Raw genomic sequence first — 288,358 nt, forward strand, 5'->3', positions numbered from 1 at the left:
TGCATTTTCAATATTCTGAATTTGTACTCTCATTGTTGCTAGTTTTGATATTTGTCTGTGGATGATATCCTACCTTATTTTATGTTTGCCTTTACTGATAGGCTTTCTCATTTATAATTTTCTTATTTCTAGGTGTGGCCTTTTCTTTTCTGCCTAGAGAAGTTTTTTGTCACTTATTTTATTCTTTTTCTTAAAATCCGTTTTGTCTGACATAAGTATAACTATCCTAGCTTTCTTTGGTTTCCATTTGGATGGAATTTTTTCCCTACCCTTTTGCCTTCAGTCTGTGTGTGTTCTTAAAGCTGAGGTAAATGTCCTGTTGATAGCATATAGTTGGGTCCTTTTTTTTTTTCCTTCTTTTTTAGGGCTGCACCTATGGCATATAGAGATTCCCAGGCCAGGAGTCCACTCGGAGCTACAGCTGCCAGTCTATGCCAGAGCCACAGCAACGCAGGATCTGAGCCGCGTCTGCGACCCATAGATAGCTCATGGCAACGCCGGATCCTTAACCCACTGAGTGAGGCCCGGGATCAAAGCTGCAACCTCATGGTTCCTAGTCAGATTTGTTTCTGCTGTGCCATGACGGGAACTCCCTTTTTTTTCTTTTTTTTTTTTTTAAATCCATTCACCTACTTTGTATTTTGATTGGAAAGTTGAGTCCATTTACATTTAGAGTAGGTATTGATGTTATGTTCTTATTGCCATTTTGTTCATTACTTTCTGGATGTTTTGTAATTCCAGTATGCCTTTCTTCTTCTCTTGCTCTCTTCTCTTGCTCTCTTCTTAGTTGATTTGATGACTTTCCATCATGGTATGCTTAGATTCCTTTGATCTTTTGTGGGTCTACTATAGGTTTTTGCTTTGTGGTTACCCTGAAGCTTATATCAAACATCTATTTGTAAAAATTTAAGTTGACAACTTAATTGGAAATGCATTTAAAAACTACATTTTGGACTTCCCTTGTGGTGAAGCAGGTTTAAGCATCTGGTGTTATCATTGCAGCAGTTTGGGTTATTGCTTTGTTGCCAAAACTTGGCCTCAGTCTACCAGTGCCAAATAGAACTGTGGAGACAGAGTTTTGGGTGGAGGAAAAAAAAAAAAGCTGTTATTGCTTTGCTGGGCAAAGAAGGCCACAGCAGGCAAAGCCTTGAAGACTGTGCCCCCCCCCCCCCGCCCCACCTCCTTTCAGGAAGAATTGGAGGGAGTTTTACAGTTTAAAAGGAGAAAAACAAGGTTTCAGATAAGAATCAGGCTTGGGGCAAACATGCATTCTTCTTTCTTTTGGGGAATCTTAGTCATCGAAGCTGGCATCAGGAGATCTTGGCGCCATCCTGGTGCTTAATCTTTAGCTTACAGGTTATTGTGTTTAGGGTGAAATCAAAACAAGGGAGAAGTGTAGGAAGGGCTCCAAGCTGTTCAGTTTTAAAGTATTCGTTTCTAAAAGAAGCATAAAGAATATAACTTTTCTCTTAGGTGTGTAAGATGCCTAGGTCATTTTGCGTATCCCTTGAGGGGGAACCAGGATCCTGCCCCAAGTCTGTACTATTATTGCTTAGCTTTTCCTCCCTTGTCTTTGCATCCCCTCCCTTCCACATCAGCAGCTGTCTGAACCTGCTCCTTGGAACTCAGGGAAGGCCGTGGAGGCTGAAAGAAGCCCATTTCATAAAAACAAGAAATGGAGGACACAGTAAGGCTTTTGTGTCCAGGAGCCCCACAGGGCCCTGCTTGATTTCACCGTGGCACAGGTTTGATCCCTGGCCTGAGAACTTCCACATGCCACAGGTGTAGCCAAAACCCTTCCCTCTCCCCCCAAACAAAAAACTACATTTTTACCACCTCCACTATATTTTATGTTTTTGATGTCATGATTTAATTTTCGTTTTCCTTTTATTTAATTGAAATATAGTGGGTTTACAATATTAGTTTCAGCTATACAACATACTGATTCAATATTTTTATAGATTACACTCAACGTTACTACAAAATAATGGCTGTATTTCTCTCTGCTGTACAATATATCCTTGCTGCTTATTTATTTTATGCAATAGTTTGTATTTCTTAATCTCCTATCCCTATTTCGCACCTCCTCCCTTCCCTCCTTCCACTAGTAACCACTAATTTGTTCCCTCAGTGAGTCTGTTTCTGTTTTGTTATTTTCAATAGTTTGTTTCATTTTTTAGTTTCCAAATATAAATAGTAACATAGAGTACTTTTCTTTCTCTAATTTCACTAAGCATAATACCCTCTATATCCATCCACATTGTTGCAAATAGCAGAATTTCATTCTTTTTTATGGCTGAGTAATGTTCTGTTGTGTATATGTAGATGACGTCTTCTTTATCCATTGTCAGTGGACATTTAGGTTGCTTCCATGTCTCAGCTATTGTGCTGCTATGAACATAGGAGTGCATGTAACTTTTAAATTATGGTGTTCTCTGGCTATATGCCCAGGAGTGGGATTGCAATATCATATGGTAGCTTTCTTTTTAGTTTTTGAAGAACTTTCTTGCAGTTCTCAAAGTGGCTGTACCAACTTATATTCCTACCAACTGTGTAAGAGGGTTCCTTTTTCTCCACACCCTCTCTAGCATTTATTATTTGTAGACTTTTTGGTGATGGACATTCTGACTGATGTGTGGTGATAACTCATTGTGGTTTTGATTTGAATTTCTTTAGTAATTAGCGATGTTGAACATCTTTTCATGTTTTTTGGCCATCGGTAGGTCTTCTTTGGAGAAATGTCTAGGTCATCTGTTCGTTTTTTTGATTGGGTTGTTTTTCTTATCAGTTGCAACATTTGCAAATATTTTCTCCCATTATGTGGGTTGTCTTTTCATTTGTTTGTGATTTCCTTTGCTGTGAAAAAGCTTTTAAGTTTAATTAGGTCCCATTTGTTTTTGTTTTTATCGTCATTACTCTAGGAGGTGGATCTGAGAAGATATTGATGCAGTTTATGTCAAAGAGTATTTGGCCTGTTTTCCTCTAGGAGTTTTATAGTATCTGGTCTTTCATTTAGGTCTTCAATCCATTTTGAGTTTATGTTTGTGTATGGTATTAGAGAATGTTCTAATTTCATTCTTTTGCATGCAGCTGTCCAGTTTTCCCAGCACCACTTCTTGAAGAGACTCTTTTCTCCATTGTATATTCTTGCCTCCTTTGTCTTAGATTAGTTGACAATAAGTGCATGGGTTTACATCTCTGGGCTTTCTGTCCTGCTCCATGATCTATAGTTCTATTTTTGTGCTGGTATCATACTGTTTTGATGACTGTAACTTTGTAGTACAGTCTGAAGTCTGGGAGGCTAATTCCTCCAGCTCTGTTTTTTAAAAAGTTTTACTGAAGTATAGTTTTTTTTTTAAGTTTTAAGTAAAGTAGTTAATTTACAAGACTGTGAGAATTTCTGCTGTACAACAAAGTGACCCAGTCATATATATATATATGACACACACACACATCCATTCTTTCTCAGGTTCTTTTCCCACATAGATTATTACAGAATACTGGGTTGAGTTTTCTCTGCTATACAGCTATACAGGTCCCTGTTGGCAAGTCATTCCATATACCTCAGTGTTCATATGCCAATCCCAAAGCCCAGTCCACCCATCCCACTTGCACTCTGTTTCCTTTGGTAACCATAAGTTTTCCAAAGTCTGTGAGTCTGTTTCTGTTCTGCAAATAAGTTCATTCATATCCCCCCCCCCCCTTTTTTTAAGATTCCACGTGTAAGTGATATCATGTGATGTTTGTCTTTCACTATTTAACTTCACTTAGTATGATAGTTTCTCTGTCCATCCAAGTTGCTGTAAATAGCATTATTTCATTCTTTTTATGGCTAATAGTCCATTGTATATATGTACCACATTTTCTTTATCCCTTCCTTTGTTGATGGACATTTAGGTTGCTTCCTTGTTTTGGCTACTGTATATAGTGCTGCAATGAACGTTGGGGTACATGTATTTTTTGCAATTAGAGGTTTCTCTGGATAGATGCCTAGCAGTGGGATTGCTGGATCATATGGTAGTTCTACTTTTAGTTTTTGAGGAACCTCCGTATTGTTTTCCATAGTGGTTGCACCAGTGTCCATTCCCACCAACGGTGAGAGGATTCCCTCTTCTCCACACACTCTCCAGCATTTATTATTGTAGACTTTGTTTTTTTTTTTCCTTTTAGGGCCACACTCATGGCATATGGAAGTTCCCAGGCTAGGGGTTGAATTGGAGCTACAGCTGCTGGCCTAAGCCACAGGCACAGCAATGCTGGACCGGAGCTGTGTCTGTGACCTACACCACAGCTCACAGTAATGCTGGATCCCCAACCCACTGAGCAAGGCCAGGGATTGAACCTGCATCCTCACGGATACTAGTCGGATTCGTTTCTTCTGTGCCACAGTGGGAACTCTATTATTTGTAGACTTTTTGATGATGGCCTTTCTGGCTGGTATAAGGTAGTATCTCATAGTAGTTTTGATTTGCATTTCTCTAATAATTAGTGACATTGAGCATCTTTTCATGTGTATTTTTGGACATCTGTATGTCTTCTTTGAAGAAATGTCTTTTTAGGTCTTCTGCTCATTTTTTGATTGGGTTGTTTTTTGATATTGAGCTACAGGACGTGTTTGTATATTTTGGAGATTAATACCTTGTCAGTTGCTTCATTCGCAAATATTTCTCCCATTATGTGGGTTGTCTTTTCATTTTGTTTATGGTTTCCTTTGCTGTGCAAAAGCTTTCAGTTAGGTCCCATTTATTTACTTTCACATTTATTGTCATTACTCTAGCAGGTGGATCTGAAAGATATTGATGCAGTTTATGTCAAAGAGTGTTTGGGGAGTTCCCGTCGTGGCGCAGTGGTTAACGAATCCGACTAGGAACCATGAGGTTGTGGGTTTGGTCCCTGCCCTTGCTCAGTGGGTTAACGATCCGGTGTTGCCGTGAGCTGTGGTGTAGGTTGCAGACGCGGCTCGGATCCCGCGTTGCTGTGGCTCTGGCGTAGGCCGGTGGCTACAGCTCCGATTCGACCCCTAGCCTGGGAATCTCCATATGCCTCGGGAGCGGCCCAAGAAATAGCAGCAACAACAACAACAGACAAAAGACAAAAAGACAAAAAAAAAAGTGTTTGGCCTATGTTTTCCTCTAAGAGTTTTAAAGTATCTGGTCTTATATTTAGGTCTTTAATCCATTTTGAGTTTATGTTTGTGTATAATGTTAGAGGATGTTCTAATTTCATTCTTTTGCATGTGCTGTCCAGTTTTCCTAGCACCACTATTGAAGAGACTGTCTTTTCTCCATTGTATATTCCTGCCTCCTTTGTCATAGATTAATGGATCATGGATGAATGGGTTTATTTCTGGGCTTTCTATCCTGTTCCATTGATCTATATATTTTTTTGTGTGCCAGTACCCACATTTTTGATGACTGTAATTTTGTAGTATAGTCTGAAATCAGGGAACCTGATTCCTCCAGCTCCACTTTTCTTTCTCAGCATTGCTTTGGCTATTTGGGATCTTTTGTATTTCCATACAAATTTAAAATTTTTTTGTTCTAGTTCTGTGGAAATTGCCATTGGTAATTTGATAGGGATGGCACTGAATCAGCAGACTGCCCTGGGTAGTATAGTCATTTTGTCAATATTGATTCTTCCAATCAAGAACATGGTATATTTTTCTTTTTGTGTCATCTTTGATTTCTTTCATCAATGTCTTATAGTTTTCAGAATACAAGTCTTTTTTTCTATTTAGCTTCAGTGATTTTCACTACTTTGTCTTCTGGCTTGCTGATTCATTCCTCTGTTCATTTAGTCTACTGTTGATACCTACTAGTGTTTTTCTGTTCAGTTATTCTTTTTTTTTTTTTTTTTTTGTCTTTGTCGTTTTAGGGCTGCACCCGTGGCATATGGAGGTTCCCAGGCTAAGGGTCTAATTGGAGCTGCAGCTGTGGCCTACACCACAGCCACAGCAACACCAGATCCGAGCCACACCTGCTACCTACACAACAGCTCACGGCAACGCCCGATCCTCAACCCACTGAGCGAGGCCAGGGATTGAACCCATCACCTCATGGTTCCTAGTCAGATTTGTTTCCACTGTGCCATGACAGGTATTCCTAGTTATTGTATTCTTTAACTCTGTTCAGTTGATCTTTATATATTTTAACCCTTTGTTAAAACCGTCTAATTTCTCACTCTGTCCATCCATTCTTCTCCCGAGTTCTTTGAGCACCCATTTGTAGCAACATGGGTGGATCTAGAGATTATATTGAGTAAATTAAGTCAGAGAAAGAAAATACCACATGATATCACTTATATGTGGAATGTAAAAAATTATGCAAATGAACTTATTTACAAGACAGAAATAGATTCATAGACACAGAAAACAAACTTACAGTTACCAGGAGTTACCTTGTGGCTCAGTGGGTTAAGGACCTGACTAGTATCCATGAGGATGCAGGTTCAATCCCTGGCCTTGCTCAGTGGATTAAGGATCTGGTGTTGCCAAAAGCTGTGGCGTAGGTCACAGATGCACTTGGATCTGGTGTGGCTGTGGTGTAGGTCAACAGTTTAAGCTCTGATTTGACCCCTAGCCTGGTAACTTCCATATGCTGCATGTGTGGCCCTAAGGAACAAAACAAGATGAAACAAAAAAACTTATGGTTACCAAAGAGGAGACTGGCAGGGGAAGAGAGAAATTAGGAGTTGGGATAACTATATACACAGTACTATATATAAAATAGGTAAACAAGGAGGTTCTGATGTATAGCATAGGGAGTTATACTCAATATCTTGAAATTAATATGTAGTGGAAAAGAATCTGAAGAAGATTATATTCTTGGTACTGGCACAAAAACACCTTGAAACCAATAGAAAATATGTGTGTGGGTGTGTGTAAAACAGAATCATTGTATACTTGAAACAATACTGGAAATGAACTATACTTCAATAAAAAACAAAAGCACAATAAAAATCCTAACTTCTTGCTCTCTGCATCCATTCTTCTTCTGAGTTGTTGATCATCTTTATGTTCACTACCCTGAATACTTTCTCGGGTAGATTGTGGTTATCCTCTTTGCGTAGTTGTTGTTCTGGGGTTTATCTTGTTCCTTCATTTGAAACACATTCCTTTGTCACCTCATCTTCCCTAACATGTTGTCTTTATTTCTCTGTGTCTGGTATGCAGGTTACACTTCCTGACCTTGGAGAAGTGGGCTTTTTTTGGAGATATCTATGTATCCCAGAAGTGCACCCCTCTCATCACCAGAGCTTTATGTTCTAGGGGTGCCCCCTCTCCTGGCTGTGTGGCTTCTTCTGTTGTGGCAGGCTGATGACTGTGGGTTGTCTGGCAGGTGTGGTTGGCCCTGGTCCAGTTGGTTGCCAGGCTCTGATCTGTGAAAGGCTGCTGGTTGGCAGGGCTGGGTCATGAGGTGGCTGGCTGTGGAATTCCAGGGGTCCCTGTGGTTAGTGCTGGCCCATTGGTGGGCAGACTCCAAGTCTAGAATGCCTCAGGGATGGTGCCTGCCCACTGGTGGGTGAAGCCAGGTCCTGGGGCTAGTGCTGGCCTCTGGACTAACTGCTCCTTTCAAATAATCAGTTCTCACCCGGGGTCTTCTGTTGTTAAGCCTTCTGAGAGTTCTCTAAGCGTGATCAATTATGGCTTTCTCTTGCTTATTCTTAGGTTTATCTGATAGAGGAGGAGGAGACAAAAAAAATCTTTATCATCTTGACACCATTGTCTTGTCTTTACAAATAGACTGTGGTGCACTTGAGGACAGGTGATTACCTTGGTTTCTTCAGATGAAAAAACCTAATACTTTACATTCGTATAACTGTTTTGCATCCATCCACATTCCCATTCATAAAACTTCTATCAATAATCAGGGTAGGTGGTATTATCCTCTGTTTTTAGAGAATGTAACTATTTTTAAATTTCTTAATGTCTGTGACCAAATTAGTTGCTTTTCCAAAGAGCTGCATTTCCACTAACAGTCATAAGCAATGCCAGGGCACGGGGTTTCCTTACTCTTAGCCTGTTATTACTTCTTCCCCAAACTACCCTGTCTTTCCTTCCAACAAGATGTAAGACTCCCAGGTGCTAAGATGGTGTTTTGATTTAAAAATGCCTTCATTTGTCTTCCTCATCATATTTTCGCCTTCAATATACAGAGAAACCTGATACTATAAATTTGAGAGTTCTTCTACAAGATACTTTCCTTAGTAAGCCACTTTTGGAGTTGGCCAGTGACAACACAATTATGAGGGTGAGGAAGTAAGGTGCAGGTTTAGTGCTGTGTCTTATCACTTCCTCCACAGATCTCAAATGCTAGAAACAGTCCATAACTATTTCCCTATAGAAAGCTACTTACTAACTAATCATAACTGGGGCATTAATGCCATCCTAATTATTTCACTTTTTTTTTTTTTTGGTCTGTCTTCTTAGGGCCACACCTGCAGCATATGGAGGTTCCCAGGCTAGGGGTACAATCAGAGCTGTGGCCTCCAGCATACACCACAGCCACATCATATCTGAGCAGCATCTGTGACCTACACCAACCTACACCACAGCTCACGGCAACGGCAGATCCTTAACCCACTGAGTGAGGCCAGTGATCGAACCTGAATCCTCATGGATGCTAGTCGGGTTAACCCCTGAGCCATGACGGAAACTCCCCCGAATTCGTTCACTTTTTTAAAACCAAAAGTGGTTAAATGTAACAAGTCTCCTCACATCAGGGGAAAGACGGGTATTTGGTGGGTAACAGTGAGACAAGTGCATTTGGTAGACTGACCTCTAAGAGGTGCAGGTCTCATTGAGGCCCATCAGGACACAGCCAACCTGAAAACAGCTAGTTGTACACTGCTGTCCTCCCTTTCTTTCCCTCCTTTCCTGGCAGAGCCCTAGTAATGTTATTTATAGCCATGTTTGTTTTTATTTTATAAAATCAAATACATATTTTAAGAAATACCATTCTGAATTTGAGGAATGAATTTAAATCTTATTTGATGGGCCTTTAAGGAAGGTCCCTGTCCTTCAGTTATTATGAAAATAAAACAGAGAGTAGGTGGAGAGATCAAGATTACACAGCAGTAAATCTCTACTAGTGCAAAATACAGCTCCAGAAGGGAATTTTGGGTCATCAGGGCAGCATCCTTGATGGCAGGGAATGGGCTGAATACAGCCTACAGATTCTCTCCAGCCCTCACAGGACTAAGAATTCTTTACAATGCCCCTTCTGTTCACATTTTTTTTTAATTGGCCTTCTTCACAGACACTATTAGAAAACTGAAGTTCATATAGAACTGAGTATCACATGGTTCAGCACCCGCCTTTTCCCACTGCTGACTGGGACCCCAGGGGAGTGAAGAGAAGACAGAATTGTAAGTAGCCGTTGTTAAAACATCACATCTGGGAAAACACACTGGTAGCAAGTGGTCCGAATGAGAGAAAAAGCATTTTAACAAACTTAAGGGAATTTTTAATGATATTATTTCTTCAGTATTACTCAAAAATGGAAGTTTTTTCTAAGGACTAGCTCTAGCCAGCCAAACAAAAAACAGATCTGCAGAGGTGGGGACTTATTATGTCTCCATTGGTCTTGGGAGAAATGTGTGCCGAGACGTGATTTCTATCTCTTTGAGTACGTATTTACGATATAATTTTCAGAAAATGAATCCCAGTATTTGGAAGAACTGCATTTGGCAACAGAAGACCTATTTCTGGTACATAATCACATGAGGTTTTTTTTTTTTTTTTTTTGCTTTTTAGGACCACACCCATGGCATATGGACGTTTCCCGGCTAGGGGTCAAATCAGAGCTGTAGCTGCTGGCCTACACCACAGCCATAGCAATGCGGAATCCAAGCTGCATGTGTGACCTACACCACTGGATCCTTAATCCACTGAGTGAGGCCCAGGATTGAACCTGAATCCTCATGGATACTAGTTAGGTTTGTAATCTGCTGAGCCACAATGGGAACTCCCAGATGAGCTTTGTATGAAATTTTTTTTTAATTGAAAAAACTGGCATTTAAAGTTTTAATCTCCATGAAGATACTAGTCAGGCCCAGGTTTGTAACAAAAATGTCTTCGCATGAAGATGCGAGTCTATCCCTGGTTTTGCTCGGTAGGTTAAGGATCCGGCTTTGCCGTGAGCTGTGGTGTAGGTTGCAGATGCAGCTTGGATCCTGTGTTGCTGTGGCTGTGGTGTAGGCCAGCAGCTGCAGTTCCAATTCAATCCCTACCTAGCCTGGGAATCTCCATATGCCACTAGTGTGTTCCTAAAACACACACAAAGAAAGTATTAATATTTGCTTTCCTTCTGGAAAGTTCTAGTTTCAAGATTAATTATATCTAAATGAAAATGTAGATCTACTAACATATAGATTCTTAGAATCTGAAAGGATGAGAGCTACACTTTTCCTAGACTACTTTTGCTGCCATTAAAAAAAAGTTTTGGTAAAGGAATTACAATGTCGTCAGTTAAGATAAAATGAGTTAACCTTATTAAAGTTCATAGAGAGTAGGGAAAATATAACCAATGTAGGCTTAAAAAACAGATGAAAAAATATATATATATATATTTTTTGTCTTTTTGCCTTTTCTAGGGCCGCTCCTGCGGCATATGGAGGTTCCCAGGCTAGGGGTCTAATCGGAGCTGTAGCCACCTGCCTACGCCAGAGCCACAGCAGCACGGGATACGAGCTGCGTCTGCAGCCTTCACCACAGCTCACGGCAACGCCGGATCCTTAACCCACTGAGCAAGGGCAGGGACCGAACCCGCAACCTCATGGTTCCTAGTCGGATTGTTAACCACTGCGCCACGAGGGGAACTCCTAATTATTTATTTTTTTAGATGAAAATAATTCTATTTTACAGCAAGATAAAACCACACTGCCATATTTCATATTTTATTCAATTTTAATATGGTTTCCATTATTAACTTTTAAAACAAAATGATTTCCAGTTTAAAAAACAATGCACTGACCACATAATTCCTTTTTTATTTTATACAGTTATACAAATATTCTAAATACACATTTTGTGTTCAAGATGATGGCAAATAAGATTAACTGTACAGTACGTAAGGAAAGAAAATATTTTAAGCATATTTAGAAGCAATAGAAATGTCTATACAAAACAAGCAAAAATGGAATAAAATTTTTTATTTTTAAAGTATTGCAACAGGCCCACAGGTTTGTAACAAAAATGTCTTTGCACAGTTCCTCACAATGCCCCATTAATAGCTAAAGCAAGACAGCGGTTTTAGAAAATAATGTTTCAAAATGCTACACATGGTACTATTGTTTGCACAGTTTGATCAAAATAACAACTCTACTCTGAGTCAAGCAAAACCTAGAGGATATATATACCAAACAACTTGAAAATCATTTGTATAAAATTCATTGCACATTATTTTTACTCAGTTGTTTGAAAAGTAAAAAAGTGTATTTACAAAATATTTCGCAGTCAAAATTATAAAGTGAATGAATATCTCTAACACGTCTTGATAACAGACATTTCAAGGAAAACACGAATGGTTTTTTTAAAAGAGGTTTTCAGTGCTCCTTCCACAGGGAAGTAAATATGATCTACTCAAATGGATTTACAAGATGTTACACATACTGGAGCAAATTCTAGACACCTGCATTATAAAACAATGTTAAAAAGGTGAAAGGATGAGAAATTTGTACATTGTAAGAAATGAGCTATTCAGAGATCAACAAGTACAATTTTTAATTCAGTTAGCATAAAAGTCTTCATAGTCTCCAGATAACAGACAGACAATGAACATACTTGACTTGATGAAAGTTGAAAAAGCACCATGCACAACAGTTTAGTGGTAAACACTGAAAAATAGCACCTGGAATTCTGTGATATTGACAACTTAAAACTGGTCTAGTAATTGCCGGAGATATGGTGCCTTGGATAATTCTCTATTTACTCGAGAGAGTTTGTAAAGTACTGGGCAGTTCAGAGAAACACACGGGATATGTCGATCAAAGCAACCGGTACAGTTTCTGCATATCTGAAAGTACAAGAGAAGTACATAAAATGATAGGAACATTTCTACATATACATGGAAACAACACATTTTTATAAGCCCTCCTGTATGACAGACCACAGATTACTGGCAGACATATGGACATACCACTGAAAGTTTCATTAATTTTTATCTCTTTGAAGCATAGCCAATCCTATGTTGAGACATTTCTAAAGGATATTATTTCACAAAATGTAAGCATAAAATTCCCTAAGGATTCATTTCATTCCAGAGGTTAACTTAAATTTATAGTAGAATCCTATTATATTAAGATCCGCATAACAGCTACCTAGTTATCATTCAAAGACTGTCTTCTTAAACAAGCTATGTACAGTGGTTTTTTCAAACATCTTCAGATTTATCATTTAATGCACTAATCATAAAAACTCATCCACTTTCTTATTTCAGAAGAGAAAATGCCAGTATGGAAAAAAAAATGAAAGCCAAAGCATGTAAATTTAAAAGTAGCTTCAACCTTGGGTATACATGAGCTTAAAACAGGCTCTCATGCCCAGAGATTCTGATTCATGGTCTGGGGTGGGGCTCAGGCGTTAGTCTAAGAATATATATATATATATATATATATATATATATATATATGTTACTTTCTAGGGTTTTCAGGTGATTCTGATGTATAATGATATCCAACCTAAAGAAAATAATGAATCATAAGGCAAATTTTGGAAGTTCCTATGTGGTTGCAGTGGCAGTGGGTTAATGCAGCTGAGGTGCAGGTTTGATCCCTGGCCCAGGATCTTCCATTTGGGTGTGGGTGTGGCCAAAAAAAGGGGCAAATTTTAAAGAGAAGTGTCATGTCTTACATAATGATCAGCTTTTAATATGCAATGTCTCGGGTTACACATACAGTTTAGAAAAAAAAGATGATAAAAACATGAAAAACTTCAAAGGATAGTAGTGAGGGCCCCACGGGTCAAGAATATGCAGGCTAATTTTACTGTGAATAGTGTATCCAAGTGATAAAAAAAAGGATACTAATAGTAGCTACTATACCAGATTGTCTTTTAAGAGAGAAATCAGGCCTGCTCTAGTTAATTCTGGGATCTGTATCAAACAGCTTCTGTTTGAGAGAGGTCTCGTAGGGCAGTACATTTTTGTCTTTGGGCCAGTGTCTCCAGTCAGTTGAAGGGCCAGTTTTTCTGAGCACACTTGTTACTGCATCTGATATTACGGTACTGCACGAGCACTCTGCTGAGAGCACTGGCTTCACTGTACTCTTGTAGTTTTGAAGTGTTCTACTCTGAAGACTTTCACCAAGTAGCTCTCTGCCACAAGACTCAAGCCCATTTCCAAATACAGAACATGTACTTACTGCTCTAGTACTGTGGGTATGTTCAGGTGCTGGACAAACTCATAAATATTTATGCCTTCTCTGTGCTTGTCTGATAAATCAACCAGGATAGAGTTACTTGCCTCACTAAATTTAACTCGGTTTGTAGTTTCAAGATCCTTTACTGGTGATTTAAACACCAAGCAGCTTATGTTTAAAAACTTTAAACACCACAACCTGGAAAGCTACTTTTTAGTGGCTATTTAAAAAAATGCTTTAGGAGTTCCCTTCGTGTGCAGTGGTTAATGAATCTGACTAGGAACCATGAGGTTACGGGTTCGGTCCCTGGCCTTGCTCAGTAGGTTAACGATCCGGCGTTGCTGTGAGCTGTGGTGTAGGTTGAAGACGTGGCTCGGATCCTGTGTTGCTGTGGCTCTGGCGTAGGCTGGTGGCTACAGCTCTGATTGGACCCCTAGCCTGGGAACCTCATGTGCGCGGGAGCGGCCCTAGAAAAGACAAAAAAAAAACTTTAATATTATTAGTTCTTTCCTTTTGTTATCCTTTGGCTCATTTTACTATTTTTTAAAACAATTTTGAGTAAGATGTTTAATTTTCATGTTTATTATTAAAAATTTTTAAGGCGGTGAATTTTTTTTCTGAGATCTGCTATGGCTGTTTGGAATCTTAAATCATTTGTTAAATAGGGAATGTTAAAATTTCCAAATAAAAGGGTCATTTGTTTTCTGAGTTTATAATGAATTCCTAGCTTTACAGAATTGTACTAATAAAATTTTGCAGTATTTCTACTTCCTGAAATTTATTAAGGTTTTCTTGATATAAGATATAGTTGATTTTTTAGTATTCCATAAACACTTAAAAGAAAGTATATTCTCTAATATTGGGTTACAGAGTTTGATATATAATCACAAGGTCTATCTTATAATATCTTTTAGATCTTTAATAATTATATTTTTGGTCATTTGACTGGTCTTGGGCTGGGAGAGGTGTATCAAACCTCCTATGACTAATGTTTCTGATAATTACTCATTTTATCTCCTGTAATTTCTGTTTTATGAAATTTCTATAGATTATTTAGTGTACAAGAGACACATGTTTTAATTCTCTGATGGGAAAAAACAACGCTAAAGTTAAAAATCTCTCTTTCTTTTTTTTTGGCTATGCCCACAGCATGCAAAAGCTCCCAGGTCAAGGATCAAACCCATGCCACAGCAGTGATAATGCTGGATCCTTTACCCACTGAGCCACTACCATGAGATACCACCTCACACCAGTCAGAATGGCCATCATTAATAAGTCCACAAATAACAAATGCTGGAGGGGGTGTGGAGAAAAGGGAACCCTCCTGCACTGTAAGCTGGTACAACCACTATGGAGATCAGTATGGAGTACCTTAGAAAACTATACATAGAACTACCATATGACCCAGCATCCCACACTTGGACATATCTGGACAAAACTTTCCTTGAAAAAGACATGCACCTGCATGTTCACTGCAGCACCATTCACAATAGCCAAGACATGGAAACAACCTAAATGTCCATTGACAGATGATTGGATTGGTTATATATAAATGGAATACTACTCAGCCATAAAAAGAACAAAATAATGCCATTTTCAGCAACATGGATGGAACTAGAGACTCTCATACTAAGTGAAGTTACAAAGAGAAAGATATAAAAATACCATATAATATTACTTATCTGGAATCTAATATACAAACAAATGAACCTCTCCATAGAAAAGAAAATCATGGATTTGGGAGAATAGACTCATGATTGCCAACGGGGAGGAGGGAGCAGCATGGACTGGGAACTTGGGGTTAATAGATGCAGACTATTGCCTTTGGAATGGATAAGCAATGAGATCCTGCTGTGTAGCACTGGGAACTGTATCTAGTCACTATGATGGAGCATGATAATGTGAGAAAAAAGAATCTACACATGTATGTGTAACTGGGTCACCATGCTGTACAGCAGAAAATTGACAGAACACTAAACCAGCTATAATGAAAAAATAAAAAAAAAGAACTAGGAGATGGATTGGGACAGGGAAAAGTCAATTTATCATTTCAACAGGCCAGGCTTCTGTGGCTGCGTGAGTATCACTGTACCTTTTAGATCCTGTCCTTAACGAAACCTGTTTAATGCATTCTGGATGACTGCTATACTCTGCAAAATTTAAGAATTTTCAACCTGTGCAGAATAGTAGCTAGAATGGTTCAGAGGGAACAGTCTATATACTTTACCAGTTTTTAATCATCTTTCTATAATCATGCAAATTCTGAAGAGCCTAGTCTCCTAAGAGATGGTTTTTCTCTCCCTGTTCACAAGCTAGGTTGTCTTCCTAGGAGGTTGTATATAATCTGACTTGGTTCAAAAGCCTTTTTACCTTGAGGACACGGTGCAGAACCTGGCCTTTATATACTGGTGGCTGGATTACATTAGGCCTCTGAGCACAAGCTGCTAGGAGTGATTGTATAGGAGATTTTACATTAACAGCTACATGGAACCGAAAAAGAGCATTAACCTGCATTCTGGGAAAACTGAGGCCATGGGATGTGGCCATTACTATAAAGTTCAGACTGGAATCCTGATGTCCTTCTATCAGTTTGATTCGTTAGTCACTAAATCACACCTCCTTTCAATTATTTGGCTGGTTTTAAAACATTCCAACAGCGTTCTATATTGCTCTTCTAAAGATAAGACAAGACAAAACAAACACCATGGCAGAGTGGTTACTGTCTTGCCTGAAAGCTAAAAATGTAACTTGAAACATGATGGTATAAAAAGTCCTTTAAGAAATACACTACTTTTTAAAAATGTGTTGTAATACTAACTTTTCTTTAGATTTTATTTTTAAAAATTTTTTGTCTTTTGTCCTTTTTAGGGTTGCACCTGCAGCATATGGAGGTTCCCAGGTTAGGGGTTGAATCGGAGCTGTGGCTGCCAGCCTACACCGCAGCCACCGCAACACCAGATCTGAGCCATGTCTGTGAGCTACACCACAGCTCATAGCAATGCCGGATCCTTAACCCACCAAGCAAGGCCAGGGATCAAACCCACAACCTCATGGTTCCTAGTCGAATTCATTTCCACTGAGCCATGATGGGAACTCCTCTTTAGATTTTATTTTCCAACTTATTATTTTTTTTTTCCATTTTTTTTATTACTCAAATGAATTTATCACATCTGTAGTTGTATAATGATCATAACAATCTGATTTCACAGGATTTCCATCTATTTTCCAACTTATTTTAAGAGATTCCTGTTATTTATTTCTGCTGAAATTCCTCATTTCAGAAATTACCTCTGTATCTTATGTCTATATCCCAGCTTGGCTGCTTCTTAGCAGTGGAACATGGGGTAAATCACTGAATTCCCTCGGGGCCAGTTGACTCCACTGTGGGAGGGCCTAGAACAGTCTTCAGCAGATAGGAAGACTCAGTCATGTTAAGCATTATATTTTCTATCTGGACTCTCAGAACTGCAAACCTTCCAATTGTACTATCAATTCTCTAGGAAGACCAGATTTTTATGAGAATGGTAAGCAGATAATAGACAGCAATTAGTACTTTTCTTCCTTTTTAAAAATACTATTATAAAAGAAATTGGGTGGCTGGACATTATAATACCACAGTTTTAATAAACAAATACACTATTCCATAAAAATAAAACAAGTATAAAACAAGTTTTTTTCTTTTTTGGCTGCCCCAAGGCATAGGGATCCCCAAGCCAGGGATCAGATCCAAGCTGCAGGCTCAACCTAAGCTGCTGGATCCTTAACCCACTGGGCCGAGCTGGGGATAGAACCTGTGTCCCAGCACTCTCAAGACACTGCTGGTCCCGCTGCACCACAGCAGGAACTGCAGTGTAGCCATTTTTAAAAGTTTAGTACAACTGTGGTATTATTGAGATTTTAGGAAGTTTATTAACTTAGAATCCTACTCCACTTTCACACCAGTTTCCCACCTTATACTAAACCTCAGGAGTTGAGTACATTTCCCTGAAGAATCAGACTGCTTAGGATTCTGGGTCTATTGAACAAGGTTGTACCTTTACAAGCTGCTCCTGTTGACGTTCCAACTCTCGAATTTCTTGGTTGAGGATGACTGCAACGTGCTGAGGTTGGCTGCGACATTTAGTACAGATGCCATGCTGAGTCAGGTCATCACACACAGGACAGTGTAAGGTAGTGAAATACTGTGAAATAGTGCCTTTCCGCCCTTCATGTTCACTTCGAGAGGAGCTGGTGGCTTTCTAGATGGACAAAAACATCAATTCAGAAATGTCTGAGCCAGCTTCATAGCAGAGCAGCTATTCTCATGCTAATTACAGGTTTACTAAGGCATTTTACTCCTTCAACAAATACAGCTACTACGTGTTGAGCATTGTTTTAGACAGTGCAGCTATAGATTCCTTTACATCTTAATATCATCAGATATACTCATTTTTTGGAGTTTTTGGAAAAAGTCTCAAGAGGTACAAACTTGCAGTTATTATAAGTCATCAGGATGTTATATACAGAATAGGAAATACAGTCAATAATATCGTAATAACTTTTTTTTTTTTTTTTTTTAAGGGCTGTACCTGTGGCATATGGAAGTTCCTGGGCTAGGAGCTGGATCAGAACACCAGCTGCAGACCTACGCCACAGCTGCAGCAACGAGAAATCTGAGCCGTATCTGCGACCTATGCTGTAGCTTGTGGCATCACTGGATCCTTAACCTGGTGAGGCCAGGGATTGAATCCACATCCTCTTGGCTACTAGTTAGGGTTCTTAACCCACTGAGCCACAACAGGAACTCCATATTGTAATAACTTTAAATGCTAGTGGATGATAACTAGGCTTTATGATGATGATCATCTCATAATGTTTGTCTCAAATCACTATGTTGTACACTTGAAACTAATAATAGATTTTTATTGAAGTATAACTGACATACAAAAAAAATAGTCTCCTGTCACTCAGTTTTTCTGGTTGAGATATATAGATAGATGAGATCAATGGGGCAATGGAGATGAGAGGACAATGGAAGAAATCCAGGTTGGCAGTGGATACTGGTTAGGGCTGCACAATTTGTGCATGGAAACGAGGCAACAGGAAGGCTAAAAATAACTTGTTAGGCAGTAGGGTGCAAAATTCAAGCAAAAGTAAACCTAGAGCATGTAAGCAGATACATGTCACCTAAGCATACTCATTTGAAGTTAATACTGGTTTTAGATATCTGTCTTCTGAAGTTGAAGATAAGGCTGAAATAACATTATCATCTTAGTATTATATCCTTGGTGTATTCTCCTGGTGCCTTATAAGTCACTTTGTATAAGAGTTACTAGTTCCGCCTTTTATACTTTTTTTTTTTTTTTTCGGGCTGCACCCACAGCATATGGAGGTTCCCAGGCTAGGGGTCCAATCGGAGCTGTAGCTGCCAGCCTATACCACAACCACAGCAACACAGGATCCAAGCCATGTCTGCAACCTACACCACAGCTCACGGCAATGCCGGATCCTTAACCCACTGATCGAGGCCAGGGATCGAACCTGCGTCCTCATGGATGCTAGTCAGATTCATTTCCACTGAGCCACAGTGGGAACTCCAATATTATTTCTTTAGTCTGGTTTCTTCAGGACTATATCTAGATACTACATCTTATACATTTCTTTTTTTAAAAGATTTTTTTCTATTATAGTTGATTTACAATGTTTCTGCCAATTTCTGCTGTACAGCAAAAAGGACCCAGTTATACATATATAGCCATTCTTTTTCTCATATTATCCTACATCATGTTCCATCACAAGTGACTAGATATAGTTCCCTGTGCTATACAGCAGGATCTCATTAAACATCTTATATATTTTTTAAATACCCATTTTGAAGGGAATTCTGATTTCCTTCGTTTATTTTTTTTATTAGCTGGTTTGAGTTATTTTATGGTTGTTTACCACTGAAGTAACTGTGGGATTTATTTTAGTCCTCTATAATTTGGTCAGTCTGACAAAGCTGGGGAGGTATTGGTAGAAAACGAAACCAGAGGAGTGTAGCATCTTTGCAAGTTTTGGATAATAAAGCATTTGTTCTCATAGTATATAAATAAAAACTTCAGTCTTCCTGAAAATTTTAAGTAAATTCTCTCTATGGTCATAGCACAGATACTATTTAGTAGGCTTACCCTTGGTAATTCATGATACCAGTTGAAGACATCAATACCAATTAATGAGAAGATTCTTGCCAGGGGTGGAAGGATCTGCTTGGTGATATAGTAAGTGGCATTCAGTCTCAGAGCCGGGTCCTGCATGACTTCCACTGGACGCCTTACCAGTTGGATAAGCGGTACTCCGGGGGTCCCATAAATGATGACATATGGCACACGCTCCCCAACTCGAGGCTCAGAGCGCCGGTCATGGGTAAGCATTTTCCTATTTAAGTCCAAATATAATACTCAAAGACTATCATTGAAGGCATCTTTCCAGAAGATTAAATGAAAATTAAACAATTAAACCATGAGAAACTGACAAGGAGTACTTAGAGTTACACCTTTTTGAGAACTACATATACTTCACTTAGTCGGCACTAAGCAGATATGCTGTAAGAGTTTAATAAAACTTACTCTGTAAATTACTGTTACCTGGAGAACAATATGAGTTGGCAGATATCAACTAGCTTCAATTGTTTCCTATCCCATAAGAGTAAGAATTAACTATCATGAATCTAACAGTGAAACATGAGAGAAAATTTAGCTGGTCAGATGATCTGATTCCAGAGTGATACCATCTACATGCTTGCAGAGATCAATATGAAGGACTACCTAGTGATTCTCATAGAGGGAAACAGTTGATTCCAGGTCTGTAACAGACTACGACTTCACTGAATTTAGTTTTTGCAGGAAAGACCAGAAGAGGAGCTCTGTCTGTCTCTTCAGAGCTGCAACATATGGGGGGCACCCAGTCACGTTAGTGAGGTTCCATGCAGGCAGGGAAGAGACAGTGTGTGTCTGCAGCTGCAGACGAGGTGTCTTCACTCTAAACCATTCTGAGTCCCAGGACTAGACTTACCACGCTACACTTAAGAGTGCGGAGGGTTGTGCTGCTAAGGCATCATTACCTTGTAAGTTCCAGGGCTGGCACACAGGCTCCAGGTTTATAAGAGGCACTTCCTCTGTACTCCTTGGCAAAGATAAAATCTTGTATGCTGGCCTTTCCTTCCAAAAGCTTCAGACATTGTCGCTGAACATACTGTTTAATTAAACTTATATCTCTTGTTTCAAATAGCAGCTTTAAAGAACGCTCAAGTATCTTAAAAAAAAGAAAAAGGTATGCTCATAAGGATAAAATATCCCATAGTATATTTCATCACTGCTGTTATACTTTCAATTTGATAACTACTGACCCACCTAAACAATCTGCTATTTACAATCATTGGATAAGACAAATTATCAAAACTGGAAAATGTTTTGGAGACTTACATAGCTTGCTATTTCTAAAAAAAGAATATTATATATAGTTTGAGGAAAATCATATTGGAATGACATGCAGAAGAGACATCTGCTGTGTGATGAGCAACACAAAACATTTAAGTTGATTCAAATAGCTAGGAACTTTCTAGGCCCAAAAAGCTAGAAATGATTTCATGTATTATTTACCCTGTCATAGAAAGGGCTGGATTCAGGTGGATAGAAGTTTAAACATCACCACACAGTGAAATAAAAGTTGGTCTTTTGCCCTTTTATGCTCCAATAAATATATACTAACTGTGATAGAATTTTCTGTGCTGGAACTATTTCTGCTGTAAAATGACTGATATGCAGTGGATTTATGCAGTGGATTGAATTTAAATTAGTTCCAGGTGAAAGTTCTATATCTTATTCTGAGTACTGGGAACCATACATATTTGCATGAGTTTGCTAACTTAGCTAAGGTACCACTCTTCCTTCAGAGAAAGAATGCCCTGAATACCTTTTCTAGAAAGAGAATGTAAAAAAAAAAATCTCAAATTCACATAATATCGTATATATGATATTATGTGAATTTGAAATAATTGATAATTATCAATCTATTATGCTTTTAATGCTCTCATAAAACTCAAGTTGTACAGTGCTATTCCATTTATGCCACTTATTTTTGGTTTGTTATCTAAGGAGTCTGGCTGGGCCTGAATAAAGAAAAAATAAACATAATATGGTTAAAATTACTGTGGTTGAGAAATTTAGGTAATTAATCTCCCTAACTTGTATTTGGTAATGCAAGTAAATCCAATTTCAGTTAATCTAGGATGGATTATATTACTTATGAAATTTCTCTGTCGAGCTTCCCTTCTTCATTCTGCTCCACAGCTTATAGGTATTGCCATATAATAACATATCACCTCTAGGTGATTAAGCAGGAAATTTTTATCAAGTTTTCTTTTCTTTTTTTTTTTTAAAGTAATTGTGATAAAAGGTAAAGTATGGGAGCAGAAACCAGGAACTAAGGACTTAAGTTGTTTTTATTAAAATTAAATTCTCAAAAAACAGAGTTTCTCTTATAGTTATACATAGTCATGTATAAGATTTGATTAATTGTGCTTAAAGTTTTTTTTTTTTTTTGGTCTTTTTGCCATTTCTCGGGCTGCTCTCGCGGCATATGGAGGTTCCCAGGCTAGGGGTCCAGTCGGAGATGTAGCCGCCGGCCTGCACCAGAACCACAGCAACGCCAGATCCGAGCAGTGTCTGAAACCTACACCACAGCTCATGGCAACACCAGATCCTTAAACCACTGAGCAAGGCCAGGGATCGAACCCGCAACCTCATGGTTCCTAGTCGGATTTGTTAACCACTGCGCCACGACGGGAACTCCAAAATGTGCTTAAAGATTTTTTACCAGACTTTTTAGCCACTTATTTCTTAAAGATGAAAACAATACAGATAAAACTTACCTTAGAAACAGCAGGGCAGGAATCTCTTCTGACTGTTTCTATTCCTTTTGCATCAAATACTGGGTCCTTTTGATCCAGTGTTTCATACATGTAACCCACATACCTCTTTTTTGTTTGTAAGACACAGGGCAAATATACCTGTGAGGAAATTAATGTCTCCAATAACCATTTTTTCCCAACAATGAGTATCTCATTTTTCTATGCGTTTTTGTCTTTCTAATCAGATGTCAATTATAAAAAAATTTCTATGTATGGCTTAGGGCTCAATAAATTCATGGTACAACACACAAAATGAGTTGTCTTTACTTTCTCACCACACACTCACTCCTTTACTTGCACTATCAATTTTGCTTCTATCTCAGCTGACACTGCTTTCTCTAAGCCATCAACTATATCTTTTTCAACCATTTAAAAATTACTTTAAATAACAACTACATATGGTACAAATTAAAAAGTCACAAGAGAGTATACAATGAAAAGTCTACTTTCTCCTCCATAGAGGCGCCTGTTACTGATTTCCTATATATTCTGCAAGAGATAGTCGATACAAGTACATGTACTTATATACATAAGGGTAGCTTACCTTCCAAGTCATTCTGCACTTTGCTTATTTCATTTAATGACTTAGCTTGGAGGGCATTCCATCCTAGTACAGAAAGCTCATTTTGTTTTGTAACTACATACCAATCTATGGTGGGAGGGTATCATAATTTTTGTAGCTAGTTACCTACTCTGGGTCATTTAAGATATTTCCAATCTTTTGGAATTATGAACAGTGTTCCAGGGAACAACCTTGTATGGATTAATCATAGGATAAACTCCTTGAAGTGGAATTCCCGGGTGAATGGATGTGTGTCCCCGCCCCCTTTTATGTTACTTTTCCTCTGTCCCCAGGCTTTATCAGTAGCCACACTAAAGGTAAACCGTGTAAAAAGTATAAACATGGTGTAAAAAACATAAGTGGTATCAAAGGCAGAAATGATCAAATTAGATCTGATTAAAAAAGATCCAACAATATGCTTTCTGGTAGAAATCCACTTTAAATATAAGGACATAGAAATGTTAGAAAAAAGGTGCACTTATTAACACTAATCAAAACAAAGCTGGAGTGGCAATATTAACATCAGGAAAAGTATATTTCCAGACAAGGAATATTCTTAAAAGTATCAGTTCATCAAGAAGATACATAATCATAAATGTATATGTACCTAATAAGAAAACTTCAAAATGCATGGAAGAAAAACTGGCAGAACTAAAAGGAAGAAACAGGCAAATCTATTAACTGGAGACTTTAGCACCTCTCTGCTAGAAATCAACAGAAAATCAGTAAGATTGTTGTTGGCCTCAACATCACTATCAATTAACTTGACCTAAGTGACATCACAGAACATTCCATCCAGGACACACAGGGCTTTTTCAAGGTCACATGGGAACATTCACTAAGAGATCATATGCTAGACCAAACAAGTTTTTTTTTTTTTATGGTTAAAACTAAGTTTTTATTAACAAGGTTTTTTCCTTAATTCATCTAAGATCCATCTTTAATATTAAATAGGAATAATATGCTCCATAGTCTTATTCTAATCCATGAATACTTTATTCAAGTTTGGTCCTCTCAGATACTTACAACATGAATTTATGTTCTAACAGGTAAAAGCCATAAACTACCAAATACTTAACTAAAAACAACTACATTAGAAAATGAAATTTTACAGAATTTTACCATTAGATTATAGAGGAAAAAAACAGGATAAAATTTTGTTCAGAAATCTTTTTATTACTAGGTTATTGTTATACCTTTTCCAGAACAAGTATAATCTTCAGAAATTATACAGGGGAATTTATCAATATTTAATAAGGTCTTATTCAGCTGAAATGTGATTTTAATTGTAAAAACCCTCTCTGGTTACAAAAAAAAAAAAATCAAAAACCTTATTGGCTTTTACTTGCTTTTACAAATGTCCTAAGAAGTCTTTTTTTTTTTTGTCTTTTTGCCATTTCTTGGGCCGATCCCGCAGCATATAGAGGTTCCCAGGATAGGGGTCTAATCGGAGCTGTAGCTGCCAGCCTACGCCAGAGCCACAGCAACGCAGGATCCAAGCTGCATCTGCGACCTACACCACAGCTCACAGCAACACCGGATCCCCACTGAGCAAGGGCAGGGATCGAACCCGCAACCTCATGGTTCCTAGTCGGATTTGTTAACCACTGCGCCACGATGGGAACTCCACAAATGTCCTAAGAAGTCTTAAGCTAAACAATATTTTAAGTAGAAAAACTATCTTTTAAATAGTTTGGTATACTATTTTTGTGGTTTATGTACATATATTAATTGGTTTCTTTTACAGGAAACCTAACTACAAGTTTATCACATTAAGCACTGTGAAATAAAGGCAAGAGGGTAATCATCTTTTAAGAAAAAAAAATCTGTATGTAATAACTGCAGGTATCAAAGATATTCTTATTTAGTGGCCGATAAATGCCTCCTACAAAATACAAACCAAAATATATTTACTGGATTGCTTTCCATATTGCAGCTGCCCTCTGGCATCCAAAGCAAGGATTTATCATAAGTAAGAGCTGCAGAGCAGTTCATGTAGTGGTTAGTTTAGGTCAAGGCTTTTTTTCGAACTATGTATTTTTTTTTTTCTTCCTTACTGCTTCTACCCCTGGCAGTGATACAGTATTATTAAAAACATTAAGTACCTGGGATTTATGCTTCAGATCAAGACATCGTTTGAGTAATTTCAAATGATGTACAGCTCTTCACATAAAAAAGATGCCAAATAACAAACTTTAACAAACTTTAACAAACTTAAAAGCGCTGAAATTACACAGACTATGTTCTTTGACTACAGTGGAATTAAATGGAAAATAATAACAAAAAGACTTCTGGACTATCCTTAAATATGTCAAATTTAACCTACGTCTAAATAACCTATAGGTCATTATCACTGAAGCAAAAGCATACGATATCAAAATCTGAAGCTAAATTGGGAGTTCCTGTTGTGGCTCAGTAGTTATGAACCTGACTAGGATCCACGAGGACTTGGGTTCGATTCCTAGCCTCGCTCAGTTGGTTAAGGATCCGAGTAGGTCCAAGACTAGGCTCGGATCTGGTGTTGCTGTGGGTGTGGCCTAGGCTGGCAGATGCTGCTCTGATTCGACCCCTAGCCTGGTAATTTCCATATGCTGCAGGTGCGGCCCTAGAAAGAAAAAAAAAGAAAAATGAAGCTAATGTGGTTTGAGGGAAATTTATATCTTTAAATGTTTATATTAAAAATATTTGTTTATAATCAATGATTCAAGCTTCTAAACAAGACAGGAAAAGAGAAGCAAACTAAACCCAAAGTAAGTAAAGGAAGGAAATAATAAAGAGTGGAAATTAATGAAATAGTTCTTCAAAAAGTTCTGTGAATGGATAAACCTCTAGCTAGAATGATTAAGGGGGAAAAGAGAAAAAAATAAATTATCCATACCAAAACTGAAAGGACGGCTGTCACTAAAGATTTTATACATATCAAAATCACTATAAGGAAGTATAAATCCATGTCAATAACTTTGACAAGTTAGGAAAAGAGACAAACTTGACAATCACAAATTTTAAAACTGACATAAGAAGAAAACCTGAATAGTATATATTAAAGACATTTAATTTCTAATAGAAAATCCCACCCCCACCCCATAATAAAATTTTAGGGAGTTCCCATCATGGCTCAGTCATTAACGAACCCCTTGTATCCACGAGGATGTGGGTGCAATCCCTGGCCTTGTCTAGCAGGTTAAGGATCTGGTGTTGCTGTAAGCTGTGCTGTATGTGGCAGACTGGGCTTGGATCTGGTATTGCTGTGGCTGTGGTGTAGGCCATCAGCTACAGCTCTGATTTGACCCCTATGGCCTGGGAACCTCCATATGCCGCAGGTGCGGCCCTAAAAAAAAAAGATAGGAAAAAAAATTTCAGGACTTCAATGATGAATTTTATCAACTATTTAAGAAAAAACAGTAACAATCTTACACTTTTTCTTTCAGAAAGTAGAAGAGGGAACACTTGCAACTCATTTTTTGAGGTCAGCTTTTTTTTTTTTCTTTCTGTCCCCAAATCAGACAAGGACAGTACAACAACAACAGAAACTATAGACCAATATTCATCATGAACATATGCATCACAATTTTTAAGAAATGTTTATGTTCTTTGAGAAGTTTTGCAGTATTTAGGTTCATGTCTGGCGTTACTAAGGTCACCATGCTCTTCGCTTTGCTAGATAGGTTAAGTGTCCACAGCATTACACATACTTCTAGGACAGCACTGATCATTATTTTGTTTTCTAATTTTTCTCCCCTCTCCCCTCAAATTAGAATGCTCACTCTTCAGGGCAGATCCCATATCCAATCCTCTCTGAATCTCTTCTAGCACAATCCTTGCTTCAGAGTAGCTGCATGATAAACATTCAGGAGTCATCTTTCATTCTCCTCTCCCTCTTTTATCTTTCCTACACTCACTCTCCTAAAACAACCACATCTAACTGCTGTCCAGTCTTCTTTCTTAATATCTCTCGAACTACTGTTTCTTTATTTTCACTAGTTCATCTCACTACTTCGGGCTCTACAGGCTGCAGGAGGCAACCTGTTTTGAGATTCTCTTGCCAACCCATCTCCACTCCACTGTGAGGCCAATCCTCCCAAACAGCTGTCATGCTCTTTTTGGATAGACTTTCTTATTTTATTTTTGTCTTTTGTCTTTTTAGGGCTGCACTTGCGGATATGGAGGTTCCCAGGCTAAGGGTCTAATTGGAGCCGCAGCTGCTGGCCTATGCCAGAGCCACAGCAATGCCAGATCTGAGCCTCGTCTGCGACCTACACCACAGATCACGGCAACGCTGGATCCTTAACCTGCTGAGCGAGGCCAGGGATCGAACCCGCAGCATCATGGTTCCTAGTCAGATTCATTTCTGCTGCACCACGACAGGAACTCCTGGATAAACTTTCTTGAATAAAGTTTAAACAGTTTAGTTTGCCATTTAAGACACTATAATCTGCTCTTAACTTTATTTTTCCAGACTTCCCTGCTCTACTGTTTTCCCATATTGTGTGTTTTCAATTCCACAAGCTTCTATATGCCATTTTCTTCTGTGCACAATGACTGCAGTGCAATGGCTGCCTATTGAAATTCTAGCCATTTTCTGAGACACCATGAAATATAACCTCCTAAGTGGAGCCCCTCTCTCCAGCCTGGGAGGAAAAAACACCTCCTTTTCTGTTTTTTTTTTTCTTTTTAGGGCCGCACCCACGGCATATGGAGGTTCCCAAGCTAGGGGTTGAATCAGAGCTGCAGCTGCCGGCCTACATCACAGCCACAGCAATGCCAGATCTGAGCTGCGTTTGTGACCTACACCACAGCTCACGGCAACACTGGATCCTTAACCCACTGAGTGAGGCCAGGGATCAAACCCGCATCCGCATAGATACTAGTCAGGTTTGCAACTCACTGAACCACAACAGGAATCTTCTAATCTTTCCTTTTAAATTACTGGCTCTTGGAGGGCAGCACTGTGTCTTATGTTTCTTTGCATTCCACACCTATCCTAGCTCAGTATCTTTTATATAAAAGAACAAAATGCGTATTTTCTATTTTTCTTTTTTTTTCTTTTTCTTTTTTTTTTAATTTTTTTGTCTTCTGTTGTTGTTGTTATTGTTGTTGTTGTTGTTGTTGCTATTTCTTGGGCCGCTCCCGAGGCATATGGAGGTTCCCAGGCTAGGGGTTGAATCGGAGCTGCAGCCACCGGCCTACGCCAGAGCCACAGCAACGCGGGATCCAAGTCGCGTCTGCAACCTACACCACAGCTCATGGCAACGCCGGATCGTTAACCCACTGAGCAAGGGCAGGGATCGAACCCGCAACCTCATGGTTCCTAGTCGGATTCGTTAACCACTGCGCCACGACGGGAACTCCAAAACGCGTATTTTCTATCTAAAGTAAGTGAAAACAGATTTTTTTTTTTTTTGTCTTTTTAGAGCTGCACCCGAGGCATATGGAGGTTCCCAGGCTAGGGGTCCAACTGGAGCTGAAGTCGTTGGCCTACACAACAGTACAGCAATGCAGGATCTGAGCCATGTCTGCGATCTACACCAGAGTTCATGGCAATGCCAGATCTTAACCCACTGAGCAAGGCCAGGGATTGAATCCCTGACCTCATGGATGCTAGCTGGGTTCACTAACTGCTGATCCATGACAGAAACTCCCAAAAGTAAAGTGAAAATAGTCAAAGGTCCTTGTGGCAGACTATATTTACTAAGTAAATAATATCTCCCATCCCACATGGCCTTCTGATATTCTTCCCACTAATAGATGGGGGTCTATGTTCCCTCTTCAAACAGGCTATGATGCTATATAATTTTGAGACCATGTCATAAAAAGCAGAAGAGCCTTCATCTGCTTCTCTTTGGGATATTCATTCCTAGAACTCAGCTATCATGCTATGAGGGAGAACAAGTAGTCCCAGGGAAAGGCCATGTGTAGGTGTTCTAGCTGTCAGCCCCAGCTAATATCCTGAACAGCAAGCACCAACCCTCAGATATGAGACTAAGCAAGCTTCAGTGATTTCAGCCCTTAGCCATTGGCCATCCCTGCTGCATCCTTTCTCAATTCCTGACCCATAAAATCCATAAGTGTAATAAAATGGTGCTTGTTTTATACCATTAAATTTGGGGTTACTCAATGATAGTTTTCATTTCTTTATATAAGACATTACTAAAAAATTTTGACAAAATTATACAAAACTAAAGGGAAAATATTTCAAATTTAACACATTCACAGACCTATATGCCATTACTGATTCTGAAAATACACTGAAAAAGTGAGAAATCTTTAGAAGGTATGCGAATTTTTTTTTTGCCTTTTTGCCTTTTCTAGGGCCGCTCCCATGGCACATGGAGGTTCCCAGGCTAGGGGTCCAATCGGAGCTGTAGCCACCAGCCTACACTAGAGCCACAGCAACGTGGGATCTGAGCCGCGTCTGCAACCTACACCACAGCTCATGGCAACGCCTGATCGTTAACCCACTGAGCAAGGGCAGGGATCGAACCCGCAACTTTATGGTTCCTAGTCGGATTCGTTAACCACTGCGCCACAACAGGAACTCCGAGAAGGTATGTGAATTTTTATACGTGATTATCAGCATTACATTTCTCTTACCTTTTCAAACTTCAGTTTCACTGGTTTAGGATTGGTAGCAGTTACAGCTTCAGCAATTTCCTGACCAATCTTAAAAGACTGCTCCTTAGTGGCTCCTTTCAGTAGCACAAACATACTAAGAGAATTAAAAATAAAGTACAGTAATGAGCAAGTAATTGTAACAAAAGTATTTTTCCTGCCTAATGCTTTAAGACCAAAGAAAACATTTTTCTTTCTTTTTTGGCCACCCCATGGCAGTGGCATGTGGAATTCCTGAGCCAGGGGTCAGATCCAGGCTGCAGCTGCAACCTAAGCTGCAGCTGTGGCAACGCCGGATCCTTAGCCCACTGTGCTGGGCTAGGGATTGAAATCTGTGTCCCAGCACTCCCAAGATGCCGCCAATCCCCTTGTGCTATAGTGGACTCTCCCCAAAGAAAATGTTTTCCCCTTACTCTTCCTTATGAAGTTGCTTCCTATCTGAGTTTTCTTGTTTTATCACACTTTCTTTGTGTACTCATGATATATCTTGTTACAGATCTTTAAGACATCTAATGTTTCTAGTTCAGCTACACACAGACCAGCTATCACAGCTTCCAAGAAAGTCCTGGGTTATTCCTAGACATTTAGAGCTTTCTATGACAGACAACTATGTCAATCACAAATTAAAGAGAAATGGAAAATTTACTTGTCACATGGGAGGAAATTTCCTTCCAGAACCACACAACTTAGGAAATAACACGTGTATATTTTAAAATGTATGTTCGTTGAAGAACAGTCAGAAAACACAAAAAGGCACAAAGAAAACAGCCATTTATAACCTAACCATTCAGAAAAAAAGACACTACAAACCTTTTGTGTCTATCTGCAAATCTTTTCTCATTTGGGATCACAGACCATAAAGTTTGATAGCTTTCTCCTTTAACTAGTACATTGTGAACATTTTCCTATGTCATTTAGTTGTTTTACATTAACAGTTGTACTGTATTTCAGGGTATGAATATAGTATAATTTAACCAAACCCCATCACTGAAAATTTAGGTTATTAATTTTTTCTAACATTTCATATAGAATAATTGGCATACTTTCTATGTCCTTAGAATAAATTCCTGGAAATGAAATCTCTGGATAATTGATATACACTAAAAATATTTTTCTGAAAGATAATGTCAGGTTGAATTCCGGAAAAATACTTCTGATGTATAATCCCACGTAGGTCAAGAGGGAAGGATTTCTAATATGGATAAAAAAAATTCCAAGACCAAAAACACTAAAAAAAATAACACAAAAGTATTGGGCATTTTTTTTTTCTGATAGTTACCTTTGTAATAGCACTTTGCATTTCAGTATATATCACAATTTGAGACCAACAGAAATAATGGCTAATAAGTATGTTTAAGTAAGACAGATTTCAAAGTTGATCTTCATTTACAACTTTAGTAGAAAGACAGACATTAAGTAGTAGAAATGGACAATATCTTAAAACACAGGCTTCAAGATTCTTGGAGCTACATGAACCAATCTTATTATTTCTTAAATGCTTATATATTGGATTTTCAACCTCATTTGGATGGTTTAGTTTTTTTTTTTTGGAAAAGCTCTTTCTCTGCCAATACTGGAAGATAGTTTTTTTCTTAGGGTTTGTTCTGAAAAGCTTAAGAAAAAGAGTTCACTATTATTTAAGTTCTTTAAAATAAAAATTTATCAACTCGAATTAGTTTTAACATTCACTAAGGCACAGCAAATAGGCTTTAGATAGTTAATATACCTTTTTCTTTGGCCGAAACCATGATCTATACCACAGCTGTGGCAACACCGGATCCTTAACCTGCTGTGCCATAGTGGGAATTCCCAGTTAGTTATACTTCTAAGGTAGGCTATATTCTGAACCATCTGAAGCTTTTTATAATATTTTCTTTCTAGGCCCATTGATGCTCATTATACCAGTATAGCCTTTTTTTATTTTTTGCTTTTTAGGACCGCACTTGGGGCATATGGAGGTTCCCAGACTTGGTGTTGAACTGGAGCTGCAGCTGCTGGCCAATGCCACGGTCACAGCAATGCCAGATCTGAGCTCTGTCAGCGACCTACACCACAGCTCACAAAAATGCCAGAATCCTTAAACCACTGAGTGAGGCCAGAGATTGAACCTGCATCCTCATGGGTTTTAACTAGTTGGGTTTTAACTTGCTGAGCCACAACAGGAATTCCTAGATTTATTTTAAAAAATAGGTTATTAAAAAATTTCCTTTTGAAAGATTTCAAAAATAAACTTTATCGAGATATAATCTGCATATAATAAAATGAATACATTTTTAAGTGTTCAGTTCCATGAGTGCTAACAAATGTACAGATCTGTTATGGGTTGAACTGTTTCCTCTCAAATTCATATATTTAAATGCTAACCCCTAGTACCTCAGAATGTGACTGTATTTGGAGACAGGGCCTTCAAAGAGATGACTAGTTAAAATGAGGTCCTCACTTAGGTGGTTAGGGTGAGCCTAATCTAGTTTCCTTATAAGCGGAAATTACACAAAGAAACACCAAGAATGGACATGAGCAGAGGAAAGATCATGTGAGGACACAGTAAGAAGGTGTGCAAGGCAAGGAGAGAGGCTTCAGGAGAAACCACATCTGTTGATACCTTGATCTGACACCTCTAGAACTGCGAGAAAATTAATTTCTATTGTTTAGGCCACCAAGTCTGTGACAGCCCTAGAAAACTAATGTATTTGTGTAATCACCACCAGCATCAAGATATAGAACACTTTTGTGACTCCATAAAGGTCCCTTGTACTTCTTTGGAATAATTCTCCACTTTATTCCTGGCCCCAGGCAACACATGACCTGCTTTCAGTTCTATAGATTAGTTTTGTTTTTTCAAGAATTTTATGTCATATACAGTACATAGCTATGTCTGGGTTCTTTCACTCAGTAGATTTTTTGAAATATACCCATGTTGCTGAAGCAACAGTAACTGGTTCCTTTTTGTTGCTGAATAATATTCCATTATATGGATATGCCATCCATTTATTTACTGATGAACATTTGGACTGTTTGCAGTTTTGGACTATCAAGAATAAAGCTGCAATGAAGAGTTATATCAAGTCTTTGTGTGGACCTAAGTTTTCATTTCTCTTAGGTAAATAAATATCAAGGAGTAGAATTGTTGAGTCATATGCCAAGTTTAACTTTAGATGTAAATGCCAAATTAAAAAAAATTATTCTTAAAATGCTCAGATACAATGATGAACTGCTTATACACACATTTCTACAAGTTCTAGAACAGAGAAAACTAAGCTAAGCTGTAGAAATAGAAATTAGATAAGTGGTTGCCTGGTGGTAGGGGATGAAAGTGAAAGACTGCAAAGGAGCACGGCAGAACTTTCTATGGTGATATAAATGTTCTACATCTTCATTGGGGTGGCAGCTGGTTACATGGTTCTATACATTTTGTATACTGAACTATATATACACTGTGTACTTTTTTGTTAAAAATTATGCCTTGATAAAGTTGATAAAAATTAAAGATATACATACTTTACATCTTAAAGGTTATTATTATAGGGTATATATTTGAGATTTTTACCTAGTAGTGTAAGTGAGTTTGAGTCGATCCATGCTGTTTCAGCTAGGTGTTTGGTTTTTTTGCTTTTTTAGGGCCAAACCTGTGGCATATGGAAGTTCCCAGGCCAGGGGTTGAATCAGAGCTGCAGCTGCTGGCCTACACCACAGCCAGCAATGTGGGGTCTGAGCCTTGTCTGTGACCTACATCAGAGCTCACGGCAATGCTGGATCCTTAACCCAAGAGCCCAGGGATGGAATCCATGTCGTCATGGATACTAGTCAGTTTCTTTCTTTCTTTCTTTCTTTTTTGTCTTTTTGCTATTTCTTTGGGCCACTTCCGCGGCATATGGAGGTTCCCAGGCTAGGGGTCCAATCAGAGCTGTAGCCGCTGGGCTACGCCAGAGCCACAGCAACGCGGGATCCGAGCCGCGTCTGCAACCTATACCACAGCTCACAGCAACGCCGGATCCTTAACCCACTGAGCAAGGGCAGGGACCGAACCCGCAACCTCATGGTTCCTAGTTGGATTCGTTAACCACTGCGCCATGACGGGAACTCCAACTAGTCAGTTTCTTAACCCACTGAGCCACAGCAGAAACTCCCTTGGCCAGTTTTATTTGGAAGTAAGCTTCAAGAGAGCTGGCCAGGATTAATCCAAGTTTTTGGTCACTTGACAGAATATAGGTGAGAAAGACTGTTTCAAAATAAGTTTTTTTTTTGGGGGGGGGATGCCTGTGGCATGTGCAAGTTCCCAGGCCAGGAACTGAACCTGCACCTCAGCAGTGACAACAAGGATCCTTTAATCACCAGGCCACCAGAGAATTTCTAAAATTAATTTCTAAAATTAATGTCTATTTGTCTGTCACTGGTGCTTTTAATCTAGTTAAATAACCTTTATTTTGGGGTTGATAGATCCAATTTCACACTTAAAGCAGTGATTTTCACATGGGATGTGGAGTTGAGTGGGAGAATCAGAGGCTCTTCTCAATTATACTCAGGTGAATTTCCCAAGAGATTTTTTTTTTGGTTGTTGTTCTAGTTCCCCACCTCCCTTCTGCTGCCCCCGAAGTGTCTGTCTCGGTAAACATCCTTCCCTATCCTACCTGAGAATCAATGCTTATACAGAGCTTCAACTAGTGGGAGTAGGTCTGTCCCACTCCAGTAGGATAAATATTGAGAAGCACTATTATATAAAAAAATTGTTTGAACCACTACAATGAAGAAACACAGTGTGTTCGTTATACTTTCTAAATGAACAATAATGCATAACTGCTTTAGAAAGAGAAACACACTTCTAACAGGGTCATTTTGATGCTCTGATAACCAATCTCCCTTAGCTAGACCTCAGATTCATAAAATCATCAGTCCTGAAACTGAAGGGAGGGAGCAGTCCTTACTATGAAGGGAGGGAGCAGTCCTTACTATGAAGGGAGTCCTGATTATGAAACTATAGGGAGGCAGTGGTCATTCACCATCATCTATCAGATTGCCTTTATTCGGATGATAACCTCAGAGAAGCTAAGCCATTTTCTGATGGCCATGCAATCAGCTAGGAGTACAGCTAGAAAGAAAATCCAGATCTCACTCCTGGTTAAGAACTCTTTCTCTTAGAGCATTATCTTTTGTTCCTAGAACAGTCCTTCTCAGTATGTTATCACTGTTGTCCTTCCAAAGGAAAAAAGTTAAATTTAACAAGAGGAAACAATTACTAAGGAATAAAATGTTGTTGGGTAGGCTCGGGCTTTGTGGGGCCAAAACCCACTGTACTAAGTGATTTTGCTCCTCAAGGAGCAGAATTGCCCAGTTGGGGCCATATGCTTACCATTGAGAAGGTAAAGCCCTAAAGTGAATTGCTCTTATACAGCATATTTTGACAAACATTTGTTTAATGAATTGGATGATGAATGATTTCAAAAGTTATAATGATACTGCAAATACATTTTCTTGATTAGAATCATAAAATACCTGTGATATCTGATGTAGAGAGATACCAATTTATGGCTCCACTGCTAACTAGTTGGGTGATCTCAGACAAGTTTTCTTATCCCAGGGGAATCTGCTCCTATGTAACATCTGAGAATGTCCCTCCTAGGGTGTTTTCCCAACTGCATCAAAGCTCCTGACCTAAAAGTCCTCTCCCGGCTTTAACATTCTGAGCCTGTTTTTTGGTTTGTTTGAATTCCTAAAAATCTTAAAGGCTAATAACATGATCACAATCAGAATCATGCCAACTTCCGACTCTGCGTGCATGTTGTCAGTGACTGACATGTAGGAGCTTGAATTAAACTCAACAACTTAAATGTTTAACGTCCTCTGCTTTCCTAAATATTTTGCGAGGAGCTCTGCTAACGAGGTACACAACTATGTTCTAGTAATTTTTATTCTGCTAGACTACTCAGCAGAAGTGATTTTACAGAGCAGTAAAATGTCCAAAGTCTAAGTGAGGAGCAGCTTTTGATGAGGAACAGTAAAGACTGGATAACCAGGCCCTGGAAAACCTGAAACGATCCCAACCTGTAGTAATGAAACACCTGCTACGTGAGGCAAGGGCTCATTCAGCATTAGTAAGAGCATGTTGATTGTATGTGCGTTAAATAACCAGAGAAGATTAAATGAAGATTTACCTAGAGAAGATTACCTAGAAGCTATTTTCAATGATTAGAAGCATTATCTCTGACTGCTCCACTGGACTGTAAAGTGATCAGCACTCCTGAGGTAAGTGTTCTTAGAATGGTCACACTGTGGCTCAAGGATTTGGCATTGCTGCAACTGCAGTGCAAGTTCAATCCCTGGCCTAGGAACTTCCATATGGTGTGGGTATGAAAAAAAAAAGACTCTGACTCAGAATTCAAAGGCAGTCCTATCCTTTGTCAGGCTATGAATGATGGGCTTCAGAAAGTGTGTGAGCCTCTGGAATCAAATGGAAAACTGTACTTGCCTATATGCACTATTTATAGAGCTGCAGCTATCTGAGGAATTCTTCACATTAAAAGCTGTTTCTTTAGGAAGACTAGACTCTTGCACATACAGATTTTATAGACTCCCATCTACTTGGATACCAGGAGGGATGCCATGGGCATCTTCACAATCTGTGACTCAGGTCACATACATTTTCTGTCTCTTAACATTCTATCTGGTAAGTAAGGACCTGTGTTAATTCCAATCACAAGATCATAAGGACTGAAAAGAACTTAGGACTCTATTTTGGGGAAGAATAACCCTTAAGCCATTTCAAACATTGAAATGACTATCTCAAGAGACGCAGAAAGACAACCACAAATAGAGGTCATTACCTGTCAGTATCACCATACACAACCCTAGCACCCCACTTCTTGGTATCATTCACCAGTTTAATAGCTCGCTCCAGGGTTTCTCTGGCTTTGTGAACAATACTATCGCCAACCTGTTGGTACAAAAACATTGGAAATGATTTCTTAACATTGCTTAGTATAAGATAATAAACTTTAACATATAATACTTAATTTTAATTACTAAATATTTCTAAAAATGAAACAAGGAGAGTTCTTCTTGATGTGGTGTAGTGAGTTAGGAATCTGACTGCAGTGGCTAGGGTCGTTTTGAAGGTGTGAGTTCGACCCCCACCCTGGTGCAGTGGGTTAAAGGCCACGGCATTGCTGCAGCTGCAGCATAAATTACAATTGTGGCTCAGATTCAATCCCTGGCCTGGAAACTTCCATACGCCAAGTGGGTGCAGCAAAAAGGAAAAAAAAAAAAAAAAAAGGAAAGAAAAAAGGAAAAAGAAAAAACAAACAAGAAACAGGAAAAAAGAACATTAAAAAGAAAACAAAACTGTCACCAGTGCCATCTTTCTTCCTACAAGTACTCAAGAAGAAAATGAGGTGGATGAATAATCTAAAAGAAGGAACCAATCAATATACAGACTTAGTGGTGAGTTTATCAATAAGTATACAAGGTACACAGCTGCATTTGATCCTAGGAGAATAAACCTTGTTTATTCAAGGACTTTCTAACATGCTTTATAACTGATTAGGCAGGAAATGACTCAATGCATGTGCATGAATGTGTGCACGTGCATCTTCCAAAATTTTTCTGCTGGAGTGTTAAAGTTTCAGGATCATTAAAGTTAATGCTGAATCTAAATATTAATGATTGGTTATACCTAATTTTTAGATAATACTAAATACAAAGAAAAATACACAATTACATGGTGGAAAATATGTTTTCAATTTAAATCAGCTATGCAGACATATGTCTAACAAGGGTTCTTTCATTGGTGATTGGTAAGTTTTAACAATGATCATTGCATAAGCTGACAAAAAGATGGATCCTGACAAATATGAGAAGCAAGTGAATTATATTTCATAGTTGAACTGAGGAGAGTAGTACAGTACTGCTGTTTCATTTATTAGAAGAGCTAAGAGTTGGGGAAATTGCCATTCAGCATAAATGGAACATTCCTTTTTAAAATTTTAATATAAGAATTATACACTTTTTCTTTTGTGTTAAGATGCAAACAGTACTTACAATGATCCTTCCTTTTTTACTGTAAAATCTGAATTACCTGAACTAAACGCAGGATTGACTAATACTCAAAAGGCTGTTTAAAGCTGTTTATAAAGGAAATATTAAGTATATGAACAAAGGAATACATAAAAAACTGAAAGCAGAAACTTGAGTTTTAAATTAAAATCATGAATCCTGTTGAGACCTTTAGTGCTTTAGAAAACCTTGAGAATATGATTATAATACATTAAAAAATCATGTCATCTAATTGAAATTCAAGGTTTTGCTTTTCCTTTTTTGGCTGCCCTTGCAGCATGTGGAACTTCCTAGGGCAGGGATCAAACCTGAGCCACAGTAGCTACCTGAGCTGCTGCAATAATAACAGCAGATCCTGAACCTGATGCATTACAAGGCAACTCCTTAAACAAATTTTAAATGAAGAGGTAGAAAAAAAATTAGGATAATGTGGAAATGGCCTAAGAAAAGATGTGCTATTCTGGTTTTACATTATTAATAAAAATCATTTCTACTTTTTCTATTAGATCATTCAGATCAGTATTTTTCAAATGTGTATAATAATATGAATCCCTAGTGCTGACAAAGTATTTTTTATATTACCTAAAAATATATGAACATGCAATTAGATATAAGCCTTCACAATTCAACTACGAAACCAAGAAAATCTATCCAGTACAAACAAAATCATATGATCAAAAAATTCAAATGAATATTATTTTTTTAATTACAGGTGGTGTTTTGCTGTTGTCAGTGTGAATATGCCATGGATTGCCTTGCCCAGGTTTGGTTTTGTTTTTTCCTTTCTCTGAATATTTTATTTTTTAGAGCAGTGTGAGGCTGCAGAACTGGAGAGAAGACAGAGATTTTCCAAATCCCCTGGACCTCACACATGCATAGCCTCTTCATTATCAACATCTCCCACCACATGGAGTATTTGCTACAGCTGATAAAACTACACTGACACATCATTATCACCCAGAGTCCATAGTTTACATTAGGATTCATTCTTGGTGTTGTACATTCTACCGGTTTGGACAAATGTATAAGGCTATGTATCTACCATTATAGTATACAGAGTACAAGTGACTCATGAACAACATGGGGGACTGGGTCTAGAAGCTGTCATGACACCAAAATCCATGGATGCTCCAGTCTCATAGTTGGCCCTCCATATCCATGGTTCTGCATCCACAGGTTCAACTAACTGCAGATCATGTAGTACTATGATATTTATTGAAAAAAATCTGAATATAAATGAATCCATGCAGTTCAAACCTGTGTTGTTCAAGAGGTAACCTAAAAATCCTCTGTGCTCTGCCTGTTCACTTCTTCCCCTCTGCTCTATCCTGACATGACTGATCTTTTTATTGTTTCCACAGTTTTGATTTTTTTAGAATGTCATATAGTTGGAGTCACATAGTATGCAGCCCTTTCAAATTGGCATCTTTAACTTAGTAAGACACATTTAAGCTTCTTTCATGTCTTTCATGGCTTGAGAGCTCCTATCTTGTTAGTGCTTGATCCACTGTACCTAGCACTGTATCTAGTGTTGAAGTCCACTGTGTGCATGTACCACAGTTTACTTATCCATTCACTTGTGGAAGGACATCTTGGTTGCTTCCAAATTTTGGCCACTGTGAATAAAACTGCTATATGATAATCTTTAGGTAATTTGTGCAGGTTTTTATATGAACATATGCAACCGAGCAGGACCCTATGAAGCCCTCCCAGAATTGACCTCCACTTATGCTCTCCGCCTACCTTTTTGTCCACAGAATATTTTAGCCAAAGAATTGATTTAATCAGAAGTGAGAAAATACAGAGAAAAAGGAAAAGAGTCAAGCAAGACAAAATAATAATTAAGCCATTCAACAAAGTCAAGGACCTTTCGTTCTTTCTCAAGGACTATAGACAATATTCTGAGCCATGTCCTTGGAGCTGTTTTGTAGGTGCTGAAGACCCCACTGGGTGGAAGAAGTTAACTATTTGCTGACCACAAGCATGTAGACCCCAGATGAGTTGGAACCACAAGGTTGATGATGATGACTCCGAAATTACCTCACCACCAACCAGCAGACCACATGCTGCTCCTTGAACACTGTAAAACTCCTCACTGTGCCTGGGTGGGGCATGCCACAGTCTTGAGGCATTAGCCTACTGTTTCCCTCTTTGCCTGGCAATTAAAGCTACTCTTTGTTTCCTCCAACTGTCCCATGTTTCTCTTCAGCTTCAGTGTACAAAGGATGTTGTATTTTGGATAAAAATCCTTTATCAAATATGTCTTTTGCAAATATTTTCTCCAAGTCTGAGGCTTGCCTTTCAGTCTTTTGATAGTGTCTTTCATGGAGAAGAAAATTTTAATTTTAATAAAGTCAAGCTCATTAATTCTTTCTTTCATGGATCATACTTTTGGTGTTGCATCTAAAAAAGCCATCACCAAATCCAAGGTTATCTAGATTTTTTCATATGTTATTTTCTAGGAATTTCATAGTTTTGAGTTATTTAGGTCTATGATCCAATATGAGCTAGTTTTTATGCAGTGTGTAAGGTCTATGGCTAGATTCATTTTTCTTTTCAGGTGGATGTCCAGGTTTTCCAGCACCATTTGCTAAAAAGACTATCTTTGCTCTATTGTATTGCCTTTGGTCCTCTGTTAAAGATAAGCTGACTATTTATGTGTGCCTATTTTTGGAATCTCTATTCTGTTCAACTGATCTACTTGTCTATATTTTTTTTTCCAATACTACAATGCCTTTGTTACTGTAGCTTCACAGTTAAGTCTTGAAGCCAGGCATGGTCAGACATTATTCTTCTTTAATACTAAGTTGGCTGTTCTGGGTCTCTTACCTTTTCAAGTAGGCTTTAGAATCACTTTGTCAATATCAACAAATAACTTGCTGGGATTTTGACTGGGATTGTATTGGATCTATAGATTAATCTGGGGTGAACGGACATCTTTTTTTTTCTTCTTTTAGGGCCACACCTGCTGCATATATTAGTTCTCAGGCTAGGAGTGAACAGAGCTCTAGCTGCCAGCCACAGCCACACCAGATCTGAGCCGAGTCTGTGATCTACACCACAACTCACGGCAACTCTGGATCCTTAACCCACTGACTGAGGCCAGGGATTGAACCCGCATCCTCATGGACACCAGTCGAGTTTGTTCCTGCTGAGCCACAATGGGAACTCCATGAACTGACATCCTGACAATACTGAATCTTAACCATGAATGTGGAATATCGTTCCATTTATTTAGTTATTCGATTTTTTTCATCAGTTTTGCAGTTTTTCTAGTATAGCTCCTGTACATATTTTGTTAAATTCATAACAAAGTATTTCATTTGGGGGGATGCTAATGTAAACAGTATTATGTTTTAAATTTCACATTCTTTTTCTTCATTGCTGGTACATACTACTTATTAACTTTGTATCCTGCAACCCTGCTGTAATCGCTATTAGTTTCAGGAGGTTTTTTTTTTTTTTTTTGTCAGTTCTTTTGGATTTTCTACATAGAGAATTATGTCATCTGGAACAAAGACTGTTTTATCTACCTTGCCAATCTGCATACCTTTTATTTCCTTTGCTTGTTTTATCAAATTAGCTAGGACTTCCAGTATGATGGTAAAAAGCAGTGATTAGTTGGGACATCTTTGCCCCCCCCCCCCACACCCCCCGGCTGCACCTGTGACATATGGAAGCGCCCAAGCCAGGGGTCAAGTTGGAGCATCAGGTTGGGGCAATGCTGGATCCTTAACTCACTAAGTGAGACCAAGGATCAGACCCCAGTCCTCATAGAGATAATGTCAGGTCCTTAACCTGGTGAGCCACAATAGGAACTTACCCTTTGTCCTTTTTTTTTTTTTTTTGGTCTTTTTAGGGCCACACCCACAGCATATGGTGTTTCCCAGGCTAGGGGCTGAATCAGAGCTGTAGATGAGTTGGCCTACACCACAGCTCACAGCAATGTCGGATCCTTAACCCAATGAGTGAGGCCAGGGATCAAACCAGTGTCCTCATGGATACAAGTCAGATTTGTTTCCATTGAGCCATGACAGGAACTCCCCCTTTGCTTTGTTCTCAATCTAAGTGGGAAAGCTTCAAGTTTCTCATGGTTAAATATGACATTAGTTGTAGGTTTTTTGGTGGCTATTCTCCATCAAGCTGACAAAGTTCCCTTCTATTCCTAAGTAACTGAGCATTCTTATCATGAAGATACTGCATTTTGTCAAAAAATTTTTTTTTGCATGTTAATATGATCATGTGATTCTTCTTATTCATCATGAATGTGCTATGATGGCTCTCAGTTGATTTTTGGATGATGAACCAGCCTTGCTTACCTGGAATAAATCCCATTTGGTTGTGGTGTAGAACTGTTCTTATACATTTTTGGATTTTATTTGAGGATTTTGGCATCAATGTTCATGAGGGATATAGTTTTCTTTCTTTCCTTTTTTTTTTTTTTGGCTTTTGTCTTTTTTTTAGGGCTGAACCCACGGCATATGGAGATTCCTAGGCTAGGGGTCAAATCAGAGCTGTAGCCACTGGCCTACGCCAGAGCCACAGCAACACAGATCCGAGCCACATCTGCGACCTACACCACAGCTCACGGCAACACTGGATCCTTAATCCACTGAGCAAGGCCAGGGATTGAACCCGCAACCTCATGGTTTCTAGTCGGATTTGTTAACCACGGGAGCCACAATGGAAACTCCAGCATATAGCTTTCTTATCAAAGTCTTTTGTTTGGTATTAGGGTAATGCTGGTCTCACAGAATGAGTTAGAAAGTATTCCTTCTACTTGCATTTTCTGGAAGAGAACTTGTAGGATTTCTTCCATAAATGTTTGGTAGAATTCAGCAGTGAATCCATCTGCGTCTGATGCTTTCTGTTATGGAAGGCCATTAATTATTGATTCAATTTCTTTAATATATATTGGCCTATTCAGATATCCTATTTCTTCTTGTATGTTTTAGCAGATTATGTCCTTCAAGTAAACTCTTCACTTTGTCTAGGTTATCATATTTGTGTGCATAATTTTCTTTTATAATTTTAAAATATCCTTTTAATGTCCGTGGGAAGTGAAGTGACATCCCTCTCTTTCATTTCTGATATTTGTAATTGTGTACTCTTTTTTTTTTCCCCCCTTAGTAAGGTTGGTTAGAGATTTCCTGATTTTATTGATCTTTTCAAAGACTAGCTTTGGGGTTGTTTGATTTTCTAATTGATTTTTTGTTTTCATTTTCACTAATTTCTGCTTATTTTGGATTTAATTTGCTCTTTTCTAGTTTCTTAAGGTAAAAGATTAGGTGACTAATTTTAGATCTTTTTCCTCCTAATATATGCATTCATTCTATAAACTTCCCTCTAAACATTGTTTTTGCTGATTCCATCAACTTGTGCTAAGTTGTATGTTCATTTTCATTTAGTTCAAAATATTTAAAAGTTTCCCTTGAGAATTTTTCCTTTAATCTTTATGCTATTTAGAATTTTCCAGCTATCCTTCTGTTACTGATTTGTTACTATTGAGATCATACAGATTCCATTATGATCTGAAAGCAGACACTGTACGATTTATATTCTTTTAAAATAAATGCTGGAGGGGCTGTGGAGAAAAGGGAACCCTCCTGCACTGCTGGTGGGAATGTAAACTGGTACAGCCACTATGGAGAACAGTTTGGAGATACCTTAGAAATCTAAACATAGAACTTCCGTATGACCCCGCAATCCCACTCTTGGGCATCTATCCGGACAAAACTCTCCTTAAAAGAGACACATGCACCCGCATGTTCATTGCAGCACTATTCACAATAGCCAGGACATGGAAATAACCCAAATGTCCATCCACAGATGATTGGATTCGGAAGATGTGGTATATATACACAATGGAATACTACTCAGCCATAAAAAAGAATGACATAATGCCATTTGCAGCAACATGGATGGAACTAGAGAATCTCATACTGAGTGAAATGAGCCAGAAAGACAAAGACAAATACCATATGATATCACTTATAACTGGAATCTAATATCCAGCACAAATGAACATCTCCTTAGAAAAGAAAATCATGGACTTGGAGAAAAGACTTGTGGCTGCCTGATGGGAGGGGGAGGGAGTGGGAGGGATCGGGAGCTTGGACTTATCAGATACAACTTAGAATAGATATACAAGGAGATCCTGCTGAATAGCATTGAGAACTTTGTCTAGATACTCATGTTGCAACAGAAGAAAGGGTGGGGTAAAAAATGTAATTGTAATGTATACATGTAAGGATAACCTGACCCCCTTGCTGTACAGTGGGAAAATAAAAAAATTAAAAAAAAAAGAGTGTTATGAAAAATAAATAAATAAATAAAATTGTTAAGATTTGTTTTATGGCCCAGAATGTGGTCTATCTTGGTGCATGTTCCATGTGAGCTTGAGAAGAGTATGTATTCAGCTATTGTTGGACAAAGTAGTCTATAAATGCCTATTGTATCCAGTTGATTGTGTTGCTGAGTTCAACTATGTCCTTACTGATTTTCTTTCTTTTTGGCTGCATCCATGGCATACAGAAGTTCCCAGGCCAGGGATCAAATTTAAGCCACGGCTGTAACCTATTTCACAGCTGTGGTAATGCTGGATATTTAATCCACTGTGCCACGTGGGAACTCTGAGCTACTTTCTTGAACAAACCTCAGATAAGCCACATTTACAAATAAAGCATATGAAGGGTAATAGTCTGATGGTGTGGTTATGCTCCTTTACCCAATCACAGAGAGATTAAGTCACCCCAGTCACATGGTTATAGGAAAAGGAGGCTTGAAAACATCAGTGTCTCAGTGTCTGGAATAATCAAGAAACCCTGTTTGATGTTTTACTTAATCACACAGATCTCCTCTTTAGTTTTCGACCCTGACCCGAGGTGCTGCAGTTGGATCCTTAACCTGCTGAGCCACAGCAGGAACTCCCTTACTGATTTTCTTTATTGTTTTCTATGTGTGGCCTTTGTTTTTGTTCCGATTTTTATTTTTCATGCTTTTACTGCCTTTTGTGGTTTTGACTATTTTATATTAGTCCATTTTCTCTCCTTCTTATATATTAGTTATATATATATATATATATATATATATATATATATTTGTCTTTTTAGGACCACACCCATGGCACATGAAGGTTCCCAGGCTAGGGGTTGAATCAGAGCTATAGCTGCTGGCCTACACCACAGCCACAGCAACGCCAGATCTGAGCCTTGTCTGTGATCTACACCACAGCTCATGGCAACGCTGGATCCCCAACCCACTGAGCGAGGGCAGGGATCGAACCTGGGTCCTCAAGGATACTGCTCAGGTTCGTTAACCACTGAGCCACGACAGGAACAAATTATCTTTCTTTTTTAAAAAACTTTTTATAGTGGTTGCCCTAAATTTTGCAATATTTATATTTACTTTCAATATACCATTTTCAATAACCACTATACCACTTCATAGGTATTGTGTGTACTTATTAATCCTAATCCCTTCCTATTCCTTTCATTATTTCTCATTTTACTTATATAAACATACATATATATATATAAACACATCTAACCAAATACATTGTTGCTATTATTATTTTGAATACTGTTATCTGCTAGATCAATTAAGAATAAGAAAGATAAAAATGTTTATGTTTACTTATTTCTTCTCAGATACTCTTCCATTCTTTTGTAGATCTAGGTTTCTAACCTATTATCATTTTCCTTCTTGCTAAAGAACTTCTTTCAGCATTTCTTGCAAAGCAGGTCTACTGTCAACAAATTCCCTCAATTTTTGTTTATCTAAGAAAATCTTAATTTCTCCTTCACTTTTGTGTTTCTTTTATTTTTTTAGTGTACTTGTGGCATGCAGAAGTTCCTGGGCCACAGCAATAACCACAGCCACAGCAGTGACAATGCTGGATCCTGAACCCACTGAGCCACTGGGAACTCCATCTCCTTCATTTTTAAATGATAACTTTCCAGGGTACAGCATTTTAGGTGAAAGGTTTTATCTCTCAACACTCTAAATACCTTGCTCCATTTTCTTCTTGCTTGCATGGTTTCTGAGGAAAAGTTGGATATTATTCTTATCTTTGCTTCTCTGTAGTATTTTTCCCTCTGGCTTCCTTTAGGATTTTTAATTTATTGTTGCTTTTCTGTAGTATGAAAATGATGTACCTACGTTTAGTTTTTTTGGCATTTATTCTGGTGTTCTCTGAACATCCTGGATCTGTGGTTTAGTGTCTGACATTAATTTGGGGAAATTCTCAGTCACTACTGTTTAAATATTTGTTCTGTTCCTTTCTTCTCCTTCTGGAATTCCTATTACATGTATATTATACCTTCTGCAGCTGTCCTACCGTTTTAGGATTTTTTTTTTCTTTGTTGTCTTTTTTCTCTTTGCATTTCAGTTTTGGCAGTTTCTATTAAGAATTCCTCAAGCTCAGAGATTCTTTTCTCAGCCATGTTCAGTCTAGTAGTCAGAGGCATTCTTTGTTTCTGTTACAATATTTTTGATTTCCAGCAATTCTTTCTGGTTCTTTCTTAGAATTTTCTCTGCTTACACTGCCCACCTATTCTTGCATGCTGTCTGCTTTGGCCACTGGCACTCTTAGTATCCTAATCATAGTTTTAAATTTGCAGTCTGATAATCCCAACACCCCATGACATATCTGATCTGGTTCTAATGCTCTCCTTGACTCCTCAAGCTGTTTTTTGGCTTTTAGTAAGTTGCTTTTTGTTTTGATAGCCAGACACGTTGTCTCAGGTAAAAGGAACTGCTAAAAATAGTTCTTCAGTAATGCGGTGGCGAGATGTGAGGGGAGGGGAAGTGCTCTTTAGCCCAGTGAGTAGGTCTCAGTTTTCCAGTAAACCTGTGCCTCGACTGTGGACCTCGCATGTACTTCTCAGTTTTCCCCCTCTCTGGTGGAATAGGATGAGCAGAGTAGGCTGATATATTTTTCTTCCATGTGGAAAGCTTGAGCAGTTGGAGTTGAGCATTTCCCTTTCCCCAGGCCAGTTAGGCTCTGATAAAAGCCCAGTAGGTTAAGCTCTGGTAAGTTCCTCCTAAGGATAAACTTAGTTAAAAAGAGAATGTTCTGATATATTTCAAAATAGTTCCTTTCCCCTCTTGGTGCCAGAAGTACAAGGCAATTTTTCTCTGATATTCACTGTGAGAACCTGATTGAGCATCTATAGATAGAACTCACAAAGTGTGGGGACTCTTTTGGCTGGGTCCCTTGTAGTTTTTATCTCTCAGATTTGTCTACCCTGAGCCTCATCAGTTATAGATCAGTTTTCCCCACCACGGCACTGGTTCTCGCCGAGATATGTGCTCTTGGGTTTCTGCTCTGATAAACTGTGACTCTCTGTATTCACCTGTTGGTCTCTCTCTTCAATTTGGGGGGTGGCATGACCTCACTTTTCTGACATATCTAAGAAGAGTTGTAAATTTTTCGGTTTGTTCAGCTTACTTGGAGTGAGGACAGAGTGGTGACTTTGAGTTCTTTACATGAAGTCCCTTGTACAGGGTTTTGGAGTTTACTGTGCCCACTGTAAGATGTATGGGGACTTTATTCTTCCACTGCTTTCCCCTTATTGAACTATTGCAAATACAGTATACCACAATGCTCTAGCCTTCATTTGGCATGAAAAAACCATCAATCAAACAAGTCTACTCTGTTCTTTTCTCAATCACTAATAAATTATTGAGTTAGTCTGTTATACTATATGGTATTCATGTCAAAGTAACACTTTAATATAGTAAATAACAAGAAATTAGTCTTACTTAATGACAAGTCCTTTTTTTGTGTGTGTCCTTTTAGGGCCATACCCACAGTAAATGGAAGTTCCCAGGCTAAGAGTCAAATCGGAGTTGTAGCTGCTGATCTATAACACAGCCACAGCAAGGCGAGTCTGCGGACCTACACCACAACTCCTGGCAACGCCGGATCCTTAACCCACTGAGCAAGGCCAGGGATTGAACCTGCAACCTCGTGGATGTTTGTCAGGTTCATTACTGCTGAGCCACGATGGGGACTCCCTAATGGAAAGTCTTTTGATTGTAACTACCAACGCAAGAGAAAGGTTTTGCTTTATTATCTACCAGCACACTAGTAAATACCAGTAAATGTAGAATTACTGTGTGTGTGGTTTTTTTTTCAGTAGTGCCTGTGGAAGTTCCAGAGCCAGGCATCGAACCTGCACCACAGTAGTGACCACCAGATCCTTAACCTGCTGAGCCACCAGGGAATTCCCAGAATTATATTTATCCTGACATTTGGAGAAGATAACTGAACTATCATCAGATCTCTATCAATACATTAAAAGGAATTATTTGGAGTTCCCGTGGTGGCACAGTGGAAACGAATCCGACTAGGAACCATTAGGTTAGGTTGCAGGTTCGATCCCTGGCCTCGCTCGGTGAATTAAGGATCTGGCATTGCTGTGGCTGTGGTGTAGGCCAGCATCTGTAGCTCTGATTTGACCCCTAGCCTGGAAACCTCCAAATGCCGCGGTTGTGGCCCTAAAAAGACAAAAAAAAAAAAAAAGAAAAAAAGGAATTATTTAGTACCAATGTTATTGCTATAAAGGTGGCACTGAAATCTCATGCTAATAATTGGTTACAATAATGATCATCCGGACTATTCAGAAATACATGTATGCTAACTCCTAAAGTTATTAGGGAAAAGAAGACATAATTCTCATAGAGAAAATCCACAAATCCTTAAGAACACGTATGTATAGAAGTCCTGGTTTGAGAAAAACTAATCTTATGTCATGGAAATGAAACTCTTTAAAGTTTCAAAACATAATAAAATGCTTTAATGAACAGGCATTCATTTAATGCTGCTTCAGTCTCTTGAAAAAACTATAGACTTATATATCACTTACCTCAATGCATGGCATTCTCCCAGAAAAATTAGCAGCTGTATAGCCAAATGTGACATTTGCTATAAGCTTAAGTCCTAGCTGACGTGCCTCAAGCATTCGTGAAAGGGCTCTGTCTTGCTTGTAAGCCTTCATCGACTGTTTCACCATGAGTCTAGTCTTCAAAATCTCTTCCAGCATTCTTGGTAGTACACCCTTTCTTACTGAAGGCTATTATAAAGGAAAAAAGAATGTTTAAATCCCTTAAACATTACAGATTTAGATAATTAAGAAGGAAGTACACAGTATAACAATGGCCAACTGTCATGAATTGAAACATACTAACAATAAAGTGGCCACAGGACCAGTGGCTGTCAATACAAAGTCATCACATTTTCTTTCTTTTGAAGAGGACTTTTCTCCTAAAAAGTTCCTGTAATGTTTATAAATCATATGTAGCACTACTATGGGAGTTCAGAGACCTCCAGGAAGGAGGATGTCAACAAGTACATTAAGAGACCATACAACAAGTTCAGAGGGAAATTTTGTTCAAAACTTTGATCCAAACCCCCACTCTTTCAGAAAGACACACGGGATTTGTATCACTCATAACAAACCTCAGTTTTTAAAGATCTCATCCTAATGACCCCACACAGTAATCTGCATGGAACTCCATTTATCTACCTTGGAAGAATGATGAGCTGGGTTGACTCTGCTGACATTCAAACCTGTAGTTCCAGGGACTCTAGGTATTTCAAATCTGATGCTTAGACCACTAAGCCATCCCCTCCGGCCTATATTTATTAGCAATCTGGAAGAGGGGATGAATAGTGAGGTGATAAAATTTGTTGATGCCAAAAAAAAAAATCATTTCTATTAATCAAGACTAGGGAGAATTTATGAGAACTCCACTAGGAATGAAAACCACAAAACAGTATTAACTTTGAAGATGACTCACAGACACGTGCAAGATAATGCATGTCAGACTGAACAATAAAAACCTCAGGTATAGGATAATCACACCTGTGAATATTAAAAAACCTAATTTTCATTAAGCTTTAACATTGGGTCAAAATGTAGATGCAAGTTCTTAAAATGCTGTTAAAGGGAGATAAAATAATAAGCTGCTAGATATGTGACAATGAAAACATACTCTAACCTCTAATTCATTCTGTGCACCTTTTGAAGCAGCTCTAAGTTTACATTAAGACATGTATATCTTTATGTTACAATGTAATATTTTCCAAAATGGAATATATCATGAACTGTCTTGGTAAAAATTTTCCTCATAACTAAATAGCTAATTTTAGAGTACTTTTTAAACTGAATATCCTCTTTCTGGTAGAGAATGATGCTACTTTTGCTAAGTACACCAGAATGAATTTAAGGACTAGTGGGGTCCATGCTACCACCACCAACCACCCCATGATTTTAGCACAGACTCACTGCTAAGAAAAGAGAAAAGAAAGGAATGAAGTTGGCATATGAGAAGCAAAATAATCTTCTCCTAGATCTCTTCCTATGTGTCTTTAACTTATTCATTTATGAGGTTTTCTTGTCTCTTTTGGGGGGAGACAAGGGAGAGAAAAATGGGACTCTGTTATTAGCTTGGATATCTTTCTAAAAATACAATCAATAAATATATTAGAGTATCGTTATTTATAGGTTAATCTTAATTTAAAATATATAGAACAACGAGTAAAGTGTACACATTAAAGCAATTTTAATCTTTATAAGTTAGCATCACTGTGATCATCAAATAGCTACTCAAGTCTGCCAGACTCTAATAGAGGGCAGAAGGTATATAGGCACATTTATTTCTTGCAATAGTTCATTAAAAACTAAAATCTAAAAAATAAAAGATTCTAAACCTAAATGCATATAAAACAAGATGACTTTTAAAAAATAATATCTAAAAAGATGATTTCTTAGAAGATTCCCTTTTTAAGATAAGATATTGAAGCAAACTTTTTTTTGGTATTATATGCCAACAACAGCTAAACCATTAACTCTCCAAAAGTTAAGCCACGTTGGTATCTTTCACTTATAAAAGAGTATTACCTTGACAAAAGCTATTCCATTGGGGGACACTGTGATATCATGTCTAATTTGGTAAAGTAAATCTGGAGGTACTCTTAGAGAGGTACAGCCAAATTTGAACTCATCATGCCTGTTAAGAAAAAAACCCCAAAATATTAAATAAATAGTTTCTCAAATCACAGAACAGAGATTCTAGGCAATTTTAGGAATCTTTCTCATTCTATTGGAAATGCATTTTCAAACATATAAACATGAATTCATGTATGTAGTAATATGTTTGTCTAATTACCAAAAACTGGTTCTTCCAATAGTCATAATTTATTAAAAGAAACATTTCTTAAATGGCACTATCCTAAAATACATGGGAAAAATACTGAAATACTAAATTTCAACTCAACATATGATTACATTACACTAAATTCCCCAAAGAAATATTTAAGCCTTAAATAAAAAGACTGCAAATAACTTTTCCAATTTTTTTTTCTTTCTTTCTTTTTTTTTTAAGGGCTGCACCCATAGCATGTTCCCAGGGTAGGGGTTGAATTGGAGCTACAGCTGCCAGCCTGAGCTACAGACACAGCAACGCAGCATCCAAGCCACATCTGTGACCCACACCACAGCTCACAGCAACAGTGGATCCTCAACCCACTGAGCAAAGCCAGGGATTGAACCTCGTATCCTCATGGTTACTAGTTGGACTTGTTTCCACTGCACCACAACAGGAATGCCCAAATTTCTATTCTTAATAAAAAGAATTATTAATACAATTTCTATAAAAGCTTCCTATAAGTAATGACTATACTTCAAACTAAAACTATTATACTTGGAAAAGATGCTTGATATGATTTCAATTTTCTTAAAGTTACTGAGGTTGGATTTGTAGCCCAGGATATGGTCAATCTTAGAGAATGTTCCATGTGCACTTGAGAAGAATGTGTATTCTGTTGGTTTTGGATGAAATATCCTATAAATATCTATTAAGTCCATCTGGTTTAATGCTTCATTCAGGGCCTGAGTCTCCTTATTGATTTTCTGTCTGGTTGATCTGTCCATTGCTATAAGTGGGGTGTTAAAGTCCCCCACTATGATTGTGTTATTGTCAATTCCTCCTTTTAAGGTTGTTAGCCGTTGCCTTATATATTGTGATGAACCTGTGTTGGGTGCGTAGATATTTAAAATTGTTATAACATCTTCTTGGATTGATCCTTTGATCATTATGTAATGTCCTTCTTTGTCCCTGAAAATATTCTTCATTTTAAAGTCTATTTTGTCTGATATAGAATTGCTACTCCAGCTTTCTTTTGATCCCCGTTTGCATGAAATATTTTCTTCCATCCTCTCACTTTCAATTTGTATGTGTCCCTAGAAGTGAAGTGGGTCTCTTGAAGACAGCATATATATGGGTCTTGTTTTTGTATCCATACAGCCAGTCTACGTCTTTTGGTTGGGGCATTTAGTCCATTCACATTTAAGGTAATTATTGATATGTATGTTCTTACTGCCATTTTATTAATTACTTTGGATTTGTTTTTGCTGCTCTTTTTCCTTTCCTTCTTTTCTTGTTCTTTTCTGCCTAGAGAAGTTCCTTTAGTATTTGTTGTAAGGCTGGTTTAGTGTTGCTGAATTCTCTCAGCTTTTGCTTATCTGAGAAGGTTTTGATTTCTCCTTCAAATCTGAACGAGAGCCTTGCTGGGTAGAGCAATGAAATTTAAAAATAAAGCTATTTCCTGTTTGTACCTCACAGAGCCTAGCTACTATAATACATGTTATAAGAGCAATAATAAACAATAATGATAATAGCAGCAATAACAATAACCACCACTAGTTAAATGTTGGCCACAATGGGCCTGGACTCTGTGTTAGGTACTAAAGATACATTATTTCCTTTGATCCTTAACAAGAGATCTCAGGAGGTAGATACTGTCAAATTTAACCCCATTTAACAGGTATTAAAAGTGAAGTGTCAAGAGGTTAGGTCATTTGCTGCAAAATGCAGTTAATAAAGAGGTGATTTTAGATTCCACAACCAATTTAGGGCTAAAATACAATGGCAGTTACAGAAGATGAATTAATGAATAAAATAATCTGTTTTTACCATTCTAATCCAAGAACGGATAACATAATTGATAAAAAGCAATGACATAATTTTATTGTACAGTGATAATACTCCAGTTACAGTATAACCCAGAAATACCATTTGTTGTTAAATATAAATGCCTACCTTAAATAACTTTAAAAAAAAACTATTGTACTTGGGTTTTAATTAATTAATTAATTTATTTATTTATTTTTGTCTTTTTCCAGGGCTGCACCCGCAGCATATGGAAGTTCCCAGGCTAGGGGTTAAATTGGAGCTGTACCCTCCGGCCTACGCCAGAGCTACAGCAACACCAGATCCGAGGTGTGTCTGTGACCTACACCACAGCCCACGGCAACACTGGATCCTTAACCCACTGAGCAAGGCCAGGGATTGAACCTGCAATCTCATGGTTCCTAGTCAGATTTGCTAATCACTGAGTCACGACGGGAACTCCATACTTGGGTTTTAAATACACAAAAGTCATTATAAAGGAAGACTCTATTTCTCAAGAGAAAAAAATTGGTTGACATGAATAAGTAAAATCTAACATTAAGCAATTTAAACAAAATAAAATATTTCTAAGAAAAGAGGAGGTCATACATAGCTGAAGTTATAAGATCATAATCCTCAAGCTGTACCACTGAAAGGTGATTTATATCAACCAATTAAATATAACTCTTATGAAAAAAAACTTACTTCCCCAAGTTTTCCACGTGGCCAAGGCAGGTGGAAAAACAGTAGTTGTATGCAATCACAATAGAAGGATATAGTGACTGGAAATCCAAAACGAGAACAGAGTTGCTATAGAAGCGAGATTCAGGCTCCATAATTAGGGGAACACACTGTGGGGCTCTCATCTGTGATCTCTGCTGTACACTGGGTGTCACAGGAATATAGTTCATTGGTTTAGCAATACGCAGCATCATTGATTCCACACGGTACTGTAGGCAGAGAGGTGGAAGTAGGGAGAGAAGAAACTTGAAATATACTGGTCTTCTGAATATGTGAGGATCATCTGGGGTAGGTTTTACTCTTCAGAATACAGCTGCAAGACTTTCTTACAACACAGTTGTAAAATACTGGTTATTTATTCAGCTTTAATATGTCAGAGGGGAACTTTCATAAATCCTTTTTTCCTATTCCTATAGCTTTTATAAAAACTGAAACATATTTCAAATAACTTACACAATAAATTTTGAATAGGGAGACAAATTAGATTTCTTTTAATATTTAAATATGGCTATATGAAAATAAACAGATATAGAAGGGACAACTGTACAATTTGACAATTTCATTTAAAAAGTTGGTCAATGAGTTTTGACAGATTTACTTGGGAAAATTAGATAATCAGTCAGAAGGCTTGAGATGGATAAATACTATTTCAGTTTCCCAAGAAGGAAACACAACGATTCCAAAATTGAAAGGTAGTCAGGTTAATATGGGTCCCTCACAAAAATGAGTCAAGTAGTTACTGATTATTTATGCTAATTGCTATAGAGCAGATGGTTTGGAGTTCACGAAAAGAAAGCACAAGAACCAGCATGGGTTCACTGAAATGCTCTCATGCAGTATTAAGGTAACTTTGCCTTTTATTATCAGCTAGCTCAAATAGTTTTTAAAGCTTGTGGGAGTGTAAATAAATAAAATAGCTTATAAGCAATAAAATTAAATACATAAATAGGTAATGCCAAAGTAATTAGACCACTATTTTTGCTATATTTACTAAATTGGTAGAATGTAACAGACATAAAGTAATTAAAATAATTAAAATAAAAGGTTTTATTTGGTTAAGGAACCTGAGTGATTTAAAGCAGTATCCCTGATGGCTAGCAAAATGTTTATTTAATATACTAAATGTATTCAAATATTTATGTATTTATTTTGCTTTTCTTAGGACCACACCTATGATATATGGAAGCTCCTAGGCTAAAGGTCAAATCAGAGCTGCAGCTGCTGGCCTATGCCTCAGCAACACAGGATCTGAGCCACATCTGTGACCTACACCACAGCTCATGGCAACGCTGGATCCTTAATCCACTGAGAGGCCAGGGATCGCACCCACACCTTTATATAGATACTAGTTGGATTCATAACCCGCTGAGCCACAATGGGAACTCCAAATAAATATTTATTACATGAATGCATGAAACCATTTTCAGCAAGGCATTTAACAAAATCTCTCACTATATCCTTGGGAAATTAGTTAGAATGATATAAATTAAATGGCTTCATTTTTCTTTAACATTAAAAGGAGTGACACAGCCCACTTAAACTGATTCCCAAATCCTGTTTTTTTTTTTTTTTAATATTAAAGTTATCTGTTAAAAGTTGAACAGCCAAAACTAGGAATATAAAACAAAAGAAAGGCAGACTTTCTTCACTGCTCTCCCAGTTCTAAGTGGCCTTTGAAGGCATCCCTAATCACAGTGACAGTATTCAGGAAGATTATGTCATCCTCAAAGGCACAGCCATCTATTTTCTTAAAACCATGCAAAACTCAACAGAGGCCAGAAAGTTAGTATTTAGGAAAAACAAAAAGCAAGAGTTGTTAGGTAAAATTAAGCTTTTGCAGAAAATGAAATGACAAGATTTGATTAACCAGCCACACACGTGCGCGCGCGCACACACACACACACACACACACACACAAGTTGGCATGAGACAAAGTTACAAAAGTCAAATCATCTCAAAAGTAAGTATATCACTCACCTAGAACTTTCAAGTGTGAAGAAAATGGGATTTCCTACCTGTGAACCTCTTGTCAGTACATGTAAAAACTGAATGCCGAAAAGTCTAGCCATTTCACTGGTTTTCCCAATCAGGTCCAGCTGTTCTAACATTTGGAGATTTCCACGGACACGGCTAATGTAATGATCAACCATTTTCCATCTGTTAAAAAAGAATCCATGCTATGAACATTTAGGGAAAATGTGGATACTTAAAACCAATACTGTTTGCATTATGCCAAAAACTACCCATTAATGTAAGGTTATTTAAGGAGGGAGTCATGGTGTGAGCCTTTAGCAAAGTGTGCTAAGGAGTTAAACATTATAAAATTTCAAGTATTTCAAGGACATAAAACCTAGTGAAAATATGTAAAGTTTAAAAGAGCACTTGCAATAAGGTGGTAAGACTAAAGATAATTATTTTCAATATTTTGCTTGATGTTACTGTTTTTTATTATAAAAATTACCATTACCTCTTAGACGCCACTGCTAATGTTGGAATCATTATATAATTATAAATATTCCACTGATAGGCTTTTAAAGAACATGGAGGCTTTGGGTTATCATTGTTAATATCACTCTAAAAATAAAAGTATGTACTGGTATATTATGGGAAGAAACAAGGTACTTGGTGAAGATTCAGAAAAATCAGGAAAATTATTTTAATGAGACCATATGTGGGGTAAATATATATGTCAAATCAGTATTTTGAGTGAAAATACAAATGTTCTGTCTTTTGGTTTAAACATTAAAAAAAAAAAACTCTCTACCTTTTTGCTAATAAGCAAAACAACAACAAAAAGACCTTCACTGGAGTTCCCTTTGTGGCTCAGTGGAAACAAATCTGAGTAGTATCCATGAGGACGCAGGTTCAATCCCTGGCCTTACCCAGTGGGTTAAGGATCCGGCATTGCCATGAGCTTCGGTGTAGAATGCAGATGCTGCTCAAATCTGGTGTTGCTGTGGCTGTGGTATATGCCAGTGGCTATAGCCCCAATTTGACCCCTAGCCTGGGAACCTCCATATGCTGTGGGTATGCCCCTAAAAACAAAAACAAACACAAACAAAAAAGAGACCTTTACCAAAGGCATGAAAGGAAGTTTTGATTTAATATTGTTATTAAAATGAAAAAAATTATCTAAAAGTATATGATAAAGAATAAAATCTATTCATTTAAAGAATATTAGACTTAAATATAAAACATTGATCAAAGAAATTGCAGATGATTTGAGGAAATGGAAAGACATCCCATTTTCTTGGATTGGAAGAATTAATATAGTTAAAATGGCCATATTACACAAAGCAATCTACAAATTTAATGTAATCCCTATCAAATTACCCATGATATTTTTCACAGACCTAGGACAAATAATCCTAAAATTTATATGGGACCACAAAAGACCCAGAATTTCCAAAGCAATCCTGAGGAAAAAGAACAAAGCAGGAGATATAACCCTCCCAGATTTCAGACAATACTACCTAGCTACAATAATCAAAGCAGCAAGGTATTGGCACAAAAAGAGCCATATGGATCAATGGAATAGAACAGAGAGCTCAGAAATAAACCTGCATATCCATGGTCAATTAACAGTCAACAAAGGAGGCCAGAATATATATAGAGTGGGAGAGAAGACAGTCTCTTGAGCAAGTGGTGTTGGGAAAGTTGGACAGCAGCATGTGCGTCAATGAAGTTAGAGTACACCCTCATGCTATACATGGAAATAAACTCAAAATGGCTTGAAGACTTAAATATAAGACATGATACCATAAAACTCCTAGAAGAGAACACAGGCAAAGTAGTCTCTGACATAAATCATACCAATGTTTTCTTAAGTCAGTCTCCTAAGGCAATATAAACAAAAGCAAAAATAAAGAAATAGGTAGGAGTTACCATTGTGGCACAGATGAAATTAATGCAACTAGTATCCATGAAGATGTGAGTTCAATCCCTGGCCTCGCTCAGTGTGTTGGGGATCTGGTGTTGCCATGAGCTGTGGTGTAGGTTGCAGATGAGGCTCGGATCCCACATTGCTGTGGTTGTGGCATAGGCCAGCAGCTATAGCTCCAATTCGACCCCTAGCCTGGGAACTTCCATATGCTGCAGGTGCGGTCCTAAGAAGCAAAACAAACAACAACCCTCCCCCTCAAACAAAAACCAACCAAACAAAAAACAAATGGGGCCTAATAAAGTTTACAAGCTTTTGCATAGCAAAGGAAACCACAAACGAAACAAAAAGACACCTATGGACTGGGAGAAAATACTCGCAAATGATGTGACCAACAAGGGCTTAACTTCTAAAATATAAAAACAGCTCATACAACTCAATAACAAGAAACAAACAAACAAAAAACCCCAACCCAATCAAAAAATGGGCAGAAGACCTAAAGAGACACTTCTCCAAAGAAGACATAGGCACATGAAAAGAGGCCTATCACTGCTAACTGTTACAGAAGTGCAAATCAAAACTGCACTGAGGTACCATCTAACACCAGTCAGAAACACCATCATTAAAACGTCTACAAATAATAAATGCTGGAGAGGTTGCAGAAAAAAGTGAACCATCCTATACTGGTGGTGCACCCACTATGGAAAACACTATGGAGGTTTCTCAAAAAACTAAAAGTAGAGTTGCCATATGATCCAGCAATCCTACTCCTGGGCATATATTTGGAAAAAACTAACTGGAAAAGACACATACACCTCAATGTTCATAGCAGCACTACTTACATTAGGAAACAACCTAAATGTCCACAGATAGATGAACGTATAAGGAAGATATACATATGTACGATGGAATACTACTCGGTCATAAAGAAGAATGAAGAAATGCCATTTGCAGCAACATGAATGACTTACAGATTATCATAACAAGTGAAGGTAAGTCGGAAAAAGACAAATACCATATGATATCACTTTTATGTGGAATCTAAAATATGACACAACTTAACTATGAGACATAGAGAATAGACCTGTGGTTACCAAAAAGGAGGGGGAATAAACTGGGAGTTTGGGATTAGCAGATGATGCAAACTATTAAAGAATGGTAAGCAACAAGGGCCTACTTTACACCACAGGCAATTACATTCAATATCCTGTAATAAACCATAATGGAAAAGAATATAAAAAATAATACATTTGGGGAGTTCTCGTTGTGGCTCAGTGGGTTATGAACCAGTATCCATGAGTATGTGGGTTCAATCCTTGGCCTCGCTCAATGGGTTAAGGATCTGGCGTTGCTGTGAACTGTGGTGTACATCGCAGATGTGACTCAGATCTCCATTGTTACAGCTGCGGTGTAGGCCAGCAGCTGCAGCTGCAATTCGACCTCTAGCCTGGGAACTTCCACATGCTGCAGGTATGGCCCTAAAAAGCAAAAGAAATACACACACACACACATATATGTGTATATATATGTGTGTGTGTGTGTGTGTGTGTGTATATATATATATATGTAATTGAATTACTTTGCTGTACAACAGAAATAAACACAACATTGTAAATAACTACAATAATTTTAAAAATAAAATTATAACAGAAAAAAAGATTATGGTTTAAATACATTGCAAGCTTTAATTATACGGGTTTTGTAAACCTATGAAACATGACTAATCCACACAGAAAAACTAGAAAATGAACACAAAAAGGAAAAAAATTACCCTGTAATTAAAAAGGTGGATAATAACAAGTATTAGAGAGGATGTGGAGAAATTACAACCCTCATACACCACTGGTGAGAATATAAAACAGTGCAGTTACACTAGAAACAATCTGCCAATTTCTCAAACTGTTAAAAACATAGTTACCATATAATCAACCAAGTCCACTCCTAGGTATTATATCCCAGAAATACAAAAATATACATATACACAAAATGTAGTACACGAATGTTCATAAAAGTGTTACTGAGAATAGTCAAAAAGTGGAAATAACCCAAGTGTCCACCAATTGATGAATAAATAAATAAAATGTGGCACATGATCACACAATGGAATATTATTTGATAATAAAAGGAAACAAAGTACTGATACATGCTACAACATGAATGAATCTGGACAGTATACACTAAAAGAAGCCAGTCACAAAAGGCAGCAAATTATATGATCCCACTTATGTGAAATATTCAGAAAAGGCAAATCTAAGGAGACAGAAAGTAGGTAAGTGGTTGCTTAAGGTGGGGAAAGGGGGGAGTTCCTGTCATGGCGCAGTGATTAACGAATCCGACTAGGAACCATGAGGTCGCGGGTTCGATCCCTGGCCTTGCTCAGTGGGTTAAGGATCCGGCATTGCCATGAGCTGTGGTGTAGGTCACAGACGTGGCTCGGATCTGGCATTGCTGTGGCTCTGGAGTAGGCTGGTGGCTACAGCTCCGATTCGACCCCTATCCTGGGAACCTCTATATGCCTCAGGAAGCAGCCCTAGAAAAGGCAAAAAAAAATAAAACAAACAAACAAAAAAGGGGGTGATAAAGAAGCGAGTATTGGAAGGAGATGGCTAAGAGAGGCAGGGTTTCTTTTCGGGGTAATCGAAATACTCCAAAATTTATTGTAATAATGGTTACACAACTGTGTGAATAGATTGATAACTACTGAATTGTTCACTTTAAATGGGTGAACTGTATGGTATGTATTTTATACACATTTTAATACATATTTTTTGTTTTAGATCATTCATGTAATCCTTCAATATTACAGACAGCCAAACGGAAAGCTACGATAATGCATAATGTGTGGGTTCAATCAGTTCCTCTGAAATAAAACAAAACGGATTTAATGGTTCATCCTTCCTGTAGACCACATGGGTCATCAATGACCTGTTTTGGAGAACACAGCTCCTTTCTTATTCCCTTGTTACATACCTCCAGTCTATTTTTCAGTTTAGTTATTGTGTTCTTAAGCTCCACGAGTCATGTTTAGTTCTTTTTTATTTATTCTATCTCTGTTGAAATCATTATTTAAGCATTGTTCTCTTGATCCTGGTGACCATCTTTTATAACAGTTATTTTGAGTTCTGCCAGGTAAATCATATATCTGTTTCATTATGGTCAATTTTTGGATTCTTCTTGTTTCTTTGTCTGGAATATCTTTGCTTGTTTTCATACTTGTCTTGACTCTCTGTATTGGTGTCCCACATTAGATGAAGCAGGCACCTCTCAGTCTTTGTGGACTGGCTGTGTATAGGAGAAGACCTCCATCACTCAGCTCAGCCAGAGATTCTGGGGGCCTTTTAACTGACTCTTGCCCTTCCCAGGGAGAAGCAGGTAGCTGTAGTTTTCTTCTACTCACTCTGTGCTGAGAAGGAGGGGGGAGTTATGGTGTCTCCTAGTCTGAACCACTGTCTCCATCTCCCACACCCCCACTTCTCCCCAGCAGCTAGATCTGTCAGAGCTCAAGAGTGGAAGGAGAGATGCCAGTTCTTTGGGAGCCTTGGGGAAATTGGGGCAGTAGGTGCCTGAATCAACTCTATCCCCATGGGTACGCTAAGAGTTGGAATTTTTCATCCTTCCACTCTTCTCTTAGTGGGGAGGATCCGTGGTGTCTACCAACCTATAATGCTATCCTCTATTTGGCTCTGCCAGCTAGGCTGTGCCAGATCTGTCAGAGGACCCTCAGAAAAGCTGAGGTGCTAGACACATGAACCCACCCTACCCCACCCCCTCCTGGGAAAAGCTAGGAGATAGGGGCCTTCTCCTGACTGTACGGCTCTGGGTCAGGGGCATGGCCTCTGGCAAGAGGGTGTCCAGAATCTCCCTCCCAGCTTTGTTGAGTCTGGTTCTGCATTTGCCCAGGGTGTAGGAGCCTTTCAATTAGTTTCTGAATCTCTCACAAAGATGTGAACTGTTACTGAATCAGTGTGCTTGTAGGGGAAAGGAGGGTCCTGCCTGGGCATCCGATTGCTTACTGATATCACTCTACATCTTTCCTAATATATTTTTAAGAGTATTTAAAAAGTGATCTTTTTGAAATAAAATCACCTTCATTCCTACTTTCTAGTCCTATTTGGCTAGCCATGCGGTAAAGAAAGAGAATGGGTAATTGTGGTCTCTTAAAAAATAAAAAATGGAGTTCCCAATGTGGCTCAGTGGTAACAAACCTGACTAGGATCCATGGGGACTTGGGTTCAATCCCTGGCCTCACTCAGAAGGTTAAGGATCTGATATTGCTGTGAGCTGTGGTGTAGGTCTCAGATGAAGCTCGGATCCCATGTTGCTGTGGCTGTGGTGTAGGCCGGCAGCTACAGCTCCGATTCGACCCCTAGTCTGGAACTTCCATATGGGAACTTCCATATGCTGTGAATGCGGGCTTAAAAAAAAGACAATAACAAACAAACCAACACTACATGACAAAGCTGTATTTCAGGTAACTTTTCATTGTTAAAAAAATTATCTTCCTATTACTTTGTCAAACTTAAGTATAATAAGCAAATACAAACTTTGATCTGGGGAAGAGGAAGGGAAATATAATTAGCATAAGCTACTTATAGGCTTGGGTAGGTGCTGAAATGGTTGAACTTGGAGCAACTTGAGGTGACAGGATAATTTTAATTACAGGGCATGTGGGAAGAAGGTGACAAAAAAGGAGACATAAAAATTCCAGGTACAGAAGTTCCTCTTGCGGAAAACAAATCTGACTAGTATCCATGAGGATTTGATCCCTGGCCTCACTCAGTGAGTTGGGGATCTGGTGTTAACGTGAGCTGTGGTATAGGTCACAGATATGTCTGGACCTGGTGTTGCTGTGGCTGTGGCTGGCAGCTAAAGCTGCAATTTGACCCCTAGCCTGGGAACTTCTATATGCTTCGGCAGTGGCCCTAAAAAGAAAAAAAGAAAAAAAAAATCCAGGTACAAACTCACTTTATTCAGAACTTTTTCTATGGATTGGCCCTATACACAGGAAATGAAGAAAATTTCTATTACCTTCTTGAGCTATATAACCCTCTGCTATGTAGCTCCTAGTTCAGAAACTGGAATAGTATTCGATAACTATTCCTTGGATAGCTGATGAAATCATGATGCTATTATGAGTTATCTAGATCACACTAGGGATTAGGAAAGTTTCATAGGCCAATTTAGGAGTCAGATCATGAGATACAATTTATGGAAAAATGCGTTCTAAGTCCTAAACAACAAAACTTTGAGAACATAACTAATTCATATAAATCAAGGGCTTCCAGGAGACCCAAACTTGAGTTTACAAAAACAAAATAATAGTAATTAGGGTGACTTTGTGCTTTACAAACAGATTTAATACAAGAAATCCTTGATTAGCAAGCTTCTCTCATTTCTGAGTCAATTTAATACACACACACACACAATTTTTTTATACCTTAAAACACTGCAGAAAGCAAATGTAAATATAAAAAGTATGACTTATTTTATGGATAATAATTCACTTAAATTTAAAAATAAATTGCTCTCTTAAAGTATCTCCAAAGAAGAGTGCGTGGTCTCTCCATGCAACAAAATCCATTTAACATAAATCATCTAATGTCTTGTCCAAGTTCCTTATGTAGTATGTTAAGTCCAGTTTTGTATTTCACTTGGCGAAAACAGACTTATCCTAGGAAATACCTAAATAGAGGTAGCAAAATATGCATTTAGAGCATTTTAGACTTTATAAACAAACCACTGAATGTAGTTTTCAATGTTAAGTTTTAATTTCAATGTTAAATATTTACTTGTACATAACTTGTACATTTTATTTACTTGTACATAACTACTCTCAGGCTTCTGTTTCTATTTAATCATAAGCTCGGTGCTTTCTGTGATTTCACTTTACTTCCTTGGGAGATTCCTCAAAAAGATGGGAGGATAAGATGATATGCCCAGAAAGCAGTTTTCCCAAGCATATCAAACTGTTGTTAAGGCTGTACCTTCCCGTCTTCACCATGTTATGGCTTTACAATTCAATCAGCAGAGTTTTATTCATTTCAAACATCAGATATTACAATCTTAGGACTATATTTATGCAGATATTTATTTTTTGCTTGTTTGTTTGTTTTTGCTTTTTTAGGGCCACACCTACAGCATATGGAAGTTCCCAGGCTAGGGGTCGAATCAGAGCTGCAGCTGCTGGCCTATGCCACAGTCACAGCAATGCCAGATCTAAGCCGCGTCTGCAACCTACATTGACGCTCACAGCAATGCCAGATCCTTAACCCACTGAGCAAGGTAAGGATTGAACCTGCATCCTCATGGATTTTAGTCATGTTCATTACCACTGAGCCACAAGGGGAACTCCTATGCAGCTATTTTCTAAGCTTAACTATTCATTTCAACTTTCACTTGAAGAAAAGTAGAAGCGGGAACTTTCCCTTCTGACTACTGTAGAGTAACTGGAACTAGACTAGCCTTCCTGCCTGGATAGAGTCAAGGTACTTGTCTCTCTGCAATGAATAACAGGCAGTACAGGACCATGTGCCTATAGACAAGAAACTCATGAGGCGAACTCCAGCCTCTGAGGAGACAATTTCCTAAACATGGTGTAGTATGCAAGAGTCACAGCGTAGCATGGCTATACTGCTAAGCCAAGAAGGCAGAGATTAGAGTTCTGGTAGGTTGCAGATGAAATCTATGGGACAGAGCACCTGTGCAAGGGGCAGGAGTTAGCAGTTGGAAGTACAGGTGGGGATTTCCTGTGAGTAAGTGACCCAGGGCTCTGCTGCAAATGAGCAGGATGAAACTACATGAGGCTTACAAGAGAGCAGCTGCTGTGGGCTTTAGTTTGGAAAAGAACTTGCCAGATACTGTTGCAGTTGGAGGTCTAGGCATGCCAGAGTGGAGAGACCTCATTATCCCCTTTATTAACAACAAAGGCATCCAGCTGAGAGCCCAGAAAACCCATGCTTTAGGAGGCCTTTGTATTAAGAGAAGGCCAACTGGAGATAATCCTAAAACCAAGTACTAACAACATGCACATGGGCTAGAATTTGGAGACGGAGTTTTCTCAAGTTGAAGGGGCTTAGGAAGCACCTTGGACTTTTCAGAGATTCACCTTCACAAAGCATAAAAACCAGGTCTGCACAAGTTCAAGGTGATCAGCCAATAACTGAATTGCCTACTAGAGCAAAAATAAAAATGCTTCAGAGGAAGATAATGAAAATCCAGAATCTGTAAAACAAACAGAGTATCTATTACAGTAACTATTACATACTGTGATCTGTAACAGTATCTGTTATATAATCATGCAAAGAAATAACAAAAAAAATATGATCCACAGCTGAGAAAAAAGCAGTCAATAGAAACTAATACAGAGATGGCCAGGTATTGGATTTAGTAACTATTACAAATATGTTCAAAAATCTAAAGAAACAATAATAAAAAAAAGTTAAAGAGGAGTTCCCATTGTGGCTCAGCAGTAATGAACCCAATTAGTACTCATGAGGATGCGGGTTTGATCCCTGGCCCTGCTCAGTGGGTTAAGGATCCAGCGTTGCCCAGAGCTACGGCATAGGTCACAGATGTGGCTCAGATCTGGCATCACTATGGCTGTGGCATAGGACAGCAGCTTCAGCTCCGATTTGACCATTAGCTTGGGAACTTCCATATGCTGCAGATACGGCCCTAAGAAGAAAGAAAAAAAAGTTAAAAGAAGAACAGTCTTAATCAGTGAACAGACAAGGAAACCTATTCAATATGGAAACCATCAAAAGAAAGAACCAAGTGAGAATTCTGGAACTAAAAACAACTGAAATACAAAATTTACTGGCTGTTCTTAGCAGATTGGTGATGACAGAGAAAGTTAGTAAACCTAAAGATAGGTTTTTAGGAAAAGGCTGAAATGTACAGAGCCTCAAGGATCTGTGGGATACTGTCAAACAGTGTAATATACATGTAACTGGACTCTTAGAAAAAAGAATAGGGGCAGAAAAAATATTTAAAGAAATAGCCAAAAATTTCCTAAATTTGAAGAAAAATTAAAGATCTACAAAGCTCAAACTACTGGGTGTAAGACAGGCTACAAGGATATACTGTACAACACAGAGAATATAGCCAAAATTTTCTAATAACTCTAAATGGAGTGTAACCTTTCGAAATTACATACAAAATAAATAGGTAAAGAAAAAAAAAGGAGGTCAGTCAACACTATGAAAGATTAAAAGAAAAAACCTACTCTAGGAATATCTTAGTGAAATTACTGAAAACAAAAGCAAATGAGGAGTTCCCATTGTGGCACAGAGGAAATGAATCTAACTAGGAACCATGAGGTTGCAGGTTCAATCCCCAGCCTCACTCAGTGGGTCAAGGATCTGGTGCTGCCACAAGCTGTGGTGTAGGTTGCAGATTCAGCTTGGTGCCCTCGCTGCTGTGGCTGTGGTGTAGGCCCGCAGCTACAGCTTCGATTCAACCCCTAGCCTCGGAACTTCCATATGCCACAGGTGTGGCCCTGAAAAGCAAAAAAAAAGAGAGAAAGAAAGAACATTACTCCAGTCTAAAAATGATAAAAACTGGGATAATAGACAAAATCATAAGTTTTATTGAGGCCATCAATAAGTTGTGGTTATAAAAGAATCAGGTGAACTACATTTCACAGGTAACAAGTCTATCAAGGAACAGATGGACATATAACCTACTTCATCTTTGGCAGAGCACAGGAGGGAGAGGCAGCTGCCATAAAAGCAGGTAAGAATGAAAGTTAAAGTGTTAATAAATTCTTAAAGGTCCTATGTGGGCTAGCATTGCAATTTAGAGTCACTGGAGGCCCTAGACAGCAGGGCAATCTTTTCCCATGGCCGCCCACCAAGTGCTCATGAGGAAGACTGGGGGCAGGGTATAAAGAAATGAACCCTGCAACTTCCTCAACTCCTCTCTCATATGAAGCAAAGCCATGAGCTGCTGTGGGACCAGTAGGAAACTATCCAATCCTTAGGGTTTATGCAAAGATTCACTATCTGTGGGAAAAGAAGAGATGCAAAGGATATCTGTGGCTGGGAGAGGGGTAGTAGCAAAAGCTGCACCTGAAGGAAGGGCAGGAAACCCTCCTTGTTCCTGCCATGGGCCTCAAACCAAGTAACAGCAGCTGTCCACCACTGGCAAAGGGGCAGGGAATCTTCCCATCATAGATTCCAAGCAAAGAAACACCACTGCTGAGGAAGAAATAGAAGCATAAGCTATCTTCCCTTACAGGAGAGTCAAGAAACCTGCTTGGGCCAGGGCCTGGCAGTGATACAAAGCAGAGGTCCATTGCCACTGTGGAAAGGGCAGGAACGCTGAGAAAGCCTCATCTCTGAGGCTAGGAGAACAGAACTCCCAGATTAACTGGACCAGGAAAAGTGAGTAACACCCCTGCCTCCACTATAAGCCTTATACAGTAACAATGGCAGCAGTCATCCATTCATTAAGCCTGACCTTAGGGGGGAAAAAAAAAGCATTTACAACACTGGAAAAAGGAAAATGACTGTTGATTTCTCATTAGAAATAATGGAGGGCAGAAGGGAATAAAATCTTTAAACCTGTAAAAGAAAAAAACAAACTCAATCCCAGAATTAGATATTAATAAAATATCATTCAAAAATGAGGGTGAAGAGTTTCCATTGTGGTGCATTGGAAACGAATCCGACTAGGAGCCATGAGGTTGTGGGTTTGATCCCTGGCCTCGCTTAGTAGATTGGGGATCCGGTGTTGCTGTGAGCTGTAATGTAGGTCACAGGCGTGGCTCGGATCTGGTGTTGCTGTGGTGTAGGCTGGCGGCAACAGCTCCGATTGGACCCCTAGCCTGGGAACCTCCATATGCCGTGGGTGCAGCCCTAAAAAGACAAAAAGACAAAAAAGTAAAAATAAAAAAAGAGGGTGAGATAAAGATACTTTCAGATAAATAAAGGCTGAGAGAATCTGTTGCCAGCAGACTTGCACTGGAAGAATTGTGAAGAAAACAATTTAGCAGTTTCTTGTCATGTTAAACAAGCTAACCATGTGACCTGGCAGTTTCATTCCTAGAGAAATGAAGTTTATGTTCACAGAAAGACTTGCATACAGTTTTACTCATGATGATCTCAAAGCAGAAACAATTCAACTGTCCATCAACAGGCGACTGGATAAATAAATTGTGGTATATTCATACAAATGAGTATTATTTAATGATAAAAAGAAACTTGTTTGTGCAACAACATGGTTGAATCTCAAAAAACATGCTGAGTTTCTTAAAAGACACAAATGGATAGACTGTAAATAATTCTAATAACACAAAGTTCTATAATTGGCAAAACTATAGCAAATATAGTTCATATAATAAATTCAATTCATTGGGTGAATTAAGGAATAGATAGAGTAACTACAAAGGTATATGAGGGCATTTTCTGAATGTTCTTTATCTTGATTGGGGTAGTGGTTACAAGGCGTATACATTTTTCAAAGTCATCATACAATATACCTTTTTTTTTTTTTGGCTGTGCCTGTGGCACACAGAAGTTCCTAGGCCAAGGACAGAACTCAAACCATAGCAGTGACTTGAGCCACGGCACTGAAAATGCCAGATCCCTTAGCCCACTGAGCTACCAGATAATTCCACAATATACTTTAAATGTGTGCATTTTACTGTACATAAATTACACTCCAATAATGCTTATTTTTAAAAAGAGATACCCTCTTCAGAGTTATAAAACATTACCTGTATAGATCTGTCTTGTTATCAAACCAATCTGATAAGACTCGAAAGGTAAAGAGAGGAAAACGCTGATGAAGGACATGAAAGCTGACATTTTCAAAAGTGTAGTTATTTAGAGCCACCTAGGAGGAAAAAAAGGAAAACTCTATTATAATAATGCTCATACTAATGTGCAAATTTGGTTCAAAAAGATCCTAAATATTATTTCTAACTTATAGTATATATGAAAGCTACCTGAAAAAAGGATGTGTTACAACTGAACCATAATTAGTTTAAAACAGTATATATAGCCTATGGGACAGAAATGTTTGTAAAAAATTAATATTTAATTGGAAAAATAAATCATATTTGATGAGATTCAACTTGGTCAAATAATACTTACTTTAGAGATCCCTGTTTTTAATCACTTTTTTTAAATGCTCTATGCCAATACAAATACTAACAAATAGAAGCACTGTCAAGCATGTTAATTTTTTGTTCTTTCCATACTTACTTTTTGGTTCTGGATGACATGCTGATTAAGAGGCTCCCACAGATTTGAGGATGAGTTACTAGTTAATGGCAGTCATTCATCCTGTTTCCAGGAATTCTATCAGTACTAAGACCCAATACATGGACATTATGGAGTCACTTAATTTCATTTCAAGAGCAAAAGATTTAAAAAGAAAAGGCAGAAATGTCTCCCCATCTTCAAAACATGTAGGTGAAAGCTGTGTTACTGGGAAAAGAATACTGAAAAGTGTCCAACTTCATAAAATGTACCTCTAGGTAGACGATCTCTCAGAAATACCTACAAGACACAAGCAATCTAGATGATGGCAGCTATTTCAATGTAATATGGAAATTAGGTCAGCCTGGGGTCTGAGGAATGGTTCAAACACCACTTCACATGTGTATATTACAATTATAAAATATTTTCTTTCCCACATTTACAATCCACCAAGTACAAAACAGGGATGGAATGTTAAGCTCATCTCAGTGCAGTGACCCAAACCATTCTCACTTTACCTACGATTTCTATGTCCAGAATGATAACACTGGAATGTGGTACACTTTATACTTTAAACTTTGGAATAAGCCTACGTGTTCTAAAAGTCACCAGTATAAAGCAGGTACTACCCATTATCTTGGAGGTAAATTCACCATTTCTTTTACAAAAAGTGGTATTGTTCTGGATTACTTCTCTCAAGAATCTCAATAGAAAAGATCACCCTGCTGTCCTGCAGCATTCTCATTATGGGAAAACTTGAAGTTTGTCATTTAAGTTGACCTGTAACAATTGACTTAAAGGATTTTGTGACTTCAAAATTAAATAAAATTTTAGAAACTGGTCCCCAATATCTGAAGCAGATGGCAGATGATTTTAGTTCAAATACAACTTCATCAACTGGATTAAGACTGAAATATAACCTTATAGCACTCACTCTACTTTGGGTCTTGGTGTTACAGGAGCATAAAAATGCTCAGCCACAATCTCAGCTGTGAAATTAAAGGAAACATGAACTCTAAAACTAAGAAGATATAGCTTCAGAATGTTCCAATCTTTAGAGAGTGATTTACTCCAGAAGTTGAAATATGAATCTAAAATTATGAATTAGGAGTTTGTTACTTGTTTTAGAATGAAATCTCAGTAAGTTAAACATTGGAAAAATGTAGTATGTAGATCCATGTCAGAATTGGTATAAAGGAAGAAGGAGTTACAGTCCTTGGCCATTTATTTTAGTGACAAAAGAATCGGCTGATAGAGGCATGGTTACACTTTTCCATTCACACAATGTGCAAGACACACTTCAGAAAAAAATTATTCAGAAGAGAGAGAATTAGTGCAGAGGGATTGAGAAAATAAAGAGGAAAGGAAAAAAGTAGGAGGCCACAGGAAGCACCTGTGCCCTGTTAAATTCTATCACCTTATCCCCTAAAAGTTGTTCCTCATTTCCTCACAGGCTTCAATTAAAATTTTGATTGACAAATTTTATATAAGAATACACAAATTTAAATTGAAACATTCATGATTTTTTGTTTTCGCTTTTTAGGGCTGCACCCACGGCATATGGAGGTTCCCAGGCTAGGGGTTGAATTAGAGTTACAGCTGCTGGCCTACACCACGGCCACAGCAACGTGGGATCCGAGCCACGTCTGCAACCTACACCACAGCTCATAGCAATGCCCGATCCTTAACCCACTGAGCAAAGCTAGGGATTGAACCTGCATCCTCATGGATACTAGTTGGATTGTTTCCACTGCACCACAATGAGAACTCTGAAACACTCATGAATTTTTGTATGTAACCATGTAACTACCACTCATATAAAGAAATTTCTAGGACACTGGAAGGATCCTTTGCACTCTTTCCCACTGAATACTTACCAAAGTTATATATTAGTCTTGCCCTTTATTTTCTTTTTAGGGCCACACCTGAAGCACATGTAAGTTCCTGGGTTAGGGGTCAAATTGGAGCTGCAGGCACACCACAGCATAGCTACACCAGATCCAAGCTGCATCTGCGACGTATGCCACAGCTTGTGGCGATGCAGGATTCTTAGCCTACAGAGAGTGAGGCCAGGGATTGAACCCACATCCTCATGGACACTATGTCGGCTCAGTTCTAACCTGCTGAGCCACAATGGGAACTCCTAGTCTTGCCTATTTTAAAACTTCATATAAATGGAAACATTTAACATGTACCATTTTTTATCTGGTTTCTTTTGGTCAAAATTATATCAGATTCATCTATGTTGTTCCATATGGCAAAATTTCATTCTTTTTCACTGTGTAATATTCCTTTGTTACAGCTGCTTACTCTATATACTAATATACACCAACTATTTTCTGCCTAGGCTATCTCCTTTTCTAGACTGTTCTTTGACAGCAAGAACATCTCTGTACCCACTTCTCACTCACTCCTCATTCTGCATCATCTCAACAGTAATCTGTCTTTCCTCTAAATGTATATACCATTTGTATATATTTGGCTCATTTGGCTCTTATACAGCTATAACATTAATGTTGGATGCTCTATCAAAGTCATATAACATATATGGGAGATTCAGACACACACACACATACACATGTTAAACATGCTCTCTGTCCTCAGAGAGCTTATTTTTTTATTTTTCGTCTTTTTGCGATTTCTTGGGCTGCTCTTCCAGCATATGGAGGTTCCCAGGCTAGGGGTCTAATTGGAGCTGTAGCTGCCAGCCTACACCAGAGCCACAGCAACTCAGGATCCAAGCTGTGTCTGCAACCTACACCACAGCTCACAGCAATGCCGGATCCTTAACCCACTGAGCAAGGGCAGGGATTGAACCTGCAACCTCATGGTTCCTAGTCGGATTCGTTAACCACTGTGCCACGACGTGAACTCCCTCACAGAGCTTATTTTTTATATTTTATACATGTTTTACTTTATATATACTTCAAATAAAATATAAAAAATAAGCTCTCTATGGAGAAAGTATGCTCACAGTCCTGAGTTTTGACCCCTTACTAATTATGAGGCTTTAGGCAAGGCACGTAACTTCTATGAATGAGAGTTCCCTCATCTGGAATAATACATTATTTTGTTGTCTTATCTTGCAAGTTTGTGAGTTTCAAAATTTAGAAATAGCAAGTCTGCAAAAGTGCCTTAATAAATGATAAAATAGAGATGAAAACAAGCATATTATTTTACCTCTTTAACAGATGCTTATTGACAAACTGATGCTGTAATAGGGAATATTAGAACTAGATTCCAAGGTTTCAAATTCAGATGGGGTTGGTCTCTATGTTTGTGTGAAAGCATCTCACTGACCTTTCCAGTGACTCTGCTGGGAGTATTTTCTTCCAGTTCTTCACTATCTTATCTGACTACTCCTTCTTAGCATCTGATTCCTCTGTCTGTTCCTCAAAATGCTTTAATTCACAAAAATGTCATGCTTGGCTTAATCCTGATAGCTCTCTTCATTTACTCCCTGGGGAGCTCATACATACTCATGTGACTTCCAAGGCTGTATCTCTAGTCTAGACTTTACCCCATATTTGGGACTTTCCTATTTGAATGTCTGCTGGGTATTTTCACCCGGATAACTAATACCTTATGCTCTATATTCTTAATTTTCATCTTCCCACTTAAACATGATCTTAAACCGTCTGTGTTAGAAGCTGATAATCATTCTTGACATATCTTCCTCTTCATCTTTCTGTACATTCAATTCTTGTGGATTTACTCTTTAAATTGTTTTGTGAATCTCTGTATCACTGCCAACTTTCATTTGAGTGACTACAATAATCTTCTCCCTCATTTTCTTAACTCTGGTCTTGTCCCCTTCGACATCACTACCAGAAAATAAGTCTCAGAGGTAAATTTACACCAGTGCCTTCAAATCACTTTAGCCACTCAGATGATCACATTCTAAGATCTGTGATTTCCAGTAACTGTACCTGCTCCATAATTTCATGTAACCCACTTTCTTTCTTTTTTTCTTTTTTTAATCTTTTTGTCCTGCCTTTTTTTTTTTTTTTTAAAGGGCAGCACCCACAGCATATGGAGATTCCCAGGCTAGGAGTCTAATTGGAGCTGCAGCTGCTGATCTACACCACAGCTCATAGCAACACTGGATCCTCAACCCACTAAGCAAGGCCAGGGATCGAACCCACAATCTCATGGTTCCTAGTTGGATTTGTTTCCGCTGCCCCACGATGGGAGCTCCACTTAATACTCATTTTCTGACCACTGTCTCCTTCATTCCCTCTGCTGCCCTGACCTTTTTGCTCCTAATCTAGGTCAAATTCCACAATCATTATAATCACAATCCTACACTAACACTCAGTTCTAGCCCCGCTCTTGCTTTCTCTGTAATTAATTAAATTTTAGTAAAGCCATAACCCTCGGCTTGTGAGTTGTGTGCAAATCTAACCCTGTTACTCTGCACTTACATCTGTGAATTTGAACATAGCTGGCAGATACCACTTTAATTTTCTGATGCAAATCTCAAATGGGCTGTCAATGCTTAGCTTTTATATTTTCTTAATTAACCATCCTCAAGTCCTCCCAGACGACTCCTTTTCTCAAATGCAAAGAGCCCTTCCACTCTACTGTGCTCTCAGCTGAGAAAAGTGATTCTTCTTTCACTTCAGAAAACTGAAGCAACCAGAAGAAAACTTCCACAGATACCCATCCTCACATCTACACACCTACCAATCTGCACCCAGATACTCTGCCTCTCTGGCTGCTAAAAGAGAGGAATCAGGTATACTCTTACTTCATCTGAACCCAGGCCAAATCTGTGCACTAGAGATGGCACTACATAAATATGTGTTGAATTAAATCAGATGTATTTCCAACCTACTTTGCAAGGCCGCACTCGCAGCATATGGAGGTTACCAGTCCAGGAGTCAAATCAGAGCTACAGCCGCCGGCCTACACCACAGCCACAGCAATGCAAGATCTGAGTTGCGTCTGCAACCTACACCACAGCTCATGGCAATGCCGGAGCCTTAACCCACTGAGTAAGGCCAGGGATTGAACCTGCGTCCTCATGGATACTAGTCGGAATCGTTACAACTGGGCCACAACAGGAACTCCCTACTTTGCAAATTCCTGAAAGGCCTGGATTAAGTTGATATCCGGAAGACCTCTAAATATAAATCCTTTGGGAAAAAGTCATTTATTCTTTCATTCAAGCAATCAACAAATACATCATGATTCACGATATAAATATATCATGATACTATTTAAGAGGCACTTTGTGACTAAAGATTCAAAATTCAGAGGGAATAGCAATAATTCTGTGTTGAGCGTGAGAGTGAAAACTAGTATATTAAAAAACAAACAAAATTTAAAAAACCCAAAGTAGGCATAAAAAAAGATATCCATTCGACTATAAACTGTACTTGGGGGGGGGGGGCACGGGGCAAATGTCGTGGAGATGTCCTAGAGAGAACAAAGAGATTTCATTTTCATTTTATATATTCTCCTGCACTTAACACTGAATATAAATTATTCTTTTTTAATCATTTCAAAAATTGTTTTTATTATTCTTAATAAAGAGGATATTTAAATCAAAGTATAAAGATTTGAGAAAATGATGAAACAGTTAAGTGTCATGAGGGAGATACGGATAAAAGAAATAAAGGTAAAAAGGAGCCTCTGGAACTGTTAAAATCCAGAAAAAATAGTTTGAGGACCTCTAATATGAAGAAACTCTCAGGGCCAACTTCTGCCCAAAGTCATAACTTTTAAAGTTCAATGACAACTTGAGATACAAGACAGTAGTTCCCACAAGTTCATTCAGGATTTCATGAAAATTCCCAACTGCCAGGAGTACTTTGGGGTTGGAAAGAAAATAATAAATCTAGCTTGGCCCATCTAGGTGGTAAATTACTCAACTCATAATTTTCTCACAGTTGTTCCTTACAGATAAAAATGAAGATCAGAGATGTTGTATAGTCAGCCTAGAATTAGAGAAAGGCTTTGACTCTGAATTTACTCTCCAATTTTGTGATTTTTAGGCTAACAGTTCATAATTACTATAGCTGCCTTTTGGATCTTCAGGAGTGAAAAGACCCCTGAAACTATGATCAATAATTTAATTTCATGTTTATACACTTAATTTATGTGTTCATTCCAGGCAGTATCAGAGACTGAAGTTTTAAAACTTCAATGGAATATACAAACAAAATACATTACAATATTTGTACCTTCCACATCTTATGCTATGTCACTAGGAACTGCAGCTGACCCTTTAACAATACAGGGGGGGTTGGGGCACCAACCCAAATGCAGTTAAAAAATCTGTGTATAACTTTACAGTTAGTTCTTTGTATCTGTCAATCTATGTCTGCAGATTCAATCAACCATGGAGTCAACCAACCCGTGGACTGTGCAGTACTGTAGTATATTTATTGGGGAAAAAGACCTGCCTAGAAGTGAACCTGTGCAGTTCAAACCCGTATTATTGGAGGGTAAACTGTGTTTTTGAAATCACTGAGGGATTCTTATAATGACAACATTTTAAGAAGAAACAATAGGATAAACTATCCTCAAGCAGACACATAACATCATACGTTTTCAAATTAGACGAAATGTAAACATAACTTTAGGCAAATGGTGCAGAGAGAAAACAAAAATGAAAAATAAGAATATCTAAATTTTATATGAAGAGCATATTTTCTTATCTAGATGAATTATTATGTGATAGGTCCCACAAGAATTACAGAGGCATGCTTGAAAACTCAAATTTTTATATAAATCTATAGAAGCCAGAAAAGACAGAGTGAATAATGAGTACATAACAGAAAGTGCATAATGAGAAAGCAATTTCAAAGGGAAGTAGTTGAAGAATAGAGTTCTGTTTTAAATATAAACATTTTTTCCTGAAATTGTCCAAAATCTAAGAACAGACCAATTTATTATAAGTATCCTCCTTCTCACATTTTTGGGTGACAGAACAATTTCTCTGAGTGACTGCATATTAATGATATAGTTTGTTGAAATCTGTACCACCAAAAATCCTTATCCAGCCTCCAAAGACTCACCTAGATGTTGCTATTTAATTTCCAAGTACTACCTTTCCAATTCATTCAGTTTTAAAATATCCTTAGTTTTTCATTTAAAAAGATACATGCATCTATATGTTCGCTGCAGCACTATTCACAACAGCCAAGACATAGAAACAACCTAAATGTCCATCGACAGGTGAATGGATTAAGAAGATATGGTATATATACCCAATGGAATACTACTCAGCCATAAAAAGAACAAAATAATGCCATTTGCGGCAACACGGTTGGAACTAAACTCTCATGCTAAGTGAAATAAGTCAGAAAGACAAATACCATATGATATAACTTATATCTGTAATCTGATATATGGCACAAATGAACCTTCCCACGGAAAAGAAATTCATGGACTTGGAGAACAGACTTGTGGTTGCCGAGAGGGAGGGAGTGGGATGGACTGGGAATCTGAGGTTAATAATGCAAACTATTGCATTTGAAATGGATAAGCAATTAGATCCTGCTGTTTAGTACTGAGAAGATCTATCTAGTTACTTGTGATGGAGCATAACAGAGGATAATATGAGAAAAAGAACATATATATATATATATATATATATATATATATATAATTGACAGAACACTGTAAACAAGCTATAACAGAAAAAATAAAAATCATTAAAGAAAAAAGATGTGGTACAAATATTTTCAGCCATAAAAAAAGACAAATTAATGCCATCTGCAGCAACATGGACAGAGCCAGAGACCCTCATACTAAGTGAACTAAGCCAGAAAGAAAAAGACAAATACCACATGATATCACTCATTTTGTGGAATCTAAAATATGGAACAGATGACCCTATCTAAAAAATAACAAACAAACAAAAAACAGAAACAGAGCAAGGCCAAGAAGAGCAGACTAGGGTTCCCAGGGGTGGGGTTGGGGGGAGGGAAGGGAGTGAGAGGGATGGGCATTTGAGGGGTTTTGGGGAATGCAACCTGTTATATCTGGAATGGACGGGTAATGGGATTGTACTGAAGAGCATAGGGAAATGTGTGTGAGTGGGTCACTTTGTTGTACAACAGAAATTGATGAAACACTATAAATCAACCATACTTTAATAAAAATGATTCAAAAAATGGAAAAAAATAAACACAATGGATGAAAAAAAAATACCCTTAGTCCAACAGTTCATTCCTATGTCCAGACCAAATTTTTCTTACCACAATAAATCAAAAAGGGCAAGCTAAGTTCATCTGGCCTTGAATGCAAAAAATGACTTGAGTAAAAAATGATGAAATTATACAACATTCCATATAAAGAAACATAACATTTTATAATAGACTTTTTGTCGTCATTTTGTCTTTTTAGGGCCGAACCTGTGGTGCATGGAGGTTTCCAGGCTAGGGGTCGAATGGGAGCTGCAGCTGCAGGCCTACACCACAGCCACAGCAATGTAGGATCTGAGCTGCATCTGCAACCTACACCATAGCTCACGACAACAACGGATCCTTAACCCACTAAGCAAGGCCAGGGATCGAACCCAAATCCCAATGGATACAAGTTGGGTTTGTTACTGCTGAGCCACAAAGGACTCCTAATAGCTATAGACTTTTATAGTCACTGCTGTTTGTGCTTAGACACAAATAGGACAAAAGAAAAAAAAGTCATCAATAACAATAAAGTTAAATACTTCTACAGATCTGAATTTTAGAAAGCAGTATTTATTTTTATAACTCCAGGTAAGTATAAGAAAAATATTCACAAAGAAGTGTAAGTTACATAGGAAGTAATACTAATAGTCTATAATGATTAAAATCAATATATTGGTCTAATCTCTTATTTCCAAACCAAAATTTATATTTATTTACTTTTTGTCTTTTTAGGGCCACACATGTGGCATATGGAGATTCCCAGGCTAGGGGTTGAATCGGAGCTATAGCCACTGGCCTATACCATAGCTGCAGCAATGCAGGATCCAAACCGAATCTGCGAACTACATCTGCTCACGGCAATGATGGATCTTTAACCCACTGAGTGAGGCCAGGGATTGAACCTGCATCCTCATGTTTGCTAGTGGGGTTTGTTACCACTGAGCCCCAAAGGTAACTCCCAAACCAAATTTTAAATAAAGTACTATACCTCATTTCTCATGATTCTCCAAAGATTGAGTGTGATTCGGCCAACAATGTTTATCTCGCTCATTGTATCCGATCCATAGTCATCTCTTTCAGCTGCAAATCTATTCTCAATTTTGTCATCTATAGAAATGAATGTAGACTGCATTAGGATTCACAGAAATCAAAGTTACAAGCAAACTATGAGAAAGAAAATGAGAATAATAAAAATTAAAGATGAAGATTAGGAGTTCCTAAGTGATTAACGAAACCAACTAGGAAACATGAGGTTGTGGGATTGATCCCTGGCCTTGTTCAGTGGGTTAAGGATCCGGTGTTGCAATGATCTGTGGTGTAGGCCGCAGACACGGCTGGGATCTGGTGTTGCTGTGGCTGTGGTGTAGGCCGGCAGCTGTAGCTCTGATTAGACCGCTAGGCCTGGGAACCTCCAAGTGCCGCAGGTGCAGCCCTAAAAAGATAATAAATAAATAAATAAATAAAATTAAAGATGAAGATTAAAGGTGAAATGTAATTCAAAGTCTATTTAAGAGAATAATCATCATTTTGACTAGTAAAATGGCTTTTCTTTCCCTTTAAGTTATGAAAAAAATTTGTAAAATGTCTATGAAAGGTGCACATATATTTTTTAAATAAAAAATGTACATATAGACACACATACTTTAAAAAAAACCTTTTTCTCTTTCAATATGGTGATTTCTGGTACTCTTTTCTTCATAAAACACCACATCATTTCTTTGGTGTCTGGATGAAACTATTTATTGTTAAACTGGTCATTTCTTGGCAAAAACTGGGTAATATGTAATTCTCTGAAAATTATTGATATTAATAATATTCATATTCAGGATGAAATTCTCTTAACTATGTATAGAGAACTACATGAAGAGTTCCTCTTATGCAAATGGAATCCTGAGTCTAGTTTCTTAGGTGATGATTTTTATCTAGTATAGAAATTAAAATTCATTTCTCCTATATAACGTTGGGTATATATAAATGTTGTTGAATAGAGGTCTGGAATAATAAATATATTTACCATAACTGAGGGTCTATTATGTTCTAAGAACTTAACATTTTCTATTTTAACACAGTTGCTTTATTATGTTAGCGTAATTTTTATTTTGCATTGTAATATTTATTTACTTATTTATTTTGCTTTTTAGGGCCACACCCATGGCATATGGAGGTTCCTAGGCTAGGGGTCCAATCGGAGCTTCAGCTTTGCCGGCCTATGCCACAGCCACAGCAATGCCAGATCTGAGCTGTGTCTGCAACCTATACCACAGCTCACAGCAATGCCAGGTCTTTTAACCCACTGAGTGAGGCCAGGGATCGAACCCACAACCTCATGGTTTCTAGTTGGATTTGTTTCTGCTGCGCCATGACAGGAACTCCTGCATTGTAATACTTTCTACTCAGGAGAAATGTTTTACCTGACCCAGGCCATATAGTAACAGAACTAGTATTCTAAACCAGGAATACCTGATTCCAAAGACAATGTACGTGCACCTACCTCTCTTCTTTAAAGACATAATGTTTAGGAGTTCCCATCGTGGCTCAGTGGTTAACAAATCCAACTAGGAACCATGAGGTTGCGGGTTCAATCCCTGGCCTTGCTCAGTGGGTTAAGGATTTGGCGTTGCAGTAAGCTGTGGTGTAATTGCAGAGGCAGCTCAGATCCTGAGTTGCTGTGGCTGTGGTATAGGCCGGCAGCTACAGCTCCGATTAGACCCCTAGCCTGGGAACCTCCATGTGCTGCAGGTGCGGCCCTAGAAAAGGCAAAAAGACAAAACAAAACAAAATAATAATAAAAATAAACAAATAAATGAAGGAATAACGTTTACAAGGTTTTTTTTCAGGTGTACAGCATAGTAATTGAGTATTTTTGCAATTATATTCCATTACATATTATTACAAGATTATGGGTGTAATTCCCTGTGCTATACAATATGAACTAACATAGTACTGTAAATCAACTATAATTTTTTATAAAAAGGTTTACAAAAGTTCTTTTGGTTTTTTAATTTTTCATTTAACAAAAACATAACATTCACTATATTCTCAGGTGCTGCTCTAAGTATTTCACAATAGCTTTATAAGTTCTACTATCATCTCAATTTTACAGATGAATAAACTGATGTTTTTGATAGGTTAAATAACTTGCTTCACACCATATAATTAGTTGCAGAACAGCCAGGATTTGAACCCAGGCAGCCTCTTTCCAGAATGTGTGCTCTTTACTGCTGGTGCTCTTTATATGCCTCCCTAATCATGCCCTTTCTACTGCACCACACTGCCTCAATTAAAATGGTTCCATCAGTGTTCTAAAATAGCAGGAGTTACCTATGTCACAGCCATAGCAATGTGGGATCTGAGCGACATTTGTGACCTACACCACAGCTTGCAGCAAGACCAGATGGTTGACCCACTGAGCAAGGCCAGGGATCGAACCTGCATCCTCATGGATACCAGTCAGGTTCTTAACCCTACTGAGCTACAAGGGGAACTCCTCATGCTCCCTTTCTTGAATGTTCAGAAACCTATCCCCAATGAAGTGCTGAAAAAAGTGAGATTACTCGTATCACTCAAGGGACACAGAAGCTACAAAAATATAATGCAATGAAAAACTAAAAGCAGCTCTGCCTTTTAATTCCAAGTTTTTGCAAAGCTCAAAATATTTAGTCCTTGAATCTTCTAGCTTCAACCTTTCCCTTTAAATTTTCCCAAACTTGAGACATTTCACTGACTTCATAATCCCTTTCAGGAGGTCTCTTGATTAGTTTTACTAATTTTGTATTTGATCTTTGAGCTTCTGGGAGTACATGCTACCTTGTCCTAGTCAGACTTGTGGGAGGGCATTAAGATCAAAGTTATTAAGAATTCTGTGACTATAAAGAAAACATAACTTTAAAAAATGCTTTAAAAACTAATTTTGATATGAATATTATTATTGACCCTGCTTTCAATTAGAATCATACTTTTGGAGAACAGCCTTCAAAATTCATGTAAATTTTTAGTCTAATACTCAAATAAAAATCAATAGTGCTCCTCTACCATCTCATCCTATCTTACCAAATGGATAAAACAAAGAACCAACAAATAAAATTATGCTGTGTCAAGTCAAAGAAATGTTATACGCTTCATAATGATTACAAAGACTTATCTCATAAAACAGAAAAAACACTTACATTAAAATGCTGGATGAAGGAAGCACAATAAAAATGGGATACATGTAGGACTAAAGTTACATAAAAAAATACTTATGATACATATCTATGAAAAATGAAAGGAAAATAAACAAAAAATATACTACATAGTATATTTCCTTTTCTTGATTTAAAAATTTTTATAATAGTTATGATATACCTAGAACTTAGATAATTTAGTATTAAAAACTATGCTAAAGCAATAATACTTTTTAACATCTTGTCTTCATTTTGTGATTTGCTCTGTAGTTGAACAATAAAACATTCACAGTGCTTCATACCTGGCACCCGAGAGATCATCTGGCATAAGTCAACACTTAGTGCTGCAGCCCTTTGCAAGAGGTAACCCCAGGAGTGCATCTGAATCTCATATCCTAGCAAAATATCAGGATCATACCTAAAGAAGGAATGAAAACATTACACAAGGACCACACATTTGAACTTTAACCAGAAGGTTAAACCTTTAACCATGCTTCTTCATGATATAAATTTAAAAAGTAAAAATCTACAGTTTATAGTGTTTTTCAGGAGGGAGGGGATGATAGTGCTACTTACAGGAACGGATGAGGTGATCAGAATTCCTAGCGTGAAGCTACTTTTATAGTAAACAGTTTTTACTTAGATTATGTATTTACTTGATATAACTTGGCAAAGAAACTGCTAGAAATTGGGGTTCCACCAGTGAAGGCATTAACAGTGAGGTCTATGAGTGAGGGTATAACTGATATAACGTGGGTAGGGCAGGGTCAAGTATGAAGGCATGGTGGACACTGTATTTTGAAAATGATCCCACAGGTGATTTTGTTGTCACTTTTCTACCCTCTACTGTCCTTTAACATTTTTAATTCTGAGAAAGAAAAATGAAAATGTCTTCCTTTTCCCACCTAATTTTGGTAATGGTTTGGTCCTCAAAAATAAAGCCTCAGTAATTACAAATCTGTCCTTTAAACTAAAGAGGAAGGTGGCAGTTTAATGGAAGAAAGAAATATTAATAAGGGTGAGATTAATGTGGGAAAGCTAAACATCAGAAACTAGGAGAAAAATGTCTCACTGTGGTCACAGAGTTGCATTGGTAGAACTGAACTGACAATTTGCACCCAACCCAGGAGCCTCTTTGTGCTTCCTCTTAGGACATCCATAAAGATCACCCGGGAAAATGAAGGAGAGTAAACATGAAGATTCACTTCAATGGGAAAATTGTGTGGGCAAGAGAAGAACTGACTATAGTCTTAAGTGGAGAATAAAAGCTTTGGAGAGCAAAAACTACTGTAATGCTATCAAAGCAGAAGCTCCAAATTACTCTCATTATTGTACTATTATTTTAAAAGGTCAAAAAGCAGAGTGAGGAGTTCCCATTGTGGCTTAGCAGTAATGAACCCAACTAATATCCATGAGGATACGGGCTCAATCCCTGGCCTCTCTCAGTAGGTTAAGCATCTGTTGTTGCCGTGAGCTGTGGTGTAGGTCACAGCCCGGATCCCACATTGCTGTGGCTGTGGTGTAGGCTGGCAGCTGCAGCTCCAATTCAACCCCTAGCCTGGGAACTTCCATATGCCACAGGTGCAGCCCTAAAAAGACAAGAAAACAAAACAAAACAACAACAACAAAAAGCAGAGTGAAAAGATCACAAAAAATTTTAAAAAAAGAGTTGGGTTTTATATAACTGCTCATAAAGTCACTTGGAATTATGATGTGCAGCCTGTCCAGATTATATTACTTAACACCTAAAGTATCACCCAATGTCTGCAGTGCAGGATGACTCCCATTTCCTGATACATGGCAACTCTACAAGTCTGTGGTATAATAACAGATCATGGGCAGCGACAGCACAAAAGGACTCTGAACAAAAACTGGAAAAATCAGAAAATATAAAACAATACCTCTTTATTATATTTGCAATTTCTTGAAAAAGTGCTTTCTCATCAGCAGCATAGGTAACTTCTAGTCCTGTAATTCCAGATCTAATAAGTAATGGAGTCTGATATCTGATATCTAAGAAATAAGCAAAATATTTATTATTATTTATAATTGTATATTATCCCTTATTTTTGAGTGAAATTATGCTACTAAAATATTTTAAACTAAGACAGCATTCCCCAAAGTAAATACATATAATTAACTTAGTTTTTGAAAGTTTTCTTAAATGTTTCCTAGTTTAATATGCAACTGAAAATTCAAATTTTATTTTTTAGTTATTTTCCTGAAAAGTCTGCATTCACAAAATTCCCTAGATAACAACGTGTGTCCCAAAAGAAATTTTATTACTTTGTTTCTTTCTATGGTAAGAGCTTGCTTAGTAGAGAGTATTTTAATAAGTGGATTGCTGGAAAAATGTTTACAGCTACCTCTCCAGGGGGGAAAAAAAAAGCCCTGATTTGTATTGTTTGCCTGCTTCCTTGTTTGCCTGCTTCCAAGATGTGAAAACGTCCTGCCATGGCTAATTTCAAACTACTAACGTGACACCAGCTAGTTTAAAAAAAATCCATGAAAATTTAGCAATTTGCTCATTAGTTGGTACAAGCCAGCTCAAGTACTCCACTGATTAAACTGCAAATTTCTATATGGTTTTGTTCTATGTTAAAACTTCCTGTTCAACTGACTGAATTCACATATTACCATTTAAAACTGCAGAGGTATACTTGGTATTTTATGAAGTGTCTTATTGCGTTATACCATATAAAGAACCTCTGAACCAAAAGTATTTAAGAAGAGATACCAATAAAATTAGAATACATCTTAAATCTCTTAAAAACTATTATAGTAGTAACTTAACTTCTTTTTTTTTTTGGCTTTTTTTTTGCTATTTCTTTGGGCTGCTCCCGTGGCATATGGAGGTTCCCCGGCTAGGGGTCGAATCAGAGCTGTAGCCCCTGGCCTACGCCAGAGCCACAGCAACGCGGGATCCCAGCTGCATCTGCAACCTACACCACAGCTCACGGCAACGCCGGATCCTTAACCCACTGAGCAAGGGCAGGGACCGAACCCGCAACCTCATGGTTCCTAGTCGGATTCGTTAACCACTACGCCACGACGGGAACTCCTTAACTTCTTAAAGTAAAAAAATTTTATATTAGCAGAAAAATACCAGCATGTATATATAAGGAAGATTGTCCACTCATCTTAGAGAAACACAATCATCAGTATTAACAATAAATATTTTATAAAATAATATTCAGGTCAAATTAGATATGCTAATTGGAAATTTTATTAATAAGCTCTTTATATTGTTTTGCTTCTAATTATAACTCAAGAAAAAATAATGAATTGAGAACAAAGCTACACACAATACTTCCTACTCACAGCTCAGCAAACGTTTTAGAAAGGAGTTCATTATGTTTGTTTGGTTTAGATCTCCAGCACAGAAACTGTCCCATTAAGAGGTTCATCCTAGAGTAGGCAGGTATAAAATTAATAAAAATGCACATTACCTTGACTAGACAAAGTCTTGTCTTTATCAATCACTATTACACCCGTGAGTTCTGTTTTGTCTGTATCTGGTAGTGGAGTGTCAGATGAGATGCAGTAGAAGAGAGCACAGATTGGGTCAAATTCAGGATCTGGTTCTAAGTCTCGTCTAGTCCGAGCGTGTAATTCTACACTGATTAGAGTAAGATTTTGTATCTATAAAAAGAAATAAAAATTATGTTTTTAAACACTTTTTTGAGACATGCTGAAAAAGAATGTTTCACTAAGACTCTAGGGAAATATATGTTTAAAATTACAGAAAAAATAAAGTCACAATTTAACACTCTACAAATTAAAACTAGATTTTTATTTCTAAAATCAGATTAAAGAGTTCATATTTTTCTTTTAAAAAATATGCTTATGCTGTAATTTCTTAATGAAAATACATACTTAAAACTATTGTCTAGGAGCACCTGTTGTGGCTCAGTGCTAATGAATCCAACCAGTATCCATAAGGACGCAGGTTCAATCCCTGGCCTCACTCAGTGGGTGAAGGATCCAGCACTGCTTGAGCTGTGGTGTACGTTGCAGACGTGGCTTGGATCTGGCATTGCTGTGGATGTGGTATAGGCCAGCAGCTACAGATCTGACTGGACCCCTAGCCTGGGAATTTCCATATGCTGTGGGTGCAACCCTAAAAAAGACAAAATAAATAAATAAAATAAAATAAAACTATTTGTCTAAAGTACATGCAGTGCCTCTTGATTTTCTCAGTTTCTGTTTGAGAAAGAGAATATCCAAGTGGTTGGACATTCAAACCAAAGTCTGTTACTTTTTACTTTGTACCCAGTTAACTATAGTTTTACCTACAGTTTAAACTCAAAAGAGCTATTTTTCAGCTTGAAGCTCCCATCTATTAATTCTCTGAGGGCTACTTAAATTTAGACTTTAGTGTGTACAAGGCAGACTTCTAATTACAATTTTTTTCTGAAAAAAATCATAAGAATTGTATGGCATAAACCACACAAAAGCCAGTTTTTTGCCCATGCACATTTTCTCTCTGGAATTACAGTCATCACTATAGCAGTCATGTCATATATGTGGCAATGGAAATTAGTAGACTACTGTTACAATATTGGTAAATACTCAGAGCATGTAAATTTAAAACAGGATTTCTATTTTGTATTTACCTTGCACACTATCTGTTGAAACATAAATGCAAGGCACTCACTAGTGAGGGTAGAACTTAGTACCTATCTCTGGAGGACAACTTAGAAATACCTACCAAAATGTAAAAACTAGTAGTTACCAGTGGGGAAAAGGAAGGGGGGAGGGGCAAGACAGGGGCGGGGGTTAAGAGATACAAACTACTATGTATAAAATAAATTAGCAACAAGGACATATAGTATAGCAGAGAGAAATGGAGCCATTATTTCATAACTTTAAATGAAGTATCATCTATAAAAATACTGAATTACTATGTTGTACACCTAAACATAACTATACTTCAATTAAAAGAGACATATGCTTTCATCTAGAAGTTCTACTCTTGAAAATATATCCTGTAGATATATTCATATTCGTAGCCAAAACATATGCACAAAGATGTTCACTAAAGACGATAATAGTTCCAGTTTTTTAATAAATTATACAAGACTAAAAACCTATGTGTCCATCAGCTGGGGACTGGTTATATAAATTATGCGACATCCGTAAAGGTTACATAGAATAAAATACTCTATAACCTTCAAAATTTTCAAAAGAATGAGCCAGATCTGTATGTCCTAATATGTTGGAAAGGTCACCATAAAACATTGATAATGGAATAGTGTAGTATGCTTCCATGTGTGTAAAAACTGTTAAGCACATGCATAGAAAATGTCTGCAATGAGACAAAAAAACATAAAACTGTTTATTGCTTTTGGGGACAGGGACTGCCTAGTCTGAGGTGGAAAAGAAGCTTACTTTTCATTGCAATTCTTTTTGTCTTGATTTGAAAATTTTTTTTATCATGTACATGTAATCGTACATGCATTCATTAGTGAATATGTTACAAGTACTTTTTTAAAATAGAAAGAACATTAATTATGCATGTATAAGGCATATAAAATAAAACAAATTTCTAAAATCCTACCACTTTCCTCAAGAAATATATATTGCTGTTTCTATTTTTTAAAAAAACTAAAGTTAAACAAAAAATCAAACCAAGTAAAATGAGGAGCTAAGGGAAAGAACTTTCAAATATATACTCTTCAGGATTTTTTTTTGAATAATAAGCATATATAAAATTGTAAAATAGAAAATCTCTCCCTAACTCCAAATAAAACAAAACTGTTTAATTAGAAGAGAATGAATATGTGGAAAGACCATGAAGATTGAAGACAGCTTCAGGTCAAGAGTCCTGGAGGTTGATTTACTTATATACTAGGCCAAATTTCACATTCAAATTTTGTCTTTTTAATCTTTGATATAAGATACATTACTGGAAGTTCCCATTGTGGCTCAGCAGAAATGAACCTGACTAATATCCATGAGGATGTGGGTTTGATCCCTGGCACTATTCAGTGGGTTAAGGATCCAGCGTTGCTGTGGCTGCAGTGTACGCCAGCAGCTGCAGCTCCAAATTCAACCCCTAGTCTGGGAACTTCATATGTTGTGGGTACAGCCCTAAAAAGCAAAAAAAAACCCCAAAAAAGCCAAAAAAATTATCGTTCTTAGGGGCGTTTTTTTTTTTTTTTGAAGCCAACATACGGAATGAAGAGATGGAGAGAGAGATTTATTGAGTGTGATCAGTAAAAAGGTGGGTAAGAGAGAGGGGCAAGGACTGCAAACCTCTGCTGCAGTGTGTATATTTATACATGAAAAGAGAGATTAGCCCAGGGTAACGAGAAACAGAAGAAAAAATGCTATGAGCACAAGTTCTAGAAAAAAAGGAGAGTAGATTTTTGTTGTTGTTGTTCATTCTCTATTTGACCACCAGGTGGCTATTTGGAGTGTGCCTTGAGATGAAGAACACATGTGTTGGGAAGCTATGAGCAACTTGCCAGAGCTCTAGAGTGATTTTGAAGGCGGCCCAGGATTCTGAAATAGGGTTTTGTAGAATAAATTAATTTCTGTAGAATAAGTAATAAAAAAATATGTTTTTCAAATAATAACAGAAAAAAATCAATACAAGTCATTTTGTTAATGTCTATCAAATTTACTTTAATAAATATTTTTTAACAAAGTATTTTAATTTTTGAATTTCAGGTGTGATTAGATATACATTCCTAAGCTTATTACTTGATTTATCTGGGCTTCAGAGGACATTACAGGGCCAGGTATCAAACAGGAACTAAACAACTGCTGGTGAATGAAACAATACACAAACAATTAGGGAGTTAGATTATGTTCCAAACTAATTCTAAAAAAGTACAATTCTTAGTTCAAATTTAGGGCAAAAAATGAGGACAATATTTAAATTTTTCTCTTAGTCTATTCATCCAATCCTTAGAACAGTTCAAGATAGAACTTAACTATTGGTTGTTGGCTTCAAGAGACCAAAAAAACCCAAAAAACCACCACCACCCCCAAAATCAAATTCTCTGCTATAAAGGCCAAGACATAAAACAACTGTTTAAAGCTAGCATTGACTGAAAGAAATATCATGAAAGTCATGTAATTTAAAATTTTCTAGTAGTCACATTTAAAAGAGGTAAAAACAAGCTAAATTGATTTTAAAATATCTTCTTTTAATCCAATACATCTAAAACTACCCTTTCAATATGTAATCAGTGTAAAAAATTACTAATGAGATATTTCACATACTTTTTTCCTATTAAGTCTTTGAAATCAGTATGCATTTTATATTTGTAACACATCTCAATGAGGTTGCAAAAGTTTTTATGGAAATAAAACTTTTAGTTAAAATTAAATGAAATTTCAAGTTCCATTCCTACATGTATAAGCCAAATCTAAAATTCTCAATAGCCACGTTGCTAGTGGCTACCATACTGACAGCACAAGTGTAAACTACAAAAATATATTCTAATTTCCACCTCACTGTCAGTCAGGTATGTCTTAAGTTGTGTTTTCTTCAGTACATATAAATTTACAGTGAACCATTCAGATATATTCTCGTCTATCCTGCGACAAATATTTTTTTTCAAGACAGCTTCCTATTCTTTGCATATGGTCTGTGTTGTGAAGGTAACTGGGTCATAGATTATGTGAACAAATGAATTGTAACAAGCACTAATCCACTGAGCCAACCAAAGAGAAAATACAAGTAGATATCACATCTGAAATGTTATAACATCATAATACAACAATCCCAGAGTAATACACAGTTTCTAATGGCTAAAAAAAATCTTTTCTTCTTTGTATTTTAGGGCCATACCCTCAACATATGGAGGTTCCCAGGCTAGGGGTTGAATCAGAGCTATAGCTGCTGGCCTACGCCACAGCCACAGCAATGCCAGATGCAAGCTGAGTGCAATGCCGGATCCCTAACCCACTGAGTGAGGACAGGGATCAAACCTGTGTCCTCATGGATACTAATCAGATTAGTTTCCACTGAGCCACAACAGGAACTCCTAAAAAAATCTTTTCTAATTTAGCATCTTCTTTAATTTCAGGTATAAGATTTGTGAAAAGTATGAAATCACAAAGCAGTCTCAGTAACTGATGACTACTTTTAAGTTTCTCGGCTCTAGGAGTTCCCTGGTGGCTCAGTGTGTTAAGAATCTGACGTTGTCACTTCAGTGGCTCAGGTTCCTGCAGTGGCATGGGTTCGATCCCTCGACCAGGAATTTCTGTAAGCTATGGGCACGGCAAAAAAAAAAAAAAAAAAAAAAAAAGTCTTCCTGTTCTATATAAATATATAAATAGTAAGAATAATAAGAACAGAATGAAGATTAATAGGTACAGAAATCAATGTATTCCTCCTTCAGCAAAAAATTTCTGTATTTTTACCACAGAATAAAACATGAGTCAAAGTATATGTGTCCTTACTATAGTTTTACCTCATGTAAAGCTTTTGCCTCCTGTAAGTTTTGTATGCTGACTTTGAAACCGTAAGTATTGTTTAAAGATGGTCCATCAATCTGAGAAGTTTCTTTCTTTGGGGTAGTTGCTGCAAATTGATTCTATTAAAAACAAAAACAAAAACACAGAGCCAGAAAAAGATAAATGAGCAATCATTTTCTCTCTTTTGACTACTTATTTCTGCTTACATAATATAATGTATTTAGTAACACATGGTAAACTAGTATTATCTCTTTAAGTCCAAGAAGACACAAGTATTTTATTAGAATTTTTTTCAGACTAATAATTCAAGATACCAGAACTGATACATGTAGAAATATCTTTAATGATCTGTAAGTAAACCATATGTTAATTTTTTCCCCATAAATCCCAAATACTGAAAATAATAGTCTTTTAGAGAGTTGACATTTGTGACCACACAGAAACTTATCCTGACCTTTCTTGAAAGTATGACAAACAAGTAAGCAGGCAGGCAAGCAATGTATCTGCAACTAGTTTGGCTAAAATTTATAAAAGGTTTGAACATTGTGGGTCTGTATTTTACCCTAATATAACATATCTGAAAGATAAAATAAAACATAAATAGTTTTCAAGAGGTTACAAAGAATATAACCTATTTTTTAAAATATATTTTTTATGATTTCCAAATCCATTAACCATTTCTGCCAAAGTGTTGATTTATATTTATGACACACACTTGTTTTTAATTTTCTTATTAAAGTATACTTCATTTACAATGTTCTGTCAATTTTTGCTGTATACACATTTGTTTTTAATATATATAGCCTATAATTTAATAATACTAACTTAAAAATAAGTTTTAAAAATATTTGTGATCTCAAAATAGAAATACTAAAATATATATGTAGTTAATGATATTTATGAGAAGTGGCCAATATAGAAATGATCTCTATCATATATTTCTAAGGATACGTATCAAATGTATACTTTTTTCACATAATTATGTATTTCTGAGTTAAGTATTACAATAATTTTAGCATTTGAAGACACATGATTTTTCAGAATTTCAGAGGTAAATAATGTTGCTTTCCTTTGCTACTTAGTCAAATGAACTGAAAAATCAATGTTATATTTGAGGAAAAAAGTAATAAACCAAGAAAAAGGATATATTTTTGGTGGGATCAAAAATCACTTACTTGAGCTCTGCTGTCATTGGATTGTTCTGATTTTGCCAGTAATCAGTTAATGTATTTGTATCCTCATAATCCACATTTTGGCTATCATAGTCACTTTCTCTGTAATATTTGTATTTACATATAAGAATCTTTTAGATCCCGACAACAACAAAAAAAAACTAAAAAAAAACTATGCAATTTCTTGTTGTCTCAAAGATATGTAAATAAAATGATGCAAAAATATAATAAACTTATTAAAAAACTGAGACACAAAGTTACCAATTATCTAACTGAAATCTAAGAATAAAAGCGGATCTTCCACTGATCTTTAAATATGTTTAGCATAGTTACCTTTGCTTGTGTTAAGAGTACTCTTCTAAGAGCATCAGTATTATGACTTCCCTTCTTATGACTTAATTTCTGGGTTTTTGGTTCTGTGGAAAGAAATTTTATATTTAACATGTATATCAAAATTGTCTGCTTCTGTGGTTTTTTTTGTAATTTCTATAAACTCTTAGACGCCATTTATGAGTACTGTCCTATAAATTCCCCCCAAAGACTTCATAACTTAAAAATGAAACTAATTCAAACCTCTGACCCCCATACTAAAAAAATTTTTTTAATTTGTATTATTAAATAAAAACATGGATTTTAATTGTTGAGTTTTATACCTCAGTTATTATCCTAGGGAATTATTTAATTATTTATAAGGATGAGGAAAAGATATAGTCTCTACCCTCAGGAGGTCTAGAGAGAGAATCAGACATTCATATAACGTACAACAAAGGGGGATATAATTGGGAATTTTTATCCAGTCAGAGCGATTAGGAAGGCTTTTTTGAATTAAAGTCAGAAGAAAGAGTAGGAATTAACTAGGAACAGTGGTGATTTTCCCTGATTACTGAGCAAAAAACCTGGCAATTGCTAAGGGTGAATAAGAAGACTAGGGTAGAAGCCCAGGTGAGAGATGATGAAGGCCTGACAGGGCAGAGATAGAGAGATTTGGGTAATTTAGAAAACAATGAAGTGTGGAAACCACAAGATAGGCCATGAGGGAATCAGGTGAGTATCATAAACAAATCCCATCTTTCTGACCCATGTAACTCAATGACAGAGACATGGTGGTACTATTCACTGAAATAAAGAAAACTGAAAAAGGACCAATGGTTTTCAATGTATGGGCCTGTATGAGTGTGAGTGAGGTGTGTTGGGTGGCTGGTGATGAATGCACTGAGATCAAAAACTGAGTTTAAAAAATACTGATGTTGTGATGCCTTTGAGCATTCAAGAAGAAATGCCACAGGCAGCTGGATATAACGTTCTAGAGATTAAAGAAGAGTTTTGAACTGGAAATTTAAATTTGTGAGTTATCTATAGTGATCATGTTGGCAGGAATTAGGTCACTCAGACAGAATATAAAGACAGCTTAGGGCTAAGCCTTAATAAATTCCAACATGCAGATGATAACTGAGAATGTGAAGTAAGTTTCAAAGCAAAGCAAGTAGGAAGAAAGGAATAGAGGGACAGCCAAGAGGAGACGCTCCAAGAAAGAAGGTGTAAACAAGCCAAAGGTTGCTTAAAGGGCATGTGATAGGAAGACTGGCTACATGAAGGTTATAGAGAATCTTTGTAAGAGCCAGACTGGTGGAATGATGGGGCAGAATCCAGTTGGGAGTGGGTTGAGAAATGAGTAGAAGGGAAAGAAACAGAACTGTCAAATTGGAGAAATCTTTTCAGAGATTTGGCTTTACAAGAGAGGGAAAAAGAAAAGAAATTGGCAGATGTAAGGTCAAGGCAGGTGTTTAGCTTTCCTTCTATTTTAAAGCATGGGAGAGATTTGGGTATGTATCAAAGCCAGTGAAAAACCAGGTCAAGAAGGTAACGTTTCTAACAGGGCTCCTATATTTTACCCAGAAGGCAAGAAAATAGGAAGGAAGCAGATGTAAGAAAGATAAAAGGGTTTCCATGTGATAACGTCTTTCTAAGAAATGATAAAGTAACAATAATCTCTCATTAGAAGACCTAAAATATCAATTAAAAAGCTCTGGGAGTTCCTGCTATGGCTCAGTGGTAATGAACCCGACTAGTATCCATGAGGACATGGGTTCAATCCCTGGCCTCTCTCAGTGGGTTAAGGATCCAGCTTCATCATGAGCTGTGGTGTAGGTCGCAGATGTGGCTCAGATCTGGCACGGCTGTGGTGTAGGCCAGCAGCTACAGCTCCAATTAGACCCCTAGCCTGGGAACTTCCATACACCATGGGTGTGCCCCCCCCCCCCGCCCCCTGCCAAAAAACCCCCAAAACAATAAAAGTAAAAAGCTCTGATTTTCATTACATAGTCTAATGCTGTCTTCATTTCTAATATTCAAAGAGCTTTACAGAGACTTTCTGTTGTTTGTTAACTTACCTGCTGACAAAGGGCTAAGGCCAGTTGCCTCGGGAAGCCTTTCCAGAAGTTTTCTTCGTATGATTGGTGTACTATGAAGGCAAAGTGATTCACATATCTCGGTTCTTGTCCTAACATTAATTGGAGATATCACTAGAGGCTCCTGAAGCTCACTGCAGGGGCTTTTCTGTATACTGTCTTTTACGGGCTTTAAGAAGTTCTCAATGGTTAGGGAATGTAGTTCGTCTAATGGTGATGAGGGTCTGTCATCTCCATTTAATGTTTTGGAATCTGGGGATGTTGCCCGTTGCCAAGGGGGAATTACTGGAGAATCAGGGGAGCTATAACTAATGTAATAGTCATCATCCTCATCCTCATCATTCTCAGCATCATCTGCAGAAGCAACTGGTGGCAGCGGCTGACTTCCACTTGCAGTTCGACTGCATTCTGTGGTTGGTGCTTGCAAACCAATCTGAGAATTATCAACATCTTCCTTGGTATGTGCTGTGGTGGGGAGTATACGTTCAGTTGTACTCATTTTTGGAGGCACTACAGGTTTGTCATCTGGATTAACTGAGGCGCTGAAGTTCTCAGCAGATTTTACAACTCCAGTTGGCTCTGTTTTAGACAGTTTCCTGGAACGTTCGTATTCTTCTTTGGCTTGAAGCCATGCTTGAACCAGTTGTCGACTTGGGGCACATTTGCAAGGCATAATCACAATTTTTTTATCTTCAATCATTTTATGGCTATTACTTGACCCTTTACTGACAACTGCTTGGCCATTGCGAGGTGGTGACCCAGGTCTTGGATTCTGAGTCATTGCTGAGAATGCTGTTTTCCATAGACGAAGTCCTTCCAAGGAAAAGTCTCCCTCAAACTCAGCCAGATCATTTGCAAGTCGAGTTTCTACCATGAGAAGCCGTCCACCAATCTCCCTATAAACAACATATTTTACAACAATTGTTTTGTCTGAAAAGAGCAATTACCAAAATATTTAGCTCTCCAACCTAGAGAGTTTTCAAAGTTCCTTTTAGAGTCTTAAAACTGCCCATCTCTTTCTTTCTTTTCCACACCCTCCTCTGACCACACATATTTTACGAAGGTACATTTTAGTTTCAATATGCTTTTCCTCACAGGTAGATGAGTACTAAATTAATTTCCTCTTTAAGGTATCATCAATACAAGGAAAGGAAGGGTGCTTTTTTTGTTTTAAGTGCTGCATGAAGCCTTTTCTTTGAGGAGGTGGCATAAATTCACCAGATTTCCTTTCTCTACACATCTTTTTTTTTTCTTTTAGGGCCACACCTGTGGCAAAACAGGGGTCAAATTGGAGCTGCAAGATTTCTTGTCGTGGCGCAGTGGTTAATGAATACGACTAGGAACCATGAGGTTGCGGATTCAATTCCTGGCCTTGCTCAGTGGGTTAAGGATCCGGCGTTGCTGTGAGCTGTGGTGTAGGTCACAGACGTGGCTTGGATCCCGCGTTGGTGGCTCTGATGTAGGCCAGTATGGCGGCTACAGCGCCGATTCAGCCCCTAGCCTGGGAACCTCCATATGCTGTGGGAGCAGCCCCAGAAAAAGGCGGAAAGACAAAAAAAAAAAACCAACCAACAAACAAACAAAAAATTGGAGCTGCAGCTGCCCACTGACATGGCAATGCCAGATCTGCATCTGCAACCTATGCCGCAGCTTGCAGTAATGTCAGATCCTTAACCCACTGAGTGAGGCCAGGGATTGAATATGCATCCTGAAGGACACTGGGTCGGGTTCTTAACTCACTGAGCCACAATGGGAACTCCTCCTCTACCCATCTTAAATAACTTGCTATGTCACCACTTATGAATAAAAACAATGAAAGAATTTATCATCAAAGACTGTATCTCTAGATTTTACAGCCTCTACATTTTCTAGACTCTATACACAGGTTTAGCAAAGCCAGTCAGTTCAAATAAATCTTTGTACTTTGCCAGATTCCCTCAAACATTAAAAAAATTACACACAACTGAGGTAAATTACCATAATTCTTTCTCCTCTTTACACGACAAGGTTTAACAACAATGTAAGAATTTAGGAGCTGGCAGGGCCCACGCAGCTTAAGTGCTACTAATGTATGTATATGTGAGGAATCACTAATTAAAAGGTAACTTGGCTTAGTTACCAGTAGTTATTATAAATGTTAAGCTAAACATCTAACATACTTCCATTGGTACTATTTTTGTCTCCTGTAGCAACATAAACTAAGTCCTTTTTTTGTCTTTTTTTCAGGGCCACACCCACAGCATATGGAGGTTCCCAGGCTAGGGATTGAATCGGAGCTGTAGCCGCTGGCCTGCACCACAGCACCAGCAACGCCAGATCCGAGCTGTGCCTGCAACCTACACCACAGCTCACGGCAACGCCGGATCCTTAACCCACTGAGCGAGGCAAGGGATCGAAACAGCATCCTCATGGATGCTAGTCAGATTTGCTTCTGCTGAGCCAGGACAGGAACTCCAAAATAAGTCTATTTTTTCTTCCTCACGTTATATCTCTCATGGATATTAAGATAGCTCTTAGTTCTTAGTTCCTCAGTTACTTCTCGTAGGACATGACTACCCAAATGACCTGGTCATTCTCTAGATAAAACTCAAGGAACTGAATTCTTGTTTTCTCATTGGAGCTGAAGGAGGAGCACTAGAGTTACTGTCTGTCTTTCTTTCTTAATGATTTTTATTTTTTCAAGTTACTGTATTTCCCTTTCCCCTTTACATGGAAAGATTTTGGTTCCTTCTAGTTAATGCCATAATCAGGATCTAGCACCTTCCCCACACCTGCTTTGCAGATTTATGAAAAATTAGAAGCAGAGTTACTGCTATTGAAGGAAATGTGTACATGTTACATGACTAATATTAATAATACAGAGATCATAATGAAGTAAAAAATAACAAAAACTGCTGAGGTGGGATAAATTCAGCTTTTTTGAATAATGTCAGCAGCATGTTAATTGCTACAACTCATGTTATAACGTATACCAAGATCTCTAAATTTTTTAGTAATCCTACTTCGAGAGCTACAAGGAAGAAACTCCAAAACATAAGAAATACTTTATGAAAAAGATACTAATCATATAATTATTTACAGTGGCAAAACAGAACACCTTTTTCTATTCAGTAACATTCACATGATAAACTATTATGCAGCCATTAAAACAATGTCTCAAGAAACTCATAAATATAGAAAATGTTTACATTATGTTAAGGGTATCAACTTCAACACAATATTGTGGCTACAGTAAGATCACATTTCATAAAACAATAAAAACTACATTAAAAAGGTAAGAAAACATTAAAATGTTAATAGTAGTTGTCACTAGTTAGAGAAATGGTATAATTTTTATTTCTTCTTTTATACTTCCTATATATTCTAGAGCGAATACATAAGTTTTTTAATAAAAATTGTTTTTCAAATATAATGATTATTATCCTTTTATTTCAGCTTATAATCATTAAAACAAGAGTCAAAGTTGGACAGCAACTAACAGCAATACAGAGTAAATGACTAGTACATAAGTTAATTAAAAAGATGTGTAAGGCTAAGGAAGAAAATATAGATTGATGAAAAAAATATACCATAATCACTACTGATAAAGACAAAGCCTCTAAAATAATGGAAACTAATGTCTAAGAAACAGACATTCATATATTCCAGCAGTGAAATAAAGAATTTCATTCATGCTAAAAGGCCCATGTGGATACTAAGCAAAATAGAAGAGCAAAAATGTGTGTTAGGAAGTGCGGGGGTAAGGAGGTGGTTTTCTGCCTTCACTTCAAAGACTTAAAGGAGGGAATTCCTTCTACTCTATATTTCTAATCACTTTTTCTCACTCCTTTCTTAAATTGACTCCTATAGAAATTATTGCTAATCTGCTGGGTAAACGCCTGCCATTTACTGACTTCTTTTTTTACGGCCACACCTGTGACATATGGCAGTTCCTTGGGGTCTAATCAGAGCTGCAGCTACCAGCCTACATCACAGCCATAGCAACGCCAGATCCAAGTTGCATTTGTGATCTATGCTGCAGCTTGCGGCAAGGCCAGATCCTTAATCCACTGACTGAGGCCAGGGATCAAACCCACATCCTCACAGACACTATGAAGGGTTCTTAACCCTCTGAGAAACAGTGAGAGCTCCTCATCTTTTTGATTAGACTCAGGAACATGGTGCTGCTCAAGGCCAGTGCATACATGCAGTATGACCTCTTGCCTTAGTTGGCTCTTCATATTTCATTCCATCATTTAGACTAAGCAGAATCTGCCTCAGCAGTCCTAGCTATTCTCTGACTGGATGGCTGACATGAACTGCCTCTCTTTGCAACTGATCAGGTAAATATGATCAAAGACACAGGGGCAGGACCGTGGCTTAAACTTCTAAGATTAAGCTATGTTCCCCAAATTAGCTATCAGATATGTTCTGATAATGCAGGCAGGACAGGATACCTACTTAACTACTGGTTTATAAATAAGCCAGTACTGTGATTCCTTTGCATTTTGCTACTGGCCATGTGTATGTGTGTGTGTATTGGTCTGTTTATCACAGTCTGAAAAGATCCTTAAAAGAAAGAAGAGATAAGGGGAAGTAAAGTCCACCTAGCACTCCTAATAACTGTTCAAACTACCAATATTAACAATATGATTGAAGATCTTGGCAACATGAAAAGTATTAGAAACAACTTAAAATCTTCACTTAGAAATGTATCACGAAAGTATCTAAAAACATGTATACTCGTTTTTAAATACTCAAAAAATAAAGTTATTTTGATAGACTATGAAAGTTTACCATTTTAGAAATAAATACCGTCTTTAAAATTATAATCCTTTTAAAGTATTGTGACATACTTCTTAATTTGGCATCATGTTAGAGTGAGCCTCTGCATCTCTAATCCTTCATGTTGACACAATGCAAAATAATAGTAGATCCAAGACCAACACTCCTCAACTTAAATAAATTTCTCTAGGTGCAACCATCCAGCTAGTTTGTGAATTTTCTTAATATGTCCATAATTATAAATTGTACTACCAATGATATACTTACAAATACAGTATCACAGCAAAAAAAGTAGTAGTCAGGTACTAAATGTTGTTACATATATTATCATTCAGAGTGACCCAAGGGGAAAATATAATTCTGATTACCTGGGCTTTGCTGGTACATCAGAAGGATTACTGCAAAATGGTTCCTGGTAAATAGTTTCTGAAAGGTCATGATCCAACAAAGTTGCCATAATTTCTTCCCTACTTGGTGGGGACATAAGTGGTTTCAGAATGTGAGCAGTTCGAGGGGTGAAACTGCCATTTTTAGATTGTGAGGGAGAGCTGGTAGACCTTGGTGAACTATCAGGAGTTGGTGTCAACATATCATTGTTTCTTGAAACATACAATTCTAAATCTTCAGAAGCTGCATCTACAAGTTCACCATCAGGAGAGGACAGTATTGTAGTAAAAGAGGTATTGACTGCATCGAGAGACTGTCCCATTTCTTTTCTGGTATGACCTGGAATCCAGTCTGAACTGCCCGGCTGTGAGAGGCTAAGAAACACTTCTTTGCTTACTGAATTCCTATTCAATCTGGATTTTTCATTTAGACAGTCCTCTGACTGCTGCACACAGAAAGATTCCTTTATTGAATTGGAGCGAGTTGTTAGAGGATGAAAGCTATTTTTCCACTGGTTGTGGTGATGATTCTCATTGCTATCTATGGATGATTTCTCAAATAGTTCAGGACTTAGAGTTCCAGATCTAATCCATGAGGCTGAGTCTGAAGCATGATGTTTGTTTTCATCACATTTCTGGTTATCATGGTTTAAAAACTCAGTTTTTTCTATAGTTTGTCCTGGGAAAAGATCCTGAACTGCATCACTTAGGAACTTCTGAGGCAAATTCTGATCAGCTGGGACAAACTGACTTCCAGAATAAAAGCTACAAAATCCAGTTTGACCTATTGTATTAATATCAAAATTATAATTATGTTCAGGAGACAAGCTATCTTCAAGTGAATAACAACTTTCAAAACCTGGATCTGAAAAAAAGATGGGACTATCATCTGATAGGGAGTTATCCAACTGGCCAGAGTTTTGTAAATTTAAAGAGTCTACTTTATGAAGTTTGGGAATTTTTTCTTTAGGTTTTGTACTTCTGGGAGTTCGAGGTTTTCTTGGAGATGTTACAGATCGTGTTCGTTTAATTGATTTGTTATGCTCAAGGGAACCAGAAGTATTTTTGCTTGGTTGCTGTTTATTAGACAATGGGTCTTGCATACTATTTGCATTTTGTGCTTTCTGCTGTCTTTTCTGTAACAATTCTTTTAGAACTGCCAGTCCAGACTGTCCTTCACCAAATGCTGAAGGTGTTGACATATTTCGATTTCTACACTGAGAAAGTGCTTTGGTTTGTGAAATTGCTTCTGATAATGATCTTTGCTTTATCCTTTCAGGTTTAAAATTTGACATATCTAAAATAAAGCCTCTTTGTTTTTGCTCCCATGCTATTTGTTTGATTGGGCTTCTCAGGGAAGTTACAAAGCAATTGTTAGGTATCTGACTTTCCTCTGAGGCAGCATTCCCTGGAGAACAAGTTTCACTGTGCTTTGACTGCTCTGCCACGCACACAACCTGCTGCTGCTGACTGTCTTTGCAGTGCAGAAAATTAGGGGCATACATCTGGTCTGCCTTTGATTCTAGGGAATTACGATATTCATTTAACTTTCCAAGAGATGACAAATAGTTTTTTTGTATATTTGCATTCTCTTCTATCTTTGGAGACATTATACCAGAAGACATCTGTGTATTCTGTGCTACCTGAGACAAATGGTTTGAAAGGTCAAATATATTTTTTTGAATCAGGGTTGATTCTTTTAGAGTAAACATAGCATTTTGATTATGAGACCGCTGAACATTAATTTTTGAGATACCAGGTCCCAAAGAACTACAAACAACTGATGAATGCACATCATCTCGTGAACTAGGGAATGCTTGCAAATCTACAGGCTTCTTGCTTTCTAGGAAAGAAGAAAAGCAGCCAGGTAAATTCTGCTGTCCGTGAATTCCAGTAGGGAGAGTAGAATGGGGACGATCTATAGCAGAGCCCATTAGTGACACATCTTTCTGTTTAAAAAGTAGTTGAGAGCCTCCAGAACTATTTGCAGTCTCAGATACATTCTGTTTCAGCATAAACTTAACTTCGGCACCAGCTTGAGATTTTAGTTTTTCATCTTTTAGTGTTATGTGCTTTCTTGATATACCTTTCTCATTTGCTTTTTGTTTCTGTTTTGCTCTTGGTTTCTTTTTTCCATCATCTACTGGTTTATTTGTCTGATTTCGTTTGTTCCTTTTCTTAGTAACCACAGAGGGATTAACAAGCTTTGTTTTTGATTTCTTAACCTGTACTCTTGCTCGACTATTTTTCCCTGTACGGGAGTTAAGAGTCTTGCCAATATATGCATTAGGACCCTTAAAAAGCATTGCTTCTTTATCAGCAGCAGCCATAATTTCCTCAGCTCTTGGATCTGTGGGAGACCAGCAGCGAGGTGGAGAAGAATTTATGGGACTTGTGCTTCTCTCAGAAAGAAAACCTAGCTTAGACATGACATCACTATAATTTAAATCACAGTCTTCGGTTTCAGCATTATAAGATGGTAAGGGAGGAGAAAGAATAGCATGTGACCGTTTTTTCCTGAAAGACAAAGTTCTTTTAATATTTTCACTATTTGTCCTTTGTTGCTTACCAGTTTTTTTCTTTGCAGACTTATGTTTTGATTTTCTTCTGTGACTTTTCTTTGGTGTTAGTGGATAAATGGGATATTTGGTTGCAGGGGAGTCAGGAACTTTTGGCCAAAAATCCTTCAAAGGTGCAAGCTTTTTATACAGTTCCATTTTTTCCTCTGTTAATATTACTTGTTTTTCTTTAGAGTCTATTTTTCCTAGCTTCACGAGCATATTTTTCCTCCCTCTAAATCTATTAATGATAATATACTTTATGATGACAGGGGGCAGCTTTTTAGACATTTTTCTGCGTTTTCGAGATTTGAGAGTTCCATCTAAACTTTCACCAATTTCCATGGGATGAGGTAGGCTAATTTTTGAGTTGTGTGTTATAAAACTTGACTCACTATCTTCATTCTCATAATTTACCTTGCGTTTGGCTCTAAGTGTGTATTTATTTCCATACAATCCAAAGGACTGCTCAGTTTCTAAGGTTCCATCTCCAAAGTGACAGTCCACAAAACTGTCTGCAGATGTTTTATTTTCAAAAGCTCCACGGGTGACCTTAATTAAATCACTAGCCAATACATTATCCTTCCCAGGATTACTATTACAAGGATTATTTTGTATACAATTATCTTTTGAGGGTCCAGCCTCAGTAGTTTTGGTACAAGTCTCTTGATGACCTACAAGCTTCTTTTTATTCATTTTTAATCGGGACTGTTTATTGCCAGGTTGTAGTTTATATGTGACAGGAGAGAGTTTTTGTGGCCTACTTAGACAATTGGAAAGAACAACACTGGGAAAAAACATATAATGTGCTGCTTGCTGACTGAGGCTTGGTTTTTCTGTTTTATGTTCTTGAAATTCTTCATATCTAATTTTAAGTTTATTTAGTCCATTTTCATCAGCAATGCTATCAAGAGAATGCACCATAGTTCTACTCTCCCCTGAGCATGATAGCAAGTCACAATTTTCAGTTAATGATGAAGGGAATAAACTATTCAGAGCTGTGCTGTTTCCTTTTTCATTTCCTTCAGAGGATAATTTACTTTTTGAATGATTTAAGTCAGAAAAGTTGAAAGAATTTTTGCCCAATGTACTTTCATTAGTGTGACGGTTCATATGTATAAAAGGGGCGTCCTTATCAATTTTTCTGATGTTTGTATACTTTCTACTTGGTACTTGTCTCGTAACAGATGGAATATCTTCTTCATAATCAAAAATACTACTTTCACAGGAAGATACTGGGGGGATGTCTTTCTTGCTATTCTCTTTATGAGAGTTTTCTGAATGGACATTACTGCTTAAAGATCCAGGGTACTTCATAGAGTAAGTGCTTTCATTTGTAAAAGAAGCAACTGAATGATCTAGACTTTTTTCCAGGTTGTTTGGCTGTGAAAGGTCTTCAATTAAATCTTCCTTGTTCAAAACATGGGAAGAAAGGGCACTTGTGTGTTTACACTGAAAGGTAATTTTGGCGGAAGATGGGGGTTCTAATGTAGCAGCATCTTTGTGAAAGATGGAAGGTTTTACTGACAGCTTGCTTGTTGCAATCACAGAAGAGTGGGTTCTAGAATTTTCGTTGTTCAGTGGATTGTCTGAAATGGGGGAAAAATAATTTATTTCACCTCTACTTTTTTAAGTTTTAAAATATTTTCCCACACCATGATATTATCACTAAGAAAGAAATCAAATGAAATTAAATTTGTATGTTTAAAACAGTTATCTCAATAAAAAAAAGTTATTCCCATCATTGGGAAAATACTTCTATCTAATAATCAAAAATTAACTACATTTGATTGTTAGTCATTATTTTAAACACATATTCCTTTGACCAGAAATAGATGATATCAATATTCAGTACCTTTTGGGAGAATATGGGGAAAAATACTGTCACCTTGAAAATCTTCCATAAAATAGTAAGTCCTTGCATTATCACTTCTATAGGCTAAGCATACTTCTTATTCTTCCCTATGTTAAATGTTAAGATGATAAACTGATTAAAGTTTATGAAGCTATAAATCAGTGATTAATAAATGTTATCCTCTTAGAAATGAGAAAAATACTATATATCTACATTCTCTCAAAATAAAAAATCATGGAGGATAAAATCTAACAGTATTGTTGTAGCCTCACTGAGCCAACAATATACAGAGAGAGTGTGATTTTAGTTTTCAAAATAAATATATATTTTCAGCCTCTACATAACAAAATGCTCACAGTAGACTAGTTTACTTACCACTATTTTCATCTGCAGTTCCATCTAACTGAGGTATAGAAAGATTGGCTAGAAGCAAACTGTTATTACTCCATTCCATTTCTTCTTCTGAAGATGAATCATCTTCTTCTGTTGAGCTTCTATGGGTATTTCTGCACAGTGATCTAGAGAATATATTAAGATTCACAGTGAGTATGAACATGAGAAAAAAAAGCATGTCAGACTCAAATAATTTGCATAGTTGTTGTTGTTGTTTTTTATGGCCACACCATGGCATATGGTATTACTGGGCCAGGAAGTGAATATGAGCAACAGCTGCAACCTATGCCACAGCTGTGGGAATACCGGATCCTTAACCCACTATGCCAGGCCAGGGATCGAACCTGTGCTGCCACAGAGACAATGCCAGATTCTTAACATGCTGTGCTACAGCAGGAAGTCCTAACTTGCCTAATTTCATGCTGTAAAAGTAAAATGAAGTAAAAAATATATGAAAATTATAATCTTAAAAAAGGCAGATTTACTTTGCTTTGGTACCATATTCTACCAAGTTACTGTAAATATACTTTATAAACTCACTTTATAATGAGATGGAAGACACTCTCATTCCAGTATTCAAAGCTCCACAATATCCTAGACTACCATATCTAATTAAGTTCTTCCTTATATTCTCCCCTTCATCTCTCATTAGGTATACACATATAAACAGCCTGGGTAAGAAGCCAGTAATTTCCAAAAAGGTGGCATCCTGGCACATTTTATGAAATCTTCATAAATACACAATCAGTACATTATGAATTAGAGCAAACAAACACGCCAGGGAGTATTTAGGGCAGGGCTGAAAGAGAAAGCAAAAAGATAAGAAATAGGCTAGGAGGGAACAAAGGTGTTGAGTCAATTCCAGCAGTAGCTATAAAGCTGGGTTACTAAAGAATGCAGAGGGAGGGAGTTCCCGTCATGGTGCAGTGGTTAATGAATCCCAACTAGGAACCATGAGGTTGCGGGTTCGATCCCTGCCCTTGCTCAGTGGGTTAACGATCCGGCGTTGCCGTGAGCTGTGGTGTAGGTTGCAGACGCGGCTCGGATCCAGCGTTGCTGTGGCCCTGGTGTAGGCCAGTGACTTCAGCTCCGATTCGACCCCTAGCCTGGGAACTTCCATATGCCACAGGAGCGGCCCAAGAAATAGCAAAAAGACAAAAAAAAAAAAAAAAGAATGCAGAGGGACTGTGAAGTCCAGGTGGATACTCTCTTTAAGTTTCATCTCATACAGATTTAAATGTTTCACTAGATCCTAGATTGATACTTTCCCTTCTATCTGGATGGGCAAAATTACTTTCTAACTCCATCTAAATTTTTTTTTCCTGTCTTAAAAATTTGAAAATACCCCTTTATTATGCATTTAAATGTTTCTTCATTAAGCCTTCCCCAAATCAGTTTGTCCTAAAAATCACTCTCTTAAAGAGATGAAAGAGTTACTAGAAGTAATCTAGTGCAGCTTTTTACCCAAGGCAAAAAAACTTATTTTTAACAGACTCCACCAACTCCACATTTACCTTCTCAGCCTAAGGGGCCTGCTGTCTCATAAGGTACCTTTTCTGTTGTTAATGGCTCTAATTCTTAGTAATTTTCTTCCTATATTACACAAAAATTTCACTCCTGCCTTTTTTCTGTGTAGACGTATGTAGCAGGTCCATGCTGTGTTTCCCAAGATAACCTTTAAAATATCTGAAGGTATTTATCATTTGTTCCATAATTCTTTTCTAATTAGATCAAACATTATCTATTCTTTCTATCAGACCAAATATTATCTTGTTTATAAAAGTGACAGTGTTCACAAATCCTTCTAGTTTTCTTCCTCTTCTTTCCCTTTGCTTTACTTCTTCAGTACTCAAAAAATACGGTACTCAGGTTCCTGTTGTGGCTCGGTGGATTACCAACTTGACTTGTATCCATAAGGATGTGGGTTCAATCCCTGGCCTCGCTCAGTGGGTTAAGGATCCAGTGTTGCCATGAGCTATAGTGCTGTGGTGTAGTTCACAGATGTAGCTTGGATCCTGCATTGCTGTGGCTATGGTATAGGCCAGCAACTGTAACTCTGATTCAACCCCTAGTCTGGGAACTTCTGTATGCCACAGGTGTGGCCCTAAAAAGCAACAGAAAAAAAGGTATTTGGGGCAGAATATAACATCCAACACGCAGGCAGAACTAAATGACTCCTTTTCTGGACACTATATTACTATTTTTTTTTCTTTTTAGGGTCACACCTGTGGCATATGGAAGTTCCCAGGCTCGGGGTTGAATCGGAGCTGTAGCTGCTGGCCTCCATCATAGCTATAGCAACGCCAGATCCCAGCTGCGTCTTTGACCTACACCACAGCTCACGGCAATGTCAGATCCTTAACCCAATGAGTGAGGCCAGGGATCAGACCCACAACCTCACTGACACCAGCCGGGTTCATTTCTGCTGAGCCACAATGGGAGCTCCCTGGACACCATACTTCTACTATTCAATCTCTCTCTAGTATATATTTATGAAATGCTGAGGTTTCTTTTTCCAAGGTTAACATGGGTGTGGTTTTCACAGAATTGGTCCAGTCAAAGGACACACAAGCATTAATTTAATTATGGGATAAACTAGGTCTATTATTTTAAACATGTTGGCAGGACTGGGAATAATGAGATAGTGATTTCACAAGTATGTTACCTATTTGAATGTGCATCTACTGAATATGGGCATCGAAGCATAAAACAGCTAAGCCAGATTAAGAGCTAAGAAACTGTAAAAGAAATGCTAATGGTAGGTTGATGGTAAAATCAAAGGGATAATATCAAAAGAAAACAGTGAAAGAACAATGAAGAGAAACACAGATGGAAGTAAGAAAAAGTGAAATGCCCTATGATCAGCCAAATAAAAATATCAAATAGTCAATAAATTTTGCTAAAACAGAAAAGAAACAATCAACTTATTATAGCAAGACTTAGGTCCATCAAATAAATACTATTTTACCAATAAAATCTAAAATCTGTTAGAATAATAAATGTTACCCCAGCTGTAGCTGGTAGCCAAAATTTCTTTTTTTTTTCTTTTTTTTTTTTGGCCTTTTAGGGCCACACCGGCGGCATATGGAAGTTCCCTGGCTAGGTTATTAGATCGAACTGGAGCTACAGCTGTTGGCCTACACCATGGCCAGAGCAATGCCAGATCTGAGCTGCATCTGTGACTTACACCACAGCTCACGGCAATGCCAGATTCCAACCCACTAAGTGAGGCCAGGGATGGAAACTGCATCGTCATGGATACTAGTCGGATTCGTTTCTGCTGTGCCACAATGGAAACGCCCACATTTATGTGTTTTTTGAATGCAAAATCAACTAAGCTCTCTCGCCTAATCAGTCACTACTACCACATATCCTCCTTATCCACAAGGATGTTAGCTAAGACTTTCTTAAATATCTGGCTGAAATTTAGACTCTATACGATTATCACATTTCTCTAAGTAAGCAACAGAAAGTGACTTGGACTCATGAAGGGTCTTGATATTCTCTGCTTCCCTTTCTAAGTGCCTACTAAGTGTTTATTTAACAATCATAATTATCTCCCCTATAATATTGAGAACAGAACTGGAAGCAAGGAAACCAGATAAAAGGTGATTCATAGCATTCCAGATAAATAGTAACAAAACCCTAAACTAGAAAAATTTAACAACAGAGAGGGATGTAAAGAAGCACAAGTTAAATATGACTCTGAAGTCACAAACTTTAAGAAGTAGAAGGCAAAATAGTAGCACTATAAAAATAATAAACACAGAAACAAGAACAAAGCCATTTTATAGCACTGTTTATTATCATTTAGGATTGCTTATGCTCCAAAAGAGGTGGATGTGGCTGCAACATTTCCCAACAGGACATTCCATGAAAAGATTAATAAAATTTACACAAAAAAACTGACAAAATATTTTATAGAATAACTACAAAGAAATTGTATGTCTTTTACCTCATCTTTTTTTTAACAGATTATGAAATATCAGCAAGTGACATTTTTATGATATTGTTGAGGATCAAATCTATCAGGAAATTGAACATTGATTCTCTCTAGCCTAGGTAAAATTAGGTCTTCAAAGGTTAAGGAGCTGAATCTTTGAACAATTTATCACTATGACAACAAAGAGAACTCAGTATGTGAAACTAGGAAGCAGGTATGAAATAATACTTTGCAAGTTTGGAATTTCCTACTCATAGAATAAAAATGCGAATCTTTGTAGGAGCATACTGTGAAAATATAGAAGAGAAGGTTCTGATATATATTCAGATATTAGGATCTGAAATATTATCTTTTTTTTTTTTTTTGGCTTTTCTAGGGCTGCACCTGCTGCATATGGAGGTTCCCAGGCTAGGGGTCCAATTGGAGCCGTAGCCGCTGGCCTAAGCCACAGCCACAGCAATGCCAGATCCGAGCCACGTCTTTGAACTGCGCCACAGCTCACGGCAATGCCGGATCCTTAACCCAATGAGTGAGACCAGGGATCGAACCTGCAACCTCTTGGTTCCTAGTCGGATTCGTTAACCACTGAGCCACGATGGGAACTCCCAGGATCTGAAATTTTTAAAGGGATCTGAAAATTTATGTTTTACAGTAATGATGAGAAACTAGAGATGTATTATATATATTTAGTATGTATATATGACATACAGATTAACATCCATATTTCAAAAAACAGACTTTAGAAGTTCTAGTATTGCTTACCAAGTTTAAAACAGAGGCACAATGAGTGTTTTAAGCTCAGAAGCCTAATGTTTTCTATACACAGAGCATACTGGTCAAGGGCAGACGCAAACCAATCAAGCTCATAAGAGACTGATTTAGAAAAACATACTATGGAGGAGAGTGGCCAAGATGGCAGAGTAAAATAACTAAGCTCACCTCCTCTCACAAGCATACCAAAAATCACAAAGAATTGCAAAACAACCACTGATGAAAAAGACTGGAACCTACTAGAAGAGATTTTTGGCCAACAGATATAAAGAAGGAACCATAGAGTGATGGATAGGAGGGACAGACCTAAGATATAATATAATCTCACAGCCCCCTGGGTGGGTGACCCACAAAATGGAGAATACTTATATCAGAGTTCTCTCAGAGCTCCACATTAAGCCCCATAACCCAGGGGTCTGGCACTGGGAAGAGGAGTACCCAGAACATTTGGCTTTGAAGATCAGGGGGGCTTCATTGTAGGAGCCCCACAAGATGGGGGAGAAATAGAGACTTTACTCTTAAAAGGCACACACAAAATCTCATGTGTGCAGGGACCAAATGTGAAAACAGTAATTTGAGAGGAGCCTGGGCCAGACCTAGTGGGCCTAGGAGCCTGGGCCATCCTACTGGACTTGGACGGTCCCCTGGGGAGGTGAGAGGCAGCTGATGCTCACCCTGGGGACACAGATACTGGTGGTGGACATGTCAGGGAGCTTCATCTGTATGAGCTCTCCTGGAGGTTGACATCTTGGCACCAATACCTGGCCCCATTCAACAGCTTATAGAATCCAATGCTCTAACACCTCAAGAAAAATAACAAACTGGGAAGGAACACAGCTCTGCTCATTAGCAGACAGCAGCCAAAAGATCTGCTGAGACCACAGTTGCCTCTAGACATGCCCCTAGGCACATGCCCCTTTGGCACAACCAAAGTGCCAAGACCCAGCTCCACCTACCCGTGGGCAGGCACCAGCCCCTCCCACTAGGAAGCCTGCCCAAGCCTCTAGACCAGCCTCACCCACCAGGGGGCAGACAGCAGAAGCAAGAAAATTAGAGTCCCACAGTCTGTAGCAGAATCTGCAAATGCAAGCCAGACACTCCCCTAGAACATGCTGGCCTCTGGCCTTCGGGTGATGGGAGGAGGATACACTGCTGGGATGCTTAGGATGTATCCCACAGAGGGCCACTTCTACAAAGTTGAGAAATGTAACTAAGCTACCACATACAAAAAAATACAAATAGCAATTTAGACAAAATTAGGTTACAGAAGAATATGTTTCAGATGAAAGAATGAAACAAAACCCCAGAACTAAGTGATGTGGAGACAGTCAATCTACCAATGAAAGAGTTCAGAATAATGATCGTAAGATGATCAAAGAACTTTAGATGAGAATGGATGCTCAGAGTGAGAAATCAGAAGTTTTAAACAAATACTTAGAAAATATAAAGAACAATCAAACAGAATTGAAGGATACAATTCTAACTGAAATGAAAAATACACTGGAGTCAATGGTAGACTAAACGAGGCATTAGGACAAATAAGTGAGCTGGATGACAGAGTAGTGGAAATCACTGCCAGCAATCAGAAAAAAAGAACAGAAAGAAATGAGGACAGTTTATGAGACCTCTGGAACAACATTAAGCACACTAATATTTGCATTAGAGGGGTCCAGAAGGAGAAATGTGAGAGAAAGAGCCTGAGAAAATACTTAAAGAAATAATAGCTGAAAACTATCCTAACTTGGGGAAGGAAAATCACCCAAGTCTAGGAAGCATAGAGTTTCATACTGGATTAAACCACAGAGGAACATACCAAGACACATTGTAATCAAAATGACAAAAATTAAAGATAAATAATATTAAAAGCAACAAAGGAAAAGGAACAATAAAAATTCCCATAAGGGTATCAGCTGGTTTTTCAGCAGAAACTGCAGGCCAGAAGGGAGTGGCACAATGTACTTAAAGTGATGAAAGAGAAAAACCTACAGCCAAGAATACTCTACCCAGCAAGGCTTTCACTCAGATTTGATAGAGAAATCAAAAGCTTTACAGACAAGGAAAAGCTAAAAGAATTCACCCCCACCAAAACAGCTTTACAAGTGCTAAAGGAACTTCTCTAGATGGAAAAGAAAAATGCCACAACTAGAAGCAAGAAAATTAGAAAATGGAAAAGATCACTGGTAGGTGAAAACATACAATAAAGGTAGGAAATCATCCACACACAAAGAAGCTAGTAGGTGCCTTAAAAGACAAAAGTAGCAGAATCATTTGTATCCATAATAAGCAGTTAAAGGATACACAAAATAATTAGATGTAAAATATAGTATCAAAAATAGTAATTGTAAGGGGAGGAGAGTAGAAATGCAGGGCATCTAAAATGCATTTCAGGAGTTCCTGTCATGGCTCAGCAGTTAACGAATCTGACTAGGAACCATATATATCTATATATCATATCTATATCTATATCTATATATCACTTATATGTGTAATATAAAACCTGGCATAAATGAAGCTATCTACAAAACAGAAACAAACTCACAGACATAGAGAAGAGACTTGTGGTTGCCAAGAGGGAGGGTGATGGACTGGGATGGACTGGGAGGTTGAGGTTAGTAGATTTAAACTATTACTTTTAGAACGCATAAACAACAAAGTCCTACTGTGTAGAATAGGCAACTATATCCAATTTCCTGGGAAAGATCATGATGGAAAAGAATATTTAAAAATAATGTATACATATGTAAAGTGACTGAGGCACTTTGCCCTATAGCAGAAACTGTCACAACATTGTGAATCAACTATATTTTAATATGACAAACAACCCTCCCCCCAAAAAAACCCCAGTATTGTACTGACACAAAAACAGACATACAGACCAATGGAATAGGACAGAAAGCCTAGAAATAAACCCATGTACCCATAGTCAATTAATCTATGACAAAGGAGGCAAGAATATACAACGGAGAAAAGACAATTTCTTCAATAAGTGGTGCTGGGAAAATTGGACAACTATATGCAAAAGAATGAAATAAGAACATTCTCTAACACCATATACAAAAATACACTCAAAATGGATTAAAGACCTAAATGTATGACCAGATACTATAAAACTCCTAAAGGAAACCATAAGCAGAACAGTCTTGGACATAAATCGCACCAATATTTATTTTTTTGGATCAATCTGCTAGAGTAATGGAAATAAAAAGAAAAATAAACAAATGGGACCTAATTAAACTTAAAAGCTTTTGCATAGCAAAGGAAACCATAAACAAAAAGACAACCTACAAAATGAAGAAAATTTTTGTAAACGTGACTGACAAGGGATTAATTTCCAAACTATACAAATAGCTCATATAGATCAGTATCAAAAAACAAACCACCCAATCAAAAAATGGAAAGAAGATCTAAAAAGACATTTCTCCACAGAAGACATAGAGATGGTCTCAAAGCCAGGAAAAGGTGCTCAATATCACTAATTATTAGAGAAATGCACATGAAAACTACAATGAGGTATCACCTTATACAGGCTAGAATGGCCATCATCAAAAAGTCTGCAAATAATAAATGCTGGAGAAGGTGTGGAGAAAAGGGGACCCCCCAACATTGTTGGTGGGAATGTAAATTGGTACAGCCACTGTGGAAAACAATATGGAGGTTCCTTAGAAAACTAAAAACTGAACTACCATATGATCTTACAATCCCTCTCCTGGGCATATACCAGAGAAAATGTTAATTTGAAAAGACACATGCCCCTCCATGTTCATAGCAGCACTATTTATAAGAGCCAAGACATGGAAGCAACCTAAATGTCCACTGACAGACAAATGAATAAAGAAGATGTGGTATATATACACAATGGAATTACTACCCAACCATAAAAAAAAAAAGATGAAATAATGCCATTAGCAGCAGCATGGATGGACCTAGAGATTGTCACATTAAGGAAATTAAGTTGACAGAGAAAGACAAATACCTTATCATATTACTTAACGTGTGGAATCAAAAAAATATACCTAATACAAGTGAACTTAAAATAAATAAACAAGGAGTTCTTGTTGTGGCTCAGCAGTAATGAATCTGACTAGTGTCTGTGAGGATGCAGGTTTGATCCCTGGCCTCGCTCAGTGGGGTAAGGATCTGGCATTGCCATGAGCTGTGGTGTAGGTCACAGACACGGCTTGGATCTGTAGCACTGACTTGACTTCTAACTTGGGAATTTCCATACGCTACAGGCGAGGCCCTAAAACAGCAAAACAAACAAACAAAACAAAAACACAAGGACCTACTGTATAGCACAGAGAACTATATTCAGCACCTTATAATAACCTATAACGGAAAAGAATCTGAAAAAGAGTACATACATGTAACTGAGTCACTTCACTGTACACCTAACAGAATATTATAAAATAACTATACTTCAAAAAATGTTTATAATGTAAAATTTTGAAAAATGAAAAAAGGAGAAACACACTACTATCTTATTCATTTACTTTGAGAAATGAACCAGAATACCACTGCCTGCTTCTGACAGTCATTTATTCATTAATATTTAACTCCTTCAATCTAGTCAGACCCAGAAGACATTCCTTATCTACAAGCTGATTCTTTTATTTGTTGCTCTGACCCATAACAGTTTAACTCTCAGAGGGCATTCTGTTTTCCTCAAGTTCTTTCATTGTGTACCATTTATAACCCACATATTAAACTGTTAACATAAAGAGCTGGTTTCTAAGTTAGATTTATGGGCAGAGCGGAAACTGGAGGAAGGTTGCCAAAAGGTAGAAACTTCCAGTTATAAGATAAATAAGTAAGGGATGTAACGTACAACATGGTAATCATAGTTACCACTGTTGTATGACGTATATGAAAGCTGAGAGAGTAAATCCTAAGAGTTCTCATTACAAGAAGAAACAAAAATTTCCCCCATTTATTTTTATTGATAAAACCTATTGTGGTAATCATTTCACCATATATATAAATCAAAACCTTTATGCCATACATCTAAAATTCATAAAGTGATGTATGTCAATTATATCACAAAAATAGTAGGAAAAAAAAGTTAGGCTTAATCTTTTAAAAATGTACCAAAATTTTGTTTTGCTTGGAATATGAAGTTTATGAAACAAATCACTATTTAAAAGGAATTTAAAAGAAGTCCGTTTAGTTTACAGGGTATTTTTTATTATGAATAACAGTAGGAAATAATCTCTAATTAAATAATGGTGACAATGACAAAAGAAAATTATTTAAGTAATGACTAACTAAAAAGTTACCTCTTTTTGGCACAATGTTCTTCAATATTGCTGTCCCACCTCTGAGACATCACCAAACTAAGCTCCATTTCTTCTTTCTCGATCTGTGGTTCATTTTCTTCATCATCACTATTTTGAGGATTTTTATTGTTTCCAAAGGAACGACATGATGATGGCATCCTATTTCTTGCCCCCTGATATCCGTCATTTTCCAAACCAGCAAGAAGATGTACCAGAGCCTCATCAGGACTACTGTCCACTATAAAACAAGTGAAGCATCACCAACTTAAATTTTCTAAATAAGTCAATAATTCAGATCAATTATAAATAAAAAACAACAAAAATCATAGATGCCGTTAGCACATTGCAAGAATATAGCTGGTACACATAAAAGATTTATGTGTTGATGTAGCTCTTCTATCAAACTGTGATCCGCTGACCACCTGCATTAGAAACATTTTGAGTTCTTATTAAAAAGAAAATTCCCAGACACCATACCATATATACTGAATTAGAATTTCTGAGGCAGGGCTCAGGAATCTGCATGTTAACAAGCTGTTTAAGCTCCTAGGGCACTAGGAGGGGCACTAAACCAAATATGATCAGAAGTGTTCAAAATAAATACAAAATATATAATAAATACATGAATTACTGTTAAGGAAGTGCCTCAAAAATAATACATGTGACCATTTTATTTCTCACTTAAGCTTTATTTATTAGCTCACAGGATAGTCAGAGAAAACCTATACCTGAAAAAAAACACAAGAAGCTTTAAAAGTGGTTAGTTAATACCATTACTTAAAAACTTGAACAAGCACACTGATATATCACTTCATATGCACTAGGGTTGCTAAAATCAAAGACAGATAATAACAAGTGTTGATGAGGATGTGAATAAACTGGACCCCTCATACATGGTTAGTCGGACTGTACAATGGTGCAGCTGCTTCGGGAAAAAAAGTCTGGCAGTTCCTCAAAATCTTAAACACAGATGATCCAGCAATTCCATACCCAGGTATGTACCCAAGAAAAGTGAAAATATATCTACACAAAAACTATACAAGCATAATTATAACAGCATTATTCACAATAGCCAAAAAAGTGGAAACAACCCAAATATCCATCAAATGAAGGATGGAGAAATGAAATACAGTATAATATTGATGCAATATTATTCAGTAGCAAAAAGAATGAAGTACTGATATATGCCTCAACATAAACAAACATTGAAAACATTACACTAAGTTAAAAGAACCCAGAAACAAAATGTTATATGAAATGCCCAAAGGATATTAAATCCAGCAAAAGAGAGAAATGGATTAGAGCTTGCCAGTAGCTGAGAGGAGGGAAAAATGGGAAGTGACAACAAACAGGTATAGAGTTTCTCTTTAGGGTGCTAACAATGTCCTGGAATTAGACAGTGGAAATGACTGCCTAACTATGTGAAATACTAAAAATCACCAAAATGTACATGTTAGAAGGTGAGTTTTACAGTATGTGAATTATATCCCAACAAAAGATATTATTTTAAAAAAGACCATAAAGATGGAGTTTTGTTCGGATCTAGTACACTACATTTTTTCCCCATAAAACAAGTTAATATATTACCTATTTACTAAAATATCAAGTTTCAGGTTTTCTTTGTTGACATTAAAGAAACTGGTTCAATCATCCTACCAAATAATAAGGCAGAGAATTGAAGATATTTATTTCTAAGAGCCACTTCGGCAGAAATCTATTTCATAAACCTAGAAGTGCAGTTTGTTTTATTTTTTCTGCCTCATACTTTAAAAAAGGTTAATATTTGCAAACGAAATATAGATATTTGACTCAGATCCTTGACTAACATTGAGACTGCATTTCTGCAAGGTAGAATTCTATTTGCTGATGATACATTTGCCTAATGTCATGAAATAAGTATATACCTCTCGTTTTCAATTTCTCTTTTAACTGTTATTATAAATAACTAAAATAAAATTTAGGTATATATATTTATTAATTTAGATTTATTTATTTAGTCAGTCTTTTTAGGGCCACACCCACAGCATATGGAGGTTCCCAGCTAGGGGTTGAATGGGGGCTTCAGCTGCCAGCCTACGCCATAGCCACAGTAATGCCAGATCCAAGCTGTGTCTGAGACCTACACCACAGCTCACAGCAAACTCAGGATACTTAACCCTCTAAGCGAGGCCAGGGATTGAATCTGAATCCTCATGGATGCTAGTCGGATTTGTTTCTGCTGAGCCACGATGGGAACTCCAAACATTTTATTTATTAAAAAAATTTTTTTTCTTTTTATGGATGCACCTGTGGCACATGGAAATTCCCAGGCTAGGGGTCGAATTAGAGCTACAGCTGCAGGCCTACGCCACCACCACAGCAATGCCAGATCCAAGCTGTAACCTACCCACCCGTGGCTTGTGGCAATGCTGAATCCTTAACCCACTGGGCAAGGCCAGGGATAGAACCTGCATCCTAACAGACACTGTCAGGTTCTTAATCCACTGAGCCACAACAGGAACTCTGAAATAAAACATTTTAGATTATAAATTTCAGGAGTTCCCATCATGGCACAGTGGAAACAAATCCGAACAGGAACCATGAGGTTGCGGGCTCAATCCCTGGCTTTGCTCAGTGGGTTAAGGATCCAGCATTGCTGTGAGCTGTGATGTAGGTGGCAGACATGGCTCAGATCTGGTATGGCTGTGGCTGTGGCGTAGGTCAGCGGCTAAAGCTCTGAATGGACCCCTAGCCTGGGAACCTCCATATGCTGCGGGTATGACCCTAAAAGACAAAATGACAAAAAATAAAATAAATTTCATATTAGTTTTTAAATGTGGTCTTTGGATCATTTCTTTCTACATATGCAATTCACTCAAAAAAGAAAAATGTTATCTACTCCCATACGAAGTGTTCTTGAAACACAGCTGTATACAATCTATTGGTATTGTCCCTAGTCATTCAATTCATGTTTCACTCAAGTGAAAATGTAAATAACATTGAGAGAGGACATTGTAGAGAGCTAGGATCATATGTGAACCTATATTTCATTTGACATAGTAAGTAAGGAGAAATGGAAAGAGAGGGAAAAAACATAAGATCATTAATATCAAGCAAAGCAAGAAGCATGAAGTTCAATGATTATCTCACTTTTTGCAATGAAAATTTAAATAAATTTCTGAAAAAGATGTAATTTAGACTAAATTACTGAAATGAAATCTACTTAATGGCTTATGATGTCAATGAAAATGCATTTACAGAGATGCAAAGATGCTCAGAAATAACTGTCATATTTTATGCTAGTCCAAAATTAGTAGCTTGAAAAAAATTGTCCAGGGAAATTTCTGGTATTTATCAAGAAGGAATCAATTAAGGTATTTTATTACATGTACTTAACTTTGGAGAATTTTAATTCAAAATAAGCATATTTCCCCTTAAAGCAATATAGTTCTCTTTCAAATAAAGTAAAAAAAAAAAAAAAGAGAAAAAATTATTTTCTTTCACAACTGTTTTTTAGAAAAAGCTGTGTAGAAAACAAAAATAAGCTACTACTTCTCTTAATGCAACATTTCATTTTATATACTGAATAAGAATTTACTGAACATGTAATGCTAACCTCTTCAAAAGAAAAAAATACCACCCGACACACATACTTTCACTAATTTAAAATACTGAAAAATTATGATAGAATTATTACTTACAGAAAACTGGTGACTCACTCAGTCTTTGAGTCAAAGGCTGAAATGTCTGACTGTTTTCCATGAGGTTCAAAATTGCCTCTTCATTAATAAGAGCTTCCTCCACTTTGTGTCTAGTATGACCTTAAGATGACAAAGAATACAAAAAATTAAAGCAAATGGAAATTCATTGTTTTGAATATGTGTAAATAAAGAAAAAGTACTTAAAATTTTGAAATGTTAAGTGATATATGTTAAATAAAAACACAATAAAAGCCACAGAAATATCTCTGGTCACACAGAGTAACTAAAAAAACCCCTGAAACTGTGAATCACTAAGTATATACATTCTCTTTAGCCTCTCAATTCTACCTAGTTTGTACAGTCATATTACTCCGATCACTGTACATTAAAATTTATAAAACAAACAGAAAAGACAAACTTTATTATTTGAATGATTAAATTATTCTCTATAGTTTAAAAATGACAATTTATTTTACATTAATTTTGTACTTTTTAAAATATTTTAACTTATGATTTAAAAAGTTTCAACATTCGGAGTTCCCATCGTGGCTCAGTGGTTAACGAATCCAACTAGGAACGATAAGGTTGCACGTTTGATCCCTGGCTTTGCTCACTGGGTTAAGGATCCGGCGTTGCTGTGAGTTGTGGTGTAGGTTGCAGACGTGGCTCAGATCCCTCGCTGCTGTGGCTCTGGCGTAGGCCGGCGGCTACAGCTCCAATTAGACCCCTAGCCTGGGAACCTCCATATGCCACGGGATCAGCCCTAGAAAAAGGCAAAAAGACAAAAAGTTTCAACATTTGATTTTTATAGATGGTCTAATGTACAGAGGGATTAAATAATTTTTATTTTTTCATTTTTCCAGTATAAATAATATTACAAACTCATTCATTCATGCAACATTTACTGAGATAATATAGACACTAAAATAATTTAAAGCACAATTGCTATTTCTCACAAAACTTTCCGAATTAATCAGAATTATTCTAAATCTCTTTTTTGGTTTGTTTTAGGGCCACACCTGTGGCACATAGAAGTTCCCAGGCTAGGGGTTGAATTGGAGCTTCAGCTTCCAGCCTATGCCACAGCCACGGCAATGTGGGATCTGCAACCTACACCACAGCTCTTGGCAACACTGGATCCTTAATCCACTAAGTGAGGCCAGGGATTGAACCCACGTCCTCATGGATACTAGTCAGGTTCATTACCACTGAGCCAGAATGGGAATTCCCTAAATCTCTTCTTATTCCTATTTCCTACCTCCCTCACTTCCAATTTATAGTCCATTTAGTATTTTATTTCAGGCAATGTTTTCAGAGGGATTCTTGTAAATGTTCGGCAATTGGAAAAGAATATTAAACATGATGAGTTTGCTTTTCACTAAGTGGACGGTGACTGTAATGATTTTTTTGCTTTTGCAGAGTATACTATTTTATGCATATAATTTACAATAAGAGGACATGAAAAATATAGCAGAATGCTATCAAAGACAGGAAGAAGATAGATTATAACTCTAGTGGATACCGTGAGGCAGCCCTTTCTTTTTTTAAATTTTTTTATTATAGTTGATTAAATAATTTTTAGAACAAAGAAAAACTGAATCTCAAAATCTAACCAAAGGGAGGGAGAATAAAAAGCACACAGTGGTAGGGAAAAAAGAGCATATAGCAAAATATGGCAAGTAGCTATAAGAGAGCTAATTGGAAACAGTTCTATTTTTCTGCTTTGGATATTCAGACTTAAAATTAAGTACTTTCAACAGTTTTTAAAGAGCAAGAGACTTAAGGAAAAAAAAATTTTTTTCCCATTGTTGACCACCCCATAGCATTTGGAGTTCCTCAGCCAGGGATCATATCTGAGCCAGTTGTGACCTATGCTGCAGCTGTGGCAACACCAGATCCTTAACCCACTGTGCTGGGCTGGGGATCAAACCTGCGTCCCAGCGCTCCAGAGATGCCACCGATCCCACTGGGCCACAGCAAGAACTCCAGGAAAAAATATTTTTAACACATCCTAAGGACATAGTTGGGGTAATAAAGAATGTTTAATCAAAGTAAAAGAACAAACAAAAAACCTACAGAAACAGCTTATCCTAAAACAAACAAACAAACAAACAGAGATCAGTGAAAACAGAAGCTGGTTCTCTAAAACCAGTAACAAAATTGACAATATTGGCAAGTATCATCAAAACAAAATAGAGAAGGCATAAAAATATTATGTTAGAAATAAAAGGGGAAATGCCAAAGGTAAAAGAGGACAACTTTATACCAAAAATGCGGGAAAATAGATAATTTCTTGGAAAAAATATGATATAAACACTGATTCAAACAGAAATAGAAAGCCTGAGTAGACCTGTAATAATTATGGCAACTGAATTAATAGTTTAAAATTCACTCCCTTTACCTCCCCCCCCCCATATAAAATCAATGAACAAAAAACTGTGTTAAAGTCTGGAAGGTTTTACAGATCAGATCTATCGAATCCCTAAGAAACATTATATCAAGCTAATAAAAATTCTTGAGGCATTCCCGCTGTGGAACAGTGGGTTAAGGATCCAGTGTTGTCTCTGCAGCAGCTCAGGTCACTGCTGAGGTGCAGGTTGATCCCCAGTCTGGCACGGTGGGTTAAGGATCTGGCTTTGTCTGTCTGTGGCATAATTAACATTTGCAGCTCAGATTCAATCCCTGGCCTAGGAACTTCCAAAAGCTGTGGATACAGCCAAAAAAAAAAAAATCTTAAAAAAGATTGAAAAATAAGAAAAGCTCCACAATTCATTTAATGGAGCAAAGTATGGATCTTTCCCAATTACTAAGCACTGGCACAAAAACGGAATATAGATCAGAAAGCCTAGAATAAACCCATGAACCCATGGTGAGTTAATCTATGACAAAGGAGGCAAGAATATACAATGGAGAAAAAGACAGTTTCTGCAATAAGTGGTGCTAGGAAAACTGGACAGCTATATGTAAATCAATGAAACTGGAACACTCTCTAACACCATACACAAAAATAAACTCAAAAGGTGGATTAAAGACCTAAATACAAGACCAGACACTATAAAATTCTTAGAGGAAAACATAGGTTGAACACTCTAAGACATAAACTGCAGCAATATCTTCTTAGATCCACCTCCTAGAGTAATGACAATATATGCAAAAATAAACAAAGGGAAAGAAATTAAACTTACAGCAAAGGAAACCCAAAACAGAATGAAAAGGCAACTCACAGAATGGGAGAAAATATTTGCAAATGAAGCAAATGACAAGGGATTAATCTCCAAAAATATATACATACCTCCTGCAGCTTAATATCAAAAAAACCCAAACAACTCTTTCAAAAAAAGGGCAGAAGATTTAAACAGACAATTCTTCAAAGAAGACATACAGATGGCTAAAAATCACATGAAAAGATGCTCGACATCAGTAATTATTTGAGAAATGCAAATCAAAACTATAATGAGGTACAACCTCACACTGGTCAGAATGGCTATTATTAATAAGTCTGCAAATAACATGCTGGAGAGGGTGCACAGAGAAGGGAACCCTCCTACACTGTTGGTGGGAATGTAAACTGGTACAACCACTATGGAAAATAGTATGGAGGCTCCTCAGAAAACTAAATATAGGACTACCATATGATTCAGCAATCCCACTCATGGGCATATATCCCAACAAAACTTTCCAAAAAAAAAAAAGATACATGCACCCCTATGTTCATTGCAACACTATTTACAATAGCCCAAACATGGAGACAACCTAAACATCCATCAACAGAGGAATGGATTAAGAAGATGTGTACATACATACAATGGGATACTGCTCAGCTATAAAAAAGAACAAAATAATGCCATTTTGCAGCACCATGGATGGAACTAGAGATTCTCATACTAAGTGTGTTAAGTCAAAAAAAGACAAATATCCTATCGGTATCACTTACATGTGGAATCTAAAATATCGCACAGATGAACTATCTACAGAACACAATCTCACAGACATGGAGAGCAGACTTATCGTTGCTGAGGGGGAGGGAGTGGAATGAACTGGAAGTTTGGGGTTGATAGACAAAAACTATTACATTTAGAATGGATAGGCAATGAGGTTCTGCTGTATAGCACCGGAAACTACAACTAATCCCCTGTGACGGAATAAGATGGAAGATAATGTGAGAAAAAGAGTGTATATACATATATATAGATAGATAGAGAGATAGATGACTAAGTCACTTTATTATACAGCAGAAACTGACAGAGAAAAGATTGTATATCAAATATAATAAAAAAATTAAAAAAAATAAAAGCATCCACTTTAAAGCCAGGAAAAAGGCTTTCATAATTTCTACTTTAACAATATCCTAAAATTCTTAAGCATTGCATTAAAATATTTTTTGAAAAAGTATGATGCTGGGAAGACAAGTAATAAAATCATTATTTGCCAATGATGACTATATACACAGAAAATCCAACAGAAAAGGTATATAAACTATTAGCACTAATAAGAGTTGCTGGGTATATGATGATACACAAAGGTCACTGAAGTTCTCTAATACCAGCAATTAAAAATTTTAATTTTTGCAACATAGATGGACCTAGAGATTATCACACAAAGTGAAGTCAGATGAAGATAAATATCATATGAGATCACTAATATGTGGAATCTAACAAAAATTATACCAAAAAACTTATTCATAAAACAGTCCCTACTGTATAGCATAAAGAAATCATCCAATCTCTTGGGATAGAACATGATGGGAGATAATGAGAAAAAGAATGTATATATATGTATGACCAGGTCACTCTGCCATATAGCAGAAAATTGGCACAACACTGTAAATCAACTGTAATTAAAGATACAAAGTAATTTTACCAAAAAAAATTGAAACTTTACTGAACAATATGAAAGAATAAAAATATATCATGTACATAAATGAGATAATTTGGTATAGAGAAAATTTTTAAATGTTTCTAAATTGGCCCATAAATTCAATAAATTTCCAATAAAATCTCAACAGAGTTCTTCCGGGAAACAAGACAATCTGATCTTAAAAGTAACATAGGAGAGCTTTCTATTTTTGGACTTCCTGTCGTGGCTCAGTGGTTAACGAACCCAACTAGGAACCATGAGGTAGCAGGTTCGATCCCTGGCCTCACTCAGTGGGTTAAGGATCCGGCATTGCCGTGACAAGCACATTGCCCTGCACTGTGGTGTAGGTTGCAGATGCTGCTTGGATCCTGCGTTGCTGTGGCTGTGGTGAAGACCAGCGGCTACAGCTCTGAATTAGACCCCTAGCCTGGGAACTTCCATATGTCGAGGGTGCGGCCTTAAAAAGATCAAAATAAATAAATAAATAAATAAATAAATAAATAAATAACATAGGAGAGCTTTTTTAAAAGATTAAGAGTAGATAAGACAATTTTTGAAGCTAAATAAGGGAAGATCTGCCCATGATATCTATCAATACTTACAAAGAAACAGTAATTACAACAGTGTGCCATTAACATGGGAGAGCATAAATTAGGGTGGGAAATTCAGTGGAAAAAAATTTTCAATAAATCTGTTGGAACTAGCTCTTCTTAAACAGAAAATAGATATAATAAGATCCTTACTATATACACAAATAAAATGTCAGATGAAGTGAAGACCTACATGTGAGAAACCATATTTGTAAGCACAAGCATACATAAGCCTTAAGGATGAAAACTTTAATTACATCAGTTTAGCAAAGGATTTGTTAATCCAGGTACAAAAACCAAAGAAAGGAAAAAAATGTTAAATATAACATTAAAATTGAAGACACATAAAATGTTTTCTACAAAAGAGGAAAGAAAATGGGGGAGAAAGCTAAAAAAAAAATTTTGTGAAGACTTTAAAGTACAAGTCTAGATGTGGGGAAAATATCTCTACAATAAATATAACTGACAAAGGCTTGATATCTAGAAAATAGGAATTCCTACGAATTAGTAAGAAAAAGACTAGTGATCCAACAGAAAATGAACAAAGAACATGAACAATCAACTCTCAGATAAAGACACTCAAAGGCTCTAATGTATTAGTAATCAGGAAATGCATATTAAACTAAGGAGATTCAGATTTCAAAGAGTGAGAATGCCAAAAAATTTTTACATCTTGCATTATCAAATATTGTTGAAGATGTAGGAAACTATAAAGTCTAAAAAATCATGGGAATATAAACTTAGGTACAATCATTTTATGGAGCAATTTTGTAATCCTGGCATTACTGCCAAAACGTGACAGTTTTATTGTTAACATACCTCAAAATCTGAAAAAGTGAGCACTAAAATTGAGCTTAAAAGGAAAATAAAAGGCTAAGACAAAACTTATGCAGCTCTGTGATGAGAAAACACTAACGAAATCAATAATTGGTACCCGAGGAGATAAGTGTTCAATCAGACAGGCAGCTCAGTGTGGCTGGAGGCTGTCATAGCAGATATTAAAAATGCACAAAGTAGGTGTATGGAAATTCTGGGTACATTTTGATTAGCGAGGGGCTGGCAGATACTAAGACAAAGCAAATGGAGGTAGAGCTCTGAGGCAGAAGGCTGCCACTAAGGTAGGTACTCAGGAGATGGTGCAACCTGCCATGAGTTAGAAGAGGGCATAAGGCTAGAATGTAACTCTTAGGGAAGGAGGATGCCCTGGATAAGTGAAGGTGCTCATTTCTAGCTGTTCAATACAGTCAAAAGAGCCCTTGCTGCCAATACAGCAGTGAAAATTCCTTTCCTGCTGAAAGCAGTATTCTACTCCTGCTATTCTGGCTCCCTTTGCCTAGAAAAATTATGTGCGAAACATGACTTGTGAGTGAAACTTTCATCATTCTCTTACTTTCCAATCATGTATAAACTAATTGCATTACAGAAACCCTGTTAGAAAAGATGCTACCTAGGTAAAGTATAATACATATGCCCTAACACCTGGCAAATTACACTTTTTTGTCTTCTATAGAAACTCTTGTACAGGGCCACAAAGAAGATGTAACACTGTTAACAATAGTGCAAAAGTGAAAACCATTTAACAGATAAACCTGTTTAGTCTTACAAAAGAATGCTAATCAGCATCTAAAATGAATGACCTAGAAACATGTAAGAATAAAGACAGATTTCAAAGTTATATCACTGACACAAAAGAAACTCAACATCATTATTAATGAGAAAAATAATAATTAAACCATAATAAGATGCCATTCCACACATACTAGGATGGCTATACTAAAAAAGACAGAAAATAACAAGTGTCAGAATGTGGGGTTGCTGGAACCCTCACATACTGCTGGTGGGAATGTAAAACAGTGCAGTCACTTTGGAACATCAGCTTGGCAGTTTATTTAACAAATGACCCAGCAATTCTCCTTCTTGGTATCTATTCAATAAAAATGAAAATATATATCAACATAAAGACTTACACATAAATGTTCAGAGCAGTAGCATTATTATTTTTTTCCCTTTTTCAGTCACATCTGTGGCATACAGAGGTTCCCAGGCCAGGGACTGAATCCGAGCCACATCTGCAACCTACACCACAGCTGCAGCAGCGTCAGATCCTTAAGCCACTGCGCCAGGTGGGGAATCAAACCAAGAATGCCCCAGAGACAAGCTGGATCATTAACCCACTGCAATACAGCAGATACTCCAGAAGAGCTTTATTCTTAAGACCAAAAAGTGAAAACAACTCAAATATTCACCAACTGATGAATGAATCAATAAAATCTATCTATACAATGCAATACTATTAGGCAATAAAAAGGAATGAAATATTGACAAAGATACTATATGGATGAACCTGACAACACTATGCTGAGTGAAAGAAGCAAAACACAAAGGTTACAGGTTGTATGATTTCATTTATTTATCAGAAAAAGGCAAATCTTGAGAGACAAGAAAGTAGATTAGTAGTTACTTGGGGTTGGAGGTGGGAACAGGCATGACTGCAAATAGACAGAAGGAATCTTTTGAGGTGAAGAAACTGTTCTAAAATTGAACTATGGAGATAACTGTACAACTCTGTAAACTTAACTATAAATCATTGAATTATACATATAAAACTGAGTAAAATTTGTTATGTAAATTATATCTCAATTAAGTTGTTAAAAAATATAACGAATGAAAAAAGCAAGTTGCTTAATCTATTCCAAGTAGGACATCATTTATGTAAAATTTAAAGCCTAAAATAATAGTATATACTGTGGACATGCATAATAAGAAAATATAATATCATATATGGTAACCGTTTGCACCACCTTCAGAATAGCGCTTACCTCTACAGGTGAAGAAATGATAAAGGAATGGGAGAGAGATTTTTACTACATCAGTGATGTTTATTTCCTAGGAAAAATTAAAAAACCTAGCTAACTCAACCAAATATTAATATCTTAGTGCTAAATATACAGGATATCTGTTACGGCATTTTCTACATACTTGAAAGAAAACCTTACCTTTGCTCAACTCTGTATCTTTGTGGACTTCAAGCATATTAGCCGGTGTACACTGAAGAATTTCAGGAGACAGAACCTCAGAGTGCAGTGTTAACTCAGCAGAGAACTCCTGGGATCCATCGCTATAGTCCACAGATCCTGATAATGTTCTGTTTAATTAAAACATACCCTTTATAACAAACTGCATAACAAAGCAATAAAATTAGTTCTGAGATCTATAATAAATAACCACTTACACAGAGAAATCATTCTGTTTGAGAATTTCCTGAAGTCTCTTCTGAAATTTTTTTTCACTTTCTGTTGCTGGCACAAACCTGCGATCTTGAATTTTAAAAGTGCATTAAAAAATGTAGATAGCAAGTGAATGAAATATTTTCCTTTTTCCTAGAGTAGCTTTTAAAATGGTAGCAATTTCCTATCCTTCTCTTGACACATGTAACACCACCTAAAAGTAGTCCTATTATAAATCAAACAAAAGAGAAATGGTTGTTACAGAAGCTATAAAATTAAACACAAAGTCAGTTCAAGATTAAGTTATATAACTTAAATCTAAAACAGAAAAACATTATTCTCTACCTGTAACTAGTAACTTTCCCCTTATAAAACAAAATATTTCTATTTTAAAAGATATAAAAGGCATCCAAAATTTATCAAAGCATTTTGAGTGTCCAAGATTTTATAAAATTTTTAATTGGACTTCAATATAAGCTTATCACTTATTTCAAATACATTTCCCTTTTGAATTGTCTTTTATTCTTTTACCTTTATTTAAAAGTTTCTGCTGTATCCATGGCATTATTTAAGCCCACTCAAGTTCTTTTTGAATATAGCAGGGTTTAATAAAAAAAATGAGTATTTCCTTAGAGTTGTACAAGGTAATCAAAGTGAGAATTATATGACATACTCAGAAAATAACTGGGGGGTGGGGCAGAATCTCAAGGGTTATTACATTTTCAAAGCTTAATGAACTGAAACAAGTGTTTCCAAGTTGGGATTCAAGCTCTTCTTTAAATATTCTGTAACTCATTTGGAAATATGAAAGGTTAGAACATACTAGAGAAAGAAAAGGGAGGAAAAAGTTAGGGCAAGAGAATAAGGTACAGTGAAAACCAAGACCAACGAGGAGGTCAATTTCTTATGAGAAGAGAGATTATGAGTGACACTTTGGAGGTAAAGAATTACCACTCAGAGCAGTGAGAATAGGGAATATATATATAGAAAATTTAAAGGTAATTTGAAAAGTAAAATCTAACATCAAGTTTAAAAACTCAATGGTTTAAATTTTTCCATTAAAACATCTAGTTTAAAAAAATCTTGAGAGTACTATCAGGTTTATACCTTGTGATTCAGGATGACTAATTTGAGAAGTTTCATTTCTGTTTCTTCGCCGTTGCTTTTCATCTTCCCATATGGCCTGTAGACCAGGGTTTCCACCAATCTGAGCTGTAATAACAACAATACTTCAGTACTACAACGGTCAAAATGAAAATACTTGCTCAAAAAAAAAAAAAAAGAAATCCTTATATAAAAAAGAAAATACTGCCATTTAAGAAAAACAATTACCTACTTTGTGTAATAGGACAAACTATGCCAACCCACATTTATTATATTACTCTTTTTTGGGTTTTCCTACTAGTTCTCCAAAACCCAGCAAGTGAGTAAGAGTCAAGCATTTGATGTCAGCCAAGAGACCTATAAGTCTACTCCTTGGTATCCGAAAATAAAAAAAGTTGAAAGGCAAAGCATATTAAATTCTTTAAAATAGCTAATTTATTTAGTGTCACACTTACTTCAAGTTCATGGCTATGCAAACAAATTCATATGAATTAAAACATAAAAAAATTAATGACTATCTCAAGGTACAGAAAAATATTCATAATATTTGATTTTACATCCCTCCTTTCTTTAATCTCACTTTCCTAATAAAGTTTTCTTCTCTATTTTATCCACTGTTTGGTCACTTATTTTTGAAAATAAAAACATATATTAAGAATAACTGTGTATATACCTTCAATGTCCAACCGATTTAAGATATCAGCAGCTACAGCATCCACTTCTAATTCACATGTACTCTGTGGTTCAACACCCTCCAGTATTAAAGAGCTGTATTAGAGTATCAAAGGACACATTTATTATGAAAGGGAAAATTTTCTGAAGATTTTTATTTAAACAATTTTTCATGTTCAGGTGGTAACCAGAACAGCCAATGATATTATGTTAATTACTCTATGTATATATATGAAGAAATGAAAAATAGGAAGAGAAAAATACAAAACCTGACAACTCTACTGAAATATCTTTTGGAGTGTATTTTACATATTTTTTATTATATTTTACACATAAGGAATGTACAATGTCTTACCATGTGGGTCACATCCAGGGTAGAATGGAATAAGATGACACAGGGACAACAGAGGGGGCACATCAAAACCATACGTATGCAATCATTTCCCCAGAGACATCTATCTCAGCATCAAAGATGGGTTTTTAAAAATGAGGAGGAAGTATATAATAAGAGATGAATGGAGGTGAACATACTGAAAAGTGGGCAAATGATACTGTTTTCCCTGCCCTCAACTAATGCTGAGCTGTGGAATGCTTTAAAATTCTCCAGAACCATGGAACTGAGAAACCACAGGAGTTTAACAGGGGGAATCATAGCTAGGAAAAGAGGTGACACGATGAGGTCATTACTTTTTATAAGAACTACACAGAACTATTCCCCAGTAATTGTGTTTGACTTAAAAGTCATTTTGTTTTTTATCAGAGCCATGAGAAAAATTAGGAAGACACCAAAAAACTGTCCCTGCTTGGAACAATGAACATATCACAACTAGTGTGGATCCCAATACAGTCGTTTCAAAATTTAGATCTCCTACCAATATGGTCACCAAATGAAAAGGAGAGAACTTTTACTAGAAAGTGGGTGAGGGCAGATTTTATTAACATTTTCACTGAAACTTAAAAACGGTTTAAGAGACATGTGTTAACATATCCATCCTCAATTCCCACTGTCTATACCTAAGGTAACTCTGATAGCACATTTGAGATTAATTTGTTAAAGTGCAGAGTTTCTACAATTTAATTATGTACATATATACACACACACACACACACATATATAGACAAACTGCACAAATATATCTTTTTAACATTGATAGAGAAGGGATGTATTAGTCATCCTATTACAATATATCCATCCCTTTAACTTTCAGAAGAAGTAATTCTCAATATAGCTTGTCTTCTTTATGCATATAATTTAACAAAATCAGCTTTGCCATGAATTAAAATATCAGATGAGACAGTTTTTGGCTAACAGTTTTCTCCTTTACACGAAAAAGTTTCACACTTTTGGAAGAATTATATTATAAATCTCTAAGGTGAATTTTCCAGGAGTAGCACATTTGTGACAAAAGAGGGAAACAATAACATTAAGAAATGCAATCTCTAGGGAGTTCCTTTGTAGTGCAGCAGGTTAAGGATCCAGCGCTGTCACTGCAGTGGCTCAGATGGCTGTTGTGTGGGTTTTATCCCTGGCCTGGGAACTTTCAGGTACCGTGGGTGAGGTCAAAAGAAATAAAAAAGAAATGTAATCTCACAGTATAAATTTACAACTATTTCTACCCCTTATTACAAAACTACTTCAGACATTCAGAACAGGAGGTAGGTGTTCCTGGGGAAAGGAAGTCGTTTTCAGAATTTAAAATTTGTTTCCAGTAGACAGAAAGGTGCAATTGCTTCCAGTAGACAGAAAAAGTGCAAGTAAAAAATGAGTCAGCAAACATATGTATACCATTCATTTTAGTCACAAAACATAGATAAGCAATAAAATGGTAGTTAGAAAACTGTCTCTCTGAACATTTATGTTCATAGCTTAACAGAAAGACCTACTATTTACAATTGTCAAAGGTGGAACTCAGACATCTATAATATGAAAAAATCTCATCAGATCCTTTAAAAAGATAGGCAGGATTGAGATTACTGCGGTAAATTCAACTTTTGTGAATTCAATACTCTGCCAAATGACCCTGAAGGTCTACAGTAAGTGTTAACTTTATTTTTTTATTATTATTATTTTTTTGCTCTTTTTGTCTTTTCTAGGGCCGCTCCCACAGCATATGGAGGTTCCCAGGCTAGGGGTCGAAGTGGAACTATAGCCACCCGCCTACGCCAGAGCCACAGCAATGTGGGATCTGAGCCGCATCTGCAACCTACACCACAGCTCACGGCAATGCCAGATCCTTAACCCATTGAGCAAGGCCAGGGATCGAACCCGAAACCTCATGGTTCCTAGTCGGATTCATTGATCACTGCACCATGACGGGAACTCCAGTAAGTGGTAACTTTGGCTAGCCAGTAAGGTTAAGTAGAGCTGCTAACTCAGCAGCACTCATCTCATAATTATTAGTTTGTTGCTCTCTATTTGTTACTGCCTTTGAAACAATGTTTGCAAAGGGATACAAAACATTTTTTGTTAAAAAAAAAAAAAAAAAAAGAAGGTACCCAGAGGAAGGTACTAACACTGAGGATAAACATGAGACTAATAAAATTTAAGAGTGCTAGAGGTCCCATTATGGCTCAGCGGGTTAACAACCTGACTAGTATCCATAAGGATGCAAGTTGGACCCCTGGCCTCTCAGTGGGTTAAGGCTCTGGCGTTGCCATAGCTGCAGGGTAGGTTCCAGATGCAGCTCGGATCTGGCATTGCTGTGGCGTAGGCCAGCAGCTGCAGCTCTGATTCAACTCCTAGCCTGGGAACTTCCATATGATGCAGGTGTGTCCCTAAAAAAAAAAAAGAAAGAAAGAAAATTTAAGAGTACCGATTTGGCAAAAATGTTTGATATTATATTTTTTGTACTTAACGAAATGATGAATTTTCATGTTTAATAACAAGCATCCTAAAAATATGGGTCAAAACATATAGCTATCCTACATTTATTATAAATTCTAAATCTTAATACCTTTCTAATTTCACTAGTTTGCTTTTTTGTATCTTTGTTTATAATCTGCCAGGTCTTAAAAGTTAATAATTCAAACTTTTCATTATAATACATAGAGTTTCCCCAAACTAACTCCTAAGCAGTGAAGCTATACCATAGTCTTTGACCTAATCAGAAAAGTGTTTGTTCAAAAAGTTTTTAGAGTTCCCACTCTGGGGCAGTGGGTTAAGAATCTGCCTGCAGCAGTATGGGTTTGATCCCTGGCCTGGTGCAGTGGGTTAAAAGATCCAGCATTGCTGCAGCTATGGCGTAGGTCACAGATGCAGCTTGGGTTCAATCTGTGGTCTGGGAACTTTCATATGCTTCAAATAAACCTTGATTTGAGTTGATCATGCAAAAAACCAAGTTACTATATGTACAACTCAAAAAACCAAGGAATCTAGCGAGTAGGTAAAATCCTTGGGTTAAGCTGATTTGCTGCAATTTTAGATAGATAGAGGAACTGTGTCACAGGCCTAAAAAATGAGATAGCAAATAGCTTGTGGGTTACTTTGTTCTAGACTGATCAGAACCTAAATTAGATAAATAATATTCTCTCTAAACTTAATACCATTTCAACACAATCATAAAAACAACTCTATTGTATCTGATTAGAATTTGAGTTTGATAATGTTCTCTCTAAACAATACCATTTCAACACAATTATAAAAACAATTCTGCTGTATCTGAGAAGGAACCAAGTAGTACACATGTATGTGCATGTGTACAACTTTCATAAAAAAAGTCTTGTTACTTGTTAAATGAATCCAGAAGTAAGGCAAGTCACTGACCATATTACTTTGAAGCCTTTGAAGTTTCATTTTGGTATGATATTTCAGTTATAAGACAATGTATTTCTATATTGATTGAGATCCTTTTTTTTGGTCTTTTTAGGACCACACCTGCAGCATATAGAGGTTCCCAGGCTAGGGGTCCAATCGGAGCTATAGTCACTGACCTTCACCACAGCCACGGCAATGCGGGATCCGAGCCATGTCTGTGACCTACACTGCAGCTCCTGGATCCTTAACCCACTGAGCAAGGCCAGGGATCGAACCTGCATCCTCATGGATACTAGTCAGATTTGCTTCTGCTGAGCCATGACAGGAACTCCCTTAATGAGATTCTTTCTTAGTTTTAGGTCTTAAAAAGCCCAAATAATTCTATAATACAGAAATTCTGTGAGGAATGTATTAGGATCTAGCTTAAATTAAGCTCTAAACAAATATTTTTATGACCGTTTTATCTTCAACTGATGAATAAATTCACGTTTTCTTATCATGAAATAAAAAATGAAGTCACTTAACTAAATGCTTTTCCTTTTCTGCACTCTTCAAAAAAATATCTGCTTAAAACATATCTGGTGACTTATGTGTAGTGAAAAGAGGAAAACCATACCACCCTATCAATACCCAAACAATCAATAAAAAGAATAAGAGAGCTTGGGCAACAACTCTGTGGTATAAAACAGAAGTCTTCTGGGTTCTATGTAGATAAAGCTGTTACTGATAATTAAGATAGGTATTGATTATATAACCATCTTATGGTAGGAAACTCTAAACATTTGTAATATGTTTTCTCTAAGAAAGTCTAGTAAATCAAAAAGTCAAAAGAAATCACAAATTGTATTATTCTTATACACTATGTCAGCCCCCTTTTTTCCCCCCACAAATATTTAATATTTATGGGTTATTTTTATTTATTTTTTCCTTTTAGGGCAGCACCTGCGGCATAGAGAAGTTCCCGGGCTAGGGGTTGAACTGCAGCTGCAGGTAAAGGCCTACACCACAGCCACAGCAATGCCAGATCCAAGCCACATCTTCAACCTACACCACAGCTCATGGCAATTCCAGATCCTTAACCCACTGAGTAAGGCCAGGGATCAAACCCACATCATGGATACTAGTCGGGTTCTTAACCTGCTGAGTTATTTTTATTAAAAATATTTGTTTAGGTTGTAAATTACTATTTTATTATGTAATTTTTAGTTTAAAGCTATATATCAATTTAGAATGTACAATGAAGACGAATGTTGGAGAGAAGTATAAAAACTTACATCTGGATTCCTTTTATTAGTTAGGTAATAATTAGGTATATTTTCATCCTATTTTCATGATCTATTTTTGAAATCTGACTCTACGTAACATACTAATGTTGAGATTTGTTTTGATAAACTTGTAGATAAAAATAATCATAATAAAGGCTAAAGTTAAATCATGCTAACCACTGGTTTCTGAATACAGTAGGATATATGTAAGTTTTCCTTTACAACATTAACTCACCTTGGTATCTCATCATCTTCCCACCGAAATAAAGTACCAGTAAAAGAATTTTTTCCTGGTAGCCGATCCTTACAAGATCCAGTTGCACGCAATGGATCACCTAGGAATAAAAAGGTAAAAGAGGTAAGTTCCACTTTTAATTTGCATATAATTACCCTTTAGGTAAATTAATATACAACCCATATGACTGGTTCCTAAAATTATATCCTAAAAATTCATACAGGATCCTCACAATGGAGAGTACTATTTCCAAACTGAATGGGGTAAAAGTATCTGCAATATATGGAATTGAGAGAGAAATGGCTACAATACTTTCGTACTAGAATAAAATTATGATACATTTAAATGTGCTATTGTAATGGGTACGCTTAAAATCTCACTTTAAAAATAAAGAACTAACAGAGTTTCTGCTGTGGCTCCTCAGTAACAAACCAGATTAGTATCCATGAGGATATGGGTTCGATTTCTGGCCCTGCTCAGTGTGTTAAGGCTCTAGTGCTGCCATGAGCTATAGTGGTCGAAGATGTGACTTGGATCCTGTGTTGCTGTGACTGTTGTATAGGCTCACAGCTGCAGCTCTGATTTGACCCTTAGCCTAGGAACTTCCATATGCTGTGGGTGTGGCCCTAAAAGCACAAAATAAAATAAAATAAAAACAAAGAAGAATTTTTGTAGATTTTAATCTAAATTCCTAGCATATTCTGCATGAGCCTCAAATGAAATCCTAGTGGAAATCAGATTCCAGGCAAAATTCAAAACATACTTTAATACTCATTTCTGAATAAAAAGAAATTACACAATGCATTCCAAAAGTAATGGCAGTAACAGTGAGTGGAAACCTGGGGAAAATGCAAATACAATTTGACCAGCAGCTAGAGGGAGCTATACAAGTTTGCTTAGTTGTCCCAGTTGTAGAAACTCAGCCCTGCTTGGGAAGTAGTTTCTTCAATTTTAGCAAATTTTCTGTGATCTCTTATGGGGAATTTAAATTTTCAGATAAGGTAAGCTTGAGTGAGGGGCATAGAAAGAATCCTAACATTAAGAAAGATAATATATTTGCAATCCTCTCCAACTAAATTTAGTACTTTTTCTTTTTGGTTAGCTTAATCACAAAATGATGGTGTAATAAATCAGACCTAACCATCTTTGATATTTTAACAAAACACATACCCAACTAAAGCAAGTGATTCTATCTATATACCTTCAGAAGTTTTTGAAGGCTTTGCTATTATGTGGCTAGGGTATTTACATGGAATTATTTTGCAAGTTGAAGATTATAACAAATATTATTTTCTAATAAATTTATATGAATGAATAACCTACACAAGTTATTCAAAAAATGTGATTCAAAATTGTGTCACATTATAAAAGTTCATGCTTTATCTCTTTATGTATTATTTTATAAATACATACATAATGCTTTTCAACTCAGATGTTAAAAAATGTAATACGAAATGTCTCTATGACGCTAAGAATATTTCTATATATTTCACCTTAACAATAGTAATCAGTAACATTCATTTGACAATTGAGTAATATATCCAAATAATAAGACAAAATTGTATATGCATATATAATGGTAAAATTTCTAAATCATTTTCACTTTTGAATTTACTTTCAAAAGACACTTTTTTCCAAAAGACTACATTATATACATTAACCTTAAAACATAAAAATGTTACATTATGCATATATATGTAACATATATTTATAATAAACTTACTGTCCATTTAATTATAATGTGTCTGTGGTAACATGATAAAATATAATGCAAAAAACAATATACCTATTCTGTCCATGATTTCAGTACAACTATTAATCTATTTTTTATAAAACAAAAATCTGAGGGCTATTTAGTAATAATAAAGGTAAAAAATTTCATACTTGAAATTTCCCTGCTTTTAATTTTTTCCAACTAAATTTCATGTATTTCTACCTTCAAGTTTGTAAAATTTTTCTGTATTTTGAAAATCCCTTCCAATACACATCTAACTTTATAATTAAAATTAATGGCTTATATTAATTTGCTAATTCAAGCTTTTCTGATGCTTTTTCACCTACTGGAAACAAATTTGTGAAAATGACCTCCTTTTCCGATAAATACCTCCCGTACACACTCTAGAACTTTTTCCATTCAATTCTTCTTGAACTCCTAGCTATACTTGCCACTGATAACCAACCTGTTACTATTTTCCCCCCCTTTCTACTTTGGAATAATTTTAGATACAGGAAAGTTGCAAGGATAGTACAGAAGAGTTTCTGAATATTGCTTATCACGTCTCTCCCATTGTTTTTCATTTCACATTCCATAGGTACATTCCTATTAACTAAACACTCTATTTGAACTTCACCAGTTTATCTACTACTGTCGATATTCTGCTTCAGGATCCAATGTAGGGTACCACACAGCAGCTAGTTATCATGTCTCCCTAGTCTCCTCTGGTGTATGTCTCAGTCTTTCCTTGTTTTTCATGATGGTGACAGTCACAAGTACTGGTCAGGTAACCCACAGAATGTCCTCCAATCTGGGTCTGTCTGATGTATTTCTCTAAATAATTAGATTGTTGCTACAGGCTTCTGTAAATACCACAGAGATGAAGCATCCTTATCACATCACTGACAAGGGATATGGTATCCACACAACATAACTGGGGATGTTACCCATTGATACTTGGTTAAGGCAGTTTTTATGGGTTGGATGAATGCATAGAATCATATCATCATGCCAGTAATGTACAGAATAATCCTTCATCCTAAAATTTCCCCTATACATTTGCTTTGTAGTCAGCATCCACTCTCCTCCAATTCTTGGCAACCACTAATATGTTTTCTATTCCTATACTTTTGCCTTTACCAGAATGTTATATGAATTAAATCATACAATTTGTTGTCTTTTAGGTCTGACTTCTTTCACTTAGTAAAATGCATTAAAGATTCATTGAGGAGTTCCTGTCGTGGCTCAGTGGTTAACGAATCCAACTAGGAATCATGAGGTTGCGGGTTCGATCCCTGGCCTTGCTCAGTGGGTTAAGGATCCGGCGTTGCCATGAGCTGTGGTGTAGGTTGCAGATGCGGCTTGGATCCCGCATTGCTGTGGCTCTGCGTAGGCCGGCGGCTACAGCTCTAATTCGACCCCTAGCCTGGGAATCTCCATATGCTGTGGGAGCAGCCCAAGAAATGGCAAAAAAAAAAAAAAGATTCATCGATACTGCATGAATCAAAAGCTTGATGTATTTTATTGATAAACAGTATTCCACTGTATGGAATATAACAGTTCATCCATTGCCACATTGAGTGTACATCTTAGTTACTTTATATTTACAGCAAGTATGAAATATAGCCACTATAAACATTTGCATACAGGTTTGGGGTAGATATGTTTTAAATTACTTGGGTAAATATATAGGAGTATAATCACAGGTTCATGTAGTAAGTCTGTATTTAACATTACAAGAAACTGCCAAACTGTCTTCCAAAGTGATGGCATTATTTTGCTTCCGCACGAGCAATGAATAAGAATTGTTGGTTATGCCACAGCCTTACCGGCATTTATTTTATTGCTAGTTTTTTTTCTGGGTGGGGTAATCAAAACCATTTTAATAGATGTGTAATGACAGCTCTTTGTGGTTTTAATATGCATTTCTCTAGTGATATATAATATTAAAAATCATCTTTGCATGTGTTTCCATGGTTATATCTTCTTTGTTCAAGTGTCTGTTGAGGTCTTTTGACCATTTTAATGTGGCTATTTGCTTTCTTATCATTGAGTTTCAAGAGTTCTCTATATATTCTAGATATGTATTTGATATTACCAGATCATTTGAAAATATTTTCTCCCAGTCTGACTTATCTTTTCATTTTCTTAATATTTTTTATAGAGCAAAAGTTTTTAAATGACAAAAACCAATTTGTCAGGAACTTTCTCTTAGTTTTTAGAAGTCTGATAGTTTTACATTTTGCACTTAAGTTTATAATCTTTATTTTTTTGTCTTTTTTGTCTTTTCAGGGCCGCACCCTCGGCATATGGAGGGTCCCAGGGTAGGGGTACAATCAGAGCTGTAGCCGCTGGCCTACACCACAGCCACAGCAATGCAGGATTCAAGCCACGTCTGTGACCTGCACCACAGCTCACAGCAATGCGGGATCCTTAACCCATTGAGTGAGGCCAAGGATTGAACCCGCAACCTCATGGTTCCTAGTTGGATTCGTTAACCACTGAGCCACGACGGGAACTCCTATAATCCATTTTGAGTTAATTTTTATACAAGGTGTGAGGTATGTGTCTGGGCTCTTCTACTTTTATTTTCTTGCATATGGATATCAAATGATTCCACCACCTCAGATGAAGTTCTAGATTTGGGAATCTCTTTTTGTCCCAGGAGATTCAAATTGGGCCGAAAATGTTGTGAAGTTGTTCCACTTCCTAGTTTGAGGGTTCCGACCTGATCAGCAGGCCTTGGGTCGTTGTTTCTATCTCCCTCACCTAGTGAGACTGTCTCTGTAGATGTTCTAAATTTTCTAGGATTAACAAACCCCTCAAGGCAAAGGCTGTTTTCAGCAATCTAGTCCCTCTTTTGGCCAGTACTGTTTTGTACTGGTCAGTATTGTTTTGTATTCTCTGTGATAAATTAAGATTAAAACAACAACAACTTATCTTAGCCCTTAATTTTTTTTTCCTCTTTAGCGCTGCATCTGTGGCACATGGAAGTTCCCAGGCTAGGGGTCAAGTCAGAGCTACAGCTGCCGGCCTACACCACAGACACAGCAAAGCAAGATCCGAGACACAACTACGACCTACACCACAGCTCACAGCAACGCTGGATCCTTAATCCAATGAGCGAGGCTGGGGACTGGACTTGCACCCTCATGGATGTTAGTCAGGTTTGTAACCTGCTGAACCATGACAGGAACTCTTAAATTGTTTTCAGTAGGAGAGGTGATCCCAGTAACCTAGCCCAGCATTCAGGGGGAAAAAAAAAAATCCTCCCTGGTTACTTTTCAGAGAACAGTTTGGGTATGGTAGAAGAAATGCAAGTAATTAAACCAAAAAGAATAGCTGTTAAACTATGAGAGAGGAAAAAAAGGCTAACTTTTGGTTTTAAAACTTTTCCAGTGAAGGAAAAGAAAAAAATTATAACAGAAAGGACAGCAGTGTTGGAGGAAAAATGCTGGTTTCACATTGTTTTAAGTAGAAGAGAAGAAATCCAGTAAGAATAAAAGGCAAAAGATTGCGAGAGTATTTGACCCGGAAATTCTACTCCTCGGTATATGCCCAAGAGAAATAAAAACATATGGCTATACAAACAGCTGTTTATGAATGTTCACAGCACTATTGTTCATAATAGACAAAAGGGGGAAACTCTAAATGTCCATCAACTGATAAATCAATAAACAATGCAGAATACTCATACAACAGACTATTAGCTGGTCATAAAAAGAAATGAAATACTAATACACGCTACAACATGGATGAACCTTGAAAACATTAGGCTAAGAGGAAAAAAACCAAACATGTGATGCCACTTAAATGAGATAGGCAGAACAGGCAAAGATAAAGAGACAGAAAGGAGACTGGTGGTTGCTAAGGGGTAGAGGCATGGGAGGAATGGGGTGATTTGTAAAGATTATGGGTTTTTTTTTTAAGAGGTGTTGAAAATGTTCTAAATTTCATTATGGTGATAGACGCATAACTCTGTAAATATATTAAAAACCACTGAGTTGTCTATTTTAAGTGAATGAATCATATGGTATGTGAATTATATTTCAATAAAGTTACTACAAAAAATTATTTTGAGATTCTTTTCTTGATAAACTTTAAGGCATTTTTGCATATTTCTCTCTCTCTCTCTCTCTCTCTCTCTTTTTTTTTTTTTTGGTCTTTTAAGGGCCACATCTGCAGCATACGGAAGTTCCCAGGCTAGGGGTGGAATCTGAGCTGTAGCTGCCCACCCTATGCCACAGCCACAGCAATGAGGGATCAGAGCCTTGTCTGAAACCTACACCACAACTCACGGCAACACTGGATCCTTAACCCACTGAGCGAGGCCAGGGATCAAGCCCATGTCCTCGTGGATACTAGTCAGGTTCGTTACTGCTACGCCACCACAGGAACTCCGCGTATTTCTTTTTATTTCTTATCTGCTTGGCATTTATTTTCTAAATATGTATTATTTTATAAATCATCAACTACATTATGTTTCAAAGCTTTAATCTGACATTGTGAAATTAACCTTACTTTTCCTTCTCGCTTTTCGGAACTTGACAGCAGCCAGATTTATTAAATTCATTCCATATAGATTGTAGTCAATGAAGAGCTGCAGGAGGTAGGGAATATGCGCTTCATGAGGCTGATAAAATTTATTCATTATGGCTCCACTTTGCAAAAGTTCACATATCCTAAATTAGGGAAAAAAAAGTTACATAATGAAATTATGTTCCCTAAAATGTTAACTAAAACAATATACAAATACAGTGACTAAAATACATTAAGTACATACAAAATTTTCATTTTCATTTTACTAGAAATTTGTATTATGCTGTAAATTGAAAGTTTAGATCAAGTTTTAAATAAAGTAAACCACATGCTCGAAAAGAGAATGACAAAAAATGTCTTTTTTGGAGTTTCTGCTGTGGTGTAGTGAGTTAAGGACCCACTGTTGACCCTTGGTGGCGTGGGTTCAATCCCCCGGCCCAGCACAGTGGGTTAGAGCATCCAGCATTGCCACAGCTCTGGCATAGGTTGCAGCTGCAAGCCACAGCTTGGATTTGATCCCTGGCCTGGGAACTTCCATAAGCTATGAGTGCAACCATAAAAAAAAATTTAAAAATTAACTTTTTTTTTTGCCATGCTCACAGCATGCATAAATTCCTAGGCCAAGGATCGAATGTGCACCATAGCAGTGACTCAAGCCGCAGCAACGACAATGCTGGATCCTGAACTGCTAGGCCACTAGGGAACTCAAAAAAAAAAAAAAAAAGTCTTAAATGAAGAATATTTTGACTTCTAAAGCCAGTTTAATGCTAATTATATTGAGAAAGGTAAAATGTCAAAAAAAGTTTAAATAATGTGAGATTTTCCTTTTAAAAATTCAGAAAAAATTTTGAAAAGATTAAACAAAATTCTAAAAAAGGAAATGTGATTCACCTCCACAGAGATGTTACCTCTTTTCTTTTCTTTTTAGGGCGACATGTGCCGTACGGAAGTTCCAGGCCAGGGGTCAAACTGGAGCTGCAGCTGCAGGCCACTGCAGCTGCAGGCCACTGCCATAGCCACAGAACGTAGGATCCAAGCTACATCTGTGACCTACACCACAGCTTACAGAAATGCCAGATCCTTAACCCACTGAGCAAGGCCAGGGATCAAACCCACATCCTCATGGATACTAGTTGGGTTCGCTACTGTTGAGCCACAATGGGAACCCCAGATGTTACCTCTTTTAATATGTTTCTTCTCTGTGTTATTTGTCCTTTGTGATGCAGAACACAAATAATAGGCGATTATATATAGCATAAGTGCTATGCAGGGGAAATACATGAAACATCTAGAAGAGAAATTAACCAGATTGTAGTTTCTGCAAAACCTTCTTGAACAGAAGTATCCAAGCAGGAGAGTAAACAATGAACTGGAGATACTTCTCTGAAGAGAAGAAAGAATATTTCATGCAAATGAAATTGTAAATGTAAAGGGTAACAAGAAAACATGGTTTATTCAAGAATTGAAACCAGTGAGTGAGGCCTAGTGACAAAGGCTATGGTGGTGATGGAGAGAGGGTAAGAAGTCAGATCATGCAGAGGTAATAAGAAATCAGAAATGAAGATATTTGAAGAAGTGGTGGAATTTGCCTGAGAAGTGACGAGCAGGAAAATGAAATGACCAGGGGAGCTAGAGAACATAAGAGATTGGAGATAGGGAGTGAGAAGGTTACTGTGGAAAATGATGGTGGCTTTCACAAGGATCGTGGAAATGTGCTGATTCAGGAGACATATAAGGAATAAAATAGTCAAGCCTTGATGACTAACTAAATGTGGAGGGTGAGGAAGAATATGAGCTGAGGATAATGCCTAGATTTCCTGGTTAAGCAGCTAGTTGGTGGTGCTGCATTTACTGAAATAGAAAGGACTGGAAGAAAATACATCTGGGGATTTTATTTGGAGGGGGAATAAAGATAAACTCAGTTTTAGACATACTGGAGGAGTTTAGGTGTACTGAAGTATTCAGGCAGATTTTTCTTCTTTCTTTTTTTTTTTTAATAGCCATACCCACGGCATATGAAAGTTCCTGGGCCAGGGACTGAATTGGAGCCGCAACTGTGACCTACAGCACTACTGTGGCAACACCCAATCCTTTAACCTACTGCACCCAGCTGGGGATGGAACCTGCACCTCCACAGCAACCTCAGCCAATGCAATCAGATTCTTAACCCACTGCACCACAGCAGGAACTCTCTCAGGTAGATTTCTATGAAAATATTAGAAATTAATGATAATAAAAATGAGTATAAGGATAATTTTATTACCATAGCAGAGGTAGCTAACATATTCTTTGGCACTGTATACTGGACATTGTTAGGTGCTCCAAATGCTTAATTGCAAGTAATTCTTACTACAAACCTATGGTACCATTATCTCCATGTTATACATAGAGAAACTGAGTCTTAGATCCAAAAGTTGTCTAAAATCACACAAGAAAAAAGTGGAAGAGCTAAAATTCAACCCAAATATTCTCCAACTTGAGCCCTCACTCTTAACTACAGTGCTATTTTATTTATCCAGTAGATGGTTTGATATATTGATCAGGAGCTCTGGAGGAAAATTTAAGCTAATGATGTACATTTGGAAACCAAATCCATAAAGGAAAAAAAAAAAACAAAACGTGGGAGTATATAAGACTGTAACGTGAGGGGAACATATATAGAGAAAAAAAATGAAAGTTTAAGACAAAAGTCCAAGATACAACTGCAGATGTTTAAAGAGAAACCAACATAATGGTATAAATATGAATGACTACATAGTTATAAGTAAAACCAGAGAAGGTTTATATCAAAGTAACCTGACTCTAAGGCACTGTAAGCACTGACCTGAGGTCAAAACATTAAGGACAAAGAGGTGTTGATTGGATTTAACAACAATGAGGTCATTAAAGAAGGCAGAGCTAACACTGGAGTAAGTTAAAGAGTGAATGGGAGGTAAGAAATTGGATACACAAAGTATAGATAAATTCTTCCAGGAGAATAGCTGTGAGTATGAATGTGTGTATGTATAAAATAGAGTCTTATTAACATTTAAATGGTGTGGAAAGGGAGATGGGGGTAAAGGACAGATGGACAAAAAGGCCAAAGAGACTAGATGCTGAGTCTTGTTAGTAAGGGGGGAAATCTCTTTCACTGTAATAAGCAGTGAGGAAGAAAGAATGGATGTGAACGGATTTTAGGATTCTCAGAAAATTGGAGTTCCCATCGTGGCACAGTGGTTAACGAATCCGACTAGGAATCATGAGGTTGCGGGTTTGATCCCTGGCCTTGCTCAGTGGGTCAAAGATCCGGCGTTGCCGTGAGCTGTGGTATAGGTGGCAGACGTGGCTTGGATCCAGCGTTGCTGTGGCTCTGGCATAGGTCGGTGGTTACAGCTCCAATTAGACCCCTAGCCTGGGAACCTCCATATGCCACGGGTGTGGCCCAAGACAAGATAAGACAAAAAAAAAAAAAAAGATTCTCAGAAAATTAAGAGCAAGTTTATTCCAATGGTTCTCAAACTTTTTGACACCAGGACCCCTTTTCATTCTTAAAAAGTAATAACAGTGTCAAAGAGCTTTTGCTTATCTGGCTAATATCCATTGATATTTACCATATCAGATTAAAATAGAAAATTTTAAGAAGCTTATTTACTAATTTTAAAATAAGAATAAACCCATTATATTAACATAAATAACATTGTTTTGTAAAAAAATAAAGAAAAACCATATTTTCCCCCCAAAAAAATCCTTCCAACGTAGTGCCAAAAGAGGAATTGTTTTACATCTTTGCAAATCTGTTTTAATAGTTGGATTCTCACATCAGCATCTGCTCAGTCTGTTCTCATACATTGTTTGGTTGAAGCATATGAAAAAAAATCCAGCCTCACAGTGATATGTAATTGGAAAAAGGAAGAGTAAATGAATAGCCTTTTCAGATAAATTGATCTTTGTTACTGCTACATGGAAATGCTACTGAGTGGTAGTTTCTTAAAGGTTAGCAACAATGTAGAATTTGAAACCATAATAATGAACTTTTTGTACTCTGTTCCATTAAAATCTACAGGCCTACCTAATAGAGTATTTTTCTATATGTATAATTTTCTAACATCGTGCACTGGTCATTTGGAAAATATAGATCCATCTAGTTATATAAGTCTTCTATTTGGTGATACATTTCATTAAACAATATGAAAAAATTGTTAATTTCATCACCTATCTTATCAGAAAAATCTTTTAAGTTCTGGAAAGGGGATAAGTTCACAGTAGAAAGTTCTCCCATTCTGGGAGAACTCACACATTTCTCCTTGCTTTGGAACTGAAGAACAAATTTCTCTCAGTATTGAACATTTGGTCTGGCTAACAGAGCACTAAGATCATACAAGGCAGCCATCACCTTTATCTACTTCCACAAACTCTCTAAGACAGAAAAAAAGCAATTAGGGGGTGTAAAACAAGGTCCCTTACCCTTAAAATATCCCTTCTAGAGTCCAAGCCATGGATCTCTCTCTTTATACATATATGTACTTATTATGGTCTCTTTCTATAATAATGCTACAAACTACATAGTCCTTTCTTCTAGATTTTTCTTTTTATTATTAAAACACTTAAGTGATAGGTATTCATATTTTTATTTCATTTATCTTTGTACCTTTTCACCATTGCAGGATTGTAAAGATAGATCTTCATAAAGTGTCTTTCCTTCTCATGATAACCATAAAAAGGCCTGAAATAAAAGAAAAAGATATTTCCAATTATTTTCATCAGAGATGAAATAATGCAACTTACTGTCCTAATTTAGACTCAGCTGGCCTAATTCAGTCTTACTTACATTAAATATTACCACCCCTCTAAAAAATCAGCCAAAACAAAAAGACCTCTAAGACCTTTCAATTAAATCTACCACAAAGTTAACATAGAACATACTGAAATCTTATCACTTCTTTTAAAAAGTTTAAAAAATACCTGTGACAAAAAGAAGCAGCAAACTATTTGTAGCTCAATTTTAATCATCATGGCTCTATTAAAATGTGGCTCTTTTCTCTTAACTCTGATCATGCATGAGAAAAAGAGACCTTTCAGATAGCTTCTCCCATCTCCCATTTTTTTCTGTCAAAATTTAAAGCTTTTCAACAACAACAAAAAAAAAATCTTTTTTTTTTTTTTTTTTGCTGCACCTGTGGCATGCACAAGTTACCAGGATTGAACCTGTGCCACAGCAGCAACAATGCTGGATCTTTAACCACCAGGCCACCAGGGAACTCCAATAACATAGTCTTTTAGTTAACAGCATTTGGATCACTTTCTTTACTTTTCTCTTTTTATTATTACATTTATAAGTTCAATAAGCAGAGATAACTTACCTGTTATACATATCTATGTGTGTGTATAAAACACACACACAAACAAATGAAGCCTATGAAAACTGTGCAGATAGGAACTTAAGAGATTGAAAAGACCATGGCCTTACTAAGGAGTCTGGGTTCTTTTCAGGGTATCAGCTGCAGGGGATAAAGGGAGAAGCAAAAATCTAAATGATGGGGTGAGAAATAAGTTCTCAAGGCAAGATGGAATAAGTTGAGCTATCACGTCATGTTATTTCAGGAGGATCTGAAACTCATACACAGACTTCTGTTTTCAAAGATGACACAATTAGAAACAATATAAAAATAGGTATGAATCTGAAGACAAAATAGAAAGTTTTTTATTTGCCTCGATTTGTCTGTAAATAAGTGGTTGGTCAAATCTTTAGGAGGATAAACTCAATTTCTTTTCATTTAAAAAATATTTTCCCCTTAGGGCACTAGATAGAACTTAGTCTGATTAGGACACCACTTCTCTTTGTCATGTCTGATAGGTAGTAGACTTCAAATACAGAAGTAATTTGGTAACAGAATCATTATTTTGGGTATACTTAAACAACTTTTTTAAAAAAGGATAAGCTATTTCAAGCCTTTAGGTCAAAACTATCTGACCTGTAAGGCAGATTTCTATTAAAATCTGTATGGCAATTTCTATTTAAAAAAAAAAAAAAAAAAGTTTGAGAAGATTCTTTATCTCATCCTTTACTCACTCCAATCTTATCTCAGACCCACTCTTCCTTTTTCCTCCAGTCATTATAAAACTTCAGCCCCCTCTAACTTACCCACTTTCAAGTAACATGACATTCCCTCTGCCTGGAAGGTTCTGCTGGGCACCTTTGCATGGCATACTTTCTATCTCCATCCAGGTCTCTGCTTAAACTCACCTCCTGAGGTCTGCTCTAACCATCACTCCATATCCTCTCCCCTTTATCTTTCTTTGCATTTTTTTTTAAACACTTACCACTTCCTGTCTAGTTTGACGCTGTTCACCTTGTTTTTGTTGCCATGAAGGAAGGAGTAAAAAACACATTACATGAATGATCTCATTCTCTCTCACTGGCAAAACTCAACTCTTTATTTCTCCTGCTACAGTATTTTGCATATACACAAATATAGCTCTCTTGACTAAAGACTGGGGTTACCCTTAGCTAGGTAAATGGGAAAGAAAGAATTAAATCTAAACTGGTGTGGTCCATGTTATCTTGGCTTTGTTTTAGTTTTGCTGACAATCTTTAGGTTTTTACAACTAGAATCTCATAAATTTCAAAAACTGAATACAAGACTCTTAAATCTCCAAAATTCTTTTTAAATATAGGATTCTGCTTTCATACCTATTGCCCCAAAATATAGTCTGGAAATTCTATAAATTCATTTTTTGCTTCTTCTAGCCAAGAAATTCTATAAATTCAGTTTTCTGCTTCTTCTCTGTATAATTTAACCTGCGATCCTCACTTCTGATATTGGCTTTAGCTGATTTTGTCAAAAAAAAAATTCCTCAACAAGGAGACTCTTGGGAGAAATACAGTAGATGGAGCACAGAGTTGGAGAGTAGATGTGTTTATACTTAAAAAATTGTATCTGATAATCAGTTAGCTTTTTAATATAACAATGAGGAAAAAATGAGCAGAGATAGCAAAAACTCAATTAATTTAGATTAAGAATCTTACAGAATAGTTTCTAGAATCATGGTAGTTAAGTGGCAGGGAATCCCTGAAACAAGCTGTTTAAGGCTGGGGTCTCTCTTACCCCAGCTTCAAGAATAATGTACTGTCTAAGAAGGCTGGAATTAAATCTTGTACAAATTTTAACCTGGCAGCTAGATGCAACCAGGTCTACCTTAAAGAAGTAGGGAATATTGAAGAAGTAAAGGAATCACAGAAGCTAGAATTCATGGTAATGGAAAAGAAGAGCTAGATAAGGAAAAAAACAAACAAAAATATTAGAACAGGAGAAAAAAAGAGAATGGCAGCCATAAATTAGAGTAAACAGCTCATCTTTTACCTCTAAGTGTTTAGATTTGTGACTCAACTATTCTTAAAAATATGGCTATGCTTTTAACAAATGCCCATCAAAAATACAGAAGATTGGTGACTATTCATTTCACTAGGCTGTTTTGGAGATTCAACTTTGAAATAAGAATATGTATATGAAAGTTAGCTAATGATTATCTTTAACCTAATTATTGTTATCATAGGATGGTTGTTTCACCTCATACATTTATTCAACCAAATAGTTACTGAACCATGTCTACTAAGTGACCCAATGTCATATGAAGTGCTAGGGATATAATTATGGACAAGACAAACATGTTCTTTTTACTCATAGAATGTACATGCTGGTGGGATAAGCACATAAAAATTAACAAAACATTAAAATAACTGCAAACTGCAGTAAGCACTAAAGGAAACAAAGAATGGGCCAAGATACAGAATAATAATAAAAATGAAAATCTATTTTAAGACGAGAAATGAGAGAAAACTTCTCTGAAGATATGAAAGATGTGAAGGATTGGGGAAGGGTAGAGCACTCAAAGAAAGGAAACTGCACGTACAAGGGTAGGAAAGAGCTCAGTGCATGAGAGGAATCGAAAAAAGACCAGTGCTTTTGGATGGAACACAGTAAACAAAGCTACAGAGGTAGGCAGGGATTAGATCACACAGGCTATGGTTAGAAGCTTAAGTTTTATTTTATAAACAATATGAAGTCACTCAAGGATTTTAAATACTTTAAACAGGACCCAATTTACATTTTAAGAAGAGTACTTGTGCAGCTCTGGAGAGAGACATGAACAGAAGAAAATCCAATTAAAACGATAAAGTGGTGGTCCAGGTGAAAAACTGGATTAAGGTGGAAGAAGCAGACAGATTCAATATGGATTTCATAAAGATATATCCAACTCATATGTTCCAGTAAGAGCTTCAAATCTTTCCTGTTGGCCTGCTACACCTGCATGGACTAAATATTCTGGAGTCATCCTTGACTCCTCTCCGAAACCTCATCCAGTAAAGATAGCAATCTTGGTGATCCTACACTCAGAATAGATCTAGGAGCTGATTACTTCTCACCACTTCCTGCTACTGTCCTCATTCAAGCCACCTTATTTTCTCACTCAAATTAATGAAACAGAGTCTTAATGTTCTCCCTCCTTGTACTATTTTTTTTTTTTTTGGCCACACTTGTGACAGGTGGAAGTTCTCAGACTAGAGATTGGATCCAGCCATAGCAGGCAACCCAAGCTGCTGCAGAAATGACACCGGATCCATAAGCAGCTATGCCACAAAGGAACTCCTCCCTGCTATTAATCTTATGCTCCCATGACTTATTCTTCTCATAGTTGCTCAAGTGACCCTTTCAAGTTTCAGTTAGATCATGGCTGCTCAAAAGCAGGCAATAGCTCAGAGTAAAAGCTAAAGTCCTTAGAATAGCTTACTGTAGTGGTTTTCAAACTTGAGTACGTGTCAGAATCGACAGAAAGGCTTATTAAAACACAAACTTCTGGGCCCCACCACTAGAGTGTCTGAGTCATCAGGTCTGGGGTGGGATGAAAGAATACATTTAACTAAGTTCTCAAGTGTGTTAAGTCTGAGTCCTTCAAGAAGTAAATGTCAAAATGTGCAAGAAATTTATTAGTGGAAACTCCTTGGAGAGAATACAAGGAGGAATCTGGGAGTGGCTGGGACAACCACCAGACTTAGATACAGGTCTGATCCAAGTGGGGAGAGAGGGACAGAGAGAAGATCGGTGGAAGTGTCTTCTAGTACAGTATGATTCTAATGAAAGTTCAGAAAGGCTGTCCAAGAGCCCTCAATGTCTCCCAGAAACAGGTCTGCCTTAGCATCTTTGCCATGTTTATTAGTCACTGACTGGGAGTAGCCTATGGAAAGCAGCTTCAGCTTATATGGGATGATAGATGGATAGATTTTAGTGAGGTAGCTGGGGCCATTGTTCAATTATGCTCCTTGTTATTTGGAGATCTGAGAGGTGCATTCTCATGGCTGTCAAACTAGGTAAAACTGACTTTGGTGATCCACTGGCCAATAAGATCTCTATCCTCTCACTTCTCTCCAACCTCATTTTGTCCACTCTCCTTCCCCTCCATTCCAGACATCTGGCCTCCATTTTGTTCCCATTTCCTCACCTTCAAGTCTTAGCTCAAACATCAAATTTACCTTGTCAATGACAAACTGCCACCACTCCACTTCCCCACCCCATGCTACAGATCCTTCTTATCCTGTTTTATATATTTTGTTCTACGGCACTCATTTATCACAATAAATAAATAAAATTATCTCATGTTATAACCTCCATGGGGACAGGGATCTTAGTTTTGTTCACCAATCCCAAGAACCTAGAACAGTGCCTGGCACATAAAAGGTTCTCAATAAATATCTGACCAATGAATTACATGAATTTCTACAGTTCTAGGAAGCAGAGAAGTGGAAAAAGTTAAAACCAAAATCCCTGTTACCCATCTATCTTTTGCTGCAAAAAATTTTTTAAATAGTAAGAAATTCGCCCCAGTGCCCTTAGATTAGAAGTAAAAGAAAAATGAACAAAGTATATTTGAATTGGTTATGTTTTCTCTTAACTAGAAGAGCAGCATAAATACAGATAACACAGAATTTTAAAAGATGTTATCATATACTTACATTCCTGATACTAATGACACTTTGAACACGTGCTGAGCAGTGGAAGATGGTTTGCCTAAAGCCACATTAAGTGCTCTGTCGATACTGAATGCCATCTGAGAAAGATAGCTTTCTGGCTGCTGTCCATAACCATCATATGGCACATAGAGGTAAGGAAAGATGCCATGTAGATGAAGACATGTCTTCTGACCTAAAATGTAACATATCATAAAGTTTAGTCTTGAGATGCACTTTAAAACCTTAACAGTACAAAGCTCAGAATACAAGTCATTTAAATGGTCTAATGACAACACAGCTTCTCTGAGGGAAGGGTTGAAGTAATTAACCCATAGTTAAAGCCACCTGTATTGACTACATTTTATAACACAACATACAAAAGCATTTTATAAGTATAAGCATTACAGTATGATTTAAACAGTAAGTTTTGGTGAAAATATGTTTGAATATTTCACTCTAATAATCTAACTACTTTTATGTACTTCACTGAATTGTCCTATAATACCACTTAACACAGTGTTATGAAGCTTACAAAAATTTACTAAAACTTTAGTAAATAAGTCAATGAATATCTTGACATAAATGGTTTCAACTAAAAGACTTCCCTAAGATAGAGAGCTCTGGGAGAGGGTAAAAGCAGTTCCATTGTGTGCAATTTTGCTAGTGGAGAGGAAGGGGAAGGAATTGGGAAGGGTTAAAAAGAAATTCTGTGATTAAGGGAAAAAAAATGAAACAGGCAAAAACAAATCAAAAGAAAACCCCCACAGACAGTTGCCTTCAATGGACTTGTGGATATCTAAATTGCCCATTTGGTGGAGTGAGACAGGGGAGACATAATGAGGGGGGAAAAACAAGCATGCATACTTCCTAAGAAGCCATTATATCAGGCAAGGTGCAGAAGGGGTAAATGGTGCTTATTTCTCAACAGATAATCCCATACAGCCATGATAAAGAAAGTAGTATGAGTAAGAACCCACAAAACAAGTGCTATAGGAACAATAATGTATCCATGACAAGGTTAAGTAACAGGAGCAACGAAAAGCAGATGCAACATTACTCTCATAAATCCAGCAGGGCTGTGTAACAGTGGTTCCTGTCCTCAGAACATTGTCCCCATTTCCCCTTGGGCACATGCCATTTGTCTAATTCGAATAGAGAGGAGAACAGCAGTGATGGAAGAATACATTCATTTTTCTCATGCTGTCACTCACTATTATTACTGTACTGCCCCTGCCAACACCACACACAATCCTAGGGCTTCTCCCCCACCACTTATCCCACTCTGTTCCACTGGCTTTTTCTTTTGGTAGAAAAGTAAGTATTTATTTGATCACGACTTCCCATTTATAACTTAGAGTGATTTATAAAAAATACATAGAAAATAGTTCTATGTCCTGTTGATATATTGTTATCTCCACTTTTTATAGTGTATAACATTAACCTGTTTTATTTTTAAAGTACAGTTATAAGAGAATTAACAAATAAATCTGGAATAGTTATTATATTAAGTGTAACAAAACTGGAAAGGTCACATAATGGAATAAGATCTATACCCTCTCAAGTGCCGTGTTCTGACTTGAGCTACCAATTTCGATGCTTTCAAAGAATTACATATTGTTGCCATTAAACCAATTTTGGTTCCTATTTTTATGTTACTTAATTTCAAAGGAATGAAAATATTTTCAGTTAAAAGCAAATTATTAGACTATTCTGTTTCATTTCTAAATACAGCATGATACTATTTCTTTAATATTACAGGTTTTAATTCTTCAAATAGAAAAAAATCAAACTGTAATGATGAGTAAGTCTTAAGAAAAGATACTTCATCAATTTATTGATGATCTGTGTGAATGCTTTTTAAACATCTCATGAAAAAAGGTTATAACCATTACACTTCTGGATATAAACCACAATTTGGTCAAAAGTAGCTGGCCTGCTAAACCACAAGATGAGGGAGGTGGGGAGACAGAAATGTATTCCCTTTTTAAGCTGAAAAACTCTAAGACCAGTAATTACAGAATTACTAGCATATTTCACAATCAATATTCCAAATTCCTAAGATATTAATTTTATAGTCTATACCTTAATAATGGAAATTTGGATAAATTTTACAAGAATAATTATAAAATCTGATTTCTATTTAGAGTTTCTCTTTAGGCAGAATGCTTACGAAGTTCATAAAAAAAATTAAAATATCCTCTTTTCACATTTCCTCTAAAGTAGAGACCAGAGAAATTATCTTTCCATTTATAGGCTTTAGAATTGTAATAATCTGTGATGTATGATTTAGGAAAAAAGCAGAAATGATTTATTCAGCAGGCACTGGACTAAGTGCTTTACATATATTTATTTCTGAAACTTAGAACAACCTTGCCAGTATCACAAAGGTTAGCTTTCCCAAAATCACATACCTTTTAAGTAATTCAATCAGGATTTAGAAGCAGATGAACAAAATCTAAAACCAATGCTCTTTCCATTTAACCATGCTAGTTCAATATTTTAAAAAGTTAATACTGGCTTCCATAATAATTAATTCCTCAGTTATTTTGTATTATAAACACCTGTTTTCGTATCTGACTTTCTCATTTGACTGCAAGTTCTTTGGGAACTGGTGCTGTGTGTGAATGATTGTAATATTCCCAGGATCTAGCACAAAACACACAGTATGTGTTTGATATTTATTAAATGAATGAACAAACCTCCAGCAAATCAGAATAGTCACTTAAGGAGAAGGAATGGTTTAAAAGCCTAGAATATCTGGAAAAAAAAAAAAAAAACTTCTGAAAACAAAGGGACTCTGCTACAACTAAGGCACCACTATCTGGGGCACAAAAGGACATAAAGGGTCCTTAGCTTTTCGCACTTTCCTACCCTCAATATCCGAAGTCCCACACAAGATGCAGTCACTATATCTAGACAGATGCACTTCCCTCTAGTTCTCCATCAGCTAGGGATGGCTCAGTGCCTCACCACCCTTCCTCAAGAACAATCTCCTAAAGAACAATCACATCACAAGGAATTCTTGGCAGAGCAATAATACTCTGTTACAGAGTATCACAGAAATTATGAGAATAAGATAAAATAAACTCAAAAAGTTAAAAGAAGAGAAATGTGTAAAAATGAACATGAATCAATTTCTCTTTGGCAACACTATGTCTTCTATTACAGTAAACTGTGTAGTTCTGTTATAGTATTGCATTTTATTCACAAGATACAGTCCACTTTTATTTCCCTATATCAGCTCTAACACACATAAATGTGTGAAGCCATACAAATATAAAGTCCTTCAAAGATACATCAGTCTATCCTAACTGCCTTAATTAGGATTAGTTTCAGCTGTGAGAAAACACCCTAAAACCAGTGGCAAAAGCATTAAGTTAGTGGCTTCCCTTAAATGAAGTCCAGGTAGCTGGTAGGGATTTCAAGTTTTTTCAACATCTATTTAGTAGCCTAGTTAAGAGGAAGGTTTGACTTCAGCCTAAGAGGCTTTTTCACTACCCTCCAGAGAGTTCCTTCCATACATAGGATTCCTTTAAAAATGTTTTTATGGCATTCCCATTGTGGCTCAGTGGTAATGAACCTGACTGGTATCCATGAAAAAGCAGGTTCCATCCCTGACCCCACTCAGTGGGTTAAGGAACTGTGAGCTGCGGTATAGGTCGCAAACGCAGCTCTGATCCAGCATTGCTGTGTCTGTGGCGTTGGCTGGCAGCTGCAGCTCCAGTTCGATCTCTAACCTGGGAACGTCCATATGCCAGATGTGGTTGTAAAAAAATTAAAGTTAAAAGTTTTTTTATGAAATTAGTGAAATAGATGCTATTTTGAAATCTTACTAAATGATTTGGGGTTCTGAGAAGATTCTGGATATCAGCTATTGCTAGGTAACGTGTGGATCCAAATAAAGAAAATATTCCTACTCTCTGAGTATCCCCTATTATTGTCATGTGAAACTGAAATAAGGCAACAAATCCAGGAGGAATAGACTGTCATTGGGAGAATAAGCTTATGTACACAGGTTTCAAGATAAATTTTACGAGTCTGAATTTTTCAGTTTGACTAATATTGCCTTATTCAGAAACTGCAACAAAGCTACTTCAGGAAAGCACCAGCAAACCTGTCATATCATAACTGCTCACTTTTAAAAGACACTATAGCCTGGGAAAAATGGACAGCTACATATAAATCAATGAAACTGGAATATAACTCACGCCATACACAAAAACAAACTCAAAATGGTTTAAAGACTTAAATGTAAGACAAGACACTATCCAACTCCTAGAAGAGAACATAGGCAAAACATTCTCTGACAGCAACCTTACAAATGTTTTCATATGTCAGTCTCCCAGGGCAACAGAAATAAAAGCAAAAATAAACCAATGGGGCCTAATCAAACTGACAAGATTTTGCACAGCAAGGGAAACCATTTTAAAAAAAAAAAAAAAAAGAACGTACAGAATGGGAGAAAATAGTTGCAAAGATGCAACTGACAAGGCCTTAATCTCTAAAATATACAAACAACTTATACAACTCAATGGCAAAAAAGCCAACGACCCAATGGAAAAATGGGCAAAAGACCTGAACAGACATTTCTCCAAAGAAGATATACAGATAGCCAACAAGCACATGAAAAAGTGCTCAACATCACTGATTAGTAGAGAAATGCAAATCAAAACTACTATGAGGTACCACTTCACACCAGTCAGAATGGCCATCATTAATAAGTTCACAAATGACAAATGCTGGAGAGGGTGCAGAGAAAAGGGAACCCTTCTGCACTATTCATGGGAATATAAATTGATACAACCACTATGGAAAAAAGCATGCAAGTACCTCAGAAAACTAAAATATAGAACTACTGTATGACCCAGTAATCCCACTCTTGTGCGTATATCTGGACAAAACTTTCCTTGAAAAAGATACATGCACCAGTATGTTCACTGCAACACTATTCACAATAGCCAAGACATGGAAACAACCTAAATGTCCATCGTCAGGTGAATGGGTTAAGATGTGGTATATATACACAATGGAATATTACTCAGCCATAAAAAGAACAAAATAATGCCATTTACAGCAACAGGGATGGAACTAGAGACTCTCATACTAAGTGAAGTAACTCAGAAAGAGAAAGACAAATACCATATGTTATCACTTATATCTGGAATCTAATACATGGCACAAATGAACCTTTCTACAGAAAAGAAACTCACGGACTTGGAGAAGAGACCTGTGGTTACCAAGGGGGAGAGGGGGGGAGTGGGATAGACTGGGAATCTGGGGTTAACAGATGTAAACTATTGCATTTGGAAGGAAAACACAATGAGATCCTGCTGTACAGCACAGGGAATAATATCTAGTTACTTGCGATGGAGCATGATGGAAGAAAATGTGAGAAAAAGAATATATGCATGTGTGCCTGGGTCACTTTGCTGTACAGCAGAAAATTGACAGAACACTGTAAACCAACTATAATGGAAAAAATAAAAATCATTAAAAAAAAAAAAAAGACACTAGGTGTTCCCTTCGTGGCGCAGCAGAAACGAATCCAACTAGGAAACATGAGGTTGCGGGTTCGATCCCTGGCCCTGCTCAGTGAGTTAAGGTTCTGGTGTTGCCATGAGCTGTGGTGTGGGTCGCAGAAGCGGCTCAGATCTGGCATTGCTGTGGCTCTGGCGTACGACTGGACCCCTAGCCTGGGAACCTCTACATGCAGCGGGTGTAGCTCTAAAAAGACAAAAGACAAAAGACAAAAGACAAAAAAAAAGACACTATAGCAACACTTTACAACTGTATGTAAGTAGGTAGTTGCCTCTGTAACAGTCAGCACTTGGTTGCTCTAAATATAATCTTTCTCAGAACTTACAATTACTCTAAACATTAAGTCCTCTGTAGTCCAACATTTCTTACATTGTTTTCCACATTTTTGTCTATGTTTTAAGTGCCCAGATTTAGTCTCTTAATCAACTGTGCTTCTAAAGTGTTGTTAGTTTATTTGGAACAAAATTACTTTTGCTTCTGTAGATCCATTTTCAATAAACAGAAAGATGAATATGTGCCATTCCTCTAATTCTGGAATCCGTAAATTTTTTTCTGTAAAGTGACATATAGTAAATATTTTAGGCTTTATAGGCTATACTGTCTCTGATACAACTACTTAACTCTGCTGTTGTAGCCTGACAATAATCACAGACAGTACGTAAGTGATAGTAATTTGCCAATCCTTGCTCTAATTGATTAGACTTCCTTGTTAACAACAACAGAAAAGTTTAATGGCTTCTTTTTTCTTTTTTTAAAAAACAAGCTGGTGGGTAATCATAATCAAAATCATGCTGGCCTAAGAGTATCTTACAAAACTGAATAAGAAGTGCTCATTTTGTAATTTGCAAACTCCATCTCCCCAGTCCCAATCTACACAAGATTTTAAGCAAAACTCTATAGAGTCATCAAACAGATGAACAGAAAGTTGGTGGAAAATTTATATTTATGAGATTTTTCATATTTTCTTCTTCATGGAACATTTCTTTTTAAGTTTTATATTACTAGCATTAACTCAATGTTCCCCTCTAATCTTTATATGCTTCTATCTAAAGTTTCACTCCATCTTTCTTTCCCCGTACCCACAAAAACCACAAACCACAACAAGAACCAAACAAAACTCCTCATAGTCACAGTTAGAAAGCAACTGTTATATCACTGATTCTCATTTTAAAAAGTAATTTTTTTTTTTTTTGGCCACACCCAGAGCATGTGGAAGTTCCCACATCAGGGATCAAAACCACACTGCAGTTTTGATTTGCGCCACACCTGTGGCAAATCCAGATCCTTAACCTGCTGTACCACAAGGGAACTTTAAGAAAAGTCTTAAGGATGTACTGTTAGTCCAAGAAATAACATTTTTTCAGAACTTATGCTAAGGAAAAATGTAAGAATGTACATAAAGATTTAGATATTAAGATACTAATATAACTAATAATAGTAAAAAGATTAAGATAATAAATTTCCCCAAATAGGAGATTAAGTAATTATGGTACATCTATAACACAGACCAGATCTATGGCTCTCATACCAAATCTTGCTTGACAACTGTTATTGTAAATAAAGTTTTATTGGAATAAACCACACCCATTTGGAATGGTCTATGGCTGCTTTTAGCCCTCAAAGTCTCAAATACTAAATAGCCCTATGAAGAAAAAACTTGCTGACCTCAGCACCAAATTGTATTGATGTGTATTTCTGAGAATAAAGAGATGTTTATGATATATTTATTTCTGGTGCTAGATTTATTTCAGTTATGAAACTATACATAATACACTAAACCAAATGGGCGATTTTTTTGGCTTGTATATATTTAATAAATATACAAATTGTATACAATTTGTGTACAAGAAAGGCAAGGAGGAAGAAAACACCTACTTCTCAATGACCAGAAATTAAAAACACAACAGAACAAAAACTAAGTATAATCACTAACTTCACAAAGGGCATATGTATATAACTTCCTGTTGAATGGTTTCTCTTCATTTTCTCCTTTCATTTTTAAATAATGCTTTGGAGTCTCACATTCATGTCATTTTATTTCTTCAACTGAAGTATACAGAAATTTAGAATCATTTCAGTTACTAATCCCACATTACTAATACAGCTATATCCCTTAAATGCCAGATGTTACAAAGGTCTATTTCACTGATAATTTGGCTAATGTATCTCTGTATTCTCAGTGCTGAACATGGTTGGCTCCTTCATTCATATATGTAGGCATAATTCTTATTCACCAAATAATTTGTAGAAATCCAGTGTTAAGTGCTAGGCCATAACCTTCTTGTGATCACAGTCCCTAATCTCATGGACTTGTGATTCTACTGGGAGATAAAGATGAGCAAATAGGCAATTACAGTGTGGTAATTCTATACTGAAGTATCTAACTCAGTTTGTGAGAATACAGGAAGGCTTCCCTGAGAAAATAACCAAAGAGCAAAGTGAGAAAGAACACTGAGATATATACAAACACCTGAAAGCAAACCAGAATATGACATAGTCCAGAAATAGGGAAAAGGCCATTAGGATGGAGCAAGGAATGCAATGGAGAGAAGGGAAAAGTATAACTGGGGTGTGCATGTGGACTCTGTGACCTGTGGTGGATTTGCATTTTATAAAGTCCCTTGTGGATACATTGTGAAGATGATGGGGACAGAACAATAATGGGAAGATCTCTTTATAGGAGGCTACTGGAGTAATTCCAGCAAGATATCAGTAGAGATGCAGAAAACCTAAGTAAAGAAAGATTTAGGGCACAGAGTGGAAAGGTAACTGACTACAATTTGGAGGTAGGGTAAAGGAGAAAGAATAAAAACTGACCCAAATTTGTGGCTTAGGCAACTGGATAAATGGGAATGTCACTCAAAGAAAACCAAGAAGGAAAAATAAATTGATTTGTTTTGAACTTGAGAAAGTTTACATGCCTGTAGAAATTCCAAATGAAGATTTATATTAAGCACAATTAGATTCAGATGTGGAGCTTAAGACAGGGATCTGGGCTAGATAAGACCACAGATTTGAGAGTATCAGCAACAACTGGGTAAGAGTACTGAGAGGTATAGGCAGACAAGAGAAGGGAGGTAGGCCAGAAACTTGAGGAATACTAATATTTAATGGAGGAAGAGGATTTTTATTATGTGACATGTGAGAGAATCAGTCCCTGAAAGGGCTGCCTGGCAAGAAAGGGAGGTAATAGTCAGTGGATAACTGAGAATGTAAGTATGCTAGCCATGGAACCAAAGTTCCAAGGGTCCAGCTGAAACATACAAGAGAAAGGCAAATAATGAGAAGATGGATCAGAAACTGGAAGCAGGATGCTGATAAAAATATACAGGAATGGGAAGTGGCACTTCCAGAGTGGCAGAGGAAGGACATTTGAAAATCTGTTCCTCCATAAAAGCAACAATAGTGGCAAATACTGTCAAATGAAAAGATAACCTACTGAATAGGAGAAAATGTCTGCAGATGACACAACGGATAAGGGGTTAGTATCCAAAACATATAAACAGCTCACTCAACCCAATATCAAAAAACACAAATCTCTTAAAAAATGGGCAGAAGACCTGAATATAGACATTTTTATATAGGAAACATAGAGGAAATGCAGATAGCCTACAGGCAAATAAGAAGATGTCAACATCACTAATTATCAGGGAGATGCAAAGTAAAACCGCAAGCTATCACCTCACACTTGTCAGAATGGCTGTCATCAAAAAGAACACAAATAACAAATGTTGGTGAGGATATCAAGAAAGGGGAACTCTTGTATACTATAGGAGGGGATGTACATTGGTGCAGTCACTGTGGAGAAAAGTATGGAGATTTCTCCAAAAAACTGAAAACAGGGAGTTCCCTTATGGCACAGCAGGGTAAGGATCCCTTATTGTCACTGCAGCAGCTTCAGTTGTTGCTGTGACACAGGTTCAATCCCTGGCCTGGCTGTGCCCCCCTCCCCAAATCACACACACAACAACAACAATAACAAAACCCTGAAAACAGAACTACCACATGACCCAGCAATTCCACTCTTGGCATATATCCAAAGAAAATGAAAACACTAATTCAAAAATGTTCATAGCAGCATTATTTACAACAACCATGTCTCTATCAACAAATAAGGAAGCTGTGACACACACACACACACACACACACACACACTACTCAGTCATAAAATAAAATGAAATTTTGCCATCTGCAACAACATGGATGGACATTACACTAACTGAAATAAGTCCAAACTAATGGTTACCAGTAGGGAGAAGGAGCAATATAGGAGTAAGGCAATAATATTATGCATAAAATAAGTTATAAGGATATATTTTACAACATAGGGAATACACCCAATATTTTATAATAACTCTAAATGGAGTATAACCTTTAAAAATTATGAATCTCTATATTGTACACCTATAACTTATATAATATTGTACATCAACTGTACTTCGACAAAAGAATTTTGAAAAGAGTACTGCAAATACTTTCAAAATCAATTTTTCCCAGCATTCTGGAAGTTTACTAAAGGGCTGAAACAATCCAAGGAATATTCATTCAAGAAAACCAGCTGACTCTTAGTAAGAACATCAAGCTTTACAGCATCTTAACATGCCCTAATCCAATCACCCCAACCCCAGCCCCAGACTAGCCTTGAAAAACCAAAACCGTGCAATGATGGTAGTTAGGAAACCCAAAAGCCAAGCCAGAATACTGAAGAAGCCAGAATAGATTTGAAGTTCCCCCAAAACTCCATCCCCAGAAAACTATCACTATTTGCCTGCCCGGCAGCATGCCAAAAATCTCCATTCTTGGGAACTGTCTTTATTTGGTAAGACTCAGGATTCACTCTATGTGTATAGTGCCATCTGCAGCATATTTGCTGAAAACAGGCAATAGCAATTGTTTAACACTGCAGTTGCCTGAGGGAGTTTTACTAGTTGTAGCTAATAAGCAGCTGATCAAAATACTCAAAAGGAAAAACTGAGGAATGAAATGTCCCTAAGGGGCATTGAATGCTCTGACATAGTTCTGGGAATTTAGAAGGTTATATGTATGTGTGGAGTTGTGTGAATGTGCAGGAAGACCTGAGAAGGCCCTAATCTTTCACGTCTGGCTGACCCTGAAGCTCTACTTGAACACACACACCCACACACACCCACACCCACACCCACACACCCTGAGCAAAAGCTGAAAGGCATTTAAAGAAACCTCCGACCAAACAGTAACTGACCACTGCTAGCTGAAAAGGCTTCAAAGAATAGAGACTGTACAAATCCAGGGGGTAGGAAGGAATATAATTTTCTTTAACTGTCACATTATTTTAAATGTCTAGTTCCCAACAAAAATTATAAGACATACAAAGAAACAGGAAAGTATGGCCCATACATAGGAAAAAAAGTCAAAAATTGTCTCTGAAGAAGCCCAGATATTGGTCTTACTAGACAAATACCTTATACCAATTACAAACATTTCAAAGAAATAAATTACATCTAAATAATTAAAGCAAAGTTTCAGAGTCATGTTTTACCTAAGATAATATATATGAAGAGATAGAAATTATAAAAAAGAATCAAATAGAAAGTTGGAATTTAAATGTGAAAGGGGTACTTTAACCCAGTGCAGTTAGGAAAAAAAAAATCAAATGGACATTTTGGAGTTGAAAAGGGCAATAATAGATATGAAACATTTCGTAAAGGCGCTTAGTAGCATATTTGAATTGGCAGATAAAAGAATCAGTCAAGTTAAAGACAGGTCACTTGAGCTTCTCCAATCTGAGCAACAAAAAGAAAAAAGGAGTGGAAAGTATATTTAAAAAAATAATGACAAAAACTTCCCCAATTGGATGGAAAACATTTGTCTTTAAGAAGTTCAAAAACTCTGACAGGACAAAATGGAAGCAATCCATACCTAGATGTTTCACAGCCAAATTGTCAAAAGACAGAGAGAAAGTCATGAGAGCAGCAAAAGAAAAACAATTTGCATGTACAAAGTTTCCTCAATAAGATTAATAGCTGATTTCTTATTATAAGCCATGGAGGCCAGTGACCAGTAGGATGACATGGTCAAAGTGATGAAAGAAAAAGACCATCATCCAAGAATTCTCTATCTAGCAAAGGTAACCCTCAAAAATGAAGAAAAGCTAGGTGGGGTGGGAAAAAAGCAATTAAGACATTCCTAGAAAAACGAAAATTGAGAAAATGTCCCTTGCAGAACTGGGTATTTCATTTCAGGCTGAAATGAAAGAACAATAGTCAGTAACTCAAATCCACACTAAGCAATAAAAAGCAGGAGTAAAGGTGTCTATGTAGGTAAGTACAAAAGAAAAAAATTTCCGTTAACTCTTCCCTTAGCTCCTTTAAAGGGCAGGTGCATAAAATAATTATAAAATTGTGTTGATGGGCTTATAATGTATAAAGATGTAGTTTATATAAATGGTGTTACAGTGGAGCAAAGTTTTTATATATTTAAATTAAACTGGGATTAATCAAAACTTTTAAATTAAGATGTCAGCTGCAGTCCCCATGGCAACCACAAAAAACCCCCAAATACACATATACACAAACATACACACACAAAAAAGAGTAACAGAATTAAAACAGTATACTAGAAAATATCTATTCAGCGTAAAAGAAGGCTGTAATGGAGGAAAAGAGCAATAAAAATGTTTTATGCTTTTATACATGAGAAAACAAATAGCAAAATAGCAGATGTAAAACTTTAACACAACTGTGCAGGTGGCCAAAGCACACATTATATCTCGGCCTATGGCCCTCTACTCAATGGGGAAGATCAATTTTCCCATTTTTACATTTAACAGTACCCTTAAATGGTACCAGTGTGTCCAGTTGATACATTTATCTCCATCTCATCTCCAGCTTCAATCACCCATGGCCAATGAATCAATCAATCATGCCTTTACAATTAAACTTCAATTAAAACTCTTGAACAATGAGACTTTGGGAAGTTTCTGATTGGTAGACCATCCCAACTCCATGAAGACAAAGGCATCTGAGCTCAGGACCCTTCTGAACCTTGCCCTATGTATAATCTTCCTCAGGTTGCTCATTTATATCCTTGTTAATAAACTGTGTAAGTACGGCACTTTCCTGAATTCTGTAAATTGTTCTAGCAAATTTATTGAATCTGAAAGGGGGTTGAAGGAGGGGTTGTGGAAACTCCCTAATCTATAGTTGACTGAACAGAAGTGCATGTGGCCCAGGGACTCCATTGGTGACTGGCATCTAAAGTGGGAACAGTCTTACAGGACTGATCCCTTACTGTGGGATCTGCACAAACTTTGGGTAGTTAGTATCACAACTCAACTGAATTATAGAACACCCAAAGCTGATGCTGAGAATTTATGGTTGGAAAATTGACACAACAGGATGTTTTTTTCATACTGGGTAAATCCTAAGAGGGCTTTCAAAAACTGAGTCTAGCAGAAAATTTGACTGTTTTTTTCTCCTTATAAATTAGCTTTTCAAATGCTAATTAAGATATGCATAATGTCTTCCTATCTCCCCCTATTTGCAATGTACTAGAGGGGACTGAATTAAGGACCAACTTTCCATGTTAAACAGTAAAATATCCAACAGCAAAACATAACATACAAATTCTATTATGATTAATATGTCAAAAATCTGATGAAATGATATGTCCAAATTGCAAAGTTTAGTTTTCAGTCATTATTATAGAAAGGAAATTGGTAATTACCTTTACTTTTTTTTTTTTGTCTTTCATCATTTTAGGGCTGCACCCACGGCATATGGAGGTTCCCAAGCTAGGGGTCAAATCGGAGCTGTTGCTGCCGGCCACAGCCACAGCCACGCCAGATCCGAGTGGCATCTGCAACCCACACCACAGTTGATGGCAACGCCGGATCCTTAACCCACTGAGCGAGGCCAGGGATGGAACCCACAACCTTACAGTTCCTAGCTGGATTCGTTTCTGCTGTACCACAACAGGAACTCCTACCTTTACTTTCATAGTGACTGTGAACCTCCATTTGGGTACTATTTCACACACCATATTTTTAAAAAGCTTAGCCTTAAAAATTTAAACCGCTAAGAGTGATTTCAAGCTAGAATTTCCAAAAAAAAAAAAAAAGTGTACCTTTCAGATTAAATGTCATAAAAATAACTAGTGCTTATTAACCCTTGCTAAAAAATAAAATTCTGGCTTATAAAATAATTATCGTTTTCACTGTTTTAGCCCAAATGGTCACACACAGTAATCTCTGTGGCATTTCAACTGAAAAGTAAGTAATTCAAGGTCTTAAAGTAAAATTAGTAATTTGATTACAATGTAAAAATTCAACTCAGATGATTTAAAGCAATATTAACAGCTAATCAAAATAAACTTACTGTCCAGTCAAATTTGTATATAAATGCCTGGATTTCCTTTCAAAGGCACATAAATAAAATATTGCAAATAATTAAAATATGCAAATCTAGTAAATTTCCCAACCACACCATAAGGTAGCTAAACACTCAAAAGCATTAAACTTTTACCCATCTACAAAAAAGTAAAAAGATAACTCAAGGAATAACAGAAACTATTAGGAAATCATATTTTATAAGGGCCTTGTATCTAGAATAAACACTCTTACAACTCAATAATAAAAAGACAAATAACTCAATTTTTAAATGGGCAAAGGATCTGAACAGACATTTCTCCAAGACAACGTAAAAAAACCAAGAAGTACATTAAAAGATGCTCCTCCTTAGTAGCCATCAGTGAAATGCAAATCAATATTACAATTAAATACTACTTTATACCTACTAGGATGCTATAATCAAAAAGTCAGACGATAACAAGTGTTGTGGAGAAATTAGAAAACTCATACAATGCTGGTGGAAATGTTAAATGGTGTGGCTGGTTTGGAAAGCAGTCTGACAGTTCTTCAAAGGATTAAACGCAGTTATCATATGGCCAGCAATTCTACTCCAAGATACACGCCCAAGATAAATGAAAATATACATCCACACAAAAACTTGCACATAAAGGCGCATAGCAGCATTACCTATAAAAGCCAAAAAGTGGTAATTACCCAAACGTTCATCAACTGATGAATGGATACAGACTGGAATCCATACAATGGAATATTTACTCAGCCATAAAAAGGAATGAGTACTGATAAATGCTACAACATGGATGAACCTTGGAAACCTTATGCTAAGTTAAAGAAGCCAGATACAAAAGATCACATATTGCTATAATTCTATTTATGTGAAATGTCTAAAATATGTAAATTTACAGGGACAGAAAGGTTATTAGAAGTTGAAAAGGCTGATGGTGTTGAGTCAAATGGGTAGTAACTGCTATGTTAGAAATGTTCTAAAATTGATTGTGATGATAGCTGCAAAACTCTGTGAATATATTCAAAATCATTAAATTGTACACTTTAAATAGGTAAGTTGCATGGTACATGAACTACATCTGAATAAAGCTGCATTCAGCTTTATAATAATTCAGCTGTATTCATATATTTTTAACTATCCATACTAATTGTTTTCTTTGGAGGTCTCTAATGAGAAGACCTAACTTTGAATATACCATTAAAATCAATGCATTCATCAAAATGAATTATTGGATTTGTATTATAGAAATCATTTATTATAGAGAGATATTCCACTTAAAATGATCTTTACCAAAAACAAAGAAATTAAGGATTAAGAAAGAACTATTAATGTAAGAAAGTTTTATTTTCCAGACATAAAAAAATGACAATAAAACTACACTACTACACTGTATTTAATATCTGCTCTCTCAAAAGGTAGAAGCAGCATACCCTCCTTCCACGGCTCAACCTCCTACCCCTAAATAACCTATGATTTTTGTATATGAAGTAAAAGGAGTTTCTAAGGACAACATTTAGTTATTTAAGAGTACTGAACTGATATAACCAGTTAGTTCTATTAACCATACAGTTGGTCACACAGGGGCCCAAATAAGGCAGTGTTATAAATCATGAATATTGGGAGTCCAAAATTTGGGGCAGAAACATACTGCCAAACCTACTAAAAACAATGCAAAGCAGAGTCAGTGAAGCAACATTTTGAAATTATTAAAAGAAAAAACTGAATTTTAGTGGTTGCTCTAGTTTGCAGTATATATTTACACCTAATCCACACTCACTGTCAAATAACACTATATGGACTGCACTGCACAGGTAGTGCAAGTACATTATAATAGCATTCCAAAAATTTAGTAATGGTATTCTAAATTCCTCCCTTTTTCCCCTTATGATATGACTATCATTCATTTCACTTCCCCATAAACTAATTCACTCAATACATTGCTTCTATTATTATTTCGAATAGTTGTCTATTACATCAATTAAGAATAAGAAAACAAAAGGTTTTATTTTACCTTCACTTACTCTTTCTCTAATGCTCTTCCTTTTTTGATGTGGATCCTAACCTATACCATTCCTTTTCTCTGAAGACTTTTTAACATTTCTTGCAAGGCAAGAAACACTTCTTACTGGTGACAAATTCCTTCAATTTTTATTTGAGAAAGTTTTTATTTTTCCTTTACTTTTGAAGGATAATTTCAATGTATCCAGAATTTTAGATTTTTTATTTTTTCCTTTCAATACTAAACGTTTCACTTCATTCTCTTCTTGCTTGCATAGTTTGTGAAGAGAAGTCCAATGTAATTCTTAGCCTTCTTGTTTATGTTAAGTTGTATTTTCCCCTTTCAAGACATTGTCTTTGGTTTCTTGCAATTTTAAAATGATATGCCTAGATGTAGATTTGGTATTTATCATATTTGGTGTCCTTTGAGTTTCCTGGATCAGTGGTTTGGTGTCTATCATTAATTTTGGAAAATTCTCGTCATTATTACTTCAAACATTTCTTATGTTCCTTCCTCTCTTCTTTCTTATAAGCCTATCAAAGGCATTCATTTCTGTTACAGTGCTTTTGATTATTAGTATTTCCTTTCAATTCTTAAGAGTTTCATTTCTCTCCTTACCCATCTGTTCTTGCATGTTATCTACTTTTCCTATTAGAGCTCTTGGCATATTAATAAAGTCCCTGTTTGACAATTCCAAAATCTATGCCATATTTGACTAGGAGTTAGGCTGTATTTACTATATATAGCTACAGGTAGCAGAGGCTAAAATTTCCTCTAATTTCCTTACTTTTATCTCTTCTGTTGTCTTTTAGTTTCCCCAGAAACTCCTTAAAAAGAGGGCGAGCCCTGCAACTTTTCCATCTGTAATCTTCTGTTACTAGAAAAGAGTCCTGTTGGTATGGTGATAAGATATGGGGGAGGGGAAAGTGTTCTATTGTCTTACGTTTATAGGTCTGAGTCTTTTGTTGGCCCCGTTATGCCCAGCTGTGGCCTTCGCAAGTGCCTCTCATCCTTTTCTCCCCCTTAGATGAGACTGCAAGGCTAGAGGGGGCTGAATTTGGGTATTTTCTGCTCCCCAGATTGGTTAGGCTCTGGTGGTTTCCTTTTTGGGGCAGAGGGAGAATAGAGTGCTCATGGTATTTCAAAATGGTTACTATTCATTCCCTTTTGCTGTAAGCATAAGGGGATTTCACGCACAGTCCTCACTGTGAAAACCTGGTATAGCTTTTGGAAGAAAAACTCACAACACTGTAGGACCCCCGTCTCTGAGCCCCTGGGAATTTTTTTTTGTCTTTTTTGTTGTTGTTGTTGTTGTTGTTGTTGCTATTTCTTGGGCCGCTCCCGTGGCATATGGAGGTTCCCAGGCCAGGGGTCCAATCGGAGCTGCAGCCACCGGCCTACGCCAGAGCCACAGCAACGCGGGATCCGAGCCGCGTCTGCAACCTACACCACAGCTCACGGCAACGCCGGATCATTAACCCACTGAGAAAGGGCAGGGACCGAACCCGCAACCTCATGGTTCCTAGTCAGATTCGTTACCCACTGCGCCACGACGGGAACTCAGCCTGGGAATTTTTAATTCTCAAGTGTATCCACATTCAGCTTCTGGAAGGTCAATAGTTTTTTTCCTCACTCCATCAGCTTCTGCTCCTGGTAAGCTGTGATTCTCCATATCTGTCTGCAGTTTGCTGGGTACTGGTTTACTCTGTGACCACAATTCTCTTACAGATCTAAGAAGAGTGGTTGATTTTTAGCTCATTCAACTTCGTTCTTGTTGTCCTCACAACAACAAGACAACAAGGATGACAACTTCTAAATTTTTTCACGTGAATGGAAACCAGAATTCTTGTGTCTTTTTGATATATTTCCATCATTCCTTGAACACTTTCTAATTTTCTGTAACAATAAGATGTTCCAGGATCATATTATTTTTTCTGGCCCAAACATGACATCAGCTATCTCTCAAAGGTACATTTAGTGAGAATGCTATTTAGAAATCAAAATCTACATGTAGGAGTTCCCTCATGGCGCAGTGGAAACAAATCCGACTAGGAACCATGAGGTTACGAGTTCAATCCCTGGTATCGCTCAGTGGGATAAGGATCCGGCATGGCCATGAGCTATGGTGTAGGTCGCAGATGAGGCTCAGATGTGGCATTGCTATGGCTGTGGCACAGGCCAGCAGCTATAGCTCTGATTCAACCCCTAGCCTGGGAACCTACATATGCCGCTGGTGTGGCCCTAAAAAGATAAAAGACCAAAAAAAAAAAAAAAAAAAAAAACAAAACTACATGTAGAATGTGCTCACTGCTATTGCTATGGGGTGACATTAATTCCAGAACCTCTAAGCAAACAAAGCTAGGAAATTCATATATTTATACACATATACAACCACAATATATCTTCTTTCTTCTTTCCTTTCCCTCCCTCTCTCATCTCCTTTGCTCCCTTTCTCTTTCCCCCAGCCTTCTCTCCATATAACAGTAAAAAACTGAGTTCATAGATGCCTCCAATTACAACCTAATACCCCAGAGACATTCTAGTTGTCCCTGTTTCCATGTTTCTCTCTTTTACCAACAGTGAGAAACCTGGCTCCCATTTTCCTAAATATGTTTACTTATCTGCAAAAACTCAGAAAACATAAAAAGCAGTTTGAGAATTACTAACCACTACCACTGAGCAATTAGTAACCAGAATTCGGTGTTTGTTCACTGTTCTTTTCCTGGGGGAATGGAGGAAAAGTGGTAAAATTTCCATTTGGTGAAATGCACAAATACTAAGTGTGCCTTGATTAATTTTGACAAATGTGTATATCTTTACCAAGTTTTGGAACATCTCCCATTTTCATCACTCTTAAAAATTCCCTCATGCTGCTTTTCAGTCAATCTCCATCTCCTCTGAGGCAATTCCTGTTGCGATTTTTCACAATAGTTTTGTCTAGCACCTCATAAAAATGAGATCACACTGTACATATCCTTTTGTGCCTGAATTCTGCCCAGCACAGTGATTTTGATGTTCACCCATTACATCACATGTATCAGTGGTTTACTCCTTTTTATTAGTCCATAGTAATTCCTTGTATGGATATATTGCAGTTTGCTTACCCATTTAATATATGAAACAGAAGATTCAGAGTACCTAAAATCACACCTTTAACTGGACAACAAGAATTTAAGAGGACCTCAGAACCAGAAGAACTCTAAGCTCTTGATTCTTTTCTTTAAATGATCTTAAATGAATTCAATTTTATTCATATGAATATGTTAAAAGGAATATAGTAAGCTCTTGATTAGTCTGGTGTTCTTTTCACTTTACCAAAGGACTACTTCAAACAAGCTAAAACACTACAACAAAACTCCAGGACTGAAGTTCCCCAGTGGCCTAATGGTTAAGGATCCGAGTTGTTATTGCTGTGGCTCAGGTTCAATCCCTGACCTGGCAACCTCCTCATGCCACAGGTGTGGCCAAAACAAAGGCAAAAATAAACAAAACACTCCAGGGACGTATTTTTAATCAAATAAAATTAGTGATTAAAAGGAAATACCTATTTATGGAGTTCCCATCATGGCTCAGCAGAAACAAATCTAACTAGCATCCATGAAGAGGCAGGTTCAATCCCTGGCCTTGCTCAGTGGGTTAAGGATCCAGCACTGCTGTGAGCTGTGGTGTAGGTTGCAGACGCGGCTCGGATCCCGAATTGCTGTGGCTCTGGTGCAGGCTGGTGGCTACAGCTCCGACTCAATCCCTAGCTTGGGAACCTCCATGTGCCACAGGTACAGCTCCCCACCCCCCCCCAAAAGGAAATACCATTTATAATCATATCAGACATATATTATTAATATTTACAAAACCACTGCTGCAATACTTTCTAATGAATTCCTTATACTTAAAAATCTGAAAGTAAAAGGTCAATGAATCAAATGCAAACATTTAAAACTCTTTAAGAATGGGAGTTCCTGTCGTTGTACCTATCAAATGATACCACTTTCCCCCTGTGATAAAGTCTACACTATTCAAGATGACCCTAAGTCATTACCACAGACTGAAGGTCAAAGGTAGGGGAACACTGAAAGCAAGACTACCTTTTGGTTGGATTGTCCCATCACCTCTCCCATCACCCAAACATTCACAAACTGCCTCTCAGCCCAATCTAGATGAACTTCCAGAACTTGAAGTAACTGGAAGAATTTAATGTCTCTTCCTCAAAGGCTATGGGTCTATTACATCTGATGTAAGCCCCAATGTAAGGTTTCCCCTAATGCGTTTCCAGAACTCTCAGGTATTCCAAAACAACGTCCATCTCACAAGAACATGGTGAAATATAAAGTGTACCTTTAAGTGGTGACACTTAAGATACTATTTAACTTGAAATGCTCCCACAAGTCAGTGGTGTTATAATCCCAACATTCCTAACATGAGAACACATTAACTTCAGACTTGATCACATACATGATGATCCACGAACTTAGTCTATAATACAAATGAGAAAGATGAGACCAATCGATTTATCCTATTTCATTTACAAGCCACAATCCTCTTCATAACTTATGTGAAATAAAATGCTATTATTCTGAGCGAAAAAAATGAAAAGTTTAAGATGTGATCAGAGTACTGAACAGAACTCCGTAACAAAACTTCCCAAAGACAAAAATGATGGTCTGATTATTAAACAGCTATGGCAAAGACAGCAGTTTAGAATCTGGCTTCATCTTTCGGTTTTAGGTTCTGAAAAAATTCTTATGAGCTTCTACTTTCATTCAAAACAAAACGAAATAAAATTTTTTGATACAAACAAGATAACATGGCTAAGGAGTTAGCTGCAGGCTTTGCCTATTCCCAAAGTCTAATGAGATGAGACTTATTTGAAAGAAAAAAGTGCCAGAGCTGTAGTGTCACCTACTCATTTTTCTTTTTTGCCAGTGGAAAAATTTTACAAACCATGTTAATATTTAAGGTATATTTTCCTCAACTGGCAAAGAGAACTTAGTATTTTCATCCTACTTCTTTCCTGGAAATATAGTGACCAAAGTAAGGGAGATTTATGGAAGGAGATGATTAACTCTGAGAACTAAGGTAGTTAGGCAACTGATCACCTCATCGTTTTTAAGAATTAACTGAAGACAGTAAGAAGGCAATGGGAAAAAAACATAAGCTCTTATAACATGGCAGACTGCTTTGGACATGAAGGAAAAATAGACACTTTTGGTCTTAGTTAAAGTGTCTTATCAGAAGAAAAAAAAGTGTTAACAAGAATGCACGTAAAACAAAGCAATGACAACTAAAGGTATCAAATTTAGAAATTGGCATATTAAAGTTACCCTTACAAAACTCCCCCGCAAAAAGTTCTTTTAAAAATATTTGCTGGCCAATGTTCTAAAGAAATTAAGAGAATACACCAAAAATGACCATACATTTTTACTGAACACTTAGTATATAAAAAGGCTTTGTATAGGTATTGCGGATTTTAAAATGAATTAAATATAGTCTCTGGTCTTTAAAGAGTTGGGGCACCAAGTTCCATGATAAGACATAATAGAGACAGAAACTATATGCTTAAGGAGCCCAGAGGAAAGAGAATTTAATTATAATGGGGGTGTGTCAAAAAAGGTTTCCTGGAAGTGATATCTGCAATGGACTTTAAAGGATGGGTAGGAATTTAACAACTACAGATAGGAAAAGGAGACTGGAAAATGTAGACAAGGAAAAAAAATGGAGGGAACAGTATAAAAAAGGTATGGGAATTCGAAAAATCACAGAGGAAAATCCAACCATGTAAGTGTGGCTGCAATAGGGTTCATGGGAACGAGAAAGAAAAAGAGGAAAAGAAAAGAGATTGAGAAAGTTCCTAAACACTACACAAAAAGTTCACTGTTAGCACTGGGGATTCAAAGGATTTTGAACTGCAGAAACACACATCATCTAGGTTCTTACTATCAGATAAGCTTATGTATGAGTTAAGTTTCACTTTAACAACGATACGGACTTAGAGCCATCAATCCACCAATTCTCCTGTGAGAATGACAATCAGAATAAATGATGATCTAGTTAAATGCTAAGTTTTAAAGCAAATCCAGTTGCTCAACGGTCAACATGATCATAGATAAAGAAGGTGACCGTACAATGTCATCCAAAGTAGAATTTTTGAAAATAAAGAGGGGCATTATTAGTAATTACATTAGTGTAAATTAGGAACATCCCAAGCAAACTGGGATAAATGGTTATCTTAGTTATGAAAACTCCCCAAATCATGGGAACTCTACCTTTTCTTCCCAAGATTTTCTTCAGTGGGAATCTCCTGTGGAGCAGTAGGAGAATCTAGCATTGCTACTGAGACTGTTGGCTATGGCATTTTAAAAAAGAGGCACATACTAAAAACGAGTAACATCTGTTCTTATAGTATACAGACTTGAATAACTTCACACAAATCTGTATGAGACTTCTTTACCTTAACTGAATAACCATGAACAGAGAGGAACAACATACCGATTGCTAACCCACAAGCACACTTAGATGCAGATGATGTCTCCTGAGCTTCTGTGTTTAATTTTTATATTTGAGAACAAGTTCATTTTCAACTATACCTACCATATCAAAGCATATATATTTTTGTTTTGTTTTAACATACTGCAGGGGAAAAAAATCTGGGTTGTTTTTTTTTTTTTTAATTACAGAAAACAATCAAAGGTTTGCAAAAGATTGTTATGTGGGTGGTTGCAACACTTGGCCTTTAGCCTCTTGCCAAACACATCTCATGTGTTCTGAATCACCACAAACCCAGATGCCTTCATGTGAGATATCTCAAATTCAACCAAAAATTAAAAAACAAAACAATCCTATGGTCTTAATGAAACTAAGAACTTCTAATCTAATGTCTGGGCTTTAGGAAAGTAATTTTTTTTTTTTTGTCTTTTTGCTATTTCTTGGGCCGCTCCCGCGGCATATGGAGGTTCCCAGGCTAGGGGTCCAATCGGAGCTGCAGCCACCGGCCCACGCCAGAGCCACAGCAACTCGGGATCCGAGCCTCGTCTGCAACCTACACCACAGCTCACAGCAACGTTGGATCGTCAACCCACTGAGCAAGGGCAGGGACCGAACCCGCAACCTCATGGTTCCTAGTCGGATTCCTTAACCACTGTGCCACGACGGGAACTCCTAGGAAAGTAATTTAACCTCTTCCTAAATATTCGTTTTGGTCCAAATCTAAGACCTGATTAAAGAAGGTCCTGACATTACAAAAAGAAGCCCAACTTTTTATATTTAAAAAATACATATAATCACCTTGCCAAGAGTTGGCAACTTTTTCCATAACAGGACAAAAAGGTAAAAGTTTAGGCTTTGTGGGCCATAGTCTCTGTTACAGCTACTCAGAACCTGTTGAAGCACAAAAACCACCATAGATAATACGAAAATAAATGAGAGGGGCTGTGATCTAATAAAACTTTACTTACAAAAACAGGTGTGGGGCTGAATTTGGCTCTCAAGGCTATATATAGTTTGCCAACCTTTTCTAGAGTGTAAACTTCTTTGAATTACTAGTGCCTTGGATAGTGCCTGGTATGTAACATATACTCAGTGAATGTTTTCAGATTAATTGTATTATTTATTAATCAAAAAACAGCAGCAAAATGTCTGAGCTTACCTTGGCACAAACATTGTGTTTACTGAGTATTATTTGAGACTTTCATTTCCCAGGTAGAATTTATAGGTTGGTATTTCTGATGCAAACTACTTATTGTAAAATGCTTACTAATTAAAATTTTTAATTTTCATTTATTATTAATCACGGTCATGTCACTACTGAACTCTACTTACCCAAGACTAACATTAATTTTCTGGCTCCTTGGGGCCACTCACATAAACAGGTAATCTGATTACGTAGTTTAAGGACTAGAGCTGAAAGGTCATGTTAGGTTAAAGTCAGAAGTAAAACCCTGCCAAAGGAGAACCTAAGGTAAGTGGAAAAAATCCTGCTGAGGAAATTGATGTGCAGAAAAGAGAATGGAAGAGAAGATAGACCTACCTGTACCATGCAATGAAGATTTGAAAGGGCTCTGTTCTTTGTGACTACATGATTCCTAACTAGAGAACAGATCATGAAACAGTTTGGAAAAGCACTAATACTTGAGCTGAATCTTTAACAAATGAACAGACTGGCTATAAGGTCTATTTGGAGTAACAGGGAATATATTTACTCTCCCACCTGAAACAACTTAAAAAAAAAGAAAAGAAAAATACATGAAATGATGGTTTTCAGACACTGGACAAGGGCTAGTATAGGAGAGTAAATCCGAGAGAAGGGAAACAAATGAGTCCCTTCTAGCAGCTCCCCGCTTATAGAGTTTCTAGGGAGCAATGTTAGAAGGAACCTCCAGCCATATGCCTGAGATGAGGAAGCTGCTAGAATTTGTCTGGTAGAGTACTAGAGAGGAGAGAGCTGCAGAGAAGAGTGGGGTAGATCTGTAGAAGGTCCCTCTCAAGTCTTTATAGAGCAGTATCACCACATGCTTGTGAGGAATCCACCCCAAGCAGGAAAAGAACCAACTAAAAGAAACAGAGGGAATAACCTTGGAGATTCAGACAGTGGTGGGAATAATTTGTGTTTCATTCAGGAAGGAAAAAGATGTCATACCTCACAGGACATCAGGTAGAATAATCATAAATTACTGCCTCAGAAGTGGAGCACAATTAGCCCTAGATAAAGTTTGTTCTGGTCCTACCTAACCAAGCATTAACATAAGCACTGGAAGTGTCAAACTATCTCCACATCACTTAACAGTGTCCAAGAATAAAATTCAGGGCTATTTCTAGAAACACAAAAGTATCTAGGACAAAACAAGGAAAATTCACAATGTCTGGCACCCCCCCCCCAAAAAAAAGTATCAGGAATGGAAAAAAAAGAGGAAAATGTGACCCATAACAAGAAGAAAAAGCAGTAATATAAATATGCCAAGAAATAACAGATACTAGAATTAGCAAAGGTATCAAGATAGTTTTAACTGTAATTCATATGTTAAGGAAAACATCAACAATATAAAAAGAACACAAATCAAAATATTTATCTCATCAGAGATTAAAAAAATAAATATTTGAGATGAAAAAATACAATGGATGAATCAATAGCACATTAGAAATTCCAGAACTAAAAATTAGTAAGCTTGAAAGCACAACAATAGAAACTATCCAAAGTGAAGCAAAGAGAAACAAGCCTGAAAAACATTAGTAACCTATGTGACTTTAAGCAGACTCACATACATGTTATTTGAGTTCCCAAAGTGAAGGATAAGAGCTTAAAGTAGTTCACAAGTGCAAACTATTACAGATTTTGGAAAGGAGAAGAAAAATAAGAAAAGGCGTACATCTGGACAATTAATTTGACAATAACAGACAAGAAGCAAGGATCAAAAATAGAAGCTGCTGCCTCTAAGAATGAAATAATAAGATCACACTAGGATGTGACAATAGGAAAAAACTGAAGATAGTTTAAAGGAAAAAATAATAGGAACTAGTGATTAACTGTAAACTAGAAAGGAGAACACAAGATGTTAAAAATTTAAAAAAGGACAAAACTGAATTTGAACCCCAGCTTCTCTACTTATTAACTGTATGAACTTGGAGAGGTTAATTAATCTCCCTCTGCCTCTATTTCCTCATTAGTAAACTGGAGATAGTAATAATCCCTATCTAAGAGTACTGTTTTGAGAATTAAATGAGTAAGAACACGTAATAAGTTATCAATATACCCTGGCTATTGCAATTCTCAAAACTTCTGGTCTCAGGACTGCTTCTGACTCTTGAAAGTTATGGAGAACACCAAAGAATTTTGTTTACATGGGTTATATCCATTAATACTAACCACATTAGAAATTAAAACTGAGAAAGTACTGACATTTTAATTCATTAAAATGAAATGAGTAACATTTCATTTTGTTTTCCAAAAGAAAAAAAAATTAGTACAAAGATAGAAATTGCTGTACATTTTTGTAAATCAAATGCCCGGTTTAGTAAGGGAAAGCTGGGTTCTCATATCTGCTTCTGCTTAGTCTGCTGCTTGTGTTGTTTGGCTGGGAAAGACAACCAAGCAATCTGTGTTATACAAAAGCCGATACACCCAAAAAACCTAAGATACCAGCTCCTGAGTGGAAAGACTGAGTCTAAAAGGGGAGCAGGATAGTATTCGTTCTATAAATCTTAAGAGTATCCAAGAGGAGGAGTTCCTGTTGTGACTCAGCAGATTAAGAATCCAACTAGTCTCCTTAAGGATGCAGGTTCGATCCCTGGCCCCACTCAGTGGGTTAAGGATCCGGTGTTGCAGGGAGCTGTGGTGTAAGTTGCAGATGAGGCTTGGAGCCCACGTTGCTATTGTTGTGGCATAGGCCAGCTGCTGCAGCTCCAATTTGACCCCTGGCCTGGGAACTTACTTTTTTACACTGTGGGTGCAGCCTTAAAAAAACAAAACAAAACAAAACAAAAAGATTACTCCAGAGTGGAACAAGGCATTAAACTATCCTAGTCTGCTCACAAGAGAAAGAGCGAGAAAAGCTATTTGTTCATTAAATTTATCCCGCACTGGTTATAGGGAGAACTCTGGAAATGAGATGGAATCATGAAGATTTCCCATATAAAATAATATAGACTTACAGTGGTATGTGAAAAGGAAATGTCCTGGGCCTGAGCTGGGTGTTTGGAAAGCTCTAAGTGTAAGAAGCCAAGTATCCAAAGGACAGAGAAAAAAAGCGAGCAGGGCCAGGGCCAAGTAATGGAATAATGAGGTAGGGGGACCAGAGCAGAGGGAAAATAATATTTTTAATGGGCAGAAGATCTGATTAGATATTTCACCAAAGAACCTATGCCAATAGTAATTAAGAACATCAAAAGATGTTCAGTAGCCTCAATCCTTAGAAATGAAAACTTGAAACAATATATTGTTTTATTCCTACTAGAAAGAGCTCAATTTTAAAAAGATGAAACCAGAAGCAAATGATGATGAATGTGAAGAAACTGGACCTCCCATACAGTGCTGGAGGTAATATGAAATGGTACAACTCCTTTGGAAAAGAGTCTGGTGGATCTTATGAAGTAAATTTAATGTATGACCCAGCAATCCTATTCCTAAGTATTTACAAGAGAAATAAATATATACATACATACATACATATATATACACACACACCAAGATCTGTACATGAGTGTTCACAGCAGCTTTATTCACAATAGTCCAAAGTGGAATCAACCCAAATGTTCAGCTCCTAGTGAATGGTATATCCATATAATAGAATATGACCCAGCAACATAAAGAAACACACTACTGATATATGCAACAATGTGGATGAAAACACAAGAAACTACATACTGTGATTTGATTTATATGAAAGTCTAGAAAAGGAGAACCATAATAATTATAGTGAAAAAACATATATCAGTAGTTGCTAGAAGTGGGGAGGGGGATTTGACTGAAAGAGGACAAGGGAACTTTTTAGGGTGACAGAAATGTTCTATATATATAACATGATTCTGGTGATGGCTGTTACATGACCACACATATTTGTCTAAATGCATCCAACTGTATACTTAAAAGTGATCAATTTTGTTTTATGTAAATTATACCTCAATAAAACAGATTAAATAAAAAGAATAGAGGAATGAACACATTATCCTTTCAAATCACCTGTCACTAACAAGGATTTATCAACACTTGACAGACAATGGCAAAAGTTAAGAAAGTAGAAATGCAAAGATCACTGGCAAGAAAGAACAGGGAGTAAATATGAATGATGCAATCACAGGAAATAATAATATGCCTTTCTTTTCTAGATTCTAACTATTCCGATAATAAGAATAATTTGCTTCTAAAAGAGATCGTGACCAGCCCAAAATATTGTATTTCATCAAAATAGCATATCTTATATAAAGTTTTGAGGGCTACCTAAATCAAAAGCACCTCAGACCTTCTCCATCACACATTCTAGGTGAAAAGTCCCCAGATCTACCTTTTGAACTACTTCCAAAGAAATAATTTTGCAAACTGAGTCTGAGAGAACCACTGTATTGGAAGGAACGTACACATGTGCATGCACATACATATACATCGACTAGGTTTGCAATCCTTCCAGGTCAACAGTATTCAAAAGCACGTACGTATTCCTTATAGGAATACAGAACCATCTCGCTTCATGGAGTTACAGGCAGTTCAAATGAGATCTGCTACAAAAACCACCTAGGATACTGCTCAAAGGACTCAATGTGTCACTTGCCATCATCCTGGTCTTGAGCAGGAAAGCAATTTTAAGGAGAGAAAAAAATGACCCTTCAACCTTACCAAGTTTGAAATTCCACAATGCCATACTGCTTCTGTTTCACCACTATATACTGGTTAGTAGCAGGTGGCAGCCACTTCAATTTTAATTACTATTCATAATATCATAATAATTTCTTTAAATATGTGATTTTTTTTAAAGGCTAAATTTTCCCTTTATTTTTTCCCCTTTACTTTATTAGCAGTAGTAGTAGTAGTAGTATTTTTAGGGCCCTACCCACTGCATATGGAAGTTCCCAGGCTAGGGGTCGAAATGGAGCTGCAGCTGCTGGCCTACACCAGAGCCACAGCAACACCTGATTCGAGCCATGTCTCTGACCTACACCACAGCTCACAAGAACACCAATCATTTAATCCACTGAGTGAGACCAGGGATTGAACCTGATTTCTCATGGATACTAATCAGGTTTGTTACTGCTGAGCCATGATGGGAACTCCTCCCTTTCCTTTATACATTCTGTTTATTTGTTACAGATTTTCCTATGAGCTTTCTCTTAATTTCATTCAACCTAATTTCAAACATCTTTAAAATCAAGCACTACTATGTCAAAAGAAAACACAATTAACAATGAAACCAAACAATGTTAGTAACTGCAGAGAAGAAAGTTGGATGAATAGGCCAAGATCTTTACTTTCACAAGGGTTTGTGTGTGTGTGTGTGCCACAATATACATAACATAAAATTTAACATTTTAATCCTTCCTGAGTATACAATTTAGTGGTATGAAGGACATTCACACTGTTGTATAACTATTATCACCATCCATCTCTAAAACATTTCTTTCCATTACCCCAAACTAAAACTCTGTACTTATTAAACAACAAATCCCCATTTCTCATAGCCACTGGTAACCACTGACCTACTTTTTTTGAATTTGAGTATTTCCTTTTCTTTCTTCCTTTCTCTCTCTCTCCCTCCCTCCTTCTCTCTCTTTCTTGTTTCTTTCTGCCTGCCACACTCACAGCATGTGGAAGTTCCTGCGCCAGGGGTCAAACCATGCCAGTTGTAGCCTGCAACACAGCTGCAGCAATGCTGGATCCTTAACCTGCTGTACCGCAAGGTAACTTTTAAATTTGAGTATTTTAGATACCTCATCTAAATGGAATCATACAGCAGACAGAATTAAGATGGTGGAACAGAAGGACTGGAGCTCAACTTCTCTCATAAAAACAAAATTACAACCAAATGCTGAGCAACCTTCAACCAAATGGAGGAAACTTTCAAAAAGAGAGGAGGCCGCATCAAGAGGTAGCAGAGGCAATTATGCAATATAAGCAAACCCATACCTCCTGGGTGGGAAGCCCCACAGACTGGAAAGCAACTGTATCACAGAGACTCACCTACAGGAGTGAGGGTTCTGAGCCTTATGTCAAATCCCCACACCTGGGGATCTGGCATTGGGAGAAAGAGCCCCCAGCGCACCTGGCACTGAAGGCCAGTGGGGCTTGTGCACAGGAGCTCCACAGGACTGGGGGAAATGGAGACCCCATTCTTAAAAGACGCACACAGACTTCCACATGCAATGGATCCCAGGGCAAAACAAAGTCTCCATAGGAATCTGGGTCAGACCTGACTGCAGTTCTTGGAGGATTTTCTGGGAAAACAGGGGGTGACTGAGGATTGTTGTTGGGGAAGAACACTGGAGGCAAAGCTCTTGGGAATATTCAGCAGCGTGCACTTCTCTGGAAGTGGCCATTTTGAGAAAATCTGGCCCCACCCAACAGTGCTGAGAAGCCCCAGGCCAAGCAATAATCCAGGTAGGATCACAGCCCAATCCACCAGTAAATAGGCTGCCAAAAGACCCCCCAGGCACTCAGCCATCTCAGATCTCACCTAGAAACAAAGCCCCACCCACTAGAGGGATAGAAATCAGCCCCACCTACCAGTGGGCAGGCACCAGTCCCTACAGGTGCCTACAGCAAGCCCCACTACCAACTTCAACCACAAGGGGGCAGACACCAGAAATGAGAGAGGTTAACAACTCTATTTTCTGCAAAACAGACACCATACCAAAAACCTATAAAAATGAAAAGCAGAGAACTACAACTAAGATAAGGGAGAAAGAAAAAAACCCAGAAAAACAGCTAAGTGATCAGGAGATTCTCAGCCTCCAGGAAAAAGACTTTAGACTGTTGATGCCTAAGATGATGCAAGACATTGGAAATAAACTGGAGGCAAAGATGGATAACTTACAGGAACCACTGAGCAAAGGGATACATGATATAAAACTTAAGAGATGCAAAATACAACAATGGAAATAAAAAATTCACTAGAAGCAGCTAACAGCAGAACACAGGAGGCAGAAGAACAAATAAGGTGGGATGCCGTTAAATTCACCAACATCAGTATTATAGGGAACCAGAAGGAAAAGAGAGCGAGAGACAGAAAAAATATTCGAAGAGATAATAGCCAAAAAACTGCCCAAACAGGGGAAAGGAACCACTCACTCAAATCCAGGAAGTGCAACGAGTGCAATGTAAAATAAATTCAAGGAGGAACACCCCAAGATACATATTAATCAAACTGATCAAAATTAAAGACAAAGCGAAAATACTGAAAGCAGCTAGGGAAAAGAAACAAATGACATACAAGGAAACCCTGATAAGGTTATTGGCAGATTTTTCAGCAGAAACTCTGCAGGCTAGAAGGGAGTGACATGATATACATAACATGATGATAGGAAAAAACCTCCAACCAAGATTACTTTACCCAGCAAGGCTCTCATTCAGATCTGAAGGAGATATCAAAAGCTTTACAGATGAGCAAAAGCTGAGAGAATTCAACAACACTAAACCAGCCTCACAACAAATACTAAAGGAACTTCTCTAGGCAGAAAAGAAAAAGACAAAACAGGAAACAAAAATAACACCAAAAACAAAGCTCACAAGTAAAGGCATATATACAGTAAAGATATGAAATCATCCATGCACAATTATGCTACCAAAATTAGAAGTTGTGAGAAAAGGAGGGTACAAATGCAGGACACTGGATATGCACTTTCAATTAAGAGACCAACAACTTAAAACAATGTCATATATATATATATATAGACTCCTACATCAAAACTTCAGGGCAACTGCAAACCAATTGATACACACAAATAAGAAAAAGTAATCATATATATATATATACACACACACACACACACACACACACACAGACCCCCTATATCAAATAAGAAAAAGCAATCTCGTGTGTATATATATATGTATACATATATATAGACTCCTATATCAAAACTTCAGGGCAACTGCAAATCAAATGATACACACAAATAAGAAAAAGCGACTCAAATGCAACACTAAAGATAGTCATCAGACCGCAAGAGGAGAGAACAAGAGAAGAAGGAAAGAAAAAAGAGCAACAAAACCAATCCAAAACAATTAATAAAATGGCAATAAGAACATACATATCAATAATTACCTTAAATGTTAATGGACTAAACGCCCCAACCAAAAGATATAGACTGGCTGAATGGATACAAAAACAAGACCCATATAAATGATGTCTTTAAGAGACCCACTTCACTTCTAGGGACACATATAAATTCAAAGTGAGAGGATGGAAGAAAATATTCCATGCAAATGGGAATCAAAAGAAAGCTGGAGTAGCAATACTCCTATCAGATAAAATAGACCTTAAAATGAAGAATATTTTAAGAGACAAGGAAGGACACTACATAATGATCAAAGGATCAATCCAAGAAGAAGATATAACAATTGCAAATATCTATGCACCCAACATAGGATCACCACAATACAGAAGGCAACTGCTAACAACCTTAGAAGGACAAATCAACAATAACACAATCATAGTGGGGGACTTTAACACCACACTTACAGCAATGGACAGATCATCCAGACAGAAAATCAGTAAGGAAACACAGGCCCTGAATGAAGCATTAAACCAGATAGAACATTCCATCCAAAAGCATCACAATACACATTCTGCTCAGGTGCACGAGGATTATTCTCTAAGATTGATCACATCCTGGGCTACAAATCCAACCTCAGTAACTTTAAGAAAATTGAAATCATATCAAGCATCTTTTCCAACCACAATGCTATACGACTGGAAATCAACAAGAAAAAAACTGCAAAAAACACAAACACATGGAGACTAAACATGCTAGTAAACAACAAATGGATCACTGAGGAAGGCAAAGAGGAAATTAAAAAATACCTAGAAGCAAATAACAACAAAGATACAACACTCCAAAACCTATGGGATGCAGCAAAAGCCGTTCTACGAGGAAAGCGTACAGCAATACAACCCTACCTCAGGAAACAAGAAAAAACTCAAATAAACAAGCTAACTTTACATCTAAAGCAGCTCAAGAGAGAAGAACAGACAAGACCTAAAGTTAGTAGAAGGAAAGAAATCATAAAGATCAAAGAAGAAATCAATGAAATAGAAACAAAGAAAACCATAAAGATCAATGAAACGAAAAGCTGGTTCTTTGAAAGGATCAACAAAATTGATAAACCCTTAGCCAGACTTACCAAGCAAAAAAGAGAGAGGACTCAAATCAATAAAATGAGAAATGAAAAAGGAGAAGTCACAATGGACATCACAGAAATACAAAGGATCATAAGAGACTACTATATGCAACTATATGCCAATAAAATGGGAAACCTAGAATGGACAAATTCTTAGAAAAGTAAAATCTTCCAAGACTGAACCAAGATGAAATAGAAAAGATGAATGGACCAATCACAAGTACTGAAATTGAAACTGTGATTAAAAAACTTCCGACAAACAAAAGTCCAGGACCAGATGGCTTCACAGGCAAATTCTATTAAACATTTAGAGAAGAGCTAACACCTATCCTTCTGAAACTATTCCAAAAAAATGCAGAGGAAGGGATACTTCCAACCTCATACTATGAGGCCACCATCACCCTGATACAACAAAACAGACAAAGTTACCACACAAACACACACACACACACACACACACACACACACACACAGAAAATTACAGGCCAATTTCACTGATGAAAACAGATGCAAAAATCCTCAACAAAATACTAGCAAACTGCATCCAACAATACATTAAAAGGATTGTACATCATGATCAAGTGGGATTTATCCCAGGGATAAAAGGATTCTTCAATATCCGCAAATCAATCAGTGTGATACACCACATTAACAAACTGAAGAATAAAAACCATATGATCTTCTCAATAGATCAAAGGCAGAAAAAGCCTTTGACAAAATCCAACACCTATTTCTGATAAAAACCCATCAGAAAGTGGGCATAGAGAGAACCTACCTCAACATAATAAAGGCCATATATGACAAACCCACAGCAAACATCATTTTCAATGGTGAAAAGCTGAAAGAATTCCCACTGAGATCAGCAACAAGACAAGGATGTCTACTCTCACCACTACTCTTCAACATAGTTTTGCAAGTTCTAGCCTCGGCAATCAGAGAAAAAAAATAAAAGGAATCCAAATTGGAAAGGAAGAAGTAAAACTATCACTATTTGCAGATGACATGATACTATACCTAGAGAATCCTAAAGACTCTACCAGAAAACTGCTAGAGTTCATCCATGAATTTGGCAAAGTCACAGCATACAAAATTAATACACAGAAATTGACTGCATTTCTATATACTAACAACAAAAGATCAGAAAGAGACATTAGGGAAACAATCCCCTTTAGCACTGTGTCAAAAAGAATAAAATACTTAAGAATAAACCTACCTAAAGAGACAAAAAACCTGTACTCTGAAAACTATAAGACACTGATGAAAGAAATCAAAGATGACACAAATAGATGGAAAGATATACCATGCTCTTGGATTGGAAGAGTCAATATTATCAAAGTGACTATATTACCCAAGGCAATCTACAGATTCAATGCAATCCCTACCAAAGTACCAAGGACATTTTTCACAGAACTTGAACAAAATATTTTAAAATTTGTTTGGAAGCACAAAAGACCCAGAATAGCCAAAGACATCCTTAAAAAAAAAAAAAAACGGAGCTGGAGGAGTCAGGCTCCCAGACTTCAGACTGTACTACAAAGCAACAGTTATCAAGCCCATGTGGTACTGGCACAAAGACAGACATATAGATCAGTGGATCTGGATAGAAAGCCCAGAATTAAACCCACCCATCTACAGCCAACTAATCTATGACAAAGGAGGCAAGAATATACAACAGAGAAAAGACAGCCCCTTCAGTAAGTGGTGCTGGAAAAACTGGACAGCCTCATGTAAAAGAATGAAATTAGAAGACTTCCTAATACCATAAACAAAAATAAACTCAAAATGGATTAAAGACCTAGATACAAGACCAGAAACTATAAAACTCTTAGAGGAAAACATAGGCTAAACACTCTCCGACAGAAACGATGGCAACATCTCAGATCCACCTCTTAGGGTAATGACGATAAAAACCAAAATAAACAAATGGGACTTAATTAAACTTAAAAGTTTCTGCTCAGCAAAGGAAACCCTAAACAAAACAAAAAGACAACCCACAGAATGGGAGAAAATATTTGCAAATGAAGCGACTGACAAGGGATTAATCTCCAAAATTTATAAACACCTCCTACCACTCAATACCAAAAACAAACAAACAACCCCATCAAAAAATGGACAGAAGATCTAAACAGACAGTTCTCCAAAGAAGACATACAGGTGGCCCAAAAACACATGAAAAGATGTTCAATATCACTCATTATTAGAGAAATGCACATCAAAACCACTATGAGGTACCACTTCACACCAGCCAGAATGGTCATCATCAAAAAGTCTACAAATAATAAGTGCTGGAGAGGGTGTGGGAAAAAGGAACCCTATTACACCGTTGGTGGGAATGTAAACTGGTGCAACCACTCCTCGGAAAACTATAAATAGAATTACCATTTGATCCAGCAATCCCACTCCTGGGCATCTATCTAGAGAAAACCATCACTCAAAAAGACACATGTACTCCAGTGTTCATTGCAGCACTATATACAATAGCCAAGACATGGAAACAACCTAAATGTCAATCGACAGAGGAGTGGATCAAGAAGATGTGGTACTTATACACAACTGAATATTACTCAGCCATTAAGAGGAAAGAATAAGGGCATTTGCAGCAACATGGATGGACCCAGAAATTATCATGCTAAGTGAAGTCAGTCAGTCAGTGAGACACCAAGATCAAATGCTATCACTTACATCTAAAAAAAAGGACACAATGAACCTCTTTGCAGAACAGACACTGACAAAGACTTTGAAAAACTTATGGTTTCCAAATGTGACAGGTTGAGGGGTAGGCAGATGTACTGAGGGTTTGGGATGGAAATGCTGTAACATTTGGTTGTGATGATTGTTGTACACCTATAAATGTAATAAAATTCATTAAGTAATTAAAAATAAATAAATAAAATACAAAAAATAAATTGAATCATACAATATTTGTCCTTCCACCACGAGTCTTTGCTAATTTTTATTGCATGTCTAGGCACCAAGCACCAAACACAAAACAGTATACTGATGTGTGCTCCTGAAACTTTAACTGGCAAGTCAGACAAGTGAATATGGTAACTGCTCTAACAGAGATGCAAAGTACAATAATGACACAAACAACCAATCAACTCTGAGCTGACTGAAATCAAGACGGCTTCAAAATGGAGATGATGTCTAAGGACGGTTCTGAAATATAAAGAATTCACTGAATGGACATAGTCATTCCAGTCACCAAACATTTAGTGACGGACAAACTATGCCAGGGACCCCACTCCTAGGATAACCAGAGTTCCTGCTTTCCTAAAAGCAAATGCAGAGCCACGAAACATTTATCTGAGGAAGGTCAAGTAGTTCAAACTGAAGAGCAAAGCACTTGGGGGAGGAAGATGAGTCTGGAAAGGCACTCAGGTGTCAGAACATAGAAAAGTTTTAGGTCATACAGAGTTTTACTTTATACTGTAGGCCAGTCTGCAAACTCTGAATTCATAAAAATCAGAGGTGGCACTTGCTAGAAGTACACAATCCTATATAGCCCCAAAGGTTTTAATTTCATATGTTTGGGGTATACCCCAGAAATCTACTTTTAATAAGTACACCCAGGTGATTCTAAAGCAGTTCTATCCACGGCCTACTATTGGGGAAATACCTCTGCAGAATATGGGAAGAAAATGACAGTTTCAAACAGGAGAATAATGTGAATAGTTTATGCTTGGGGTTTGTTAAATTTTCCTCCCAGTTATAAAGTCCTTTTATTCAATAGATGTAAAAGAATATGAAAAGAAACATATTACTCAATTCTACCACCTGGAGATAAACAGTTTACATTCCAGTGTATATGTCTTTATGTCTACATTACATATATATTTTAAACAGAAGGATCATACTGCACAAACTTTCAAAGTCTATTTTCTTCAGTTAGTCATACAAGTGGATATTTCTCCCTTTTATTCTTTCTCAGTAAGACTTTTGATGTTTGCATAGCAGACCATGTTACCATACAGATGTAATTACCCCTCACTTGCTAACATTTAGGTTAACAATTTTTCATCTATTTTCCTGCACCACTGTCAATGTCAACATTTGGATGAAATCTGGGTTTAAGAACAATCACGCTAGTGATATGATAGGGCTAAATGTGAAAATAAGCGAAGTTATAGGCAAGGTAAGAGGCTATTATGATGGTGCAAGCAAAAATAATGACCTCAAAGGAGTAACAATAGAAATGGGCAGCAAATGGATTTAAAAGTCCATAATCTACATGAAAGGTTGTCACCTGTTTATGATAATGTGCAAAGCAATAATTCTTTTCTTGAGTAAACATTTATGAAAGCTCTACAACACATCAAATAATAACATCGAGAAAAACATGTTAGGATAAAAAAATCACTACACAGCTTCACGTGTGTGTGCACACATGTGCACACACACGTGTGTATGTATACATGTTTGTTCAGGATCAGGGTTTCAATTGCATTTAAGTAATTTAGAGTATTCCTTTTCATCAGAAGAAAAATAATTCCCTGTTCTAATTCTACAATTTCAAAAGTAGAGCCAGAAAGAATCACAGTTGTCATCAGAAGCGTGACCCTCCATTATTGAGTATATGCTAGGTTTATACTACAAATTTAACCTAGTAGACAAGAAATGGCCCATGATCAAGTTTATTTCAATTTTCGTATTTTTAAATCTATATATACTGGGGCTCTCAGCCAAAAATACAATGCTTCGGGCATTTGGCTCCTTGTCCTTTTATGTGACTTTCTCCAATATCAACTTGGAGATGTCCCCATTTGAAAATCTGCCAACTACTTGAACACTGATCAAACAAAACACTTTTCCTTTCTGTGAAAAAGTAAAATTTATCAATGACAATATATTTTATTAGGTAAAGCTGAGATGAAATAAAAATGGTTACAATGAACCACTTCAATTCCCCTAAACAATTTTTTTATGATACTAATACCCACTCCACACTATTATGCTTCAGATTTCAAATGTAAGATTTTTTTAACTTTTAGATACTTGTAGCAGACATATCCAAAGGCTCCTTTTTTTAGTAAGTCTGACATACTTTAATTGATGTAAATGAAAAAAAAATTAGAAGCATATCTTGCTAAGTTAACATTCCTTTTTATTTATCTACCTTATAAAAAAGAAACTAGATAAGTCCCATTTATCACTTTTGATAATTTAAAGCACTTGTACCTACTCAAAATTTTTTTCACTCTTTGAAATTTTCAAGCTTTAAGTTTGTTTTATTTACACCAATTAGTTTATTTTTAATCATCCTAAATATTCTATACATAAAAAAGTCTCCTGGGAGTTCCCGTCGTGGCACAGTGGTTAACGAATCCGACTAGGAACCATGAGGTTACGGGTTCGGTCCCTGCCCTTGCTCAGTGGGTTAACGATCCGGCGTTGCTGTGAGCTGTGGTGTAGGTTGCAGACGCGGCTCGGATCCCGCGTTGCTGTGGCTCTGGCGTAGGCTGGTGGCTATGGCTCCGATTTGACCCCTAGCCTGAGAACCTCCATACGCCTCGGGAGCGGCCCAAGAAATAGCAACAACAACAACAATAACAACAACAACAAAAGACAAAAAAAAAAAAAAGTCTCCTTAGAAGGCATTCCATTTACACTTCTGAACCACTTTCTCAATTAATAGATTACAAAAACAAAACAATAATGTTAAATTCTTACTGATACTGTACCTCATGTCTATGTAACTTCTATATAGTCCTAAGAGAGTAAAATAAACAAATCTGGGTCTGGCTATTTGGTAATATATAACTTTTAAATTCCAAATTAAATACGTAAAGACTGTCCTCGAGGCAAGTCCCTAGTCCAGCTGTGATCTTGCCTCCCTATGGACCTTGCCTCCCAGTGACTCACCTGTGGAGAAACTTGATATGCTCGTAATAAAACCAACTTAAAGAAGAGTGATATGAATTGTTTAGAGGTGCTTTCCAAACCTTGTTCCAGATTTGAGGTCTGAAGATGCAAAAGAAATAGCTTTTACCACCTTTCACTTTGAATGGACAGAGATGCTTGCTTTTTTATTGTTGCCCTAATGTCTTCCCTGAGTTGATACTCAATATACAGACTTTCCAGCTGGGAATGTCTTTCTTCTTATGAAGTATATCTTTTAGAGTTTAAAAAAAACTTTCATTCTTTGAAGCCAGCAACATTAAAATCATTAGTTCCCAGGGAGGGAGGAGACAAGATAGCAAAATAGAAGGATTTGTGCTCACTTCCTCTCAGGAAAACACCAAAAGCACAACTGCTGAACAAACATCAACAAAAAAGACTGGAACCTATGAAAAAAGATATTCTACAGAATTCCTGTTGTGGCACAGTGGAAATGAATCTGACTGGCATCCATGAGGATGCAGGTTTGATCCCTGGCCTGGCTCAGTGGGTTGGGGATTCGGCATTGCCGTAAGCTGTGGTGTAGGTCACAGACGCAGCTCAGATCCTGAGTTGCTGTGGCTGTGGTGCAGGCTGGCAGCTGTAACTCCGATTTGACCCCTAGCCTGGAAACATCCCTATGTCGCAGGAGTGGCCCTACTTATATATTGTCTATATCCATAGATAAAGAAAAAGCCACAACAAGATGGTAGGAGGGGCAATTTCACAATATAATCAAATTCCATACCCTCCAGGTAGACAACCCTCAAATTGAAAAATAATTATAGTGAAAAGGTTCTCTGACAGGAGTGAGAGTTCTGAGCCTCATGTCAGGCTGCCCAGCCTACGGGTTTGGCATCAGGTAGAGATACCCTCAGAGCATTTTGTTTTGAAGGCCAGCAGGGCTTGAGTGCAGGAGTTCCACAGGACTGAGGGAAATAGAGACTCCACTCCTGGAGAACACACACAAGGTTTCACATGTACTAGGACCAAAGACAACACAGTAACTCTGTATGAGCCTGGACCAGGTCTTGGAGGGTCTCCTGAGCAGTCAGGGGTCAGCTGTGGCTCTCTGTAGGGGTAAGGTCACTGCCAGCACAGGCCCCAGGGAATATTCCATGGCATGAGCTTTCCTGGAGGTCACCATTTTCGTAACAAGACCTGACCTTACCCAACAGCTTGCAGGCTCCAGTGCTGAGAAGCCCCAAGCCAAACAACAGGGTGGGAACACAACCCCAACCATCGGAAGATAGACTGCCTAAGTCCTCCTGAGTCCACAGCCACCTTGAAACACACCCCTTGAAGTGGCCCTGCCCACCAGAGGGAAAAGTCTCAGCTTCACCCACCAGGAGGTAGATGCCAGAAGAGGAACTATAATCCTGCAGCCTGAGCAATGGAAACCACAAAGAGAAAACTAGACAAAATGAGATGGCAGAGAAATATTTTCCAGATGAAGGAACAAGGTAAAACCCCAGAGGAGCAACTAAGTGAAGTAAAGACAGGCAATCTACCTGGGGAAAAAGAAATTCAGAGTAATGATAGTAAAGATGATCCAAGATCTTGGAAAAAGAATGGAGGCACAGACTAAGACACAAGAAATATTTAACAAAGAGCTAGAAGATTTAAAGAACCAACAGACATAAACAATACGATAACTGAAATGAAAAATACACCAGGAGGAGTCAACAGCAGAATAAATGAGGCATAAAAATGAATAAGTGAGCTGGAAGACAGACTGGTGGAAATCACTGCCACAGAAGAGAGTAACAAAAATAAATAAATAAATAAAAGGAAATAAGGAGTCTAAAAGACCTCTGGGACAACATTAGATGCACCAACATTCACATTATAGAAGTTCCAGAAGGCGAAAAGAGAAAGGGCCTAAGAAAATAGCTGAAAACTTCTCTAACATGGGTAAGGAAACACTCAAGTCCAGGAAGTGGCAGAGTCCCAAACAGGATAAACCCAAGAAGGAATATGCTGAGACAACTATTAATAAAATTGACAAAAATTAAAGATGAAGGGAAAAAATGAAAAGCAACAAATAATATATGGGGGAATCCCCATAAGGTTATGCTGAATTTTCAGTAGAAACTCTGCAGGCCAGAAGGGAATGGCCTGATATATTTAAAATGACGAAAGGGAAAATTTACAACCAAAAACACTCTACCCAGCATGGCTCTTGTTCAGATTTGATGGAGAAATCCAAAGCTTTACAGACAAGCAAAAGCTAAGAGAATTCAGCACCACCAAATCAGCTTTACAACAATGCTAAAGGGACTTCTTTAGGTGGCAAAGAAAAGGCCACACTAGAAACAAGAAAATTATGAATAGGAAAGCTCATTGGTAAAGACAAATGTACAATAAAAGTAGAAAATCATCCACACACAAATATGATTGGAAATCACCCACACACAAACATGATTAACAAAACCAGCAATTTTGAGAAGAGGAGGGTACAAATGCAGGATATCGTAAATGCATTTGAAATTAAGAGACCAACAACCTTGTATATAAAAGATTGCTATATTAAAACTTCAGTAGTAACCACAAATCAAAAATCTATAATAAACAAACACACAAAAGAGAAAAAGCAACCCAAACACAACAATAAAAACAGCCATCAAGGAGTTCCCGTTGTGGCACAGTGGTTAACGAATCTGACTAGGAACCATGAGGTTGCGGGTTCACTCCCTGGCTTTCCTCAGTGGGTTAAGGATCCGGCGTTGCCGTGAGCTGTGGTGTGGGTCGCAGACACGGCTCAGATCCCGCATTGCTGTGGCTCTGGTGTAGGCCATCGGCTACAGCTCTGATTGGACCCCTAGCCTGGGAACCTCCATATGCCATGGCAGCGGCCCAAGAAATGGCAAAAAGACAAAAAAAAAAAAAAAAAAAACCAATCATCAAATCCCAGGTAAAGAGAACAAAAGAGGAGGGGGAAGGAAAAAACATCTACAAACACAAATCCAAACAATTAACAAAATGGCAATAAGAACATACATTTTGAGAATTACCTTAAATGTAAATGGATTAAATGCTCCAATCAAAAGACACAGATTGGCTGAATGGGTACGAAAACAAGACCCATATATATGCTGCCTACAAAAGACCCATTTCAGATGTAGGGACACATACAGACTGAAAGTGAGGGGATGCCAATTAATATGAGAGAGGGAGAGAAAAAACAGGTCAAAAAAAGAAAAAAGATAATGGCTGAGAATTTTCCAAAAAGATACCAAACTGCAAGCCCAAGAATCAGACAACACCAGACGAAATTAAATAGACACACGATAATCAAAGGTAAAAACACATCATATCCAAAAAGAGAAAATATTAAAGACAGACCAAAAAAAAAAAAAAAAAGACTTCCACGTATAGAGAATAAAATATAAGAATTACAGCAAAACTACATAAACCAGACGATAGAGTGACATCTTTTAAGTGGCTAAAAAAAACAAAGGGCAATCTACAATTCTATACCTAACAAAAATATTTTATAAAATAAAGTCTCTTACAGAAAATCAAAAACTGAGTAATTCATAACCACCAGACAGACTTGTCCTACAATAAATAGTAAAGGAAGTTCTTTTGGTAGATGGAATGATAGCAGACAAAAACTTGCATCACACAAAGAAATCAACAACACTAGAAATGACATAAACATAAAACCTCATTTCTTATTTGTAATTTCTTTAAAAGATGACTGTCTAAAGTAAAAACAGAAGTAATGCAGTATGTACTGAGAGAGTACACAAAAGTGAAATGTATGACAATAAATGCACAAAGACTGGGAAGAATCTGGAATAAATAGCTGTAAAATTCTTGTAATATATATGAAATTATGTACTATTATATGACGAAGACTTAGTTACATAGGTATATTACAAACCCTAGGAATGCCACTAAATTAATTTCAAAAAGAGGTATAAATAAACAATAGTAGAGAGAAAAGAAAAGAAAAAAATTCCAGGTAATCCACAAGAGGAAAAAAGCAAAGAACAGACAGAATAACGGAAAACAGTTCGCAGAGTGGTATATTTTAGTCCAACCATATCATTAACTATATTAAATATAAAAAAATCTAAACACATCAGTTAAAAGAGATTGTCAGACTAGCTAAACAAATAAGCCCAACTATAAACTGTCTACAAGAAACCCATTTTAAATATAAAACCAAACACAGGTTAAAAGTAAAAGGATGGGAAAAGCTATGTTGGGAGACAATTCTCCATGGGTCTCTTCGAACCTGCTTCTCAGTACTTGACCTGCAACCATCTCCTAACCTCAGTTACTCCTTATTAGTAATCAATTAAGAGGAGAGCCAGGACTCTCACGTCTATTGCCAGCATCTATGTAATTTGTTGCAAGGTAACTTGTTAGCTTGCAAGATGGTAAAATTTCAGACCCTTCACTATTCCTGACATAATATACCATGTAAAAACTAATCAAAAAAGGAGTTCCCGTCATGGCGCAGTGGTTAACGAATCTGACTAGGAACCATGAGGCTACGGGTTCGATCCCTGGCCTTACTCAGGAGGTTAAGGATCCAGCATTGCCGTGAGCTGTGGTGTAGGTCACAGACGCACCTTGGATCCCGCGTTGCTGTGGCTCTGGAGTAGGCTGACGGCTACAGCTCCAATTAGACCACTAGCCTGGGAACCTCCATATGCTACAGAAGTGGCCCAAGAAATGGCAAAAAGACAAAAACAAACAAACAAACAAAAACTACTCAAAAGAAAGGTGAAACTAATAACACAAGGAAGACTTTCAGGACAAGAAGTATTACCAGGGATTAAGAGGCCATTTCACCAAGAAGGTATAATAATCCTAAATATGTTAAGAATCTAACAAAGCTTCAAAATACATGAAGCCGGAGTTCCTGTCGTGGCTCAGTGGTTAATGAATCTGACTAGGAACCATGAGGTTGCGGGTTTGATCCCTTAGTGGGTTAAGGATCCAGCATTGCCATGAGCTGTGGTGTAGGTCGCAGACATGGCTTGGATCCCATGTTGCTGTGGCTGTGGTGCAGGCCGGTGGCTACAGCTCCGATTCAACCCCTAGCCTGGGAACATCCATATGCTGTGGGTGCGGCCCTAGAAAAGACAAAAAAACAAAAACAAACCATGAAGCAAAAACTGATAGAATTGAAAGAAACAGACAAATCCACAAGTTGGAGATGTTAACACACCTCAATATTTGATAGGTCAAGTAGATAAGTTTATGGAAAAATTCAACCTTATTAGTGAGAGGAAAAACATACAAACTTACAATGAGAGATATTATTTACACCTATAAGAATTGGTTTAAAACTTAAGAAGCCTGACAAATCTAAATGTTAGTGAATATGGGGAACATGAGAAACTCTCACACACTGCTAATAGGTGGACAGTTTGGTAGAACCACTTGGGCAAACAATCTGGCATTACATAATAGAGATGTGCACCATAGCAAACTCATCACTAGCATAACCATGATAATGCTTATACAATGACATGTACAACAGTTGTAATAACAATATTGTTTGTAATTGAGGATTAAAATAAAAAACCCAGGAAAAAACTCAAATGTCCACAGATAGGAGAAAGAATAAATAAAGTTGTGATATACTCATATAATGCAATACTACACATCAAGAAAAATGAATGAACTATATCTATATAGTTCAACAAAACATAATGCTGAGGGGGATCACAAAAGAACACACATAAACAACTCTAAAAAAATAAAGCTTAACGATATGTTGTTTAGGGATATATATATAAATGAGGTAAAACTATAAAGAAAAACAAGTAAATGATTAACCAAAATTATATAAGAGAGGAGGAGGCAATCAGAGACTTCGACGATATTTGTAATGGTCTATTTCTTATTTTGGGTAGTAAATATATTTTTTAAAATATACCTGAATCTATACATGTTATATTTTCATATATTTATAATTAAAAATTATGAAGAAAAATAAATACAGATTCACTGGGCAAATATTAAAAACAAAAATTTTTTTAAATAAAATCAAATTTTTAAAATAAAAAATTTTTAAAAATAAAATCATTAAACAAAAAATTTTAAAATAAAATCAAATATTTTTTAAATAAAATCAAAAATTTTTCAAATAAAATCAAAAAAATTTTTAATAAAATCATAAAAGCAACAATACCACCTGTTGTTCCTAAACATTGAGACTCACATGACCCAAATGGGCCAAACTACACAGTTACACTTAGCAGGATATAAAACATGAAACAACATGCCAGCAAGGCAGTGTCAGGTAGTTACTCTTCAGAGGGAGTCTTCACAGCAACTCAGGGAATATTCTCTTTGGCCCCCCAGGGGGCAGGTCAAATGAAAGAGGATGAGATCACAAGGACTGGTGCAGTAACTACCCTAGCTTAGAAGCACTGAATAGTAACCATTACATCCAGTACTACCGACACAGACTCCCAGCCTCACAAGAGACTCACTCAATTTAAGAGTTACAAAGACAAAGACAAATACCATATGATATCACTTATAACTGGAATCTAATATCCAGCACAAATGAACATCTCCTCAGAAAAGAAAATCATGGACTTGGAGAAGGGACTTGTGGCTGTCTGATGGGAGGGGGAGGGAGTGGGAGGGATCGGGAGCTTGGGCTTATCAGACACAACTTAGAATAGATTTACAAGGAGATCCTGCTGAATAGCATTGAGAACTTTGTCTAGATACTCATGTTGCAACAGAAGAAAGGCTGGGGGAAAAATGTAATTGTAATGTATACATGTAAGGATAACCTGACCCCCTTGCTGTACAGTGGGAAAAAAATAATAATAAATAATTAAAATAAAATAAAATAAAATAAAGTCTGGAATCTAATATTACTTAAAAAAAAAAAAAGAGTTATCACACTCAGGGAAGCACAAAGCTGTTGCTTGCTGCTGGTATTTACAGTTTATTCACAGTCCTCCCAGTCCATATGTAATTTAGTAATCATGAGTCATTTTTACCAAAAGCAACGGTGCCTGTTTCTATGAGGTTTCCAGGTGAATAAAGCTAGAGAGTTAACCCAAGCCAAAACTGTCCAGAAAAGCTATTATTAACTCTTTACTCACAATAAATGAGTTTAAACTTAGAATGCCATTAAGCTAAACATCTATTAACATATTTCACTGAACATAAAATGCCAATGATTATAAGACATCATTAATTTCTGTACTAAGAAAGGAAAAATGCTTCCAATTAAATGTGATGTGCCACTGATATTAAGACACATCCCAATTACCAAGATATAAAAATGGGAGGGGGATTCCCCAGTGGCCTAGTGGTTAATGATTCATGTTGTCACTGCTATGGCTCAGGTTCAATCCCTGACCTAGGAATTTCTGCATGCCACAGGTGAAGGAAAAAAGGGGGGGCAGGGGAAGAGATAAACATCTTATAATCAATGAAATACAGAATAACTCTTCTCCCAGTTTTTCACTAAAATATATAAGACATATAGCTCTATTCTCTACCTTGGAGACATAATCTACTCCAACAGAAACTGGTCCCTTACTAAAAAATTTCTAAGATGTGTAATGTTGTATTTTCTTACTCAATACCAAGGTTATATTTTCTCACTCAGTAACTTTCTCTCTTCACCTATTCAAAAAACATAACTCCCAGTATCAACAAACTGATGGAGCATAGCTCTCTCCACTCTAGATGTTAAATTAGCTTCCATCACTGATAAAAATTGCCAGAAGTCCTAAGGGCCTTTATACCTGGAGACTTTCATGCAATGCTCTGGAGAAAAGAAAGACAGTCAGGCAGACAGAAAGAAAGATATGTAGAAAGAAAGAGCCTCAGGTTATCCAGGGGGAAAACTCTTAAAACTTCAGTCCAATAGGGTCACATTAGATGAATGTTTTCAGCTAAGTGGGTTGTGCTCAATTATTAGCTCTGTATAACTGGGAGGGCAATTCTATCAGTTTATGAGTGAAAGTGAAGACAACCAATTGGGCTTTCCATATTTTGCTACTTGCAAACACCAGGACTGGATAAAGAGTGTCTACTTCATAGATGGATAAATTTGGGATCTATACAAACATTGAGCAGCATAGATAAAACATCTTAAAAGGCCGGAGGGAAAGAAAAAAATCTGTGATAATTTACATCAGGAAACAGAAGAAATGTAGTGTGTGCTCTCAACAAGATAAAAGAAAATAGTTGCTATGAAACATCTTTTAAAGGAAAGATGATTAGTTTAAAAGACCAGGAAGGAATAAAAACACAACATATGTAAATGAAGATATAAATTAAGAGATAAGGAAAAGGAAAGAAATATAAACAACAAAATATCCACGCTGAAGATGAGAAAGAACAGAATCAATAATGCAGAAAAACATATCACTAATGAAGAAGGTAAAAACAAATATGTTTACCAAGAATGCAAAAAGAGAGAGTTAAAAATAAGACAGGTATAAAAAACAAAATGTGAACTGATCCACAAATAGCTGGTATTTCTTTAATTTAAAAAAGCATAACAAATGGAATGGAGGCAATAATCAAAGGTATAATAAAAGAATCATCCCAAAATAAAAAGCACCAGCATCTCTAAAAGGACTTTCCTGTCTCGTTCAAAGTTCAGACACTAGAATAATGTTTAAAGAATTTTAAAGGAAAAGCCTGGGACACAAGAATGCCACATTGAGCCATGCTCTCATGAACATGTGAACACAAAAAAGGCTATTTTCAGATATTCAAGGCTTCACAAAAATAATCCACAAATCCTGGAAAATAGTACCTGAAAATGTATCTGAGACAAACAAACAAATGAAAAATATTAAAACTGGAACTGAAGAACGGGTATAAATAGATTAGTGGTGGTGCTCCATACCAAATTAATATGTAGAGGTGAGTTCCAAATTGTTTTAATAAAACTTAACAGGCTAAAATTTTTTAAAGAGAAGATGTTTAGAACATTTAACATTTATTTAGTTAGTTCTCACTCTTGGGCACATATCCAGACAAAACTTTCCTTGAAAAAGATACATGCGCCCACATGTTCATTGCAGCACCATCATAACAGCCAAGATGTGGAAACAACTTAAATGTCCATCAACAGATGGATTAAGATGTGGTGTACATATATATACAATGGAATACTACTCAGCCATAAAAAAGAACAAAATAATGCCATTTGCAGCAACATGGATGGAACTAGAGATTCTCATACTAAGTGAAGTAACTCAGAAAGACAAATACCATGTAATATCACTTATATCTGGAATCTAATATATGGCACAAATGAACCTTTCCACAGAAAAGAAAATCATGGACATGGAGAATAGACTTGTGGTTGCCAAGGGGGAGGGGGAAGGTGTGGGATGGATTGGGAATTTGGGGTTTCATAGATGCAAACTATTGCCTTTGAAATGGATAAGCAATGAGATCCTGTTGTATAGCACTAGGAACTATATCTAGTCACTTATGATGGAGCATGATAATGTGAGAAAAAAGAATTTATACATGTATGTGTGACTGGGTCACCTTGCTGTACAGTAGACAATTGACAGAACACTGTAAACCAGCTATAATAGAAAAAATAAAAATCATTATAAAATTAAAAAAAACATTTATTTAGTTAGTAGAAAGGATTGGGAGGCTGAGAGTATAAAAATCTAAAATAAGCTAAATTTCTTGCATTATATAAAAGTGAAAATATTTTTATTTGTTCCTGAATTTTATAATAATATATTTCTGTATATATATTCTTTTAAAAATGATTTGTTATTATGCTTTTTTAAAAAAATAAAACACATAGGAGTTCCCATCGTGGTGCAGCAGAAACAAATCTGACTAGGAACCATAAGGTTGCGGGTTCGGTCCCTGGCCCCGCTCAGTGGGTTAAGGATCCGGTGTTGCCGTGAGCTGTGGTGTAGGTTACAGACGTAGCTCAGATCCCGAGTTGCTGTGGCTCTGGCGTAGGCCAGCATCTGTAGCTCCGATTAGACCCCTAGCCTAGGAACCTCCATATGGCGCAGGTACAGCCCTCGAAAAGACTAAAAAATAAATTAAACGCATAAAAGAGCCTCTGCTGGAAAAAAAACAAAAAACAGGAACCAAGGGAAAGAATGAAAGAGAATTACTAAAAAGTATAAAATTATAGAGGTCAAATATCAATTATAACAAATATTATATTGTTTAAAACCTCCATTGGAAAGATCCTCAGATGAAGTTAAAAAAAATTAAATGACCAAAAAAAGGGATTAAAAATAGTGACAGGAAATGATATAGCACATAAATAGCACAACTAAAGGGAAAGAGAAATAATAATTTTGATGTGGAAAAATAAACAGGATTCAAGAAGCAAAGATATAGGTCTCTTTAGACTGGTTTAAAAAAGACATCTACAGTGCTACTCAAGTGTGGTCTGTGAACTAGCCGTAAACTATACATTTGCAACAAGTATAAAACTAGAAACTCATGGCAATTTCATAGGGGAATTCTCAGACTGGTCTGTCAAAAGTAGTAGTCTCATGACAGAACTAAACTTGGAAGAGAAAAAAGTATATCAAAGATAGGATCCTTGTGAAATTGTTCATTTTAAGTCATAGTTTTGAAAGGTAAGTTCTCTTAATTTTCTTCCATTCTCATGCCTAATACTTAAACCTAACTTCAACTAAATATAATCAAAAAGCCTCATTTAAGATACAAAAGTTCTTTAAAAAATGAAAAAATATTTAAATAAAATGTATTTAGGATAATGTACAAGGATAAAGAAACTGGGAAAAATATTTGTAACTCAATGCACATATAGAGACCAATTTTCCTAATATACTGGAGAGCTCCTTGGAATTAATTAAGCAAAAGACAAAGACTCATAACAGAAAACTGAGTAAAAGATAAATGAGTAGTACCCTGAAAAGGAAATACAAATGACTCTCAAGTATATGGAAAGACTCTCATATCTCACTCATAATAAAAGGATGCAAATTTAAAACTACACTGAGATCCTTGTTTTTCTCTACAGAACTGGTAAAGATCAAAACATGTGAGAACATAATCTTGGTGAAAACATGGAAAAAGTCTCATTATTGCTGGTTGGGAGTACAGATTGAAACAATCTCTGTTATATAGTTTACCTTCCTAAAAGAAATTCTTCTAAGACATAAAAAATGTAGTACACAACATATATTTAGCCTGGTGTGGGCAGTTCGTCATTTCAAAAAAAAATTTGTTCTGTCTGCTTCTATAGAATGTTATTCATATCATAGAGCAGACAGGCAGACAAATTTAGGTAACTTGGAAGATGAATACAGTAGTTTGCTCTTATCTGCTGCTCACCTCATGATGGCTTATTGGGCACTCAGTGGGCACTCAGTTAAATTTGCTGGGTGAGTGGGACCAGGAACAATGCTGAAGGATGATGAGAATGGAATATAACAAGTGAGGAAAAGACATTAACTAAATTTATCTGAATTTGTAAATAAACTGCTTAAACACTACACTTTTTCAAGAGCAGGGCACTGAAAACTAGCAAATGTTTCTTTCTTTTTTTTGGTCTTTTTAGGGCCATACGCACAGCATATGGCAATTCCCTGGCCAGAGGTCGAATGGGAGCTGCGGCTGCCAGGCTACACCACAGCACAGCAACAGAGGGTCCAAGCCATGTCTGCGACCTACATACACCACAGCTCAATGCAACACCAGATCCTTAACCCACTGAGCAAGGCCAGGGATCAAACCCTTGTCCTCATGGATCCTAGTCGGGTTCCTTACTGCTGAGCCACGATGGGAACTCCCCAAATGTTTCCTGAAAAGTCAGCCAACAACAGAGGAATAATAGATTGTTGCAGTAATGGCCCCCTAATGGTCACACACTCTCAGGAAAGCCCTCCCACATGGACTCTGGGCTTGGCCACGTGATTTGCTTTGGTCCATCAGCCAAGATAAAATATTTGACGCTTGTCTTCACTTGCTGCTCCTGCAAAGCCTACTACAGCCTCCAGATGAAGGTTTAGCCTGCTGGAGACACTTGCCTCTCTACCATTCCAGCACCAATATCCAGACATCTCAGTGAAGCCATCCGAGGCCAACCAGATGACCTCACAGTTGACCACAGCCACGTAAGCAAGCCCAGTCAGAAGCAGAAGCAGAACTGCTGAACTGAGCCAATGCCAGAATCATGGGCTAACAAATGGCTATTATTTTATATACTAAGTTTGGGGAGAGGTTTGTTACACGAAAACTAAAATTAATGGGAAGGTGAACAGACTTAGTGACCAAGGAAAATTTTATTTTACCTGTTTCTGCTTTTTAAATTTCACAATGAGAATATATTCATATACTATTTGTTTAAACTTATAAAAATATTTTATATCAGACTGATATTATAGTAAAGCCAACTATCACCTTAAAAACACATATACATAACAAAATAATTCAGTCTAAATGGGAACATGAATTTGTGAAGCCACATTAATACTGCTCAGGGAAAAAGGGGTCAGTACAAAGTAGCAGGGTATACATTTACTACAAAAAAATATTAGTGAATAAGAATATAATCATGGTCACTGTCATGTCTTAATAATGGCTATTATCAAATTCTGTTAGTGTTAGGAGACATATATCTCAGATTGGCTTTTCTTCTTCTGTAGGCAGGCAATGGCCTGATAAGACATTCCCTCATTTCAATTATTACATGCTAGGAGGTAAACATATGCTGAATAACTTCAGGCAAAAGTTAATTACCCTATCCACACTGCATTTCCTCAACTGTAAAATGGGGATAACAGTATCTATTTTATGGAGTTGTGAAAATTAAAACACTTAGATCAAGGTGTGCAATAAAGACTCAATAAACGGCCTATAACCTTAGTAAAATGATGTAAATTAAGGTCTTTGACTAACTTGTTTCTATTTTATCATCAAGCATCATCAACCCCAGTGTGATTTATCAAAATTAATTTGAAAATCTTTCCAACAACTTCATGAAAAAAACAAAGGCAATGTCATTAAAAAAACCAAACCAAACCAAACCTGGGAATATATGTAAAAAAAAATTTGGTAAAGAAAATTGAAACTCCGAGCAACAATGAATTCATTTGGTCCACATTCTACAATCCGAAATGGGTTTAAAAAACAAAAGCTTCCAATTTTGTACGTTACGAATTAACAAAAGGCAAAAAAAGAGAGCAATGGTTCAATGTCACTCTTACTATGACCTCTGGCACACACACTTTGAATTCATTCTACCATCATTTTTAAAAAAGAAGGCACTACTAATGGCTTTGGAAAATAAGGTTCTTTCATAAGAAATACACTAACCTAAACTGCAGTACTGGAAAGCTGTAGTTATTCTTTGATCAATGGCTTAACACTGCCCTTTTTCAAGGCAAGATCAGGCCTAGATACTTTTCTATATATGTATATACATCACCAGTTAAGAAAGAAAAATCAGGTCTGGGTGGGGTATTTATAAAAAAAAAAATAGCCAATTTTTAAAAACTGTTTTAAATAGGTAATTACCTAGCCTTTAGATATATGAGTCAGTGACCAACTGTAAAAAGTCTTATACCACAATGTACAGGTATTTCAGTTTGTCTTATTGTGAGGAATGAATAAATGCTACAAAAATTCCATTTTTCATTTCAATTCAATTCAAATATTTTAAAGAGTGCTTGGTTTATATGTAATAACGTGGCAGATTGTGCAGTTAGAAGGATAAAGAAAGTTACATTACTATATATGCCAGATATTTACTGGTTACTGTATTTAATCATAATAATCCAATGAGGTAGAAATTACTAAAACTCATTTTACAGAGGAGGAAATTAAGGCTCACAGAAGTAAAATAACTTGTACAGGGTGTCTCAGGAGCAGAAGGCAGTGTGGAGGGTAACTGAAATAGGAGTGGGAGGCAGGACATAAGGGTAGTGCCATAAGAATATTCCTACAAACACAACACTCAGTGTACTTAGTCCTTTATCAGCAATTTGAAAGGGGGCTAGGACTGTGGGAAACCAGTGGAAATCTTTTGGGACTGGGCAAAGGAGTCACAGAAGGCTTAAAGTGGTTAATATTTGAGTTGTTACTTCAAGTAAGAGTAGTTTGATCAATTTCAATGCCAAGATTCACCCCCACCTCCCCTCATCCCCAATATATCAACCAAAATAAATTACTTACTTGAAATTGAGAAAAACAATTTTGAGAGAAATCTTCCTCAGATATATTATTCCATAGTTTTAAAACAAATAATATGATGACAGTTTAATTTTTAGGTTGCTTTTATGTGGCTTGTCTTGGTTTTTATTCTGAAATGAAATTTAGATTAGTCATTTTCTTGTTCTGAGAAACTAAGAGTATGCCAACATGTTTTAACTTCACATTTTTTCACATATCAACATGTATTCTTATTTACAAAGTCTTTCGTTTCACCATCTCAAACAAAACCTAATTTTACCATCTCAAACAAAATCTAATTTAATATATAAATTACTTTGAAGTGTAAATATATATATGCAAAATAAGATATTTGAAAAATTCTTGTTATATTTCCTTGGTAATTGTAATAAATGGAAGAAAAATAGAAAACTCTTGTTAGGTTGTTATAGATTACACAAGCATTTTTGAGGTAACACACTCTTTTAATCTCTGAATCATTTATATGGTAAGTGCTCTCTTAACCCAAAGAAAATTAAATATCTGCCCCCAAGGAAACTGACCTTAAAATCTTAGTATTTCTCACAACTACCAACTAAAAAGAAAATAGAATTGAACCAAAAAAACCCCTAATTTTTTCAAAGATAATTACTAAACTTTTTTTCCCCAGAATTTACTTTGCTAGGCATATGTTCAATTTCTGCTGCAGAAAACAGTCCAGTTTGCCAAATACTAATTAAGCAACCAAATATTTTTCACTTAAAAAAAATGAAATGGTTAAAAATCTACAGAGAACTAGAAGAAACACAAAAGATCATCTGGAAAACTTAAAAAGAATGACCAACTCCACCCCCCCAAAAAAATACCCCCCCAACATACCAAAAGATTAAATAGACTGTCATTAAGAGAGGGTTTTACTTATAATTTGCCTTGGTTTAAAAAATGCGTCCACTTTATGTTTGAATAGTGGATTTTTTTTTTAATTACTTAAGCTACCTACTCCTGCCTTACCTGTATCTTACCTAGAAACTATAAGTTAACAGTTTCACTCTAAGTTGACTGTACCTTAACTCCTATTATTTCCTTTCTTACTATCACTATAGTGTTAAAACGGCAGCCAGGTGTCAAAGTGACATATACTCCCTCATCCCATATCTTAATAAGTTTCTAAGTGTTTCTCTGAAATATCTAAGGCTAATGACAACATCCTTTGAAGCCTATTTAGTCCCAACCTTTTATTTTTTTTATTTTTTTAACCAACCTACTTTTAAACCCAAATCATTTTTCACTCATTTTAAACTGAACAAATTCTAACCCAATCAAAAGATGAGGAAAAAGTTTACTGTAACACCAGAGGAACTTGAAAGGTCTCTTGATACAGTCCCCTCTTCATTAGAAAACTATATATATACAATTCTAGTATCGATTTTTGTTAACATCTGTCCTAAATTCTTCTTGTCATAGTCTAACCTTTATACAATTTTTTCAAAAGGAGATAGGTACAATCATCACAAAACAATCCTATTATGACCTATTCAACAGGAAGATTCTAAACACTGTCAGACATAGGCCAAAAATATTTCTAAACTGTGTGTGTGCAGTTTTTCTTACAATTCCTCTAAGCTTCTGTATGTTCATCTTTGAATTATAATAATGCCTTTCCAATTTTCCCTGCAGTCTAGGGGGCCAGTATGAGGCAGTATGGGCTGAGAGTCAAAATCCCCAGTTTTCAGACCCAGCCCCAAAGCAACTAACTAGAGAACACAGGACAAATCTCTGAGCTTACCTACCTAGATAACAGTTTTCTTTAAATGAAATGCAAGAATTTAAGCAGAACGATGTTTCCCAACCCTTTTCACATTCTAAGTATTTGTTCAGAACTTTGGCCAACAAGAGGGCATTTATAAGCATAGACATGGTGCTTGATTTAAAAAAACTTATCAGATTTTCTTTACATAATCATGGAAGAAAAATTTTAATTTAAAGAAAGTTTGTAACAATATGAATGAATTTCAAATCCAACTTTTTTACATCAGGAGCAATATTTCAAAGTAACAATGATGCTTTATTTTTGCAGAACTTACAAGCACTATTAGGGAGTCACCTTGTGGCAAGCTAAATGGCACATCAGACACACATGGCTAAGAGGATCGAATACAGAAATTCCGGCCTTGAGTTAGACCCCCAGGACAACATCCCTGCTACCTGTCTTCTCACTGTCAGTGGCTGCACCCTGAGCTGGATGGCACGCTTCTCAAGCACCAGGAATACCACCAACTCCAATAACAGCTCCAAGATCTCTTTTCCACAAGAGGCAGCTACATACTCTGGCTAGCTGAGGCAGATTCCAAGTAGTAAAGCAGCACCTCCTTTCATGAACTTAAAATACTAAACAGAGCAATAACTTCTGTTTGTACTCATCAGGCTACCTCCTTACCTTCAGACCCCACTCCACAAGGGTGACTCTCCAGAGAGCCACATAACATCAACTGGAAGCTCTGAATTAGAAGACCTCTACTAAAATCTAAAATTAAACAGTATGACACTAATCATTTGACAATAATTTATGACTCTTAGAGCTGTTTATTTTTGTTCTTCCTTACCAAGTCCTGCAAGCACAACATAACCTAAAAAAAATTAACTTTGAACAGGTATTAACATGCTCATGGCAAAAAAAAAAAAAAAAAAATCCAGAAATTACCAAACAGTATTAAAAAAAAAAATTAGACTCCCACCTTTGTCCTCTAGGCCACCAGTTACCCTCTCATGTATACTTTCAGATATATGTGTACATACATATATACAATATAAATATTTATTTGTAAATACATGTTTATATTTATATATACATATATTTATTTATATGTATATATATACACATATCTCATTTTTTTAAACCACACAAATGACAGCATACTATACATGGAGTCTTGCATCTTGCTTTTTTTCTTGTAATATATCTTAGACATGGTACCATAGCAGTACACATAGTCTTGCCTCATTACTTTGAGAATTGCCTAGTATTCCAATGAATAGATTTGCCTCATTATTTTGAGGGTTGCCTAGTATTCCTTTGAAGAGATATACCAAATTTACTTAACCACTCCCCTACTGATTGATGTCTAGACTGTTTCCAATCTTTTGCAATGACAAACAATGCTGTCACAAATATTTTTACATGCTTATTTAACCATATATATAAAATCTTCGAGGGGATAAAATCCTTGAATGAAATTGCTACATCAAAATATACATGCATTTTCAAATTGCTTTCCACAGAAAACGAACATTTTTTATTCCCACCAGCAATATATGAGAACACCCATTTTCTCTTTCTCTCACCCTCCCCAAGTTATACTAGGTAATCAATCTTTCCTAATTAGATAGGTGATAAATCGTATGTTGTAGCTTTAATTTATATTTTCAATATAATAAAAATTGCACATCTTTTCATACAAATTCTCTTTGCTCATTTTTTTTCCACTGGATAATTTTCTAGGAGCTCTTTGTACATTAAGAGGAAATTAGTCCTTTGTGAAAAGGATACAAGTTGTACTAGTCTATTTCTCTTTTAATTTTGTGATTTTTTTTCCCCTCTATACAGTTTATAAAATTCAGCAATCTGGCTTCATTTGTTTTATACTTCACGGGAGTTCCCATCATGGCCCAGTGGAAACAAATTTGACTAGTATCCATGTTCTATACTTCACCATTCCAAGAATATATAAAAATAATAATCATTATCCTAACTGTTTAGTTTGTTTTCACTTTTTTTTTTTAGGGCCCCACTCGCAGCATATGGAAGTTCCCAGGTTAGGGTTCTAATCAGAGCTGCACCAACTGGCCTACACCACAGCCACAGCAATGCCAGAGCAGAGCTGCATCTGTGACCTACACCACAGCCCGCAGCAACGCTGGACCCTCTTTAACCCACAGAGCGAGTCCAGGGATCAAACCCTCATCCTCATGGACACTAGTCTGATTCTTAGCCTGCTGAGTGACAAGAACTCCCTGTTTTCATATTTCAATCTTCTTATTCATCTGGAAGCCAAGTTTTTATTCTTCCAGATGACCCAGTGGCTATCTCGATACTGTTTATTAAAGAATTCTTCTTTTCCCTACTGATAGGACAGGTAGCACCCATTATCACACACTAAGTTCTCAGAAATATTTGTGTCCAGAAAAATTTCTGGCCTTTGCTCTGTTTCATCACTGTCAAGTGCCAAATCCATGCTACTTTGCAAAATATTTTAAAATTAAAATCAGTTTACACATAAACGAGTATAATAAAACCAGGAATTTACTGGCTTTCTATAAGAATAATTTTAAACTTCCAAAATTGAATTTGTATAATCGAGTCTGAGACTATCATCATGAAGTCACACATTTTAGTTGATACTTACTTGAAGCCCAGTTATCAACCTCAAGTCCTTTTTTCCCCGTATTTCTGAACCATATCCAGAAAGCTAGTTTTTCCTTAATTTCATGAACAGGTCTTTTCCCAAATTATAAAATCGATACATGTTCTCTGCAGAAAATCTAAAAAATAGAAAACACACCTCCCAGAGAAAAGCAACCTTTTTATTTTGGTGTATTTTTCTGCATTTTTAATAAGTGACTGTTTTGTAAACTGATTTTTTTCATGTAATATACTGACAACATTTCCTGTCTTATTTTATACTATATTTGAATTTACATTATAATCATGAAAACATGACTTTAATGACATAAATTCTACTGGATAACTATGCCCAAATTATGTAACCATTTCCCAATTGGTGGACATTTGGGGTTGATCTCTATGATGATTATTATCCATTGATTAATTTCTGAAAAAAAAAAAAAAACAACAAAAAACGCTTGAGTTTCTTTTTGCTCTTTAGGGCCACACTTGCTGCATATGGAAGCTTCCAGGCTAGGGGTTAAATTGGAGCTGCAGCTGCTGGCCTACGCCACAGCCACAGCAACACCAGATCTGAGCCACATCTGTGACCTATACTGCAGCTCATAGCAAAGCTGGATCCTTAACCCATTTAGTGGGGCCAGGGATCGAACCCACATCCTTATGGATACTAGTTGGGTTTGTAACCCGCTGAGCCACAACAGGAACTCCAAAAAATGCTTGAGTTTTAAGCACTAAGATAAGTAAGAACTGACTATATAATGGTGAGCAAAAATGAACCCATTACCAGCACTTATGGAGGTTATTGAGGAAAACAGACATTAATCTCCAAAATATACATAATTACAACTATACCAAGTGTTATGAAGGAGAGTTTATGGAGTTTTGAGAGTCTATGGTAGGGAAGGCTTCCCTGAGGAAAGATAAATTGGAGTTTAGGTGAAAGAAAAAGAAAAACATTCTAGGCAGAGGGAACAGCAGGTACAAAGGCCTCATTGTGGGAGGAGCATGGCAAGAATAAGGGACTGAAATAAGGTCAATATGTCTGGAACGTAAAGAGCAAGGCAAGAAGGACATGGCTCAAGCCCTTACTGGATAGAAAAGTAGGGGCCAGACTATGCAAGACCTTGTAAGACATGTAGATGCCACCACATAAGTCATGTAGCTTTGTCTTTATACTAAGTGCAATGGAAAGCTACTGAAGCATATCAAGGAGTAGGGAGATATAATCAGATTTGCAGTTTGAAAGATCCCTCTGATTATGGTGTAGAAAATAGACTAGAATGGAACAGAGTGGATTGGGGTAGGCCAAGATCAGAAGGGTATTGTAAACACATCCAAAAATGCTAGTAGTTTAGACTAGGGTAGTGATGGATAATGAAAAGAAGTAGATGGATTCAAAAGATAATCAGATTTTGCCAAAAGACTTACATTCATAGATTAATATCCCTAAAACTGGACTTATTGGGTCAAAAAAACAACTTTTCAAGGATTCTTGTATGCATTGCCAAGCTGCCCGGCCAAAAGCAGTTTTCTCTTTGCGAATTACCTTGTATCTGTTCCTCTATCAGAATTTTAAAATTCCTTTAAAATGGCTTAATCCATACTTCCTTCATGAAGCCTTCCCTGACTCCCCTTTTTGACTGAACATGTCAAAAGGTGGTCACTGAACATGTCCTCCTTTGAGTCCTTATTGTGCCTTATACAAATCTCTTTTCATGTTCCAATTAAACTATATTTGACTAGTGTTTACATGTCTATCATCTCTCCCACGTGCACTTATGGAGGGTGAAAGTTGTTCATAACGACGGCACTTAAAAAATAGCTCAATATACATAGAAGGTTCTCATTAAGTGTTCACTGAATGAACTGAGTCACATATTACAACATTCTACCGTGTCCACAGATTTAAGAGGACGCCTGTTTAACAAGTTTCTGACTTACTGATGGTTATATGAAATCAAACACAACACAGAAATCTAATAAAATCTGCAATTCAGGGCTGCAGATTACCTGCTAAGTGATTTTGTTCGTGATAAAGCACTGAATTTCAGTAGTGCTTCTGAAAAATCTAATGTTTTCACCAAATAGATATTATGTGATGTTAAAATATTTTTAAATGGTTTCACAAAAAAGGCTATGAACAAAAAAGACTTTTATTAGAGGAAATCATTTGCAATCTGAGTTACTAATAAAAGCTATAGCTTTTAAATTTATTCTCATCTCATATTTAATAAACCACCAAGATATCAAAAAAGTGAGGTTATTAAGCAACTACATACATTTATATAGCATTTAAGAATTATTAATTTATGTTGAAAAATCTGATTGCATAGCATCTACAACAGTCTACTAAAATTTTCACAAGCTGGAGGCAGACAGAGGAATGGCACAGTTCCTTACAGTTATCTCAAAGTCAAGCAGCTCCCTCTATAGTCTGTTTGGCCTACTTTTGTTTAATTACTTGCTTTGTGAACATCTCACTCACACTCTTCTATTTACTCCTACTCTGCATCTCAGCAGGGAGGCTTTTTGAAAGGATAATTCTGTTTAAATTGATGCTGAGAAAACTTAGAAAGCTGTCTAAGCACAACATGAAGTGAGTTACATCAGGCAACTAATAAGCAAGAATTGGGATGTGGAAACTGGACAGATTCCCAGATCCACCTGAGTCAGGTCCTTACAATAAAGCCTTAGGATTTCATTTGAAGTGAATTCTCAGAGCAGTCATACCCATATTCAAATCAAAATAAAAAAACACTGTCCTGTACTTGAGTTATTTATAACCTTGCCTCCATTAAAACCAGTCACTAAAATGGAGTTATATTGCTCAATACATTGCATAGCAAAACAATGTTCAAAACATATTTAAATGAGTGAAAGAAAAGCAGAAAAGGGTTTTGGATTTTTAAAATAATTCCATTACTTACATATAGAAAATTTAAGCAATTCTCTCAGGAACCAGCAAGCAAGAGATTAAATCAGACAGTAAAAATTTGCCACCCAAATTTAAAAAAAAATACTTTTTCAAATTTCACCAACTTAAAATATGAGCTTTTAAACCTAAGACACTTAATTTATTTCTTAAATTACTCAAATATGCCCTCAAAACACAGGACAATCAGAAGTCAACTGGACTGTTTTCTAAAGCAGAAAAATACTTTTCATGCAATAACAGAAAAAACTAGTAAAAATGTAATAAACCAATCAGTTCAAAATGTATAATATAAATCCGAAATGGCCACTTTATTTGGGAGAAAATTTCTTCTGCTGCCAATTTTCATGACTTCATTTGAAAAGCAAAACTCAGTTCAAAAACATATTTTCTCCAAACCATCATAAAAAATTAAGGACTTCCAAAATTAACTATTATATATGAAAGGCTTAAGTTTATGATACTCTATAACATAGATTTATCATGTGTTACAATTTTTCATTAATATGAGTAATTAGATATATAAACATAGTTTGTGCTATCAAACAATATTACCTGTCTTCATTAAAAATTCTAGCATTCAGACTTTTACTAAGCCAAATTAACATCTCTTTTCTATTAATTATCTTCAAATTTTATTTTACCAGGTGGACTGGACTGGTTTCCTTTGGGGAATTTCAGAAGCACATGATTGCACAGTTTTTGTTTATGTTTAATTAACACTAATTTTACTGGGAGTTTCTGACATCCTAAAAATGCTAGCTTGATTTCTAAAGCTGTTAACTCTAAATGTATGCTAGAGACATTAAAATATTTCACCTCTTGAGGAAACAAAAAGTTTTGTTTCAAATTGTTAACTGTACTTATAGCAAACTCAGTTTGATAATCCTTATCACCTTGAAGTTTGAGTTTCTCCGTATCAGGTTTTATATTTTTCAATGTATGTACAAAAGAGACGTATTGATTTACATTATACATTTCAAGGTGCATTTTTAAACATCCAGGTGTTTTTTACGGGGGAATACCAGCAATCTACTATAAGATGTCTAAGAGGGAAGAAATACACATTCCTTTTTATAGACTAGTTCACTTGTCTATTTTTTCATACTGAGAAACACAAAACTACATCATACTTTTTTTTTAAAGAATATCTTCTTACATAAAATTACTGCTTTTTCACAGTGAAATTCACTTACTTCCACAGACAAAACTAGCCTATAAAACAGCTTGCAAATGACTCAGGGATACATATTTTTAATGAATAACTTGTGTAGAGAAAAAAACTATGCGTAGAAAAATAACCCAACCCGTACAAATTATAATACACAGCAATGATGCCACCGTATATCCTGTTAGCATGCCACTTTATAACTTCAAAATTTGGCTGAACAGAGCTATAGCAACATCACCATTTTATTCTTGCTCTGCATCTAAAGTGAAAAAAAAATCAGTATATTACACTGAAATTCCAATTAGAAACTCAGACAGCACCACTATATTTAAAAGCGCAGAAAAATCTATCCCTCAAAACACTTTATTGCCTCTATTCTCCAGCTTCCAAAGTTTCAGGTGTTACACTTTCAACAAATTGTTAACAGCATCCAAATTCCCCATCTTACAATGTCCACACCATCGAAATCTTTTTCACTGTTTTAAAAAGAAATATCCTACCAAACCTCACCAACAACGTTGACATTTTTAACAAAGAGAATTCACATTAAGAGATAACCGCTTGGAAAGACTGCCTGTGTTTGAGAAAGTGCTATTATCTTGAGAGCCCAGAAAAACTGACTGGAGTAATAAGATGAATGGTGATTAGGGCAAGGAGCATCAAGTGGGAAATGCTAGCTAAAATCCCAGAGGGCAATACCTAGCTAGAGGTAAGAGCATCTCTTTCCAGGAGGCAGCTCCATTATTTCACGTAGGCAGTTCAAAGCACATAGAAAAACAAAACAATTAAAAACCCTGTAAATTTGGCCACTATGCTATTTATAGTATCATAAATGCCCAAGAGCTTTAGAGAACGTGGCTTCTGTCTCCCCGCCCCACTTGTTCTTCCAAATAGTTTTTGTCTTAAACGTATGTGTATTTAAAATGTAATCCTACAACCCAGCAGAGAGGCATTTTCTTTAATGTTTGCGTCGCTGGGTTTAGCTGTGGTTCCTAAGATATTCACGCTATTAAGTGGGATGTTTTATGTTAGGCAACATAAACACGCATTTCCTACTTCCGTGGATACACGTTTCCCTGAAAGCCATGCACCTGGGGAGGCAGCCCTATTCCGCTCTGAGGCTTTCAACTCTAAGGAGTTATGACTGCACTCACAGCAGAACCACATGGTCACTTCAATGAGAAAGATCCGCTGGCCCCAGGCGCCCCCCTTCAGCCCTCGGCATCTCCAGAAAGGGCAGAGGAGAGCGCTGCTGAGAAAAGGCGACGAGGAAGGACTGACGACAGAGGTGACACTTCCCCACACGACCTAAGGCCATTGCCAACAAGGGGCACTTGGGAGACGCAGAGGGTGCCCCACCAGCGACCGATCTCAGAGTGCAGCCCTGCGCACCCATTCGAGGAGGACGCGGCGCGGCCACCTGGCTAGTCCTCCGGGGCGAGAGCGGCGCCCGCCTGCCCGCGACCCCGTATGCGGACTCGGCAAGCGACCGCCGCACGCAGTGTAAACAGTCGGCGCCCGCCGCCTCCCCGCCACAGGCTGGATGGGGGGAGGGCCGTCGCGCTCGCGCGGACCCACATTTTTGCGCCTCTGTCACGCGCGTGAGGAAAAGCGACGAGGGTGAAGGGGAGGGAAGTCGCGGCAGCCGTCCGCCGAGAGGGCCGGTGGCGTGCGCGCGAGTGCGCGGCGGGGAGGGCTGCCCCGGCGCCCGCCGCTCACGCCCGCGCCCCGCGCCCGCTTACCTGCCGGGGTCGCTCCGAAGATTCGCACCACCGGCACCTTCTTGACAGGGGCCTGGGTGAGGGGGCATTGGCAGATATCCAGCCCCTGCAGCGGGCTGGCCATGTAGTAGTCGGCAGTCACGATCCTCACTGAGAACATGTTCGCCGCCGCCGCCGCCACCGCCTTCTCTTCACTAGCGACCTGGCAGCGGCGGCTCCTTCCGCAGCGGCGGCCCCACAGCAACGGTGGCGGCGGCGCCCCCTCCCCTCCGCGGCTCGGCCCCCTCCTCTCACACTCCGACAACGCGAGCAGCGGCGGCGGGCGGGGCTGTGTGGCAAGGCGGCCGCCTCCTCAGGAGCACCCGGCGAGGGGCGACGGGAGAGAAGCCCTCACGCTTTCGTCGGTGCTGCTGCTGGTGCTGCCACCACTGCCGCCGCCGCCGGGAATCACACGGGCTCCTCGGTCCCAGGCTGCAGCTCTTGTTGCCATGATGATGATGTCACGGACGCAACCACTGGGGGAGGGGAGAAGGGGGTTGAGTGTGTGGCGAAGGGAGGGCTGTGAGTAGTTGGGGGAGGGGACGCGGCGGGAAAGGGAGGGAGCTGGGCGGGCGCCCGACCGGGACACCCAGGCGGGGGCCGAGAAGGTGGTTTCTCCCCCGCCCTCGGGCAAGCGGCGAGGGAGGAGGCTGCCGTCAAGCTGGGTTCGCGACCGGCTTGGGGGGATCGATGACTCGGCCGGTGGGCACGGCCACCTGGGTGAGGGGCCGCGGAGGAGGGGGGGGCGGAGCGCCGATGTCATGGATGGGCTCCGAGGGCCTGGCGGGAGGGGGGCGCCAGTGTTCAGGGCCGTTTTGGTGGCGAGGAGGGATTGGCCTGAGCCGCAGTGCTCGCGCTCGCCTCGCCTACCGCCATTTCACATCCTGCAGAGAAGGCGGGGGCAGCCGCGGAAACAGCTTTTTACAAGGTAAGAGAACCCGCCCGCGGGGGGGGCGGGGAGACAAGGCGCAGATCTCGTGCCGCCGCGGCCTCGCGGGAGGGTGAGCGGCTGACACCAACAGCCCTTCTCAGGTTGCGCGGCGGACCCGCGCGTGGCCCGGGGGCGGTGCGAGGGGCGGGCGCCTGAGCGCGGGCTGCGGCCTATAAAAGGGCCGCCCCGGCGCTCGCTCCCGGACGTACGGCGCGAGCAGCTGCGCCCCCTCCTTCGTGGTGCTGCAGTGTCTGCGCCCAGCAGCTTAATGAGATTTATTCACGTTCGGCTATGTTCGGCTTTTCCAGGGGTTGGCAGATCCAGTGCACAGGGATTTCCCACCATGGTGTTTTTCTCCCGCCCCTTTCCTTTCTTCTCGCCTTAGTATCCCCCGCCTAGTTTCCTCCCCGGGGCCGGTAGGCTGCGTCCTGGGCGCGCGCCTGTACATGTACGGACTTGTCATTTCCCGGTGACCTCCCTCCTCCCCTCCCTCTCCTCTCTTCCCCGGCGGAATGTAGGATTAAGAACCTTTCAGCGAAATCTTCGGCCAGGGAAAAAGCCCCTGAAAGTCACTGCGTCAGATGTGGGCTCACAATGTTATTCATTAACAGTTGGTGTGAGGTTTTACTACCCTAAGGCATAAAAGCAAAAGGGAGCGAGCGGGGAAGAACCGTTAGACAAAACAACTTTATCCAGAAAGGAGGGGGGTTAGGGGTGCAGTTGTGAAATACAGAAAAAAAGGGTAGGAGCAGATGGGGCTGGGTTGGCCATTTTATTGGAACCGTTGGCGTTTTGTCTGACTTGATCCCTAATATTGGGTGTGACCTTGGACAAATAAATTGGTTTCTTGGGGCCTCAGTTTCTTCATCTGTGAAACGAGAGTTCCTCTTAAAAATCCACAAATCTTCCCAACAAAAAGATTTAAGCAGTAGGAGACAGAACCGTGGTTTCAAGTTTGAAATATACCACTTAATTACGACCTTTGACAGTTATTTTCAGTTTACCCAAATTAGAGATTCTTTCACGCATGTTATTATATAGGTGTATTTTAATGATTACTAGGTTGCCTTGTATTTGAACTGGTGTGAGAGATCCTTATTTGGAACCATTGTGGGTCTTAAAAGGCTCAAAGACACAGATCACTGGTAAGCTGTCTATAAATTCCATAACATATAATGCTAATAAGAATTTATGCTTCAAGGGATTTGAGACTGATTACCACAGAGAATTAGCCTGCAGTTTTCAACCTGAGAGCATGATTGTAAACATAGGTGGCAAGATTTCCACTAATATACAGGAAATTACCTAATAATATCTTAAGAGGCAAAATCTTTTAAGTTGATTTAAGTTTTAGAAGCCTATGCAAGTGACTTAAAAATAGGACTACCATGCTAAATGCATTTTTCGGTAAATATTTTGTACAAGCTGGATGTCAGATGCACAATACTGGTGATTCTCACAGTATTCTATGCCACTAGTGTGTTGGTTAAAATTTGATATTTTGGCCTTTGCTAAATCACATTTTGAGGGATTGGAGCTTGGAACTTGGTACTGTTAGCAACCCCACCCACCACTCTCATGATTCTTAATATAAAATTGAGATTCTCTGTACTATATTATAATCAAGGGCATCCATAATATGTATATTATTCCTAGCTAGAAAAAGGTAAAAGTAGGAGTTCCTGCTGTGGCTCAGCCGGTTAAGGACTCGGTATTGTCTCAGAGAATATTGGTTTGATTCCTGGCCTGGCTTAGTTGGTTAAGGATCTGGAGTTGCCCCCAAGCTGCCTCAGCTGCAACTCCAATTCAACCCCTAGCCCTGGAATTTACATGTGCAGCAGGTCTGGCTGTAAAAAGAATAGAAGGGGAAAACCAAAAAAGTATCAAATTCACAATTAGCTATTTCTAGAAAAGAGTTTCTTTCTTCCTACCTCCTGAATCAACATAATTTAAGAAAATGCAGTGGCAACTACCACTCAAATTCTTCTAGAACTCCCAAGAAAAAATGTTCATTCTTGAAGAAAAACATTTGCAGCATGAAATCAGGATAATGTGTCCATTGCATGTAATCAAATTTCAGTTAATGCTCAAGTTGAAAACCTGACAATACTTCTCTAATTAGTCACTATCAAATGTGTTTGATAAATATATTCTCCTGAGGTAAGAAAGAGCTCTGGAATTTTGAGACAGAGAATGAAAACTTAAACTGTTATTTACTAGGTAAATAAGTTGGGACAGATAACTGAATTTGGAGGGGTTGTTTCCTCATCTATGAAATGGATAGTAATTCCTGTTTTAACTTCTCAGGGATATTATAAGGCTCAAGTGAGATAATGTATGTGAAAGTATCAAAATGTTGACATCCAGAAGTTTAACTCATCTAAAAATAGTAAAATCATTTGGAACTCTTATCTACATATATGAGAAATGCTAAAATTGAACTCTGTAGTCCATAACCTTAAGGCATCTTTTTTTTGTTGTTACCACTGCGGTAGCTTCTATTTACCAGTTGATTTAAGAGTGAGAAACAAAACAGACATGGTTCATGCCCTTAGAATGTCATGGTCTAGCATCATAGAAATGTATTTTAGTCATATCAACTGACATTTTTATCATCTCTTCTAGTTCACTGACCTATACTCATCATGCCCTACCTTTAGTAAAAGCCCACTCAGCCTTCTGTACCAGTACTGTTCAATGTCTGTTAGCATCTGCTTGTTAGTAATTTATAATTTAGAACAGAAGGCAATAGCTACCATGATTTTTTGGCAAATATTATAAAATGGTTTATTTGACACTTATCCAACCCCCTTCTAGCTTGCTTTTCTGTACTTTAGAAGCTAGAAAGTTAAAAACTGTCTTGAGACTCCCTCACAACCATAGTCCTAGCGTGGATGAGTGGTGAGCTGGAGGAAGGGAAAGACCCTGATTTGTATCACTGACTACACCCAAGCTATCAAAGTGACTTCACTGAATGAGGAGTTAGTTGTAGAAGATGCTAACAATTACATACAGGCTTCAGCCTATCACTATGTGACCTAGTTTCTAGCAATCAGATACACCCATTCAAGACATGAATCTGAAAACGAGCAACATGATGCTTCAGCTGCATTCAGGACAATCGGATTTTCTGGCAAGCACCATGGTGGAGGTGTCTGCTGCCTCTGAGTAGCTGAGGAGAGGTTCTGGCATCTAAAAATGAGTCATAGGTACTGACTGGCAAGTGGTGCTGGGGTGGGTTTCTGCTAGTATAGTGGATGTGATGTGGGATGTGTCCTTCCAGGCTTGGTTTCCTGGATGTTGTTTCTAGTGTTGTTTCTAGCCAGATCTGGTTCTCTGGTCCTCTCAGAGCTCTGTTAGCTAAATACTATCCTTTAATCCCTTGGTGCTTAAACTGGCTCAGTTACAGCCAGCTACACATTTGTTGAGCCTAGAGCAAAATGAAAAATGTAGGGCCCCTGTTCAAAAAGGAGGGGAAAAAATGTCATTATATGTACTAAAATATAAAGCTTTTTCTTTCTTCTGTCATCTCTCCCTCAACATGTCATGCTGTTTTTTTAATTGCTTTTTAATGTCATTCTAAGTAAAGAAAAATTAGAATTTTAAATTATTAGAATGAATTTTACCATTCATCTTTATATTGTGCAGTACCATTTATAAATGCAAATATAAGGGCATTTAACTCATATATGGAATCACCAGAATTACACAATTCATATTTTGTAGCTTGTACATGCCACAAAGATGTATTTAAGGAACAGTGTAAATGTTGTATAAAACCAACTCAGCTATTTTTCTTTCCTTTTTTTTTTGGTGGGGTGCCACCAAAAAGTACCCCAGGGCCTGAAGAGTGGGGGTGGGGGGCGGGGGGACTCAAACTCACACCATAGCAGCAACTTGAGCCACAGCAGTGCCAGTTTCAGATCCCTGACCCACCAAGCCACCAGGCAACTCCTTCCTTTCCCTTTGTCATATGCACACATCCTACCAACCTGTGTAAGGAAGGACTGAAAGGAAATGAACTATGGGTTGCCCTGCCTTTCCCTTTTCTTCCATGACATCATTTTCAGTGTAAATGTAATACAGGGAAGTAGCACACACAAGGAAGGATATGATTGATTCTTTGGTCACTTGTATTTCTTAGGATGCCATTGCCTTCTTTCTGTGCCTGAAGCAAGTTCTGGTAGAAATGGAAAACATAGCCTCTTGGAACTGTCAGCGCCTCCACTAAATCAGTCATAGATGTAACAGGCTTGCCTTGTCATCTCTTTGTAACTCCCTGAGTTCCTGGACCGCTTAAGGTCACTAGAAACCTGTGCTTTTCAGGCATTATGCAGACTGCATGCAAACGAAGTGATAAGGAAAAAAGGACAAACACGTTGGCTGCCTTTGCTTGCATGGATGACCTACCGTACCACGTACCACTGGACTTCTTTTATGAAACAGACATTCAAACATAAAAGTATTAAGATTTTCAGAATGGTAACTGCAGAGCATTAAACCAAGCAGTGGGCCCTATATGACTGCACAGTTTGTATGACTATGAAGTTGACCCTGAGCTCAGTGTTTCTCAAGGGGGGGTTCTTCTGATACTTTGGATGAAACAATTCTTTATTGTGCCAGATATTTAACATCCGTGGCCCCTGGGCACTATATGCCACTGTGATAAAAAAAAAAAAAAAATGCCCACATACATCTCTAAATGCCCCAAAGAGGAGTTACTGCTCTCTACTGAACTCCTGGAGTGGACTCCACTGTCTGCGGCTGGGAGCCATGATCATTACAGATCCAAGAAAGGTCATGTGCAATTTTTGCTAGGAATTCTCAAGCAGAGAAAAATACAGAGTTGAGTTTAAAAGATTTCAAAATTCTCATACCTGGAAGAGTAGAATTATGGTGACCTTTTTTTTTCAATTGTCAGAAAAATAACACCACTTACATTGGTAGTGAAACAAATATCTGGAATGAATGTTTAAAGGGCATCAGTGAGTTTTATGTGTCACATGCATGTAAGTGGTAGTTGACTCCATATAGATGACAGTCTAGAAAAAGAGTGGAGTTCTTAACATGGCTCAACAGAAACAAATCTGACTGGCATCAGTGAGGACTCAGGTTCGATCCCTTGCTTTGCCTAGTGGGTTAAGGATCCAATGTTGCGATGAGCTGTGGTGTAGGTCACAGATACATCTTGGATCCTACGTTGCTGTGGTGGAGACCGGCAGCTATAACTCCAATTCCACCCCTAGCCTGGGAACCCCCATATGCCCCGGTGCGGCCCTAAAAAGACAAAAAAAGAAAAGAGTGAAAGACCCCAGAACAGCAAAGAGAACCATCTTACCTTCATTGTTTTAATTAGCTGGTTTTAAGGAGCTGTGGTACTTTTTTTTTTTTTTTTTTTTTTTGCTATTTTAGGGCCGCACTCTAGGCATATGGAAGTTCCAGGCTAGGGGTCAAATCGGAGCTAAAGCTGCTGGCCCTCACCACGGCCACAGCAACTTGGGATCCAAGCCATGTCTGCAACCTACACCACAGCTCACTGCAACGCTGGATCCTTAACCCACTGGGTGAGGCTAGGGATCAAACCTGCATCCTTATGAATCCTAATCACGTTCTTTAAATGCTGAGCCTCGAAGGGAACTCCGGAAGCTGTGGTACTCTTAATATATTGGATTTTGAGCTTAGTTTCATTGCGTCATTTTTTTTTAAGTTTTAGTTCCTGATTTAAGAATATTAACATCATGGCGTATTAGAGCTGAAACAAGATAGTCCAAATCATTTTGTTTCCTTTATTCCTATACTGTTAGCCATGTAGAGATTAAAAGCCCTAGCTCGATAGACCTGGTCTTGCCTTTGCTAACTCTCAACCTCAGTTTTCTCAGTAAAATGGGGATAATAGTATATTACCTTAGGTTCTAAGTCACTTCACCAAAGGTCAATTCATTAAAAAGCAATTTTACCAAGAAATGTGTTTGTTAAATAAATTCAAAATTAATATTCCCCCAAACAAGTATTTGGTAGGTATAACTAACTGATTCTTTGCCAAAATGGTTTTTAGAAAATTGGACTGTTTTCCATCTTTATTAGGCATATTATAAATACTAAATAAGCTATTGCAGAAAAAAAAAAGTGCCTACCAAACTGCCTAATAAATCATAGCTGTAATCCCTCCAACATTCTGACTTCAAGTCTTGCCAGTTCTTTCTCCTGAATATTCCCCATTCCTGTTCATATAATCATTATCCTTCGGTAGGCTTTCACTCTCTTTAGATAACTATTCCAGTAGTTACTTGATTAGCCTTATTCCCCTCCACACTTATTTTCAACACTACAGCATGGATGATCTGTCTACCACACAAATTTTAAATTATCTACAGTGTAGCACATTTCACCTTTTTATGTATTTATTCTCTAGTACCACTGAAGTACTTGCATTTCCTTAAATATTCTTTTTGAAAAAGCATCAAGTCTCTATGCCTTTGCCTTTCTAACTGGAATATTGCCCCCTTCTTGCCTCCTGTCAGAATTCTTACTCATCTTTCAGGTTTTAGCTAAAGTGCCGCTTCCCTTGCAAAGCTTTCCCTGATTCCCCCCAAGTAGATTTCTATGCTGCTACTGCTTATTGCTCATGATCCTGTTGTAATGCATAGATTATTGTAGTTTTGTTAGTTTGTTTGTCATTCTAATAGACTGTAATTTCCTTGAAGGAGGGGAACACATTTCATCCTTTACATACCAGTTCTAAGTGTAGTACCTGGACTATATTTATTGAATATTTATTAAATTAAAAAATGAAAAGATCTATTTATAAGACTGTCTGCCTTCTCACCATACCTCCATTTTACATATCAGGAAGCCGAGGCCCAAAGAAATGAAGCTATTTAGTGTGAGCCCATGCCTTTTAAGTCCAAATCTATTACTTTTATACCATAGCATCTGTATACTAGTCAGTTCTTGCAAATCAAAACTACAATGAGTTATCTCCTAACACCAGTCAGAATGGCCATCATTGAAAAATCTACAAATAGGGAGTTTCCGCTGTGGTGCAGAGAGTTAATGATCTGGCTTGTTTCTGAGGCACTGGTTTGATGCCTGGCACAGTAGGTTAAGGATCTGGCATTGCTGCAGCTGTGGTGTAGGTCACAGCTCCAGCCCTGATTTGATCCCTGACCTGAGAACTTCCATATGCTGCAGGAGTGGGCAAAAAAAAAAATTATAAATTTTTTTTAAAAAGTCTACAAATAGACTTTTCTCCCTGATGTGGAGAAAAGGGAACCCTTATATGCTGCTGGTAGGAATATAAACTGGTGCAGCCACTATGGAAAACAGTATGCAGGTTCCTTAAAAAATTAAAAGTAGAGTTACCATTTGATCCAGCAATCCCACCCCTGGACTTATATCCAGAGAAAACTCTAATTGGAAAAAATACACATACCCCAGTGTTCATAGAAGCACTATTTACAATAGCCAAGACATGGAAGCAACTTAAATGTCCGTTGACAGAGGAATGGGTAAAGAAGATGTAAGATTCCATGCATACAAATGGAATACTGCTCAGCCATAAAAAAGAAGGAAATAATGCCTTTTGCAGCAACTTGGATGGGCCTAGAGATTACCAAATTAAGTGAAGTAAATCAAAGACAAGTATCATATAATATCATTTATATATGGAATCTATAATCTGATACAAATGAATTTATTTAGAAAATAGAAACAGACTCACAGTCATAGAAAACAAGCTTATGTAAAGGGGAAAGAGAAGGGGAGATAAATTAGGAGTTTGGGATTAACAAATACAAACTACTAATATATTAAAACAGATAAACAACAGGAACCTACTGTATAGCACAGGGAACTATATTCAATATTTTGTAATGGAAAATATTATGAAAAAGAACACATACTTACAAAATGTATACAGGTATATGTATGTATGTATAGCTGAATCACTTTGCCATACACCAGAAACTAACCAACATTGTAAATCCACTATACTTCAGTTTAAAAGTGTGAGTGGGGGTGTGTGGGGGGGTGTATACAACACACATGCTAGTCATTTCTGTTATGGAAATAGCCTGTCTTGTCAGTTCATTCATCTCTAATCTAGGGAATAGGCAGAGGAGCATAGTGATTTGACAAGGTTCATGTTTTCCTCCTTATTCAGTTATTTGATTGCTTTTGTTTGGTTTTTAGTAAATTCAATGAAATTCAAAGTATTCTTTGTGTTATTCCTTTCTTTTACCAATCATAGCACTCAATTTTCTTAAGGAATAAATGTCTGATGCATTAGTCCAGTGGTTCTCAACCCAGGCAGTCCCCTCCCCCGCCCCAGCCCCACCCCCACCCTGGGGACATTTGGTAAAATATCATGAAACACATTTTTGATTATCACATCTGAAGGAGTGCTACTGGTATCTAGTAGGTTGAAAACCCCTGATCTAAGGAAAATTTTTACGTAGCCCTTCATCCGTTGTCTGGCCTCTATGAAACCACCATGGAAAACAAATTCATTCCTTCCCAGAGGGGATAAGGAAGCCCTAAGTAAGTGCAGCAGACTCTAGAGGTAATTGCCATCAACTCTGCTCATTTTCAAAAGATTTCATGCACCTTTCTCCCAGTTTATTCATAGGAGCTGCTTGGGTATAGGTAGTCACATAAATATGTATTGCCTAAATGATTAATAAAGTATTTTATGACTAAAAGAGCAACGTTTATATGTCTCTTAGAAAAAAAAAAAAACTAAAGGGAAGTCAATCATTGTGAGAGCTGAATTTCTCTCTGTTCTTTTAAACGAATTAATTACTTACAGGGAGAAGCAAAACTTTTAAAAAACAACTCTCAACTCCACTTCCATAAATTATCAATAATAGTTTTAAGGGGGAGACCAATGAGCTTATAAATTAAAAATGATGTTTGAGAAACAAAAAAGAAGCTTTCAGAATAGAGTAATATTAGAATTGATGCTTGAGCTCTCCAGGACCCTCATTTAAATTATGAATCCAGAACTGATATTGGGGCATTTCTGATGGATTGTGGCTAGGCAGGAAGAAGCCAAGCACATAGAGTAAGGTTAGATTAAGCTCCCAATTTAAATAATCAAGATACAAAATCTCAGAAGCAGTATGTCTATAGTGCAGCATATCTCGGGGTAGTTTTCCCTGGCCCCAAAGTCCCCAGCGCACTTAAACCACATTTCAGGAAAACTTCCACTAATAATCTTTGTTACTGACAGTGAACTCTTCTGGGTTTTGATCCTCGTTTTACATCCCCATTCAGGGGCCAGGAAAGACTATTTACTCTCAGACCAACATTTGTATTTCCTTATTTTTTTAATAAAATGTATTTCTTCAATCTTAAAAGGTTTTAAATGTATAGGATAAATAATATGGGAAGCCATAAAGAAAATACAGGACACTCAATCCCACCCAGAGGCAGTAATGATTAATATTTTTGTCCATTTTTTCTAGAAAATGTTTCTATAAATACATTACATAGTAGAAATAATATCCTGTTTTTTTTTCCACTTTACGTTATAATAGGAACACTTCCCATGCAAATTAGAATTCTTCATAAATATTATTCTAGTGGATGCAAAATATGCTCTGCTATGGAAATATAATAGTTTACCATTTTCCTACTGTTGGCCAAAAACAGAATGCTTCAAACTTTACATTATTATAATCCTAAAATCCTAGCATTTAGGTCCATGTTGGATCCTACCCTTAACTTTTCAAGAAACTTACTTTATGTTCATTATTTGACAAGAACATTAGTTCCCAGTACATGCAATGTTCTTTCTCTCCAAAGAAGAAAGAATTATATATGATATTCTTTCTACCTGATTTGCTCTTTCTCTCCTCTTTTTGCACAGTTAGTTCACTCTTCAAATTTCAGGTCAAAGGTCACTTCCTCAGGGAAGCCTTCCCAAACTCTGTATTTGATTATGGGTCTCTGTTACACACTCTAATTGTACTGTGTTCTTCTTTCCCATAGTGTTTACCTCTGGTTGCAACAATCCATTCGTTTGTGTATTATTTGGTTAATTTCTGAACCCCCCTTGGACTGGAATACTACAATCATTATCTGGATAAGCAGCGATTATAATGCTGTTATTAAACACAGGCCAGTTAATGTGATCTTATTCATATCACCGACAAGATGGGTTAAAGCTTGAGGTCGAAATACAATTAGTACACCTAGTCCAGAAATAGTTATGTGCCAGGTGTCATGCTAGGTGCTGGGAATATAGAAGTGAGAATGACAGGCATGATTTCATCTTTCCTGCTTATAGTGCAGTGCAACTTTTGGCAAACTTTTCCTGAAAAGAGGCAGATAAATTTTAGGCTTTCAGGCCATGTGGTTTCTCTCACAACCATTCAGCTTTGCCATTGAAACACAAAAGCAATCATCAACAATACATAAATAGTTATCAACAATACATATGTGAAAGTATGTCTGGCTTCCAATAAAACTTTATTGACAAAATCCAGGGGCTGGATTTGATCCATGGGCTATTATTTACTGACATCTAGTCTAACGGACAGGACCGCCATTGAACAGATCATTTGAGATGATAGATACTTCAAAAGAAAGGGACATGGTGCAATAAAGTCACATAGCAGAGCTGTCAAACCTAGTCTGGAGAAAAGAATAAATACTTTCTTGAGGAACATGACTTTAAGCCAATATTTCAGGAAGAAGAGGGTTTATCCGGATAAAAATAGGGGCAACAGGCTTGATGAAGACCTAAAGCATGAAAAGAGCAAGAACAGAAGCAAATCCATCCTTAAACTTGATGATAGGGAGAGGGAAATGAAATCGTGTAGGGATAAAGTATAGAGTGAAAAGACAAACTAAGAGTTTTGAAAAAATTTCAGAACTAGTACTTCCCAGAGGAAGAGATGCCAGCAGGAAAGACTAAGAAGGAATGATCAATGAGTGTAGCAGTAGCAGGAAACATTCCATCTGGATGTGCAGAATATGTAAGTTGGAAGACATTAGCCTAAAGGCTGGAAACCTCAGAGAACTGATATACTTTCTGAAAGGTAAGTATATATGTCTATATAGATATAAATTATATATACTTATATATAATATACATATGAATTATGCATATATCTGTAAGTATATGTATAATTTATAAGAAAAATAGAATAAGGGTTAAAAAGTGAGAGGGAGTTGTAGGGCAGAGAATGAAGAGCTAGTGAAGGAATCAGAAGTAATAGAGAGGAACACATTGCTGGTACATAGTAATTGCTCAATATTTTGATAAGTAAATGGAAGGAACAATATAATATAAAATCAAAGAACCCAAGAGGGAAGGGGTTTTAGTAACAGGTTGACCTATAGTTTTGCATGTTTAAAAAAGCTATAGCCTTGGCTACCAGGGAAAAGGATGCAGGTAAGGACTCAGCTACTTTTGATACCCCATACAGGATAGGCCTGACCTCTAATTCCTACCTTTAAGAAAAATTGACCTAGCTTTTTTCTTCCCTAAAGATTTCATTGAGTAGGGGAGCTTTATATAAAAAAATAAATAAAAATGATCATTAAATTAAAAATGATCTAAATAGACATTAAGAAGATGTACAGATGGACAAAAACTAGAAACTATAAATGCTAGAGAGGATGTGGAGAAAGGGAACCCTCCTACACTGTAAGTAGGAATGTAAGTTGGTGCAACAACTATGGAGGACAGTATGAAGTTCCTTAAAAAACTAAATATAGTACTACCATATCATCCAGCAGTCCTACTCCTGGGCATCTATCCAGAGAAAACTTTAGCCCAAGACGATACAGGCACCCCAGTGTTCATTGCAGTACTATTTACAACAGCCAAGACATGGAAGCAACCTAAATGTCCATCTACAGGGGAATGGATAAAGAAGATGTGGTACATATATACAATGGGGTATTATTCATCCATAAAAAATGAAATAATGCCATTTGCAGCAACATGGATGGACCTAAATATTATCTTAATGAATGAAATAAGGCAAAAAGAAATATGGTATCACTTATATGTGGAACCTAATAAAAAATGATACAAAAGAACTTATTTATAAAATGGAAACAAACAGATTTTAAAACCGTTTTATGGTTTCCATAGGTGAAACTGTTGGGGGGAGGGAAGAATTGGGAGGGTGGGGATAACATATACACACTAGTGTATAAAGTAGATGATTAATGAGAACCTGTTGTATAGCATAGGAAAATCTACTTACTAGTCTGTAATAACCTCTAGGGGAAAAAAGAATGGGTATATTTTTATATATAACTGATTGACTTTGCTGTATACCTGAAAGTAATACAACAGTGTAAGTCAACTATACTCCAATAATTTTTTTTTAAAAAAAGAAGTGAGTGTTAAAAAAAGATTTCAATGAGTAGAAACAGGAGCCTTCTGTGTCAATACATGCTCAAAATAAAAATATAAAATTAAAATAACAAGATTTTTTCATAGATTGCAATGACACAAGCTCAACTTTATCTTTTCTCTTGGTCATCTATTTAAACATGTATTTTATCAGTTAAGTCTAAGCATTCTATATTGTCACTTTAACTTTTTACTAACTTCTTGTTGATATCGCTAAAGTCCTATGTTAGATGCTGGGGGTGGTTCCAAAAAATGTAGGACATGGCTCTGAGCTAAAGTAGTAGGTAATTGACCAGTAAATTGTAAGTTTCTTGACACCAGGAATCATATTTGACATTTCCCTTTTTTTCCTTGCACAGTATCAGACATATGGTTGGAAGTGCAGAAGAAATGTCCCCTTGCCCTTTGCATTGCATCATTTGATGACCAAGTGGTGTCCATCTAGCCACTTCTGTATGACTTGGACAAAACATGTTGCTTTCTGAAGCAGACAATGTTCTGAAGGCATCAATATCAGTAATTTCAGCTTGTTGAAGATGGAGGTTCTTTGTGTATAAGGTCAGCCTGTCAGTAAATAGCATGCCACCCTGTCCTTTCAAGATTATAAGAAACTTTTATATATGTGTTTTTATACTTAAAAAAAAAGAGTAATGGAAAACTGTGCCAAGTGGTTTCACCAGATATTTTCAAACCAGAACTAGGGCAACCGAATTCTAATTTGTTTTTAAAACATTTAGCTTCACAAACTTATGAGAGCAGGGAGCTGAGATTTTTCTTGCCTGAATTAGCAGGTAGTTTCATTTTCCATTTAACTTTAGCAGAGGAGACCTAGCTTCAGAATGAAAATGTGAAGCATAGGTTCTTGCCAAGTAAAGCAAAATTAGTCTTAAGGGTGAAGGGAGCCATTACCCATTTTTCTTAAGCTGCTGCTTACTTCTGTATTAATATGAATGGTTTTTAGACTGAAACTCACAGATAAGGGGGAAAGGTTCCCTTTCTAGAACCCAGTCCCCTGTACTAAGCAAATCCAAAGTCTTTTGAAAATGAGTGGGTGGTCAAGGGGGAACTGTTGTTTAACTCAGGGAACTCTACCCAATATTCTGTGATAACCTAAATGGGAAAAGACTCTTTAAAAGATTGGATATGTGTATGTGTATAATGGAATCACTTCATTGTACAGCGGGAATTATCAAAACATTGTAAATCAGCTATACTTCAATAAAACTTTTAAAAAATGGAAACTAAAATAAAATAGATAAGTTACAAGAGCCTACTGTGTAGCACAGGGAAATCTACCCAATACTCTGTTACAACCTGTATGGGAAAAGAATCTGAAAAAGAAAGGATATATGTATAACTGATTGACTTTGCTATAGACCTGAAACTAACACACCTTTATAAGTCAGCTGTACTCCAATAAAATTTTTAAAAGTAAAGTAAAAAATATATGAAAAACAACAAAAAACCCCAAAGTCTTTGAAGACTTAATTTCTTTTTTTTTTCTTTCTTTCTTTTTCGGCCACACCCATGGCATATGGAAATTCCCAGGCCAGGGATCGAGTCCAAACTGCAGCTGCAGCGATGCCAGATCTAAACCCACTAAGCCACAGCAGGAGCTCCAAGACTTAATTTCTTAAAGACTGTGACACATGGCTTACATCTTCCTCTTTATCTGAACCCCTTCCCTCATCCTGAGTGAATTTATCACTCAAGTAGACAGCTCACCTAGCACCAGCCTCAGAGTTCCTTGATGTGACTGATCTTTAGCCACTGACTTCTATTGCCACACTCTGGATCTTGTCGTACACCCAATCCATTTCACCTCTAACCTCATAAATGCAGACTTCACATGGTCCAGCCAGAACTTTCAGTCTAGCTCTCACTCAGTTGCTCACAGTACAGCCATTCTCAGTTCCCTAACATCTTATTTCCAGTGCTCTTCCCTACTCTGCTTCAGCCTCTCACCCTTCTCAGGTTTCTCTGGCCTGAGACCTCCAGTCCATAGACTTCTCTTTTTTCTCCCATCTGCCTGCTCCTGCCTTTACTTCTTTCCTCTCCACTGCATTCTATTCTATTTTTATTTATTTATTTATTTAATTTAGGACCACAAACCTGCAGCATAGGGGAATTCCCAGGCTAGGGGCTGAATTGGAGCTGCAGCTGACGGCCTATGCCACAGCCACAGCAATGCCATATCCAAGCCACATTCTATTTTAAATTACCACTCTCTTACCCGGAACCACATCTCCTTTTGCCCTGTTGCCCTGCTATCACTCACCTGGTGAAGTACAAGATCTAACTGGATGTCTGCTCCCAGATTGCTCATTGCGCCCAGATAGAAAAAATAAGTGCCGTGCAGATTGGCATTTAACAGTGTAAATTCAGGACCACCAACTTCGGGTAGATTACTCTCTGTCTGTACTGTGCGGAAGGGAAGTTTATCCTTGTAATGTATTAGTCTCTACCATCTAAACCTCATGCTCCATACGCCAAAGATGTATTATATGTTATAAATTTTTTATACACCCAAAATTAGTATTAGGCTGAATCATTTCTTTTTTTTTAATCTTTTTAGGGCCACACCCGAGGCATATGAAGGTTCCCAGGCTAGGGGTTGAGTCAGAGCTGTAGCCGCTGGTCTATACCACAGCCATAGCAACTCAGGATCCAAGCCTCATCTGCGACCTACACCACAGCTCATGGCAATACCAGATCCTTAACCTACTGAGCGAGGCCAGGGATTGAACCTGTGTCCTCATGGATGCTAGTCAGATTCGTTTTGGCTGAGCCACAACAGGATTTCCAGACTGAATCATTTCAATTATAATTACCCTCTCTCTGACTCTCTAACTTGGCTTTTGTGCTTATTTTCCTGTTTTACTTTGTAGTTTTGTGTCTAGCTCATCCAAAAAGGTATATTTCTAATGCTTTTAAAATTAATATTTGATCAGTCAAAAAGAACATGTCTCAGATATTATGGAATGAAGTGACAACTGAAGGGAAATTACTCTAGGGACAGTTACCCTTTTTAGAGGCCTTTGTAAATCTAAGTAGTCTCTAGTTGGTCTAAGTCAGGGCCAAGGGTGTTAGGCCCAGCTCATTTGAGTCATTTCATTCTTGCTTTCCCAGCTTCCTCTTTCCATCATTTCTGATCCTACAAATTTCTAAAAACACAGCCTTTTCTCTCCCTAAAGTAGCAGGGAAAGCAGTGCTGTGTGGATAGGAAACAGTGATGGGCATGTTTGTATGTATAGTTCATTTCTCGAATAGCAGCATAGCATAGAGATAGGAAACAGTGATGGGCGTGTTTGTATGTATAGTTCATTTCTCGAATAGCAGCATAGCATAGAGTTTAGTCTCTATGGCTCAGTTTCCCTAGTTACCAGCTCTGTGACTTTGGGCAAATTACTTTCTGTCCCTCAGTTTTCCCATCTGTTACATATAGATGATAATACTAGTTCCTACCTCACAGTGTTGTTGTGAGCATTGAATTAGAGAATTTAAGTGAGTTAGATCTCAGAACTGATTAAGCACTCAGTAACTGCAAGCTATTATTTATAATTTAGAGGCAGCTTCTCTCTTTCATAAAATACACTTACCCATTAAGAACAGAATAATGATGGAGTTCCTGTCATGGCTCATCAGTTAACGAACCTGACTAGCACCTATGAGGACATGGGCTCAATCCCTGGCCTTGCTTAGTGGGTTAAGGATCTGGCATTGCCTTGAGCCATGGTGTAGGTCATAGACGCAGCTCGGATCCTGCATTGCTGTGGCTGTGGTATAGGCTGGCAGCTGTAGCTCCGATTAGACCCCTAGCCTGGGAACCTCCATATGCTGTGAGTGCAGGACCCCCCAGCCCACCGAAAAAAAAAGACGAAAGAAAAGAATAATGATGAAAGCTAGGAGCTATTAAAATTCCATTGACGTTCCCATTGTGGCTCAGCAGATTAAGCACCCGACATAGTGTCCATGAGGATGCAGGTTCAATCCCTGGCCTCACTCAGTGGGTTAAAGATCCAGCATTGTGGCAAGCTGCTGTGTAGGCTGCAAATGCAGCTCGGATCCCGTGTGGCTGTGGCTGTGGCATACGTAGGCAGCTGCGTCTCATTGACCCTTAGCCCATACATTTCCATATGCTACAGGTGCCGCCCCCAAAATAAATAAAATAAAAATTCCGTTGATTGGATGTAAAAAGTAGAGGTTTAGAATTGTGAAAGACCCAAGAAATCATTTAGACTAGTAATATGTACCAGAATCCCTTATGAAGTATTGTGAAGCTATAATTATCCAGGCTCTTCCTTCTTGTATCTACCAAGTCAAAAATGTCCACAGGTAATTCCAATGCAGTATCTTTTTCACAAGAACCACTGAACGAATTCAAGTCTTTAGATTTTATGGTGAGGAAATTGAGGCTTAGAATAAATAGCTTGCCTAAGACCCCCAAAGAGTAACCTAGCTTCTTGGTAAGTGATCTTCCTGTTCTTCTATGTTGTTTGCCAAATATTAGCTTTTAAAGAAATTAATATGAGAGCTTAGCCTTCTCTCAGTGACAATATTCAGAAAGAATAATATAGGTTTTTAAAGTATACCTTATTCAGCATTTAATTTAATTCAAAATAAAATTTATTTTACAATTTGTGAAGAGAATTATTGCATATTTACAATAGGATTTAAAGTGAATTTTGCTGTGCTTTTCCTGTGGACATTAGTCTTTGCCACAATGCTTGCTGCTAATGAGTACAAGGAAACACTGTGTGGCAGAGAGCTGCCCAACCCCAACCTCACAAGTTGACGGCAAACAAAACAAATGCTTTATAGGGCAAGATATCTTTAGGAATTAAATTCTTTAGAGCTCTCAGCAATAAGATACACATTTCTTATAATTAGGATTTTTTGTTTAAAATTAAAAAAAAAAAACTTTGTGAGATATTCTTGGAATTTTCTAGTCCATAAACAGTTAATGTAGGAAAATCAGTGATTACTAGGTACAGTGTTCTTATTGTAGCTTTACTGACTGGTAGACTAAAAGTTTAAAAAATATAGCAAAAAAATTCTGAGTTTTTGTATTTGGTGTCGTAGTATTATGATATTAAATCTTTTAAAATATGTTTTTTATCCATAATATAGAGGAATCAAAAAATACATTAGAACTTGGATGTGAACTTGTGCAAAGGTGTGAAATAAATTAAGATGACAGGGCAGAAGCAAGAAAATGGAGCTCAAATTAAATCTATCTCTCAAAGCAGGTCTATTTCACTGTGTTTGCTATCATAAATTTATTTCCGTGTATGTGTTTGCTAGAAATGATAAATGGCTGCCAACCCCATTTCTGATTCTTAGGCAAGTCCATTTTACCAACAAATCACTCATTTTGATTTGGTAAGTGCTATGCACAAGCCTTTAAAAACGTCTACCATCCCAGATCCCCATCTATGAATTATTAAACTGTTGTTACTTCTATTGTGTCTTTGCCTGATTCCATACCATTTGCTTTACACTCCATCTCAGGTTTGGATCTCTTCACTTGGTGCTTGTGTTTGGCCTCCTAGTATTTGACTACAACTTGATCAGCTTTGGTTTAAACTCACCTTTCAGTTCGAAGCTACCAAGATTCATACCCCTGATTCCAGCAGTTCAGGAGTTGCTGTCACAACCAGTGGCTGCCATTTCAAGAGGACCAACCCCAAACACTAGCCCTATATTATAAAAATCCATTTATTCAACAGATTATACTCATCACTATTAAGTGTAAGGCACTAGAGCAATTTCTGGGAAATACAGAAAATTAATTCGTAGTAGAAACTCTTTAGTACTTATAAAATCTGGTAGAACAAGTAATACAAATATATGGTGATAGCTTAAGACAGCACGTGTTCAACCCTTAAGTATTCATGCAAACAAGACATTAACACAAGCTTCAAGTAGAAAGATCCTTAACCTGTAAGTTAAGGGGCATAGGGTAGAGGACATGACCAAAAAACCTGGGATATGAATCATGGATTTGAAAAGATTAGGAAAACTGACAGGTGTTAACTAGACTTTGAAGGTAAAGTAGGCTAAACACCATAAAAGAGAAAGACTTTCCCAAAAGTGGAACCAAACCAACAAGAGCAGGAAAAGTAACTTAAAGAAAACTTACTATCTAGACTGGCTGACAAAATAAGTAAGGAGTGGAAGAAGCCTAGAAAAATTGGTTGAAACCAGATTATGGAAGGCTCTGAATCATGGGGAATTTATAAAGTTGGCAGGCATGTATCAGGGAGGCAGAAAGTTTTGAGCAGGAAATGATAATTGGCTTGATTTAGCAGTGGTATACAAGAAGGATTTGGTAGTGAAGAGATAGGCAGGCGGAGGCAGCAGACCAGGGAAATTGGGAGACAAATACGTATAGTAATCTGAAATAAGGAGGGCCTGGACACAAAGACTGTTCATTTCTTTTTATTTCTTTTTATTTTTTGCATTTTAGGGCCGCACCCATGGCATATGGAGGTTCCTAGGCTAACTAGGGGTCTAATTGGGGCTACAGCTGCCGGCCTACACCACAGCCACAACAATGCAGGATCCGAGCTGAGTCTGCGGCCTATACCACATCTCACTGCAATGCCGGATCCTTAACCCAGTGAGCAAGGCCAGGGATCAAACCCACACCCTCATGGTTACTAGTTGGATTTGTTTCTGCTGTGCCACGACAGGAACTCCAAGACTGTTCATTTCATTAAGTGCCTGCTATGAGCTAGATGCTGGTGATACAATGAGGACATGTCCTTATGTCGAGAAAGTTTTCTGTCTAGTGAAATAGTAATCTCTAAAATACTCCTAAGGGGGTCTCTGTAAAACTTTGGGACTGCTTCTGATCCTTGCCCGGTTACTAGGGAATTAGATCCTCCTAATGAAAAGCAATTTATTAAAACAAAACAGGAATATTACATCAGACAAGGCAAAGAAGAAAATGACACATTTTAAAGAGATAACTGAAGATGATGAGGAGAGTGACTTGGAGGTTAGATTAGGGGCAATACAACCAGTTGAGAGGTTGTTGTAGTAATCTACCTGCTTGATGATGAGGGTCTGAACTAAGTATGAAAGGAGTCCTTGGTGGCTACTTCCACCATAATCCTTTCTATCACCACCCTGGTACAAACTAAGGGATGGGTAGAGGACTCTCATTTGGAATTGATCTTGAACAGAGGGACTCAAGAACACAAGAAACACTGTTTACTTCTTCAGACTTAGAGGTAATGCTCCTACTGTCAAGTAGCCTCTTTTCTGATTTCTTTCTTATTTGGAACACAGTTCACTAGCCTTCACGTTGATTCTGTGCGCTCCCTGGTAAACTCTTGTTTTGCTTTAGTTAGCCCAAATTGGTTCCTAGGGCGTACAATAAAAAAAAACAAAAAACAAAAAAACTAATTGACACTGTTCATGATCTTTGAGGTACCTGTCGATAACAGGGTGGAGACTGTTGGAAATAGGAAACTAGAATAGTGGTCCTCAAAGCGATGCATCAGCATTACTGAGAACTTGTTAGAAACATAAATTCTCAGTCTCTATCCAAAACTAACAGTATGAAACTTGAGGCGTGGGGCCCTAGCAATCTGAATATTTCTAAGACCTCTGGGTGATTCTAATGCACACTGTAGTTTGAGAACCAATTGAACTAGAATTTAGAAGCGAAATTAGAGTTAGAGATAAAGATGTGTGAATCAAATGATGACAGTTGCTGTTGGGGGAATGAATAAAGTCCCAGAAGAGTGAAAGAGATAAGCCCCTTAAGTAGATGAAACAATGAAAGAAATTGAGACTAGTGCAGTACAGTCAAGGACGGGGCACGTTTAACAGAGGTGTCAGGTGATCTGTAGTGTCAGGTGCTAGACAGAGGCCGAGGTGGATAAGGACAGAACCAAAGCACTAAAACTGACCATTAAGAGGTTTTTGGTGTCAGTTAAGAGAGAAGTGGTACAGGTAACAAAAATAAGTGGTGAGGAACAAAGGCAAAAAAAGGATGACCTCTGCAGTAGGTTGAGTATGCAAGGAAGAAAGTTTGGGTAGTCTAGTGAAGAGCAGTTTTTCCAGGGTAGGTGTTTCAGTTAGCTTTTGCTGCATAACAAACACTCTAAAACACAGTGGATTAAGTCAGTAATTATAGTTCAAATGTCTGATCTCAGCTGGGTTTGCTTGTGCATTTGGAAGTCTACTGGGGGCTATCCTCTTGGCTGGACTCTGTTTCACTTATCTGTCATCCTCCTGGGATTCTCTAACTTGCCTTGGCATACCTCTTTCATGGAGATGGAAGAAAAGTTGTTTTTTGTTTGTTTGCCTTTTTAGGGCCACATTTGCAGCGTATGGAGATTCCCAGGCTAGGGGTCTAATCAGAGCTACAGCTGCTGGCCTACACCACAGCCACAGCAATGCATCTGCAGCCTACACCACAGCTCACAGCAACACCGGATCCTTAACCCACAGATCAAGGCCAGGAATCAAAGCAAACTCATGTTTACCGGCTGGATTCATTTCTCCTGTGCCACAACGGCAACTCCTGTTTTTTCTGTTCTTTTAAACACATGGCTGCACCTGCAGCATGGAAGTTCCCCGGCCAGGGATCAAACCAGAGCCACAGCAGAGACAATGCTGAGTAGTTATGATGTGAGTCACAAGGGAAGTCCAGAAGAGTTTTGTTTTTGTTTTTTCCATTGCAGCATTTTTTAAAAATTGAAGTATGTTTGATTTATAATGTTACACCAATTTCTGCTGTATAGCAAAGTGATTCAATTATATACATATGTATATTCTCTTATGTCCTTTTCCTTTATGGTTTATGTCAGGATATTGAATATAGTTCCCTGTGCTATGTAGTAGGACCCTGCTGTTTACTCATCCTACATGTAATAGTTTGCCTCTGATAACCCCAAGCTCCCAGTACATCCCTACACCACCCTCCTTTCCCTTGGCAACCCCAAGTCTGTTCTCTACTGTCTGTGAGTCTGTTTCTGTTTCATGGATAGGTTTGTTTGTGTCATATTTTAGACTCCATATATAAATGATATCATATGGTATTTGTCTTTTGGACTTACTTCACTTAGTATGATAACCTCTGGTTCCATCCATGTTGCTCCAAATGGTATCATGTTATTCTTTTCATGGCTGAGTAGTTTTTCATTGTATATATACACCACATCTTCTGTATCCATTTATCTATTAAATGGACATTTAGGTTATTTCCTTATCTTGGTATTACAGCATTTTTTTTTTTTTTTTTGCCTTTTAGGGCTGTACCCACGGCACATGGAGGTTCCCAGGCTAGGGGTCAAATCGGAGCTGAAGCCACCGACTTATGTCACAGCAACAGCAACGCAGGATCCAAGCTGTATCTGTGACCTACAGCACAACTCACAGCAACACCGCCGGATCCTTAACCCACTGAGCAAGGCCAGGGATCAAACCCATGTCCTCATGGATTCTAGTCAGATTCGCTAACCACTGAGCCACAACAGGAACTCCATTGCAGCATTTTTTAAAATTGAAGTATAATATACATTACAAGTGAACAGTATAGTGATTCACATATTTAAAGGCCATACTCCATTTATAATTACTATAAATTATTGTTTATATTCCCTGTGTTGTATGATATATTCTTATTGCTTATTTTATACATAATAGTTTGTACCTTTTAACGTCCTTATGCTTATATTACCCCTCCCTTGTCCTTGTCCCCACTGGTAACCACTAATTTGTTCTCCATATGTGTGAGTCTGCTTCTATTTTTTTACTCTATTTACCAGTTTGTTGGATTTTTTTAGATTCTACATATAAGTGCTTTCTCTGACTTATTTCATTTAGTGTAATGCTAAAGTTCATCCATGTTGCTATAGATGGGAAAATTTCATTTTTTATGGCTGAGTAATATTCTATATATGTGTGTATATAAATATATATACAATGGTATATATATTGTAATTGTATATGCATATATTTCACACCCTCTTTGTCCATTCATCTGTTGATGGACATTTAGGTTGCTTCCATATCTTGGCTATTGTAAATAGTGCTACTGTGAACATTGGGGTGGATGTATCTTTTCAAATTACTGTTTTTGTTTTTTACAGATGGTTTTGTTTTGTTTCTCTTGTCCTGAAGAAGAGTTTTAAGTAGTAAGCAGAAACATATAAGGCTTCTTGAGGCCGAGACTCCAAACTGACACACTGGCACTTCTGTCTCATTCTGTTGGCCAGAGCAGGTTATGTGACCAAGCAAAATTCAAGGGGTAGGGAATCAGAATTCACCTCTTTAGAGAAATGACAAAGTGACATGAAGGGGTGAAGAAGTGGAGCCATTAATACCATGGTAGGGATGACTGGAGCATGCTTGAAAAGTATAAAGAATTTGTAGGATGAAGAAGAAAATGAAGAAAGATCACTACCATAGGTCAGAGAATTAACTTTTGAAAAAAGGAACGGTACTTCTGGGAATGGAAAGAAGGGGCATTTGACTGAATTATATTTAGCAAATTAAAATACAGGATGCCCAGTAATTTTTTTAACTTCAGATAAACAATGAATAAGTTTTTAGTATTAAGTACCTGTATGCAATCTTTGATAGGCTCTCAGTACATAGTTGGCTATTTTTATTAGTTTAAATACTATTTAAATATTTCTATCATACAATATTTTGGACATACTTATCCCAAAATATGATTCCTTTTTATTTGAAATTCAGATATTACCAGGCATCCTGTGTCTTAATCTGACAGCCCTATTTTGGTTGACTTTTAAATAAAGCCATGGTAAGATAACCTACAAAGGACTAGCAAGGTGCTTTGGGGGATTTAATCCTGGAAGAAGTTTGGAACAGCTGCAATGGATGCTGTGCATTGCCCAAGAGAGGACTGCCAAGCAGCAGGGAAGGCCCACTGACCAAGAGGCAGCACGACTCTTCATTGCATCAGCAGTGGTACTTCACTGCTGGGTGCAGAGGTGGGACGAAGGTGGCAGCTACAGGTGACCACCTTGGTTTGACTGTGTAGGAGAGGCCTGGGAAGGAGTTTGGGCATAGTTGAAATGACTAGGGGGTCCAGGTTGTACAGGAAAACAGGTGAAACCAGAAGGAATTGGGAGGCAAAGGTAAAAGTGAGTCAAAGAGGTGGAAGTTCCCAGAGAAGTAGAATTTACAGTCTTGGAGGAATAGTTCTGTGATAATGGGGTTAAAAATCCAATTTCACGAGAGAACTAGAGCTAAATTAAAAGCAAGAGCTCTGGAGACAAAGTACCTAGTTTTGCATTCTAGTTGTATGATTTTGGTCAAATAATTAAACTTCCCTATGACTTAGCTTTTTTTTTTTTCTTTTGTAAATCATGAATAATAATGGATCTCATAACTTCATAGGGTTATTGTGAGAATTAAGTGAAATAAACTACATGAAGGTACCTAGAACAGTACGTCTGGTGTTTGCTATGTTTTATTATTTATATATCACTTGCATGTATCTATAATCAATAAATGTGAGTGCATTAAAGAATATTATTTGAAAGAAAAAAGGCGCATGTACAGTGTATGTTCTGCCTTAGCTAACAAATGCTAGGTTTGGTAAATACCATTAGCTACTTGTTTAAGTTGGAGCTCAAAGAGCCTTTACCACTTAAGGTTGTTTTCTTTACTGTTATTATAAGAAAATAATTGTCATGCTCAAGTCATATCTGTCTCCTCACTTCCCCCTAGGTGACCATGCTTTGGGATTTTCATAGTTTGAGTAATTCCTCCGGGCTCTGCCACCCAGCAAGTTAAAGAGGACAAGATTCCTCGCTGGGGGTTGTGGTTCTGGGAATGTGAGCAGCTTGTTTTCATGAATTCTGCATCCTGACCTGGCCTACTGTTAGGAGCTGTTGTGTTGGTAGTGGCAGTGTTTTTAGTTATTTCCTCCATCTTCCACAGTTACTTGTATATAAAGATTTTTGAAAAGTGAATGTTTTATGGGGATGTTTTGCTTATGCAAAGAAAAATTAAAACTGTTTCAAAGTAATTGCTTGTGTTTTATATTTTTTCTCTTTTAAACGAAAGTATTAATTGATGTTGCCTGGAAAGAAAATGGAGACCAAGGAAATAACTGTGCTCTTAATGTTTTAAAATAAAGTAACATTATTCTGTTTGAATGGAGCCTTCTAAGGAATTACCACAGTCTCAGACACAATCGACTTAAATGCATTCTTTATCTTTAAAAGGAAGCAGAATAGGATCATTGAATAAATCACATGTGTTCGCAGCCTTGTCTGATGTAATCATATACTACACAAACACATTATTCTCTAGTCAGGAGGGTAAGGGGACATTTGAAGCAGGGCTTGCCCTTGCGGAGACCTTTTTTTGTTTAAAGAATACTGCAGTGAAAGACCACACAGTAGAAGATAACAGAAAATACCTTCCATGCCTTCCTCCACCTTTCTACTTTCACATTCTCCTTTGTTCTCTAAGGACATCTGTTGTAATGATTATTCTGTAAAACCTATAGGTACGCAGCAGAAGACATATCATATTTCATTTATTATTTTGTCTGCTGTAATTATTGCTCTCTTGTACATCGTGCCATTGTAGGTTTTTAAGATATTTTGTTTAAAAAGATATGAAAGAATATTATAGCAAATTTTTTAGTTTACTATAGCTATCTAAAGAGTGAATGGTTTATCTATGGATTTAATAAAATTATATTTTAGTAAGTCTAGTAGACTTTTATCAAGCTATATCTAAAGAGATGAAAATACTAAAAAGATAAATTTTCCCTTTTTACATCAGTTGCAATGGATTTTTTTTTTTTAAGTTCGGCATTTGAAAGACATTCTTAATTATGAACAACAGTGATAGGAGATTTTGAATGCTTTAAAATAGGTCCATTATTTCAAATGTTTTCAACATTTTGATAGATGGTTTGCTGTTTATATTATGGATGCCATTAAAAATTCAAGTTTTTACTTATTGGGGATTCTTTTATTGCCTCTCAATTTTGCCCTAAGTTGAGTCCCTAGGAATTTTTTAAATTTATGTTTGAAGGATTTTATTAATTAAATGCAATATTTTAATATGAAAAAAATTGAAATTTTATTTATTATGAAAAACATCAAACATATTAAAAAATAGAGCAAATAGTATGACAAACCCCCAAGTTATGCTTGAGCTTTAAGTGATAATGTTAGTACAAGTACTGTGTTAATGCAACATGTTCAAGGACTCAAGAAATGCTTTGGCTTTTTACATACTTGAAAGAATTTGTATAAATCAGATTTTTAAAAATATTCAATTATTTCCCAATCTATAACAGATTGTATTTCAGATGTTTGTTGGTGGTTAGCCAATTTTTGGACCCACAAATGTGTTTCTCATTGAAACAGTCTTAAAATGGCCGTTAGGTATTCAGGCTAGCTCTCAGTAATCTATCTAATTCACAGTTGAGGGAAGCCCACACACCATTTTTAACATTGTTTCAGTAAGATAATGCTTCCTTTGCAATTGAAGCCCTAGGGAACACCACTACCCATCTTCCTTTCTATTAAGTACTGGAGATAGGGGAGCAGAGCCCCAAGCTCTCCTGTAATGAAGATTCATACCTATGATGGGTCTTCAACTAAAGTAGCAGGAACTCAGTGGAAAGTAGGAGTGTATGGGCATGTGTGTGCACCCTGGACATCTGTTCTCAAATTATTTACTGTTTGTTCTTGTGCCTTTTTTCCCCCCTTTTTATGGCTGCACCCATGGCATATGGAAGTTCCCAGTCCAGGGGTCAAATCAGAAAGTATCTGTGGCCCACACCACAGCCTGTGGCAACACTAGATCCTTAACCCACTGAGTGAGGCCAGGGATTGAATCTGCATCCTCACAGAGACTATGTTGGGTACTTAACCTGCTGAGCCACAATGGGAACTCCCTGTTCTTATGTTTTTTTTAAATCAACTTTTTATTAAAAGAAAAGAAATATTCATAAATATTCTGTTAAATTCAAAGTTTACATTTTATAGACTTTTTTTTTTTTTTGTCTTTTTGCTATTTCTTTGGGCCGCTTCCGCGGCATATGGAGGTTCCCAGGCTACGGGTCGAATCGGAGCTGTAGCCCCCGGCCTACGCCAGAGCCACAGCAACGCAGGATCCAAGCCGCGTCTGCAACCTACACCACAGCTCATGGCAACGCCGGATCGTTAACACGCCGGATTGTTAACCCACTGAGCAAGGGCAGGGACCGAACCTGCAACCTCATGGTTCCTAGTCGGATTCGCTAACCACTGCGCCACGACGGGAACTCCTATAGACTTTTTTAAATGTAGGCTTCTGGTTCTTTTCTTTTTGTCTTTTTGTCTCTTTAGGCCTGCACCCACAGCACATGGAGGTTCCCAGGCTAGTGGTCTAATCAGAGCTGTAGCTGCTGGCCTACACCACAGCCACAGCAATGTGGGATCCAAGCCATGTCTGCGACTTACACCACAGTTCATGGCAACACCAGATCCTTAACCCGCTGAAGGAGGCCAGGGATTGAACCCGCAACCTCATGGTTCCTAGTCGGATTCGTTTCTGCTGCACCATGACGGGAACTCCTGATTATTTTCTTCATTGAATAAGGTTCTGACGTAGGGGAAATTATTTTCACTGGCTAAGATATGCCTAAAAACAGGAAAAAAATTCCTGATTACTAAAACATAAAACTGGAATATAAACATAGGTACTATGTTTATATAAACATAGGTACTATGCAAATAAGCTAAAGTCAGGTTGTTGGAATAACGTTTATAACAAACTTATAAGTAGTATTAAGCTTGTAGAGTATTTGGGAATGACAAATGAAAGCAGGAAGATGAACTCCAGTGCTTTTGTCCTGCCAACATGTACTCTCATTCTTCCAAATTGTCCTTAAATTCGTACTCTCCCAAAGTCCTTCCCTAAGCAAGAACATGGTGCCGCAGAACTGTATGTATATAAAAGGAAACAGATCAAGTGCTTTATGGGTAGAGCAAAAGGAACAAGATTCAGAAAATGTAGAGTAGCTGCAAACAAGGCCCACTCACAGTTAGGAACTCTAAATATTACAATATTTTCTGATCCTGAGAAAGTCACTTTATTTCTCAGGAAATTAATATAATGAATGATTTAAATAAAGCAGTCCTATTTTTTTTCTAGTTCTCCCATCTGTGAGTAGTCATCTTAGATTCTCTGCAGTCTTCAAATGCTAGTGTGGTGAGGCTCTTATCCTGTCAGCTGTTATAGGCTCCAGTCTTACACTCCTTTTAGAGAATGTGTATGCTTGTGAGTGACTTGACAGCAGGCCCCCAAAGCTAGCCTTCTTTTCCAGAGGGAGTAATGCCAGTACCCTTAGATGCAAAGAGAATCAAACACTTTGTGATGCATCCACTCAAGGTCCCACAGCACAAGGTACCAGCTTCACTCCAACCTCTGCTCCCAGTAGATAAAGAGAGTCATACTGTGTGTCAAGTCCTCAGCTGACAAGTACTTTACACTTGTTACTGAGTTAGTCCCCACGGTTACTCTGAGAGATGGGGGTGTGGTCCTCATTTTACAAATGAGGAAATTTTCCAAGAACCAGTTAGCAATGGAGGCAGTGAACGGTGAAACTGGATTCAAAGCTACCATGAGGGGAGTGAACCCATATCTCCCTTATTTGAACTTGCCCACCAAACTAGCTAAGAAAACCAAAAAGCCTTCTCTGAGTTATCTTTACACTCGCCAGCAACTCTCAGGACCCTGGTTCCTCTGCCTGTGGGATCTGGGCCCTACAGCTCCCAGAGCTAGCTCATATCAAGATCCCCCCAAATCCAGGGCAAGCCTGTCACATTCCAGCCCTTCTCAAGGCTGAGGTAAATGCCTTGCAGCTCTCACAAGGTTCCTGCAGCTAGAAACCCTGTCACCTCTAACCCAGATGAGGAAACTCTGGAGCTTAATAGTACCTTAACAGTACCTTACCTTAACAGTACCTTATTATCAATATTAAGGTACCGTTCCAAAAGAAGCCTTCAAACGTGAAGTCCCTTCATGCCTACTGGCGATGCTGGGAGGGCCAGAGGACAAGCTCCCCTGCCAAGCAGGATACCTCAGGGGCAAGTCTGCATGAAGATTGTAGTCAAGAGGGAAGGTAACAAAATCCAAGGAACTGGAGTTGTCAGGAGATCCTACAAAGGAGCCTCTAGGCCCACAAATTTTCTTCCAATAACTTCAAAGATAGCTACTTCTAGATCGCTGAATTCCTAACCACTAATAGAGAGTCCAAATTTAGGGTAGAGACCCCCAGATATTTCTCAGAAGGGCAGTTCTCAAAGTACACTCCTAAGAACAGCAAAGATAACCTCACCTGAGAACTTGTTCATGCATATTATCAAGCTCCATCTCAAATTCACTGAGCAGTGGGGGTAACAGAATCTGTACTTTAACAAGCCCTCCAGGGGATCCCGGTGGATACTCACCTTTGAAAGCCATTGGCCTAGGAAGATGCAGGATGATCCTAGGTTCTCCACATTAACCTAGGAATAACCCTCAACAGCTGCCTGAGGTGAGATTCTGCCTCCCATCTCCCACCCAACTCTAACCACACTGTGGTTAGAGTTAGGAGATGCAACCAAGACTAACTGCCTAGTTGCTCATTTTTTTTCCTTGAAAACTCCAAGGAAAATTTTGGGCAGACAGTAGATGATTAAGTTGGAATTTTAAAACTCACTGTTTATGATAAGGGAATTGGAAATAAATGTCTGTTAGTAGGGATTTGATTAAAAACAAATTCTGTGAGGATTGGGACCAATACTGACCAACACTATGTTCATTCTCTTTGCCTAATGTATTCTCATTGCCTTACTATATTCTCCTTGCCTAACACAGTATAGGCATCAAGTGTTTGACATCTGTTGCTTGAATGAATAAATGAATATATGTTCATATACATTCAAATCTTGAAGTACAATGCAGCTATAAAAAAAGCTTTCTGATAGCAATCTCACTCCCACATATTTGCCCAAAAACCTGAAAGTCAGCGTTTATAGCAACTTTATTCACAACTGCCCAAAACTGAAACAAACTAAATGTCCTTCACCAGGCGAATGGATCAAGTGGAGACTTCATTTAGGGAAGATGTTGAGGGGACCTCATTTTATATGTCACTGTTTAAATTATAAGAATTTATTTGTGTATTATGTAATTAAGAAATAACATTTTATGGAGACCGGAAGTATAAACTCTCAAAATAATAATAGTTACCTCTGGTTGGTAAGATAAGTGATTTTTTTTTATTTGTAGTTTCCAGTTTTTCTATATAAACAGGTTATGCTTTTTTAACTAGAAAAAAAAAAAAAGCTATTTTTCAAAACGAGGAGAAGGAGACCCAGGAAGCATGACACATAAAAAATATACAAATTAGGAATGTGAAAGTTATAAAAATAGTCAAAGCAGGAGTTCCAGTTGTGGTTCAGTGGGTTAAGAACCTGACATAGTGTCCATGAGGATGCAGGTTCCATCCCTGGCCTCGCTCAGGGGGTTAAGGATCCAGTGTTGCCGTGAGCTGTGAGGTAGGTCACAGATGTGGCTCAGATCTGGTGTTGCTGTGGCTGTGGCGTAGGCTGGCAGCTGCAGCTTCAGTTCAACCCCTGGCCTGGGAACTTACATATGCTGCACATGGCCGTAAAAAGAAAAAAATTCAAAACCTGAAAATTCAGGTTTCACTGAAAAAAGAATTTGGATACTCCTTCCTCAAACTTAAATGTCCACACAGATTACCTGGAGTGCCTGTTAAGATGCAGATTCTGATTCCAAGGATTTGTATTTTAACAAGCTCCTGATCCACGGAGCACTTGAGTATGAGGCTCTAACACTGTTGTCAAAAGAACAGCTACTAACTAGCCACATATAGTTAGTTAAGCACTGGAAGTGTGGCTAATCCAAGTTGAGGTGTACAAGTATTAAACATACTGAATTTTGAAACTTAGCATACACACCAAAACTGTAAAATACCTTAGCAATTTTATCAATTACATGTTGAAATGATATTTTTGGATATATAGTGTTAAATAAAATATTAAAATTAATTTCACCTGCTTTTACTGCTTTAATATGGCTACCAGAATATTTTAAATTACATTTGTGGCTTGTATTTTTGGGCTTGTACTATATTTTTATTGGAAAGCACAGATCTGGAGTAACTATTAACAGGATTTTACTTCACTCTGGGTCTTAAATTACTAACATAATGCAGGAAAAGGATTAACACCCCATTAATGACCAAATTGGCAACTTTTGTATATCATTCATTAAATAAACATCCTCGGGATTTCTTAAAATATATAGGCAGAGGCTGAGACAAAGAGAAATCACAGACTTTTAGATCAGGAAAAAAACATTAAGGTCATCAAGTTCAAACCCCTTGTCTTATGGAATTATTTATCAATTTGACAAAGATGTTTCAGTACTTGATGTCTGTAAGTACTGAATAGGTGCTTCATGATGAGCAAGCAAGGAAGGTGAGTGCCTATCCTGGAGAAGCTAAGAATGATGTAGTAGTAACAGCAGCACATGAGCCATGCAGGCAGAGTGCTCTCAAAAACAGGGCCAGAGGCCAACACAGGCCCCATTTTCCTGAAGAAGATCTAACAAGCTCCACGAAAAGAGGGCTCACTGGGCTGGCTCTAAGTTTCCCCAGCTTTTATAGCTTATGATTGATATCAATGATGCAAGTAAGGCTTTAGGATTAGCTGCATGTTTGAATAATCACTCTAAGGCATGCTGTCCTGTCTCCTCTTATACACAGAATAGATACACTGTTATCAGAAAGCCAAGAAATTTAAACCTGAGAAACTTTGAAAATGTGAACATGGTTGATGGTGGCAAAATGAAATTTGGAGTGTGGCCCTAGCACGGCCAACCTTCAATTATATCTGCAAATGAGGGGCAAGAATTGCTGAGATCCGTAAAAGCTCTGAATAAAACAAAAGCTCATTTTAGCAATTATTTTTTAAAATTTACTTATCAGGAATGTCTTATATCTGAAGCATGATGACTGAAATTTGCTCTTATTTGAGTTACATTTCCTTTCTGTGAGGGAATGAAAAGACAAGTTTAGGACAAAAAATAAAGCATTTCAGTGAATTATGAAAATTTTTATACCAGTAGCAGCATGGGCTAAAAGTATGAATAACCCTTTACAGTGTTAAAATCTGGGGTCCCACCCCATAATATTTTGACCATTTATAATGTAGTATTTCTTTAAATCAGGTTGTTTGGTGTACATTCTTAATCTGTAGAGAAACGCTTTAGAGAACAAGCCTCCTTACATGCAGAGACCTAAAGTCCTCATGATCATGGGTTGGAGCTAATCTGAACATTTTATGTTATTCATTTTCAACCAGTATTTTAAAAATTACCCATCTGGGAGTTCCTGTTGTGGCGCAGTGGAAACAAATCCATCTAGGAACCATGAGGTTGCGGGTTCGATCCCTGGCCTTGCTCAGTGGGTTAAGGAGCTGACGTTGCCATGAGCTGTGGCGTGAGTCACAGATGTGGCTCAGATCTGGCGTTGCTGTGGCTGTGTTGTCGGCCAGCAGCTGTAGCTCTGATTCAACCCCTAGCCTGGGAATCTCCATATGCCTTGGGTGTGGCCCTAAAAAGCAAAAAATTAAAATAAAAAAAAATTACACATCTGGAAAAAGTCAAACCTACCTGAGAATAGCTGAACAGACTTTGCCTAAGAGTGAAAAACTGCCTAAAGCCATTCAAAACCAAAACTTGAACTAAGCTGAGTAAATAGTTCTGCCTAAGAATTATAACTGTTTTCCTCTGTCTTTAAGAGTGATTGGAAAAGGTTAGGACCCAAAATGTTTGCCAGGAACCAGCAAGTTAACTTGGTTAATTTTGCTTCATTTATACCTACAAGTAGAATGTATTAAGTCTTTGGTTGGCTTTGAGTATTCCTAATGATTTTTTCAAAATCTTATTCCCTAATATGAGCAGTAATTACTCTAGGAAGTGGCCTAATTTTCATAAATAATAACCTGCCATCCTCCTACATACAAAAGGAGAACCCATTACCTCATTGTTTAACACATGTCAGTTGTATAGACACCTGTCCCTTGGTTCAGCATGGGAGGTGGGTGGGGATTGCAGGAGGATCCTATCTTGAAATGTTGACAGGTAAGATCCCGTAATAGGGGGATTTGAGATGATTCAACATTTACAAATGGTTTAGATTCTGGGAAAATATATACATGTAAATGTAGTCCAATATTGTTGTAATTTAGGGATGAATTATTTCTCAAATACAGAGTTTTAGAAGAGTAAGATATTTTAGGAGAATCAACACATTGCTCATATCTCATAAAACACCAAGATTTCTTTGCTATTTTCCATCAATAGAAGAGTTGCATCAATAGAAGAAATATAAAATGATAACTAGTCTTTTTGCCACCTCATCAGAGGTTTTATAAATTTATAATTTTGATGTATAGCATATTTATGACACAACTTACACCCTTATTTATTTCAGATGATTTTATTAGATGGTATCTGCAGGAGATGAAAAAAGCATCGCTTATCTTTTCTAAGCTTTCCATATCAGCTGGTCATTAGAAAACTTCATGATCTTTTTGGGAAAAACCTCTAACATTCCAGCCTTTTAGATAGGTATTTTTCCCTCTGTGACATAAAATTCTTTTTTTACTTCAGCTGAGCAAATGTTTAGAGTTAATAGGAAATACACATAATAATAACTGTATTTAAATTTATAAAGTGCTGATTCTCTATTGAAGGTAGTCTTGAAGTAAAGAAGGAATTCAAAACAGAGAACCTCAATCTAGTTTCTGTCAAAGTACAAGAAAGCTGCAAATCTGCCCGCATTTCATTCATATTTAGCTGTACATTTCCGAAGCACAACTACCCTTACTAGTGGGCAGAATTTTCTCTCTCTGGAATAGAATAGGCATAATAAAGATGGATAGACATTGATAATTACTTGCTTCAAAATTATGCTTTCTTCATGTACAGAGATTCAAGAGCAAAATATCTAGAGAACTGTTGCAAAAGTATCTTGGGTTGAGAAGACTGACCATGGCAAATGCAAATTCTCTTACTCTCCTAATCCAATGTTCCATACCTTCTTCTCCTCAAGCCACCAAAACCTTCTTTCCCCTCTTCCTTTTCAGGCTTTACACCCCATTTCCCTGAGAAACAGGAGTAATCAGGGAAGAATCCCCATAACTCTCCCCTCACCCCTCACCACCACAAGTCACCTACCAATATCTGTGGCCGTATTCTCTGCCTTCCTTCCTCTTACTGTATCTGTATCTCTGCGGCTTGTGCACTAGATCCTGTCCCTCCTTCCACTCAAAACAGTGACTCAGCACCTTCCTCCTGAATCATCACTTCTGTGGCACTGACCACTTTATTGGAAGCCCTGATCAGCTCTCTTCCTGGATTCTTGCAGTAGCCTCCTAACTGGTCTCCTTTCAGCCCCTGCTCTCTTTCAGTCTGTATTCATTTCAAAAACTAGAATGCTTCTGTGAAAATCCAAGATGATCTTTTCACTCCTTTGCCCACTTCAGAGGCTTCACATCTCACTGAGGGTAAAAGCTAAACTCCCTACCAAGGCTTTTAAGGCCCTATTTTGTCTTCCTTGCTTACCCTCTGACTCAATCTCCTGCTGCTCTCCCTGGGCTCCCCCTGCACCAGCCGTGTGGCCCTCTTCATCTTCCCTCCAACACCAGGCACATTCTTACTGCTTGTACCAAATTTTCATACGGTTCGTTCCCTTACTTTCTTTTGATCTTTCTTCAAATTTCACCTTCTCAATAAGAACCTTTTCTGTCTACTCCTTAAAATTGCAACTCCCTCCACTACCTTGCTCTATTTTTCATTTATTCCATGCAGTAAAATACTAGGGTTGGTTGGTTGGTTTTTTTAGTGGCCAAACCAATGGCACATGGACGTTCCCAGGCAAGGGATTGAATCCGAGCCATAGCTGTGGAAACACTGGATCCTTAACTCACTGTGCCTCAACGGGAACTCCAGGACTATGTAACTTTATTTGTTAATTGTTGTTTATAGTCAGTCTGACCCCAGCTCCTTACCCAAGTAAGATCCATAAGTGGCTGGGAATTTTTTTCCCTTTTACCTCCTTCCCATATTACTCATACATTCCTGGAACATAGTAAGTGTTCAGTAAATATTTGTTGAAAGAATGAACCTGTCTTTATGAGAATGTAACCAGAAAATGACATGAGAGGATCAGTCATGCTAAATTTTTAAAATCTATTCAATTCAGACGTTCAAGTATACTTATTCTTTTTATGGTCCCTAATCAAAGATGATGTGCTATAAATTTCCCTCTAAGCACTGCTTTATGTGCATTACACAAATTTTGATATCTTTTATTATTCAGTTCAAAGTACTTTCTTGTAATGTCCCTTATAATTTCTTCATTGACCTATGGACTATTTATTTATTTATTTGGCTTTTTAGGGCTGTGCCTGTGGCACATGGAAGTTCCCAGGCTAGGGGTCAAATCAGAGCTACAGCTGCCAGCCTACACCACAGCCACAGCAACACTAGATCCGAGCTACGTCCGCAACCTACACCACAGCTCATGGCAATGCTGGATCCTTAACCCACTAAGAGAGGCCAGGGATCAAACCTGCATGGATCCTAGTTGGGTTCGTTAACCACTGAGCCACGAAGGGAACTCTGGCCTATGGGCTATTTAAAAATATGTTATTTAACTTCTAGATATTTGGGGGTTTGCATATATATTTATATTGATTTCTAATTTAATTTTTTTGAGGCTTGCATTATGGCCAAGCAAGTAGTCTTTCTTGGTGAATGCCCTGTGCATACTTGAAAAGAATACGTATCCTAAAGTTTTCAGATAGTGTTCTATAAATGTCAGTTAGACGAAGTTGTTTGATGATGTTGTAAAAGTCATCTCCCTCTTTGCTGATTTTTTGTCTATTTGTTCTATCAAATACTTTATCAAAGAGAAGTTGAAATCTCTATTGCTGTGAATTTATCTATATCTACCTTTGCTTGCATTAGTTTTTACTTGTATTTTGAAGCTCTTTTATTAAGTGCATGCATATTTAGAATTATATTTTTCTAATAATTGACTTGTGAAACATCTCTATTTTTGGTAATATTCTTTGACCTAAAGCCTACTTAGTTTAATATTAATATACCCATTTCAGTTTTCTTACAATTAGTATTTATATTGTATATCTTTTTCAATCCTTTTACTTTTAACCTCTGTGTTTAAAATGTCTCATAGACATTATACAGTTAGGTCTTCCTTTATTATCCAGTCAGATGTTCTCTGTCTTATAATTGATGTGCTTAGTCCATTTACAGCTAATGTAATTATTGATATGGTTGGGTTTAAGTATGCTTTCTTGCTATTTGTTTTCCACTTTATCTTTTTCTTCTTTTCCTGCCTTCTTTTCAGATATTTGAGTACTTTAAAATCATTTTATCTTCTCTATTGCTTTTTAATTGTTACTTTAGGGTTACAACACATAAGTTTAATTTATTACAGTCTCCCTTCAAATAATATACTATTCTCCTTACGGTAGTATGCTCCCATTTCTCCCTTCCAATCCTTTGTGTTTTTGTTGTCAGACATTTTACTTCTACATATGTGTCATATACCCACAATACATTGTGATACCTGTTTTAAATAGTCAATAATCTTTTTTTTTTTTTTTTTTGTCTTTTTGCCATTTCTTGGGCCGCTCCTGCGGCATATGGAGGTTCCCAGGCTAGGGGTCTAATTGGAGCTGTGGCTGCCAGCCTACACCAGAGCCACAGCAACGCGGGATCCGAGCCGCGTCTGTGACCTACACCATAGCTCACGGCAACGCCGGATCGTTAACCCACTGAGCAAGGCCAGGGATAGAACCCGCAACCTCATGGTTCCTAGTCGGATTCATTAACCACTGCGCCACGACAGGAACTCCTCAATAATCTTTTAAAATTTATTTTATATTTATCCAAATATATACCATTTCCAGTGTTCATTCTTTTTTGTGTATTCAGTTTTCCATCTGGTATTATTTTCTTCAGCCTGAAGAATTTTCTTTACAATGTCTTATAGTCCGGGTCACTTCTGTTTGTCAGAAGAGTCTTTTATTTTCATTTTGAAGCTTATATTTTCTTATAAAGAATTCTAAATTGGTGATGTTTATTTATTTGCATGTTTGCTTTCAGCACTTGTCATCTGGTTTGCTTTGTTTCTGATGAAAAATCGGTAATCATTCTTATCTCTGTGCCCCTCTATGTAATATCTTTTCCTCTAGATGCTTTTAAGATTTTCTTTTTATCATTGGCTTATGGCAACTTAATTATGATGTTCCTTGGTGTGACGATCCTATGTTTATCCCTCTCAGAGTTTATTGAACTTCTTGGATCTGTAAGTTAATCATTATCATCTAATGCGGGAACATTTCAATCAGTATTTCTTCAAATGTTTTTTTCCAATGCACTCTTTCTTTCTTTCTTTCTTTTTTTTTTTTTTTTCTTTTTAGGGCCTCACTTGCAGCATATAGAGGTTCCCAGGCTACGGATCTAATCGGAGCTACAGCTGCCTGCCTAAGCCCCAGCCACAGCAACGCCAGATCCAAGCCTGGTCTGCAACCTACATCACAGCTCATGGCAACGCTGGATCCTTAACCCACTAAGCAAGGCCAGGGATCAAACCTGTGTCCTCGTGGGTGCTAGTCAGATTTGTTTCTACTGAGCCACGAGGGCAACTCCAGGACTCTGTTCTACTTCTGAATTATGCTCCTTTGTGTTGTTCTACAGTTAACTGGAGCGCTTTGGCCTTTTTTCCATTTCTCCTAATGCTCCAGGTTGTAAAATTTCCATTGTCCATTTTTCAGATTCATTGATCTTCTATAGTGTATAATCTGCTGTCCTTCCAATGAAATTTTAATTTTTTTTATTTCAAATACTGTATTTTCCAGCTCTGAAAGTTATGTATGATTTTTAAAACTTCTTTTTCTGTATCTATTTAGATACCATACTTGTTTCCAAGTTATTTCATGCTTTTGGTTATATCCTTGAACATACTTATAAGAGCTACTTTAAAGTCTTTTTCTGTTAATTCCAATAGACTTTAACAGACTATAGACTAGGTAATAGATTTTACCCTAGTTATAAGTTACATTTCCTTGCTTCTTACATGTCTAATAATTTTTTTTACTGGTGCTGGACGTTGTAACATAACATGCTGTTAAGTTTCTAGTCTTTGTCTTCCTTTTGAGAGTATTTTGTTGCAGCAGGCAATTAATTTACTCCAGATCAGCTTGGTCTTTTCAAGTCTTATTCTGAAGCTTTGTTAACATGGTTCTAAAGAAGGAGTCAAAATTTTTCTTTAAAGGGCCAGGTAGTAAGTATTTTGGGCTCTACAGACAATAGATAGACTCTTTTGGATAGTCTTCTTTATTTTGATTTTTTATAATCCTTTTTTTTAATTTGATTTGGGGTGGCATTTATTCTTTCTTATAAGCAGAATAAATATTATTTCAGACACGTTTGAATAAAGATGCTCAATTGGTGTCACCACAAATCTTTCCAGCCCATCTCTTGGCTCTGCTTATTTATTTTTTTTTATTACTCAAATGAATTTATCATATCTGTAGTTGTATAATGATCATAACAATCTGATTTCACAGGATTTCCACCCCACAGCCCAAGCACATCCCCCCACCACCCAAACTGTCTCCTCCGGAGACCATAAGTTTTTCAATGTCTGTGAGTCAGCATCTGTTCTGCAAAGAAGTTCAGGCTGTCCTTTCTTCAGATTCCACGTGTCAGTGAAAGCATTTGATTTTGGGTCTCATTGTACGGTTGACTTCACTCAGCATGATAGTTTCTAGGTCCATCCATGTTGCTAAAAATGCCAGTATGTCGTTCTTTTTAATGGCTGAGTAATATTTCATTGTGTATATGTACCACATCTTCTTGATCCACTCCTCTGTCGATGAACATTTAGGTTGTTTCCATGTTTTGGCTATTGTAAATAGTGCTACAATGAACACTGGAGTATATGTGTCTTTGCGAGTCGTGGTTTTCTCTGGATAGATGCCCAGTAGTGGGATGGCTGGATCAAATGGTAGTTCTATGTTTAGTTTTCTGAGGAATCTCCATACTGCTTTCCACAGTGGTTGCACCAATTTACAATCCCACCAACAGTGTACTAGGGTTCCTTTTTCTCCACACCCTCTCCAGCACTTATTGTTTGTAGACTTTTGGATGATGGCCATTCTGGCTGGTGTAAGGTGGCTGGTGTAAGCTGGTGTAAGAGTGGTTTTGATTTGCGTTTCTCTAATAATGAGCAATGTTGAACATCTTTTCATGTTTCTCGGCCATCTGTATGTCTTCTTTGGAGAACTGTCTGTTTAGATCTTCTGCCCATGTTTCTATGGGGTTGTTTGTTTTTTTGGTATGGAGCTGCAGAAGGTGTTTATAAATTTTGGAGATTAATCCCTCGTCAGTTGATTCACTTGCAAAGATTTTTCTCCCATTCTGTGGGTTGTCTTTTCATTTTGTTTAGGGTTTCCTTTGCTGTGCAGAAACTTTTCAGTTTGATTAGGTCCCATTTGTTTATTTTTGTTTTTATTGTCAATACTCTAAGAGGTGGATCTGAGAAGATGTTGCTGTCATTTATGTCAGAGAGTGTTTGGCCTATATTTTCCTCTAAGAGTTTTATAGTGTCTAGTCTTATAGCTAGGTCTTTAATTCATTTTGAGTTTATTTTTGTGTATGGTGTTAGGGAGTGTTCTAATTTCATTCTTTTCCATGTGGCTGTCCAGTTTTCCCAGCACCACTTATTGAACAAGCTGTCCTTTATCCATTGTATATTCTTGTCTCCTTTGTCATAGATTAGTTGGCTGTAGATGGGTGGGTTTAATTCTGGGCTTTCTATCCAGATCCACTGATCTATATCTCTGTCTTTGTGCCAGTACCATACGGGCTTGATAACTGTTGCTTTGTAGTATAGCCTGAAGTCAGAGACCCTGATACCTCCAGCTCCATTTTTCTTTCTCAGGATGTCTTTGGCTATGCTGGGTCTTTTGTGCTTCCAAACAAATTTTAAAATATTTTGTTTGAGTTCTGTGAAAAACGTCCTTGGTAATTTGGTAGGGATTGCATTGAATCTGTAGATTGCCTTAGGTAGTATAGTCATTTTGATAATATTGACTCTTCCAATCCATGAGCATGGTATATCTTTCCGTCTATTTGTGTCATCTTTCATTTCTTTCATCAGTGGCTTATAGTTTTCAGAGTACAGGTCTTTTGTCTCTTTAGGTAGGTTTACTCCTAGGTATTTTATTCTTTTGGATGTGATGATGAATGGGATTGCTTCTCCAGTTTCTCTTTCTGATCTTTCAGTGTATAGAAATGCCATCAATTTCTGCGTATTAATTTTGTATCTTGCGACTTTGCCAAATTCATGGATGAGCTCTAACAGTTTTCTGGTAGAGTCTTTAGGATTTTCTAGGTATAGTATCATGTCATCTGCAAATAGGGATAGTTTTACTTCTTCCTTTCCAATTTGGATTCCTTTTATTTCTTTTACTTTTCTGATTTCTGTGGCTAGGACTTCCAAAACTATGTTGAAAAATAGTGGCAAGAGCGGACATCCTTGTCTTGTTCCTGATCTCAGCGGGAATTCTTTCAGCTTTTCACCATTGAGAATGATGTTCGATGTGGGTTTGTTGTATGTGGCCTTTATCATGTTGAGTAGGTTCCCATTATGCCCACTTTCTGAAGGGTTTTTATCAGAAATGGGTGTTGGATTTTGTCAAAGGCTTTTTCCACGTCTATTGAGAGGATCATATGGTTTTTATTCTTTAGTTTGTTAATGTGGTGTATCACACTGATGGATTTGCGGATATTGAAGAACCCTTTTATCCCTGGGATAAATCCCACTTGATCGTGATGTATAATCCTTTTAATGTATTGTTGGACTTGGTTTGCTAGTATTTTGTTGAAGATTTTTACATTGATGTTCATCAGTGAAATTGGCCTGTAGTTTTCTTTTTTTGTGGTATCTTTGTCTGGTTTTGGTATCAGGGTGATGGTGGCCTCATGTTTTGGAGAATCCCTTCCTCTGCAATTTTTTGAAATAGTTTCAGAGGATAGGTGTTAACTCTTCTCTAAATGTTTGATAAAATTCGTCTGTGAAGCCATCTGGTCCTGGACTTTTTTGCCTGTTGGAAGTTTTTTAATCACAGTTTCAATTTCAGTTCTTGTGATGGGTCCATTCATCTTTTCTATTTCATCTTGGTTTAGTCTAGGAAGATTGTACTTTTCTAAGAATTTGTCCATTTCTTCTAGGTTTCCCATTTTATTGGCATATAGTTGCATGTAGTAGTCTCTTATGATCCTTTGTATTTCTATGATGTACGTTGTTCTCCTTTTTCATTTCTCATTTTATTGAGTCCTCTCTCTTTTTTGCTTGGTAAGTCTGGCTAAGGGTTTATCAATTTTGTTGATCTTTTCAAAGAACCAGCTTTTCATTTCATTGATCTTTTTTATGGTTTTCTTCATTTCTATTTCATTGATTTCTGCTCTGATCTTTATGATTTCTTTCCATCTACTAACTTTAGGTGTTGTCTGTTCTTCTCTCTTGAGCTGCTTTAGATGTAAAGTTAGCTTGTTTATTTGAGCTTTTTCTTGTTTCCTGAGGTGGGCTTGTATTGCTATAAACTTTCCTCTTAGAACGGCTTTTGCTGCATCCCATAGGTTTTGGAGTGTCGTATCTTTGTTGCCATTTGCTTCTAGATATTTTTAAATTTCCTCTTTGATTTCTTCAGTCATCCATTGGTTGTTTAGTAGCATGTTGTTTAGTCTCCATGTGTTTGTGTTTTTTGAAGTTTTTTTCTTGTTGTTGATTTCCAGTCATATGGTGCTTGATATGATTTCAATTTTCTTAAAGTTACTGAGGTTTGATTTGTAGCCCATGATGTGATCAGTCTTAGAGAATGTTCCATGTGCACTTGAGAAGAATGTGTATTCTGTTGCTTTTGGATAAAATGTCCTATAAATATCTATTAAGTCTATCTGGTTTAATGCTTCATTCAGGGCCTGTATTTCCTTATTGATTTTCTGTCTGGTTGATCTGTCCATTGCTGTAAGTGGGATGTTTGTTACTGTCGATTTCTCCTTTTAAGGTTGTTAGCCGTTGCCTTATATATTGTGGTGAACCTGTGTTGGGTGCATAGATATTTAAAATTGTTATATCATCTTCTTGGGTTGATCCTTTGATCATTATGTAATGTCCTTCTTTGTCCCTGAAAATATTCTTCATTTTAAAGTCTATTTTGTCTGATATGAATATTGCTACTCCAGCTTTCTTTTGATCCCCATTTGCATGAAATATTTTCTTCCATCCTCTCATTTTCAATTTGTATGTGTCCCTAGAAGTGAAGTGGGTCTCTTGAAGACAGCATATATATGGGTCTTGTTTTTGTATCCATTCAGCCAGTCTATGTCTTTTGGTTGGGGCGTTTGGTCCATTCACATTTAAGGTAATTATTGATATGTATGTTCTTATTGCCGTTTTCTTAATTGCTTTGGATTTGTTTTTGCTGCTCTCTTTTCTTTCCTTCTTCTCTTGTTCTTTTCTGCCTAGAGAAGTTCCTTTAGTATTTGTAAGGCTGGTTTAGTGTTGCTGAATTCTCAGCTTTTGCTTATCTGAGAAGGTTTTGATTTCTCTTTAAATCTGAATAAGAGCCTTGCTGGGTAGAGTAATCTTGGTTGGAGATTTTTTCCTTTCATCACGTTAAGTATATCATGCCACTCCCTTCTGGCCTGAAGATTTTCTGTTGAAAAATCTGCTGATAACCTTATTGGAGTTCCCTTGTATTTTACTTGTTTCTTTTCCCTAGCTGCTTTCATGATTTTCTCTTTGTCTTTAATTTTGGTCATTTGGACTAATATGTGTCTTGGGGTGTTCCTTCTTGGGCTTATTTTATATGGTACTCATTGTGCTTCCTGGATTTGAGTGAGTGATTCCTTCCCCATGTTAGGGAAGTTTTTGGCTATTATCTCTTGGAATATTTTTTTCTGTCCCCTTCTCTCTTCTCCTTCTGGCACCCCTATAATATGGATGTTGGTGCATTTAACATTGACCCAGAGTTCTCTGAGACTCTCTTCATTTCTTTTCAGTCTTTTTTCTCTTTTCTGTTCTGCATCCATAATTTCCACTAATCCTTTTTTCTCTTTTCTGTTCTGCATCCGTAATTTCCACTAATCTGTCCTCCACCTTGCTTATTCGTTCTTCTGCCTCCTGTATTCTGCTGTTGGCTGCTGCTAGCGAATTTTTTATTTCAGTTATTGTATTTTGCATCTCTTCTTGTTTAAGTTTTATATCTTGTATCTCTTTGGTCAGTGTTTCCTGTAAGTTATCCATCTTTGCCTCCAGTTTATTTCCAATGTCTTGCATCATCTTCAGCATTCACAGTCTAAAGTCTTTTTCCTGGAGGCTAAGAATCTCCTCATCGCTTAGCAGATTTTCTGGGGTTTTTCCTTTCTCCCCCATCTGAGTTATAGTTCTCTGTCTTTTCATTTTTATAGGATGTTGGTGTGGTGACATTTTTACAGATAATAGAGTTGTAGCCTCTCTTACTTCTGATGTCTGCCCCCCTGTGGCTGAAGTTGGTATGGGGGCTTGCTGTAGGCTTCCTGATGGGAGGGGCTGATGCCTGCCCACTGGTAGGTGGAGCCAATTCTAATCCCTCTGGTTGGTGGGGCTTAGTCTCTGGATGGGATTAGAGGCAGCTGTGTGCCTGAGGGGTGTTTAGGTAGCCTGTTTACTGAGGGGCAGGGCTGTGATCCCACCTGGGTTGTTTGCCCTGGGACTTCTCAGCAGCTGACTGACGGGTGGGGCCAGATTTTCCCAAAATGGCCACCTCCAGAGAAAGGCACTGCTGCTGAATATTCCTGAGAGCTTTACTTTCAATGTCCTTCCCTCACAACAAGCCACATTCACCCGTTTTCCCAGGATGTCCTCCAAGAACTGCAGTCAGGTTTGACCCAGATTCCCATGGAGACTTTGCTTTGCCCTGGGACCCAGTGCACGTGAAAGTCCATGTGCACCTTTTAAGAATGGGGTCTCCATATACCCCAGTCCCATGGAGCTCTTGCACACAAGCCCCACTAGCCTTCAATGCCAGATGCTCCGTGGCTCTTTCTCCCCGTGCCAGATCCCCACACGTGAGAGTTTGATGTGGGGCTCAGAACTCTCACTCCTGAGTCTCTGTGAACCAGTTAGTTTCCAGTCTATGGAGCTTCCCACCCAGGAGGTATGGGGTTGTTTATTATCACAGAATCACCCCTCCTACCTCTTGATGTGTCCTCCTCTTTTTCTTCTGGAGTAGGGTATCTTTTTTAAGGTTTCTGGTCCATTTGGGTGAAGAGTGCTCAGTCTTTAGTTGTGAATTTTGTTGTTTTTAGGAGAGAAGTTGAGCTCCAGCCCTTCTATTCCACCATCTTAGTCCGTCTCCTATAATCCTTTAAATATGTTAAAGCAAACAAACAAACAAACAAAACCACACATTCTTTTCTCAAAAGACATTTAAAACCAATTGGGGTGGAGTTCCCATCATGGCTCAGTGGTTAATGAATCCGACTAGGAACCACGAGGTTGCAGGTTCAATCCCTGGCCTTGCTCAGTGGGTTAAGGATCCAGCGTTGCTGTGAGCTGTGGTGTAGGTTGCAGATGCAACTCTGATCCTGAGTTGCTGTGGCTCTGGCATAGGCGGGTGGCTACAGCTCTGATTAGACCCCCTAGCCTGGGAACCTCCATATGCTGCTGGTGCGCCCTAGAAAAGGCAAAAAAAACGACAACAACAACAAAATTGGGGTGGATTGGGAGCTTGGGGTCAATAGATGCAAACCATTGCCTCTGGAATGGATTAGCAATGAGATCCTGCTGTGTAGCACTAGGAACTATGTCTAGTCACTTATGATGGAGCATGATAACGTGAGAAAAAAAATGTGTACAGGAGTTCCCGTCGTGGCGCAGTGGTTAACGAATCCGACTAGGAACCATGAGGTTGCGGGTTCGGTCCCTGCCCTTGCTCAGTGGGTTGACGATCCGGCGTTGCCGTGAGCTGTGGTGTAGGTTGCAGATGCGGCTCGGATCCCGCGTTGCTGTGGCTCTGGTGTAGGCTGGCAGCCACAGCTCCGATTAGACCCCTAGCCTGGGAACCTCCATATGCCGCGGGAGCGGCCCAAGAAATAGCAACAACAACAACAACAAAAAAGACAAAAAGACAAAAAAAAAAGTGTACATGTATGTATAACTGGGTCACCATGCTGTGCAGTAGGAAAAAAAACTGTATTGGGAAATAACAATTTAAAAAATAAATAAATAAATAAAACTGGTTGGATTTGTCCTGTGGGCTAAATTTGCCAACCTTGTTTTAAAGAATTCTTTACTCTAGGGCTACATTTAGCTGTGCATTTATAGTACGGCCTTTCTGAAGTCTCTATTAAATGCTGTCAATCAGGAACCATTCAGATCTGAGATTTTAACCTATTTGTAAGCCCTCAACAGTAGCCTACATGCTGGCAGAAGACATGAGAGTCCTAGGTCAGAGACAAAGGACTTTATTACAGCACAGCAGTCATCCTAAGCTTCATATTCTCATTGGTTTCCCTTATTCACTGAACCTCATGGCAGCATCAGAGTGGATTCAAATGCATGTTACACACACAATGGGCACCCTGAGCTTAGGAAACCACTCAAATCTGTCTAAGTTTTGCCCTGGAAGGAACCATTCTCTTTATCATGCTGGTCAGGAAGCAAATTTGCCGTTTGTCCTGGAGAGCAACACTAAAATATCGAAAGGTTTACATATACAAACATCCTTGGAAAGGTAGTCTGGGACAAAATCACAAGACATGGAAAAATGCCATGGAGCATTGTCCCTTGGCACCCACATGTTCAAGAGGTCTCACTACTGGTTGGAACTCAAATGCTTTCCATCCTATGAAAGGGTAGCTTTAGGCTCAGATCTCCAGTTCTTTCTCTGAGAGTTGTCCTCCTCCCAGGAGTTGCTTTTCCTGGCCGTATGGGGTCCTATCTTATGCATGTGCATCTTAGAATGCAACCAAACACTCAAGATGACCCTCATGCAGATTTCTGAAATTCTATCTCTGGACAGCTTTCTCCTCTCTGGTACTCTCTCAAATTGCAGTTCATGAGTTCCAATCTCAGACTCAGCAAAACACTTGCTCTGCCCGACTTCTCCTTTGTATGTCAATTCACAGAGAACCTCAGGCAGAAAGCTGGGGCATTTGTGCAGTCAACTCATTTGTTTTCTCTTCCCAGGGAACAGAGTTCCATATGGCCTATTGTTCAACTTCTGAAAATGGTTGTTTTATATTTATTTTTATAATTTTTAAGGCAGGAGATCTAGTCTGGTACCAGTTACTCCATCACTGGCACAACTGTTTTTTTTTTTAGCATTAACTTCTTTATATGTTTTGGAACTTTGAATCACACAATCACTTTGAGTGGGAGAGATTTTTTATTTGTTCTTACTCCTCTAATTTAATGAATATTTTCATCTGCCCTTATCCCCATTTCATGCCTCAGTCTAGAACAAGATCTTAATTAACATGGCTTCAGAGGGCTCCTGCTCCTTACTGATGTTAGGAATATGACTAATCCAGTAACTGAGCCAGCTGCTATCTCAGTTCATTTATTGTAATGATGTTTTTCTCTTGACCTTTTGCTCTCCTAGGTCCACTACTTCTGATAAACCCACAGCTCCAGGCAGTATATTGGCAGTGGTTTTATTCAGCCTCCTTTCCTGGGGCTGGGAAAAGTCAAGATACTAATCATTGCTGTTCACCTGGATCTAAGGGATTTTCTGAAGTTCTAGACTGTTAGTGGTAAAGCAGGGAGTGTCGTGAGAACACCAGGGTGCTTGATCTACCCCAGTGCCTGGCTCTCAAAACTGGTACTTTCAGACCAAAGTGCTGACTTTGGTCTCTATCTTGAGTAAAGCGTTTTAGCCTTGGTATCCCACCAGAGCTAAATTTCCAGTTGCCACCAACTGCTTCAAGACCCAGACCTGGATAGCTACAGCTTTAGGCCAGCTCACTGCTGTGCATTTCTGTTGTGTTGCTAGTGCACAAGATGTTTATCTTGTTTTTTGAGCCCAGTAAGGACCTTTAGGTTTTTTCTTTTTCTGCTTTATCTGCCATTACGTAGACATGTTTAGAGCATACAAGATAAATTGAAGCATGAACTCACTGTGCCACCTGACTAGAAATCCTGATTCTTTTTTCAATTTGATATGGACGTAGTTTAGAAAATAACGTAATTTAGCAGCCTGTTTTGTTTAGAAACCCTCCCAACCCCTCCAGTCATTTTGAGGGACCTCAAATCACAGAAATTCAGATGAATAGTCACTGTCCATGTAGTGGCTCCTTTCTTTGAGGGGCACCGTAACTCAGTACTTGAGTTAACGTAGAACAAAGGAGGAAGAGCATCCTAACTTTGCTCCATTCTACTTCTTTTTGGTGATGAAAATCCTATCAAATAGTGCTTTACCATCATCTCCACTTCTAGCTACTCTCCTTTTCTCATTCATCCCTTCCTGGATACAGAAGGAAGAAAATCAAAGAGAGGCTGGAGCAGGGGTGTCCAGTCTCTTTCTCAGGCAACCCTCAGACTGTTACTGGAGAACAGGTAGATTTTCAGACCCTTTGACATAACTTTGGAGCCCTCCCACATAGTTAACTACTCTTGAAATTTGGGCAAAAGGAGCAGGATACGTCTTTCCACTTCCTTGTTTGCCTCAAACAATGCTATCTATATTCTTTTCTTTTCCTTTATGGCCATACCTGTGGCATATGGAGATTCCTGGGCCAAGGATTTTATCTGAGCCACAGCTGTGACCTCTACCACAGCTGTGGCAACACAGAATCCTTTAACCCACCCTTCCAGGCCAGGGATTGAACCCATACCTCCACAGTGACCAGAGCCACTGCAGTCAGATTTTTTTTTTCCCCACTGTACAGCAAGGGGATCAAGTTATCCTTACATGTATACATTACAATTACATTCCCCCCCCCCCTTTGTTCTGTTGCAACATGAGTATCTAGACAAAGTTCTCAATGCTATTCAGCAGGATCTCCTTGTAAATCTATTCTAAGTTGTGTCTGATAAGCCCAAGCTCCCGATCCCTCCCTCTCCCTCCCCCTCCCCCTCCCATCAGGCAGCCACAAGTCTCTTCTCCAAGTCCATGATTTTCTTTTCTGAGGAGATGTTCATTTGTGCTGGATATTAGATTCCAGTTATAAGTGATATCATATGGTATTTGTCCTTGTCTTTCTGGCTCATTTCACTCAGTATGAGATTCTCTAGTTCCATCCATGTTGCTGCAAATGGCATTATGTCATTCTTTTTTATGGCTGAGTAGTATTCCATTGTGTATATATACCACATCTTCCGAATCCAATCATCTGCCGATGGACATTTGGGTTGTTTCCATGTCCTGGCTATTGTGAATAGTGCTGCAATGAACATGTGGGTGCACGTGTCTCTTGTAAGTAGAGTTTTGTCCGTATAGATGCCCAAGAGTGGGATTGTGGGGTCATATGGAAGTTCTATGTATAGATGTCTAAGGTATCTCCAAACTGTTGTCCATAGTGGCTGTACCAGTTTCCATTCCCACCAACAGTGCAGGAGGGTTCCCTTTTCTCCACAGCCCCTCCAGCACTTGTTATTTGTGGATTTATTAATGATGGCCATTCTGTGCAGTCAGATTTTTAACCCACTGCACCAAATGGGAACTTCTCCTGTATTCTTTTACGTGTAAAGATAGATTTTTAAAAAACGATTTCAGTCTTTTGATCTTCTATTCTCTCGACAATAACAATCCAATCTTTGTCTTGCAGACCTTCACTATAATTTATAGTCAGCATTTAAACTATTTCTACTGGATTAAAGAGTTTTTGAACATAGGGGTTTTCACATTTAAAACCCAAGTATCTAAATAGCAGGCAGACTAAGCTTCTATCATAGTATAAAACTAGTGAAGTAGCACAAATACTTTCTAGAGCAAAGTTGCCTACCTCGTCATTGTAGCTCTACCTAGAAAAACAGTCCCATCACCCAGCATTGGTTTTCTGTTCTTAATTGAAGTAGTAGAAACCTAGCCATTCACATTGCAGCATTTAAAAAGTGGTACTGCATGGTATGTTTAAGAGCTAGCCTATTTTTAACAAAAATGTGAGTTAACTGCTCACATGATGGAATCAAGTATTTTCTGGGAGGTAATTTAGTAAAAAACCAAATGATTCAAAAATGATTACCTTATGATTTTGTTTGTTTTGCTAAAGAAACTAGTTGGAAAAATGCCTTGGTGAATATCTTAAAATAACTCCATGGGTAGCTGGACCATGATTCCCCAACTAGAGGTATGGAAAACTTACAAAATGAAATGGAGAGCTATCATTTAGCAATTGAGAACACACTTTACTTATTTAACTAGGATTAAATATTGCCAGAGCAAGTTTTGTGCTAAAATTAGATATTGGGGTTGGTCCAACAGCAGCATAAGTTATAATCCTTAAGAAATCATAGTCTGTTGGTTCAAATCAGGACACTGCAATGTGAGAATATAAATCACTTCTGTCTCTATAACAGGGCAGTAGAATAACCAAAGCTAGAATTACTTCTAACAAAACGTTGGATTTTATTTTTTTACTTTTATTTGATATATGAGAAGACCCTTTGAAAATGATATTTAGGGGTTCCCATTGTGGCGCAGCGGAAACGTATCCGACTGGGAACCATGAGGTTGTGGGTTTGATCCCTGGCCTCACTCAGTGGGTTAAGGATCCGGCGTTGCCATGAGCTGTGGTGTAGGTCACAGACATGGCTCAGACCCTGCATTGCTGTGGCTGTGACATAGGCCAGCAGCTACAGCTCTGACCGGACCCCTAGCCTGGGAACTACTATATGCTGTGGGCGTGGCCCTAGAAAGGACAAAAAAAAAAAAAAAGATATTTCCTAGTGCTCTGGCCCCATGCATTGAGTACACACGTACACACACACACACACGCTAGATGGGTCCAGGGAACAACACACTAGAATCTAGGAAAATTAATGGAAAAGGTAATGTGGTACAATGGAAAGAGAATATATCTTGGAGTCAGATACATTCACCTGTCTGTGAATCCCAGCTCCATCATATTCTCTATGATCTTGGAGAAATCACTTGACTGCTATAGACCTCAACTTTCTTACCTGTTTTTTGGTTTTGTGTTGTTTTTTTTTTTATGGCTGCACCCACAGCACATGGAAGTTCCCAGGCCAGGGTCTGAATCTGAGACACAGCTGTGACCTATACTGCAGCTGCAGCAACACAGGACTCTTTAGCCCACTGTACCAGGCAAGGAATCAAACCCAAGCTGTTGCAGTTGGATTCTTAACCCACTGCATCACAGCAAGAACTGTTTTTTGTTGTTGTTGTTGTTGTTTTTAAGCAAAAAGTATCAGATGCTAAGAAAACGTTTTCCCCTCTCCCCTCTGCACCACTGTCAGCAGACATTTGGATAGATAGCTAGACAGAATTTGATTAATGTTATTATATGCCAAGTACTGTGGTACATATTATCTCCTTTAGTCCTGACAACACACTGGTGAAGTACTGGAGCTTAAACAGTCCTTATTTATGTTTTTAGGCTTTGTTTGCCTGAAGGTACCTGGCTGGAAAATGACAGAACCAAGACTTGAGTGGTCTTAACCATTATGATTTCGGCTTCACAAAAATCAAAACTTCTTTAAAGAAATGCTTTGAGACATGGAATGACAAACCATTAGTTTATCATCATATTTAAATGTCTTTTTACCAGATTTAATTTTGACACATGTATTAGTTGTTAGGGCTGCCATACAAAAATACCACAGACTAGGTGGCTTAAGCAACAGAAGATTATTCTCTCTGGGGGCTAGAAATCAAGGTGTTGGGCAGATCTGGTTTCTTCACAGGCCTCCCTCTGGGTTGCACATGCCTGCTCTGTGTCCTCACATGGCCATTCCTCTATCCGTGTCCTAATCTCCTCTTCTTAGAAGGATATGAGTCATTTTGGATTAATACCCCATTTTAAGTTAATTCCCCTTTTAAAGGCCCTGCCTCTAAATCCAGTCACATTCTGAAGGTCTTTGGGGTTTAGGGCTTCAACATATGAATTTGAGGGGACACAGTTTAGCCCTTAACAATGGGTATATAGCATGAACCATGCGATACCAAATAAAAAGGAAATTACCTCCCCAAAGTCTTTGCTGTGTGTCAACCACGGTTCAAAACACTTTATACATATTATTTAATCCTTTAAACTAGGTACTATTATTGTCCACATTTGTTACTGAGAGGTTAAGGAGTTCATCAGGTCACTACTTTACTAGTTAGTAAGTATCAGGATAGGATTTCAATCCGCAGTCTGACACTAGAGTCTGTATTAATCCACTACATTATACGCCTCTTTGAACATGAAACATCCTATTTGGACCAAAGAGACAAAAAATGTAATACTATCTATTTGAGGAAAAATTATGGTTAACATCAAAAGTCAGTATGTGTTTAATTAGCAGTTACTAGTCTGTCGTACATGAAAAATAATGAAGCAGATTTCATTTATTTCTTTGTTACCGTGCAAGTAATAAATCAGTCATAGAAAATGGCAAAGAAAAATTGTAATTTCTAGCATTATATTCTGTGTATTGAAGAGTTAATTAATACAGAGTATTTTTCTTCTAAATCTTCAAAGGCAAATAGAACCCACAATAAAGTATTACTCTTTGAAGACATGTCTTGATTCTGATTTTTCTCTTCAGCAGGCATCATTCCTGCTTCAGTCCATTTTACTGAAGCAAAAAAAAGGAGATGAGGAGTTCCTGCTGTGGCTCAGCTCTTAACAAATCTGACTAGTATCCATGAGGACGTGGGTCAGATCCGTGGCCTGGGTCAGTGGGTTAAGGATCTGGTGTTGCCAAGAGCTGTGGTGTGGGTCATGGATTCGGCTCTTATCCAGCATTGCTATGGCTGTGGTGTAGGCCTACAGCTACAGCTATGATTCAGCCCCCAGCCTTGGAACCTCCATTTGCCGTGGGTGCAGCCCTAGAAAGGCAAAAAAAAAAAAAAAAAAAAAAAGGCTGATTTCCATGTTTGGAAATGTTGGTCTTTTGTGGCTTTAGTAGCTTCTTTGAGCCACTAAAGTCTTTAAGTCTCCAGAAGCAAGAACCTGGAGCTAGAGGTGGCTAGGCAAAGAAATTGTAAATCACCCCATCCCCTCGAGAACCCCTCCAGCAGGAAGGAATGTAGGGCTCCCACTGCACAAAGGATTGGGATTTGAGCCAATTTAGTTGAGTCTCAAAGGACAGCATTCCTCAGCTCACATCTGGTTTAAATCCAAAGTGAACAAAAGAATAGATTAGGGGTTAGGAATCATGGCTGTGGTATTCTCTTTGCCATTTATTTTACTGTGTCAAGAGAGCCCCTGCCTTCAAGATGCTTACAGTTCGGTGACTGGGGGGATTTACAAAGATGAAATAATGAGAGTTTATAAAGACCTTGCAGTCAGATTCTAAGCTGAATGTAATCATATGTGAAAGTGGGAGTTCCCGTCGTGGCGCAGTGGTTAACGAATCCGACTAGGAACCATGAGGTTGTGGGTTCGGTCCCTGCCCTTGCTCAATGGGTTAAGGATCCGGCATTGCTGTGAGCTGTGGTGTAGGTTGCAGACGCAGCTCGGATCCCAAGTTGCTGTGGCTCTGACATAGGCCGGTGGCTATAGCTCTGATTCGACCCCTAGCCTGGGAACCTTCATATGCCACGGGAGGCAAAAAAATAAATAAAAAAAAATAAAAGTGTGAAAGTGAAGAGTGGAGATACTGTTATGGCTCTCGAGGATTTTATTTTATTTTTTGCTTTTTAGGGCTGCATTCACGGCATATGAAGGTTCTCAGGCTAGGGGTCTAATCAGAGCTACAGCCGCCCGCCTACACCACAGCCACAGCAATGCAGGATCTGAGCTCTGTGACCTATACCACAGCTCACGGCAATGCCACTGGATCCTTAACCCACTGAGCAAGGCCAGGGATGGAACCCGAAACCTCATGGTTCCTAGTCGGATTCGGTTCCACTGCACCACTACGGTAACTTCTGTTCAGGATTTTAGAGGCGACTGCTACTAGTTATCAAGGTAAACTCAGTGGAGGAAAGTTGGGTATTGAGATGGGCCTTGAAAGATGGGGTAGGATTTGCTGGACGGGGGGAAATGAAGGCATGTTAGACAGAGGACTCAATAGCAGCTGGGGCCTGAAGGCAGGAGTGAGGGAAGCAAGTGGGAACAATGAAGAGACCTCTAGAAGAGACGGATTTGGGAGAGTCTTAGATTTAGACACGGTGGGGTCAGGCAATGAACATGGCTTCATACTGGAGATCATTATTATTCTGTTAGTTGAATTGCTCATTGAAATTATCTCCGTTCTCTAAGCACGTTGGTAAGAACACATCTCAACCAAACTAAGTGCTTTTGCATCTGGTGGCATGTTTGTTATCCTTAAGGCTGCTCCAACTACACCATACTCCGTGAATCGCTGTCCTTCCAGCTTTGTGCCATGCCTAATCGAGCTGGGAGATCATGCACCTGCTAGCCCTAGTACTCCATAGACTCAGGCCTGGCTGGAGGCCTTGGAGCAAGCTCACATGGTTCTAAGTGCTTGGCTACAGTCAGGAGGAGGGTACCACTGCCCTGTGAAGGTGTTGTAGCCTGAGCAGTGGCTTCAGCTTTTTTGAATCAATGAAATACACATTCTCTGTCTACATTTTGTAAACTTTTAGCGGAAAGAGCCCTATAGAATTCTGAGAACCCCAGGCCTTATTGTCGTAGAAAGTAGTTTTGAAGTCTCACAGGTTTTATTTGACTCTGACCCTATGTTATATTAGACAAACTGCTAAATTTTATGAGCCTGTTAGATTTTTTTTAATTTGTAAAACAGCCTAGTAACTATGCAGTTACTGTTCACTCTAGTCCTCTTTTGTGACTTCTCTCAGCTGCTGACATTTTTGAAGAATATCTTTTTCTTTTTTTTTTTTTTTTTTGTCTTTTTAGGGTCACACCCACAGCATATGGAGGTTCCCTGGCTAGGGGTTGGATCAGAGCTACAGCTGCTGGCCTATGCGACAGCCACAGCCACAGCAATGCCAAATCAAAGCCATATCTGCGACCTACACCACAGCTTACAGCAACACCAGATCCTTAACCCAATGAGTGAGCCCAGGGATCGAACCTGCATCCTCATGGATACTAGTCAGATTAGTTTCCACTGAACCACAATGGGAACTCCAGAAGAACATCTTTTTCTGATCCTACATGCTCTCTACTATCAAGGAGGAGAAAACCCTCCCATTTAGGATGCCTATGGATCCTGAAGGAAACAAAGGGGTGGGGGAGTTGGCCTGCCTCTCCTCTTCCCCCTCCCCAACTATGTATTTATTTCCTCAGGATAGGATTTCAAATCAACCAGAGCCACTCTTCAGGATGGTAGAGCTCAATAGGGTCCAGAGTTCTTGGAAATTATTTCAGAGTAGAGGGATCAACCACTCTTATTTGTATTGGGTTTAAAATAAGAAATAATGGGAGTTCCCTGGTGCCCTAGTGGTTAAGAATCTGATGTTACTACTGTGGCTCGGGTCACTGCCGTGGCATGGGTTCAGTCCCTGGCCTGGGAACTTCCACCTGCTGTGGGATAGCCAATAAATAAATAAATAAATAAAACAAGAAATAATGGCTTAAAGCCATTATGTGGCCTAAAGCATATAAAAATTAAGGTTACATGTGACAAAGCATTTTGAATTCAGAAACAATTGAGCAAGGCCATATACCATCATGTTACTAAATTGCTACCATTTCTAATGTTCAAGGCTCCAGCTCCGAGTTTGTCCTTAGAAATTGCAGTGTGCCCTCAGTAATTTGGGTGTACCTAATTGTGCTTTCAGCGAAGAAGCGCATAGAGTTTGCTGGTTAGTATTTTGCCTGTATTTGAAATCTTAAAACCACCTCATGAGAACAGGATTCGCTTTGTGAAGATTAGATTCCATTTGGTTAGAAATGGAAGGTAGATATTTCCCATTGCCTCTTGCCTTTGTCTGCACACATTCACCTCTACTCTGAAGCCGAGGAGACTAGTAGAGCAGCTGCAGGGAGCAGCTGTAGAATCTTCTATGTCATCTGCTCCCTGGCTTTGCAGACTTTGTCCTATCCTCTGCTCCTAGTTGCCTTTTTTATTCCTTTCAAAGTGACTCACTGCCCTCCTCTGCCCAGTGCCCCACTTAGGTCCTGGCTCTGTCCCTGCAGTGATTTGGGGGGATTTTGCCTGGTGTCCCCTTGCTTTTACCATTCTTTGTAGTTAAAAAAAAAAAAATCGTGAGTGAAAACAATTTTTATCCCATGAAAAACAACTGGAAGAGGGAAAAAATAATCTATCAGCTGCTATAGAGCTGCTTGCTGCTGTCCCTGCCAGTTCCGTTTGTCATTTTCTGTGCTATTTTTTCCATGCGCTACCGTATCAGTACAGTTATAAAGCTCTAATTTGCATTTGCAGGCAGAAGCCAGATGATGAGGACTCTTTTGAGGGGAAGCCCTCGCAGGATAACCTTGGGAGAAGGGATTGATTCATCCTGTGCACCGCAAGCAGCTCTCAGAGGCCCTTTCCTGAAACTTTGCTCAGAGGTTTAGGGACTGTCAGAGCCATTCCCAGCACCCTTCCAGTGCACAATAAGTGGTTATAACCATCAGCTTTGGAACACGTTTTTAGCCCCCTAATGTGTAGTTGAGCATAAGCTTCTCTCTGAGGTAGCTTGTAGGAGCTAGTGCAGGGAATGTTCCTATTGCATAATATATTAAAGTAATTTATGTGCTCTGGCTTTTAGAGAAGAGCCAGCTCATTTTGAGTGGTCTTTTTCTTTCTCTCTCCCCCAGCTTTTTTTTTTTTTTTTTTTGGTCTTTTTAGGGCCACACTCACAGCATATGGAGGTTCCCAGGCTAGAGGTGGAATTGGAGCTACAGTTGCCATCCTGCACCACAGCCACAGCAATGCAGAATCTGAGTCACATCTGTGACTTACACCAAAGCTCATGGCAATGCCAGATCCTTAACTCACTGAGCGAGGCCAGGGATCGAACCTGCATCCTCATGGTCACCAGTCAGATTCATTTCCATTGAGCCACGACGGGAACCCCTTGACTGGTCCTTTTCATGTTGTTTGATTTTGAACACCTAGAAAATGGGCTTGCATTTGTCTTCTCTTCTCGAAAAAGCTATTACGTGGTTCTGAAACGTACATATTTTAGGCCCCAGATAATATATTATCCAAATTCTAATTTAAAACAAAATATTATTTAATATATCTGATTTATAACATTACATGCACCATGCATTGAAAGCAGGTAAAAACGAATTATGTGTTTTATTTTACTGTGTTGGCAACAGGGAAGTCTGCCTTAAAAAACAATATAAATCATCTTTTACCTCTGCTCTCTGAAAATAATTTGGGGTTAACAAAATCTAAATTGCACCTGTCAGAGCTGCCAGTAATGTCAATTTTCACTGTCTGTGCTCTCCTTCCTCTCCCTCTGTATCTTTAGACTCAGGCAACAGCAGCACAGTTCCCACAATAAAAAAATGAAAGTGAAAGAAAGGAAGGGAAGAATGGTTACACTTCCTTTGGGTGTGGAAGAAGATAGATCTTAGCACAAATAGCATATAGGTACACAGACAAAGCACACCTGAAACAAGGCAGTACACATGCACCAGACTGGGGATGTGGTGTGGTATGCGCCAAACCACTCATCTTCTTACCTAAATATAGCAGTTTCTCTACCTAGAGGTAAATATGTTAATGCTTTACGTGGAGAAAAAAAACACTACATTGCCCTTTTAAATATCAAATACAGTAAGTCTGTCTTTACTTAGAGATGTGAAGATAATGTGCTTGCAAATGCTAATGAAGTAGAACTGAGAGTAAATACTTTGTGGAACATAGATAAGAAACTACAACAGTTAGAGCTCAGTTGGCCTGGGCCAGAGGTGACAGTACAGAATAACAGGACGTCTGAGCTAGAAGAATTTTTTTTTGTCTTTTTAGGGCCAAACCCACGGCATGTAGAAATTCCCAGGCTAGGGGTCTACATCACAGCCACAGCAATGTGGGGTTTGAGCCGCGTCCGCCACCTACATACACCATAGCACATGGCAGCACTGGATCCTTAACCCACTGAATGAGACCAGGGATCAAACCTACGTCCTCATGAATGCTAGTCAAGTTTGTTTCCGCTGAGCCATGATGGGAACTCGAGCTAGAAGAATTTGATTAGGCTTCTATACATCAAATTTTAGAGGCATGAATCCCCTGTGTAACATCCCAACGAATGGGTCATTTTGCCCTGGTTTTAAATACTTTTGCTGTAAAGATACTCATTAACTTACCACCAGTGCAACCAGCCTCAAGTTCTTCTTGTTTAGGGAAGATAAACTCATCTGTACTTCTTACACCTTCATTTGGTTCTTATTCTTCCCTTTAAACCCACACAGAAGAGATCAAATCCCTTCTTCTAACCCTTCAAATATTTGAAAACAAGCATCCTGACTTATAACTGTCCTGTAACTGAGTGGTCACTAACCTGGATTGTTTCCTAAACCGGTCAGAGCCCTCCATCCACACCACTCAGCAGCTGAAAGATCCTCATCCCTGGAGTTGACTGGTGGTGGTGCTTCTCAGGTGACGGGCCTGTGATAACAGTTGCGCTGTGTTGATGAGTTGCTGCTGAAAATACTGGAACCAGAGAGGGGAGACCCTGAACCCAGAGTCCAGGAAAGAGCACGAGTCTTCATTAATGTGGTGGCAGCAAAGGCAGGCGCTGTAATGTTTCACCTGTGCCAAAAGCACAAATCCCAAAACCATTACCTCATGTCATTACATTCAACCAAGCCTGTAACTTGGAAGTTGGGGCCTTGAGCTCCAGTTCCTCCACCAGCTCTGGCACGTGCCAGCTGTGGTTTAGATGACTTCTCTCCAGGAGCCTTCTCTAACTCCTGCCCCTCCCCCACCCTGAGACTGGCCTCAACCTTCCTTGCACCCTATGCCCACCTCTGTTGTAGCACTCACTTCATTGTGTTTTATTTTATTTTGACAGCATATGGAGGTTCCCAGGCTAGGGTTGAATCCGAGCTACAGCTACCGGCCTACACCAGAGCCACAGCAACGTGGTATCCAATCTGCTTCTGTGACCTACACCACAGCTTGTGGCAATGCTGGATCCTTAACCCACTGAGTGAGGCCAGGGATCAAACCCGCATTCTCCTGGATACTAGGTGGTTTCGTTTCGGCTGCGCCACAATGGGAAATCCCCTCATTCTATTTTAATTACCTGCTCACTTGTCTGTGTCTATTGTCCTGGAAGTTCTTTAAGCCTAAGGACTCAGTCTTGGTCTCCAGCACTTACCTCAGTGCCTGATGTGTTCCAGAACTCATAAAATATTTGTTGAAAATAGAAGAAAGGAAAGAAAAAGACAAAGATAAAATGAGGAAGCTGAAATATATTATCTATCTAGCTTCTTACAGCGAAGACTCTGCAATTCCTTGTTCTTAAATTCCCTCTTTAATGTCAACCTCAATTTTTACAAATTCAAATTTTCTCTGGTAAGAAGTTTCAAGTGGTTACACCAAATTAGAAGAACTATAAATATATATTCATACATGTGATACAATTTTAGGACTCAGATTTAGAGTTCATTTAATGAGCCCAAACTTTATTTTATATATGAGGAAACTGAGGCACAAAGAGATTAAGTTATCTGCCCAAACCCACCTGGTTAGCGGGAAGACCAAATTTCAGACACTGCCTTGCTCCTTTCGGGCTGCACCCCATGGGCCTGCAAGCCTAGTAACTGCCCAGCCTGAAGCTGAAGAAAGAGCTGGGAGCAACAGAGGCATCGATGGTTTATTGGCTAGGTGGATCTTCCACAAAGGGTCCTGGATCACACCCAACCGTGTGGGCAGGACATAGCTGCACTCTTCACTACCTGTGGGAGAAGGAGGCTGCCATTTATAGAGGGACTCAACGTCCAGGAGCTCATCAGTTACCAGGGCTAATTAAGCTCTGTAATTAAGAGGATTGGATAGTCATGTGGATGAAGCAGGGCCAGGTCGAGCAGGGGATGTAGAGAGAGCGAGAGAACAGCCATCTTGAACAGCCCAACTATAGAGCCCCCAGACCAGGATAGCTGGTCTCTAGTCTTCCTTTCTGAAAGAGCTGCTACAAACATGGCTACAAGTAGAAGTGACAGATGTTTCCCCTTTTATATGTTGGTTATATCAATCCACACATTTCTGGCTGTAAATTAAACTTTAAGAAACACCCTTCTCTGTTCCTAGACAAACTAATGAAAATTGGTTCTCTTTTCTTCCAGAAATGTCGGAGGTATTACCATCGTTCATCAGGTGACTCCTGTTAAGTTGTTTGCTAAACAGAGTTGCAGTCATTTGACCTGCTTTCAGCCAGGCTGGGTATCAAGGCTCAACATTCGGATGTTAAGCCATAGGGTAGTGCTGCCATGAGACCAGCTTCTTGGCAAGAAGCCCTGAGGTGCAGATGTAAGGTGACCGAGTGCAGGCTTGAGGCCAGGGCCCAGTGCTCAGTGCCAGAAACCTGAGCCAAACATTGGAACTAATTCCCAGGGAGCTGAATTGGTGTCAATTAAAATTTTAGATGAAAAGATCTTTTGTTTACTCTGAAGAACCACTTCATTTTATAAGCTCATAGGAAAACTAGATGTTTTGCCATTATACTTGGAATGTTTTCCAGAGGCCAAACCTTTAAAAATGAAAAGGAAGAAAGAGGAGGAGGAGAAGAAAAAGACAGTTTTAGATGACTTAAGAAATCAAGAAAATATTTCTTTTTTTTTTTTTTTTTGGTCTTTTTGCCTTTTCCCACGCATATGGAGGTTCCCAGGCTCGGGGTCAAATCGGAGCTGTAGCCACCGGCCTGCACCAGAGCCATAGCAATGTGGGATCCAAGCCAAGTCTGTGACCTACACCACAGTTCACGGCAACGCCGGATTCCTAACCCACTGAGCAAGGCCAGGGACTGAACCCACAACCTCATGGTTCCTAGTCGGATTCGTTAACCACTGTGCCACGACGGGAACTCCAAGAAAACATTTCTTGAAAGCAACATCTTTCATAGATATGCTAACTGGGAACCTTTATTTTTGCGTCTGGAAATATTCTTCGAAAATTGTCAGGTGGTACTGGAGTGAAAGTGGTAGTGATTAAGGTGAAGGCAATGAACCAAACTCTAGACCAATACAGATTTGAATTCACCACCACTTCCTAGCAGCCGACTTGTGTGCTATACTTAAGCACAGAGACTGTGTTACATATTGGGGTTTTCAACCTGACTGTGGTAGAATCATCTGCATGCTTTTAAAAAAAACCTCCAGAGTTCCTGTTGTGGCACAGTGGAAGCAAATCCGACTAGGAACCATGAGGTTGCAGGTTCGATCCCTGACCTCGCTGAGTGGGTTAAGGATCTGGCATTGCCGTGAGCTGTGGTATAGGTTGCAGACTTGGCTCGGATCCCACGTTGCTGTGGCTGTGGTATAGGGTGGCAGTTACAGCTCTGATTCGACTCCTAGCCTGGGAACCTCCATATGCCTCGGGTGTGGCCCTAAAAAGATAAAGAATAAATAAAAATTTAAAAAATAAAAATTAAAAAAAAGTCCCTGCCTGGGCCCCAACCCAGACCAATTAAATCAGACTCTCTGGGGTGGGACTGAGGCAGGAACAGTTTTGGAATGCTCCTTGGTGACTCTAATGTTACAGACAAATGGCATAGTGATCATAGCTTTGATGTTGCTTGGGCTGAAACTCCACATATGCCCTTTCATGGAAACTGACCTTGGGCAATTAACCTGATTGAGCCTCAGTGTTCTCATCTGTACAAATGGGGTAGTACAAGTTAAGTGTACGGCTGAGGATTAAGTAATCCATGTGAAATACAGCATAATGCCTGCAACATAGTAAGTATTCAATTATACCTGCTAGTTTTATTATCCATAATTCCTTTAATTCACATTGGTTTTAAAGCCCAGTTAGATCCTGTCCTAGTCCTGCAGAGAAGACTGAAAAATGAAATGTATCTTACTAATGAACATGAAAATAAGTGGGAAAACTTTAAAGGGATATTTTGTGCAACCCTCTTGTTAGATTTTGAATGAAAGGATAAAGTTGAGTGAAAGAAGTCTGCTTTGACTCAGCACCCATGGAACCTTCTTGTTTATCGTTTCTCCACCTCACAGTCTTGTTTAAAAAAGAAAACGCTGAAAATATGTAAACAGAGAGAATCAAGGGAGATGCAATTTGGAAAGTGGGCACTAGGGGCTGGATGCCTCTAGCTAGGAAGATATTTCTTAGTTCAGCAGTGTGTCTCAGTAGTTCTCAAACTTTAATATACATCAGAGAATCATCTAGATGCTTATGAAAACACAGGTTATTGGGCTGTGCCCCCCAGATATGCGGGGAGGAGGTCTGGAATGGGACCTAAGAATTTGCATTTCTAACAAGTTCCCAGGTGATGCTGAAGCTACTAGTCCAGGAACCACATGTTGAGAACCACTGGTGGTCAGACGTGTAGCTCCTGTTGATCGGGATGTTCCTCAGCCTTGTTGGCTGTTCAGGTTGCTTTTCCACCTGTGCCCATACGGAGTTGGTGGGCACCCCCAAAATCTCCTGATGACCTAGGTACTGCCATCAAACAGAAAGTTGGTTTTCTGTTTAGTAGTCTTTTCTTTTCGTCTTGTGTCTTTTTAGGGCTGCACCCGTGGCATATGGAGGTTCCCAGGCTAGGGGTCGAATCAGAGCTGTAGCTGCCAGCCTCCGACAGAGCCACAGCAATGCCAGATCCCAGCCGTGTCTGCAACCTACACCACAGATCATGGGAATGCCGGATCCTTAACCCACTGAGCAGGGCCAGGGATCGAACCTGGAACCTCATGGTTCCCAGTGGGATTCATTTCCACTGCGCCACGACGGGAACTCCAGTAGTCTTTTCTTGACCTTGTACCCCTTGAAGTTTGCTTGATACGCAAGTCTTAAGCCCCAGCAGTAGAGTTCCAGAGTTCATTTCAGAGAATGGCTGGGTATTCATTTTTGCCCACTCATCTGCCCTACCCCACCTTATTCCTGATCCCCTCAGGGTTGCTGCATCTCAAGACAGAGCCTGGATCCAGCACTGTGCTTCCACAGAGGCCTCTCACTTGTACCTAGTATAGTTCAAACTCAAGAATCTGGGATTTGAGGTGCAATCTCAACCTCTTTATTTAAAGAACGTCAGGGCCATTAGGAAATTCAGGCCACTGTTCCCCAAATCCAAGCCCAAACTCTATAACAATCCTGGACTGCATGTTATTAGAACTTGGGGTGATCAAGGCTTATAACTCAGCACGCTCACAGTGCATCTTTCCTCAAGATCATCTTATCCTTTCAACTTCACAGTTTGTGTTAATATCACTTTTTACCATAGTTGCCCAGACTCAAAACTTAGGTATAATGATTCCTAATATTTATTGAGTATATAAATCCTCACAACATTATGAATGGATATTATTCCTTCTATATGAGCAAACTTAGGTTTAGCAAAGTTAAGTCATAGCTAGAATGTAAACACCAGAATCTCTGTCAGTTTTATTCTCTGATATAGCCCAAGTGCCTAGAACAAGGCCTGGCCCATACTGGTGTTCAGTAAATATTCATTGAGTGAGGGGAGGCGGGTTATACAACGAACGCATGGAATCTGGGATTTGAAACCAGACCCATCCTAATCACTGCACCACACTTGCTCTGGCTCCAGTTTTGGCTTTCCTTTTATAATCCCATAAACTCATCCTTCCAAATCAGTTCTGAGACCTAGCAAGTCCATTATGATGTTTCTTGCATTCAGCTTCTTTTTTTCCCCATTTCCGCTGCCACCAACCTAAAGTGATTGCTATTTATTACTTGAACTATTGGTTTTTTTCCTCACCTAAAGTCTTTCCAGGCCCCTGTGTTACCTATACAACGTTTTGGGGGTTTTTGTTGTTGTTTGTTTTTTTTGCTTTTTAGGGCCACACTCGCAGCATATGGAGGTTCCCAGGCTAGGGTTGAATCTGAGCTACAGCTACCGGCCTACACCACAGCCACAGCAACATGGTATCCAATCCGCTTCTTCGATCTACACCACAGCTCGTGGCAACGCTGGATCCTTAACCCACTGAGCAAGGCCAGGGATCAAACCTGTGTCCTCATGGATGCTAGTCAGATTTGTTAACCGCTGAGCCATGATGGGAACTCCTACGTTTACCAGATGGCTTTTTGTTAAAGCACATTCAATATAGATCATAACTCTGCTCAAAGACAAAGAGGAGTTGTGTGGTATAATTAAAAATTAAGGAACTAATGATAAGAAAACCAGGGTTCTGGTCTCAATTCTGTGACCTTGGACAAGTTTGTATCTGTCCAGGCCTCACGGTGTCGGTCAGGAAGTCCGGCTAGGTGATTTCCCACACCAGTGTTGTCTGGTGGTTAGATGCACCCTGTCCCTGGAATCCTACCTGGAATCAACTAGGAGCGGCCATTGTGCCTCCTTTAGAATAAGATGAGTACCTACATTTCTATCCAACGAAGCCGAGCAGTTTGAGTAACGCCAGAGAAGTAAAATGAGGAGCTATGGCTGTTGGGGAAGGAGGTATGACTGCTTCGATCTCTGGTTCCCAATGTGGAGTATGGACGGGGCACAGACTCGGCCCGTCTCTGATGTCAGCCCATCCCTAGTGCACAGGTCCTCACCTCACTGATGACAGGAGAAGCTGTTGACATCTCAATAGCTTCAGGCCACCAGCTTTGAGCTGTTGTAGAAACCCACTAACTCTCTAATCCATTAGGTGTTGGCTCAAGACATACAAATTTGTCTAATGCTTAGGAAACTGCTTAGAGGGGCAAAGAGGAAAGAGAAAATGAAAATGGTTGTCCTGTTCCTGATAAACTCTGTGTCTTGCGCTGCACTTATTGGTCAGGTGGCCTGGGACAGGTCGCTTATCCTCTCTGAGCCTTGGTCTCCCCTCAGCTTTGCATGTAGAGGCTGGGGATGAGCATATCAACCAGGCAGGATCGTTGCGAGATGTAGTGTATAAAGCTGCGCCAGGAGCACAGGAGATGTTCAGGAGCTTTTATCCTTCATCTTGCCTCCTGCCCTTGTAACATGTCCATGTTTATTTATTTATTTTTATTTATTTTTTGTCTTTTTAGGGCTGCACCCACAGCATATAGAAGTTCCCAGGCTAGGTTCAATCAGGAGCTACAGCTGCTAGCCTGCACCACAGCCACTTCGGATCCAGGCCACACCTGTGACCTACCCCACAGCTCACGGCAATGCCAGATCCTGAACCCACTGATCGAGGCCAGGGATTGAACCCGTGTCCTCATGGATACTAGTCGATGAGTTACCTCTGAGCCACGAGGGGAACTCCATATGTCCATATTTAAAAACCCCTGCGGGCAGAGAGAGAGAGAGAAATCATTCTACAGTGATAACTCATAGTATTCCATGTACTCTGTCCTTGCGTACATTCAGATTTTGAAAATTGTATGCTCTATTTACTTAAGAAGCTTTCCCCACCCCTTTGTAGCTACTAAAAGAAAAGGGTGGAAAAGGAAAATCAGAGGTTGTTCCTGGCTTATCTGTGGCTGAAGAAAGGAACTAGGGGGGTCCAGCGAGCAGCAGTATTTCTTCCTCTGGGTGAACTGATGAACACTTAGACGGAACAGCTGCATCATGGTCGGGGTGGGCTAACCTCGTCCCCCCACTTTCATTAGATAGTCATCAAGCCTTTAAAGTGCAGTCGTGGCTGTTTAAGTGGCTGACAGTCATCATGGCAACCAAGAAAATGTATGTGACAAAAAAAATTACATCTCATGAAACTTTGGAATGAAGTAAATGTGTAGGATGTAATTATTTTTTAGAAATTAAGGGAGGAGTTCCCATCGTGGCGCAGTGGTTAACAAATCTGACTGGGAACCATGAGGTTGCGGGTTCGGTCCCTGCCCTTTCTCAGTGGGTTAACGATCTGGTGTTGCCATGAGCTGTGGTGTAGGTTGCAGACGCGGCTCGGATCCTGTGTTGCTGTGGCTCTGGCGTAGGCCAGTGGCTACAGCTCTGATTCGACCCCTAGCCTGGGAACCTCCATATGCCGCGGGAGTGGCCCAAGAAATAGCTAAAAAGACCAAAAAAAAAAAAAAAGAAGAAATTAAGGGAAATCGTCCATTCATTCCACCTTCAAATATTTATTGACAGCTACTATTGTGACAAACTGTTCTAAGCAGTGGGGCTACAGTGGTGGCCAAAACAAAAATCCCTGCCTTCTTGGAGTTTCCTTTCTGTTAGGAGATATAGAAAGTAAACAAGATAAATTAGTAAAATCTGTAGTAAGTTAGGAAGTAGTTAGTACTAAGGGGAGAAATAAGGCAGAAAAGAGGACTATAAAATATCGAGAGGAGTTCCTGTCGTGTCTCAGTGGGTTACAAACCTGACTAGTATCCATGAGGATGAGGGTTCAATCCCTCATTGCGTTTAGGATCTGGCTTTGCTCTAAGCTGTGGTGTAGGCTGGCAGCTGCAGTTCCAATTTGACCCCTAGCCTGGGAACTTCCATATGCCTTGGGTGTGGCCCTCAAAAGCAAACAAACGAAATATCAAGTGGTGTTGCAACGTTAGCTGGTGGTCCAGGAAAAGTCTCAGGGATAAGTTGCTTTTGAAGTAAAGACCTGACAGAAGTGATGAGCCAACCTTGAGGATGTCTGAGGGTCAGCTTTCAAGACAAGGGTCCTGAGATGGGAGGGCACTTAGTGTGTAAGCTGAGTGGGGAGGAAAAGAGGTCAGAGAGTAAACAAGCTAGTTGTATAGGGCTTTGTAGGACATGGTAAGGACGTCAGCTTTCATGCAGATAAGAGGAAAAGCCCCAGGGAGTTTAGACAGAGGAAAGATATCATTCAACCCATTTTTGCTGAGTGCTTGCTCTGTTAGATTCTATTGTAAACATTTTATTTGTAATCCTCACAATTACCTCATGAGGTAGGACCCACTACTTTCCCCATTTTACAGCTGAGGAAGTGAGGGCCCGAGAGGTTAAGTAAGTTGCGTGAGGTTGCACAGCTGGTACGGATGTGGTAAAAATTTAGACCCAGGCCAACTTTTAACCACCTCCTTGTCCTGACTCCTCAAATGCTTAAGAAATTGAAACTGGGTTTCTTTTTTTTCTTTCTTTATATCTGTCTTCCCAGAGTAAACTTAGAACAAAATCACTTCATACTCATTAATAAATACAGAAATTCTTAAAGTGGTAAATATTCCCAGCTTTATGATTTTGAGGTTTTTGTTTTTTTAAAAAAAGCCTTCAGATTGGCATATTAACAAGCATCTTGACATGTCTCGCTTTAATTATGCTGACAGCTGTTTCTTTTTTGTTTCTAATGTAGAGGTTGATCAGGAAAATTTGTGTTTTATTGCTTACAGTCTTACCTTAATGCTACCTAAATCACTACTATATGATTTGGCATCTATAATTTATCACTTTCCTCAGCTATTAGATGAAATGCCCTTTAAAGCATTCCACAGCAAGGTGAACAGAAGTCAAAGCTTGCAAAGTTCTAGAAAAAAAGAATTGCAAAGAATCATTAAAGAATAATGAAAGTTGATTTATATAGCATACAATATCAGGGCTGCCCAGTCTAACAAACATAATTATTCCAAGTCGTTTTCAGAATGCCTCACAATTTCAGCACCTAATTTTCCTCATCTTTTAAGGAATAAAAACAGAAATGCCTTATTTTTTTATAAAAACTCTAAAAGCAAAATCTTTAATTCATTTCTCTAGATTTCACCAAAGCTAAGGCTGCAACAATAGACGGTTTAAAATATAGGAAACCCAGATTCCTTTTACTGTGGTGTGGCTTTAACATTCTACTGCTGTAGCCAGAAGTCCTTGGCTTCTGGGGCCAACTGCCTTTTGCATGCTGATTTTGCAGAGAGAGTCTCTCAGGAGTTATTACTTTTGAGTAGTATCTATGATGACTTCAGTCTCTGCAGGAAGTGGGAGGTAGCAGAGTTTGGAAATGAAAACACTGAGGGGAAAAAAATCTCTCCCAGTAGAATCGTCAACTCAATCTAATTTTAGGTTCCAGGCAGACCACATAGCTAGCTGTACCTTCAGCTACCTACACACGTATGCCTCTCTGGTGCCCATCACTGAAGGCTACAACCAGGACTTAAGGAAAAATAAATACAAAAATAATTAAGTTTTCTCTCATAACATTTTTTAGTAAAATAGGTGATGTGTGAGAATGCCTTGTCTGTGTACCCCCACGTTCAAGTATTCATGGTGCTCAGAATAAGGAGGTCAGTCCAAAAGGGTTTCTTTCTATTTTTACACAAACTCTATTTAATTTTTCCTTTCAACTTCTCACAACAAAAAGGACTGACAGTCCCAAGCTTAAGACCTCAGAAAACCATATTACTGAGTTATGTGAAACAGGAATACGAGACATTTTTGATAATAGTTTTTACATGGTAGCTATTTTGATAGAGAAACAACTAAATCAACTCTAACAAAGGTCTTTGGAGAGGAAATGGTTAAAAGGGCATGTTTTGTCTTTTCTAAAAGGAAAACCCACAGCAAAGTATTCCAGTTAGGGATAAATTAAAGAGCACTACCCTTTTCTGGAAGGGCCAGGAAGTCAAACTCTTGGCCTTGAGCTCTTTCTCACCCCCACCCCAGCCGACCCTGGGAACAAGCCACTCCTGACTCTGTGTGACCTCAGTAGCTGCTGCCAAACCTTGTCATTCCTCTGGAGAAAACAGCCAGGGATTTTCACCAGAGGCCTCCGGCCAGCATCAGACTCAGGAGATGGCTCAGGTGCCAGGGGCCTTTCTGTGTGGGCTTTCATACTGTCTCCAAAGGAAAATTCACTAAACTCACTGAAGCCAAATCTGACATTTTAAAAAGTCTCCAAAAGAAGTTTCTTAAGCTGTTTTGCAATTAGAAGATTAAATTCTCATTTCCCAGATTGTGTTTTCTTAAATATAATTCCTTAAATTCCGTGGCGATTTTAATCCACGACACTTACTGGTATATAAGAAAAACAATTCTGGGAGTTCCTGTAGTGGCTCAGTGCAAACAAACCTGACTAGTATCCATGAGGACACAGGTTCAATCCCTGGCCTCGATCAGTGGGTTAAGGATCCGGCGTGGCTGTGGCTGTGGTGTAGGCCAGCAGCTTTAGCTCCTATTTGACCCCTAGCCTGGGATCCTCCCTATGCCATGGGTGTGGCCCTAAAAAAAAGACAAAAAAAAAATTCTTCTGTTTTCAAAGTCAATATAAAGCCTACAGATGTGACATCTCCGAATTTTATGTTGTGGTTAACTGCCTTATCCTAACATCTGATGAATGTGTGTATTTGTAATGTTCTTTAGATGACCTGTGCCTCTAACATGTGGTTAGCTGGGAAACTAGGGCTATAAGTGAAGTGCCCCAGACTGCTGGGTTTGATAAGCTCTCATGCACTTTTGACCTCTTTAAAAGAGGATTTTGCTCTGTCGATAGCATTTAAAATTGACTTGTCCTTCAAGGTCTAGCTCAGTTCCTGCCTTCAGCCCAAATCATTGCCTGACAATTTTTTTTGTTTGTTTGGGTTTTTTTTTTTTTTGCCTTTTCTAGGGCCGCTCCCGTGGCATATGGAGGTTCCCAGGCTAGGGGTGGAATCAGAGCTGTAGCACCAGCCTACGCCAGAGCCACAGCAACTCAGGATCCAAGCCGCCTCTGTGACCTACATCACAACCCATGGCAACGCCGGATCCTTAACCCACTGAGCAAGGGTAGGGACCGAACCTGCAACCTCATGGTTCCCAGTCAGATTTGTTAACCACTGCGCCACAACGGGAAGTCCATTGCCTGACCATTTAAGTTCTCACTCAGATCTGCCCTCTGGAATCACCTAAAGCCCTATTACCTGTGCTGCTATTATGGCATGTGGCTATGTCATCATACACCAACATGTATTCACTGACTTTCAAGGGTCACGTGCTCTCTTTTCAGCTACCTACATGGCCACCTAGCATGGTGCTGGGTACGTGTGGATGCTCCATGGTAGAGCTGAGTCAAGTGGACTTAATAGCCTTTTTCATCATTTCCCTTATGGGCAATAGAATTTGCATTTTTTTTTTAATTTTTTTCATTCACTGTTCCTTAGTAACCCAGAAGCAGCTAGAATGAGCTGCACGTTAGACAGTTCCTGGAATAGGTTGGTCACTTGTGTTTTTTGGCTTAAATGTCACTGCTCTGTCTCCTATGGAAAATGGGAGACAAATTGCATTCCTTGTGATTGCAGTCATTAGGGAATTACCAGTGAATATAAAGAGAAAAAAATAAGCTAATGGAAAAAAGAAAGAAAAGAAATAGGGAAAAGGGTGAGAGGAAAAGAGATGGAGAAGAGGCAAAGAACCACTCCCCCCAAAAAAATGGTAAGCCTACTCTCTGATGTAAATAATGTTTCCTTTTTAAATGACAAAACATAAAGACTCCTTGCAAGTGTGTTTAATGGCTGATTCCTTGCACATCTTAATACTGTCTGCTCTTTGGGGAATCGTATGCAGAAAGAACTGCCTTTCCAGTTGGAATTAGGAACCAACTGGAAAGGCAGTTGCTCTAGGAGAAAGTAAAAGCAAAGCCTAGTAACACTGGTGCATTGTATGCGGCAGTAAGAAAATGACAACTCAGAATGAAGCAGACTTCTCTCTATGTGATCGGCTGGCTCTGCCCTCAATGAGTCCAGGAGATTTCGCCTTTTATAGGTTGAGCTTCCCACTGGCAGCAACTAAAGCGGTTCATTATGCACATCTGTCACGTGGTCCACTTCATCAACCAAATGGAACTGGGAGAATAAGTCACCCTAACAAGATCCTTCAGTGCATTCCTAAAAACTACTTACAGATGTACTCTTCCTCTGAGGGGATACAATGAGTTTCCTTGTACGGTGCCACACGATACAGGAAGTGCATTATCCCCATCCAAATTCAGCCATACCGGGAGGAAGCACGTGAAAAGAAAGCAGCTCACAAAAGCACACGCAGCTTTTGCAAAAGTCCTGAGAGGGGCTCATACAGCAATTTATGATAACGGCAGATAAAATCCCAGGCCTCTGAAGCTCAGTTCATTACAAATGCTAATGTCCACACAGGGAGAGCAAACCACATCAGCATTCAGCATCGACACAAACCCCGATAATGCCTTTTATTTATGGTTGTCAGCCGAGTCCCCTCAGCACTGTGCCAGATCTCCATTCGTGCTGTAACTTTCACTCCTTTATGTGCTTTCATGACTAGCTAGGTTATGTACCCATAAGCAATTTGTGCTTTCAAACTGTGCCTGGCGAGATAAGCAGCCACACATCCAATCTTGAAATCAGGAATGATTTTGTTCACATTCAGATCAGGTAGAGTGAATGATTTTGTCGATGCATCCAGCAAGAGTAAAGCCTGCCATTGTTAAATCTTCCCATTTCCGTTGTTGTGATCAATTCATCATTCATCAGAGCAGCCAGCAGATATTTACTGAATACCTACTGTGTGCCAGGCACTGTTCCAGGAATTGGAGATCTACCAGTGAACAGAGTCCTACCATCAAAAAGATTACATTCTAGAGGGGGGGCATATGGGAGACAGCAAATAAATAGGTAATATGTCAGAGTGGGGCAGTTGGGACAGGCTAGTTATTCTGTGGTAATAACCCAATATCTCAGGGGCTTAAAACAACAAAGGTTATCTCTCACTTACTCTGTGTTGCATGCAGGTTGGCTGGGGGCTCTGCTCTGTGCAGCATCACTCTGGGACCCAGGCTGCCCGGAGAAGCACCATCTGGAGCATGGCCAATCTCTGTGGGAGAGGGAGAGGACAGAGGGGTGACCTGTGCGCTGGCTTCCTCCTGAAAGTGACAAATGGCCCTTGTCTCACATGGCACTGGACAGAGCAAGTCACCTGGCAGTACGTGACTTCCAAAGGTGAGGAGGCGCAGTCATAGCATGTGTTTAGGAAAACTGGACACACTTGGTGGGCAGAGCTGTCCCAATGATGATGACTCCTATGCAAGAAGAAAAGCAAGATAGAGGAAATGGTGTCTGGATAGGAGGAAAAGCAAGAAGAAAAGCAAGATAGAGGAGAAAAGCAAGATAGAGGAGATGGTGTCTGGATAGGAGGAAAAGCGAGGAGAAAAGCAAGATAGAGGAGATGGTGTCTGGATAGGAGGTTTCCACTAGACAGAGATGGTTAGGAAATGTCTCTCTGATAAGGTGACATTTAAGGAGAGATCCCGAGAGAGGGGGGCCATTTGGATGGGGTGGAGGCAGCTTCCTGCAGAGTATATAGCCCGGGCACAGTGCGACTAGTATGTTTGAGGAACAGCAAGGAAGTCAAGATGGCTAGAGTGGAGCGAGCAAGGGGAAAGCTGTAGAAAATTAGGTCAGACATAAGACAGAGTCAGGGACACAAGCTAGCACCTTCTTTTGAGGGCTGTAGTCATTGTAGGGTTTTGTGTGAAGACATGATCTGAGATAGGTTTTAAATGATCCTGTGGAGGCTGCTATGTGGAAAATAGAGCAGGGGGCCAAGGATTGAAATAGGGGGTCACTGAGAGACCCTTTCAATGATCCGAGTAAGGTAAGAGAGGGGGTCACAGTCTGGATATCGTCTGAAGGTAGAATCAACAATATTTGCCAGTGTGTTGCTGCAAGAGAAAATGGATTCAAGGATGACAAGAAAGGTCTAGCAATCCCTGGATACACATAGGGACTTCTTCATGAGGTTTTTGGGAATCTTCAGATTTGGCAAAATCATGGCATATAAGCTCCCCACAGTTGAGGTGAGAGTTGAACAGCCAAGTGGAGATATGGATGCTGGGCAGTCTGCTTGATTCTCGGACCAGCTAAGGGACTTCTCTCCCACACTGACCTCATAGCCAGTCTCTCCTAGGGTTTCGATTCATGTCACTTTATAAAAACCAGAGAAATAAGCTTCGTGATTACTAGCAAAATAGGAGCTTATGACTGAGTCATCCCAACCCTACCCATCCCTCCATTTCACTGTGAACCTTAGCTATCACTACCAAGAAACTCAGCTGTACAGCAATATCCTCAGTAGATGCTGGTGTAGTGATGTGTCACCAATTCTCCTAAAAATACATTGGCTAGAAATCTTTTTTCCCCCTTTTTTAAGGGCCACAGGCTAGGGGTTGAATCAGAGCTACAGCTGCCAGCCTACACCACAGTCACAGCAATGTGATCCGAGCCACATCTTCGACCTACACGACAGCTCATGGCAACAGTGGATCCTTAACCCACTGAGCCAGACCAGGGATCGAACTCTCATCCTCATGGATACTAGTGGGGTTCGTTAGCACTGAGCCACAATGGGAACTCCAGTCATTGCTGTTTTTAAAAACTATATTATGGTTCTTTTTCTGGGGGGTATTGTAATAAAACGCCTTCATTCATTCAACAAATCTTCTTGAACTCTATGTGCTGCCTAAGCACTGAGACACAGCTGTAAATAACGTAGGAAGTAAGATGTATTGTTGAAACCGGGAAAGCACAGAAAAGTATTTAGAAAAGATAATTCAAATTTACTACTGAAACACAATTGCATGTCACGGTGCCCAGTCTTTCTCTAAGCATACCTATTGTTCCTTCCTGCTCTTTTGAAAAAAAAAATTTACAATTTTGGACTTATAAAGTCCTTTTTTTTTCTTTAAAAAGTTTTTCTTCTTATACAGATAAATCATAGCAGATGCTCACTATTTGTTGAATGAATGAGAGAATTAATTATAGAAATTTTGTAAATTCCAGAGAAGCAAAAAATTAAACTCACAGTAATACCACTACTAAGAGATAATATCACTATTAACAGTTTGGGTTGTTCAATATGGTTTTGAATAATCAACATATTTTTACAACATCACTCCACAACAAATGCTTATTTTGTTAATGATGACTTTCTGTTTTTCTCCTAATTACAAAAGCAGTATGCCATTGTAGATACTTTGGAAAATGCTAAAAGCTACAAAAGGAAAAACTGAAAGTTATTTGTAGTTCCACTGCCCAGAGACTACTGCTATTAACATTCTCCAGGCTTTTTTGGAAATTTTTTCAGTTGTTGTTTTGAGCAGTAGAATAGGTTAGTTAAAAGCCTGGTTACTTATTCTCTCTGAGCCTCAGGTTCCTCATCTGTGAAAAGGAACTAGTAATACTTTCTAAGATTGGTGTGAAATTTAAAGGAGATAAAATACACAAACTGCTTAGTCTAACATCTGACACGCAATAAGTGCTCAATATGGGAACTCTTACCATTTTGCAAGGTATCTCTACATAGTTGGTCAGACTTTAGACATGAATTTTTTATCCCCTTTTTAAAAAAAGGAAATAACATTGAATCTCATGAAATTTTAAACTTTGAGACAATCTCATATTTTCAGAAAAATTCCAGGTAAAGTACAAAGACCTTTTCTCCTGGAACCATTTGAAAGGAAGTTGCCAAGTTGATTCTTTCAGCACCCCTGAATCATAGTCTATGTTGACTCAAACAGAGACATTCCCCTACAGCTCCAATCTAAACAGCAAAATTGGGAAATTGCCATTGGTACACCGAGATCTAATCCTCAGACTCCATGGAGTTTTTCCATAGCTCTAGAATGTACCCTATAATCCTTACAGCAAAGGATTCCAGCTCAGAACCACATGATGCAATTATTCCCCACATTTCCTTAATCCCTTAGTCTCCTTTCTTTTTTTGAGTTTTTTTTTTTTTTTCTTTTGGCCATACCCATGGCATGGAGAAATTCCCAGGCCAAGGATCGAACCCACACCACAGTAGCAACCAAAGTCACAGCAGTGATAGTGCCAGATCCTTAACCCACTACACTACAAGGGAACTCCTCCTTAGTTTCTGTCACTCTGGAATAGTTCCTCCATCTTTCTGTGATTTTAACCATCCTTGACATTTTAAAAGAATATGGGTCAGGAGTTCCCATCGTGACTCAGTGGTAAGAAACCCCACTAGTGTCCATGAGAACACAGATTCGATCCCTAGCCTCACTCAGTGGGTTAAGGATCCGGTGTTGCTGTGAGCTGTGGTGCAGGTCACAGACTCTGCTCAGATCTGGCGTTGCTGTGGTTGTGGCGTAGGCTGGAGCTGTAGCTCTGATTCCACCCCTAGCCTGGGAACCTCCATACGCCACGAGTGCAGCCCTAAAAGACCAAACAAACAAACAAACAAAAAAAAGGGCCAGTCATTTTGTAGAACTTCCCTCAATTTGTGTTTGATGTTTTCTCATGAATAAGTTAAACCTCTATCTTTGTCAGGAATACCACAGAAGTGATGCTATGTTCTTACCGTATATTTTTAGGTACTGGACCTGCTTTGGCTGCAACAACCAGTGCTGGACCACCATCCTACACAGATACCCCTCTTACCCCACCTTGGCTCTGAAATCTCCTCTTCCTCCTGCCTGGACTCCAGCATCTCACACCCCCATCACCTGACATGGGCTCTGAAACCCATGTACCAGGCTGCACCCTCTGCTGAGCCATCCCCTCAGCGTATGTTGGCTCTGACCCTGAGCCAAGCCGACCCTCTGCAGGGGTCCCTCTGCTCCTGCTTGGGCCCAACACCCACACAGGGCTCTCTCTCCTGAAGATGCTCTCCTCACTCCACTTTTCTGGTGCTCTGATGCTTTAAAGATTTCTGTTACCGATGTGTACAATATCAATCTTTCCTCAAACTAGAGAAGTTTGTGCTTGTCTTTTTTAAAAAATTTTATGGCCACACCCACAGCATATGGAAGTTCCCAGGCCAGGGTTTGAACCTGAGCCATACCTGTGGCACCACTGGATCCTTAACCCACTGTGCTGGGCTGGGGATAGAACATGTACCTACACAGTGACCTGATTCTTAACTCACTGACTGCACCACTGCAGAAGCTCCTGTGCCTGTAGTCTTTTTTTTGTTTTTATTTATTTATTTATTTATTTATTTATTTTTTAGGGCCACATTCTCGGCATATGGAAGTTCCTAGCCTAGGGGTTCAATCAGGGATGCGGCTGCTGGCCACAGCAACAAGGGATCCAAGCAGAGTCTGGGACCTACATCACAGCTCACGGCCATGCCGGATCCTCAACCCACTGAGTGAGGCCAGGGATTGAACCCGAGTCTTCATGGAAACTAGTCAGATTCATTTCCACTGCACCATAACAGGAACTCGCCTGTGCCTGTATTCTTGATAGTCCATCAGTAATATCATGTTTTCATTTCAATGATGATCTTTAAAAAACTTACATAATAAAATATAAGCTTACCTGGGATGTTCATTTTATAAGACATACTTTTAGTGTAGGTATTTTATGCTGAAAATTGTGTTGGTATCACCTGGTTGTTAATGTGGCAGTATTTAACTTTTAAAGTGTTGGGACTTTAGATTGGCATTCCTGATATATCAAGAAACAAAATGCATCTTGATTTCTGTTTGATAAACATTATATCAAGTTATCTGACAAATTACAAGGGTAAAACTGCTTTTCCAGTGATGAGATTTATGTCTTAATTTATTTAATAAATTAATTTTGACTTTCCATCAATTTTGACTTTCCATCATAAAAATAACCATGCTGCTTTAATTGCCACAGGCTAATGAGAAAAGAACCGGGCTGGCTGACTTAATACACAAATGATGCATTCATGCAAAGTGAAGGCCAAATGAATCATGGCACCAGAATAAATGAAGCCTTATAGTAGTTCAAATAGAGGAAAGCGGAGAGAAAATTGAGTCATTACAGGTCTCTTGGTACCATAGGTTGAACTGAAAGGAAGCTAGGCAGAGCAGTCACTTTATTCGGATTATTGGCAGATGTGTTTGTGTGTGTATTGTGTGTATTTATATGACATACTAGCTGGCAAATATTCTCCATGAAGAACTTCAGTTGGGAGCTTTTAATAATTATCAATATTATATTTTGGAGAAAACCATTTTAAAATGAGTTTGGCCAATTAAAATAATCAACTGGTGGTTTCAAATGAGTAACCTGATCGGAGGAAAAATTATTGTAGTTACAATGATTATGAATCAAAGGATTGTCCGTCATGCTCAAAATCAAATATTTAGGTCAACAATTGAGACATTAAATGCATAAAAGTGTAAGTTTATGCATTTTAATCACATGTATATTTACATGTATAAATTATAATTTATAATTACGTGTGTAAATTGTAATTAAATCCAACATTGGCTACTTAATTTCAGCAAAATTTTTATTTGAATTTATCTTGTTTTTATTTAACTTGTGAAACTTGTGGGTTTTTTTCTTTTCTTTTTTTTTTGCTTTTTAGGGCCACACCCACAGCATACAGAAGTTCCCAGGCTAGGGGACAAATCAAAGCTGCACCTGCCGGCCTGCACCACAGCCACAGCAATGGCAGATCTGAGCCACATCTGTGACCTATATCACAGCCCACAGCAACACCAACTCCATAACCCACTGAGCAAGGCCAGGGATTGAACCTGAATCCTCACAGGTACTAGTCAGATTCATTTACCTATGCCGCAATTGGAACTCTCTGATTTGTTCTTATAGTTTGTTTTAATTGTGGTTAAAAAAAAAACCCAAAAACTCAAATAATGTAAAATTTACCATCTTAGTCATTTTTAAGTGTATAGTTTGGTAGTGTTGAGTATATTCTCATTGTGTGCAA

General features: G+C 38.0%; 1 protein-coding gene and 1 long non-coding RNA gene across 5 annotated transcripts; one reads left to right on the forward strand and one right to left on the reverse strand.

Moving 5' to 3' along the window:
• Nucleotides 1-10,969: 10,969 nt before the first annotated feature.
• On the reverse strand, nucleotides 10,970-211,868 carry REV3L (REV3 like, DNA directed polymerase zeta catalytic subunit). 3 transcript variants are annotated; one of them, XM_047762811.1, is made up of 32 exons: nucleotides 211,120-211,587; nucleotides 148,171-148,360; nucleotides 142,810-142,884; nucleotides 138,165-138,325; nucleotides 131,930-132,029; nucleotides 126,677-126,771; nucleotides 126,007-126,111; nucleotides 124,905-124,989; nucleotides 124,669-124,817; nucleotides 116,226-116,345; nucleotides 112,546-112,783; nucleotides 102,541-102,683; nucleotides 97,735-101,899; nucleotides 92,585-93,498; nucleotides 90,528-90,610; nucleotides 89,019-89,141; nucleotides 84,039-84,231; nucleotides 82,491-82,602; nucleotides 80,892-81,007; nucleotides 77,415-77,533; nucleotides 67,799-67,917; nucleotides 55,217-55,358; nucleotides 53,166-53,410; nucleotides 50,411-50,519; nucleotides 48,374-48,580; nucleotides 36,275-36,384; nucleotides 29,439-29,553; nucleotides 22,247-22,384; nucleotides 20,438-20,628; nucleotides 19,506-19,752; nucleotides 17,391-17,594; nucleotides 10,970-12,014 (listed from the first exon to the last, which is right to left on the reverse strand). In XM_047762811.1, the coding sequence occupies exons 1-32, from the start codon at nucleotides 211,256-211,258 to the stop codon at nucleotides 11,874-11,876; spliced, it is 9,393 nt and encodes a 3,130-aa protein (XP_047618767.1). In that variant the 5' UTR covers nucleotides 211,259-211,587; the 3' UTR covers nucleotides 10,970-11,873. The 3 variants fall into 3 exon arrangements, with proteins under 3 accessions (XP_047618767.1, XP_047618775.1, XP_047618785.1); XM_047762819.1 differs by lacking the exon at nucleotides 211,120-211,587 and adding an exon at nucleotides 200,894-201,018; XM_047762829.1 differs by lacking the exons at nucleotides 10,970-12,014; nucleotides 17,391-17,594; nucleotides 19,506-19,752; ... (3 more) ...; nucleotides 36,275-36,384; nucleotides 50,411-50,519 and having other exon boundaries at nucleotides 48,437-48,580; nucleotides 211,120-211,868.
• LOC125117086 (uncharacterized) lies at nucleotides 33,754-39,760 on the forward strand. Of its 2 annotated transcripts, XR_007132466.1 has the most exons (3): nucleotides 33,754-35,696; nucleotides 38,215-38,265; nucleotides 39,260-39,760. It is a non-coding gene; the product is annotated as an uncharacterized LOC125117086 (long non-coding RNA). The 2 variants fall into 2 exon arrangements; XR_007132465.1 differs by lacking the exon at nucleotides 33,754-35,696 and having other exon boundaries at nucleotides 36,720-38,265.
• Nucleotides 211,869-288,358: the final 76,490 nt, after the last annotated feature.

The sequence above is a fragment of the Phacochoerus africanus genome, chromosome 2 (assembly GCF_016906955.1).
Source record: "Phacochoerus africanus isolate WHEZ1 chromosome 2, ROS_Pafr_v1, whole genome shotgun sequence".
In the NCBI taxonomy this organism is placed as follows: Eukaryota; Metazoa; Chordata; class Mammalia; order Artiodactyla; family Suidae; genus Phacochoerus; species Phacochoerus africanus.

What these genes read in the sequence shown, in the direction of transcription:
- REV3L (XM_047762811.1), bottom strand. Translation starts at nt 211,258, where the DNA reads ATGTTCTCAGTGAGGATCGTGACTGCCGACTACTACATGGCCAGCCCG. An exon ending in GAGTGAGTCACCAGTTTTCT is followed by an intron (nt 112,784 to 116,225) that starts GTAAGTAATAAT and finishes CTTGTTTTATAG; the next exon opens with TGGACAGTAGTCCTGATGAG. An exon ending in AACAGGAGCAGCTTGTAAAG is followed by an intron (nt 12,015 to 17,390) that starts GTACAACCTTGT and finishes TTGTACTTTCAG; the next exon opens with ATATGCAGAAACTGTACCGG.